Raw genomic sequence first — 288358 nt, 5'->3', positions numbered from 1 at the left:
GTCTGTGTGAATAATTATGTTGAATAATTAAATAAAACAAAATCTCACAATCACGTTAAGTAACAAATAATTCCCAGCTCAAGCTCCTTCCCCTAATCCTTCTTCATATTTATCTTTCATAAAGTAAGACACTGATTGATTCTTGAATTGTTTTTAAACTTTCTGTGCACAAAAAGTGAAAATATTAATCTTAGTTACATTAAGTGAAGAAACATATACATCCAACATTCTATGACAATATCAATATTATGTTAACATTTCAAAGAGCGTCTTACTGTAAAACATATTGGTATGACTTTGGACATTTCAGCATTTTGGCATGACACTGGCCCAAAAGTGTTACTTAGAATTATATTTGTTTTCAAAATATGAAGTAGATTTTAGTTTTTTTCTGAGTTAAAAACATTTTAAATTTTGGCATTAATTAAATAGCTATAGGCATTCTTGCTCTGAGTATTATTTTGCAATATCATTTTAGAAAGTTTTTCAAAGTTAATTAAAATTATATTTGAGTATTATTTTAGAATGTTTTTCAAAGTGTGGTTTCTTTTATTTTGTCATGTAGTAAGAAATGGGAGTAAAGAAGAATACACTATTGTTTTATAAATGTAGCAATTTACACCAAAATGTTTTTCAACTTAAATAGTTCATACATTTGTCAAATCACCAGTGGTCTACTTGCCTAATCAATTGAACTCTTTCAAGTTTCATATTTTTCAGTCATCCCTAGTGCATTCTAAAGTATTTACATTATTTTCTGTTAGAAATAGAAAGTCATATTCTATCGAGTTGATGACTCATACAATGAAAACGAAGATCCATAATCCTAAGCAATTGATCTGAAATTTGATATAATTCATATATCAAATTCTAAGTCCTCTGGTTATCTAATGTATTCTAAAGCCAAGAAGTGCTCAAATATATCGGCAAAACTTTTCTAGATAGTAGTAATTTTTAAAGATAGTAGTAGAGCTCTTACATATACAACTAGAATTATCATCTATTAGTACCCATATTCTACTTCTACTCAGAAGTTTTAACCAAAAGTTTGACCTATGTTCATACACTAGAACAGTATGTCTTTATAAATCTGAAGGTTTCAAAACTGCTGGTCCTTTTGCCCAAGTTTTATCAGTTATCTTTGCATTACTCAAAGTTTGCCTTCTAGTACTTTCCTCAAAAGCAATTTATTTGGACAGTATTTCCTAAGCGCTTGCATATTCAAAACTATTTTGCCATAGCCTTTGTACTTGAAATAAACTTGATTGGAAATAAAATCATGGGCTTTGAACATTGTTTCCTTGGATAAGTGTAAGGTTTTTTTAGACAATCTTTAAAGTCCAGTAATTCTAGTGATGTCCCTGTGTGGATTATTCTGGGACAGGTTTTATCTGCTAAAAGTTTGCCCCTTCAATTTGAAATTTTAAGTGGTTTTGTTTGTTTCAAGAAAGTATAGTTTTAAGTAATTGTATTATCCTATTGTTTTAGTTTCCTTTTTCTGGGACTCCAAGTATGCATTTTTTGGATCTCCTTTGTGTGATTTATATATCTATCATTTTTCTCCTATAATCGTTTTTTAATTCTACTTAATTTCATTCACTTTCCTTTTTGAATTTCTATCTTCCCTTAATGTACTTCTGTACTCTTAGTGATCAATGTATTTCTCAAAGTTTTATTGGATGCCGATAAATTAAGTTCACAATTATTCACAAATAATTCACAAGTTCACAATTAAGAGTTCAGGCATAATCAGTATGCAGATGATTCCAAAATATGTATCTCTGGCATTAACTCTCTCTCAATCTCTTAATTTGTATATCCATTTGCCTGCTTGATTTCTTTACTTGATATATAGTTGACCTCTCACATTTAACCAAATCCTAGGCTTTCTCCAGAAAACTCTTCCCTTCCAGTTTCTCCCAGATCAATGCATGAGGCCAGGTCCATGCAACTGGTCAAGCCAACAATTTTTTCTTTCTTTTTCTTCATCTCTCACATCCAATCTATCATCATGTCCTGTTGGGTCAATTCAAAATACATCCCCAAAGAGTCCACCTCCTTCATCTCCACTGTTAGAGCCATTATCATCTCTCATCTAGGTAACCTCAGTGACTTCCTGATTTGCTGTTTCATGCTCTTTTACTCTTAGAATATATCCAAAATGGTCTTTTAAAAATATAAAGTAGACCATGTCACAAGAATATATCCAAAATGGTCTTTTAAAAATATAAAGTGGACCATGTCACAACGCTACTTAAATCTGTGCTTTGGCATCCCATTGCTCTTGGAAAAAAATCAAATCCCTTCTCATGGAGCCTACAAGGCCCTAAATAATCTGCCTGGCTATCCTAGAATTTTCCCTCTTGCCTGTTGGGCTCCAGTCCAATTCATCTTCCTCCAAGTTTATTCTTACCTCAAAGCCTTTGCACTTGCTATACCCTCTGTCTGGAATTCTCTACCCCAAGACTATCCTAATGCTGGTTATTTTATGTCATTTATGCTTCAACCAAAATTGTCACTTCCTCAATGAGGCTTTTTCTGACCATTCAATTAAATTTTTGATTCTCTCCCCCCATAAGTCATCCCTTCATAGTACCCTGTTTTATTGTTTTCATGGCATTTACCACTATTTACCACAAAAATTCTTTTTATTTTCTCTCCCCCTCTACTGTCACATGATTTCCATGAGAGTAAGGACCTTGTATGTCTTCCTCATCAGTGTCCTCAGTACCAAGAAAAGGATTTGACATATTCATACTAATTGAATAGACATCCAATAAGTAGTTGTTGATATGGTTGACTGAATAAATGATTCCAGACAAGTACATTGCATTCTCTCCATGCTTACTTGAATTTCACCTAGATTATTTAAGTGCGTTATTGTATTCTAAAGTAATTCGTCTTTATGATAAAAAGCAGAGTCTAATTCAATAGCTATTCCTATAAAAATCATAAGAATCAGGAAAAAATCTAATTAGTTTGTTTAGGATCCTTGTGCCCCTTACTCATCCATTAGGATAATCCAGATAACTTTTCTTTTATAATTCTTTTATAATTCAGTCTTATTCAATCTTTCATTGTACAAGAGACATAGGATCCCAAATAAAAGAAAGCTTTTTAAAAATCTCAAGTGAAATGAAAGAAATGAAGTTTTTTGTTCTTTTATTCCACAAAGAAGGAGAACTAATGCATGAATCTCCAGTATTCTTAGCCTTGGGTGCCAAAAGGGCCAAGATGGCTGGGTGGAGTGACAATTACTCTGCAAATGGGTCTGCATTGAGATCTGTGCTCCCTAAACCTGACTGAAGGAAATAAAGCAAGAAAAAGGCAGAAGGTGGCCAAACAGCTTGAGTTACTCTCACATCTCAGAAACTTTCATTAAGATTTACATCATGATGCTGACCTAAGTGGCAAAGCAATTTTTTCATAGCTGACCAAAAAAGCTAATACTCTCCAGTTGGGTCAGGTAACCTTTTTCTTGCTCACAGTAAGTAATGGAGTTTGCCTCATGTGAGTGAGACTGACCAATGGACATACATCACTGCATTCCTGTGAAGCAGGTTCCCCATGTGATAAATCTGCACTCCAATTATTAAGGTTTTTTAAAAGCCCTTTCTCATTTTAGTCATTTTTCTTAGTGAGCCTAAGAAAGGCTATAGGCACACTTTTTAAAAAAATGCATAGGCTGACATTAAAATGCCCAGCATCTGATTTTCAAAAGCACCTGAAATAAAAATGACCCAGTACCTCAGGAACCAAGTTCCTAAAATAAAAGTAAAAAACAAAATGCACACACGCACATATACAATATTAAAGAGCTTTAAGTGGTGTCAGAAATTAGTTAGGATGAATGTTGTTTTACGCAATTGATTTCAGAAAAACTGATTTTTATAAGTTAGAACAATCACAGAGAGGAAAGACAACAAAAAGGAACAAAGTGACTGTCTTAGAAACTTACATTAACAGTGCCAAAGCAAGAAAACATAGTAATCATAGGGTAAATTAGTGAATGACACTAATGCTATTGAATGAGGTCCGGGCTATAACCATCTCAGCCAGAGAGAGATCACAGGTTGAGTCCCTCCACTATCACCCTGGCCTTGTCAGGGGGTTTCCTTTTTCTAACTACGACCAACTGGCTCTTTCCACACACTGTTAACACTTACGGTGTCTCCACATGAGTGTAAAAAAAAAAACAAAAACAAAATGCTCTTTCCTCAATAAAGAAGGTTGAGAGGAGTGTATTATTTCTCTTGCAATGATGACAGCAAACTTATTTCATATAAATTACACAGATCAAATAATTGAATCTAAGGTAAAAGAAAATGGAAATTAAGAGCCACATCGTTAAGATATAATAATTTGTTATAAAATAGTCATTTCTCTTGCTTTCATGGTAGTGATATTCTTTGTGGCAGTTTTGATGCTTCCTTGTCCCAGTATCTTCATTTTTATAGAAAAGGGGACTACGCAGAAACATTGTCATAGACATTAATGGCTTTATGTTCTTAATAATTTTTAGTTTTGAGATGTAGTGTTTCTCCAATGAGAAATGATATTAGAAAAGTCAGATACTGAAAACTACAAACAGTGTTTAGAAATCTGTCTTTTAAATAATTACCGCAAATATATTGCAGTATTTCAAGAGGAATCATACCACATTTTAGAAAACAACTGCAGGTTTTAAAATTCCTCATATGTTGATGTTCCATCAATACCACACTCCTTTACTATGTTCATTGTTAAATGTCAAATGTAAATTTTTACATAGCTGTAGTGTTTCATTTTCGTGTAATTCTTCAAATTATATATGTTATCTAGAACTGTGCTTCTCAAACCTTAATATGCATATAAACCACATGAGATCTTGTTAAAATGCAGTTTATGTTTCAGGGCCTGAGATTCTGCATTTCTAACATTCTGCATTTCTAACAGTCTCATAGGATGCCAATCTTGTTGGTCTGTGGACCACACAGAAAGGCCATAATATTCTTTCAATATTGTAAAGCATTCTTTAAAGAAAAATTAGTATTTTATCTTAGAACTTGTAGCTTTTAAAAATAAAATGTATATATTAAGCTGCTAAATTTTTTTTATTTTGTGTATTTTATTTCATGAACATATATCAGAAAAGCACCAAACTATATACAATTTTTAATTTTATTTTTATTTTTTTTATATACAATTTTTTAAATTGAAGTATAGTTGATTTACAATGTTGTGTTAGTTTCAGATGTACAGCACAGTGATTCAGTTATATATATATATTTACTATACATATATATACTATATATAGAATATATATGTTCTATACTATATATATATAGAATATATATAAGTTCTTTCTTCAGATTCTTTTCCATTATAGGTTATTATAAAATATTGGATATAGTTTCTTGTGCTATATAGTAGGTCCTTGTTGGTTATCTATTTTATATATAGTAGTGTGTATATGTTAATCCCAACCTCCTAATTTATTCCTTCCCCCCCCTTCCCCTTTGGTAACCATAAGTTTGTTTTCTATGTCTGTGATTCTTTTTCTAGGTTGTAAATAAGTTCATTTGTATCTCTCTCTCTCTCTCTCTTTTTTTTTTAAGATTCCACGTATAAGTGATATCATACGATATTTGTCTTTCTGTCTGGCTTTCTTCACTTAGTATGATAATCTCTAGGTCCATCCATGTTGCTGCAAATGGCATTATTTCAGTCTTTTTTATGGCTGAGTAATATTCTATTATGTGGATATGGATATAAATGTAGATATAGATATATCACATCTTCTTTATTCATCTGTCGATGGATATTTAGGTTGCTTCCATGTCTTGGCTATTGTAAATAGTGCTGCAGTGAACATTGGGGTGCATGTATTTTTTTGAATTATAGTTTTCTCTGGATATATGCCTAGGAGTGGGATTGCAGGATCATACGGTAACTCTATTTTTAGTTTTTTTTTTTCTTTTTTTATAAATTTATTTATTTATTTTTGGCTGCGTTGGGTCTTTGTTGCTGTGTGTGGGCTTTCTCTAGTTGTGGTGAGTGGGGGCTACTCTTCGTTGCAGTGCATGGGCTTCTCATTGCGGTGGCTTCTCTTGCTGTGGAGCGCAGGCTCTAGGGGCATGAACTCAGTAGTTGTGGCACGTGGGCTCTAGAGCTCAGGCTCAGTAGTTGTGGTGCATGGGCTTAGTTGCTCTGCGGCTTGTGGGATCTTTCTGGACCAGGGATCGAATCCTTGTCCCCTGCATTGGCAGGTGGATTCTAAACCACTGAGCCACCAGGGAAGTCCCTACTTTTAGTTTTTTAAGGAACCTCCATACTCTTCTCCATAGTGGCTGTACCAATTTACATTCCCATCAACAGTGTAGAAGTGCTCTTTTTTTCCACACCCTCTCCAGCATTTATTATTTGTAGACTTTTTGATGATGACCATTCTGGCCAGAGGGAGGTGATATCTCACTGAAGTTTTAATTTGCATTTCTCTAATAATTAGCGATGTTGAGCATTTTTTCATGTGTCTGTTGGCAGTCTGTATGTCTTTGGAGAAATGTCTATTTAGGTCTTCTGCCCATTTTTTGATTGGGTTTTTTGTTTTTTTGTTATTGAGTTGTATGAGCTGTTTGTGTATTTTGGAAATTAATCCCTTGTCAGTCACACCGTTTGCAAATATTTTCTCTCATTCTGTAGGTTGTCTTTTCATTTTGTTTATGGTTTCCTTTGCTGTGCAAAAGTTTTTGTTAAAGACCTAAATATAAGACTGGATACTATAAAACCCCTAGAGGAAAACATAGGCAGCATTCTTTGACATACATTGCAGCAGTATCTTTTTAGATCCATCTCTCAGAGTAATAGAAATAAAAATAAAAATAAATGAATGGGACCTAATTAAGCTGCTAAATTTTAACCAAGTCAATTTTTTTTTTTTTTTTTTTTTTGCGTGGTACACGGGCCTCTCACTGTTGTGGCCTCTCCCGTTGCAGAGCACAGGCTCCGGTCGCGCAGGCTCAGTGGCCATGGCTCACAGGCCCAGCCGCTCTGCGGCATGTGGGATACTCCCGGACCGGGGCACGAACCCGTGTCCCCTGCATCGGCAGGCGGACTCTCAACCACTGCACCACCAGGGAAGCCCCCAAGTCAATTTTTTATACTGATGAAATTCCCATATTAAAAATAAACAATTTCTATAGTATAACTAGCTAAGCATTTTACAATCCTTGATTTATAGCTATTTAATATCTACTTTGTGGATTATTAATGGTGAATGTATATAGATTACATAGTGATCCATGCCATAATGGAGGTACTTATGAATTTTAAATGGGAATTTAGTCAACAAATGGCAGATAATATAAACGGAAATACAAAATGTCAAATTAGCCAGTACACTTATATGAAAAATGTTTCTTCGATTTTTGTTTTAAGATACCAATCAGAATATCATTGGGAAAAGGAGCAGAAACTCCTTATTGAAGTGTTGTTATATCAAAAAGTTCTTTTAATTACTGTGTGTTCCTCCAGGAAAAAATACAAATATCAATCCTATTAGAACAAGGTACTTTATTTTCATTTGTCATAAAATGATCGTAATATGCTGAATTTGTTAGAATAATACACTCCACTGCCATCTGCTGTACGATTGTCATAACTAATATACAAATAGCTTATAGGTGGAGACAACCAAGTCATAAGACAAGTACAAACATTTTCTAACTAGTAAAGACATGTACCAGGTATCCAGTGCACCCTTAGGCATGGCTCATTGTGTGGTATGGTATGCAACCTAAACAAATGTCCCTGGGAGATGGCCTCCACTCCTCTGATCTGAGAAGAATCTGAAGGCTAGTCCTTAAATGGTCTTGGACCATTAAAAGAGGAATTGATGAGTCCTCATGACACAGCATCAGGAAGGATCTTTGCAGACCTTCTTAGCACAGACAGGATACAACATTCACGTGAATGGAGCCTGGAGGGTCTGCAGGGTCTGACTTGGCTACCACGTGACTTACCTGATGCTGGGTGGCCTTGCTCAGGCAGAGAATGGACTCTCATTTCTGACTCAATAACCACTTTCAGTAGCCATCACCTTTCAAAAATTCAGTCATACAGTGACTTATCTCCATTCTGTCAGGAGAGGTGTAAGCAGCTATCACAGAATATAACTGCATCTCTTTCTCCCCTAAAGTTACACCACAGCTATTGAAAGGTAAATGACAAGAATGCAATGCTTCTGTCTGCTCTCTGGTTCCTTTTGCCCATGGTGACTTTGCTTGGATAAGAGCCTGGACGTGGAGGTGGGAACCCTCCTGTTATTTTAATATTTCACAATATTATTCCATACTGATTCATAAACTGTAATAAGAAGTGTGTGGTTAATATAGTACACATGGTCGCTCCAATTTTTTTTTAATTCTTATTTTTGTGTGTGTGTGGTACGCGGGCCTCTCACCACCGCGGGCCCTCCCGCCTCGGAGCACAGGCTCCGGATGCACAGGGCCAGTGGCCATGGCCCATGGGCCTAGCCGCTCCGCGGCATGTGGGATCTTCCCGGACCGGGGCACGAACACGTGCCCCCCGCATCGGCAGGCAGACTCCCAGCCACTGCGCCACCAGGGAAGGCCAAGGTCACTCCATTTAAGAGATAACGCTTCAAGCTAAATTACTTTTATGATAACTGTGCTAAACATACTAACTGCTGGAAACATTTTTGATAAATACTAAAGAGAGACATCTGTCATCTTCTATTTCTGTCCTTTGATGGATATTTTTAAGAAAATAATCATATAAATCTGACAGAAAAAAATGTTTAAAAGTTGTATCCAAAAAAGAAAAAAGTTGTATCAAAAAGATGTCTGGCAACATGGTGGGCTAAACTGATAGAAATAAAATTTTTCTCATTACAAACTCATAGGTAGACTGGACACATAACCATAAACCAGAAATTTTAAGTGCATAGTAAAGTTCAAAATGAAAACCCAGGAAATCCTGGGGTATCAGAAAGAAGAGAGAAATAAAACTAGAGCCCAGACTATGCAGGTTCATGGATGTTTCCAACCAGTTACAGGCCCCGCACAGTAAGGACCAGGGTGCCAATGACCATATAGAGGTGGATATGCGACCAAAAGCTATAAGGAATGAGTGATTTCATGCATAATCATTCTGTACACTGCAGATCCCACATCTGTTTCTTTTGGCCGAAGCCCTCTCAGAGCCTCCCCTTCTCTTATCCTTTCCCTCCCAGGACAGTTGAGTATTAGAGCCATTAGGTGGTCTACATTTGTTGGGTATGGGAAGCAGAGGCCCAATGTGGAGAAGAATCAAAGCCCAAATGAGATGAAGTGGGGATCTGCATGGGGTGGGAAATTGGCCCAGAGTGAGTTTCAGGGCCTAGGTGAGGTGAGGAGGGCTTCTGTATAGTAGTGCAAAGCAGCTCAGGGGATTGAAACAAGAGTTGGTTAAGGAGGGCATCCAAGCAGGATGTCAGAGCCAGTGGGATGAGGTGGGCATGTGCATGGGACACAGGTTACTTACAAGGGGAATGATGAAATAAATACAAATAACCAAATATCTTACTGTCAGAAAAAGGAATCACAAATATGAAAAGGGTTAAAATTATATTGAATTATATGTTGATCTGAAATCAGATATCATTGAACTACTGGCTTTCAAATATAAAAATAGAGATAGAAATAAATATAGAGATAGATGTATAAATATAGATATACATGTGTGTATGTGCATTATATATACACATATTCCTTAGCTCTCTCCACTTAGAAGCCTTGAAAACCCCCCAAAGCAATGAGCATAGGTAGCATCAGATCTTGGTTTTGAACATCATTATCCATTTAAGGGAACCCAGGCTCCTAAGAGAAATGTCTGTTTCCAGGGCTGGGACAGGAAAGTACAGATGTGTCTGAAACATTCTGTTGTGCTGGGAAGCAATGAAGTATTCAAAGAGTAAAGGGGTCATGTCAAAAAAGACACAGGAGTCAGCTTTAAGGAGCTCCAAATGCCAAACCTTGGACAATATAGTACCAAATAAATATGACACTAATGGATTATAGCTTACTGAATATAATAGGAAACCATAGTCCATTCTAATAAATGAATAAATTGAAAGCTTTTGTGAAAAAAAAGTATATCCAGCTTCACAAGGCACCTCCCCCAAGTACTTATTAATTACCGAGTTTTAAAAAGTAACTTGAAAATGGTGATCCCAGCAAATAGCATCTTAAGGGATGAAAAGGAACATCAGTAGTAACAAGATAAATCAAAATTTCTGCACCACCTTATAGGAAGCAATGATGAGAGCGCAGCATCACTTTTGTGATACTTTGCCAAAGATGTATAAACTGAATCAAATCATGAGGAAATGTCAGACAAAACCAAACCGAGTGATATTCTTCTAGTGACATTCTACAATGCTTCTGTAATCTCTGAAAGTGTTAAGGTCATGAAAGCCGAGGAAAGACTGAGGAAATAGTCCAGACCGAAGGAGGCAAGACAGCTAAATGCAACATGTGAAACTTGATTGGAGTCTGAGGATTATCAGTATCAGTGTTAATGTCTTAATATTGATGGTAGTACTGTGGTTATATTGGAGAATGGATTTGTTTGCAGAAAATGTACACTAAAGTATTTGGAGTCCCAAGGTGGCAAATAATTCTCAAATGATTCAGGGGAGAAGTTATTTTTTATTGCATTTGAAACTTTTCCATAAGTTTGAGGTTGTTTCAAAATAAAAAAAGACATTTTTTTAAAATATCGATGTTGCATCTGTATAAACAGTGACAAATCCAAAGATATTTGTATAGCCTAAAATTGTGAGATATGAAGAATAATAGAAGATAATTTAGAGCACATTTCTGCTAGGCGTGATTCTAATTACTTTTTACATATATCAACTAATTAAATTTCACAACATTGTGAACATTATAAAAAGCAAACCTGAGGCACATAAAGGTTACATAATTTGCCCAAAATTATACCAAAAGTAAGTGGCAAAGCTGGTATTATATTTATATAAAATATATCTTCTCTAACCATGTAGAAATATAATTGGTTCAGAGTAATTTTTCTCTGGATTTTGCTTTAATACTATCTTTGTTCAAATAAAACTCTCTTCATCCTTATAAAATATTATATCAAGCTTCAGATATGGGGTGATTTTCCAGAATTAAGGTGGGTTGTTCCAATGAGAGTGACAGAAAACTCCCTGCTCAAAGTCAACAAGTGCACACAGCAGGCGCAATCACAGCATAATTAGTTAAAGAGCTCGTTTCAGCACAGCTGAGTCAGTAGAGCCCCCTTTCCCCTTTCCACCTTCCATGTGTGCATGGTATGATCACAATTGGCAGCAAGGGTAGAGCTTAGGCAGAGGATAAAACCTAAGAGATGTTCTCTCAAGACAATGGGTGATATTTATGGGGAGAGACACACAACTGGTGTTGGGGACAGCAAGAATAAAAAAAAATAGCTAAGACCTCCAATGACTCTGAAGAAAAAAAGAAAATCAGATCTGCTTGGATGTCGAATATTCTAAAGCTACTCACATACACAATAAAGTCCCATTTACTTCTGCAGTTAGGAAGACCACTAGCCTGCCTGCTCCACACACATTCTCAGGAAATCATGCCTGTCAATACAGAGCAACCCACTAAACCTCTTCCACCCACCTACCCACCCCCCAAAAACTTAATGACATTGGAGAAGAAAACTTCCTTAAATGCAAAGAAAATGTATACTAATCTTTCATTCATAAACACTCTGACAAACAGTATCAACATTAAAAAAAACATTAGCAAGAAAAAGGAAGATCAAGATGCACATGTGGATCACTATTCAGAGATGGCCAATAGAAAAGTGGACAGTGAATATGCACAGCCAATTAAAGAAGAGAAAACCTAAATTGCTAATAAATATGTAAAAAGATGTTCAAATAGAGGAAGAAAAAGCTCATCCTTGCGGGCTTCCCTGGTGGCGCAGTGGTTGGGAGTCCGCCTGCCGGTGCAGGGAACACGGGTTCGTGCCCCGGTCCTGGAGGATCGCATATGCAGCGGAGTGGCTGGGCCCGTGAGCCATGGCCGCTGAGCCTGCGCGTCCGGAGCCTGTGCTCCGCAACGGGAGAGGCCACAACAGTGAGAGGCCCGCGTACCGCAAAAAAAAAAAAAAAAAAAAAAAAAAAGCTCATCCTTGGTATGCATATGGTTCTGCACATGACATGCAGGCATCCCCTAGAAGTGCACAGCTGCAGCATTATAACATCACCCCAGGGTTACTCTGACAGACACTGATGAAGGGAAGTCCTTTCAGGAGGCCCACGTGAAGCTGTGTACCTAGGGGTTCATTTTGCCTAGAAAAGAGGATAGCCAGATATACAGATCTGTGCCAGTACGTGAGCTGTAACTAACAGTTTAGATAGTTAGAGACAGTAGGAAAACGTTTGGAAAAATCTCTCTGAATGGGCACATAGTGTGAAGATATTTGTATCCCATGCTCACCAAATTATGACCTCATCAGAGGAATATTTTCACAATCAAGCGGAAGATTACCCAATCTGAGGACATCAGTCAACATCAATTTCCAGCCACTTAATTGCTCAATGGGCTCATGAAGAAAGTGGCCATGGCAGCTGGTAGAGAGAGAGATTATATAGGGGTGAAGCAGTGTGATTTCTACTCACTAAGACCGATCTGGCTACAGCCAACTGCTGAGTACCCAGTCTTCCAAAAGCACAGACCAACACTGAGCCCCTGATACGGCTTCATTCTGGGAAAACCCAAAAAAACCCAGCCAGCTATTTGGTAGCAGGTTGATTAAATTGGATTGCTTCCATTGTGAAAGGAGTAGTGCTTGGTTCTTACTGAAATAGACACTGTAACAGTACATTTGCCTTCTCTGTCTGCAATACTTTCGCCAGAACTACCATCTGTGGACTGAAAAGGATGCCTCATCCACCATCATAGAATTTTTCATAGCCTCATCTCTGACCAAGGAGATGACCCTCCTATCATCTGTCATAAGATACGTTAATGGTAGTTAATTTTATAGCTCTGTCGACTGAACAAAACAAAACAAAACATGCAACCTAAAAGTTGAGAGTTATGTTTTTTGGTTTTTTTTGCGGTATGCGGGCCTCTCACTGTTGTGGCCTCTCCTGTTGCGGAGCACAGGCTCCGGACGTGCAGGCTCAGCGGCCACGGCTCACGCACCCAGCCACTCTGCGGCATGTGGGATCTTCCAGGAGCGGGGCACGAACCCGTGTCCCCTGCTTCGGCAGGCGGACTCTCAGCCACTGCGCCACCAGGGAAGCCCCGGGAGCTACGTTTTATTCGGCGGGAAGTTTTAGGACTTCAAGCCTGGGAGGCAGCATCTCAAGTAACCCTGAGAGAACTGCTCCAAGGAGGCAAGGGGGGAGTCTTGTAACAAAGGGCAGGTAGTTGGAACATCAAAAGGTTACTGTTGATTAAAGGAAACCAGATGTCCCAAGTTAAAGAATTTAGCCCTTTTCTATGTACGGGAAGATACAAAAGTCTGGACTTACTGAAATCCTTCCTTTGATATGTACCTCAGCTACCTGGGGCCACCATCCTGTGCTTTCTTATCCTGAGTCTCCTCAGAGCTCACCATAGGGAGTGGCTGCAGTCTGATGGCTGCTCCATGGCAGGTATTCTTTTCCTCCTGAGTTCCCTCGGGGCTCACCAGCTCACCATTGGCAGTGGCTGCAATTGGAGATGACTGTGACATCCTTTGTTTAATGATATGGCAGGAAATATTCCGTTTCTCACCTCCATATTTAAGTTAAAGGATATCAAAGTGAGTGTGGGATTCAGCTAGATAAAGAACAAACATTAACCAAAGATATAGTTGAACATGGTATCCTTTGCGGGGTGAGGGTTAGCATGTTTCATTTATGCATGAGATGGTTGCTTTATCACGTTAGTTGGCGTTGTAATGTGTAAACTTGGCTCAGCTAAACTGCATTTGTCAGTATTCAATTCCCTGAATAGTCTCAGCTAGAGCAGTCATAACAGACACCTGCATGAGAGCTAGAAGGCAGAATGTAAGGAATAGCCATGTTTTACTGTCTGAAGGTCACTGCACTTCAGGCCTTGTTTGGAGCCCACCTAAATTTCACTGATCTAGTGCCTCACTTTATCAGCATGGCAGCAGCACAGCTCACAGTTCCTCCAGCTACAGCCAAATCATTCTTTCAGTTTCTCAAAGTTCTGGGCCAGTTACAAATGTGGCTCCTCAGCAAAACTATAGCTTCCCCAGCATGTTATCCATGGAAGTGGGGTTGAAGGCTTTGAGATGGAGAGAGTCCAGAGGGAGTTCTGCTGGTGATGGATGCAGGTTTCAGCTTGTTCCTCCTGGTTTCCAGTTGTTGCTGCTCTCCCTCACCTCACTTCCTCTTCTCTTCCAGTAGCCTGTCATGTGTCCTCTGGCCCAAGACCAGACACAAGAAACGGCCACACTAAGGCTACTTTTAACAGTTCTCACAATTTCTTAAAGTCAAATCCCTATAATGATCCCTTCTTCTACATTATTCCCAGTGGTTCTGCTTCTGTGATAGAACCCTGACTTATAGAAGAGATTATTTTGCTACTTATTGACCTGGAAAGAAAAAAAAATTTTTTTGATTTCTAGAATTACTAAATCTTGTCTCCCTATGTAAAAGAGAGAACGTGAGACAATAATAGGCAAACCTTTACATCTTTAAGTGTGATTTAGGGGGAAATATGCATTAAGGGAAGTGTTTTATCCTGGGTTCCTGAGAAAGCAAAGACTGAGACAAAGAGGAAAGTGCTAATCTTTTATTTGGGAAGTCCTTGCAGGACTGCAAGGATGAGAAAAAAGGAAAGTGCAGCAAGGAAGTATGAGAAGCATTGTAAACTGAAACATTACAGTGCTGAATACTGCCTCACAAGACGACAAAGAAACTAGCAAGTCACATGGCAGGTGCACTAGCGAACACACAGAATTCTCTGCTCTGTGGCTGTGTGCTGTGTGCTGAGAGGCTGCAAGGAGAAGCCGTGCCTTGAGTCCTCTGTGGGACGGGGTGGAGGGCAATGGACCTGCAGGGCCCCCCATCTGCTGCTTCCCAGGAATCAACATTCAACACACAGACTGCTGCTGCCTCCTCACTGTCAGCTTTCATTATTGCCCCCCTTCAGCAGTTGCTCCAGATGCCCGACCCCATGCCACGTGTGACAGCGGCAGGAGAATCCAGAAATTCTCTGCGTGCATCGTGGAAGACAAGGGTGAGGAAGCAGCACTCCCCGGGAATGTGACCAATTGCATCTTCAGAAGGAAAAAAGGCATCCTTTGCCCTCAGAAAAGGGGACTCTGAGGGGGCCAGTAAGCCTTGTTTCTGATAAATAAGTCAAAGAAAGATAGTTAAGGCCGGTGCGTCTGAAGAACAGCCGTGGGCAAGCCCAGCGAGAAGGTCCCCTGACTCTGTGGGCAGAGTTGGAATCGGGAGCTAATTAAATGTCTGAGCATGTCATGCTTGATGAAAAACACTAAAGCATGCCTATATAAGTCTGGATCAAGGCAAGGATGGACACTAGGATAACAACATAATATTTCTCTGCAGAAACTAGTCGATGTATTTATGAAAGGGGAAGGAATTATCAGTACAAAAATTGGAAATGGTAGAGTGTCACTGTTTGTAGATAATATGATTGTATCTTGGGAAATATAATAGAACTATCTGTACTATTACAAGAGATTTCAGGGAGATTGATAGATACATAATTATGAAGTTTTTGGCTTTTATGTGGTGAGAACATTTACGATCTACTCTTACAACTTTCAAGTATACAGTATCGTTAACTGTAATCACCATACAGAGGGGTTTTTTGAGGTATAGTTGATATCAGCATTATATTAGTTTCAAGGGTACAACATAATGATTCAATATTTGTATATATTGCAAAATGATCACCACAATAAGTCTAGTTAATATCCATCATCATATACAGTTACAGAATGTTTTTTTTTCTTGTGATGAGAACTGTTAAGATTTATCTCTTAGCAACTTTCAAATATGCAACACAGTATTATTAACTATAATCACCATGCTGTGCATTACATCCCATGACTTATTTATTTCATAACTGGAAGTTTGTATCTTTGGACCCCTTCACCCATTTCGCCCACCCCACATGCCCTGCCTCTGGTAACCACCTATCCGTTCTCTGCATCTGTAAGCTTGGTTTGTTGTTGTTCTCTGTTTTTTGGTTCTACATAGAAGTGAGCTCATAATGTATTTGTCTTTCTTTGTCTGACTTATCTCACTTAGACTTAGTCCCTCAAGGTCCATCCATGTTGTCACAAGTGGCAAGATTTCATTCTTTTTTTATGACTGAATAATATTCCATTATAAATATATATATATATATATATATACACCATATCTTTTATCTATTCATCTGTTGATAGATTGTTTCCATAACTTAGCTATTGAGAATAATGCTGCAATAAATATGGAGGGGGGGGTGCATATACATGCTCAAGTTAGTGTTTTCATTTTCTTCCAATAAATACCCAGAAGTGAAATTGCTAGATCATATGGTAGTTCTGTTTGTAATTTTTTGAGAAACCTCCATATTGTTTTCCATAGTGGCTGCACCTATTTATATTCCTACAAACAGTATACAAGTTTTCCCTTTTCTCCACATCCTTGCCAACACTTGTTAGTTCTTGTCTTTTGGATAACAGCCATTCAAACAGGTGTGAGGTGATATCTTATTGTAGTTTCGATTTGAATTTCCCTGATGGTGGGTGATTTTGAATATCTTTTCATCTTTTCATGTACCTGTTGGCCATCTGTATATTTTTGTTGGAAAAAAATGTCTGTTCAGGTCCTCTGCCCATTTTCTAATGTTTTTTAGCTTTGCTATTGAGTTATATGAGATTTTATACATTTTTGGATATTAACCTCCTATCAGGTATATGATCTGAAAATATTTTCTCACATTCAGTAGGTTGTCTTTTCATTTTGTTGATGGTTTCTTTGTGATGCAGAAGATTTTTATTTTGATGTAGTCCCATTTGTTTTTGCTTTTGTTGCCTTTGCTTTTGGTGTCAAACCCCCAAAATTAATTACCAATACCAATGCCAAGCTGCTCACCACCTGTGTTTTCTTCTAGGAGTTTTATGGTTTACATTCAAGTCTTTAATCCATTTTGAGTTAATTTTTGTGTATGGTGTGAGATGGTGGTTCATTTTTAGTATTTTGCGTGTGACTGTCCAGTTTTCCCAACACCATGTATTGAAGAGGCTATCCTTTTCCCATTGTATATTCTTGGCTCCTTTGTCATAAATTGATTGACTATACAAGTGTTGGTTTATTTCTGGGCTCTCTACTCTCTTCCATTGATCTATGTATCTGTGTTTATGCCAGTACCACACTGTTTTGATTACTATAGTTTTGTAATATATTTTGAAATCAGGGAATGTGATGCTTCCAGTTTTGCTCTTTTTCTCAAAATTGCTTTGTCTATTTGAGGTTTTTGTGGTTACGTACAAATTTTAGGATTGTTTGTTGTATTTCTGTGAAAAGTGCCATTGGAATTTTGACAGGGATTGTTTTGAATCTGTATATTGCTCTGGGTAGTATGGACATTTTAACAATATTAATTCACCCAATCCATGAGCATGGAATATCATTCCACTATTTTGTGTCTTCTTCAGTTTCTTTCATCATTGTCTTATGTTTTTCAATTTACAAGCCTTTCACCTCCTTCTTTGGTTAAATTTATTCCTATGCATTTTTTTTGATGCAATTGTAAATGGGACTGTTTTGTTAATTTCTATTTCTGATAGTTTGTTATCAGTGTATAGAAATGTAACCAATTTTTGTATATTGATTTTGTACTCTGAAACTTTACTGAATTCATTTGTTTGTTCTAACAGGTTTTTGATGGAGTCTTTAGAGTTTTCTATATCTGTCATCTGCAAATAGTGACAATTTTACTCCTTCCCTTCCAATTTGGATGCCTTTTATTTCTTTTTTTCTTGCCTAATTGCTCTGGCTAAGTCTTCCAATACTATTTTGAATAAAAGTGGCAAGATTGGGCATCCTTGCCTTGTTCCTGATTTTAGACAAAAAGTTTTAAGCTTTTCACTATGATATTTGGGCTTGTCATATGTGGCCTTTATTATGTTGAGGTATGTTCCCTATGTAGTCACTTTATTGAGAGTTTTTACCATAAACAGATATTGAATTTTGTCAAATGCTTTTTCTGCATCTATTGAGATGATCATGATTTTTATCCCTCATTTTGTTAATGTGGTATATCACATTGATGGTTTTGCAGATGTCAAACCACCCTTGCATCCCTGGAATAAATCCCACTTATCATATGTATGATCTTTATAATGTATTGTTGAATTTGGTTTGCTAATATTTTGTTGAGGATTTTTACATCTATGTTCATCAGGGATATTGGCATATAATTTTCTTTCCTTGTGACATCCTTGTCTGGTTTTGGTATCAGGGTAATGTTGGCCTTGTAAAATGAGTTTGGAAGTGTTCCTTCTTCTATTTTTTGGAAGAGTATGTAAAGGACTGGCATTAATTCTTTGAATGTTTGGTAGAATTCACCAGTGAAGCCATCTGGTCCTGGATTTTTGTTTGTTGGGAGCTTTTTGAGTACTGAGTCTATTTCCTCACTAGTAATCAGTCTTCAGATTTTCAGGTTCTTTGTGATTCAGTCTTGGTAGGTTTATGTTTCTAGGAATTTATTCATATCTTTTAGGTGGTCATATTTGTTGGCATATAATTGTTCATAGTAGTCTCTTATGATTCTTTGTATTTCTATGGTATCAGTTATAATGTGTCCTCTTTCATTTCTGATTTTATTTGTGTCCTCCCTTTTTTCTTGGTGAATCTAGCTAAAGGTTTTTCAATTTTGTTTATTTTTCCAAAGAACCAGCTGTTAGTTTCATTGATCTTTTCTATTGTCTTTTTAGTCTCTATATCATTTAGTTCTTTTTTAAAAAAATTATTGATTGACTGATTGATTTTGGGCTGCATTGGGTCTTCGTTGCTGTGCACAGGCTTTTCGCTAGTTGTGGCAAGCGGGGGCTACTCCTTGTTGCAGTGTGCGGGCTTCTTATTGCAGTGGCTTCTCTTGTTGTGGAGCACAGGCTCTAGGTGTGCGGGCTTCAGTAGCTGTGGCATGCAGGCTCAGTAGTTGTGGCTCACAGGCTGTAGAGTGCAGGCTCAGTAGTTGTGGTGCATGGGCTTAGTTGCTCCACGGCATGTGGGATCTTCCCGGACCAGGGCTCAAACCCTTATCCCCTGCATTGGCAGGCGGATTCTTAACCACTGCACCACCAGGGAAGTCCTATTTCATTTATTTCTGCACTGATCTTTGTTATTTCCTTTTTTTCTACTAACTTTGGGCTTCGTTTGTTTGTTTTCTAGTTGCTTGAAGTATAAAGTTAGGTTGTTTATTTGACATTTTTCTTGTTTCTTGAGGTAGGAATTTATGACTATGAATTTTTCTCTTAGAACTGCTTTAGCTGCATATTGGCTTTTGTTTATACAAAAAAAGAGCCATATTCTATAGGTTGGAGCTACAATATGAAATGAGCAATAGCTCTATAAAGAAAACTTTAAAAGACTGCTTTAAAACTTTAAAAGAAAATAATATGTGGACAAAGAGAACAGTATTACATAATCCTGAATAGGAAAATTCAATGTCACAACATTACCAACTCTTACTAAGGTAATTTATAAACATATTACAATCCTAATAAAAATTAAAAATGAGATGTTTTTAGCAAGACAGACTTATTCAAAAGTTTTTTCATGTGGAAAAGTAAACAAGCAAGAATAGCCAGAGAAACTGTGAGAAAAAGATAGTAATAAAGGTGGGCCAACTCTACTAAGCATTAAATTATATTATAATACTGTATAAGTAAAAAATAATACAATACTGGCTCATGCATAGAAGACAACATTTTAAAATTCCAGAAATAGACTCAAATATATATATGAGAATTTAATATATGATAAAGTTTGAATTACAAATCAGTTTTGAAAAGATTTGTAATTCAATAAACAATGTTAGAGAAAATGTTAGGGAAACTCTATGCCCCACATGAAAATAATTACCAGTTGGATCACATGTTTAAATGTAAAATGAAAAATTGAAAAGAAAATGGAAACTGTTAAAGTAGTAGAACCTGTACTATTCTTGATCATCATAGAATGAAGACCATCTATGATGGAAAGCTGACATAAAGACCAGAAAGCCACCTCCTTGCCTTAAGATGGGATGAACTCAATGTAATTTATGCTCCAGGGATTCCATGGCACAGACTGAAGCTTGATTCCAGTCCAGACCATTCTGCCCTACTTCTCTCACTATACTTTTCCTGAAAGCACTTCCTATTAAATCATGTGAGCAAGAATGCCTATCTCAGGATCTCCTTCCAGGGAACCAGATCTAAAACACTTGTGAATACATTGTCTGTTAGGAAATTTAATTTAAAACAAATGTTAAAAATAAAACCTACATTCTGAGCCCTGGCTATAGGTTAATTTTACTGCTGAGCACATCATGCTTTATTTACTTTATTCTTTGAGATCCAACTTAAGCCTCATGAATTGCCTCATAAAAGCAAGCCAGTTAATCTTAAAACATGCCTCAAGCACAGTCAAGTTCTGGTCCACAAGACTTTATTAATGTGATCAGCTACTAAGATTTGAGGAGAAACTCCAAAATTGAGGGAATTCCTTCTCTTGGTATAAAGAGTAAGAGACTGGTGGGAGAGGAAGAATTGATTCCATTATTCTGTTTGTTCTAATGTCTGGTATTTGAGACCATGGAACAATGAGATTGAAGACTAAAACCTGGAGACTTCCATGCTATGAGACTGCACTGTCAGACCACACGATCTTTTTTGTGTTCCCATCCTGCTCCCCAGCCCCTGCTTTCTCAGCAAAATTATATGTGAAAATTTTGACCAGAGAGGATTACATTTGCATGTGGGGCTCCACTAGATTTAAAGCCAGCATGCCAGCCCATAGTTTTGTCAAAATTTTGACTGATTTCACCTCATCCCAGCAAAGACTGACCTTTCATAGCAATTTCACTTCTCTGCCTGTTCAACCCTAACCTCAGCGGCTGGTCCCAAGTATAAAAGCATCCTCCATCCCTTGATCCTAGGAAGGGTTCTTTTGATGTTCTTTCTATCTAGAAGAGGCTGTATATTAGGTTTATCTGACAGTTTCTAGCAGGACTAAAATTTGTTCATGTCTTTCTGCTTTCTAATAAGAGGTGGAACCCCACTGCACCTCGAATTATTTCCAATATTGTTCTGGAAGTTCTTACAATACAGTAAAATATAAAATAAAAATATCGTAGTGGAAGAAAGGAAGCAAAGTATTATTTTCATATCATTGAAATGTATATAAGAAAATAAGAAAGTCATTTAAAAATTAGAATTAATTGAATTCAAAACTAGTTGGAAGATAAAATACATATATAAAAATAAATGATTTTCCCATAGAACACAAATAACATGAAAAAAATAGAGTAAAATCTTATCAAAAACAAATACTGCCACAAGAAATAAACACCTAAGAATTAACTTAAAAAATAAGTAGGATATTTATGAAGAAAACCTTACAAATTATGTTAGAGATTTGAATAAATGAAAAGGCATACCTCTTTCCTAGATAGGAAAACTGAATATTGTTTTTAAAATTACAGTTTTTGAGAATTATTTTATAGGTTTAATGCAATTTCAATAAAAACTAAGGGTGCTTATAATTTTAAATTGGGATTTCAAGGAAGATCTCACTGAGAGGGTGACATTTGATCTAAGACTTAAAGGAGGTGAGAGGGCAATCATGAGATCTGGGGAGGAACATTCTGGTCGGAGGAAACTGAGGCTTTGAGTTGTGCAGGAGGCTTGAGAGGTTTGAAGGAATGGAAAGAAAACCAGCACAGTTAGAAGGGAACACATGAGGAATAGAGTCATAACAATAAATTGTAGGAATGAGATCAGAGAGGAAATGGGGTCAGATCATATAGGCCATTGTAAGGGCTTTGCTCTGAATGAAAGGACAAACCAGTGGAGGGTTTTAAGCTAAGGAGTGCAGGCACTGAGCTACGTTTTAATAGAATCTTTAATTGCTGAGCTGAGAATAGCCCAGTAGGTGGCAAGAGTAGAAGGAAGATAAATTTGAAAGCTATTACAAAATTAAAACTATTTTGAGTTTATTTTTGTATATGGTGTTAGCAAATGTTCTAATTTCATTCTTTACATGTAGCTGTCCAGCTGTCCAGCTGTCCAGCTGTCCAGCACCACTTATTGAAGAGACTGTCTTTTCTCCATTTTATATTCTTGCCTCCTCATCAAAGATAATTGACCATAGGTGTGTGGGTTTACTTCTGGGCTTTCTATCCTGTTCCACTGATCTATGTGTCTGCATTTGTGCCAGTACCATACTGCCTTGACTACCATAGCTTTGTAGTATAGTCTGAAGTCTGGGGGCCTGATTCCTCCAGCTCTGTATTTCTTAAGATTGCTTTGGCTATTTGGAGTCTTTTGTGTTTCCATACAAATTTAAAAATTTTTTGTTCTGGTTCTGTGAAAAATGCTATTGGTAATTAATAGGGATTGCAACCTAAATGTCCATTGACATATGAATGGATAAAGAAGGTGTGGTGTACATATACAATGGAATTTTACTCAGCCATAAAAACGAATGAAATAATGCCATTTGCAGCAATGTGGATGGACCTAGAGATTATCATACTAAGTGAAGTAAGCCAGACAGAGAAAGACAAATATCATATGATATCATTTATATGGTGAGTCTAAAAAATGATACAAATGAACTTATATACAAAATAGAAATACACCCACAGATATAGAAAACAAACTTATGGTTACCAAAGGGGAAAGGGGGGAGGGATAAATTAGGAATTTGCGATCAACATATATACACTACCATATATAAAATAAATAATCAACAAGGACTTACTGTATAGCACAGAGAACTACACTCAATATTTTGTAATAACCTGTATGGGAAAAGAATCTGAAAAAGAATATGTGTGAGTGTGTGTGTGTATGTATATATTCAGTTTTATATAAATATAAATATATATATATATATAACTGAATCACTTTGCTGTACACCTGAAACTAACACAACATTGTAAATCAACTATACTTCATTAGAAAAAATGAAAAAAGTTAAAACCAATTAACATATACAGTTAGAGAGCATAAGATTACTATAGATAAGTAAAGAACATAATTTCTAAAAACTAAAATAAATATATAAGAAGCTTAATCTCACTTCTAATTTTTTAAAAGTTCAAAAGAAACTCTGAGATAACATTCTTTAGCCAATTACAACATTAGCAAATATCTTATAATTTATAGTAGTGTATGTTGGCTAGCATACATCCAATTTCAAGTGCTACTGTAGAAGATGCATACCCATTGACTTAGTAATTACCATTCTAGTTATCTGTCTTAAGAAGAAATTTAGAAACTAATATTTGCAACAAAGATGTCACTTTGTTATTTATTCCACACACTTGTAATGAATAATCTGAAAATGAAATTGAGAAAACAATTCCATTTACAATAGCATCAAATAGAACAAAATACTTAGAAATAAATTTGATAAAAGTTCAAAACTTGTACACCGAAAGCTACAAAGTATTGTAAAAATAAATTAATGAAGACTTAAGCAAACCGAAAAATATCTCGTGTTTATGGATTTGACAACTTAATATTGATAAAATGGCAATCATCTCTAAATTGATCTAGAGATTTAGTACAATTTCCATCAAAGTTCCACTTGGCTCTTTTGTAGAAATTAACAAGCTGTTTCTAAAATTCATATGGAAATGCCAAGGGCTCAGAATAGCCAAAACAATCTTTAAAAGGAAGAACAAAGTTGGAGGACTCAAATTTCCCAATTTCAAAACTCACTTAAAGCTGAAGTAATACTGTCTCATACTAGCCTGAGAATAGACATCTAGATCAATGGAATCAAAATAGGATTCCAGAAATAAAATCATCTATTTATGGTCAATTGAGTTTAGACAAGAATGCTAAGACAAGTCAATGGCGGGAAAGAATAATTTTAATAATTTGCTGAGAAACTGCATATACACATGCAAAAGAATGAATTTGGACCCCTACTTCACACCATATACAAAAGCTAACTCAAAATGAATCGAAGACTTAAATTTAAGACCTACAACACCTAGAAGAATGCTCAGAGAAAAATATGAATGTATATCTTAGTAATCTTGAATTAGACAATGATTTCTTAGATATGACATGTAAAGTACAAGTAACCAAAAAAAAAAAACAAAACTGGACTGTCAAAACTAAAAATAATTGTACTTCAAAGGACACTACCAAGAAAATGAAAAGACAACCCACAGAATGGGAGAAAATATTGAAAACCATATATCTGATCAGAGTCTAGTATCCAGAACATACAAGGAAATCTTACAACTCAACCATTAAACTACAAACAACCCAGTTTAAAAATGGTGTACATTGCTGGTGGGAATATAAAATGGTGGAGCCACTTTGGAGAACATTTTTTTCAGTTTCTAAACATGTTAAACTTAGAGTTATCATATGATCCAGCAGTTCTACTCCTAGGTATATATTCTAGAGACTTGAAAATATATGTCCACCCAAAAGCATGTACATGTGTGTTTACAGCCGCATTACCCATAACAGCCAAAAAGTGGAAACAACCCAAACGTCCAACAACTGGTGAATGGTTAAACAAAATGTCATATATTCATACAATGGAATACTATTAAGTCATAAAAGTGAATAAAGTACTGACACTTACTACAATGAAATGAACCTTGAAAACGTTATGCTAAATGAAACAAGTCAGTCATAAGAGGTCACATACTGTATGAGTTCATCAACTAAAATATCCAGAATAAGCAGTTTCATACACACAGAAGGTAGATTAGTGGTTTTCAGGGCCTGGAGGCAGGAATTTTTGCTGATGAGTATGGAGTTCCTTTTTAGGTGATGAAATGTTCTGAAATTTGATAGTGGTGTTGGCTGCACAACTCTGTGCACATACTAAAAGCTGCTGAATTGCTATTTTGCAATTTTTTAATTAGAATTCAATAAAGTTGATCTAAAGAAGCAGGGGAGTTATGCTAGACTACCTCTACATAAGGAAGCATTGAATATATATTATATTACTTAGAGACTAATAAGAGATGCTATTGCATCCATCAAGCAGGATTAGATTTCTCTGAAGAAAGCATAATTAGAGAATAAAAAAGGACTCTAAAAAAATCAAAGTTTTGCTAATTAAAATGTGAAAATATCAATAGAGGGATTAGGAAATAAAATTAGCAAAAATTCTTCATGCTTAGTTATGGAAAAAGTAGAACCAGGATACAAAAATAAGTAAAATAAATAAGAAATAAGAAAATAAGGTTAATCCAGAAACATCTAAATAATAAGAGTTCCAGAGAGATTAGGGGAAAGAAAGGTAAAGAAGTAATCAAAGAAATAATAGAAGAAAATCTCCTGGAACTAAGTCATAAGTCTGTAAATCAAATGAGCTCACAAAGGATCCAACAAGGGTAAAAAGCAATCCACTTTAAGTCATTTCCTCTTAAATTTCAGAATACTGGTTAACAACAGATGAACTTAAATTACTCCAAAGAAAATAAACATGTGACATACAAGTGCCAAACATCAAAATGGCATCAGACTTATAGAGCAATATTGAATGTTAGAATAGTGAAGGATTGCCTTTCACATTCTGAGGGCGAATACATTTTAATCTAAAATTCTATATGTAGGTAAACTATCAAGCAAGTAGAAGGCTAATGTGAACATTTTCATAATACAATTCTTTTAAAAATTAACCTTTATTCATCCTTTCTTAAGTTACTCCAGGATGTTCTTAAGAAAAATGAAGAATTAAACCAAGAAAGAGGAAACAGGGATCCCTACTCAAGAGGGTAGTGAAGGGAGCTGTTCAGATGGCAGTACTGCACCAGACCTACAGAGAAACCAAGTCAAAGCAACAGGGGGATAAAAGAGGGAGGTGTATAGAAGAAAAATTTTTAAATAGAACTGCTAGATTATTTGACATATGTGGGCTTTTGAAAAAATCCTGATAACTGTTTGAAAGATCTGTTGGAAAAAGTGGTTAGAAAATGATAGCTAGAAATAAGAAAGAAACCAAAAGTGAAATGAAGTAATTATTACTGCCCCCTCCCACAAAAAAGAAGAAGTATTCTACTAGAAATGAAACTTAATCATAGTAAACAAATTGGTGCAGTAATAAATAATATTTGCATACTCATGATGGAAACATTGACTATTGCTGATAAAAATTATGACAAAAATTACATTGGGATAGGAGGTAGTGTGGAAGTCATGTAAAAACTAAATCCTCAACTATCATAATAGAAAGTTAATGACATCTAAAATTGGTAAATTTAAAAATATTGTAATTATATCACTTAGAAATATAGACCAGTTAAAAGGACTCAACGTGGTTCTTCCTGAGGAGGTGGGTTGAGAAGCAGAGTGGTACATGGCAAGAGAATACATTTTTGTTACAAGGCTGTCAACTTGATTTTTTAGCAATTTGTACATATTGATGAAACGTACCAATTTTAAAAAGGAAAACTGGAATAATTTAGGGTATTTGAATAACAAAAAGAACAAGCATGTCAAATATATACCTTTTTTTCAAGTGAAAGATTTTTTATTAAGGTTTATAACAGTGGTTTATAACATTATATAAGTTTCATGTGTACAACATTATATTTTGAATTGTGTGCCCCACCCCATGCTCACAACCAAAAAGTTTAGTTTCCATCCATCACCATAAAGTTGACCCCTTTTACCCATTTTGCTCCCTTACCACCCTCCCTTCCAGCAACCACTACTCTGTTCTCTATATCTACGCATTTGTTTTGGTTTCTTTGTTTATTTTGTTTCTTTGTTTGCTTGGTTGTTTTTTTAAATATTCCATATATGAGTGAAATCGTATGGTATTTGTTTTTCTCTGCCTGATTTATTTCACTTAGCATAATACCCTTAAGGCCCATCCATGTTGTAAGTCTAACATGGATCACATTTGACATCTTGGAAATCTGATGCATCTGATGCATTTTACAATCAATGGCATGTCATTTTTATTGAAAATGAGTTTTCTTTCTTAGTAGAACATAAAATAATGATTTGTACAATCAGCGGCATCTTATATTTGATGAAATAAATATTTTGAGTATGACTATTAAAATATACTTTTTAATAACACAGATAATTTATAAAAATTTATCAGATACTAAACCACAGATTCTGTCAGAGTTGTGGCTAAGGTGGACAATTAGAAGTGTCTGGTATTACAGGAGAAGTAGGTACAACAGGCTTAGTGATACAAAGGTATCACGGAATGAAGAAAGAAAAGAGCAACAATCAAAATGGAGTTGCAAGTGAGATGCTTATTTTCAGATGCATATAAATATATGATTGGAAATTGAGAGCCATCTGCAGATGCACTGAACAGAAAGAAAAAAATTGAAGGATGAGAAAACAACCTAGAAATAATTTTGGAAAATGACAAATACTTAAGACCAAATAAAATTAATCTAAAATCATTTATAACATTCTGGACATACAGGCAAATAATCTTTTTTTCAGCAAGCTGATACTGGAGGGGTAAGTCTCTCTGATATACAAAGGGAAGAATCTAAATAGGCATCCCACTAAATTTGCCACAGGAAGACAAGATGGTGATTTCATAGAACTCATCAGGGCTTGTAAGATAGTGCAATGGCAGAAGCGTTCTTCAATACAACCTATTCAGCTTAGGTCTCATAATTTTTCCATATTCTACTGTATAAAGTACTCAACTCCCCTAATGGAGGCTGCAACCTGACAAAGAGCCTTTGGATGATGCAATTGCAGAATTGGAAATAATGAGTAAAGGAAGTATAATGACTCTACAATCATCATGCAGTTGTTACATGAGTAACTCATATTATGGACTTCAGCCACCCAGGGTGATAATGAAGAACAGAATAAGTATTACAGGATGTGAAAGATGGAAACCAGTGAGTCATCAAAGCCAAAGGAACATTCACCTCTGACTAGCCCAATCCTGCTCATTCCCACCCCTCCAAAATCTCCATAGTCACTAAAAATAACCAACTCTTATTTTTATATTTGGGTGCAGCATATAGGTTCTGCCTTGACGGCTTTTATCCTTTCATTTCTTTTTAAAAAATTTCCAGGTGTTTTGAAGGCAAGGAATAAACCTTGGTGAATTTCACTAGTCCTCATTTTAAGGTTATTCAAGACACTGAAGCACAGGCTTTCTCAAGGTTTCTATACTATCACTTCACCAATGGAAAATATTAGAAATAGACATTCTATTAAAAAAATTAAACCTCCTAGTAATATGAGTCTAGGAGAAAATTTTATTTCTGTAAGAAATACAAGGTAGCATATTTCCTTTTTTATATAATTTCTTACTGAGTTAAATATTGATATTTACAATTAACTGGTTGTTTAACTTGAAGGTGCAGGTAGATATGGCTTATTGTATTTATTGTAATAACTATGCTGTCAAAATTTTCTGAAGTGTGCTGAAGTGTTGCAAAGAATATAGCACAGATTTTTGCCTCTTTTACTTTATTTCAAATCAGACTGGTATAGGAGCCTATACTGAAAAACCTGCATCAATCATCAGTCCCTTATTGTTATTTTATTGTTTGTGTGTTTGTTTTTTCCCTTTCCCTCAGTAGCATAGCAGGCTGCTGGTGGGAGTAAGTAGATCTCCAAAGTGTAGGAAATAAGGAGTATAGTGTCTGTAGAGAATTCAAAACAGTAATAAAATCTACTCAGAATGGGTTTGCTTTTTATTATTACCATGCTCCAGCAATTCTAAACAATGTTAGTGATAAACAATGTTACTTCCCCCCCAAATATCTTGTATATGTTCTAAATAACAATTTCAGTTATGACTTTTTATATTTAAACTTCAAGTAAGCACAATTGTATTATCCTCTAAACAAATATGGTATTCTCCTTAGAAGTTAATTCAGAGAACCTCAGTTCTAGTTGCTTCCCATATAGATGTGGATTCAGCTACATGCATTTGTTTGGAGAGTAATTTCCTAAAGCTACAGATCTTTGACTTGCTTCCAGCACTGTTGGTGTCTTCATCCCCTGAGATAGCACATATTCCTGCTTTCAAAGAGTAGACTCAAAATAAACAATGATAGTGCAGTGATTGTAAAGACAAAGAAACGAACTTGAGTTAGCTCAATTCTGTCATTCTGTGACCACATGGAGTTTTTGTTTGTGCTTAAAATGTTTAAAACCGAAACAGTGTGCAAATGAAGAGGTATAATATTTTTTTCGTAAAGGCAAATTTTATAGATGTGAAAAATATACATAAATATGCATGAAATATATTTATTTCATTTTATGGTTACTACTGAAAATAATTTTCTTAAATATAGGGGGAAAAGATATTTTTAAATGATATGCTCTGAGGTCAGATAACTAGGTACACCAGTGCCCGCTGCTACCCTCCTTCTTTGCCAAGCCTCTTTCAATTGGTATGTGTAACGTAATGCTGATTTTGATTAGTAGATATGCTGAACAGACACATATTCAGAATCTGATTATTGTTACTGAAACAAAGCATCAAATTAACATTTAACTTAAGTAATACAAAACCAACTTTAGAATGCCCCCCCAAAGAATTATAATGAAATCATAAATAAAGTAGAAATAAACAAATAAACATGTCTACACATATGTAAAATACACAGACCTATGTATATGTTTATGTGCATATTATTTTATATATCTTCTTGGAAAAAAATTTAAACAGCCTTCTAAATAGCTATTAGATGAAAGAGGAAATTAAAACTGAAAATACATAACATTCAGAAGTGAGTAGCAATGAGAAGGGGTTACATACCAAATCTGTGAAATGTAGACAAGATGGAATGGAAAGGAAAATTCAGAAGTTTTAATGTCTTTATTAGAAAAAAAGCATAATAATAACAAATTAATTAAACTTTTAATTCTGGGAGCTAGTGGGAATAATAGTTGTAATAAATATAATAAACATACTAAGAATTAATAATAATTTTTACCTCCTATAAATTAATAAGGGAATGACAAATGAAATAATTATTTAAATTGACTAAAAATATGAAAAGAAAAGGAACATAGAAATATGGTTAAATTCATTTGCAAGCAAGGAATTGCAAACTAAAATAAGAAAATAAAACAATTTTCCCATCAGATGGGCAAAATTTATTACTGATAACATCAAGTGACAGAAAAGCTGTAAAAAAAAAATCAGATTTCTGATATGCTGTTGGTGGAGTTTAAAGTAGAGCAGCCTTTTTTAGAAGAAAATTTGTCAGTACTTATCAATATTATAAGTGATCATACCCTTTTGATTTGACAATTCATTCTAGAGAAATTTATTTTACAGAAAGATTTGTTCACATGTTCACAAAGATATTTGTATAAGAATATTCATTACATCATTATGTATAATATCAAAAAAATAGGAAACAACCTAAAAGTCAATTAACATGGTATTTTTATCTTATGGACTGTTATGCTGTCATTAAATGTAATGATGCAGATCAGTATGTACTGAAATGAAAAACTCAATCTACCTGATTCCCAAGCACTTCATTAAGTGAAGAAAGCTAACTCATGGGAAAATATATACTATGATCCCCTTTCTGGAAATTATTTTTTAAATTTAAGAAGTGAATGTGTATACCCATCCTTATAAGTAAATGCATGGAAAGCAGTCTGGAAGAACACATGACAAACTGTTTCTTCTTGGGGTGGCATTGGAAGTGGGATAGGGTGATAATAGAGGACTTTTCTTTTTCATTCCATATTTTTCTGTATTATCTGCAATTCTTACAAGAATGCATTGATGGAAAATTTTTAATTGTGATATATATAGATAGATAGATGATAGATAGATAGATATCCTTTAAAATATGTACAAAGGGTAGCACAAAAGTAGTAAATGGAAAACAGCCCAGAAACTAAAAACAAAGACAGGATAGTTGTAGAGTGGTCTCTAGAACAAGCTTGAGTTTAAATCCTGCCATTGTGTGATCTTGGGAAGGTAATTAACCTCTTTGTCTCAGTTTCTTCATGTGTGAAATAAGGGTAGTTAATGGAACATTATCCAAGTGAATATGTATCACTTAGACTAGTGTCTAGCATATATAAAGCACTCCACGGATATATAAAAATAGTGTTACCTATTCTTATTAAAGTCAACAGAGGAGCATTTCCCAAGAAGAAATGTTTGATATTCTCAAATTGGGAATGGATAAGAAATGAAGGGAAACAACTGAGATGTTACTTTCACATTTGAAAGGACTAAATGAAGAGAACAGTTAAGTGTTGAGTCTCCAGGCTAATAAGCAGCAAAAAGCGGAGGCACCAAAAATGCTGATACCTTTATCTAATATACAAGAAAAGGAAGGAGGGAGGATCATGTAGATTAATTTGTGGGGACAGACTTAAAGGAAATGCTTTTAGAATAAAAGTGTTCAGTACGTTTGTAGCCTTGCAGGACATTTGGTCCTGTCCATAAGACGTTTGGTTGATGAGACATTTTGGTTCAGGCCAAAAGATCCTTGAAATTTTGTCCTATCCAAAATGTCCATGAGCATATTGGGTCCATGCCACGTGGTTTTGGATAGGACCAAATATCAAGCACCTTTTGGCATGACCAAATGTCTTATGGACATTTTAGACAGGACCAAATGTCTGCTAACTGTTGATAGCAATGGAAAAATGGAATCAGTGGACAAAAGACTAAAGGGGTGTTGAGAGGGTGATTAGTGGAAAATGATCCCAAAGGGGACAGAAGGAGATAGAATCAATAGCACAGAATGAGGTGGTAGGGAATTATTTCCAAATAGGATTTGAAGCATGAATCCAACATTCTGAAAAAATAAAACTAACACTGAACTATATAACTCCAGAGTCTGGACTCTGCTTTGTACTGAGAATACTTACATATTTGACATAGAGGAAAGGAGCAGTTGTCATGGTGGCTTAGGAGATGAGTATGGCTATCATACTGAATGACAAATTAGGGCATTAGAAGGACAGGAGGAAATCGCAGAGCCTGAGAACTAAAAGTTTAGTTTTAAAGAATTGTGGTGATATGAGGGAAGTTTGAAAGGACTAAATGAAGTTTAAAAGAATTGTGGAGATATGAGGGAAGCTTAAGAAAAAGTGTGCCAAATCAATCAGTTACAAGAAACTCTGAAGTTTTAGTGAGATTTTCAAACTTCTCCAGCACAGGAAATAATGGGATTGGTAAAATGAACTATCTACATAAATCTCTAAGGGATGTAGACATTATATTTTTGTTTCAATCATTTCTTTTAGTAGTTTGGTAGCATTTTGAATACTATGTATTTAATATATGTTAAAATGCATTCAATCGTAACACATTGCATCTGCTACTATACTTTTTAATAAAGTAGGACATTTAACTTATTTGTTGACCCCCAAATTTTAGTCTATGTTTGTTTTTAGAGTTAGAAAACAGACATGGAGAAGAACCACAAGCATAATTTTAGCAACCTCAGTTACATCTAACTCTACTCATTTCTGTTCTGTTCTAAACCCCTCACCAAAAGATGAAGTATAAGGAAAGGTGAGACCAGGGTAAAGAGTGAACATGGGGGACAAATGGAATGGGAGGGACCCATGACATTTATTCTTCCACATATTTGACATGTCTTTCCCATGCCTAAACTATTCTAATAGAACTTCTCTCTTCTTTGGCAGGTATTTTGGAAGAAAACAGTTGAAGAGTGGACAGACACATAGAGTAAGTAAAAAGAGACAATGTATGCCTTTGTGACAAGGAAACATACTTCTGTGCATAAGTACATGGATCCATGAAACTTGTAAGACTGTATCTCACTTTAAGTAAACTAGTATGAAAGTAATATTTAATATGTGCAAAAGACAAATCAGGAGGTTATTATTTACTTTAGAAAAGACTATTTCCGGTCATGAATGTTTTCTCTTGAATTTCCTTTAATTAGCAAGCGATCCCCAGGGCACTAAACCTAAGAACTGATTTACATACAGTGCTTCAAAAATGTATCAAAATCTGCCCAAATTCCAAAAGCTGCAGAAACATAGTTATGCCAAACGTGGGTCAGTAATAAATTTTTTTCTTGATGTTGTCCTAAATGTTACTGGCACTGAAATAAAACATGAGTTGAGCATAAACCCTCCAAAAACAATTTTTTTTTAAATCCCAAAAATATACACCAAAAAATCTAAATACAAAATCTAACCTTTCTCCCCAACCTCCCTTGGTTGGGGATGGGGGCAGTGGTTACAGGCTTTAAGGCATCTAGATTGCCCACAACTCCAGGTTTGAATTTAGCCAATATACAGCATATCATCAAGAGAGTGTCAATATAATTCACAGGGATAAACAAAAGACTAGGTTTGGTGTTGGGGCTGGCAGTGAGGGGTAGATGTTGAAGGGATTGAAGCTGAAACCATGGGCTCTGGCCTAGGGACACGGCATGGAGGGACATTGTGGCCCCTTGGGGACTAATCTGTAGTTCTTAGGGTCTAACGTAGGCAAGCATGATGACATTTTGCAAGCCTAATAACCTTTATGGTGGGTAGAGAGGTTTTCCTAAGCTATTTGTAAAGTGAAATTGGAAGCATTGACGAAGAAGTTTCTGCTCAACAAGTGAATTGGGTGAATTAGAAGTATTTTCTTGCTTTGTTATCTATAAAAGTCAAGAAAATGTTTTATAATATGCGTTTGAATATCTATTTTCCTTTTCTGATCTTAGATATCTGTAACACTTAGAGTGGAAACTTTGCCTGGCTTTATCCCTTTTTGATATCTAATTAAACCTGATTTAGTGGAGAATTTATCAGCACGCCTTTTCCCTCATATTTCATTTATGGATATGGACAGACACCCATTTTTACCATGCACTGTATGTTGAAAGATCAAATACATCAGCATAATTTAAATAAATCTGAGTCCTATAAATTCCCACTGGATACAAGACCACAAATGGAAACAAGAACAAGGGCATGTTCAGTGACATTAAAATGCAACTAACTTAAAACACAAAGGAAATATATTTCTATGGAGTGCCTAATAAATCTACAGCACTCATTTCCACAGGATTTTAGTGAGCCAAATACCTCCACAAATTTCAAGAAAGAATTACACATTCGTAGCACAGGAAAAAAATATTTGTGGCTATGAGGTTCCATGAACTATCAATTTCCATGCTTTGTTTTTAAGTTGAAAGAGATTCTAGCCAACTCCCTAGATTAGTAAAAATTCCTTGATAATTAGGGAATGTGCTAAAGTAAAACTGTCTTTAGATTTGGAGGTCTTCCTTTACTTAATTCTTTTATTTGACTGATGGGTTTATTTCAGATAGCACTGGGCTTACAGATATGGCCAGAATGTTTTCTTGGCTATCTTTGAATTGATTATACCAGTGGATCCTTAGCATAATTACATCAATCTCCTGCAAAGATTGGATGACATGCAGAAACAGTAATTTTCTATGGTAGGACAAATATATTTGTGTAAGAGTATTACTGGAAGAGAAGAACAGAGGAGCAAAATGATAATAGAGGGAGTGAATAAGAGCTGGAAGGGAGAATGAAAGAAAAAGAAGAGATAGAGGTGATAGCATGGCTGGCGTCACAGAGTGATTCTGGACCAAAACAGAGATAACAAATCAAGTTTAGCTAATGAAATAGCAAAAGCCTTTATTTTCCCTCCTTATTACAAATATTTCTTAATGCATAGTCTTCCGTGTAATGTGAATCCCCATGTTTTCCTTTTTATTCCTCCTCCCATGCCAGCAGTTACCAAAGAGGAGAGGCACATGTAAGCTTCCCTTTATCCAGATACCTTCTTACAAGTATCTCTGAGGTTTAAGAAAGTCAAATGTCCCTTCCTACGAGCCCAACCTTCTGAATGTCATTAGTGAACTCTCTACAATTCCAAAGCCATGAACCTTCCATTCCTTCAAATATTTTGCAATATTTTGCACTATAATAGGCTCTGGAGATATGTCAACAAAATAGACAAAATTTTCTGCTCTCATGGAGCTTATACTCCACTGGGAGAGTGGGGAAATGAGAGAGAAGGTAAATAATAAAATAAAAAATAAAATGTATAGGGACTTCCCTGGTGGTACAGTGGTTAAGAATCCACCTGCCAATGCACGGGTTCCATCCCTGGTCCAGGAAGATCCCACATGCCATGGAGCAGCTAAGCCCGTGCGCCACAAATACTGAGCCTGCGCTCTAGAGCCCACGAGCCACAACTACTGAGCCCACGTGCCTAACTACTGAAGCCCACACACCTAGAGCCTGTGCTCCGCAACAAGAGAAGCCACCACAATGAGAAGTCTGCGCACCGCAACAAAGAGTAGCTCCCACTCGCCACAACTAGAGAAAGCCCGTGTGCAGCAACGAAGACCCAACACAGCCATAAATAAATAAATAAATTTAAAAATAAATAAATAAAATGTAGAGATGGTAATACATGCTAGGGAGAATAAAAGCCAGGAAATGTGAGGAGAGAGAGAGAGAGAGAGAGAGAGAGAGAGAGAGGAGGCTGGGGAAAAGGTATGGTTTTAAACAGAGTGGTCAGGAAAATTCTCACTGGGCAGTGTCAGTTGGACATTGTACAAAGTAAGGAGTGAGGGTGGCGTAAGGATGTCTCAAAGCAGAAGGGAAAAGGGGAATGCAAATTCCCAGAGGCAGATAGTGACTCTGGATTTACTTTTGATAAAGCTGGGGACTCTGAGGGATCTTGACAGAATTGTGTCATGATCTGACTTGCCTTTTAACAGGCTCATTCTTACTTTGTATTGAGAGTAAATGACTCTGAAGTTCTGCATAGGTAGGGGTAGAGTGAATGATACAGAAATTAAAGTTTTTAGTAAGATGCAGAAGTTAAAACCATAAAGGTTGATGGGAACTTCCACAGAAACCATGTGAGAAGAACCGTCAAATAGGGGCAATGATGGAACCCTGATGGGTACTAATATGTAAGGGATGGAAAGAGATGAACTTACAGAATCCAAGAAAAAACCTGTCAGAGAAGTATGAAAGGAAACAATCATGAAAGGTAAAAACTATTGAGCTTCACTAAGGACAGATAAGCTTGGACACCATGAATTTGAACTGACCTAAATGTGGACTGAAATATGGTTGTTTGATACATTTAGCAGTACTTCTATGTCAGTAATAGCATAGAAGACTAATTGCAGAATTGATTAAAAGTCGTGGTTTTACTGAGCAGGTGTGATAAACAATAAGAACAACAAATAACTGAGATTTTGATGAAAGAGAGTGGGGAAGATATTAAGCCACATGGTTCCAGGTAGGGAAAAGTAAGTAAAACCCAAACAAGGATAAATAATGAGGAAACAGGAATCAAGAAATGATGTGTCTAAGAACATGAGGGCAGATTTAGTGGGGATGAGGGTGAGACTGAGGACAGGAAAGAGTTGTGATAGAGTAGGATATGGGTGCTTAAGGTTTTTAATATGGAACATAATATAACAAAATACAATTATGTTGAACTTGATTAAAAGTTGATGTCTTTGCTTAATGTATCTTAGGCTATAGACAGTTTCATTTCATGATAGAGATTTAATCATTCTCATTTAGCTTCCTTTGTTGTTGTCATAAAATCCCAAGTTAAAGGATTCTCTTCCGGATGTTTTAGTTAGAGGTATCTGTTCTAGCGTATGCCAAATGACCACTGTAAGCAAGGCCAAGGGCCCCACTGTAGGAAAGCTGCCCCCGATTTACAGAATCCTCTTTTCACTAGGCTTATTGCCGAGTGACTGATAGCATTTTACTCAAACATACATAGTTTTAGGGAGTCCAAACCTCATGAAAAAGTTTTGGCTGTGATTAGACCACTAAATGCCATCTGAGTGTTTTTTCTGTTAAGTAGTTTGGAATAAAAGCCTTCACACTCATTTAGTAAAACCAAAGAAAAACAGGCATAAAAAGGCAAAGATGTTATTATTTAAATAGAAATGTATTGTTTACTACCAAATATGATTACCAAAGATTAGATAGGTAGGTAGGTAGGTAAGCAGGTAGGTGGGTGGGTAGATAGATAGATCTTAGTTTTAATTTTAAACTTAAGTTGAATAACTCTCTTAAAGCAAGGTAACATTGTTAGCTAGTTCTGCTTATGCTTCTCCAACTTTTCTGTGTCTTTTTTTTTTCTTTTTTTATTGAAGTATAGTTGATTTACAATGTTGTAGCAATTACTACTGTACAGAAAAGTGGTTCATACACATACATACATTCCTTTTTTTTTTTTATGTAAACCCTGCCCCACTTTCCCCAGTTTGTGCTCAGTGAATTTTTTTTTTAACATCTTTATTGGAGTATAATTGCTTTACAATGGTGTGTTAGTTTCTGCTGTATAACAAAGTGAATCAGTTATACATATACATATGTTCCCATATCTCTTCCCTCTTGCGTCTCCCTCCCTCCCACCCTGCCTATCCCACCCCTCTAGGTGGTCACAAAGCACCGAGCTGATCTCCCTGTGCTATGCATTCCCTTTTTTAAAATACTCTTTTCCACTATGGTCCATCACAGGACACTAAAAATTGTTCTCTGTGTTACACAGCAGGACCCCGTCATCTACCCATTCCACATGTAAAAGCTTACATCTGCTAACTGCAACCTCCCACTCCAACCCTCCCCCAACCCCCTCTCCCTTGGCAACCACCAGTCTGTTCTCTATGTCCATGATTCTGTTTCTGTTTCATAGATAGGTTCATTTGTGTCATATTTTACATTCCACATATAAGTGGTATTTGTCTTTCTTCTTCTGACTTTCTTCACTTAGTATGATAATCTCTAGCTACACCCATGTTGCTGCAAGTGACATTATTTCATTCCTTTTTATGGCTGAGTAGTATTCCATTGTATATATGCACATCTTCTTATCCATTCATCTGCTGATTTAGGTTGTATCCCTGTCTTGGCTATTGTGAACAGTGCTGCTGTGAACATTGGGGTGCATGTATCTTTTTGAATTACAGTTTTGTGTGGATATATGCCCAGGAGTGGGATTGCTGTATCATATGGTAATTCTATTTTTAGTTTTCTGAGGAACCTCCATACCGTTTTCCACAGTGGTTGCACCAACTTACATTTCCACCAACAGTGTAGGAGGGTTCCCTTTTCTCCACATCCTCTCCAGCATTTGTTATTTGTAGACATTTTCATGATGGTCATTCTGACTGGTGTGAGGTGATACCTCATTGTAGTTTTGGTTTGCATTTCTCTAATAATTAGAGATGTTGAGCATCTTTTCATGTGCCTCTTGGCCATTTGTATTTCTTCTTTGGAGAAATGTCTATTTTGGTGTACTGCCTATTTTTGGATTGCGTTGTTTTTTTGTTGTTGAGGTGTATGAGCTGGTCGTATATTTTGGAAATTAAGCCCTTGTCAGTTGCATTGTTTGCAAATATTTTCTCCCATTCTATAGGTTGTCGTTTCATTTTGTTTATGGTTTCCTTTGCTGTGCAAAAGCTTGTAAGTTTGATTAGGTCCCATTTGTTTATTTTTGTTTTTATTTCTATTGCCTTGGGAGGCTATTCTGTGTCTTTTTTTCTAAACCAGCAGAGAAAGTTCTGCCAGGTGTAGTTTTCTTTTTCAGAGTGAATGCTGAAGCAAATTGCTTCATCTTCTCTTAGGTAAAGTGTACTACTTTGTGTTTGCTGCTGGCCCCTTTGAGTTCTAGTCACTAAATGTGAACCTAAGTTTTCAGCTTCACTCCTCTTTTCCTGGTATTTAAGTCTTTCTTGCTGTGGAATAGATGCTCCCTACGTTAAAGCTATGCATTAAATCATAATAAATGACCTCAAAGGTTCCTTTTGGTCAGTAATCTGTAAGTGTCCCTCTCTAATGTAAACCCACAAAGGAAGAACTTGGTAATTCCCTGCAACAGAATGAAATCAAAATTGTATGGTCCTCAAAGGTAATACTCCCGCAAGTAAATCTAGCAGCACAGATTTCTCCTTTTTCACTTAAACCAAATATCCATTTTCCTGTAGCATTAATAGAAAATTTATCAAGAGAAAGAAAGTCTCATGAAAGCTTAATTAGATGTTAAGAGAAATAAGCTAAAAGAAAGAATTAATAAAAGAGAAGATAATAGCAGGCATATTTTGATGAATAATGTCTACCAAAGTGTTAAAATTGGAAGTAAAAGAAAAGTTATGCAAAGAGGAGAAAAAAAGCAGAGAAGCAAAAAAGGAACAAAGTTCCAGAGGTGTATAAGGAGAAAGTGAAGAAAGGAATGAAAGACAGCAATGAGAAGTAAATTTTGAAAAAGAGAGAATGGAAAGTTCCCACCATTTTTTAAAACATAGCATTATTATTTTACTAATAATATTAAAAATATTAACCTACAGGGTGATTAGTAAACAGAGATAAAATATTTTATTAAAATTCTGTTTACATGCCACTGTATTGTTTTTTATTTAATGTACTACCATTGTAGTAAAACTGTCTATAATCTCTTTCCTTATATCATTGGATAGATTATTTCATGTTGAGTTCATATGAAAACAGAGTAATCACACAATGTCTCAAATGCAGAGGACTCACTATGTGTGTCCATTAATCAGAATATTCAATTCTACTTGGATAAAAACACAATTATAATACTAAAATTTTTATATTTTCTGGATGCCTAACTATTCCATCAATGACTTAGGATTACCCACTTATTTCAAGTATAATTTGGGCATCCAAAAAAATCTAATGGTTGCTTCTTTATTATAGCCATGTGCTCAGATTTATTCAAATAGAGAACAATTTCTGCAGCATCCTTTAAAAATAAAAAAGTAAATAAAGTAACTGACTGTGATTGCTGTTTTGTAGGTTCAGACCTTTAATGCATTCTTCCTTGGAAAAAAATAACAACAACTAGGAACAATAATCACAGGCAAAACTTTGCAACACCAATTGCCTTGAAAAGGAAACAAATATTTCCCCCACACACAAGAAAAAATACTGTCCATTCCTGTCAGCCTTTTCAACCTCTTTTGTGTTCCAAGAAATTGCGAGTAATGAAAACAGGGCAGAGCCAATCAAATGGGTGTGTATACTAGTGCACTGTGAGAGTTGAAAGCTCTGCATTTAAAATAAGGTTTATGCATAATTCATAGACTCTGCATGTTTATGTAAATTACCAAAGGCGGAAGTGTATATGAAACCAGAATCTGAGGTAAAGTGACGATGTTATAATATACTGCTGGACTTGAATCTCGCCAGTTCAACATACCCTCGTTATACTGTTCTTGAAAATTACATCATGTGCCAGTTCACACTAGGAAACCTAATAAACTTTGAGGCTTACACACATTGTATATTTTTCAACATTTCTTTCAGATTCAGTATATTATTAAACACTGAAACTTAGCCATATATAATTCAGACAGCCTGGAAGTAAAGATGTACATATATATTCCTGTTAATGGGTGTTATATAAGTTGAGGGAAATAGAAACAGTGCCTAGAAATTTTATTTAAATATTGAGAGGTTTTAAGTGTATGGGGATTTCCACTTTTAAAAAATGGAGGAAATGAACTCTTCCATCATTGGAAACAGAGCCAGTGAATTTTGGAAGGTAAAATATTATTTGGAAAGCAACTTCCCATCTAACGTGGGACACTGGAGTGTTTTCTGGCTGGTGATATTCAGCTCAGACTCATCTTCTGGGTTAAAGTGCTCTTTTGAATCAGTCATTGTAGGTTGCCAGCAGAGAAGAGCTCATTTGCATGAGCTCTCCACCTCCTGGTCAGCTCTGAAAATCTTGGCAGCTTAACACTGCAATTGGCAAAGGAGAGTTTAAAAAAAAAAATTAATAAATAAGGGCTTCTAAAGCAAACACTGTCATGGAATTAAGTCCAATGCACCTGAAATTCATTGCTCTGTTATCTTTTAAATTGTTATGAATATAGCAGGCATTTTAAAGTCATTTCTGTTTATTCCTTTCCTAATGTACTGTGTGAACCATTTTTCACATGTGTTAATGTACTATATGCAAATGGCATTTAATGTGTTTTATTCACAGAATGCATTTACAAATCATTTTACGTATGGAGGAAGCAGTTGCCTTACTTTTTGCTGTGAAACTGAAAAGGAGGAGTACATATCACTACAATTCTAAAATGAGAGAAAATTTAAATGCAATGAGGAAAGCCCACAGATGCTATAATAGAAATTTCCTAGGTTTCTAATTCACCTATTAGTACATTTTTCCTCACTTCATAGACTTTCAAAATCTGTTGCTGAATTTCCCTTCCTAAGAATTTTAAGCTCTTGTCATTAGAAACAATTATCCCTTCCATTATTTGTGCTTAGTTCCACGTGTACTATTCCTCTTAGCAATCAAAAAGAAAAGCTCAAAAACAGCAAACACTTTTAGGTGAAGCAAAAATTAATTTAAACATTTGTGCTCCATGTACTACCACAGCAACTGAGAGTAATTTCTCACACATCTAATCATCATGTATTTTATTTATGGCATTTAAAGACTTTCAAATAATTTGCAACCAAATTTATTTTATTTTCAATAGTTCTCATACACTAAACTATGTTAAATCACTAAGTGTTTAAAAAATGCAGAGTAGATTAAATATTGAAAGTGTATTAAAATTCCATTTTATATAATATTAAATATGTAACCAAAAGAACGTCTCTAATTGTGATAAAAATAATGTGAAAAATGTGTACAACATAATGCTTTTATTCTGCTAATTTATAGAAATAGGTCCCTAAATAGTTATTATTTTCATTCCATGTGTAGAATGACCAGGAAAAATGCTAGCAATTACTCTGTGAATGGTATTCTACCCTGGCATGAAGCTATCACTAATTTGCATATAGCATTGTTGGAGATGAAGCCTGTGACATACAGATCATCATCAACATTGGGAATTCACACTGCCAACTGTACCTCCTCATACAAACACATACTGCCACTTATGGATCAAAGGGAGTGTTGCGACTGCAGTCCTGAGCTATTAAAACACATCACGCTCCTGGAATTTTAAACATGTTTTAGTCGTGGGGTCTTTATCATTAGAAGGATGTTTTTCCTTTGTTATGTAAACAAAAGGAATTCTCTTAGAAACTTATTCCATGGAAATATTGATCTTTTACCTACATTGTCATAGTTTCCCCAAATGAAAAAAGGCATATAGTACAAAATTAAAATTTTAATTATTTGATGTTAGTAAACAATGCTTTGTATTTTTTTCTATAAAAGGAAGAAAGTGTAAAAGTCTTCTTTATATTTAAGAATAAGAAAGAAAAGATCAAAATGTAGATACAATCCACTAATTTTTGAGCAGTGGCTCTTAGTAGTTTCCATGGTCAATGAGTCCACAAATATAAACTCAAATGAGGCAACTTTTACCTCATTTATCAAAGAAATAAATAGGCAAACGAGAATTTATTTTAAATTACTGGGATAATTATCTCAGTTATTTCCTTCATATTGCATATATAGTCACTGATTGGCTTATTTCATACTATTCATCTTTATTAAAAAAAAACCTAAAAATTTTGCTCTGTGCAGTTTAGAAGACTAAGCATTTTGAATTTAACATAATGAGAGATTATTATTATTTCTTGATTTAAGTAAAAGCTTAATTGATCACAAAATAGTGAATTGGTTGTGGAACTTGAGAATTAAGTTCTCAGCAAAAAGATATTTTTCTACCAAATTTTTGAAAGAGGACGTGTGAATGTATTAGAGAATTTACGTCTGCCCTATGGGACTATCTGTAGTAGATTGTTTCTATACATTATATGTCAAGACTTGCCTATTGAGGCAAATACAGCAGGTATGCACTAGAGTATAATTTATAAAGTATGCTTACAGGGTATTTTTATCATGCCCTCACCCCTTCCCTATTACCTTTCTTGTACTCTAATTTTCATGAGGCTCCATTTTGCATCTTACTTTCTATTTAGTGAAGAAGCTGATTGATCGGTTATGGATGATAGAAGGAAAAATCAGTCAAATGTGGACAAGGCGGGCATGATAAGACTGAAATGAAGTATGCTTTCGGTTGTGTAATAATTTCCAACTGTGTTCTAGTTTAAGAAAATGTCCAACATGACACTCCTAGCTTAACTCAGTCACGCTTTTCACACAGGTAGTATTTTTCAGATGACACCAAGTTAGAAGGGGTTGCTAACACTTCAAAAGAAAAGATCAGAATTCAAAGTGACCTCGATAAATTGAAGAAACAGCATGAACCAGATGAAAATACCGGCTTGCCACAGGTCTTACAAGGGGGGAAAAATCTAAGCTAGAATTCATTACTGATTTATTTATTCATTCATCAAATATTTATTGAATGCCTACTATGTGCCAGCCACAAGCTGAATATTGGTTAATTTTAGTTTGGAAATCTGACCCCTCCTTCAGTGACTGGTCCTTTTAGGAAATCAATCTCTCTCAAAATTGTATATTCCTGCATTATGCAAAACCAACAGACTTAAGGGAAAAAAATGCAAACAGATCAAGGAATACCATATATACTATATATATATATACACATTATATGTATGCATTGTGTGTGTATATATATGTATATTTATATAGTATATAGACTATACAATCTTCGTTCATTTTAAACTTTGTGGGTCACTTTGAGGCGACAATGTCATATTTAATGTTTAACTTTGGGTTACAATAGGTTATAATAAAAATAATTAAAAATATATTTTACTGGTTAAATCTTTGTCTGCCAAAATATAGTCAATTCACTAAAAAATTTGATTCCAGTAGTATTCCGCCTTTGTTTCCCCCCTGGCTGCCTTGAAGAAGAGTAATCATGCATCCTAGTTTGATTGGGACAGTTTACACCTGCTTTTTCAGCATAATTATTAATCTCTTTCACTCTCAGAAGTGATCCACTTAAAAAATAAATTATGTGATCCCCCTACCTTGAGATGTCTCTTTGCCTGTACCCAAGCAGTGTGCCTTGTGATGGGGTCAAATAAGATGTCATTCCTGCCCTTGGGGAGTTGGCTGGACACCAGGAGAGACATAAATATCAACAGATCTTTTCAGGGGAAATCAAGGACCTGAAGAATGAACAGACTTTACATAAAGTATGGATAAAAAGGAGCTAGTAGTCAAGAAGCCATTAGAGCTGCCAAATTTGAGAACATAGGACAGCAAAGTCTAATTAACAACTTACCAGACACAGTTCATCTTTGAGTAAAAACCGCTTTAGGTATGTATCTTTAACTTGAAAACCAGGTTCCAGAGGCAAAACAGGCAGAAACGATAATAGGACATGATAGTAATACCTGTAGGTAAATAATATATACCTATCTACAATGAAAAGTATTTGCATTATTTTTCCAGACTTTTCACCATTCCTTGAAAATGGACAATGTATATATTTTACTGGTAACCAAAATTTTATAACTGTTATACCTAGGTTGTATTTCTCATAATATTTTTCTCTTCTCAATTTTGTAACCTTAGGTGTGAGGAAATAAAGAGTTAAATTTTTAAACAGCTCCTGATATGCTCTCTAAAGCAATTATTCCTTCTGTCACCAAGAGATAAATGTACTACCACAAGACATTACAAATGTGCTCTTCTAGACTCTAATACAAATTACTGTCAGACCACACCACTTAAAGCCATCTTCCTCTTATTTAGTAAAGCCAATTCCTTTTGATTTTTTTTAACATATAAAGAAGAAAATATCTTGCTCTGAGGATTGTGAACACATTTTAACATTTTTTAACCCTTTTAAAATAACATTAACTCTTAACACCATTCAGTACCAAGACTCACAGACATTCTGGAACAGGTGGGTGAAGAAGAGAGCCTCTGGTATTGGGTGAGTTTCCTATCATCTCTTAGGGTTGCAGGAAGCACCTCAATCAATGAAAGGAACACTAAAGTTAGTCTGAACCCCAAACAAGCCACATGAAGACTAATTTAAACTGCAAAAATTGTCATATAGGGTTACCTCCCTTGTACTCTCACCCCAAGCAGAAATGATCTCACAGTTATTCAGAGCATATCAATGTGCCCAGAGATTGTGAACACAATGCATACATCTAAGTTTGTGATTTTGCACTATAATTTTTTCACTTCCTTGGGTCTGTGAAAAGACAAGTCTAATCAGCCACTCATTTGGGGGAGGCTGAAATTAAAACCAGAACTACTTGGCAGCCTATAGGCCATGTAAAGGTGCCATAAACTAGGCTATGAGCCAAGCAAGGTTGTGAGAGAGCACTGACTTTTTTTTTTAATCCTCTTAGCAGTTTATTATGGACATTTTCAAATATAGAGGAACAATGAAAGAATTTTACAGTGAACACATGCATACCTACTACCTAGATTTTACATTTATCACATGTATTTCATCACATATTTATTTCTTATCCTTCTATCTTTCTTTAACCTATTTTTCTTTTTTAATTTAAAAAAATTTTTATTTTATATTGGAGCATCATTGATTAACAATGTTGTGTTAGTTTCAGGTATACAGCAAAGTGATTCAGTTATACATATACATGTATCTATTCTTTTTCAAATTTTTTTCCTATTTAGGTTATTACAGAATATTGAGCAGCATTCCCTGTGCTATACAGTAGGTCCTTGTTGGTTATGTATTTTAAATATAGCAGTGTGCAAATGTCAATCCCAAACTCCCAATCTATCCCCCCCACCCTTCCCCTGGTAAACATAAGTTCCTTCTCTAAGTTTGTGGGTCTGTTTCTGTTTTGTAAGTTCATTTGTATCATGTTTTTTAAGACTCCGCATGCAGGTGATATCATATGATATTTGTCTTTCTGTGTCTGACTTATTTCACTTAGTATGATAATCTCCAGGTCCATCCATGTTGCTGCAGATGGCATTATTTCATTCTTTTTAATGGCTGAGTAATATTCCATTGTATACATGTAACACATCTTCTTTATGCATTCATCTGTGGATGGACATTTAGGTTGCTTCCATGTCTTAACTATTGTAAATAGCACTGCAATGAACACTGGGGTGTATGTATCCTTTCAAACCATGTTTTTCTCCAGATATATGCCCAGGAGTAGGATTGCTGGATCATATGGTAGCTCTATTTTTAGTTTTTTAAGGAACCTTCCATAGTGGCTGTACAATTTACATTCCCATCAACAGTGTAGGAGGGTTCCCTTTTCTCCATACCCTCTCCAGCATTAATTGTTTGTATATTTTTTGATGATGGCCATTCTGACTGGTGTGAGGTGATATCTAATTGTAGTTTTGATTTGCATTTCTCTAATAATTAGTGATGTTGAGCATCTTTTCACATGCATCTTGGCCATCTGTATGTCTTCTTTGGAAAAATGTCTATTTAGGTCTTCTGCCCATTTTTTGATTGGGTTGTTTGCTTTTTCTCTTTATTGAGCCGCATGAGCTGTTTGTAGATTTTGGAGACTAATCCCTTGTTGGTTGCATCGTTTGTAAATATGTTCTCCCATTCTGTGGCTTGTTGTTTTGTTTTGTTTATGGTTTCCTTTGCTGTTTAAGGACTCCAATCTGTAGAGTGGAGAATGATGTAGAAATGCGAAGAAAAAATATGATGTAAGCCTGAAAGACTGACCAGTCCTCAGGTGTGTTTCCAGACCAGCCTTGCAGGCCCAGCACTGGTTCAGACCCAGACATCCACTCTAACCACCAGTCCTCCTTTAATTAACCTTACAGCAGTCTAGTTTTGTTTTTTTCAACTAATGGTCAGTGACAAGGTCCTGGCCCTACGCCTTTGCAGAAAAGAATTCCAACAAAGATGTTTTATTTTTTTATGTTTTTAGAACCCTCCATAATGTTTTCAATAGTAGCTGTACTGATTTATATCCTTAGCAACAGTGCAGGCCACACCGCACAGCATGGGGGACCCTAGTTCCCTGACCAGGGATTGAACCCCCACCCCCTGCAGTGGAATCGCAAATTCCCAACCACTGGACTGCCAGGGAATTCCATGTCCTTTATTTTAAAAAGGAAATCAGATTATCAATGCCTGAAAGAGACTGACCAGAGGCCCAAGGACACTGGAAATATCAAGGTAATTACACAAACATCAGCCCCAGATCAGAACCCCTAAAGCCCAGATCCTGAAGAAGCAAAAGAGGAGACAAACTGCCACAAAAGGGATATTTAGTCATGTATACTCCCTGCAAGAGTACATCAAAGGGCTTGTTTCCACTGATGATGACAAGAGATACTACAAAGGCACTTTAAGTTTTCAATATAATGGAAAAAAAAAAAAAACCCTAAAACTAAAACTAAAAAAAATATATTTTCTGGAAAAAAGTGAAGAATTAAATAGATGAATAAGTAAAGTGTGGGATAGAGAAACTGTCTTGACTACAGAAGAGAGGTCGTGTGTTGAAATGAACAGGAAATAGATGAAATACTATGCCAAGAAACTTGGAATATCTGGCTTTGAGACTATTTATCATGAAAAAGTATCTCTACACTTGATTTGAAAAACTTGCACTAAGCTTAGAATAGGAGACTACAGGGCCTTGACCTTTCCTCCCAAAGACAATTTACACAAACTATAACAGTGAGAGGAAACAGGCATGGACTATTCTGAAAGTCCTGGCTTCTGTTTGGGGAAATTATGTCTACTTCCTACTTTATAACATTTCTATTAGAGTTTATAGAAAACCACTTCTTGGTGCCCTAAATAAGAACAGTTATATTTGGGTGGTATCACTCTTAATCATATTTATAAAAGAGAGAATCCCACCAGCTCACCTTCTTTTAAAGTAGTCAACAAATCATTTCCTCTGAGTTTGGGCTGTGGACAAAAGATTCTTTTTGGTAGACCCACATAACACTAATGATGAATCTTAACTTACAGAAAATTTGAAACAACCAAACAAAAAAGAGGCAAAGAGCCAAGACCCAATGTATATACTATCAAATTATTACCTAAAATTAACTCTTTAGATATTAAGACCATCAAATTGTACACTTAAAGTGGTAAATTTTATGTTATGTACTATAATTTTAAAAATTAAGTTAAAAATAAAAAAGCTTTGTTAAAAAAAAGAAAAATCTTTTGATTGTTTATGCCTCTTAAAATTATGAGTTTTGTGAGCCAGTTGTTTGTGGAAATAACTAATTACTTAATTAGGACCTGAATGGAGCAAGAGACATCTCTGATCCAGGTTTTCTAAAACAAATGGATTGGATAAGATCAGAGTAAGGCAGGCCTTGAAAATCGGTTAGTGTTATCTTAGGAATGTATTTTAAATAAAACAAGCTTGGTCCTCAACCCATCTTATTTTTGAGGTCTTTATTACCATTATGGAGAGATTAAACAAATGACCAAGTAAAAAGAAGAGGAGACAAGTGATAATTAAGAGCGGAAAAAATTAATTTTTAAACATTCAGAAGCCTTGAGTATAAGTGATTGCTTTGCTACAACTGCAGTGATATGAGGACTATTAATTCGTTTAAAAAAAAAAGAAGAAGAAAGAAAAGAAAAGTTGTTGACACATCAAAGAATTAAGCAAAATAATCCCTGATACGTTAAAACTATGGTTAAGATGACTCTCAAATAAGCTAAGATCTCCATGCCCCTGTAGAGAATGGTGTTTTTCAAGAGACCAGATGGCATCAAAATCACATTTAATAAAATATTTTCTTTTTTTTTTTTCCCTTTCAATTGACCTTCCAATGCTGAGGGAATTCAGGAATCCTTATACAGTACAAGCCAACATGTTACATTTCTTTACCAACAGATGTATGCAGTAAGGGAATTAATTCAGCTAAATTCACACTTATGGACTACTTAATGGGCCTATGATAGCTCTCTGTGCTGCTCTTCAATGCCCATCTCATGCTCTTTCTTTCCATTCATTGTTCTCTGCCAGAAACAACCCTTTCATCTTGCTTGGTCTCTGAAATATCAAGCAAGACATCATCAATTAAAAACTAAAAGTGATAAGAAACTACCAACTGCCAGATAGTTGTAAAAGCAGCAGGTCTGTTTCCTCAGGAAAAAGAAAAAGGCAGACCGAGGCTCCACTTCGAATAAAATTATTTATAACAAAATATTTTCTTCCCCATTTTGTAGAATATATCAATAAAAGACAAAGGTATGAAAAAACCATGAGGTTCTGCTCTTTGCATTTTAGTGACATGCGGACCCAAGACTGAAGACAGAGATAAAAAGCTTTGATTCAGGTTCTAGGTAGTAAAGACTTTTTCTGGATTTCCTCCCACTTACTTTCCCTTCACAGAAATAGCAGATGAGAGAGCATCCTGGCTATATGCATCAACTCTGAGTAAAGTTACTCATTAGAAGAAATTTCCCACTGGGGCTTCCATCTGTCCTTTCACCACCCCTCCTTTGTTGGTAGGGTATGTATTGGTACAACCTTTTGGAAATAGCTTTAAAATTTAAAATACACATACACCTTGATCCTGACACTGTATGAATATTTCCAAAGGATTGATTTTGAGAAAGAGAAAAGCAGCCCCTAACACCCAGGAACTGGTCTTACACAGCGAGGTCTTGATGGTGCTAGTTGCTTACCTGGCACCCAAAGCTAGAAGGAGCTGTTCTTCTCCTGGACATTAAAAAATCTCCTAGATGGTCTTCCCTGGTGGCGCAGTGGTTGAGAGTCCGCCTGCCGATACAGGGGACACAGGTTCGTGCCCCGGTCCGGGAAGATCCCACATGCTGCGGAGCAGCTGGGCCCGTGAGCCATGGCCGCTGAGCCTGCGCGACCGGAGCCTGTGCTCCGCAACGGCAGAGGCCACGACAGTGAGAGGCCCGCGTACCGCGAAAAAAAAAAAAAAAAAATCTCCTAGAACACTAACATTGGACAAGATCACTTGGTGACTGTGATAGAGTGAGACTAAAGCAAAACAAACAAAATAAAAAAGGCAGCTCCCTGGAACCTTACCAAAAATGGCCAAACCAAAACCCCAATTGTGTGTTTTCTAACATACTCTTACTGAGATCCCTCATGGTTCTCCATTATGCATGGTCTCCCTTTCTGCCACAAGAAATAAGCCCTACTTACTTTCTGGGGGTCTTTGGCGGGAGGGCAGAAACAGTTCTTAGAGAAAGAATGTTGTTCACAGCAATAGTTGTAATAGCAAAAATTGGAGACAACCTATTCAGAAATATGAATATGATTTGATAAGTTATAGTACATTCATTTTATGAAATAGCCCTTGAAGAGTAAGTTAGATGCATAGTTATTGGATTGGGGGAAAAAATGTCTAAGATATGCTGTTATTTGGGAGGAAAAGGTCAAGCAAGTTAAAAAAATCACAAAAAAATTGATACTATTCTATATTTAAAGAAAAAATCTGTGTGTGTGTGTGTATATACAGAAAAAGTTCTGGAAGAATGCACATCAAACTCTTAACAGTGCCATGGGGAAGGGGTAAAAAGAAATTTTCATATTTCACCTTATGCATATCTATATTGTTTTAATTTTGACAAGGTTTTATAATTTTGTAATTTTTAGAAAAGACTATAATTTTTATTAACTTTATTTTTTAATTCTCTTTTTATATTGGAGTGTATTTGATTTACAGTGTTGTGTTAGTTTCAGATGTACAGCAAAGTGGTTTAGTTATACATATACATATATCTATTCTTTTTCACATTTTTTTCCTATATGGGTTATTAGAGTATTGAATAGAATTCCCTGTGCTATACATAGATCCTTTCTGATTATCTATTTTATATATATTAGTGTGTATATGTTAATCACAACCTTCTAATTTATTCCCCCACACACACACATTTCCTCTTTGGTAACCGTAAGTTTGTTTTCAAAGTCTGTGAGTCTGTATCTATTTTGTAAATAAGTTCATTTGTATCATTTTTTTAGATTCCACATATAAGTGATATCATATGATATTTGTCTTTCTCTGGCTTACTTCACTTAGTATGATAATCTGGAGGTCCATCCATGTTGCTACAAATGGCATTATTTCATTCTTTATATAGCTGAGTAATATTCCATTGTATGTATGAACCACCTCTTCTTTATTCATTCATCTGTTGATGGGCATTTAGGTTGCTTCCGTGTCTTGGCTATTGTAAATAGTGCTTCAGTGAACACTGGGGTGCATATATGTTTTTGAATTATAGTTATCTCTGGATCTATGCCCAGGAGTGGGCTTGCTGGATCACATGGTAGCTCTATTTTTAGTTTCTTAAGGAACCTCCATACTGTTCTCCGTATTGACTGTACCAAATTCCATTCCCACCAACAGTGTAAGAGGGTTCCCTTTTCTCCACACCCTCTCCAGCATTTCTTGTTTGTAGACTTTTTGATGATGACCATTTTCTGACCTGTGTGAAGTGATATCTCATTGTAGTTTGATTTGTATTTCTCTAATAATTAGTAATGTTGAGCATCTTTTCATGTGCTTTTTGGCCATCTGTATGTCTTCTTTGGAGAAATGTCTGTTTAGATCTTCTGCCCATTTTTTTACTGGGTTGTTTGTTTTTCTGATATTGAGCTGCATGAGCAGATTTTATGTTTGGGAAATTAATCCCTTGTTGGTTGCATCATCTGCAAATATGTTCTCCCATTCTGCAGGTTGTCTTTTCACTTTGTTTATGGTTTCCTTTACTGTGCAAAAGCTTTTAAGTTTAATTGTGTCCTATTTGTTTATTTTTGGTTTTATTTTCATTACTCTCAAAAGTGGATCCGAAAATATATTGTTGTGATTTATGTCAAAGAGTGTTTTGCCTGTGTTTTCCTCTAAGAGTTTTATAGTATCTGGTCTTATATTTATGTCTTTAATCCATTTTGAGTTTGTTTTTGGTTTAGAGAATTTCTAATTTCATTCTTGTGCATGTAGCTGTCCAGTTTTCCCAGTACCACTTATTTATTTATTTATTTTTTTGCGGTACGTGGGCCTCTCACTGTTGTGGCCTCTCCCGTTGCGGAGCACAGGCTCCAGACGCGCAGGCTCAGCGGCCATGGCTCCCGGGCCCAGCCGCTCCGTGACATGTGGGATCTTCCCAGACCAGGGCATGAACCCGTGTCCCCTGCATCGGCAGGCGGACTCTCAACCACTGCGCCACCAGGGAAGCCCCCCCCACTACCACTTATTGAAGAGACTGTCTCTTCTCCATTGTATAGTCTTGCCTCCTTTTTCATAGATTAATTGACCAGAGGTGCATGGATTTATTTCTGGGTTTCCTATCCTGTTCCATTGATCTATGTGTCTGTTTGTGTGCCAGTACCATACTGTTTTGATTACTGTAGCTTTATAGTATAGTCTGCAGAAGGGAGCCTGATTCCTCCAGCTTCATTTTTCTTTCTCAAGGTTGCTGTGGCTATCCAGGGTCTTTTGTGTTTACATACAAATTTTAAGATTTTTTTTGTTCTAGATCTGCAAAAAATGCCATTGGTAATTTGATAGGAATTGCATTGAATCTGTAGATTACCTTGGGTAGTACAGTCATTTTGATGATATTGATTCCTCTAATCCAAGAACATGGTATATCTTTCCATCTGTTTGTGTCATCTTCAATTTCTTTTATCAGCATCTTATAGTTTTCTGAGTACAGGTCTTTTGCCTCCTTAGGTAGGTTTATTCCTAGGCATTTTATTCTTTTTGATGTGATGGTAAATGGGATTGTTTCCTTAATTTCTCTTTATGATCTTTTGTTGTTAGTGTGTAGAAATGCAACAGACTTCTGTGTATTAATTTTGTATCCTGCCACTTTACTGAATTAATTGATAAGCTCTAATAGTTTTCTGTTAATAGCATCTTTAGGATTTTCTACATATAGTATAATTTCTTCTGCAAACAGTGACAGTTTTACTTCGTTTCTAGTTTGGATTCCTTTTATTTCTTTTTTTTTTTTTTTTTTTGCAGTACGCAGACCTCTCACTGCTGTGGCCTCTCCTGTTGCGGAGCACAGGCTCCAGATGCGCAGGCTCAGTGGCCATGGCTCATGGGCCCAGCTGCTCTGCAGCATGTGGGATCCTCCCGGACCGGGGCACAAACCCGTGTCCCCTGAATCGGCAGGCGGACTCTCAACCACTGCGCCACCAGGGAAGCCCCTTTTATTTCTTTTTCTTCTTTGATTGACATGATTAGGACTTCCAAAACTATGTTGAATAAAAGTGGCAAGAGAAAAGACTATAATTTTAAAAATCGCCTTCTCAATAAACAAATGCCATATAATCATATATATGATGTGTTATGTGCATTATATATGTTAAGGAGGTAATAGACACATTTTTCTGTGCATCTGCTTTTTTTTCTTTTTTAAAAAATTATTTATTTTTGGCTACATTGGGTCTTCGTTGCTGCATGTGGGCTTTCTCTAGTTGTGGCGAGTGGGGACTACTCTTCATTGCAGTGCACGGGCTTCTCATTCCAGTGGCTTCTCTTGTTGCAGAGCATGAGCTCTAGGGTTTCAGTAGTTGTGGCATGCAGGCACAGTAGTTGTAGCTCTCAGGCTCAGTAGTTGTGGCTCGTAGACTCTAGAGCACCGGCTCAGTAGTTGTGGCGCATGGGCTTAGTTGCTCCTCAGCATGTGGGATCTTCCTGGACCAGGGATCGAGCCTGTGTCCCCTGCATTGGCAGGTGGATTCTTAACCACTGCGCCACCCTGCATCTGCTTTTTTATACACTTCACAGAAACCCTCCAAGTCAACTGGTATAGGCCTACCTCAGTATTTATAATAGCTACATAATATTCTATAATAAAGATGCTCAGAAATTATTCATCCATTCTCCTGTTGATAGACATTTATTTTATGTACTTTCTTGGTCACTAAATATTATATATTTTGTATATATTTGAGACTCTATATATATTTCCTTGCATGTGTAGTGCTTTTTTTCCCTGTGGCATAGGGATGGGATTTGGGGGCCAAAGGGCAAGGGCTATTTTCAATTTTAATAGCTATTGATCAAGCTTTCCTCAAAATAATTCATATTTCTACCAGCAGGTAGAATACCCTTTCCCCTGAATCCCATTCACTGGTAGATGCCACCTCTCTTTGTAAACTTGGCTAAACAGATATGAAATAATAGCCTATTTTTACATTATTTTGCATTTCCTTTCATAAAAGTGGTTGAGTGTATGTTCATTTGTTTATTAGCAATTTTGAATTTACTTTTTGGTGAACTGCCTTCAATAGGCTTTGTTTTTCCATTTCAAATTTTTTTGTTAATAATTTATGAGCCTTTGTATATTGTAGATAAATCTTTAATTTGAAAATATCTTTTAATATTTTTATTTACTTTGATTTTGATATCTTGCTACTCTAAAACATTTTGTATGGTTAAGTGTTTATTACTTTTCTATAATGGTTTGTCTTGATTAAAATGTTACCAGTACCTCAGCCTGTACTCTCCTAAGTTTTCTTTCAAAATTTGTATTGTTCTCAAATTCAAGTTTTAACTGCGTCTGGAATTATGTTCTGCTTTTTACAAAAGTTAAAGGATGATTCTGTTTTCTTCCAAATAGATAGCCTATGCTGCCACTTATTTAAAATGTACCCCTCCCCCAAAGAATTGATAAACTTATCTTTGAGATATTCAAGTGCCATATATACTGATCCCATATATACTAGGATCTCTATTCTGACTCACTTTTCTGATTTATTCCATTCTCTACAACCCCCAAAACAAGTTGTATTATAATGATGATGTATGTTATCACTAATTTTAATTTTTAGCTTTTCACCCTTTAGAGTGATATTTGCTGTTAATTTTGCACAAATAATCTTTACCATATTTAAGTATGGTTCCTTCATTTTTATTATTCAAAAATCTCCTTTGAGCCTTTTGTACAGCTTTAATTTGTAGGAAACTGCAAATCACAGTGTGATATGGACCAGGAATCTTGCACAATAAAAAAAAATCTAATAAACCTTTTGTTTATTCAGAAGCTTTGCTATAAGCAGCCTTTCTCTATCCTGAAAAGAAAAAATAGAAAATAGTTACAAGTCTATGAACTTGGAAATAAAGCATTATCTGAGTAAACCCATGGTCCCAAATAAGATGAAATTTGATTATGCTCTGTTCACAATCTTAAATTATAGACCCTTTGTTTTGTGTTTCCTGACACCAGGATCAGCTACATAATTTGTGGGGCCAAGAGCAAAATGAAAACGTGGAGTCCCTTATGCAAAATGTAGGAAAAATGTACCATGAAAGGAAGTAAAATATTAAAAGTTTTCCTTTTTCCCACAGTCTCTTCTTTGACCTATCATGCCCTCTGGAGATGGCAGTACTTCTGGGCAAGTGCAGACCCTCACAGGCACCCAAGGACTGGGCTGTGATTTTTCCCACAGGGACACGTACCTGCTACCAGGCTCCCCAGCCAGCCAGTCTCAGCAGTATATGTTGAAGAGACTTTCCTCACATACTTCCAAAAATATCCATTGCAAAGGATATTTTTCTCTAGAAGTATTTTTCTCCAGTTTTCAAAATTACAAGCAGTAAGTTAATGTTCCAATGCTCCCTCTTGCAACCTGCAATATTTTACTGATCAACCATAGCAAAATATAAAAGACATATTTCTCATAACTCATATACTTCTTGGGAGCAGTAAGTTTTAAATTGTCTCAAATCATGCTTGCAAATACATGTTAAACCCATAGCAGTTTCACTGTTTTGCTTATAGTAGATTCAGAAGCCACTCATTTGTCACCATTCACCTAGCACAGTTTTTCACCAGCTAAAGACAGATGAGTAAGTAACAATTTAGGAAGTTGCTATGGATAGTAGTATATGATTTCTCTGTGCTTTGTTGATCTGTCTTAGAGTTTTTAAATACCTGTTTTTATTTTCTTAGGATGTTCATCTTTTGACAAAGAAGAGAACTAAAACTATTCCATAATTACACTAGGAACCCATGACAAGAAATAAGTAGGAAATTTTGCTTACATAGTTATATGATGCTCAAATTATCTGATTTTAAATTTTAAAATGAAAATACACTATCAGTTATAGCCAACTCTGTCTGTCGTCACCTACGTATATACTTAATAGCTTTAAAAAATACTGGTTTTAAGTCCTATTGAATTCCTTGCTGATACTTATATTCTTGATATTTCTGTATACATCTTTTGCTGTTATTCTTTGTTTATGACACTGTGAAATAATATATTATGATTTGGAAGTGCAACTATGGCTGAAAATTCCCATGTACTGCTAGTGCCACATTTCATAATGAACATAGGATAGCCTAGTGCACAGAGTTCAGACTCCACCCACAATTTTCCTGAATCATTTATCAGCTAATCAACCCACATGTACTCATAATACCTGAACAATTTTATCTTTAATGACTTTTAACATAATAATTGTTTATTGTGGAAATTTCGGAAAACAAAGTATAAAGAATTTATAATGCTCTTCTCTAAGCCTACCACAAACTTTACATTTCAATGTATATCTCTTCATAAATATATACATACAGCCCACCAAAATCAAGATCATATTATACATCTGATTTTTTGTAGACTACTTTCCATACTACATATATCTTACAAAACTTTTAAATGTACTGGTGCTTTGCATATCTTTAAATTGGATTTCTACATAGGTATAATAATAACTGTAATATATTAGCATCCCATGCCTAGAATGACTGTGTTTCTTACAGATATTGAAATTGCTCCTTGAATTTTGCTTAGTTATTTTTAATGATATATTTCTTCTTTTAAGTAATTGATAAGAATTTGTGCACTAGTGGATTAAACTCGTAATAAATGTGACCTTTCAAAGGTGAAAGGCCTCTTAGTTGTTTTTTAATTATTAGACTCTAATATTAAGAAAGTTAAGAGTCCATGAAGAAGCTGGGTTGAGCTAATGTATACAGAAGCTTGTTTTCTTTTCTTTTTCAAAGGCATACTTAGGAATGTAATCCTAAATGCTGATGCTAAAAATTATTTAAGACTACAGTATATGTAAAATTTTTTAAAGTACCATTCATAAGTTGATAGTAATTTTTTTTGTTTTGCATCTAATTTGCTCAAATACTTCCTTTTACAAAGGATATTTAGAAATTAACTATAAACCCATTAAGGGGCTAAAGTATATGCTTCTCTTCATCCTCAGTGCCAAACACACAAAAAAAGTTTGTTTGTTGCTGCCACTGCTGCTTCTACTCTTGTTGATAAAATTGATAAGAAAATTATCTTGATTTCTGCTTCACTGTATTGCTCCTCAATAACTTGGGAAAGTTAATATATATTTGAATTAACTCCAAAATAGAGTTCAACAAATATTGAGTAGTAAAACAAAACATCTAATCCTTAGCCCTTGGTAAGATTTTTGGCAAGACTTTAGAAATTGGTCTAATTGAATTGAGGTAAGCAATCTTGTGTGCCCAGGCCACGGACAAAGATCTTACAGTGGGTAACTCACATCCCCTTATTACTCTGGCCTAAATTTCTCTCCATTCTTATACTCTAAATAATGCCCTCAGTCCTTTGCCCTTTACAGATAATGTCAATTACTGCTGGCATTTGAACATGCTGCATTTTCATTAACAACCTATATTCTTTATGATTTAACATATCTGCTATAGAGTACCAATACATTCTTGGTCTTCACTTTATTTATTTGTGCTGGATAATAGGCAAGACACATATGACCTGAATGGTATCACTGGACCCCAGTTACTGGAGTCCTTCAGCCTTTAAGTGTGGATTGGCTGGAATTATCAGAGGTCATCATCTGCAAGTCTTCAGCAAATGGAGCTGCTAAAGACAATCACCTCCCAATCGCAAGTGAAGTTCTTACTTGCAAGCTGCTTCTTCCATTCTTGATAATGTTGAGAAGAAGGCTAAACAGTGTGGCAAAGTGAAAACTGTTTCAATGGGGAAAGAGAATATATAAAGTTTTGTGAAATTTCTGAGCGCTCAGCGTGATGTGTTACATCATATTTACCATGATTCCATTGTACACCATGAGATCAGTAGGTTTCCTTGGATTCTGTAAATCAGACTAGTTAGTCTTTACTGGATTGTCCCTGTGACTTCATAAAGGCCAAGGTTACATGAGCAGAGGGCCCTAACACTAATAACATGGTATTTCTTCTTCTCTTATCTTAAATTTCTGCATTTTTGTATTAAGAATAAATGAGCTTATAACGTTTCCTGCAGGCTAGTATGTGGTCTATCACAGCAGATTCAGGCTGTGGGGTCTGGAGGAAAGTGGAGGTGATGACAGTAGGAAAATATCATAGAGGGAGGAAATGGGGAACTAAAAGAATGATCAGGGGCTTCCCTGGTGGCGCAGTGGTTGAGAGTCCGCCTGCCGATGCAGGGGACACGGGTTCGTGCCCCGGTCAGGGAAGATCCCACAAGCCACAGAGCAGCTGGGCCCGTGAGCCATGGCCGCTGAGCCTGCGCGTCTGGAGCCTGTGCTCCGCAACGGGAGAGGCCACAACAGTGAGAGGCCCACATACCGCAAAAAAAAAAAAAAAAGAATGACCAGAACTCCATAAATATAAAATATCTCTGTATGTTCACTTCCTTGGACAATTTAGGTTCCAAATCAATGATTTACTGTAAAATGTTTTCATTGGCTAGTTGAAATTCAGTTATTTGAGGTTTTGGCAGTGAATTGTAAGACCTGAAAATAGTTTGTCTCAATTTTCCTCATTCTTAGAAACTCTCTCAATATAACCATTTTGCTCTCTTATCCCACTCCAGCCTCCATCAGCATCTCCTTTTATATGAAGCATCTATAATATTCTATATATGCATATAATCACATACTGTTATCTTTGCCATCTCTTTTCACTTTGCGTGAATCCAGTTTAAGCTCTTTAAAGATCTCAGATATGTGCTAATTAGAGTGGCCACCCTAAAGGTACCAGTAAATCAGGCTGCTGCTAATTCAGCCCTCTCAGTATATTTGAAATGCCCTAGGATGCACAAGGGTAATGAAAAATATCAACCCTAGAGAACAGGATTTATCACCCCTGTCAAATAACACTCACACTGATGAATTCTGACATTCACCTCAATATAAGTCAGAATCCACTTATTATTTAATTAGCCAAATCTATGTAACTTTTGCCATTAAATTTGACAACATACGCAGCCTCTCTCTTTTCTTGTATTATGGTGTAATCTAACATGAATTAAAGAGGAATTTTAAATTAAGAGTTCAGTCTCCAAAGTCATATATTCTTTGACCTGGAGCTTGGCAGACTTTGGGTGATATGAGTTTCTCTGAAGAACTAAACCCTGTTGTAGCATTATAAGGTCTTGTGGCATTTTTAAAACGCAAATTCAAACTGAGAATTATTTCTAGAAATGGGTAGCTTATGAGTACATAACAGTTCATGTGGTGAAATATGATTGTTGTTATTTAAATACACTTTGGCTTGAGTATTTGTTCATTGAGAACTGAACCAGATCTTCTACCTCTATGGGAATGAGTTTGGCTGTAGAATTGAAAGTGCTTCTAATTCTGTATCTTGCATAGTTGAGGAAGTCAGATCTCTTAAGTCTAAAGGGAAAGTGGATAACCCTTCAAATCAATACCACTTTGCCCCTAAAGCTTCCTTTTTAAAAAAAGAGGAACCCCAAAAATCCCAGTTTCTAGAAATGCTTGCATGACATACTGTACAGCAGCTGATTTGTTCAACTAATACCCTGCCCTGTATTGCATTATCCTAGTAGAAATATCCCCTTCTTTTGTGGAATTTCTCCTTCCCTAATCCATCCATATGTTTCTAGTGGGAACTGCCATTAGTATACCACTTCCCTAGCCAAAAGCTTGGTGGGTCCCTGACTCATACTGAGCCCAACATACTGCCCCATCCCTGGGGCTACAGTGATTGTCCCAACACAAATTGGTGACTTAAGCTGGACCAGAGGACCTCTTAGTAGGGTCTAATTGTAAATTGTCAGGATCTCCTTTTGATTTTTGAGTTATATAGATGAAAGATTTTTGGCCTGGAGTTGTCTAGAGCCATGTTACCAGTCAGGTGTTTTATTTTTACTTTTTTGGTGTTGCTACCAGAAAAATTTAAATTATGTATGTGCCTCATATTTTGTCTTGGATGGTACTATGATCTGAATGTTTGTGTTTCCCCCAATTCATAGGTTGAAACCTATCCCCTAATGTGATGGTATTAAGAAGTGGGGCCTTTCAAGGTGATTAGGTCATGAGGGCTCTGCCCTTATGAATGAGATTAGTGCCCTTATAAAAGTAGCTTGAGCAAGCTTCCTTGCCTGTTCTGACATGTGAAGTTACAGTTAGAATACTACTTTTTATAAACCAGATGCAGGCCCTCAGCAAACACAGAACCTAAATATGCAGGCAACTTGATCTCAAACTTCCAACCTCCAGAACAGTGAGAAACAGATTTTTGCTGTTTATAAGACACCCAGTTTGTGCTATTTTTTTTATAGTAGCCTTAATGGACTAAGAAACATTGTATCCCATTGGTCAGCATTGATCAATAGATTTAATGCAGTTCCAATCAGAACCCCCCAGGCTTTTGTTGAAAATTGACAGACTCATAAAATTCATATTGAAATGCAAAGAACTAAAAAGAATTTTTTAAAAAGAACAATGTTGAAGAACTTATACTATCTGGTTTCAAGACTTATTATAAAGCTGCAGTAATCAAGACAATGTGATATTTGGCATAAGGATAGAGAAATAAATCAATGGAACAAAATGGAGTACAATAATTGACTCACATAATATAACCTCAATTAATTTTCTGCACGGCATGAAGGTAATTCAATGAGGAAAGGATAGTCTTTTCAACAAATAGTATTGGAACAACTAGACAGCTATACTGAGAAAAACTGAGTCTTGATCCTCATGTGATACACAGCAATAGTTTGAAATGAACCATAGTACTAAATATGAACTCTAAATGATGAAACTTCTGGAAGAAAACGTAAGAAAAAACTTTGCAACCTTAAGGTTGTTGAAAATTTCTTAGGACAAAAAAAGTACAAACCATAAAATACAAAAAAAATGGTATATTGGACATTATCGACATTTAAACTTCTGCTCAGTGACAGACACCAATAAAAAAATAAAATACCACAAACAGAGAGAAAATATTTGTAATAAGTATCTCTAACTAAGGACTATATCCAGAATATAAAGAACTCTTAAAACTGAATAATAAGAACATATGCAATCTAGTTAAAATTAGGCAAATATTTTAACAGAAATTTCATAAAAGAAAATAGATAGCAAATAAGGAAATAAAAAATGCTCTTAATTATTAGTGAAATGCAAATTAAAACCACAGTGAGACATAGCACAAGCCCATCAGAATAGGTAAACTAATTTTAAACTAATAATACTAAGTATAAGCAAATATATGGAATAGGAATTCTCATACATTGTTGGTGGGGATGTACAGTGGTACAATCACTGCAGGGAACACTTGGGCAGTTTCTTATAAAGTTAAACATCCATTTACCAAATGACCCAGCAATTCCATCCTTAGATATTCACCCAACAGCAATGAAAACAGGTCTACACAAAGATTTGTGTATGAAGTTTCATAGATTTATTCATAATAGTGTTGCCAAACCTGGCCTCTGTACACTGGCACCAAATCGAATCTTGGAGACAGAGTTTTGGGTAAAGCAGAAAAGGATAGCTTTTATTGCTTTGCCAGGCAAAGGAGGCCACAGCAGGCTAATGTCCTCAAGACTGTGTGTCCCCATCCTGAAGCAGGTAGTGAGGGAGTGTGATAGTAGTGGTTCAAGGGCTGGGCATGATCTGCTTGAAGACATTCTTCTGATTAGTTGGTGGTGAGGTAATTGGGAATCAGCATCATCAACCTTCTGCTTCCAACCAGTCTAGGGTCTGTGTTCTTGCAGTCAGCAGTTTTCATCTGGTGGGTGTCTGCTTCCTATTAAAACAATTTAGGAATGTGTGTCAGGCCTTTATATCTCTCAGGGAAGTGTGAGTTCGGTGATTCTGCCCTGTGGCGTATTTATGGTCTAAATTGTGACCAGTTCCCCAGCCCAACAGCTATTCTTTGCTTCTACATCTTCACGTTTCCAAATCATTAATTCTTGAGTAGCCTTTTACTTTAAAAGGCAAGGACACAGGGGCTTGTACACAGTTTTAATAGCTCCAAATCAGAACAACCCACTGTCCATCCCCAGGTAAATGGACAAATAATGATATCCATACAATGGGATACTCCTTAGCAATAACAAGGACTGAACGTCTGCTACATTCAACAACTGAATAAATATCAAAAACATTTCGCTGAGTGAAAGACTTTAGATACAAAAGAGTATAAACTTTTGATTCATATATATGAAACACTAAAAGAGACAAATTTAATCTGTAGTGATAGAAAGATCACTGGTTGTCTGGGTCTAGTGAGGAGGGGAGGAACAAACTAAAGAAAAACACAAGGGAATCTTTTGAGGATGTTGGAAATGTTCTGTATCTTGATTGGTGGTTACATGGTTGTACTTATTTGTCAAAACTCACCAAACTGTTCACTTAAAATGAATGCATTTATTGTATGTAAATTACACTTCAGTGAAGTTTAGGACATTTTTTTAAATTCAGTGAGAACAAAAAAATTTTAAGTAGGATTACAAGACTTCTTTTTTTGCATTTTATTTTAGTTTTTATTGAATTATAGTTGATTTACAGTATTATAATAGTTTTAGGTGTGCAACATAATGATTCAAAATTTTTATAAGTTATGCTTCATTTAAAGCTATTATAAAATACTGGCTATATTCCCTGTGTGGTACAATATATCCTTGTAGCTTATTTATTTTACACATAGTAGTTTGTACCTCTTAATCCCTATCTTGCCCCTCCCCCTTCCCTTTCCCCACTGTAATCACTTATTTATATCTGTGAGTCTGTTTCTGTTTCATTATATTCATGTTTTTTGTTTTTTATATTCCACATATAAGTGATAACATATAGTATTTGTCTCTCTCTGACTTATTTCATTTAGCATAATGCGCTCCAAATTCATCCATATTGTTAAAAATGGCAAAAATTTCATTCTTTTTTATGGCTAAGTAATATTCCATTGTATATATGTACCACATCTTCTTTATCCATTTGTCTGTTGAGGGACAATCAGCTTGCTTCCATATCTTGGCAATTGTAAATAATACTGCTATGAATATTGGAGTTCATGTGTCTTTTCAAATCAGTGTTTTCTTTTTCTTTTGGATATATATCTAGGAGTGGAATTGCTGGGTTATATGGCAGCTCTATTTTTAGTTTTTTGAGAAACTTCCATAAAGTTTTCCATAGCAGAAGCACCAATTTACATTCCCATCAACAGTGTACAAGAGTTCCCTTTTCTTCACATCCTCGCCAACATTTGTTATTTGTGGGCTGTTTGGTGATGGCCATTCTGACAGATGTGACACGGTATCTCATTGTGGTTTTGATTTACATTTCTCTAATAATTAGCAATGTTGCACATCTTTTCATGTGCCAGTTGGCCATATGTATGTCTTCTTCGGAAAAATGTCTATTCAGTTCTTCTACCCATTTTTTTAATCAAGTTGTTTGTTTTTTTGATGTTGAGTTGTATGGGCTGTTTATATATTTTGGCTATTAACTGCTTGTTGGTCATATCATTTGCAAATATTTTCTCCCATTCAGTAGGTTGTCTTTTCATTTTGTGGATAGTTTCCTATGCTGTGCAAAAGCTTTTAAGTTTCATTAGGCCCCATTTGTGTATTTTTGCTTTTATATATTTTGCCTTAGGAGACAGATCCAAAAAAAATATTGCTACAGTTCATGTCAAAGACTCTTCTGCCTATGTTGAATTCTAGGAGTTTTAAAGTTTCTGGTATTATATTTAGATCTTTAATCCATTTTGAGTTTATTTTTGTATATGTGTAAGAAAATGTTCTAATTTCATTCTTTTACATGTAGCTGTCCAGTTTTCCCAGCACCATTTATTGAAGAGACTGTCATTTCCTTACTGTATATTCATGCCTCCTTTGTCATAGATTAATTGACCATAAGTATATGAGTTTATTTACAGGCTCTCAATTCTGTCCCATTGAGCTATATATCTGCTTTTGTGCCAATACCATACTGTTTTGATTACTGTAGCTTTGTGGTATAGTCTGAAGTCAGGGACAGGATTCCTCCAGCTCTATTCTTTTTTCTCAAGATTGTTGTAGCTATTTGGGCTCTTTTGTGTTTCCATATAAAATTTTAAATTATTTGTTCTAGTTCTGTGAAAAAAGACATTGGTATTTTGATAAGGATTGCATTGAACTTGTAGATTGCCTTGGGTAGTATGGTTATTTTAACAATAGTAATTCTTCTAATCCATGAATACAGTGTAATTTGCCATCTGTTTGTGTCGTCTTCAATTTCTTTCATCAGTGTCTCTTCTGAGTACAGGTTTTTTACTTCCTTAGATTTATTTCTAGATTCTTTAATTCTTTTTGATGTGATGGTAAACTGGATCATTTTCTTAATTTCTCTTTCTTCTAGTTCATTGTTAGTGTATAGAAATGCAACAGATTTCTGTATATTAATTGTGTATCCTGCAACTACACCAAATTCATTGACAAGCTCTCATTTTGGTGGCATCTTTAGGATTTTCTATGTATAGTATCACGTCTTCTGCAAACAGTGAGTGTTTTACTTCTTCCCTTCCAGTTTGGATTCCTTTTATTTCTTTTTCTCGTCTGATTGCTGTGACTAGAACTTCCTATACTATGTTGAATTACAGTGGTGAGAGTGGGCATCCTTGTCTTGCTCCCAATCTTAGAGAAAATGTTTTCAGCTTTTCATCTTGAGTATGATGTTAGCTATGGGCTTATCATAATGGCCTTTATTATGTTGGGCATGTTCCCTCTATACCCACTTTCTGGAGGGTTTTATCACAAATGAATGTTGAATTTTGTCAGATGTTTTTTTTCTGCATCTGTTGAGATCATACGATTTTTATTCTTCATTTTGTTAATGTGGTGTATCACATTGATTTGTGGATATTGAATCATCCTTGCATCCCTGGGATAAATCCCACTTAATCATGATGTATGATCCTTTTAATATATTGTTGAATTCAGTTTTCTAATATTTTGTTGAGTATTTTTGAGTCTATATTGATCAGTGGTATTAGCCTGTCATTTCCTTTTTTGTGATATCTTTGTCTGATTTTGGTATCAGGTGATGCTGGCCTCATATAAAGAGTTAAGAAACATTCCTTCCTCTGCTATTCTTTGAAATAGTTTGAGAAGGATAGGTGTTAACTCTTCTCAAATGTTTGGTATAATTCACCTGTGAAGCTCTTCCTGGATTTATGTTTGTTGGGAGGGTTTTTTGTTTGTTTGTTTGTTTTTTTACTGACATTTTCATTACTGGTAATTAGTCTGTTTGTATTTTCTATTTCTTCCTGGTTCAGTCTTGAGAGATTATACATTTCTAGGAATTTGTTCATGTCTTCTAGGTTGTCCATTTTATTGGCATATAATTGTTCATAGTAATCTCTTATAATCCTTTGTATTTCTTGAGCATCAGTTGTAACTTCTTTTTCATTTCTAATTTTATTGATATGGGCTCTCCTTTTTCTTGCTTAGACTGACTGAAGATTTATAAATTTTGCTTATCTTTTTGAAGAACCAGATCTTAGTTTCATTGATCTTTTCTAATTTTTTTAGTCTCTATTTCATTTATTTCTGCCTTGATCTTTAATTTTATTGCTGTTGTTGTTCTACTAACTTTGGGTTTTTTGTTTTGTTTTGTTTTTAACAGAAGGAAGGTTTAATATTACCATAATGTATAACATTACATTTAGAACAGTTTTTCTTTCAAATGGTGACTAGGTATTTGAAGGATTTGCCAGGGAAATGTTGTGACTCTAACCTCAAAGCTCAATTTGTGGCCAATGGGGACAGGACATCATTTCAGATCTTTTAATCAAAGTTGTATTGCATTTTATTGGAGCACTGAAACTTCCACAAACAAGGACCCCCTTTTTTAATCCTATTTTTTAATTGAAGTATAGTTAATATACAATATTAGATAAGTTACACATGAACAATGTAGTGATTCAAAAGTTTTAAAGATTTTACTCTATTTGTAGTTATAAAATATTGGCTATATTCCATGTATTGTACAATATATCCTTGTAGTTTATTTTATACATAATAGTTTGTACCTCTTAATCCCTTACCCCTGTATTGCCCCTTCGCTCTTGCCTCTCCCCACTGGTAACCACTAATTTGATCTCTATATCTGTGAGCCTGTTTCTTTTTTGCTATATTCACTAGTTGGTTGTGTTTTTTTAGATTCTACATATAAGTGATATCATACAGTATTTGTCTTTCTCTCTCTGACTTATTTCACTTAGCATAATACCTTTCAAGTCCATCCATGCTGCTGCAAATGACATTTCATTCTTTTTAATGGCTGAGTAGTATTCCATTCCATATTCCACATCTTCTTTATCCATTCATCTATTAATGGACACTTAGATTTCTTCTATATCTTCTAACTTTGGGTTTTGTGTTTTCTTTTTTCTGGTTCCTTTAGTTGTGAGGTTAGGTTGTTTACTTGAGATTTCTTAGGCTTATATTTCTATACACTTCCCTCTTAGAACTGCTTTTGCTGCTTCCCATGGATTTGGATCTTTGTGTTTCCATTTTCATTTGTCTCCAGGTATTTTTAAATTTCTTTTTAAATTTCTTCAGTAATCCATTGGTTGTTTAGTAGCATATTGTTTAGCTCCACGTGTTTGTGTTCTTTGCAGTTTTTTCATTGTAGTTGAGTTCTAGTCTCATAGACTTGTGGTTAGAAAAGATACTTGATATAACTGCAGTTTTCTTAAATTTAGTGAGAGGTTTTTTTGTTGCCTAACATGTAACCTGTCCTGGAGAATGTTCCATGTGCACTTGAAATGAATGTGTACTCTACTGCTTTTTGATAGAATGGTCTATATATGTGTATAAAATCCATTTGGTCTAATGTGTTATTTGAGGCCAGTGTTTCCTTATTAATTTTCTATCTGAATGATTTGTCCATTGATTTAAGTGGTGCTGTTAAAGGCCCTTACTATTATTGTGTTGCTGTCAATTTCTCCCTTTGTGTCTGTTAATATACGCTTTATGTATTTAGTGCTTTTATGTTGAGTGCATGTATATTTTAAATTGTTATGTTTTCTTCTTGGGTTGATCACTTGATTATTAGGTAATATCCTTCTTTATCTCTTGTTACAGTCTTTGCTTTAAAGTCATTTTGTCTAATATAAATATTGCTACCCTGGCTTTCTTTTCATTTTCATTTGCATGGAATACCTTTTCCATGCAAGGAAAGGTATGCATACCTTTTCCAGCATCACCACACAGGCTACTTTCAGCCTGTGTGTATTTTTAGATGTGAAGTGAGTCTCTTGTAGGCAGCATATATATGGATCATGTTTTTGTATCCATTCAGCCACTCTGTGAAATTTTTTTTCAATTTGAAAACAGTCACTGTTTATTAACTGACTAGATTACAAAAATAATCATGGTAGATACCTTAGTTCATCCTTCTAATAAGCCTGTTGATCTGGTCTTTCCTGTTGCCAGCATCTCCACCTTCTACAAAACGGGTAGTCTTTTTCTTCATTCTGCCTCATGGAGAAGACAATTTATTTGAAGGGCCACAGAAGTTGTTTACTTCTTTGAAAAGTTTTTCAACAGTATAGATCTCATGAATCAGATCCTCCATGCAGATGATGCCATGTTTGCCAAGAGATCAAGCAATCAACACATTATACATCAGGGCAGTTTGCTTCTTGTTGATTTTACCAAAACCATGCTTGTAGATCAGTTCATTTACTGACTTCAGTTTTGTGTACCCCCATTCAATGTATGGTTCCACAATTCTCAGCATGTTAATTGAAGCCTTGTTGAGCTTTACAAAGGTGCCATTGAAGATCTGACAGAGGTGAAAGAGCTGCAACACCTTTCAAACCTTTGGGCTCACACCATTGATACCTCTGATACTGATGACAAATGCCAATTTTGATTCTGTGGGTACCTGGAAGTTGCCGGCTTTTCTTGCCATCCTAGCCATTCAAATTTCAGTCTGCCTGTATTCCTTGTGATAGTGCTTAGCTTTTTCATAGATAAGCTTCCTCCTTGCCTTTCACAACATCTTTTGGGCAGATTTCTTTCTTAGGCTCTTGATCTTAAGCTCTGTGAAATTCTTTCACTTTTTCTTTTTTTTAAAAAAATATTTATTCATGTATTCATTCATTTATTTATTTATTTATTTGGCTGGATCGGGTCTTAGTTGCAGCATGTGGGATCTCCATTGCGGCATGTGGGATCTTTCATTGTGGCGCACAGCCTTCTCTCTAGTTGTGGCACATGGGCTCCAGAGTGCCCAGGCTCAGTAGTTGCAGTGTGCAGGCTCTCTAGTTGTGGCATGCGGGCTCCAGAGCACATGGGCTCAGTAGTTGCAACACATGGGCTCTCTAGTTGTGGTGCACAGGCTGTAGAGTGTGCAGGCTTAGTTGCCCTGTGGCATGTAGGGTCTTAGTTCCCCAACCAGGGACTGAACCTGTGTCCCCTGCATTGGAAGGCATTCTTAACCACTGGACCACCAGGGAAGTCCCATCTTTCACTTTTTCTTAAGGGTTTCTGGCACAGCAGGAACCTTCTCTTTCTTCTCTTCTACACCCTCCATGGTTCCAGCCAGGAAAGAGCACCGTATGACTTTTGATTGGAGTGTCTAGTCCATTTACATTTAAAGTAATTATTGATAGGTATGTACTTATTGCCAATTTGTTAATTATTTGGGGGTTGTCTTGTAGTTCTTTTTGTTCCTTTCTTCTTCTTTTGTTCTCTTCCCTTCTGATTTGATGACTATCTTTAGTTTATGTTTGGATTATTTTCTCTTTTTTGTGTGTGTATCTTTTATGGATTTTTGGTTTGTAGTTACCATAAGGTTTATATATAGCAATCTCTCTGTATATATATATATATATATATATATATATATGATTATTTTAAGTTGATTATCTCTTAATTTCAAACTCATTTCAACAAACCTACATTTTTACTCCCCTCACCCATGACTGCTGTTTTTGACATCATATTTTATACATTTGTGTTTTGTGTATTCCTTAACTACTTATTGCAGCTATAGATGATTTTACTACCTTTGTCTTTTAACCTTCCTACTAACTTTCTATGTGGTTGATTTACTACCTTTACTGTACATTTGCCTTTACTGATGAGCTTTTTCCTTTTGTAATTTTCACATTTGTCGTTGTGTCCTTTCCTTTTTCACTTACAAAAGTTCCTGTAATATTTGTTATAAAGCTGGTTTGGTGGTGCTGAACTCTTAAATTTTGCTTGTCTGTAAAACTTTTGATCTCTCCATCAAATCTGAATGAAAGCCTTTCCAGATAGAGTATTCTTGGTTTTAGATTTTTCCCTTTCATTGCTTTAAATATATTGTGCCATCCACTTCTAGCCTGCAGAGTTTCTGCTGAAAAGTCAGATCATAGCCTTATGAGAGTTCCCTTGTATGTAATTTGTTGCTTTTCCTTGCTGTTTTTAATATCCTCTCTTTAACTTTTGCCACTTTAATTACAGTATGTCTTGGTTTGGTCCTCTTTGGGTTGATCCTGTGTGGGACTCTCTGTGCTTCCTGGACCTGGATATCTGTTTTCTTTCGCAGGTTAGGGAAGTTTTCAGCTATTATGTTCAAATATGTTCTCTGCCCCTTTCTTTCTCTCTTCTGGGATCCCTATAATGTGAATGTTAGTATGCTTGATGTCCCCGAGATTTCTTAAACTGTCCTAATTTCTTTTTGTTGTTTTTTATTTTCCGTTCAGCTTCAGTGATTTCTATTACTCTGCCTTCCAGCTTAATGATCCATTCTTATTCCTTTGTATCTTATAATCTATATTGATTCCTTCTAGTGTAGTTTTTCATTTCAATTTTGTATTCTGCAGCTCTTTTTGCTTCTTCTTTATATTTTCTAACTTTTTGTTAAACTTCTCACTGTATTCATTCTTCTCTGAGTCTCTGATAATCTTTATAATCATTACCATCTCCATTTTATGTAGTTCTTCTGGGGGTTTGTCTTATTCCTTCCTTTGAAATATGTTCCTCTGTCATCTCTTTTTACCTAATTTGCTGACTTTATTCCTATGTATCTCGTAGGTTGGTTACATTTCCCAACTTGGAGAAGTGGCCTTTTGTAGGAGACATCCTATGCATCTTAGCAGTGCATTCTCCTCTGGTCATCAGAGCTATATTCTCTAGTGGTACTCCCTATTTGGAATGTGTGGGTCCCTCTGTTGTGGCTGGCTGACTACTGTTTGCAGTCTGGTAGGCATGGCTGGCCCCTGGTCCAGTTGGTAGCCAGCCCTGCCTTGTGCAGAGGCTACTGGCCACTGGTTGGCAGGGCTGGGTCATGAGGTAGCTGGCTATGGAACCCTGGGGGAACCCAGGACTAGTGCTGGCCCACTGGTAGGCAGAATCAGGTTCTGGGGTGGGTGGTTGTGAGGCCAGGTTTCCCAGATCTAGTGTCGGCCTGATGGTGCATGGGGTCAATTCCTAATATGACTAGCTACAGGTTCTAGGGTGTCCCAAAGCTGGTACTGGCCCACTGGTAAATAGGGTGGGATCCTAGGCAGCTGGCTGAGGGGTCAAAGGTATCTCAGAGCTAGTGTTGGCCTGCTGTTTGGTAGGGCCAGGACCCATGGCATCCTGGGTCTGGTGCCAGCTTGCTGGTGGGTTGGCTGGGTCCTGACAAGGGAGGGTGAAGGGCTGTGGTTGTCCTGGGGTCGCTGTCTACCTGCTGATGGGTGGTGTCAGGGCCCAGGAGATCCTGGGCCTGGTACCTGCCCACCAATGGGTGAAGCCAAGTCCTGGTGTTAGTGCCAGCCCACTGGCAGGCAGAGCTGGATCCTAGTGTCTCTGGCTGCAGGCCCTGGGGGTCCTAGAGCTGGTGTTGGCCCTCTTGTGGGTGAGACCTATTCCTGACATGGCTGGCTGCAGGGTGCAGGGTGTTCCAAAGCTTGTGTCAGCCTGTTAGGGGTTGAGGCTGAATCCTGGGATGGCTGGCTGAGGGGTCCAAGGTATCTCAGAGTTGGTGTTGGCCTGATGGTGAGCAGGAGCCTAGGTGGTCCCAGGGTTGATGCCACCCTGCTGGTGGATGGGCTGAGTCCTGTCATGACAGGCTGTGGGGTTGCAGTTGTCCTGGGGCTTGTGTCCACCTGCTTGTTGGTGGGGCTGGGGCCCAGGGGGTCCCAGGGCTAATTTCTATCCACTGGTGGGTGAGGCTGGTCCTGAGGCTAGTGCCAGCTCACTGGTGGATACAGCCAGGGAGCAGGGGGTCCTAGGGGTGGTGCCTGCCCACTGGTGGGCAGAGCTGGGTCCTGAGGTCTCTGGCTGCAGGGCCCTGGGGGTCCCGGGGCTAGTGCTGTTGCACTGGTATGTGCTGCTGGGTCTTGGTCCCTATGGTGAACAGGGCTACGTCCTGGGGCAGCTGTGGGCTCAGGCGGTCTTAAGGCAGAAGGCCTGTTGGTAGATGGTGCTGTGTTTCTAGCTGCTTGGCCTGAGGCATCTGAGTACTGGTGCCAACAGGCTGGTGGGCAGAGTTGGGTCCTAGTATTAATAACCTAGAGGGAGGATTCCAAAATGACGCTTACCAGCAAGAGCGTCCACATGGTAGAACAAGCTCCCAAAAATAGCTGCCACCGGTGTCATGTCCCCAAGGTGAGCTCCAGTTGCCTCCTGCCTGTCTGGAAGGCTCTCCATGATGAAAAGGTAGGTCTGACCCAGGATCCTTTCAAATTACTGCTTCTACCTTGGATCCTGGAGCACGTGAGATTTCTCTATTTCCACAGCCCTCTGTGTCTCCAAAAGTAAGTCCATCTGGCCTTCAAAGCCAAACGTTCTGGGGGCTTGTCGTCCTAGTGAAGCACCCCTGGGCTGCAGAGACCCATTGCTCCTTGGGGCAAACATCTGCAGTTTTGATTGTCCTCCTGTTTGTGTATCGCCCGCTCGAGGGTATGGGTCTTAACCCCTACCTGTCTCATCATTGTGTTTCCTTCTTTATATCTTTAGTTGTATAATAGAAGATCTTTTCTGCTAGATTCCAGTATCATTCATCAACAGTTGCTCTGTAAATAGTTGTAATTTTGGTGTGACTATGAGAGGAGGTGAGCTCAAGGTCTTCCTACTCTGCCATCTTGCCAGGCACCTATAAGACTATTTTAAATTTGTATTTAAAGCTCTTACTATAATCTTTATTTAAAGATAAATTCTTACCAGTAACATTCCCTTTGCTGTATTTCACTTTCCTATAAAATAATCTGGTCTCACTTTGTGGTTTTGGTCCATCTTTTGATATAGCGACAATGTTAAGATAGAGTCAAGTTTTAAGGATGCAAAAAATTAAGAAATAACTTGAACAGTACTTCATAAAACTAAGAAGTTGATGACTCACTAGCTATTTGCAGAACAATTTTGTTTTAAAGAAGAAAGGAAGAACCTCCCTCCAGAGTTCCAAGTTCCTGATGCATATCTATAAAGTAAAAGTTGCTTTTGTAGATAGTAGGCTGAGAAATAATTTCCGGGCAGTCAAGTGCTATAACCCACAACGGTACATCTTTGTCAAAGAATGAAAATTCTATCTATAAGAAAAATTATTATAGCTATTGTGTGTTTTGTCCACAAGAGAAAATAAAGTTATAGAACCTCAAGTCATAAATACATGGATCATAGCTTGTGAGCTTTGTAACATTTTATCAGCTATAAAAGAAGCCTAGTGAAGCTAAACATGTGTTTTTTGGTTACTCTTTTATGGTATCCTCAAACTATTATCTGTCAGTAGCCAAACAAAACTATTCATGCTAACCAGCAGCGAGAATGTTCAACTTGTTTATCAAGAGAGAAATATTTTATTGCTTATGTTTTCCACACTGAAGCCAACTGATCAGCTTTAAAAGACGAAATCCACTCATGCTAAGAATATGATAGAAATTATCTTTAGGCTTAAAGTTCCTTCTTGGTAGAGGCATAAAGAATAAAATTTTCAAAATGTATCTTTTACATTATGCTAGGGTTTACATTTCTATACATTTAGCAAATAAAGAAAAGTCAAAAAAGTTTTCAAACTGTGTTGATGGATAAAAACAAATAATGTATATCCCTATCATTTTTATTTGGCTATAGGGCTACTACCCTCACAAGTCTGACTTAAACTATAATAACAGCTTTGCCCCTAACCCACCGTTTATCTTTTGGGTAGTCACTTCATATCTCTGTTTCTTCCATGTATATCTGACAAGATGAAGGAATTAAAGTAGACAATAAATAAAGGTCTTCTTAAAACATATATATTTTAAAGTTAAGGTCAGATGGTTTCTGATTCCATATTCAGGCTTATGAATATCCTGTACATTATAAATGATTCCTAGTTAGGATACATCTCACTGTCTTCACCCTAACTGGACACCCATTTCCTTTTTGTTTTTTCCTTTCTTCTACCCTCTCCCTTTCAATATAGCATTGAAAGTTCTCTGCAGTGGAAATCATTCTTCCTTCTTTTTCATAACCTCCACTAGCTGTTCAGCTAACAAAAAGACTGAATGGCTTCTGACTGTTGATATATTTTTATGCTTATGACTGCATATATACCTCCTCCTCTTTCTAAAGTTTCAGATTTAACAGGAATACTTAGCAATAGGTACAAAAACTTAGTGGTGTCTTTATTCTAACATTGATAGAATAATTGATTATCCATGTGGAAGGAAAATGCAATTAGGTTTCTACCTTATGCCATATGCAGAAGTCCATTACTGAAGAAATAAACATAAGTGTGCAGGATAAACCATAAACATTTTAGAGAAAATATATTTGTGACATCATAGGAAAGAATTTCTTAAGACATAAAAAGAAATATCCATAAGATAAAAAGTTTAGGAGAAAACTATGACCTCAGGATAGGGAAGAATTTTTCAAGCAATGCACAAAAAATAATAATTATAAAGGAAGAGACTGCTAAGTTTAACCACATTAAAATTAAGAATCTCTGTTCATCAAAATACACAAAAAGGAAATAAAAAGATACTACAAACTGAAATAAGATATTTTCAACAAGTAGGCAGAAAAGGATTAGAAAATAGGTACAGAAAAACCCTTGTAAATAAAAAAAAGACAAAAGAAGATTCAGAAGAAAAATGGACCAAAAAAAGAAAACAGGTATTTCATAGAAGAGAAAACATGTATATCTCATAAACATAATAAAAGAGGTTCATAACAATTATTAGTTGTTAGGAAAATGTAAATTATAAATAATTTGCTATCATTTGACATCATAACATCATTGGCATAAATTTACAAGCCTGACAATGTCATGTATTGGCCACAGTACAAATCATCAAAGAGACCTTAGGCACTGTTGGTGTGAACATAAACTGGCACTACTACTCTGAAAACAGTTTGGTAACTCTCTTGTTCTGGTGAGTAATCACATTCCTTATAACCCAGCAATTCCACTCCTGGGTACAGAGCATCTGTCTTACACACATGAAAGAAATACGTACAACAAGAGCAGCATAATTAATAACAAAAGACCTGGAAACAAGTTAAATGCTCTCAATAGGAGAATGAATAGATATGTATATGTATAGTTGCTTAGTGGAATATTATGCCGTAGTGAAATGAATGAACCTTACCTACTTGCTTCAGTATGGATAAATCTTAGACACATACTGTTTAGAGGGAAAAGTCATATAAAACTATATACCAAATGATGCTATTTTTATAAAGCTCAAAAAAGCACAATGTATTGCTTAATTATACATTTATATGTGATAAATCTGTTAAAAAGCAAGTAGTTGGTAAACAAAATTCAGGATAGTATTTACTTCTTGAGGGGAAAGAGGAAGATAGGAGAAGAAGGAGAACGCAGGTGGTTGCAAAGGTATCTATAATGCTCTAATTGTTAAGCTGAATTGTGATTTCATTGGTATTTATTTATTTACATGTATCAAATACTTTGTAACTAAAAATTTAAAGATAAATATGTGTTATGGGCTGAACTGTGTCCCTACCCCCAAATTCATGTGTTGAAATCCTCACTCCAAGTACCTCAGAATGTGAATATATTTGGAGATGGGGTTGTAAAAGAGATAATTAAATCAAATGAGAGCATTTGGAGCCCTAATCTAATATGCCTGGTGTCCTTATAGGAAAAGGAGATTTGGACACAGACATGTACAGAGGGAAGAACATGTGAATACACGGGGGAAAGGCGGATCTATGAGCCAAGGAGAGAGGCCTCAGAAGACACCAACAATGCCGACACCTTGGTCCTGGACTTCTGGCCCCCAAAACAGTGAGAAAATACATTTCTGTTGTTTAAGTCACACAGTCTTTGGTATTTTGTTATAGTAGCCTCAGCTAACTAGTACAGTGTGATTCCAGAAAACAGGATAAATTAAATTACATCTACTACTTAATATTTTAAGTTATTCACAAGCTTAATTCATTTCTGTTAACTGGGAACCGAGCCATCATTGTGATGTGTTTCCATTAGGAAATATATTCCAGGTTTAAAACAACTGATTTATAAATTAGCCCTTTAGTTACAATCCATTCACGCAGTGGGACTCAGGCTTTCTCATCTCAGCTTTCTTCTGAGGGGCTAAGTTCTTTAGTCATTTTGTTACTCAACCTTGATTTTCTTTAAAAAGTACCTACTTTTTTATGGGAATGGTGATATTTGGTTCTTTCACAAAACTGAGCCCAAAACAAGGACTTGGGTGCAAATGATTTATTTGGGAGGTGATACCCGGAAGCAGGAGTGAGGGGGCTGGAGAGTGAGACAGGGAAAAAGACAAAGCCAGTAAAGGGTGCGGTAGTGAGCTATTAATGTTGTGGACAGCTGTGGCTCTGTACAGTTAGGGACTCTCTGAGCCCCCATGACCTTAGAACTTCCCTCCACATATGATGGAGGGAAGATGATGGCTGAGGCTTGTCCATCACCTCCCATTCTCCACCAGTCGAGGTTTGCTCCCAGAGGTGTTAATTCCCCTGCAATTCCACACTGCCCTGCTCCTGGCTGAATGGTCCTTTGCTTGCAAAAATCCTAAACTATAAAAGCAGAGAGACCTGGTAGGCACTTGAGGTAGGGCTGTGGTGCTATGCATAGAAACTATCCACCGTTGCTTGTTGCTTAAGTTAGAGGCAGGCTGAGGGGATGTGACATGGGGGCACAAAAGGCATCCGTTACCAATACATATCTCAACAATCTAAAGCCAGTGTCTGTCCTGAGACCATAAAACTCATAGAAGAGAACATAGGAAGAACACTCTTAGATATAAATTGTAGCAATATTTTTTGGATCTGTCTCCTAAGGCAAAATAAATAAAAGCAAAAATAAACAAATGGGACCTAATTAAAATTAAAAGCTTTTGCACAACAAAGGAAATCATCCACGAAATGAAAAGACAACCTACTGAATGGGAGAAAATATTTGCAAATGATATGACCAACAAGGGACTAATATCCAAAATATATAAACAGCTCATACAACTCAATAACAACAACCAAAAAGCCTAATCAAAAAATGGGCAGAAGACCTAAACAGACATTTTTCCAAAGAAGACATACAGCTGGCTAACAGCTGGAAACACATCACAATGATGGCTAGGTTCCCAGTTACATGAAAATATGCTCACTGTTGCTAATTATCAGAGAAATTCAAATCAAAACAACAATGAGATGTCATCTCACACCTGTCAGAATGGCTATCATCAAAAAGTCTACAAATCACAAACATTGGAGAGGATATTGAGAAAAGGGAACCCTTGTACGGGTGTGGGAATGTAAATTGAGGCAGCCACTGTGGAAAACAATATGGAGGTTTCTCAAAAAACTAAAAATAGAACAACCATATGACCCAGCAGTTCTACTCCTGGGTATATATCCAGAAAAAATGAAAACATACATGATTTGAAAAGATACATGCACCCCAATGTTCATAGCAACACTACTTACAAAAGCCAGGATATGGAAGTGTCCATCAATAGACAAATGGATAAAAAAGATGTGGTATATAAATATATATATGCACACACATATATATATACATAAATACTATGGGATATTACTCAGCCATAAAAAAGAATGAAGTTCTGCCATTCGTAGCAACATCAGTGGACCTAGAGAATATTATGCTTAGTGAAATTATCTATAGATCTGATATAGATAACATAAAAACAAAGTATCAGCAATAAAATATAAAGCCAAAATTTATTGGATAAAAATTGCCTGTATGTGTTACTGATAATAACATCAAATTCTAATTCATATTATTTTAACTAAGCTCCTTTCCCATTTGATATAAATAAATTATTTTCCTTTTGCTGGCTAAACCTTAATGTGGTAGAACTTCTTTCCATGCAGAACAGGATCTTTGAAAATGCATAGACATACATCACTACTTCTAGATCAAATTTTTCCTGTGTTCTCGTAAGAGTCTTGCCTTTGCTAACATTTTCTCTACCTAAATGCCTCCTCCTTTTTTGTAAGACTAAATTCGTTCCATTCATCAAGGCCCAGCTCAAATCTACTTCCCCTGGGAAGTTGCTCTGTCTACTTACCTGACAATACCAGCTCCTACCCTTGAAGCTGATCTCCCTTCTTCAGATCTCTCAAAATTCTTGGGCCTCCATTATAGCTATTTATGGTCTTTTCCCACCCACTACATTATAAATCCTTAAATGTAGAATTCACATCCGATTTGTCTTTGAGTTCCTACTTCATCTAAGACAAGCAATTTGCTTATAGTAGGAGTTCTAAAAAATACCTGTTGCCTCAGTAAATTAAATAAATGATGGTATACCGGTAACGTACCACCAGTTATTTGTTGCTGCTTGCTTCTATATCTCACAAGCCACTTTCATCCCTGTAGAAATCTAGTTCTTCTATTAGTCTGATCCATTTTATAATAGATAATTTTTCACTTGAATTCACAAATTGGTTGCTGTTAATTGTTGACAATTTGGACTTGTTCAAGCTGTCTAATGAGAATAGGTTCTCAGAAATCTCATTGGGCTGTTGATAGAATTAATAAATGGTAAGAGGCAGAATCACCAAATGAAACACTTGTCTCGAATTTTTTTGAAAATAGAAAGCTTATAAATGAGTTTGTGAGCTCACATAATAGTTCCTTATTTATTCCAAATATCTTTGTAATTATGATATCCATGGAAATTATTAAAAATTTACTTGTAATTCCTGCTAGCCAGGCTTTCTAAAAATGATTTCTAAATACTACAGCAAATTGGGAGAAAAGGACATTTTCTTCACTCAGCCCGTTGGCAGAGATAAACCATTCATACCCTTTCTTTCTCTATTTCTCCTCTGTAATGTCATTCAGAAGAAGGCAAGTATATCTCTGTAATTTAGGAGACTGGAATGAAACCTCCTTTAGAAAAACTCATGGTTTCCTCAGTTTAGTCACTCAGTCCACAGTGTATATTTACATCCCCCAAATTTTGGTTATAATGAAATTCAGCAAAGAGCTGGTTTCTGTAAGATATTCTCAGTTCAATTACTCTAATACAACACGCTGATATACTAAATCTGCAAAGAATTTTTTTCCAAGAATATCTTATGGGATTAACAGAATTAGCTAAATTTCTCAGTGCTTTCTAGTCTCTGAAATCATATTATCATCAACTTAATTAATGTCTCTGGGAAGAACCTTGGAAAAGTTCTTATGATTATTGATTATTTAAACATTTTTTCAGGAGCACCTAGTATTTGAATCCAGAAAACACTGTCAATCTATTAACTTTTCCAAACAGCTCAAGAGATAGATTTTTACTTATAGGATCAGCATTTTAACTTTTAAGGAACTGAACCTCAAATGACTTGGGTGATATTTTATGTTCTAGACCTGTGCTGTCCCATATGGTAACCACTAGCCACATGTGGCTGTTGAACACTAGAAATACGGCTGGGCCAAACTGAGATGTGCTTAAATGTAAAATACAAGTCAGATGTTGAAGACTGTGTATGAAAAATATAATGTAAAATCTCACTAGTAACTTTTATATTGGTTTTATATGGAAATTATAATATTTTAGACGTTTGCTTAAATAATGTATTATTAACATTAATCTCACCTGTTCTCCCTTTTTATAAAAGCAACTATTAGAAAGTTTAAAATTTCACATGTAGCTTGTATTTGTGACTTGGGTTATATTTCTGTATAATATAGAAATATAACCCAAGCATTGGTAGCATTGTCCTACACTTTTACGCAGTTTAGCTCAAATTAGAATTTTTTTCAGGAATGTATAACTATTCAGTACTTCAGATTTTACCAGTTATTAATAATAAGTCAGAAAATTTAAGAAAGTAATGGATAACGACTGATTTTTCAAAGATGGGTCAGCGTTTGAGAGGTAGTATTTTAAAAAGTGACCATTTCTTTCAACAATAGTTAGTTGTATTTAGATATAATGACAGTTTTTTGACTTTAGGCTGTGTGCAATACTCTGATACCAAAATTATACCTGGTTGTGTGGGATGATACTAGATAGATAGATAGATAGGTAAATGTAAAGTGCTGACGAGCAAATATGGAGAGCATTATTCAGCACACTCCTTCCCATTTAATTAATATTTAATCAGCAATGACTAATAATCACATCAAAATGTTAATAAACTAATGTCAAGATACCAATAAAATAAATGCAGAGTTCAGAAAAGAATAATTTAAAGACTTTTTTAAAAAAAGCACTATAAAGAACTAGAATGAAGTTATTAATTTAGAGTGACTTTCTTGTCTTTCTTATCATATCATTTCATCTACAGATCGTTTTTGGCCACTGGTGTAGAAAGGATAATTTTGAAATGTTAAGAGATATAATTAGAGTTTTCTTATAATTTTTTAAAAATCTGGTATTTTTGCAAATTCTTTACCTGCTTTGTCTTTGAAAGAGAAAACTATTTCTCAGCTTCATGTCATGAAAAGTGCAAAAGCAATGACACACTAATAGAAAGGAGATACTTTGGGAGGTGTCTATAACATAGAAAAAGTATATGGCACACTGGTCAAATATCCAAATTCTTTTTAAACTGTGCTGGTTTTCTGTAGTTCCATCCACTAGAAATGATTCAGAATCAGATACATAGCATTCAGGTCCTCTGTGTTATTTAAAGCAGAGGAAAAGAGACATGCGTAGTGGATAAGTAGTGTGGCTCCCCTCGCATGGTTATTGTTGCCAGGGAAACCACTTTCTTCTAATCCTTGTGTTCGGCCTGTCCATCCCAGTATCTGGCATCATTGCCTCTCAAGAAGGGCAACATCACAGCATGGCATAAGAACAGGAAACAAAAAGGACAGAAACCGGTACATTATCCTGCTACACACAAATGTTTCTCAGAAAATCTGCATGGTAGTGACTTCTGGGAAACGAAAAACAGAATCAGTCCTCTGAAGCTGCTATATGTACATGTGCTAGTGGCTACAAGTTACCACATTCACACATTCAAGCATGCAAAAACACCAATTTCCAAGTCAGACTTGTGATTGAAGAAGAGAATATCATGTGTCAGGCCCGGACAGGACAGGGCTTGGCAGATCAGAGTCCCAGGGCTTTCTGGGTCAGTATGGAGCCCTGTGATCTTTCTGAGAGGCAGAGTCCCTGGCAGGCAGTGTGATCAGTGAAGGGACTTTATGGGAGTAGACTCTAAAAACCAGTATAAGAAGTACTGAGATTCCTTGGGTCCTGGGGTCAGGCTGAGTTATGAAACAAGCCAGCTAGCCAAATGAGAGCATCGTGAGTAAATAAATAAAAAGAAAGCTGATATGTGCTGGTAAAAGAACCATATGTCATGAAGGTAACTATTATTATAAATCCAATATTGGCTTCCTCTTGGACCCCTTAGCAACACACTCAAAGACCCAAACTGGTTCTACGAAACAAACAAAAACCAAAACTCTAAAAAATGATAATACACAGTAACTACTTTGGATGAATACAGTTAAAAGCACAGTTCTGTTATCACCTGTGCATCTCTAAGTTGCCAAATAATCAATTCCTCTACTGCTTTTTGTTTTTGTTTTACTCTGGTTTTCTAGCATTTATTGCTGTGTTCTGCAAACATCCATTAAATTGAATTGAATGTACAAAATTAGTATGGCAGAGGGCAAGCAATGTTTACCAAATTCTGACGTCAGTTGTGCTATAAAAAAGCTGTAGCCATAGTAAATAATTATGCAAGTAGCTCACCTACAGGATTCCAAAAAAAAAAAATTTAATCTGAAAGAACCATAAAAATCAAAAGTTGCTTATGTGAACCAGATGTAGTCATGGGTACAGCTTGGTAAAAGACACTATTCAGTCAGTCAGCTTCCTTTATTCTTTTATAAACCTGGAACTTCATCTCATACTGCACTTACTGCCTTATAACATATATATATACTTGTGTCTTCTTGAATGATAATAGACGGTGGTCCCTGAACATTGCTACTATGCAGAGTACCTTAGAAGACCTCCCCAGATAACCATACTAACTTAAAATTTGTTTCGCTTAGGCTCTCAAGAGTGACCTTCTATGCAAACCTACATCCCCAAATGTAATAGTAACCTATCAAATTTACAAAAACAGAAGCAAGTTGTCTCCAAATCTTTGTCAGCCCAGTCAGAACCAAAATTCATCCATCAGTTTCTTGACTGCTCTTATAGGCAGTCTCACAAAACAAAGGTGCCCTCAAATTTTCCTCCTATAGACATCTCCAAATTATCTTCTGGAACTCCCTTTTTACATGTTTTTCGCATCATCTTTGAGAGTTTTAGATATACTTGAGGTCTCCGAGAGATAAATCCAAATTTATTTTTAAATGATTATGAACAGGAAAATAATAAATTTCTATTGACTGTACTAATTTTAATTCCCTTTTTTTTTTCTAGATAAAGATTGTCTTCCCAGTAACCCAGCACTAAATACAGGATTCCCTTCCTGAAAATCTGGGAAATTAGTTGCAAATGTAATAAATACCCAATTCCCATGTAATGTAGGAGCTACTTAGTCATGCATGCCAATAGAGAGAGAGAAAAAAAGAGGCAGGTAACATTCAAAAGTGTCTGTCTAAATCTGACCTGTTTCTGCTCCCCAAAATGTAGCTTTAATATCACAGCACCAAAGAGAGAGCCATATGCAACACAAGCTACAAAGTTGTCTGCCTTTATTTTAATCCATAATCTGATGCAAGTGTACAGTCCTTTGTGATGATGTCTTCCTCCTACCCATAATATTCCTAATATGAGTATAATCTTATCATTTTAATGTTAGGCACAAACCACAAATAAAATTTAGGAACTTTGTTCTGATAACCATCCATCATAAGGCATCAACTCTGTGCTTTGACGAATCAGGGCATTGACAAGTTGCAAAGGGTTGAATTACCTTTGTGGTTTGTTTGATTGGTTCAAAAGTCAGTCACCAACGCCTAAAACAGAGCTAATCACAGAGTCAGCATATGTGATTACATAATGTTTGATAGTTTACGTAACCTCCAGCGGGACAAGCATTTATGAGTGAAATGTGTACCCTTTCCTTCACCATCTCGTGCCCCACGCCAATCCCCAGTGAAAATGCATTTGGTCATATCCCATTTAGCTTCCCCTGCTCCCTGCTCTCCGAGAGAAAGAGGTCTAAATCCACTCAGTCAAGTCTTGAGGGAAACAGTAAAAGACAAACTACCTTTCACAGGAGGCTGACAGTGGTGGGAGGTAGTGAAGTGTCTGGTGGGTTCCTTGTAGGAAAGCACAGTAGGATGGACGGTAAACTCAGGGAGCATAAGAGGCTGGAGGGGAGAAGGGATGTGTAAGAAGATTGGAATCCCTGTTTAGGATGTTCTCGAAATGCTACACCAATGCAAGACTAGACCCTTTGGGTCTCAGTTTTCCAAGTATTATGTAACAGTAAATATCCATGATATTCAGGTCATCAATTTCTTTAGATGAAGTTTCTCAAACCCAGTGTTTCCTTTGGGGGAAAAAAGGCTAAAGAAAATGGTAAAACAATTCCATAACTTGGAAGACTGTAGTAGCATCATGTTCATGTGTGACAATCAAGTATGCCTTGTCTCCTGGTGAACTGGAAGCCTGTGTATTGTGTCTAAAATCATCCTTGCACACCCAACCACAGCCTGGGCAGCAGCCGCAGTTACCTGACATGAGAGTTTCCTCCAGCCTCTCCTTGCCTTTTACACTTTTCTTTCTCTCCAAGTAGCCCAGAGCCACATTTTAATAAGTGACCTTCAACGAGCTGAATAATTTCTTCAGTACATGGGTACATTCAAAAGCCTTGGAGCATTTAGCTGTAATAAGTAGTCCTAGCAAATATATGGTCTTATGAAGCCTTTGAAGTCTCTAAAAACTTCCCTTAAGTAGCCTCAATTGAAGGTTTGGGCTAGATGATTTACAGAGCCCCTTGCAAAGCAAAAATCCTGTGATTTGGGATCAGCAGAACCAGCTGGATATTACAGCTTACTGTCGTTAATATGGCTTTCCCATCTTTAAGAATATTTTTGGATCCAAAACAGGCTGCCTGAATTGTTCAGCTATTAACTATTAATTAATGTCCAGTGTGCACTGGGCTACCAACAAAATCAAACAAGGCAGAGATTTGTGTTCTCATTCCCTTAAAGAATGATCTGATAAAAATTTTCTATTAAATGCAATTAGGAAACATTGTACAGTACTGCAAAGATGAAGATGTTTTTGTGACCCTGGATTACTTGTCATCTAGCGGACTCAGGGTGTCTGAGTCTTAACTTTTTTCTTCAGCAAACTCCTGTACTTTACTTATAACTCATACCTTCCGTATCTATTTCGGCATCTTTATATTCAAGTGTGAAAATAATATAATAAAATGTTCTTAATATTTCATTTTTCAGTTAGGGATGTAAAATATCAGAGAAACCTTCTCTGGTTGGTCGATGAATCAGATTTCTAACCATATATGCTCTGAATACCAGTTCTTGAAATCTTCAAGGACTTTTTATACTGATTACTGCCTTTTAAAATAGTGATTACATATTTAATCATGTACGACATCTACGGCATGATTTTTGGAGAAATAAAATTTTAAAGCACAATCACAAACAATAAATACATAAATAATCATCATCAACAGATAGCATAGAAATTAATATAAAATTAAACGATAAAAATCAGTTACTGAGGGCTTCCCTGGTGGCGCAGTGGTTGAGAGTCCGCCTGCCGATGCAGGGGACACGGGTTCGTGCCCCGGTCCGGGAAGATCCCACATGCCGCAGAGCGGCTGGGCCCGTGAGCCATGGCCGCTGAGCCTGCGCGTCCGGAGCCTGTGCTCCGCAGCGGGAGAGGCCACAACAGTGAGAGGCCCGCATACCATAAAATAAAATTAAAAAAAAAAAAAAAATCAGTTACTGAATAACCAATTCCTGACTCACAAAATTGACTGTTCCGTCGATCAAATTTACCAAAAACTTGCTTTAAGAAATATTCTTTTAGAATATATTTAATGAAAATGAATTTTTTATACATCTACTGAATCAATCTTTTTTCCCCCTAACATTTATGGAGGACTTACAATTTGTCAGGCAGTATTTTGATTACTTAATATAAATTAATTTATATACTCTTCACAACTATCCTATAAGTTATATTCTATTAGTATCCCCATTTTTAGAGAAGAAAACAGAGGCACAGTCCCGTTGAGTAACGTTCCCAAGGTTACACAGCCAAAGCTGCAGAGTTGGACATACTATGCCATTCTGGCTCATAAAATGACATTCACAGAATTATATTAATGATTTTATTTAAGAATGTATTCAATATATCAAAATATAAGGAGATCAAATCAGTTGTTACTCTCTGCTTTCAAAGGTTTAAATATTTCTTAATATACTGCTAGGAAGGATATATCTATTGACTAAAATTTAAAGAGAACACATCATATTTACTAAATATATTTAAGAAGAATATTCCCTAAAACAAATCATCACTTGGGCTGTATTGTATTCATTAGAAGGGAGTCACTAAATAAGAAGAGGAATTAAGCTCCACATCCTGAAGGGAGAATCATAGAATTTGTTGACACAATTTAAAACCACTACAGAAAAAATTTTAATCAGGAGAAAATCTTAAATATAGATGGTTTCATATGAGGATTTCATGAAGTGGAGCTAAAAATACCATAGGTTATATGTCCTACGAACACTTTATTGAGAGTAGGAGGGTTTCTTTTAAAATATTTTCTTTTAAAAAAGAGATAAATATTTAGCTCACTGTTTTACTTTTTTTTAATGCTGATATTTCTGCAACCATGGTCAAAGGCAGGCAATGTTTAGGGCAAGCTGTTCTTGTTTGTGTAACTCAAAGAAACAAAATCTACTTCTTGATTAAATTATTGGTTTGGTTCACTGATAGCCCCTCAAGGCAATTCTATGGGAAGTAGGGTGGCTTATTCTTCTGACCAGGCTCCTCAGATTTTTATGAGATTATTTCAATCCTAATCCATTTTGGATTGTCTCTAGGACGTTCAGTCTATTTTTTCCGCCTCTAAATTCTGTTAAATCTCTTTCTGAATTAGTCATTAGGCCCCCACATAGAATTGTGTTAGTCATCCTGGAGGAAAATTTAAGAATCAGGGTTATGTGTTTGTTGTAAAAATTATTGTGAAGATGTTGCTCAGTTCCTTATGTGGTGTGCTCTTTATGAAGACCCATAGGTCCTTCCTCATCTTGGTATCAGAGAAAAAAAAAAAAGGGTTTCTCTTAAGCAATTGATTTGTTTTTGTCTCATGTACACTGCGAATCATAGCTGATTATATTTTCCTTGTTTGTTGGCAACTAGAAGTTTCAGAGCCATGTTTTCACTTCTACTCAGTGTATATAATTTTATGACGTGATTTTTGAAAGAACTTACTCATGCTGCATTGTTTTCACCTACTCTCATTATTCTTTTTGTCCTGTTTTCTTCATTAAAATTTAAATTTTATTTTATTATTATACTGAACATATTTGTAGAAACAGACTTAATTACTCTTGAACAATTTGAAAAATACATAAGTGTATAAATGCATCAGTCAAACCTCTTATTTGTCATTATAATACTTCAGAACATGGTTTTCACCTAACTTTTCCACTTTTCACCTAAATACAATCATTCTTCAATAAACCCTTCTTTATTTTCTCACATTCAGTTTTCTTGATAGGGCATCTTTACCACATACATGTCTCCAGCCAGCACCTATGCTAGATGTGAAATTCAGGAAGGTGCGACACTCAGGTCTCTGTTCAAGAAAGAGCCTGTCATTCAGCAGTGAGGAGGACTGTTACGTGAGAGCCTCCAGCTGCAGTCCTTTCAGAACTCACCACAGTATCTGAGCCAAGGCCATGCTTTTCTTGGGGAGCACCCAGCCTGTGATGAGGGCCTTCTGCCCTATGAGGGACTCTTCTAGTGGTCAATCTTTAATCTGGGGCTCAGCACTGAGTTGGCCAGGACTTTGTCATCCTAAGGCTCTCACTGCCCAATTCTTCCTCTATCCTGCCTGGTGTCAGATCAACATCATGGTGTGAAAGTGTTCCATGACCATTTTTATTTTTTTCTTCACTCCTTTACCTTTCACAGGCATTATCAACCCTCCACGTCTCTGATCAATAAATCCTTCTTTGTAACTCCAAATCAGCATCTGATTCTCAGAGAAACCAAGATGACATACCAGTTAACTCACAAATTTACATCTCCTTGGATTTCCAAACCTATAAATATATACATCTATTAAGTAATCTCCCGGATGTCTCAAAGACACCTTAAGTGGAACCTGAACTCATAATTTTCTGCTAAATTTTTTTCTGTTCCAATGTTCCATATCAGTGGATAGTCCTAGCATCCATTTGGTTGTGCCAGCCAGAAACCAGTTTGTCCTTGACATTTCTTCCTGCCCATCCCACATATCCAATTCATCATCAAATCATGTTGGTCTTACTTCCTAAATACACTCCTCCTTCTGTTTCTCTCTAGCTCTACCACAGTAGTCTTGGTCTAGAATACCATCATCTCTTGATTTTATTCTATTAGTCTCCAAAGACCTGTAGCCACTGTAGTTGCCAACCAATCCATCATTCTCCATACTACAGCCAGAATTATTTTCCAAACACAAATCTGATCATGTCACCATCTGGCTTAAAATCCTTCTGTTCTTTCCCGTTGCTCTTACAATAAAGACAAAAGTCTTTAATACAGCAAGTCCCTGTGGTCAAGCTCCAGCCTTATTTCCTATTCCCCTCACCACGCCCTACTCTAACTCCAAGATGGCGGATACTGTGCCCATTTTCTTTACCATTTTATCTCAGAGTCTGCTTGAACACCTGGCACACACCTAGTGCTCAATATGTAGTTGTTTAATGCATAATTAAATGATTGAGTGAATAAATGAATCAATCAAATGAGTCTATTCACAATCCACTGGACACACTTTTTTCTATTGTGGAACTGTATCTCAGAGTTGCCTATCTAAATCTTATCCATCCTTTTAATTCTCAGATCAAATGTCAACTCCATCAAGGCTTCCTTGACTTACCTAGGTGGAAATACTTCTGTGTCTTATTATAAAATCCTGTATTCTTCTTCTATACTACACTTAGTATGTAATCATCTGATTAAATATCTTTAATATACTAATATAGCCAATTACATGCCACATTCCTTGAAGGCAACTGTTGAGTTTATGCTTTTAAGTATTCTGTACATCACCTAACATACACATATGTGTATAAGTGTATGTGCAGTGATTTGATTGACTGATCTGGCAAATCTGGATGATTTTTCCTACCACTAGAGCAACTGTTGTGATATTAGGAAGAGTGGATGAAGCTAATAAAAATGTGGTGGCCCAGTAAAAATGTTGTTTAGGCAATATATCTCTTGAATCTAACTTTAAGTATCAAGAATAGGAGACTCATTTGGCCTATAAATTTTTGTTGGTTTTCTAAACTCAAATGTCATAAAATCTACTTCATAGCTACAAAATGTGCTGTGCTGTGTGTTTTTAAGACTTGCCTAAGCTTTATACTGAAGACATTTTCCAAAAGAATAATATGTGTACCATTGCAGGCAGAAAAGTTGATTTTAGGTGCTATAGAGACAGGCTGTTTAAAAATCTTTAATTGTGGGAATTCCCTGGCGGTCCAGTGGTGAGGACTTTGCACTTTCACTGCCGTGGCCCAAGTACAATCCCTGGCCAGGGAACTAGGATCCTGAAAGCCGTGCGAGGCAGCCAAAAGAAAAATCTTTAATTGTTATGAATACATTATAATGTACATTAGAAAAAATAAACTATCACATCAAAACCATGCCATAGTTAATGTTGCTTTGGATAGGGTTGAAAAACAAACATTTCTGTTTTTTTTTTTTTTTTTGTGGTACGTGGGCCTCTCACCGTTGTGGCCTCTCCCGTTGTGGAGCACAGGCTCCAGACGCGCAAGCTCAGCGGCCATGGCTCACGGGCCCAGGTGCTCCGCGGCATGTGGGATCCTCCCAGATCTGGGCACGAACCCGTGTCCCCTGCATCGGCAGGCGGACTCTCAACCACTGCGCCACCAGGGAAGCCCGAACATTTCTGTTTTAAAAATAATAATTTTAGGGCTTCCCTGGTGGCGCAGTGGTTGAGAGTCCGCCTGCCGATGCAGGGGACACGGGTTCGTGCCCCGGTCCGTGAAGATCCCACATGCCGCGGAGTGGCTGGGCCCGTGAGCCATGGCCGCTGAGCCTGCGCGTCCGGAGCCTGTGCTCCACAGCGGGAGAGGCCACAAGGGTGAGAGGCCCGTGTACCGCAAAATAAAATAAAATAAAATAAAATAAAAATAATAATTTTAAACTAAAATATTATAACATGGGATATCAGATATGGCCACAAACATGACTAAAGCTCAAGAAACAACATTTTAGAGAACTGGAATGTATTGAACACTACCTAGGTCCTCACCACTATGGAATTAATAATTGGGTTTGTGAGCGTTCATTCATTTGTTAGATATTTATGAAGTACTGCTATGTTTAAAGCTCTGGGCTCAAAACTAGAGAAATAACGTGATTAAGAAAGTTTCTTACCTCAAAGAGCCCACAATCGCAAAGGGCAGGGACCATGGGAAAAAAAAAAAAAAAAACAGTGTAAGTGCTCTAATAGAAGGACATCTATTGAAGGGTCAGTTGTAAAGGGGTAAAAAGGGAGGAATGATCGGCTCTGCTTGGTGAAGGGGATGTCAAAAAAGAGGGTTCATAGAGGAGCTGCATTTGGGAGACTGGGTAGAAGTTCACTGGCCGAAAAAGTGAGGTCACATCATTTCAGGTGAAGACAACAGTCTGTCATGCCAGAGAGACATCTATGACAAGAAGTAATTCCAGATGGCTGGAGCCTGGGGGCTGGAAACTGAGGCAGAAGAGGCAAGTAGAAGCCTAGTATCCCATGCCAAGGAGTTGCTTCTATACCAAGTGACCAAGGACGAATACATAGAATAGGATCAGGTTTCTAGTTAAAAAATAATAATAACACCAGAGGAATTTTGTATTCTTATGAATTTCAATGCAAGAAGCTTGAAAAATACTTTTCCTAGCAAAGATTCTCTTAGGAAAAGAAAATTTCTCCAAAACCCCCAAAAGCGAGATTTGAAGAAGAGACTGCAAACTGAAGTGAGATAAAGAGAAACTTAAGGACTTCCCTGGTGGCGCAGTGGTTGGGAGTCCGCCTGCCGATGCAGGGGACACGGGTTCGTGCCCTGGTCCGGGAAGATCCCACATGCCGCTGAGCGGCTGGGCCCGTGAGCCATGGCCGCTGGGCCTGCGCGTCCGGAGCCTGTGCTCCACAGCGGGAGAGGCCGCGACAGTGAGAGGCCCACGTACCGCAAAAAAAAAAAAAAAGAGAAACTTAAACTACCAGAGGAAAAAATAAATCATTTGTCTCTGCACCTTCCATCTCCAGTCCTGAGGATCTCACTTGTTTCTTAAAGAAAGCAGTTCTTTAGATTTCTTTAGAATACCAACTTATAAATGTAGAAGGCATAATAAGCATTTTGAAAATCATCATTTTTACCAAAACCATTGTAATAATTGATTCAGGCGAGAATTAGCAATGGGTGCTAAAACCATCAGGTTTTTGGGAAACAGGATGTTGATCCAGTCTCAAAGTGTCACCCCATTTATCAAGTTATAAATCACAAAGTAAAAAGGGTACATTTTATTGTAGAAACTTTCAACCAAGGGATCAGAGCTAATATCACCAATAATAGGACAAGCAACATCGCGTGACCTCATATAGGGAAATAGTCTTCTTGCCAAAACTGTTTAACCAGATCTAATCATGAAGATAAACCATACAAATCCAAGTTGAAGGACAAACTGAATTTCATGAAGATCAGTGACAGGCTGGAGAACTGTTCTAGATTAAAGGAGAAAAAAAAGACAAGGCAAATTAATATAATGTGAGATCTTTGACTGGAGCCTGATTTAAAAAGAAAAAAATGCTATAAAGGACATAATTGGGATAAGTGGAGAACTTTGAATATGGACCATATATCAGAAAATGATATATCATTGTTAGATTTCCTGAGTGTAATCACTGTGTTGTGCTTATATAGAAAAATGTCCTATTCTTCAAGTTACATGAGAAAACATTTGGAGGTAAAATTTCATAATTTGAGAGTAAGTTACTCTCAAATGTTTCAAGAGTAAAAATATATATATTAATACTTACATAGAGAGCTAAAGCAAACGTTGCAAGGGAATGTGGACGTTAATTTACTATTCTAGTGGATATTATGTAGGCTTGACATATTTTATTTTGAAATAAAGTGTTGGCAAAAAATTGATGTCTTAGTCCTACCAGCCAAATTTTTAATTTAATTGATTGGGGTGAAGCCTAACCTGGAGAATTTTGAAGATCACCAGATAATGCTTAAGTTGAAAACCACGGCAGTGGTTCAAAAATATTATTTTACAGTTATGTCGGGGGTGGGGGATCACAGCTGCTTGAGCCTAGCAGTTCTTGGGCTCTGACTACATGCCACTTTTATAAGTGCTTAACTTATATTAACTGGCTAGATTAATTAATAACACAGAGGATAGGCTTGAATAGATATTTGATTTTGGTCTGTTGTTCATTTTTACAAGATATATCTCTGCGTTATTTACTTTGCACCAGAAACCCAAACCATTCCATCCCATAAATAGGACCAAACCATTTAAAAGAGGATCTGCCTGGAATATACAAACGTCCAGGACAGATAGTTAAAATCTGAGAAGCTTGTGTGAAAAACACTCAAAATTTTATGCAGTCATGATATATATCAGTGAAAGGGCAAGAGTTTTTCACACAAAAATATATTAGTGCAAGAAAAGAGATGATAAAATATGTACACAGTTATCCCAAACACAGAGTGATGGAAATATAAATTTCTGAAATCAATAACTTAGTAAAAAAAAATCAACCTTTATATCTGACCCCAGAATAAGAGTTAAGGTGAAAATCTTAAGTTCAGTTATTATTTTATGTTACATTTCTAAAAGGTTTAAAGGATGATATAATATCAAAGGAACTTTATATCTCCCTGGCCAAGTATAACATTTAGATTTCATTTGGCCCTGATTTCAGGAAGTTGTGTTACTTGCTATGGGAAAATTAGACAACACCTTGAGCTATAATTACATCTCTTGTTTTTTGCCCTGATATTTGTCAGCTAGCTAGTCAATTCCTTGCTCTTTCTATGATTTTGCGTGTCAAAAATTAACAGCAATGTTTCTATATAAGGGAAATTCACATGAAAAATAGAAAATACTCTACTTTTTAAATTTATTTGTTTATTTATTTTTGGCTGTGTCGGGTCTTAGTTGCTGCATGCAGGATCTTTCATTGTGGTGTCCGGGCTCTTGGTTGCCGTGCGTGGGCTCTCTAGTTCTGGCGCGTGAGCTCCCGAACACGTGGGCTCTGTAGTTGTGGCCGGAGGGCTCCAGAGTGCATGGGCTCTGTAGTTGCAGCACGCAGGCTTAGTTGCCCAGCAGCTTGTGGGATCTTAGTTTCCTGACCTGGGATCGAACCTGTGTCCCCTGCATAGGAAGGCAAATTCTTTTTTTTTTTTTTTTAACATCTTTATTGGAGTATAATTGCTTTACAATGTTGTGTTAGTTTTTGCTGTATAGCAAAGTGAATCAGCTATATGTATACATATATCCCCATATCCCCTCCCTCTTGTACCTCCCTCTCATTCTCCCTATCTCACCCCTCTAGGTGGTCACAAAGCACCAAGCTGATCTCCCTGTGCTGTGCAGCTGCTTCCCACCAGCTATCTGTTTTACATTTGGTAATGTATATATGTCAATGCTACTCTCTCACTTCATCCCAGCTTACCCTTCCCCCTCCCTGTGTCCTCAAGTCCATTCTCAGCATCTGCATCTTTATTCCTGTCCTGCCCCTAGGTTCATTAGAACCCATTTTTTTCTTTTTAGATTCCATATATATGTGTTAGCATATGGTATTTGGTTTTCTCTTTCTGACTTCACTCTGTATGACAGACTCTAGGTCCATCTACCTCAGTACAAATAACTCAATTTTGTTTCTTTTTATGGCTGAGTAATATTCCATTGCATATATATGCCACATCTTCTTTATCTATTCATCTGTTGAAGGTTGCCCACTCTCACCACTATTATTCAACATAGTTTTGGAAGTTTTAGCCACAGCAATCAGAGAAGAAAAATAAATAAAAGGAATCCAAATTGGAAAAGAAGTAAAACTGTCACTGTTTGCAGATGACATGATACTATACATAGAGAATCCTAAAGATGTTACCAGAAAACTACTAGAGCTAATCAATGAATTTGGTAGAGTATTAGGATACAAAATTAATGCACAGAAATCTCTTGCATTCCTATACACTAATGATGAAAAATCTGAAAGAGAAATTAAGGAAACACTCCCATTTACCATTGCAACAAAAAGAATAGAATACCTAGGAGTAAACCTACCTAAGGAGACAAAAGATCTGTATGCAGAAAACTATAAGACACTGATGAAAAAAATTAATGATGATACAAACAGATGGAGAGATATACCATGTTCTTGGATTGGAAGAATCAACATTGTGAAAATGACTATACTACTCAATGCAGTCCCTATCAGACTACCAATGGAAGGCGGATTCTTAACCACTGGACCTCCAGGGAAGTCCCACAAAATACTCTTTAATATAGCAGATTCACAGACACTCTCTGAGTTCTTCTAGTCTCAAATGACATTACTTCTTCATTGTTATTTCAGTAATTAAATTTATCATTTAAGAGAAGTTTATCCTTTAACAAAATGCAAATAATTGGTTCTGCCTGTTAACTACATTTGTGTTAAAAGGGTTACAGTTGCATAGCTAAAATTCAGTATCGAGTTTAGTGCTTACCTTATACTGTTAAGTACCCAAAGAGTTTAGTTTCCAGTATTCCTAAAAAACAAATTTTATTTGGCTATTACTTCAAACATCATCCCTGTAAGTTCATTAGCCAAAACAATTCGGTTCTACAGTTATTAACTAGAAAAAATGAAACCTCTCATCCCACTTCTTGCCTCTTCACTACGTCTACCCGCCACCCCACCCCCAGACCAGAGAGAGGAATGGTACATTTTTTATGAGCAATAATGTCCGTGTTTTGGTTTTGTCATACATAGCTAAGGAAGCAGCCATAAGAAACATGAATCAGTTACTTACTAATCTCTAGTAGCTTTCGGAGACACAATTTGGAAATGGGAGTTAAATGAAAATGAGAGGTAAATGAAAAGAATTAATGCTAAGAAAAATTTTGGATAATGGGAAAAATTATAGGGAAGGAAATCAGTCCTCTTCCTCTTTATGGGTTTGGTCTTTCCTATCCATGAACATTAATATTTGCCTTTGGACAGGGGTATGTGCATATGTGACTGAGTGAGAGAGAGAGAGAGAGAGAGTGTGTGTGTGTGTGTGTGTGTGTGTGTGTGTGTGTGTGTGTATGATTCAACAGCTACTCACTGAACATTGAGTGAAGATGCCCATCTTCAACTCACACCATTTAGGAGACTCTTAGAGACAAAGCTTGGACCTTTCTATGAGATGTGGGCTGTGAATGCCAAATTGGAACTTCCTTCCTGAGCTCCCATGGGATTATTCTAACTCACACTGGGAAGAATACTCCAGAATCTGTTTCCTTCTGGAAGTGAAGGAAATAGATTCTTGAGTAAAACTAGCCCTTGTGGATAATATACAGAGTTTCTAACAGTTATTGGAGAGATTGTAAAGGAGAAACTCTTAAAAATCTGGGGATAGAATGAGGTTGGGAACTGGGATACCTTCCCAAGAGCACCCTCAAGAAAGGTGAGAATTCTTGGGTGCTTTCCCTTTGGACTAAGGGAAAGCCATATCGAACATACTCATTTACAATTCTTTCTCCATTACTTTTAGTTTTTGTTAACCCTTTAATAAATCCAGATTGACTTAATCACTTTGGTTGTGATATAGAAGTAAGGAAAAAGTAGGATCATAAAGACGATAGGCATGCACCACTTTTCTCACACACATCTTCTGCAAAGGACATTAGCAAGTAGCATCATTTTCCTGAGGGGGACCTAAAGTGCATCAACATGATTAAAAAAAAATGTCAAAGTAAATTCTCGCATCTGTTTTTTCTAATGTACATCATTGCCGGCCATGCCTCTTCTTCCTATATGCTACATTAGGTATCATGGAAAAAAATGTTTTTTTAAATTTTTATTGGAGTATGGTTAATTTACAATGTTGTGTTAGTTTCAGGTGTACAGCAAAGTGAATCGGTTATACATATACATATATGCACTCTGTTTTTTACTGTTTTCCCATATAGGCCATTACAGAGTATCAAGTAGAGTTCTCTGTGCTATACAGTAGGTCCTTATTAGTTACCTATTTTATATAGAGTAGTGTGTATATGTCAATTCCAATCTTCCAATTTATCCCTCCCCTGCTTATCCCCGGTAACCATAGGTTTGTTTTCTACATCTGTAACTCTATTTCTGCTTTGTAGATAAGTTCATTTGTACCCTTTTTTTAGATTCCACAAAAGAGTGATGTCATATGATATTTGTCTTTCTCTGTCTGACTTCATTCAGTATGACAATCTCTAGGTCCATCCATGTTGCTACAAATGACATTATTTCATTCCCTTTTATGGCTGAATAATATTCCATTGTATATGTATACCACATCTTCTTTATCCATTCCTCTGTTGATAGACATTTAGGTTGCTTCCATGTCCTGGCTATTGTAAATGGTGCTGCAAGGAACATTGGGGTGCATGTATCTTTTTGAATTACAGTTTTCTCTGGCTATATGCCCAGGAGTGGGATTGCTGGATCATATGGTAGCTCTATTTTTAGTTTTTTAAGGAACCTCCATACTGTTCTCCATAGTGGCTCAATCAGTTTGCATTCCCACTAATAGTGTAGGAGGGTTCCCTTTTCTCCACACCCATTCCAGCAAGTATTGTTTGTAGACTTTTTGATGATGGCCATTCTGACTGGTGTGAGGAAGATGCTCAACATCACTAATTATTAATGACAAAAAATGTTTTTAAAACTGAACTTTTACCATCAAAAAGGGGAGGGGAAAAAAGAACTAGAAAGAAATAGTGTAGAACGTTGAACTTTTGTTCCCAGAACTCACTGATCTTACTTCTGTCCCAACCTTCTGCTGATGAACATGGGCTATCCTAAAACCACTGTTAGAACCTTGGAGATTTTGATGCCAAAGAAGCCAGCGTTTCAAGTCATTTCAAGAGGAAAGCGAAATGGTTTTCATTTGGGAAATTCTGTTGGAAAAATACATGTTGATGTGAGTACAAATGGATGTTAAACACATGACTTGACCATAACCCACAATTAGTAAATAAAGTAAGAGTCTGCTCAGTTTCGTCAATTCCAGAACTCTTGCTGTACCCCACTATGTTGTACCACCCCCTAACTGTATAAAGTCGGCCTGCACACCTAGGAGATCATCATGAACCTGTCAGTTCCCTAGGATCTTATACAGTGACAAGAAGCTGTGCTGGAACCCGGAGGGCAGGTGTGACAGCATCACTTCTTTTGAAAATGTGGAGCAGAGCTCTGCTTATCAGTTACCAAGCCCATAAGGATACTAATACTCTTTGTTCTTTATGCAGACTTAAGAAAGGGGCATGAGGGCATCAAATCTGACATGCAGCAAGGTCCTCCTACCTGCAGCCCTGAGAAGCTGTGAGATTTAGGTGGTTAATAGGTGACTGGCAAGGAGGATCCACTGTGTTCATTGCATTGACATACATATCAGAATGTTGAGTAACAATAAAATTCTTAATGCAGGATATAGATTTCTTGTCATATATCATGTTTAATAGGTGTATTTAATATTCACTATTGAATATTAAAACTATATTCCCTTGAAGCGGTAGAGGCATCAAGAAAGAAAGAAAAATGACATGTTATCTTCTTTGATGTAGTGAACACTGGAAAAGACTCAGAATAAATACTAACCTTACTCATGACAGGTGTGCCTGGGGAAAGCAAGTGGTAGTTACTAAGAGAGCAAGAGCATCAGATGAGGAGGTCCAGCAAGCCCAGTTCTGCTCATGACTGTAACACCAAACATGTAACCTTGGACAACCTTAAGTAATTTTCCTTAGTTTCCTCATCTGTCAGAAGCAGCTCATCATATTCCCTATGATTATTGTGAGGAGCAAATAAGGTAATGGGCACAATCACAGCAAACTATTATAAAAATACAAGTTAGTCTAATGGTTTAATGAAATAATACATCTATTATAGCCAAATTCCACTCATTAACCACAGAATTATTTTAATTAGCAACTACAAATCAGTTGAGACACACATGTAAAATTAGAAAACACAAATATTAAATATGAGCATTTAAACAGGAGTGAGAGGAACATTGAAACACTAAGACAGTGCTCTCTGAGCTCAAATCATGAACCACAAGGGGCTTCAGTCCCCATTTCTCTTCTTTGGGGAATTCTCCAACCTTCTTCCCAAGGTGTAAAGTCAACCAAATGCCCTGAGGAGCTCTGGGCCTCACACTGATTCACTTGTCCTGCACCCCAGAGTTGGTCACTGTTTCAGGAGGGTGGCCTGGTGAGTGGATAACTCCCAATGGTCAGTACAGCATTTCTTTTTGCAGGATCACGTGAGATTGGGTTGTCAGAATGGCAGTGACAAACAGCAGATGTTGGTTGACTCTATCATCAGATATAAGACAAGTTCAAGACTGGGGTAACAAGGATCCATTGGCAAACTGTGGACTTGAGCTATGTGTGTGGGCTTGTGAATGAGCTCCCACTCATCTCTGCTCTGACCACAATGCCATGTCTGGTCTAGCATCCAAGGGTGCCCTTTACCCTGTGCACCTCTGGCTACTGGCCCCTAGTGCAGTCACCTGTTCCCTCTGCAGACTTCATGCTACATGTCTGACACATCTATGGAGGTGGTTGTACTTATCTATCCAAGGGATTTAGATGGATATCGCTCTTGCCTTTGATCAAGGTAATGCCATGCTCTTTTTTTTTTTTTAATTTTTATTGGGGTATAGCTGTTTACAATGTTGTCTTAGTTTCAGATGTGTAGCAAAGTGAATCAGTTATACGTATACACATATCCGCTCTTTTTTAGATTATTTTCCCAAATAGGCCATTATGGCGTATTGAGTAGAGTTCCCTGGGCTATAGAGTAGGTCCTTACTAGTTATCTAATAGTAGTGTGTAAATGTCAATCCCAGTCTTCCAATTTGTCCCTCCCCCGCTTACCCCCGGTAACCATAGGTTTGTTTTCTACATCTGTAACTATTTCTATTCTGTAGATAAGTTCATTTGTACCCTTTTTTAGATTCCACATATAAGCGATATATGATATTTGTCTTTGTCTGGCTTACTCCACTTAGTATGATAATCTCTAGGTCCATCCATGTTGCTGCAAATGGCATTATTTCATTCCTTTTTATGGCTAAGTAATATTCCATTGTATATATTGTACCACATCTTCTTTACCCATTCCTCTGTTGATGGACATTTAGGTTGCTTCCATGTCCTGGCTATTGTAAATGGTGCTGCAAGAAACATTGGGGTGCATGTATCTTTTTGGATTACAGTTTTCTCTGGCTATATGCCCAGGAGTGGGATTGCTGGATCATATGGTAGCTCTGTTTTTAGTTTTTTAAGGAACTGCCATGCTGTTCTCCATAGTGGCTGTACCAGTTTACATTCCCACCAACAGTGTAGGATGGTTCCCATTTTTCCACACCCTCTCCAGCATTTATTATTTGTGGCTTTCTGATGATGGATGCCATGCTTTTCTGAATTGAATTTCCTTGCACAAATTGGACTACTCTTCTGCTTCCCCTCCCCCAAGCCCCTTACCTATTTGCCGATGGCAGTGTATGGAAGAAAGACAGGCAGTCAAAACTGAAAGAGATCGCACTCTAGGAATGCAGTGATTGTGGCATAAAGAGTTCAAGAGAAGACATGTTTGGAAGACATGTTGTTCTGTGTTTATAACATTCTAAATGGTAAATTTAACATGAGTGGAAAATAAATTGTTGTTCACATTTTCCTGCATGGGCTGAGTAAAGCTTACATTGTAGTCATTGAAGTATAGTGACACCATTTAAGGGAGTCCTCAGAAGCCGGCAATAATGAAAGGCACTGTGGATGATGCAGTCATGAGTAATCATGTAACCAGAATTAAATAAATGGTATTACGGAACTGCAGAGGCAAGAGATATATTTTTCAATATAAGCAGGTTCTGAAGAGCTATGACCCGTGGGTAGTAACAACGTTAATGCCTTTTTTCTCAAGGAGAGATATGAAATTAGCCACAAATGAAGCATTTGACAATACAGAACATGAAGAGATGGTCCTGAACCTGAACAGGAAGAAATAATGCCTGGATATTATTGGGAAAGGCCGTTGGCCATGGGCCCTGAGCCATCCTGCATGTTGTTGCTCTGTGTGCTAGATTGCAAGGTTACCCAGCTCCTGATCAGTTTCTGTAAGACTAGTCACATACATACTAAGTAGGTCAAGGTGACTGCAGCAAGACTGGAGGTGGAGGTAGGGCTGAGTGGTTTGCTGCTTGCTGCAGTGATTTGCAACTTGCTCAAAAAGTTCTGCACTCTTGGCCCTTGGGTCCTCTCCTGTAATGCAACCCACGGCATGTGCAGGTGTCATCTGGGCCCATAGCATCATTTGGTGGGACTTGGCAAAACAACCAGTACAAATATGCTGATGATCATGCTGTTTTCTATGCTGTGAACCAGTAAGTCCTTTGTCTCTAGACCAGGAGTCTTCTGTCTTCTGCTAGCACCCTTGAAATAGAAACAAATTAACATGTTAGATTGCAAGGAGGGTAAATTCTTCACAGCCTTCACAGGCTTTGGCAGATACTAAGAAGAATTTTCAGGTGCCTGGATTGGACAGTAAACAAATAAAAAAAAAATCTCTTCTCTGCTCGTTATCCTAAATTGTTATCAATATGTCACTATAACTTACATGGGCCTATGAATTTCATAATACATTTTAAAATCAAACTAGCCACATAGAAGCCCAACAAAAAAATATTTGCCCTGGACTCTGTACACCCTAGGGATAGCCCTAGGTAGGTTTCCATGATTTGAATGGCTACTTATGCTAATAAGTAGAAAATGTATCCAAGTCAGCTTTTTGTCCGGTGAAACTAAGAGTTCCAAAATAATATAATCATATTATTAAGTATTATAGTTCTCAAAATGTGTAAGTAACCAGGAAAGTAATAATTTTAAAATAATAACTCACATTTTATTGAATTATATTTCAGCTACTGATCAAATGTTTGATATATGTATATTATTTCATTTAATCATAAAATCTTGTTATCCTCAATTTTTTTCAACCAGTTAACAACATGTCTGATGTTTCATCCTTAGTTAATATTTTAAAATATTTACTGAAGGATATGGGTAGATTGAAGCTTAGGGTAAGGAGGGTGTTAAAGAAGAGGGGTGTATCTTGTGGATGTATTTGGAGGACATTGGATCAGCTCATAGATTGGAACAATGGACCAGGAACTGCAAAAACCAAGGTTTTCAAGGGCATCAGGCATTGGAAGGAGAGATGTGAATGTCCTCCTCAGGACTCAGTTTCTTGCCTTGTTTTCTCTGGTTCATTCTTGTCTTTTATTTCCTCTGCTTAGAATTCACAGTCCATGCCGAATGACCACCACTGGCAACTCCTGGATTCATATCCTCATGTCTTCACCACTTGAGATAAAATGGCCTATCTCTCTAACTTATTTTAAATTACTAGGAAGGAGTCTGATTGGCACAATATCTATCAGGTGCTCACTCCTTGGCACAGTGTACTATAATTTGCAACCTTTGCTGAATGGCAAGTTTAAATCCCAGAAGAGAAAGATGCTGGGCAAACCAAGCAAACAAATATCCACAACAATAGATTAGATCTATCTTTACTTTAAAATTATGAACTAATCTTACCAATATCGTTGGTTTAGTTTTTGCAAAGAAAGAAGTTCAACTGTTCCTCAAGTATGTAACTTGAATGCCATCTGGGAAGTCCGAACCTAAATAGCTAAGAGCCTCCTCATATTTTTGAGCATGATACAGGAGGTTAAAAATAATAATAATGCTCTATATAGCCAAGAAATATATTCTAAACACATTGTAGCTATCAAGGATCATGAACCCTAAAATATTCCTATTACCAAAGAGGGATTGCCTGATAAGGCCAATAAAGGCAGTAGAGTTTTATTATTTATCTTTAATAAAAAACTATATTAAGCCTATCCAATGTCACAGACACACTAGTTAATTGATTCAACAGCCTATTTGAATTTACATTAGAAAAGCAAAACCACTTGTTTGGGATTGCACACAAATAGCATCCATATTCTAATCACAGATTTTGATATCAAAGGTGCTCAGCTAAACATGAGCTCTTTGCAATGATGGACACTTTCAAAAACATTTTCATAAACTTGAAAACTTTGGCAACCTCTTTCACTAGAGGCCATTTTAGAAGACTGCTTTTGAAGGCTGAGTAAACATGACAGGACTGTATTTTTTTATGACTGTTTGCACCTATTGCTAGTATTGGCACCTTTTCATCAGAGTAACATCGAGATGTGTCAGTTCAAAAAAAAAGTGGTTTCTACATGCCAAATGCCTCACTTTTATCCAAAAGAAAGGTATATGCCATAGTAAAAATGCAGGTTAAGGGAATGACTAGAGGGACATTTTATAAGTTGTCTGGCATAATGAGTGCCAGCAGTGACCTCCACCTCTCCCCCGCAAAACAAAATTGTATTGGGATAGATATTGATGGCCTGAAAGAGGCCAAGATTCCCTGGTAGCCACTATAAGCATTTATGTCAGCTGGCAGGCACGAATGGGGAGACAGTTGAGGGCTGGAGACCCCTTCTCTAGTTTCCCTGAAATCAGGGCTACATGACATTCTGGGGCCCAAGAATGTATTGTATTGTATTTTATCACTCTGCTGGCATAAAGATGAGTATATTACTATCTCACATTAAAACATTTTCTTTGACCTGAAATTCTGATTTAAAAGACATTAAAACGTGTTCATGGACCACTAAAAGCATTGTGGCCACCAGGCACTGTGCCCTACCATGCCCAGTAGATAAGATGGTCTTCCCCCAAACCACACCTCTTCTCTTCAAGGACATCCAACCTTGAAACTCTAGTTCAGTTAGGTTCTTGGCACTTCTGGGGTGAGAACTATCATAAGAGCAAAGATTCTAAATGACTAGCCATGAGTCCAAGGATCCACTAATTTAAAAAGAATAACTGAAAAGCATCATCACTCACAGGCAAGCAGTCCATTTTGCTGTTGACTTAAACACAAATGTTAGAGTTGAAAAATTTAGATGGAAAAGAAGTACAACGTAGAAGCAGCTATTCCTAGGGAAGCTTTCAAATGTTCCCTTTGGATCAAATAAGTTGGCAGAACACAGTTTCTACTTTAGAATATACTTAACATTTTTTGGTTAATCCAATGCCACATTCTGCAGCCCAAGCAACGAAAAATAAGCAAACACTTGGGAGCTGTTTGACAGAAATAAACATCCCTGTCTTAAGTAAGATGAAGCCATTTTACAGTATTCATTTAGTCATTCAATGAATATTAATTAGTGCTTACTGTATTCGTTGCTAGGGATATGAGCCCAAGCCTCAAGGAGTGAAAAACCTGGTGATTGTAGAGGCCTGCAAGTAATTCTGCAAGCTACGTCTTTGTGTGTTGGAAGGTGGGAGACGGTGATGACACTTAGAAAGGCAATGGTCAGTCTTTGATGGGGCTTGTTTGCCTTGTTAAGGAAGTTGATTTTATCCTAAAGTTGTTGAGGAGCCAGTGAATGATTTTAATGAGGAATGATGTGATTAAATTTATAATTTAGAAAGATATTCATAGTAGTAGTTTGGAGCACTGGTTTACAATCTTGATTTCAAGATTGAATCACTTGTGGAACCTTGAAACTTGCCTATGCAAAACCTCACCCTACAAAGATTCCTGTTCAATTAGTTTCAGGTAGGGCCCCAAAGAGAAGGGCTTTTAAAAACAGCCCAGGTGATTCTAATGTGCAGCCAAAGTTGGAGAACCACTGCTACGGAAGAGTGGGATGGAACAAGACTGCCCTATGCTAAGTAAGAGATAAAAAGGAACTAAATTAATAGTACCAGAGAAAACTGTATGCAGGAACAAAAAATTTGGTTGGGTGGATTTACCATGACTTATTTCAAAACGGTGAGTATAAGAAAACTGGTGTCTCCAGGATCTAGCCACATAGCTCCACCATGTGGATGAACTGTGATGTATCAAATCAGCTGATTGCTTTTTTCCTTCAGATGCTGCTCGCTATAACATGAGAAAATTAGTAGAAATAAGTTAAAAAGCCAAAAATAATGTGTTGACTAGAAGAAAAATATGTATAGGCACCTGAAAAGATTTAGAACTCCAGTACTTCATTCAAATATGATATAATGCTTTACAAATGAAATTGCTTTAGAATTTTTCCTTGGGCACAACCTTTATGAAAAAGGTATTTATTTGTATTTATTAAGTCTAAAAATCTATTGAATTGTGAAATTATCACATTTGTTTTTGGGAAAAAGATTTGTAAAGAGTGTTGAAGACTTGAAATGCTAAACATTTATAATTGCTTTTTATCTTGATAGGATTCCTTGAAAGTGGCTTCATAATCGTACCACTCTTATTCTTGGGATATACTGAAATAATTCAGGTAGAAACTTTAAAGTGATTAGAAAAAGAGCAAAATAAATTGATTAATTTTTATGACTGCAGAAGTTTCTCATCTTACTTAACTACTCACATAATTCCCTTTAAAAGCTTGAAATGTGTGATTCTTAATGGCAAAATAAAACATCTTCATTGTCTGTAAACTTTCATACATGATTGGCTATTGTCATTTATCAATAACTCTTCAAGCAAATTCTGAAAATGAGATTATTAAACTAGTGAAATTAACATTGCATTTCTAATTCTCTAGCCTCCAGTCAATTTGCTCAGTAAGCAGTTTTTCAGTTCATAATTAAGTTGTACTTTTCATCTCAAGGTTTGAACCAAGTTTAAAATTTCAGTTTTATAACCTGGTTTAATACATCAATTCAAAGATGTATACTATACTTCAAAATTGTCTCTGTTTTGGAAGAAACATGATCCTTACCACTGAAATGTATTGAAATCTATCAAAGAAAAAAATAAATTAGTTCTAAAAACATGAATGGATAAGAATATTGCCTCACTGTGATGACATCCTGTTAACAAAAAATGTCTTTTCTAGATGTGAAACAGTAATTAAGTCAATAAATATTTTTAGAATATCTGTCAGATGTAAGGTACTCTATGAGCATCACAGGTGACAGATGTCTAAAAACAGGATCCCTACTTCAAGAGAGTTTAAGTCTTTGAGGGGAGATAAGAGAGTCACACCTCCAGGAGTCAAAACAAACGGATTACATAAAAAAGCCAAAAGAGTGGAGTAAACTAAGTGCAATGAGGAAGGAGAAATCACAGTCAGCTGGAATGGTTAGGAGAAGTCATAGAAGTAACAGGGTTTAAGTTAGATGGACCTAAAAGAAATTTGTATAGGCAGAAGGAGTTTGGGGCATTGTAGTCAGGGACACTGACAAGAGCAAAAACTGAGAACTAGGATAGAGTTTGCAGGGAAGCAGCATCGGCCTCACCCAGGAGCATGTTAGAAATAGAGAATCTTGGTCTTGGCCTCCTGAATCCAATTTTGCATTTTAGCAAGAATGCTAGGTGATTTGTACTGATGTTAAACATTTTAAAGCACTCTCTCGGAAAAAAAAAAAAAAAAAGCACTCTCTCGGAATATCATCAGTAAACTTTTTTCTGTAAAGAGTCAGATAATAAATATTTTTGGCTTTGCAGGCTACTCTGCTACTTAGCATGAAAGCAGCACAGATGACACCATGTAAATGGAAAAGCATGGATGGATTCCAATAAAACTTTATTATTGTGATGGTTAATTTCATGTATCAACTTGACTAGGACAGGGGATTCCCAGGTATTTGGTTAAACACTGTTCTGGGTGTGTCTGTGAGAATGTTTCTGGATAAGATAACATTTGAATTTGTAGACTGAGTGAAGCAGATTGCCCTCCTCAATGTGAGTGGGCCTTTCCAATCTGTTGGAGGCCTGAATGGAACAAAAGGAGAGGTAAGGATGAATTTGTTCTCTCTGCCTGACTGCTTAGAGCCTGGGGCGTTGATCTTCTGTATTCACACTGCAACTTACAGCATTGTTTCTACTGGGTCTCCAGTTTGCAGACACCTGATCATGGAACTTCTCAGCCTCCATAATTACCGGAGTCAATTCCTTATAATAAATGCATATTATTATATCCTATTATAATATATAGGTGTGTATACATATATATATATATATATTCTATTGGTTCTGTTTCTCTGGAGAGCCCTGATTAATACAGTTATGGACACCAAAATTTGAATTTCATATAATTTTCATGTGTCGTGAAATACTATTTTTCTTTTGATTTTTTTCAACCATTTAAAAATTTAAAAACCATTCTGAGTTTGCAGGGCATACAAAAACAGACATTGGATGGATTTGGTCTGTGAGCCATAGTTTGCCAACTATGTCTTAGAACATTGAACATAGTAGAGATCCCGAAAACAAGTTAGCCCTTCAATTATTTTTATTGTCTAAATTCGAGATTCTACAACAATAGAATAATAATAACTATAGAGGTGTTTATTACTCTGTAGCCAAAGGATAATTTTTATTACTCTATAGCCAGGGATATTTAATCCAATAATAGGAGAATAATATGTTTCTTCACATTTTAAGCTAGTAGGAATGTGGTTATTAATTTTTTTTCAAATGGGTATTTAAGCATCTTCCATTTTTTTCCCTCACAAAGGCAACCTGGAATATAAATATGGTTTCCTTCAGTCAACCTAACAGAAAAGGTAAAGACTCTCCATGATAAGATCACTGTCATTCTCCCTATTACTTGGGCTTTAAAAATCAATCACATTGAAGCAATTGGAATGGTAGTTCTTGAAGCTTATCCAAGTTCCCAGCATTAGCTGGGAACTAGTTAGAAATGCTAATTCTTGGGCCTGCCCAAGACAGGAAGGTGGGGTGGGGGCAGACAGGAGGGCTGGGGTGGGAGGAAGGACGGGGCCCAGCAGTCTACATTTTAAAAGTTCTCCAAGTGGGTATGTTGAACATTAAAGTTTGAAAACTGCCAAACTCAAGACAACTATTGATAAGAATCCAGATTCCTGGGTTTCTACTCCAGACCTATTGAGTGGGAATCTCTGGTTTGCATTTTAACAGGCTCCCAGATGATTGTTGTGCTCATTCATATTTGAAAGTCACTACTTTATAGAGTTGCTGCTTCTCTTTCATCCCACCACCCCATCCAGCCTATAAGACCTTTGCCAAGTCCTATAAATTTTACATTGGCAAAAACTTCCAAACCTAATGATAATCACCAGAAAAACCTCAGATTTTTAAAAACACAGGTTCCCAGGCCCTGCTCCAGAATTACACAGAAAAATGTAATATATAAATGTATTACATCTCAAATAACATGTTATATGATACATATGATATACATGCTATACTATCTGTCCATCTGGGAACATGGTGAGGAATTTACACTTAGAATCTTAAATCTGGTGTAGCTACTCAAGAGTAGACATTTGAGCTTCACTATTAGAATTGACCCCCTTTTTGTGTTTTAATATATTTTAATTTAGACCTTATAAAGTCCTCATTATGAAAACAATCACAAATAATTTCCAGATTAAAGTTATGCAACTCTAATAATTTTACTCTCCCACTCAAAAATGTTTGACTCTATTACATACAGATTATTCAACTTGATATTCAAGACCCTCTGCTAATCTTCTTACAAATTCGTATCTCAGTTAATTCACCTTCTTGTCCAGCCAACCAAGCTATGCTCTTTTTCTGGTCTCTGGATACACCTTGTACTTTGTGTTCCTCTACTTTGCCCAGTCACATCCCATCCACCTACAGCGTGCCCTCCCTCAGTATCAATAACAAATACAAGTTCATACAAATGTTATATCCCCCAACTAACCTATTCCATGTGTCAGTTAAGTAATAACTAACATTTATTGAACAATTTGCAGAGGCCAGTCACACTGCTATAATCTTCACATGCAGTAACTAATTTACTCCTCAAAACCACCTTATCAGGTAGCTACACTACTTTCTTCACCATTCAAAGGATGAAACTCAGGGTAAAATAGATTGAAGTAGCTCTCCCAAGAATACTCAGTAGCAAGCAGTAAAGCTAGAATTCTGATTTCAGAACCTGAGCTCTAAAACACTAGATCTACTGAATCACAAATGAGATCTTTCCACCTGGTTAAATTGCTGTAAAACTGTGTTGGAAATGACCATATGGTACTTTATATAATATAGTTCTATTCACTCTTGATGAATTAGTATAAAAAAAGGGATAAGGTGGTAACAAATCACTCCCAGTCATGGTTGTAACAGAACTAAGGCCAACTCTGTTTATTCATTTGTTTGTTGTTTTAACAGTGATTTTAAAAAGACCCCACAGGAATTACCTTCATGTTTACCACATACCCCTGGCTAGCAGAAGAGACACTGAGCCTTTGGACTAAACCATGGCTAGTTGGAGGTGAATGAACCCTGGGTCTTCCATTGGTTTCAAGCCACCTAAAGGGTCTTATCTACACTAGTACCAGGTATCAGTACTCAGGGATAAGAAATATTATTACCCAGCTCCCTACTGGGCCCTACTCAAGGTTACTATCATTGAGAAGGGGCTGTATTTGTCTATGTCATAATCGTGCCACTACACTTTAAGGACCCTGAGGTAGGACTGCGAAATAGCCACTTTCATGTCCTCATTGCCATCATCACCACCACCTAACAATTAGTACCAGGTCTTCAGTATAGTGGTGATTTAGTAAGACATTTTGAATTGAACATGGATTTATAGAATTTGCTCCTCAATATGTTGTCTTTACACCTTAATTTTCAATAGGCCTAAAAAATAAAAGAAAAAATGTTTCAATTTTGGGGGGTTAAATTTAGATCAAGGATATTTTTTAAATGCTATTTCTTCTTTTTTTACTTCTTTTCCTTTAGTAGTACTCTGTTTTGGAGAAACTAGGTATTTACTGCAGGCAACTCCTTTTCTTCTCTTAGTTGTAACCTGACAACTGGTTAAAAAAAACTAGGAAAGGATATTAGAGCCAATGCTAATTGTATAAATCAAATAGAACTGCAAGGGGCTTAATTGTTTTTGAATATCGTTGCAATGCTATATTTAGAATGTGAGAAACCTGTGTCAGTAGCTGAAGGAGTAGTTTCATGTCAGATCTTAAAGTAAGAAAGACATTGTATGTTTTTGTGAGCATAGATGTGGTTTATTCCCATCCCCCACTACCACCCCTTTTTGTCTTTGTGGCCCTGAAAACTAAAACTATGAGGATATGAGTATGCTAATGTGTTTGAGAAATAAGAACTATAAATTAATCAGGGAACTTAATCATTTGTTTTATTAGACTGCAAAATTATTCCCAGTCCCACACATATTTATTGGTCACTCGCTCACCCTCCTAATTGCCCTTCTCTTCCTTTACTCCTAAGATCAGGCAGTCTGATGTTCTTTATTTTTCCTAAAACATTAAGATCACTGGGGCAGAGCCTGAAGAAGAGAGAAGATTGTCCTAAAGCAAGAGAGGAATTCCTAATACTCTTGTGGGAAACTTTGGCAAAGCATGTGGGTAAGTATAGAGCCTTTCCAATTTAATAACTGCAGCACAACGAAAGAGATTGTGTTTATGTAAACAAGTCACTGTAATCTTTCCTGTTAACATTCACTTCAGGGTAGTGCCTAATGAAATACTACACCTTTGTTTTCAAGTTTTGAATATTTCCATTACTCTTCTAGGAAGTTTAGATACTGTCTGTTTGGGTTTTTGTTTCATTTTGTTTTGTTTCTTTGTTTGAAATATCTCATTCTAGTAGCAGGGAAATTGTGATTTAAAGGTAATGGGGATGCCCCATCAGGAAACTTGCTCAAGCCTCTTAGATAGCCTCATCCACCAGATGGCACACAGCAGAAGCAAGAAGAACTACAATCCTGCAGCCTGTGGAACAAAAACCATATTCACAGAAAGATAGACAAGATGAAAAGGCAGAGGGCTATGTACCAGATGAAGGAAGAAGATAAAACCCCAGAAAAACAACTAAATGAAGTGGATATAGACAGCCTTCCAGAAAAAGAATTCAGAATAATGATACTGAAGATGATCCAGGACCTCGGAAAAAGAATGGAGGCAAAGATCAAGAAGATGCAAGAAATGTTTAACAAAGATCTAGAAGAATTAAAGAACAAACAAACAGAGATGAACAATACAATAACTGAAATGAAAAATACACTGGAAGGAATCAATAACAGAAAAACTGAGGCAGAAGAACGGATAGGTGACCTGGAAGACAGAATGGTGGAATTCACTGCTGCAGAACAGAATAAAGAAAAAAGAATGAAAAAACATGAAGACAGCCATAGAGACCTCTGGGACAACATTAAACATAACGTCATTCACATTATAGGGGTCCCAAAAGGAGAAGAGAGAGAGAAACAACCCAAGAAAATATTTGAAGAGATTATAGTTGAAAACTTCCCTAACATGGGAAGGAAATAGCCACCCAAGTCCAGGAAGTGCAAAGAGTCCCATACAGGATAAACCCAAGGAGAAACACGCTGAGACACATAGTGATCAAATTGGCAAAAATTAAGAAGAAGAAAACTTATTGAAAGCAGCAAGGAAAAAATAACATATAAGGGAACTCCCATAAGGTTATCAGCCAATTTTTCAGCATAAAGTCTGCAGGCCAGAAAGGAGTGGAATAATATATTTAACGTGAGGAAAGGGAAAAACCTACAACCAAGAAGGCTCTAACCAGCAATGTTCTTGTTTAAATTTGACAGAGAAATCAAAAGCTTTACAGACAAGCAAAACCTAAGAGAATTCAGCACCACCAAACCAGCTCTACAACAAATGCTAAAGGAACTTCTCTAAGTGGGAAACAGAAGAGAAGAAAAGGACCTACAAAAACAAACCCAAAACAATTAAGAAAATGGTCATAGGAACATACATATCAATAATTACCTTAAAGGTGAATGGATTAAATGCTCCAATGAAAAGACACAGGCTCACTGAATGGATACAGAAACAAGACCTATATATATGCTGTCTACAAGAGACCCACTTCAGACCTAGGGACACATACAGACTGAAAGTGAGGGGATGGGAAAAGATATTCCATGCAAATGGAAATCAAAAGAAAGCTGGAGTAGCAATACTCATATCAGATAAAATAGATTTTAAAATAAAAAGTGTTACAAGAGACAAGGAAGGACACTACATAATGATCAAGGGATCAATCCAAGAAGAAGATATAACAATTATAAACATATATGCTCCCAACATAGGAGCACTTCAATACATAAGGCAACTGCTAACAGCTATGAAAGAGGAAATTGACAGTAACACAATAATAGTGGGGGACTTTAACACCTCACTTACACCAATGGACAGATCATCCAAAATGAAAATAAATAAGGAAACACAAGCTTTAAATGACACAGTAGACCAGATACATTTAATTGATATTTATAGGACATTCCTGTCAAAAACAGCAGATTACACTTTCTCCTCAAGTTCACACAGAACATTCTCCAGGATAGATCACACCTTGGGTCACAAATCAAGCCTCAGTAAATTTAAGAAAATTGAAATCATATCAAGCATCTTTTCTGACCACAACACTATGAGATTAGAAATCAATTACAGGTAAGAAAACATAAAAAACACAAACACATGGAGGATAAACAATATGTTACTAAATAACCAAGAGATCACTGAAGAAATCAAAGAGGAAATCAAAAAATACCTAGAGACAAATGCCAATGAAAACACGACGATCCAAAACTTATGGGATGCAGCAAAACCAGTTCTAAGAGGGAAGTTTATAGCTATACAAGCCTACCTCAAGAAACAAGAAAAATCTCAAATAAACAATCTAACCTTAAACCTGAAGGAACTGGAGAAAGAAGAAAAAACAAAACCCAAAGTTAGCAGAAGGAAAGAAATCATAAAGGTCAGAGCAGAAATAAATGAAATAGAAACAAAGAAAACAATAGCAAAGATCAATAAAACTAAAAGCTGGTTCTTTGAGAAGATAAACAAAATGCATAAACCATTAGCCAGACTCATCAAGAAAAAGAGGGAGAGGACTCTAATCAATAAAAGTAGAAATGAAAAAGGAGAAGTTACAGCAGACACTGCAGAAATACTAAGCATCCTAAGAGACTACCACAAGCAACTGTATGCCAATAAAATGGACAACCTGGAAGAAATGGACAAATTCTTAGAAAGGTATAAACTTCTAAGACTGAACCAGGAAGAAATAGGAAATATGAACAGACAAATCAGAAGTAATGAAATTGAAACTGTGATTAAAAATCTTGCAACAAACAAAAGTCCAGGACCAGATGGCTTCACAGGTGAATTCTATCAAACATTTAGAGAAGAGCTAACACCCATCCTTCTCAAACTCTCCCAAAAAATTGCAGAGGAAGGGACACTCCCAAACTCATTCTACAACACCACCATCACCCTGATACCAAAACCAGACAAAGATACTACAAAAAAACAAAATTACAGACCAATATCACTGATGAATATAGATGCAAAAATCCTCAACAAAATACTAGCAAACAGAATCCAACAACATATAAAAAGGATCACACACCAGGATCAAGTGGGATTTATCCCAGGGATGCAAGGCTTCTTCGATATATGCAAATCAATCAGTGTGATACACCATATTAACAAATTGAAGAATAAAAATCATATGATCATCTCAATAGATGCAGAAAAAGCTTTTGACAAAATTCAACACCAATTTATGAGAAAAACTCTCCAGAAAGTGGGCATAGAGGGAACCTACCTCAACATGATAAAGGCCATATATGACAAACCCACAGCAAACATCATTCTCAATGGTGAAAAACTGAAAGCATTTCCTCTAAGATCAGGAACAAGACAGGGATGTCCACTCTCACCACTATTATTCAACATAGTTTTGGAAGTCCTGGCCATGGCAATCAGAGAAAAAAAGAAATAAAAGGAATACAAATTGGAAAAGAAGAAGTAAAACTGTCACTGTTTGCAGATGACATGATACTATACATACAGAATCCTAAAGATGCTAACAGAAAACTACTATAGCTAATCAATGAATTTGGTGAGGTTGCAGGATACAAAATTAATGCACAGAAATGTCTTGCATTCCTATACACTAATGATGAAAAATCTGAAAGAGAAATTAAGGAAACACTCCCATTTACCATTGCAACAAAAAAGAATAGAATACCTAGGAATAAACCTACATAGGGAGACAGAAGACCTGTATGCAGAAAACTATAAGACAGTGAGGAAAGAAATTAAAGATGATACAAACAGATGGAGAGATATACCATGTTCTTGGATTGGAAGAATCAACATTGTGAAAATGACTCTACTACCCAAAGCAATCTACAGATTCAACGCAATCCCTATCAAATTACCAATGGCATATTTTACAGAACTAAAACAAAAAAATCTTAAAATTTGTATGGAGACACAAAAGACCCCAAATAGCCAAAACGGTCTTGAGAGAAAAAAACAGAGCTGGAGGAATCAGACTCCCTGACTTCAGACTATACTACAAAGCTACAGTAATCAAGATAATATGGTACTGGCACAAAAACAGAAACTTAGATCAATGGAAGAAGGTAGAAAGTCCAGAGATAACCCCATGCACCTATGGTCAACTAATCTATGACAGAGGAGGCAAGGATATACAATGGAGAAAAGACAGTCTCTTCAGTAAGTGGTGCTGGGAAAACTGGACAGCTACATGTAAAAGAATAAAAGTAGACCTCTCCCAAACACCATACAGAAAAATAAACTCAAAATGGATCAGAGACCTAAATGTAAGACTGGACACTATAAAACTCTTAGAGGAAAATATAGGAAGAACACTATTTGACATAAATCATAGCAAGATCTTTTTTTACCCACCTCCTAGAGTAATGGACATAAAAACAAAAATAAACAAATGGGGCCTACTGAAACTTAAAAGCTTTTGCACAGCAAAGGAAACTACAAACAAGATGAAAAGACAACCCTCAGAATGGGAGAAAATATTTGCAAATGAATCAATGGATAAATGATTAAACTCCAAGATATATAAAGAGCTCATGCAGCTCAATAGTAAAAAAACAAACAACCCAATCCAAAAATGGGCAGAAGACCTAAATAGACATTTCTCCAAAGAAGACATACAGATGGCCAAGAAGCACGTGAAAAGCTGCTCAACATCACTAATTATTAGAGAAATGCAAATCAAAACTACAATGAGGTATCACCTCACACCAGTTAGAATGGGCATCATCAGAAAATCTACAAACAACAAATGCTGGAGAGGGTGTGGAGAAAAGGGAACCCTCTTGCACTGTTGGTGGGAATGTAAACTGACACAGCCACTATGGAGAACTGTATGGAGGTTTCTTTAAAAACTAAAAAAAGAATTACCATATGACCCAGCAATCCCACTACTAGGCATATACCCAGAGAAAACCATAATTCAAAAAGACACATGCACCCCAATGTTCATTGCAGCACTGTCTACAATAGCCAGGTCATGGAAACCACCTAAATGCCCATCAACAGACAAATGGATAAAGAAGATGTGGTACATATACACAATGGAATATTACTCAGCCATAAAAAGGAACGAAATTGGGTCATTTGTAGAGACGTGGATGAATCTAGAGACTGTCATACAGAGTAAAGTAAGTCAGAAAGAGAAAAACGAATATCGTATATTAACGCATATATGTGGAACCTAGAAACATGGTACAGATGAACTGGTTTGCAAGGCAGAAATTGAGACACAGATGCAGAGAACAAACGTATCAACACAAGGTGGGGCAAGCAGTGCGGGGTGGTGGTGGTGGTGGGATGAATTGGGAGTTTGGGATTGACATGTATACACTAACATGTATAAAATGGATAACTAATAAGAATCTGCTGTATAAAAAAATAATAAAGGTAATGGGAATGAAAGATGAAGGTAGTCAAAAGGTATAAACTTCCAGACAACTAAGTGCTTGGGATGATAAATATACATTTATCAACATGATAAATATAATGAACACTGCTGTACATTATATATGAAAGTTGTTAAGAGAGTAAATCCTGAGAGTTCATATCACACACACAAAATTTTTTTCTGTTTCTTTAATTTTGTATCTACATGATATGATGGATGTTCACTACCTTATTGTGATAATCATTTCATGATGTATGTAAGTCAAATCATTATGCTGTACACCTTAAACTTTTACAGTGCTCGTGTCAATTACCTCTGAACAAAACTGGAAGAAAAAAAAAAGTAATGGGGGTGGAGGCGGGGGTTAGGTAGGAATTGGCCATGAATTGATATTGTTGAAATACATTTCTCTCTATTCTTTATGTTTGAACTTTTCCATAAATAAAATAGAGTAGAGAGAAACACTTGCTGCTTTTTAGTTGGAAAGAAATGGAGATAAGTAAGGCACCATATTCTAAGTCCACAGTCTGCTTTCCACTGTAGAAATAGCACAAAAAGTAAACTTATGCTCAATAGGCTGAACAAGGGAAGGTCACTCAGGCAGACTGAAAATGCAGCATCCAGCTTGCTCACTTTAAGAAGAAGAAATCATGTATGAGCCTTAATGTCAGGACATCAGCAACAACTTTATTCTGTAGATGGTTAATTCAGCTACAATTTCTTCTACATTTCCCCAGATATGGTCAATGCTTATTTTCATAGACTAAGATTTGTTAAAGGCTTAAAAAAAATAGCTATACCAGCAACACCTGGTTTTCATATTTGTCTTCCTAAATGAACTATGACACTCAGCAATTTTACTCTTATGCCTGTGGAAATCATATTCTGTCATCTCTCAAATGCCCATTTTTATTTCCCTTTACATGAAACTAAAGGAGTTGTCAAATGACTTTCAGAAAAACAAAATAAAAAGAATTGACAGGGTATACATAACTGTCATGGTTCTAAGATTTTATACATACATTTATTTATCACTTCTGTTCCTGTCTTTCTGTTTTTCCTTTTAAATTATTCTTTCCAATTATACAATCTTAGGGTTCTCACAATCCACTGGACTCATAACTTGCCATGTCCTTCCTTAACATCATCACATTTTCTACTTCTTTCTCTTTTTCTCAGCCAATTTACTAGACTAAATCACTGACATATGTTTAAGGAGTGTCTGGATCTCCAAAGTTATTAACTACAAATGGTATAAGTTTGAGAAGGAATTCAAATAACTCTGGCAAAGTCTACCCTCAACTGCACCCACCCAAATTAAACAAAAAAGAAGAAGTGCTTTCTTTCTTAAGCCTTTAAAAATATTTTCATTGAAAGCAAAGTTGGAAATATTCTGCCCCCTTTGTCCTGTGTGACCTTTTCAACTCCCTGTATCATCATCTTTATCTCCTTTTTTGTTTGTTTTTAGAAAAACAATTTGATGTGGGTAAATCCACCTTTCTAACCCCACGTATGATGCATAGGTATGGCTAAATGGGACAAATTTCAAAACCAGTAAAGGCTTTTGTAATCAATGTAAACTTTGTATCTCAAATGCAATTTTGAAAGCACTAATAGTTTAAAAAAAATCTCTGAAGTGTTAATAATAGCTTATTGTAAGGTGTAAGGCCCCCTTGGGGTCAATAATAAAGATGGGAATCTCAAGAAAACCCTAAAACTACTATATATAGTGGCTTCAGAGATGGAAATGGGGGAGAAGGATTGGCTAGTTATCAACAGAAGCAGAAGGAAAAAGGCACAGAAAAAGAATAGACAGGGACACAGTGTCAGAACGATAAAGAACGATACACATGCACTGTTTCTAGTTTTCCTACCATGTTTCAGTCTCTCTCAGGTCAAGAATTTAGGTAGCGCTCCAGACACACTCTTCCTTAAAAGAGCCAGGAATGCTTCTGCCTTAGGATCTTGGCTGTTTCATCTGCCCCAAGATCATCCCCACATGATTACGTAGCCCTACTCCCTCAACTGTTTCAAGTCTTTGCTCACATGTCACCTTCTCACTGGGGCCTCCTCTGAACATCCTATTTAAAAGTTGACCTCCTCCAGAGTGCTTTCCTAACTTCTGATTATCCCTTGTGGATTGTTTAGGTTAGCCTCCACATGCCCTCAATGTACTTCCCTTTTGGACATCCCTGTCTGCCGTGTCTCCTTTAAATCTTGTCGGAAAGGGGCGGAGCTAGGGCCGAGGCTCACAAAAAAGGAGGAGCGTGTCGGTTGGCTACGCCCATTGATTCGCGGGCCTTGGTCAGAGACCCCGCGAGACTTTCTCTTAATCCGCTCCGGAAACGCGATTGCGGACGGAATTACCACGTGACCTTGACGTCGTGCCCGCGCCGACCGGCCTGAATCCTTGGGCTTCCGCGGGATCCTGGTGGTGGTTTAGCTGCTTTACGTTACGGTTTTGTGCCGTTGGCGGTCTTCTCAGCAGACTCCCTGGGCCTTGCCTCCGACTTCACCATGTACCACAACAGTAGCCAGAAGCGGCACTGGACTTTTGCTAGTGAGGAGCAGCTGGCGCGATTGCGGGCCGACGCCAACCGCAAATTCAAATGCAAAGCTGTGGCGAACGGGAAGGTGAGGGCTCCGGCTGCCGCCCTTCTCCCTCGAGCTCTATAAACTCTTGCCCGTCCCTCTCCCCCGGGACTTCCCGCGCACCTGCCTCCCACCTCCTCTGCGCGGCGTGCGTTTATCTGTTTAATAAACAGTGAGCACCTTGCTAGGTGCAGTGGGTACGGAGACGGACAAGGCCATCCATCCCCGTAATCGAGTGGCAGACAAATAACCAGTAACATGGCGAAGAAGACTTTGTAGCATGCTAATGTAGTGGGGGGAGGCTTTTCTTAGTGCCTGTTGTGGAGATGATGGGGAGAGGACTTTCCCGGTGGACAGAGCCACAGGTGCAAAGTAGGAGGCCAGAAGTTTCAGGGTTGGACCCCGGAATGCTCATGATTGTGTGTGGCGGAAGCTGAGTATTTGTGTATGAAAGGTTGGAGAAGGTAAGCAGGGAACTTGTAAGCGGAGATAAATAGTTTGAACTTTGTGATGGAGGAATAGGGAAACCTTTGAAAAATTTTAAATGGGAAATAAACCTTATCAGAGTCTGTCCTAGAAAGAGCTTTCTGGGAAGGAATGGATCGACTGGATGGGGGCAGGGTGGAGGCAGGGGCATGAGAGACGGTTAGCACAAACCAATTGACCACAGATGGTTTGGACTATATGGTCTGTCAGCCACGTCCTTCCTGCTTTACTTTTACCTGGAAGTCTCGTCTGTTTCATATCACTTTATTTTTGTGCTGCACAAAGTACTGCATATTGTGCTAAATTCTAAGTATTTAGCAAGTGTTAGCTCATATAATCCTCATAACTACCCCATGAGGTAGATACTATTATTATCCTTGCATTACATCTTAGGAAACTACAGAGAGGTTGAATAACTTTCAGGCTATATTGCTGGTAAGTAGCAGAGCCAAGATTTGAAACCATGGAATCTAGTTTCAGCATTCCTTCTGTAAACCACAGTGCCATGCTGTCTCTATAAAATTAGCACCTGTGTTAATTTCCTAGGAAACTAGGAAAAATAACTCCATAAAAAAATTACCACAAACTGGGTGGCTTAAAACAACAGAAATTTATTGTTTCACAGTTCTGGAGGCTAGAAGTCTGAGGTCAAGGTGTTGGCCGAGTGGTGCTCTGTGCAGCTTCTTTTCCTCTTCCAGCTTCTGGTAACTCCAGGTGTTCCTTTGCTTGTGGCAACTAACTCCGGTCTCTAGCTCCATCTTTACATAGTGTTCTCCCTGTGTTTCTGTCTCTTCACATGTTCTTCTTATAAAGCTACCAGTCATGTTGGATTAGGAGCCCATTCTACTTCAGTAGGACCTCATCTTAACTAATTACATCTGCAGAGACCTTATTTCCTCCCATTCTGAGTACTGGGGGTTAGGACTCAACATACCTTTTTTGGTAGTCGTAATTAAACCAATAACAGCACCAAATAGATATTTGTTGTAAAATTGTAGTATTTATCAGCCGTGTAGTGTATTCTGTAGAGATTTTATAAAGATGGAGAAGAGTTAATGTGTTAAGGGTCAAAATTATCCTTGAGGCACTTGTTGATTTTTACCTCAACCTGTGTGACTTAATAACTGACTGAGAAAGGGATATTGTCCAACCATTGACAATGTGTATCTTTTTGATTTATAAATAGTGACATCAAATCTGTGAACGTATGCACACACTGCTCACGATTGCTTATACATTAGTGAAGCAAATATTCAGCCGACATTCCGAGAAATTATGCAATTACAGTATAGTTTTAGTTTATTAAATGTTTTCTTAAAAGCTATTTTGTGTAATATTAGCAATTCTATAAAGAGAAAATGAGGTGTGGTATATTTCCCTTTGATTGGAGATATAAACTTAATCTAGAAAGAGAAAAAAATATTAAGATTATCTAATTAAATTTTTGTTGTAACTTCTGACCCAAAGGTTCTTCCAAATGACCCAGTCTTTCTTGAGCCTCCTGAAGAAATGACGCTCTGCAAGTATTATGAGAAAAGATTATTGGAATTCTGTTCGGTGTTTAAGCCAGCAATGCCAAGGTCTGTTGTGGTAAGTTATAGTGATGAAGTATAATGTCCTTTAGCTAACTTACAAAATCTGTCTTCTTATAAATATTTAAATCAATTTTCTATCCACTTAAAAATGCACCTGAGTTATGTATTTATATAAATATATAATTTATGTATTTAAGTTTTGTCACATATTTTTCAATAAAGGCATTAAATTATGAATTCCTGTGTTGTATCTTACACAGTGTTTCAAGAATCATTCCATATCTAAAGAATTTTGAGGTCGGCTAGGTAGGTCATGACATACTCATTTTATATAGAAAGAAAAAATCAAATTACTTTCCCTCTAGGTTCTCATGTGGTTGTTTCAGATGTGTGGTTCTGAGGACCCTATTTCTGTGTGTGTGTGTGTGTGTGTGTGTGTGTGTGTGTGTGTGTGTGTACTGTGGTGCGGTAATGGTGAGGAGAAACAGGTAGTTAGAACTTTTTGGCTATATGGATTTGTGTATGCTGTCCCTGTAATTGTTCCTATTGTGTGTGTTTTTTTGTTTTAATTGCAGTATATTTGATTTGCAGTGTTGTATTAGTTTCAGGTGTACAGCAAAGTGATTTAGTTACACATATACATATATCCTTTTTAACATTCTTTTCCCATATAGGTTGTTACAGAGTACTGAGTAGAGTTCCCTGTGTTATACAGTAGGTCCTTGTTGATTATTTTATATATAGTAGCATGTATATGTTAATCCTAACCTCTTAATTTATCCCTCACCCCCCACCTTTCCCCTTAGGTAACCATAAGTTTGTTTTCTAAGTCTGTAAGTCTATTTCTGTTTTGTAAATAAGTTCATTTGCATCATTTTTTTAGATTCCACATATAAGTGATATATGATATTTGTCTTTCTCTGACCTACTTCACGTAGTACAATAATCTCTAAGTCCATCCATGTTGCTGCAAATGGCATTATTTTGTTCTTTTTTGTGGCTGAGTAGAATTCCATGGTATATACGTACCACATCTTTATCCATTCATCTTTCAGTGGACATTTAGGTTGTTTCCATGTCTTGGCTATTGTGAATAGTGCTGCTGTGAACATAGGGGTGCATGTGTCTTTTTGAATTATAGTTTTGTCCAGATATATGCCCAGGAGTGGAATTGCTGGATCATATGGTAGCTCCATTTTTAGTTAGTTTTTTTTTTTTTTTTTTTAAAGAGGAGAGTCTTATAACACAGCGGTCCCCAACCTTTTTTTTTTTTTTAAGATTATGGGGGTAGGAGTTAATTAATTTTTGCTGTGTTGGGTCTTCGTTTCTGTGCGAGGGCTTTCTCTAGTTGTGGCAAGCGGGGGCCACTCTTCATCACAGTGCACGGGCCTCTCACTATCGCGGCCTCTCCTGTTGCGGAGCACAGGCTCCAGATGCGCAGGCTCAGTAGTTGTGGCTCACGGGCCTAGTTGCTCCGCGGCACGTGGGATCCTCCCAGACCAGGGCTCAAACCCGTGTCCCCAGCATTAGCAGGCAGATTCTCAACCACTGCGCCACCAGGGAAGCCCCCATTTTTAGTTTTTTAAGGAAACTGCATGCTGTTCTCCACAGTGGCTGTACCAATTTACATTCCCACCAACAGTGTAGGAGGGTTCCCTTCTCTCCACACCCTCTCCAGCATTTATTGTTTGTGGATTTTTTGATGATGGCCATTCTGAGCTGTGTGAGGTGATACCTCGTTGTAGTTTTGATTTGCATTTCTCTAATAATTAGCAATGTCAAGGATCTTTTCATGTGCTTTTTGGCCATCTGTATGTGTTCTTTGGAGAAATGTCTATTTAGATCTTCTGCCCATTTTTTGATTGGGTTGTCAGTTTTTTGGATATTGAGCTGCACAAGCTGTTTGTATATTTCAGAGATTAATCCCTTGTTGGTTGCTTCGTTGGCAAATATTCTCCCATTCTGATGGTTGTCTTCTCGTTTATGTTTCCTTTGCTGTGCAAAAAGCTTTTCAAGTTTAATTAGGTCCTATTTGTTTATTTTGTTTTGATTTTCATTACTCTGGGAGGTGGGTCAAAAAAGAAATTGCCGTGATTTACGTCAAAGACTGTTTTGCCTGTTTTCCTCTAAGAGTTTTATAGTGTCTGGTCTCACATTTAGGTCTTTAATCCATTTTGAGTTTATTTTTGTGTATGGTGTTAGTGTTCTAATTTCATTCTTGTACATGTAGCTGTCCAGATTTCCCAGGACCACTATTGAAGAGACTGTCTTTTCTCCATTGTATAGTCTTTCCTCCTTTGTCGTAGATTAAGTGACCATAGGTGTGTGGGTTTATTTCTGGGCTTTCTATGCTGTTCCATTGATCTATGTGTCTGTTAGTGTGCCAGTACCATACTGTTTTGATTACTGTAGCTTTATAGTATAGTCTGAAGTCAGGGAGCATGATTCCTTCAGCTCCATTTTTCTTAAGATTGCTTTGGCTGTTTGGGGTCTTCTGTGTTTCAATACAAATTTTAAGAGTTTTGGTTCTAGATCTGCAAAAACTGCCATTGGTAATTTGATAGGGATTGCATTGAATCTGTAGATTACTCTGGGTAGTACAGTAAGTCTGCTACATATGAACCTTCAAGTTGCAAACTTTCAAAGATGCGAACATGCGTTTACATGTCCAATCACATTAAGTTAGTTCACATGTCTGGCATACATTGTCATATGTGTGCATCCTCTACAAGTGGTTGTGCTTTTGTGTACTTTACAGTACAGTACTGTATAGAGTACAGTGGTACAGTATCTTTATTTCAAACCCAGGATGTCCAGAAGCAAGCGAAAAAGCAGTGGAGATGTAACTGGTACTACTGTACTTTTCAAGGCACTGTACTGTAAGATTAAAAATGTTTTATTTTTTGTTTGTTTTTTATGTATTATTTGTGTGAAAAGTATTATAAATCTATTACAGTATAGTACTTATATAGTTTCCCAATCGTGTTAGTTGGGTACCTAGGCTAACTTAATTGGACTTACGAACAAATTGGACTTACGAACGCACTCTGACTGGAACTCATTCAGATGTAGGGGACTTAACTGTGCAGTCATTTTGACAATGCTGATTCTTCCAATCTAGGAACATGGTGTATCTTTCCATCTGTTTGTGTCATCTTCAATTTCTTTCATCAGTTTCTTATAGTTTTCAGAGTTCAGGTCTTTTGCCTCCTTAGGTAGGTTTCTTCATAGGTGTTTTATTCTTTTTCGTGTGATGGTAAATGGGATTGTTTTCTTAATATCTCTTTCTGATCTTTCATTGTTAGTGTATAGAAATGCAAGAGATTTCTGTATATTAATTTTGTATCCTGCAACTTTACCAGTTTAATTGATGAGCTCTAGTAGTTTTCTGGTAGCATCTTTAGGATTTCCTAAGTATAGTATCATGTCATCTGCAAACAGTGACAGTTTTACTACTTTTCCAATTTGAATTCCTTTTGTTTCTTTTTCTTCTCTGATTGCCGTGGCTAAGACTTCCAAAACTATGTTCAGTAACAGTGTCGAGGGTGGACATCCTTGTCTTGTTCCTGATCATAGAGGAAATGCTTTCAGCATTTACTTTTTAACATCCTCTATGATGTTAGCTGTACGTTTGTCATTTATGGCCTTAACTATGTTGAAGTATGTTCCCTTTATGCCCACTTTCTGGAGAGTATTTATCATGAATGGGTGTTGGATTTTCTCAAGCTTTTTCTGCATCTATTGAGATGATCATATAGTTTTTATTCTTCAATTTGTTAATATGGTGTATCACACTAATTAATTTGCAGATATGGAAAAATCCTTGCATCCTAAGATAAATCCCACTTGATGATGGTGTATGATCTTTTTAATATATTGTTGGATTCAGTTTGCTGGTATTTTGTTGAGGGTTTTTGAGTCTATGTTCATCAGTGATACTGGCCTGTAATTTTCTTTTGTGGTATCTTTGTCTACTTGTGGTATGAGGGTGATGGTGGCCTCATAGAATGAGTTTGGGAGTGTTTCTTCCTCTGCAATTTTTTGAAATACTTTCTGAAGGATAGGTGTTAACTCTTCTCTAAGTGTTTGATAGAATTTGCCCGTAAAGCCATCCTGTCCTGGACTTTTGTTTGTTGGGAGTTTTTTAACCACAGTTTTAATTTCAGTGCTTGTGATTGATCTATTCATATTTTCCATTTCTTCCTGGTTCAGTTTTGCTTGATTTTACTGTGCAAAGAATTTGTCCATTTCTTCTGGGTTGTCCATTTTATTGGCATATAGTTGCTTGTAGTTGTTTCTTATGATCCTTTGTATTTCTGTGGTGTCCATTCTAACTTCTCCTTTTTCATTTCTAATTTTATTGATTTGAGCCCTTTCACTTTTTTTCTTGATGAGTCTGGCTAAAGGTTTATCAGTTTTGTTTATCTTTTCAAAGAACCAGTTTTTAGTTTCATTGATCTTTTCTTTTGTTTTCTTCATCTCTATTTCATTTATTTCTGTTTTGATCTTTATGATATCTTTCCTTCTGATAACTTTGGGTTTTGTTTGTTCTTTCTCTAGTTGCTTTAGGTGTAAGGCTAGGTTGTTTATTTGAGGTTTTTCTTATTTCCTGAGGTAAGATTGTATTGCTATAAACTTCCCTCCTAGAACTGTTTTTCCTGTGTCCCATAGGTTTTGGATTGTCATGCTTTCGTTTTCATTTGTCTCTAGGAATTTGATTTCCTCTTTGATTTCTTCAGTGATCCATTGGTTGTTTAGTAGCATATTGTTTCGCCTCCAGGTGTTTGTGTTTTTTACAGTTTTTTTCTTGTGGTTGATTTCTAATCTCACAGCATTGTGGTTGGAAAAGATGCTTGACATGATTTCAGTTTTCTTAAATTTATCTAGACTTGCTTTATGTCCCATCATGTGATCTATCCTGGAGAATGTTCTGTGTGCACTTGAGAAGAATGTGTATTCTACTTTCAGGTGGAATGCTCTAGAAATATCAATTAAGTCCATCTGGTCTAATGTGTCATTTAAGGCCTGTGTTTCCTTATCGATTTTGTTTGGATGATCTGTCCATTGGTATAAGTGGGGTGTTAAAATCCCCCACGATTTCTCCTTTTCTGGCTGTTAGCATTTGCCTTATCTATTGAGGTGCTCCTGTGCTGGGTGCATATATATTTACAATTGTCATATCTTTTTCTTGGATTGATCCCTTTATCATTATGTAGTGGCCTTTTTTGAATCTTGCAACAGTCTTTATTTTAAAGTCTGTTTTGTCTGAGTCTTGCTACTCCAGCTTTCTTTTGATTTCCATTTGCATGGAATATCTTTTCCCATCCCCTCACTTTCAGTCTGTATGTGTGCCTATGTCTGAAGTGGGTCTCTTGTAGACAGCATATATATGGGTCTTGTTTTTGTGTCCATTCAGCCAGTGTGTGTCTTTTGGTTGGAGCGTTTAATCCATTTACATTTAAGGTAATTACTAATATGTATGTTCTTATTGCCATTTTGTTATTGTTTTGGGATTTTTTTTAAGCTATGTACTCTTAGATGGAGTTTGAATATTTTTTAAAATTAATTATTTATTTTTGGCTGCATTGGGTCTTTGTTGCTATGTGCCAGCTTTCTCTAGTTGCAGCAAGCGAGAGCTACTCTTGTTGCGGTGCATGGGCTTCTCATTGTGGTGGCTTCTCTTGTTGCGGAGCACGGGCTGTAGGCACACGGGCTTCAGTAGTTGTGGCACACGGGCTCAGTAGTTGTGGTTTGCAGGCTCTAGAGCGCAGGCTCAGTAGTTGTGGTGCACGGGCTTAGTTCCTCCGTGGCATGTGGGATCTTCCCGGACCAGGGATCGAACCCGTGTCCCCTGCATTGGCAGGCAGATTCCTAACCACTGCACCACCAGGGAAGTCCCTGGGATTGTTTTTATAGGTCTTTTTTCTTCCCTTCCTCTTTTGTTCTCCTCTCTCGTGATTTTATGACTATCTTTAGTGTTGTGTTTGGATTGCTTTTTCTATTGTAGATTTTTGGTTTGTGGTTGCCATGAGGATTTGGTATAGTAGTCTACACACACACACACACACACACACACACACACACGATTAAGTTCCTGGTCTCTTAATTTCCAATATCCTTCATTTGTATTCTCCTCACAATTGCTACTTTTGATTTATGTGTGGATGATTTCCTACCTTTATGTTTGCTTTTACCAGTGAGCTGTCCCATTTGTAATTTTCTTGTTTCTAGTTGTGGCCTTTTCTTTTCCGATAGAAAAGGCATTCTTTTGGCATTTTTTGGAAAGCTGGTTTGGTGGTGCTGAATTCTTGTAGCTTTTTCTTGCCTGTAAAGCTTTTGATTCCTCTGTCGAATCTGAACGAGAGCCTTGCTGGGTAGAGTATTTTTGGTTGTATGTTTTTCCCTTTCATCACTTTAAATGTATCGTGGCACTCCTTTCTGTCCTGTAGAATCTCTGCTGAAAAATCAGATGATGACCTTATGGGGATTCCCTTGTATGTTATTTGTTGCTTTTTCCCCCTTGTTGCTTTTAATATTTTCTCTGTCTTTAATTTTTGTCAGTTTGATTAGTATGTGTCTCATTGTGTTCCTCCTTGGGTTTATCCTCTGTGCTTCCTGGACTTGGGTGACTGTTTCCTTTCCCATTTTAGGGAAGTTTTCAGCTATAATCTCTTCAAATATTTTCTCAGGCCCTTTCTCTGTCTCTCCTTCTGGAACCCCTATAGTGCGAATGTTGGTGGACTTAAATGTTGTCCCAGAGGTCTCTTAAACTGTCCTCATTTCTTTTCATTCTTTTTTCTTTAATCTGTTCTGTGTCAGTGATTTCCACCATTCTGTCTTCCAGCTCACTTATCCACTTTTCTGCCTTATTTATTTTGCTATCGATTCCTTCTAATGTATTTTTCATTTGAGTTAAGGTATTGTTCATCTGTTTGTTTGTTCTTTACATTTTCTGGCTCTTTGTTAAACATTTCTTGTGTCTTGTGTGCCTCCATTTTTTTTCCGATCTTGGATCATCTTTACCGCATTACTCTGACTTTTTTTTCAGGTAGATTACCTGTCTCCACTTCACTTAGTTGTCCAACTGGGGTATTATTTTGTTCCTTTGCCTGGATTTGTGTATTTTTGTTGATAGAAAATTAAACTGAAATTTAAAAGCTGAAAGATTACAAAGGGGGAAAGGTATATAAAATATTTTTCTCTTATCTCACAGATTTGTTGTGAATATCAAATATGAAAGTTTTGTCTTAAGTGAAAGTAGATCATACATTTTAAAGTTATACCAAGTGAATAATTTATGGCCCAGAAAAGAATAAGCTCCTAGAAAATATTCTCCATTTTTATAGTTGAAAAAACTGAAGTATATTGAAAATACCAAGTCCAAAAGTATTCATAGTGTTTTCTGTTTTTTACTGGACCTTTATCTAAGAGATCTGATTCATGAAAAATTTTAGATGTGCTTGCTTTCTATTTCCAGATTTGATCTTAGTCTTTTCTGATAAGAAAACTGTAACACAAGGTGGTAGGTTTAAGTGATCTTTTCAGATGAAGAAACTGAATCCTTGAATGAACTTCTTTGTGGAATTTGTCTTTATATAACTTGCTTATTTATAACTCTTAGTTTTGGTTTTTGTTTCACATAAAATGACAAAACTAAACTTTTAAAATATTTAAAAAGAAATGTATTTTTTTCTATTCTAAAGTAGATAAATATTTATTTCATTGGTTCTAACCAAATGAAATAGTTTTTAAAAAAGTACAGGCAGACCTTGGTTGAAAACAGCCCTGTCCCTTATTAGATTTGTGACCTTGAACAAGTCAGCTAACCTCATTGATATTCAGTTTCTTTTTCTATAGAGATAGCAGTACCTCACCAAGCTGTTATAAGAATTAAAATAAAATGATAGTTTTATACTTGGCACAGAGTATGGCACATGGGGTGCAGTCAGTAAATGGTAGGTGCTGCTTCTCCTGTTTGGTGTGGCAGCAGGTTAGATCACAGAACCAGAGTGGATTTAGAGAGAAGGCTCATTGCCCTGACCATGTTATTCTGCCAGTATTTTACTAAATGGACTGCTTAAGCTGTGATCATTTGTATAAATTATACAAATATATATAATTGTGTAAAACCCCCCCCCCCATTTTTAAAATTAAGCCAGTGACCATAGGAAGGATAAGCCAGGATAGGTGGGGAAGGACAACAAAGGCTTGGCTGTGGTTTTTCTGTTGTAATTTATCACAATTTATTTTGACTTAAGAAGTAGTAAGTTTTGGGGTTTTTTTAAGGTGACTTTTTCAAAGAAACCTTGGCATAAGTAAGTTTTTTTTAAAATACAAAATTTAACTTGTATGTGTGACTAGGTTCTGATAATAAATGTATTTTTAATCTTAGGGTACAGCTTGTATGTATTTCAAGCGCTTTTATCTTAATAACTCAGTAATGGAATATCACCCCCGGATAATAATGTGAGTATAAGTCTAATTTATTGATTTTCATTTAAGAAAACTTTTATACTCTTTGAGCATGTGTGTGTGAAAAAATGACTTCCTAATAAAGGGTAATTTAGACTTGCATTCTATTCTGAACTTAAGATCCCTCCTGATACTCATTAATATACCTGTATAATTCTTCCTTCCCTGTAATACTGATGGCATCAGTTTTGGCACTTGTCCAAATTCAAATTCTGTTTTTCTTAAACCGGCTTCCATAATATCCCTTTCTGTTAGCTGAACCTGTCTTCGCCCATTTGCTCTGAGAATCATTTACGGTAACTCCTCTTCCTGTACATCCCGTCAGTTTACAAGTCCTATAGTTCCATAGTCATTTCACTTGAACAAAGGTCTGTTTTGTTTCTGCCCTCTGCTAAGCACTGTGCTTATCATTAAAAATAAGGATGAAGTTAGTATGAGACTCATCAAAGAACTTGGTGTCAATCGTGCTGTCCCTGTATATTTTCTCTTTTTCATTTCCATTTCTACCAGTCTAGGTCAGGCCCTTGTTACTTCCAGTCTTGGTTTTTGTGGTAATCTTATTACTACTAATTTCTCACTCTGAAATTTATGTAGTAGCCATGAGAGTTTCATAGGTTTGTTCTTGAGGTAATAATCCCCTATTTAAATGTCCTTGGAGACTTCCACTGATGGCTTTCCATAATGTTTCTTTAACACCTTTCTTCTCAGGCCCATATGTACATATGTGCGTACTATTTTTTTTCTCTTCCATCTATATTTCATGATGCTGAGTACCCTTATTCTTCAGTTATTTTGTTTTTCCAGATACTTGGGCTGAACTATATAAAACTGGCATTAAGTTACTAATGATTGAATGCTGTGGCACTGTTATACAGTTCAACCTAATTTTTATAGTCTCCGTATGGATAAAAAGATTAAACAGGAAACTCTTTTTTTTAATCAATTTCCTTAGATGTCTAGTATAGTCATTTGTGAATATTAGGCAATTTTAGAACATATTTTAGAAATATTTTGGTATTTTTCAAAGTATATACATATCCTTCCCCTTATTTTTTTCTCTAGGCTCACTTGTGCATTTTTGGCCTGCAAAGTGGATGAATTCAATGTGTCTAGTCCACAGTTTGTTGGAAATCTGCGGGAGAGTCCTCTTGGACAAGAGAAGGCACTCGAACAGATTTTGGAATATGAACTACTACTTATACAGCAACTTAATTTCCACCTTATTGTCCACAATCCTTATAGGCCCTTTGAGGGCTTTCTCATTGATTTAAAGGTAATCTTGCTGACTAAAGTAAACTGGTGGAGTAAACTCCTTTGCTATTGTTCTTTAACCAAAATAATCAAAATTTTATTATAACTAGTAATGATCCTAATTGTTACACAGTTAGGCTTGCTAAAATGTGTTTGGCCTGGACTTCTAGGGCAATAGTTCTCAAACTTCAGTGTGCATCAGAATCACATGGAGGGCTTATTAACTGAGAGTGTCAGACTGTAGTTCTTGAGCTTCTCATCTAGTAGATTTGCAAATACTGGTCCAGGGATCATAATGAGGACAATTGTAATGCTTTTAAAGACTTCAGATAAGTCTTCTAACTCCAGTATACTGTCTTGGATCTTCATACATACAAAATTCTTAATTTTAAACTACAAGATTGCTAACTGACTTCTATTTTTAGAAATTTTACAAAATTCTTAATTTTAAACTACAAGATTGCTAAGTGACTTCTATTTTTAGGGCGTTGTGAACTGAAGTCAATATGTGGGCATCAAAAATAACAGTAAATAAATGTTTTGTCAGAACATTGACAAAAGCAGCTTGTTTTGTTTTGGCCCTGAAGAAGGACTTTAGATAGTGTGAGTTAAGTGAACAGAAGTCAAAAACTGGTTCATTCATCTTGAGTGGCCAAATTTGGGTGCCTTCTATATGTCAAACATGGTGCTTGAGGATGTAGTCAAGAACAAGACAGGAACAGCCTCCCCTTTATAGGCCTTACAGTCTAATGGGAAAGACAATCATATATTCAGTGTGCTAAGTGTTAACAGAAGGGGAAATACAGGGTACTTTAGAAGGAGATAGCAGATTGAGAAGAAGGGGAGACAGTTCTGAGAAAGTGTAATTTGAAGTAAAATTCAGAGCAAGAGTAGGGATTGGGTGGTGGAAGAGCATCCCATTCAGAGAGACTTTTCTGGTCAAAGGCCCAGACTTAACAAACCATGGTGTACTAAAGAACCTAAACAGAACTTAGAGGTAAATGGGGAGGACTGCCACGGAGTGCTGCCTGAATGGAAGGCAGAGTGTAGACTGTGGAGGTAACATTACAGATTTTGAATAGAGCAATGGGATGCCAGTGAAAGGGTCGAGTCTGATGAGTGACGTGATTAGGTTTGCAGCTATAAAAAACATGTTGGCAGGGCTTCCCTGGTGGCGCAGTGGTTGAGAGTCCGCCTGCCGATGCAGGGGACATGGGTTCGTGCCCCGGTCCAGGAAGATCCCACATGCCGCGGAGCGGCTGGGCCCGTGAGCCATGGCCGCTGAGCCTGCGCGTCCGGAGCCTGTGCTCCGCAGCGGGAGAGGCCACAGCAGTGAGAGGCCCGCGTACCGCAAAAAAAAAAAAAACATGTTGGCAGACTCATGCATCAGCCTGCGTCAGATGTTTATTGCACACCTGTATGTGTCAGGCATAACGTGCAGAATGGATTCGAATGGATGAAGGGATACCAGTTGGGATGCTGTTACAGTAGTTCAAGCAGAAAGACAGTGGTTGGTTTGACTCATGAAGTGGTAGTGGGTACAGAGAGAGCTTCTTGGGCTTTAGAATCAGTAGAGCTTGAGGAATGATTGCATACAGAGAGCGAGGACAGTGGAAGAACCCCCAGGTTTCTGGCCTGAGTGTATTGGTGGATGGTGGTACACTTATACAGGAAACAGTGGCACAGGAGAGATTTATTGATGGTGGTGGGGTAGGGATTTGATGAATCTGGTTTGGGACATGATGAATTTCCATTGCTTGCAAGACATTCAGGTTGGTACATATTTGTGTCTGGAGGCCAGAGAAGATGGCTAGGCTGGAAGCATAGATTTGGGCATCACTGCTGCCCCAGGAAGATTTAAAGTGGATTGGCCATAAGGACCATTTAAAGGGTAGCTAGAGAAAAGTAAGAAGCTAGTAAGAAGACTGAAGAATATCCAAAGAGGTAGGACTTTTGGAGAAGTGAAGGGAAGTAGAATACTTTTAGAATATGATCAGGGGAAGCTCTCCAATCCTGCACAGAATTCAGGCAAAGTAAAAGTTGACATTTGCTAGATTTAGTGCCAGAAAGGTGACTTGTGATCTTGGTGAAATTAGTCTTCTTGGAGTGTGAAGGAAAAAAACAGATTGGAGCTGGTTGGGGAATAGAAGGTGAGAAAACAAGTGTGTATAACTTGGATTAAACAGCTTGTCTTTGAAGTGGGAAAAGAAGATGGGATGATTGAGAAGATGGGGGAACTGCTAGAAGTAGAAGAAAGGAACAGTTTTTTGTCATGTTTTGTTTTGCGTGAGAAACTTTAGAACACTAGTAGAGAAAGCTTAATGGAACATGTGTAGCTCAAGTTTTCCTTTGGAGTGTGGTAGAAGGGCCTGGCATGGGATTTTGAAGCAAGGTAGAAAAACTGGCTATTTCTCTTAACGGAGGGAAAGAGGAAAGCATGGGTGAGGATAACGTTATGTTTGGGGATTTGGCCATAGCAGGAAATACAGTGTCTTTGTTATCAACAGAGATCATTTTCTGAGAGCAGTGGAGTTTCTGAGAATTATCAAAGATACTGAGTCAGGTAGAAAGTGTTTAACATAATCACTGAAAAATGGGAGAATATATTTTCTGTGGAATATTTTAGCTAGGCAGTGTTGAGAGCCTTGTTGAGGTCAGTGAACTTGAATTTATAGTAATATTACCAGACCTGTTGGTTGTATTGTTTTCTCTAGCAGCACCCAGAAATCTGGGTATAGTTGCAAAGCAGAAGGTTGGTTGAATTCGACCACTATTGAAGTTTTGCTGGAAATATGTTGGCAGCATACTGGGGCAGGGAATAGAAGAGGGAAATGAGAACCAGTGGACACTGGTGAGTAGAAGCAAGTATAGGGATAAGGAACCAGAGGTCCTGAGGAGGAAGTCAAAGAACAGCTGTGAAGTAACTGAGCAAATGTACGTACTGGGAAAGGGAATGCTGTGGTCAGAGTAGAATGTTGGATTTGTCATATCAGAGGTCAGGCATTTGGGGATGACAGGACCTGTGTGTGATTGTACAGTTGACTCTGGCTATTTTGTTTCAGAGTATAGAAAAGATTTCTTAACTGCTTTGGGACTTGAATGTAGATAGCTGAAATATATCTGAGGGTTTAGGATTTAGGGTTCATTTTAAAGGGTAAGAATGGTTAGAAAATAGGGGATCATCCATATTTCTTGGGCATATACTAAAAATAGTTCTGTAATCAAACAAAGATTCATTTCCCAAAAGTAAACTTTTAGTAGAAGGAATTTCAAATCAAAATGAGGTGGTGCTTTGGTTTCTAAATGTGATCTTACAGGAGTTAACTAAAAGTATCCTGTGTTAAGCACTTTCTGGTTTATAGGAATAGTTTTGTACTGTTATTACTCCATGAGACCCTCAGAAGTGATAACATTTGCAAACTTTCTTTCTAGACTCGCTATCCCATGTTGGAGAATCCAGAGATTTTGAGGAAAACAGCTGATGACTTTCTTAATAGAGTTGCACTGACGGATGCTCACCTTTTATACACACCTTCCCAGATTGCTCTGACTGCCATTTTATCTAGTGCATCCAGAGCAGGAATTACTATGGAAAGGTATTATTTTGTGTTTTAACTTAGATTAGACTCAGTCCCTCAGTTTATTCCTTCCTGGAGTACCAAGTTTTTAAGTAAGGTTCACTTTGTAACATTAGTCCTTCATATCTCCTGTGGTTGAGGGTTGTTGAGGGCAACTGAGGGAAGAAATGGAATCACCTTTTAAGGAAATATTTAAAAATTCAGTAAAATATTTTTGAGCTAAGAGGATCCATTTATGACTGAAGTAGAATTAAATCAGGTGATCCTCAAAAGACTGATAACAGCTATCAATATATGGCAAATTTAGAAGTTTTATGAACTGGTAAGCAGCATGAGTGCAACAAATACGTCTGCCTTGTTTTATCATTAATCTCCTGCTGTGGAGCATGTATGGCACATGGAAATCAGTAAAGATTTGTTGAATGAATAATACTTTAGGGAATGTCCAAATGAATTTTAGTGAACTACAGATACTATAGCTGATACATAAGTGCGCACTGAGAACCAGGCTCTGTGATAAGCACTTTACATGAATTAAATTCACTTGATTCTTACGATAATATCTTGTGCAAAGGTTAATTACATATCTATTATATTCATTTATAACTAACTCAAGCACAGGCTAGCAGTAAGTTAGACTTTAAAAATCTTCACATTTAATTTCTTTCTAGCGATTTAATTTCTTTATACCTTCAAAGCTCTGCTTGATTCATTCGTAGAAATAGCTGAGTAGGAAAGATGATAAAACTTTCTAAATTTAAACTTTTCTGCATGTTTGTAATCCCTCGTCTGTAATTTCATAATCCATTGATACAGTGGCAGGAAACATGAACAGATGTGATTTAGTCTTTATTCAACTGAATGGGAATAGTTTTAGGTTTCTTTGCAGAAATATTAATGTTACTGATTACAGGATACTGCCCCAGAATATCACTGAAGTATTTCACATTTCATGGTATATGCACCATGTTAAGTTTCTAAGACATGAATAATTCTGAATTTCAAAACAAATCCAAGATAAAGGATTGTGGGTTTGTATTTTGTTTATGGTATGCCTCTTCTGTATAAACACAGCTCACTAACTATATATAAGTATATACATTTAATCCCAAAGTGATCTATACCTTCATTTATTTACTAAGCAAACCTTTATGGAGGTTTTTTTTCTTACATTGCCTTCTATGTACCATGCACTGTACTATACTGTAGAAATATAAGAATGAACAAGCTATCCTTGTAGGAAGGGTGGCCATACAAATTGATACCTATGGAGTTTGCGGGTTATGGAGCTTCCATAGTGTAAGGGAAAAAGCCTCTTTTTCACAATTCAAACAACCAGTTGTTTGCTTAATCTGTTTAAACATTGTATCTTATGCAGGTATATGCTAATTTTTCAGTGGTGAGATTTTTCTTATGTCAGTAGAGAGGGATGAAGGATCCTAAGGTCCAAATTAGAGTGTATTTCATCTTAGAAGTTTAGTTAGTTATAATTTCAGATAGGCAGGTGAAAGTGAAATTGTGGTACCTTGGGCTCATTGCAAATTGAATACACTTTTGTTGCATTCCCAGGGACTATAGACATTGGGCATTTTTTTCCCTTGAGGAAATGCTTTCAAATCATTTTTAGCTTCTGATATCCTTTGCAAATTTTGAGATACATGGAAACTGCCTTTATATTTATTACTGATTTCAAAAGGGGGGAGTCCTTGTGCTGTTGTTATATTCTGAATGAGGCTTTCAGATTATTAGTCATAGAATGTTATTACATTGTTGTTGATTAGAGGTTTCTTCTTTTTCATTGGATTTAGAGCTTTATTTTGCATCTCCTAGTTTGACTTCTTAGGTAGTGAAAAAAAAAAAAGATGTCAAAAGTGTGAGGAGTTTTAGGGAGAAAAGTGAAGGGAAAAAAACCAATTGTTATTTTGAATTACTGATAACAAGAAATGTATTAGTTGTTAGGGAAGGTATTTTTATTTTTTATTTTTTTTGCGGTACACGGGCCTCTCACTGTTGTGGCCTCTCCCGTTGCGGAGCACAGGCTCCGGACGCGCAGGCTCAGTGGCCACAGCTCATGGGCCCAGCTGCTCCGCGGCATGTGGGATCTTCCCGGACCGGGGCACAAACCAGTGTCCCCTGCATCGGCAGGCGGACTCTCAACCACTGCGCCACCAGGGAAGCCCTAGGGGAGTTATTGATTTCCATATCTAAAATGAAACTCCCACAATAGACGATGAAGATGTAACAGCAAAGGTAGTTATCAAAACTTTGTAATGTAGTTTAAATGATTTTGATATTTTAAAAGACATACAGCAACAAAATTTCTTAAAGAATAGTCTTTCTAATTTTTGTAATTTTATTTCACCCAAGAGAAAAATTAATAGCTTTTTTTACATTCATGTTTGAAAGATTACGTTGCCTTGAGAATCTGTTCACTTGGGCTTTTATCAGTTATAGATCAAGTTCAAGTATATAAAACCTCAGAGTAACTAAAAATTTAAAAATAGAAATTACATTTTTATACTGTCATTAGTTCCAAGAAAACAGATAATTGGGCTTTATGTACATTTATGGAATAGTATTAACACCTTTGATCTGGACTTGATGCAAAAAAGATGTAATAGATTTGTAAAGCGTGGGGTGATGTTCTTATTGGTTTGAATACCTGTTTGTCCCAAGAAGAGCAATTATAGTTAACATGGACTTGATATTAAGGGGAGAGAGAATCCTTACTAGTGCCAGGTTTTAGCTCTGCTGCTACCTGACTTTATTCATAACTTCTCTGTCCCTGTGACTCAGATTCCTCACCTGTAAAATGAGTGAGGTTAGACTCATAGGTCTAAATATTAAACACTTAACATTAAAAGTATTGAGTATTGCTCCTGTTAGTTTCATACCATTTTCTCTCTGAATATATTATGGAAATTAAATTAACTTGAACATTAAGCGTTTTGAATCTAGTATAAATTGTAGTAAATCCTTAAGATTGTAAGAGATACAGATTATAGTTTAGTAGAGTTCAAAGTATTGTCATTTAACAGTTTTAAAGTAAATTTATTTAAAAACTGATCTTGATGATGAAATGAACATGGAGGAAAATAATTTATGATGTCTTATTTTCTCAAGATGCTATATGTGTTCAATAGATTTAAATTTTTTTCCTTTCTTTTCCAGTTATTTATCAGAAAGTCTGATGCTAAAAGAGAACAGAACTTGCTTGTCACAGTTACTAGATATAATGAAAAGTAAGTAAAACAGAACACTTTATAAAATACTCTTCTATCACAAAGCTACTTTCTAAGTAAATAACATCCTGGTATTTAACTTGAGATAACAGATTATTGTTTAGATTTACTTATATTGAATTATTGTATCATGGAGGCATGAAGGATACATTGGTGAAGAACAAATAGAAGGTACATGAAAGAAAGTAGTTTTTGCACAGAACTTTTTAGGAAAGTGAAAATATAATCAGATTCAGAAAGGATTGAGATTCAAAACAGGGTCCTTTTAAAGTATACCCAAATATGATGAGCACTGAAAAAGATCTCAGGGAATTAAAGCCTAATTAAATTTGAAACTTCCATTTTGTAGGTAAATTAGCTTTAACTAGTTAATATGTGTCATTTGCTAGTTCTGCCAGTATTTTGAATTTGGCCCAATGAAACTGATTTCAGGCTCTTGGGCTTCAGAACTGTGGGAGAATCCATTCTGTTGTTTTAATAAGCCTTACTAAGTTTGTGGTAATTTTTAATAGCAGCCTCAGGAAACTAACACAGCTCCTCACAACAAAGAATTATCCAGCCCAAACTAGTGTCAATGCTGAGAAACACTGTCTTAAGGGTTTTTTTTTCTTCTTTCACTTTTTAAAAATACAGTTGGTTTACAATGTTGTGTTAGTTTCAGGTGTACAGCAAAGTGATTCAGATTCCTTTCCATTATAGGTTATTACAAGATATTGAATATAGTTTCCTTAGCTGTACAGTAGGTACTTGTTGAGTCAGAACCTCCACTAAACTGGTTGGCTAGGTTAGCCAGTCCTTTCCATTTTCATACTTGCTCATGTCACGCTGCATGCTCATGGCTACTAGACTACTCGTTAGGGTTAAAAACAGTGTGGTTGTTTGTTTCCAAACCTTTTGTGCCAATTGTCCTTGTTAATAAAATTTGTGGTTTAAATACTGAATAAACCAATAAAATATGAGATTGAATATCTTGATCTTGGATGACAGGGAGTACTTCTTACATGTTTTATGTTTCAAAAGTCAACATGCTTCAGGGTGTGGAAGTATCATTTCTTATTTCTTTGCTTGAAATGATCTTTGATGCCTTCCCTCTTTGAGAAAAATGGATTTGTGATTTATGAATCATAAGGTAGGTTTTCAGTTATACCACTAGAGGGTTCACTTCCAAAGCTTACTGCAGTTTGGCCATAGACATTTGGATCAGGGAATTTAGTAGGTAGAAGAGGTCTTAAAGGTAACTCACTGTGCTCATTTTATAGCTGACAGTTTTATTACTGATTTTGTCTCAGTATCTTTATTTTATTCCATTTGTTTTAGTACAAAATAAGAATAGCTCTTGATGAAACACTCAGAGCTTTAGCGATATTAAGGTATCTTATTCATCATTTTTCACACAAAGATATTGTCCTAAGGGTGTTAAGTCACTAGTATTAATTCAGTTGCAAACACTGCTTTATTTGCATTATGAAATAAGTCACTCATTTGGAGCACGTGGCTGGCTAATAGTAAGCCCTGGATCTCTCATCATTTCCCTAATAAATCTTGACATGTTTTTACTAAGCATTTTCCCTTCATTACATGTTATGTAATAATGGTTTTCTTTGTAAATAAGTAGTACACTCTTGGCCTGCCATCTGTAGGATAGAATCTTATGAATCTGGTTGGTGGCAGGGAACAAAGCATGTTTACTAAATCACGTAGGGATTTTTTAAAAGCCTTATTAAAACAAAGCAAAAAGCGACCATGGTAGGATTTAAAAAAAATACTGACTAGTAGAGCATGCTTATCTTTAGGCTGTACATGATGTGGGCTAAGCAGCAGACAGCTATAATAACTTGAACTAGAAGTATGGTGTTCAGTGGATTTTAATGTGGAACAGTATTAATCCTGGTAAGAATAAGCACATTTCAAGAGTGTTTTTTGTTCCCAAAACTAGATGAGAAAACATCATTCAACTCCCTTATGAGAACAAGGCTTTTTATTATCTGGTATAAATCCTTTTTTTATCTCCACATAGGCATGAGGAACTTGGTAAAAAAATATGAACCACCCAGACCTGAAGAAGTTGCTGTTCTGAAACAGAAGTTGGAGAGATGTCACTCTGCTGAGCTTGCACTTAACGTAATTATGTAAGTAGATGTGAGACTGTTAATTCAGGAATAGATATAATTGTTACTGTCTCCAGCTAGTCTTTAAATTACTTAATTGGTAAATGTTTGCTCATGTGGGGAAAACTGACTTACCCATTAAATCAGATTTTTTTTATTGACTGGAGATTTCTAACAGGATTAAACACGAGATAATAAATTACGAATTTGGCTTTCACAGTACATTCTGCTCCTGCTATGACTAATGTGTTCTTTGGCTTGTGGGACCTGTCCCGTTCTGTTACTCCTTGTGGGGTCCCGTGGGCAGAGTTTTCCTAGGGAATTCCTGCACCTCTTCTTGCCCTTTTAATCTTTCGGTTCTCTGTAGGTCTGGTATCTCCTCTGAAGAATAAGTATACTGTTCCACACTTATTTCTGTTAGCTAGGGTGGGGAAACTTGGCATATTTTCTCTCAGTGGTAACTTTATATTGAAGACAGAACCAATAGGAAAATGTGCTGTTCGATCTCTTCTTGCAGCCATAAGGAACACTGTTAATGTGTCTTATTGATTTGTAGGCTGAAAGTGCAAATCACCATTTTCAGGTTCTTTATGCTTTGCAGTTTGAAGGATCTACTTAACCCTTTTAGACATTTAAAACAATTGAGAGTATGGGCAGGTATAGGAATGGTAAAACTATTATTTTCTATTCTGTGGAATTCATTCTGTAAAATTTACTGGGGGTTAGCTCTGGCATCTGAACAGTAAGATGCATTTGAGATGTTTTTGATCTCTAATCGGGGACTGTATCCTATTGCATAATATATGAGAAGCCAGAACAGCATTCCAAGGTCTTCAAATCAGGTACACATGACTCAAATTCTTTAACTATAAAGTTGTAGTAGGAGAATATCCAAGGACTTACCAAGTGTGCAACATATGGGACTATATTATATTTGTAGCTATAAAACATGGCTTAGCATAGAACTTAAAATTGGTAAATTTCATTCCTGGGTTTCAGTGGTAACTAGGAGGAAGGAAGGAGTGGTGGCACAGAGGTGTAGCTGTAACTGTAAAACATGGCTTAGCATAGAACTTAAAATTGGTAAATTTCATTCCTGGGTTTCAGTGGTAACTAGGAGGAAGGAAGGAGTGGTGGCAGAGAGGTAAAGAAAAATGTTGACCTTAATGAATGAAAGTATTAAAGCACCGATTTATAATCTTTTCACATTGATTTTGAAATGGGCTTAGACCAGGCGTTGACAAACTATGGCCCATGGGCCTATCTGGGCCACTACCTGTTTATAGTAGTAGTTTTATTGGAACAGAGGTACACCCAGTAGTTTGCATTATTGTCTACTGCTGTTTTCACACTATAGCAAAAGAGTTGGGTAGTTGTCACAGAAACTGCATGGCCTACGAGGCCTAAAATATTTACTCTCTGACCTTTTCAAAGAAAATTTTGTCAACCTCTGAATTAGACCATTGAACTATTAATCCTACCCTTCCACCTAGGTAATGGACCATAATCCAAAATTCCTAATTGCCAGAATTTACATCTTACTCCAGGTGACCATTTGCTTTGCACTGTGTCAAGCAAATCTTGCATATCTATGAGTACTTGAGGGGTGCTTCTCAAACTGTCTGTACAGGACTGTTGGGTTTCTTTTTAACCCATTACAGACCTATACTCCTGTAAAATATAACAACCAATTACTTAGAAAAACAAAATAAAAAGACATAAAAAAAAGCTTAAATTTTATTAGAATCAACAGTCATAAATTAATCTATCAAATTGCTATAAAAGTTTCTAAACATAACTTAATTTCTGTACTTATCTCATTGCACACTGGAAATGGTTCATGGAGCAGCAGCATTGGTCCATGGACCACACTTATAAGTACTACTTGAGGGTAAAATATCTTTCCTTGGTCTTTAAAATTCTTTTATCTTTTTCAACACACAATAATATATTGTCATTATTAAAGCCAGTTAATACAGGTAAACCAAAGTTCTCTTTGACCAAAACCTAAATTCCAGTTTCAACTGAGAGGTAACATATAGTTGGTGTTTTACCTTTGCCAAGCTTTTCTCTGTGTATGTGTATATGAAATAAGTTTTCTTTTCATTGTTTTCATATAAATTGTATAACATTTAATAGTATCAATCTTTAACTTTTGCCAGTCTGGGTGAAAAAATAGTATCATGTTGGTATTTTAATTTGCATTTCCCCTAACACTTTGAAGCATTGATATTTCTGTGTTTAACAATCATTTGTGTTTCTTCTGTATTGCATAATTATAACCCGTGCCGAACTTTCTGGTGTTATTTTCTTGTAGTTCTTTTTATATACCCATCTCTCTATATATATCATACAGGTATTTTCTTCTATTGTTTCTTTCACTTTATTATTTAGGCACCTTGTCTTTTGCTTCACACTCTTACATCTGAACACCTTTCTTACCCTAAATTAATCAATATTTTATTTTGCCTTTTGTTCAGCTGTAAAAGCAATTTACAATTGTTTGTGCCTGGTTTGAGGTAGAAATCTCGTAATATTAATTTTTGTTCAAATAAGTTAACTGTTGTGCCAGCCATTTAAAAATATTTCACGATTTTTTCTAGTTATTTTAAATACTCATTTATTACAGATTAAATCCCTATATATACTTTGTTGTTTTTTGCCTGTCTGCTCTGATCATTGGTACTTGTAACTCTTTGCTGAGAGTCAGCCCTCTGCATGTGCAGATGCAGAGCACCAACTGTCCTGCTGCCATTTTATATAAAGGACTTGAGCATCCAAGGATTTTGGTATCTATGGGGGGTCCTGGAACCAATGCCCCTCATACCAAGGGATGACTACCACACTTTTAATTACTTAGTTTACATATACAGTGTGTGTTTTGATGTTAAGTGGGATGAGCTCCCCATGCTTTGTTCTTTTTCAGATTCTTTTGCTATTTTTGCAGCATCTTTCCCAGGTCAGAGTTTGACTTGATAAGCTCCATGAAAAATTTTTTAGAATTTTAATTAAAATTGCATTGAATTCAGAGGAATTTGAAAGATATTGTCTTCCTGTCCATAATTTTTCACCTCTTTCCCTTTATCCAGGCTTTGTTCTCCAACAGATGTATCTCATAGCCTTGCTAGCTTATAGATTCTGTTGCCAGTATAAGATTGCTTGTTGATGGTTGCTTAATTACAGGAAAAAGAGGAAAGGTTATGAAGATGATGATTATGTCTCAAAGAAATCCAAACATGAGGAGGTATGTTCTCCAAAGGTAAATTTTAAGTTATCACTGCTGTATATTCTGGTACAACCATAATGTTAGGATTTTACTGTTCCAGAGTGCAAGCATTATAGACAGAGGTGTTGGGTATTGGAAAGCTTTCATTTCTTTTTTTGCATCCTTTATGTACATTGTCCATTATTAGAGGAATTTTTCTCACTTCTGTCTTGGCCTGTTCTGAAGCAGTATAATAATTACTTGATGAAGAATCCCTCCTAAGGTCATAGAAGGCAGTAGGGATATATTTTTTGATCTTCAAGGATTCTTCTCCTACCTTGTTTAAAAAAAAAATTGTACCTGGCAAGTCAGATAAAAATGAATAATCAGAGGCAGAAGTTCACAACTGTAACGTTTATTCCTGTCACTGGACTAGTCTGGTGAGACCATGCCATATTATTATAAGGTTAAACTGCTACACATTTTCCTGGTTTATTTACCTTTTATAATCAGCATAGCGAAAGGAGAACATTTTCCTAAAGGGAGGCAAGAAGGTAAACAGTACTGGTTATGCTTCAGTATAATGTTATCCTTATAACATTTTCTTTCCTTCTTAGGAAGAATGGACTGACGATGACCTGGTAGATTCCCTCTAACCATCTGAAATTGATTTGTCAATGCTAACTACTCAACAGAAGGATGAAGCATATCTGGCATTTAACTTTAAAAATGAAGTAATGTGAAAGCATCAAAATATATTAAACTTTTCTATTTATGTTATTTAAAAGTTTTTCCTTTCAGGGTAGCTTTATGTGAAATAAAACATCTTCAAAGGAGCCAGAATAGCACCTGGTTTGGGTAATCTTGCCCCACCATGACTAATATCAAATCAGTCTTTCTGTGGTAGCCAAATTAAAGCTGTAATTTATTTGCCTATGTTGTTTATACAAGATGTCATTAAGCAAACTTATCTTTTTCTGAAAAGGTACCACAAAAAATAAAACTTAGTTACTAGTCAGTTTTAAAAGTGCTAAGGAATGTTAGCTACTATAGCATTTATTCAGTTATTTAACTGTGATCTTATTCAGTTCCTAGAGTTGGAACCAAATTATGAAGGTCTGTCAGATTGTTTCTGGAAAATGGGGTTGAAGGAATTCTGGGAAACTCAACTGCCCTAAATCTAAGTTTTACAGATGCAAACCTCTCCTCAGTGCATCCCAGGATGTACTTTTCCATAAAGTGTAGGTACCATTTAATTACATTTCAGTATTTGAAGGTAGTATTTACTCTATGTATATCCTTTAATAATGCTTTATATTTTAGGTTTGCATTGTTTTAATTTCCTTCTCACTGAGGAATAAAATTCACGAAGTGTGATTTTATAAAACTGGAGGGGAAGAAGCCGAAATTGACAGTCCTTCACTGCAGTCCCGGTGAAGCAGTGGTCCGAATTTATCTTGTTTCTTTTTTAGGTCACTAAAGTTTGGCGTCAGAGCAATCTCTGAAAATTTTCCTACCCAGCCCCTTTAAAAAAAATGTTTAGAGGTTTCATTTCATCATTGACCAGCTAAGTTACTCCAAGGCCTACAAAGGTAAATGACAAGTTTCCTATTCCAGCTTAACAGACAATAAGAAGCATGTCCTTAAAATTTTAAAAAGCAGAGAGTGTCTTTAGGTTTGTGGGGTTTTTTAGAAATAAAAGGCAGGAGAAGCAGTTCAGATTGAGAAATGGCAGGTCAGTATGGTTAAAACTGAGATGTGAGTAGTGGGAGAGAACAAATTGCTGAGCACTAGAATCTAGACCTTTTTGCATATTGTTGAAATGTTTTCGGAGATGTCCATATCCCTTTTAGTCTATCCTGGAAGGAGACCAAATGGCGTACTATTGTCTTAACTGAAAAGCAGAGGGGAAAATATGGAATTGGGTTGACCTCAAGAAAAAGCACCTGGTGTGTTTGTTTGTGTTTTGCTATCACTGTTCAACTGTGATCGCAGCTACTTCAGGGCTAGCTACCTCTATATAAATAACAGCATTTAATACTTGCAGCTTACTGAGGGTTCACAAAATTTCTGCATAGTATAGTTTTAACACTTTAATGCTTAAAATACAGGAAGAAACAATTGTTCTTAGAACCTAGGCCTTTAGAAAATTTTTTTTTAGTGGGGAAATGCTTTTCCCAGTACATCCCTGTCTGGTTCACCTTGTATGCCTTCCCTACCCTGCACAGTTATGGAAGGGAAAGAATCGTTAACAAATACATAATGGAATCCTTCAAAAGAGACCATCATCAGCCAGAAAAAAAATCTCAAGTTTCATCTCCCTGGGCCTTGCTCTCTGGGCCTTGCTCTGGTACTAAATTTGAACTGCCCCTAAAAGGAGGAAGAAAATAATGAAATTAAATGTTTAGCTGTATTTAGACAGAAGTAATCAGATATTTATGATATCCCTTGGTTTTATTTTAACTTAACCCTTGTGAATACGTCACAAAAATACACATACAGAAGCAAATAAAACTATACAGTCAAACTAAATATCCAGCAGATACAACAAGTAGTCAGAAGGGCAAAGATGGATAGCTGTTCAGTGGCTGATGAAATTGTTTGCATAATTTAAAAAATCAACTTGGAATTAATGAATACTTTCAATGAAAGCATTCTAGGGTTTTTAAACATATATCATATATAAAAGAAATCGGTAATCTATAAAACAGTTGAATGGGTAACATGCGTTGATCAGTACACAGTGACCAATAATATTTATTGAATTCAAACTATTTACTGTTGTAAACATTTAACAAAAAAGCATTATGAGATCTAAATACAGTCTTTGACAATTCGAACAAAATAAGTGGTATGTTTAAAAAATAAAGCTGATGAGCAATAGATCCATTCTATATATTTTCTTTCAACAGTTCCAGCAAAGAGAAATAGCAGTTATTTAAAAAAAGTATACAGCAAAGATTGTTCCTATTGTAATGGTAAACTCTGGAAACTGTAAATACAAATGAAGTCATTGAACAGTCAAACGGTCATATTCCTAATTCAGGAAGAAGTAACAGTAAGAGCAGTCTGCAATCCAGTTATACTCAATTGTCAACAGAGAATGCTTTTTTTCATAGTTCTGTTTCCAAGAGACAGCAAAACTTTGGCAATTGAATGTATTGAAAATATATTTTCCAAGTTCAAGATACAGTCATAGCATTGTGTGAAAGGTGATCTGTACACCAAGGCTCAGAGGTTGGTAAAGATTCCATATGTGGAAAAAGTGCAAATATCCTGCACAGATAGCTTACAAAGCTGCTGGCGCAGTTACTCACCAGCAGAATCTCGAGTTTTGTTTGCATAGTTCACACATCACTGGAATGTGGAAAGGTGTGCTATTTTTTGGCAAGAGCAAAGGAGACGTTATACTGATGTGAATTACCATGTTGGGCATGCTGAATCCATGCAGAACACTGCGGCGAAGGCTGCTACCTGACATCATTAGTTTTTGTATACTGGTTTTGTTTTTGCTGAAGCAGCTCTGTTATAGCCAGAAGCTTTTTCAGTACGTGCTAGACAAGGAAAAACAGTATGAAAATAATTAGTAAATAAATGAAAGCTTGATCAAATCTCAGGGATGGGAACCTGGATTTGAAAAAAGCCATATAAATGCAAAGGAATAAATAAAATAATTTTAAGTATGTATCATTCAGCCCTTGACTAGGTCATATTATTTTGGTTGAGATAGAAGAGAATTTTTGTACACTAAAGTAAACAGAAACTCGTTTGCGTTTGGCATTCTCATACCTACTTAGGCCAGAACACTCTCTAGAATAGAACACCTTACAGAAGAAAGATTTATCATTATAAATGACACATCTTAAGCCCTATAGGAGCACATGAGGGCAGTCAGGTTACAGCCTAATAATTCTCCAATAAGATTTTTTTTTTAATACTTAAAGCAAGTCAGTGTGGCAAGAAGGCATTGTACATGCCAAGGGCATATAAGTGGGTCCATGGCACATATTCTGCATAAGTTTCTCAAGTGACTGGAACCTAAATGATCCATGCTGTTATCTAAACTCGAAAAACCTTGAGAATTTTAGAATCTCAGATTGAGAACTCAGAATCACCACTCTCAATGTGTTAATCTCTTCTATAAGGTCCTTGCCAAATGGTTGGCCACTGTGGTGACCGTCCTTAGAAACTGCCATTTTTTGATAAGCTCTTCTAAGGCCACACTAAACAATCTCTGGATCTGGAGCTTAAAATATTTTTACCAATCTTCCTGAATAATTCTCGTGTGTTTGACAGTTTGAAAAGTACTTGGCCAGGCACCATGTGTGTGACAGAAGAGACAGAAAAGGCCACATCACTACTGACATCAGTAGCTCACTTACCATTTGCATACATGCCACTGAAGTGCATGAACACCACCATTTTTCAGTAGAGTTCACATTAACTTAAAAGCAAGATTTGACATTTTGCAGTATCAAAAATATGTAATCTTAGTCTGGGCTCATTATTCCTGTTTGCTGAGATCTTTGTGGATTATGATTCAGATTCTCAAAAACAATATAATAAGACTAATTCAGCTATTTATCACCTCCCAAAGAATCCTATGTTGACATTCTGCTTAAGTGTGAGGAACATCATTGTTAAAAAAGGTTGGCAAAAACCTACCTGCTGTGCACCACGCTCATTACTGAGCGTTCGCAGTTCATCTGAATGGGCCACACAAATCTCATGCAATGCTGCTAAATCACGGGAAAGGTCAGTTCTAGAATGCTCTGTAGTGTCCGGAAGTTCAGGTACATTCTTTAAGGGAATCATAAAACTGCATTTAGAAATACAACTCTTTATAATCTCTTCTGAAAAGATCCTAACTGGTACAGTAGATAAAATTTAACACATAATATTCTCTTAAAATATTCTTAAAATTCAACTTGATAGATTTTGTGACCTCAGTATTCACACAAAACCAAGTTTCATTTTCTTCAACCACACGGCAGAATACTGTGCAATATTATTTTTTTAAACTGGAACATAAATAATGCAAGCATTAACTGCCAATCTGGATTAAATGTAACCTAAACTTAAAATTCCTCCACTCCTTCAGACTGAGTTTCATTATTAAACTGCTATAGTTTGTCCAAATTGATCAGCATATATAAATAAGAGCTACATTACGAACGCACTGATGAGAACCTTTCAGGCCTATAATTATCTGTGGACTCTGCCCAAAACACTTGCTAATGTGTAGAAATGATGTGTTAATTATGGTATCTTTAGATAAGGTTCATAAAGTAAATTAGTGCCAATACAGTACTGCCAACTTGTTATAGTAACTAAGTATTGACTTTATTTTGAGCACTGGAATAAAATTTAACATGAGTTTAGATTACCAGTGGTTTTAAACAAATCTATTCCTCTCCCTAATGGTGACAATATTTGCTATACACTCCTAAAAACTGCAAACACTCAGTTTTCTATGGTCTAAAAAAAATAATTAGAATATAATTCATTTTTATTCAGTGAATGAAGGCTTCTAGAGATGGGATGCTTCCAGAGATGGGATGAAAGACAACCACATTTGCCTTTAAAGAGTTCACAACCTAGTAGAGAAGACACAGACTAGATGTGAACTGATCACAGAGTTATATATATCAAAGGATATGCAGAGGATACTTAGGAAGCAGAACAAAAGGTATTATTTAGTTCAGGTTTAGGGCTCAGCAAAGCCTGCCTGAAGGAGACATTTGAAGTGAGTCTTATTTGACTTACATAGGTGTAAAGCAGTGGAAGAGTATGAGGAGACTGGAAGAGTATTATAATATTGGAATTCTAAGCAATCTGAAAGGCTAGATTGTGTGGCGTAACTAGGAAAGTGATAGAGAAAGCTGGACTGTAGACATGTGATTATGGAAAGTAAATGGAATCCTAATCTTGAATCTACACCTAGAAATGTGTCTTGAGATAAACTAGCTAGCCTTAAATATTGGACAGTTTCATACAGCTCCTTAAACATCACTATAGTAAAAAAAAAAAATTTCAGTCATGGACCAACTATATTTTTTGGTAATCGGAAATACTTATATTCTTCAAAACTTCCCAGGAGTTCACATATAGGAACATGATGGACATTTAGCATCTGCTCCTTTATTTCTCAATTTCATTATCAATATGGACCAACACTATAAATTTCTTATACCTGAAGCTGCAAACTAGGGGCCCACAGGCTGTCCTGACTGGTTTGACTATACAGTGGTGTGGTGGTTGTTTACTTGTGCTTTAAGTGAATCTGACTGTATTAAAGCAGAACATTCTCCTACCCTAGCATTCCCTAGTGCCATACACCTGGCTAAATTCACATCTCTTTTCTGGTTTCTATATATATGAACTGAATTGCTAATAAATTTATTTAGTTTTTAATTGATGCAGTATCTGAAAATCTATAACAAGAAAATTTAACTTTACTAAGAAATCCAGGGCCTTAAAAATTATTTTTAAAATCCCATTCTTAATTTTATAATCACAACTTATTTATAAATGCCTAAGTGAGGCATATGTAGTCCCACTGAATGAAGTTTAACACCAAATCCACGTATTTTATTCTTAGAAAAGCCACAGGAACATACATTCTCCAGTCCATTTACTTATTAAACTGGCCAGAACTGTGGGTTATCCATCTTGTTTCAAATTCCACACAGTAGCAGCAAAGTTAAAGTAGCTAAAGCAGCAACAGAATGTCATAGTGGTGAGGTGGGACAAACTAAAAATTGACACAGGTAGTTCAAAAGCCACAGTCCTCTATTCTTGGTGTAAATCATTCAGTGTAAGAATAAATTGTTGTAATTATATCAAATGAAGTAATTTGTTTAAGAAGGTAGACAAAAATATGCAGTTTTGTTTTGTTTTGTTTTAAGCTCTGGATAGAAAAGCTTTCTAAAGGTTGTTGCTTCAATGAGTTATACTCAGCTATATTAAGTATAGATGTCAAAGTACTTGAAAAATTATATGCATACCCCAAGTTCATCTAAAAACATGATCATACGATGTTTGTTACTTTTGATGAATGGATTGACACCTTCCATGTAAGGCTCCTAAAAATATAAAAATAAAAAGCTTACTATATATGCATCAGAAACATTATCTGGTCCATAACGAAAACCATACATGTAGCAAAAATTCTTATAAATCAAATTATCAGTAGCAGCACATTATTCATAAGAATTAACGTAATTATACAATGACCATATTTTTCCTTCTAATATAAGCAAGCAGCTATTCTGAGGAATAGGAGTATGGAGTACTTTAATAAACAAACAAATTCTGGATGAAAAAAAGCACACATAGCCTAGCAAACACAATTTCTTATATGTAGGTCATTCAAAAATAATTAGTGAGAAACTGTCAATATTTGCCAAGTACCCAGAGGTTACTAGAACCCAGCAGAGAATATAGGGAGTTAAAATATAGTGTGGTAGGGACTGCAATAAAAAATTGGTACTCATAACCTGCCTCAGGGTTCAGATAAATTCAAAAGCTGAGTCATACTATAAACTGCTTCATTCTAAAATCTTAAACCGATTCGAAAATATGCTATGTTGTAAAACGGGGAAGGGTTAGTATTAATACACACTCTCTTAAAATCAGTAAGATGAGATAAGGACCTCAATAGACGATTCCAAAGAAACAGACATGAAAAGTCGTACAGTTCTAAGAGTAATGAAATAATAATACAAAAAGTAACATGCTTATCAGATTGTCAAAAATAAAAAAGTAATACTAGTTGAGTTTTGGCAAGGCTGTGGGGAGCAAAATGTCTTCTTACTTAGTACTTTTACTCCAAAGTTCATTTAAAGAAATAACTGGACAAGTTTGAAAGGAAGTACATATAAGGATACTTGTTATCTGTTAATATTAACAAAAGCAGATGACATAGTATTATCCCTACCAGAACATTAACAGTCATTATCTTTGGATAGTGGGATCACATATGGGTGTTTTAAAAACTCATCCGAATTTTAGTATTTACAGAGAATGTTTATTATGCAATACATAACAAAATTGATTGGGGTGCATTTAAAAATATGCTCATTGATTTTTATATTTAAAAGTGGAAGACTCTGATTATACTGGAAATTATACTGAAAAAATACCTTTCTATACTACTAGCAAAAATGGTGGTTTTTAAAATTCCACTATTAAAAAGTAAAATCTAAAAGCATCTAAAAATATGAACATATCAACAAAATCATAAATTATCTTTATGAAATATCCACTGTTGAAAATTTACTTATGCCATATTTTATGGTTTTATCATGTCAAAGTTTCATTCATAAATGACATTTTAAAGTATCAAAATGTTTTTACCTTAGCTCCAAATTCCACAAGATTTGCTAAGTTCTGCACAGACTTAGCCACTAATATCAGTGTTCTTGCAGCAATAGGAGATGGGGAATCTATAAGAGAATTGGGCACAGCTAATGACACCAACTCCAAAGGTACTTCCAAGTAAACCATTATAAATTTAGCACTTTAATATTTCTTTACTGTTAAAAATACTAATATTCTTCCATTCAGAACTCAATGTTTTTTGGAAAAAGTATGACCTGTATAATTCAAAATAACTTGATTTAAAGGGGGAAAAACTGAATACACTTATCAGTGCTTTTAGTTTGTGAAAAGGGTACTACAGGGTATTTCAAAATACTTCAAAGCTTTATCTTATTGCTAAAAAGACTTGTTACTCCACATACCCTACAGGACAATTCACAAAGCTAATTTCAACCCATCCAAGGTTAGCAATTTGCAATATGAGCAATTCCTTGCTCCCAGCCTCCACTGACTCAAATAATTCACTTTAAAGCTCAATAACAAAGTCTGGAATCTCTGCTTTATTTTGAGGAGAAAAACATGCAATTTATTAATTTTTAAAAAATATTTTAAAGGTTAATCAGGAAGCACTGCCCTATATAGATAATAGGATGTAAATGAAAAATATTTGTCTCTATTAATTTTAAGCTCTGAAACATAATTATTTAACAGTAAAAACCTATAGATAGTCTATCTGGCTGCCTGATTTTAGACTGTATTCTTTTTATCTGAAGTTGCTAAACTATAAATAATATTGCCTAGTGGTTCAGAGTCTAACATTCAGATAAATAAATCTCTCCAAAAGAATTCTAAACCCTTAATTCTTAGTAGACCCATAGATTTAACCATTTTAGTAGCAATTGGAGATAACTACAGAGATATGATGGCTATAAAGGTAAGATACTCCAAAAAATTTTAATACAATTTTGAGCTTCAAATTATCAAGACAAAAATACTTCAGATTCCTTCTGCTAATGATGGCTCATGATTACATTTGTAGTCACAAATATCATTCTTATCCTTTATTTGAAAAGTCTACAACATCTGAAAGTCAATCCATAATGGGCATTTGGGTAATAAGCAAAACTGAATCTGGTTTGTTGGAGTTTAAAATGCCAATTAACATTATATAGCTGGTGACAAGAAATCTCTACTGGGAAATCTCAAAGGGCTGCTTTCTTCATAAGTATTCACAGAGTACTACTGCAACTGCAGCTATAATTTTAAAATCCGACTTGGAATGGTAGTGACAGGGTCTAGCATGGGTTAAAAGCACACAGGAAGCTCTTCTTCCCAACTTGAAAAAGCCAATGTTGCAGGCTGGAAAAAATCATCATCATAAGAGTTTGAGACATAGGTAGGGATGGGAAAAAAATGATTTGTGTCTAATCATGCCATCTCAGGCTTCAAATATTAGATGGAAAGAAAGGTTAAGAAACAAAATGGAAAGAAAAGGTAAAGTACCAAAAGGAAGAAGAAAGGGGTGCTTTGGAATGTTTTATACCAAGTCTTATAATTGGATTAAAAAGAAAGATTTAAAAGGAAAAATGAGTAACCTTACTAAAGAGTATGAAACTATTTTTTTAATTTCAAAATTTATCAAAAGCTTATTACCTGAGATGATATTAAACATCCGTGGGTTCAGGATGGCAGGACAGATAAGTCGAAGAAAAACAAAACCACTGAATGGGAGGGAAATTTTGTTTTTTTAGAAAACTACAATATGTGTTACATTAAAATAATATATATAAACAAAAATGTTAGTAGAACCATGAACTTTGAACTAATGTAGGGAAGACCAAATATGCAACTTTATGAAAATAATAAGCTAAAGTATCTTACTTTAAGAACACATATTTGCTGCTTAAACATTATTCACTTTTCTCAAATTTAGATTTTTAGATTTACTTTGGGAAGATTTAAGTTGTATCTGTAACATTTACTGTTTTGGCTACTATTTACTTATTCCAAGCTAGTAGTGCATTTTATACTTACTTTGAGGAAGGTGTGTCCTTAGGAACACTAAGAATTTCTGAAATACTGTAGGAGTACAAATAAACCCTTTTAATAGACACATAGTCCTAAAACTAACATTCTCTAAACTTTCTTTCTTTAAACAGAACAGCTCAGTAAAGTCTGTTATAAATGAAGTTGGTTATACTGATTTTGTTGAGTTACATAAAAATTAATCCATTTTACTAGGGAAAAAGTGACTTCTTGATAAATGAAAATGTATACAAACAATGTTGAAAAGCTTTTAAGGCAATGAAGAAAAAGACATCAAGCTTTCTAAAGTTAAAAAAAAAGTTCTCAAATTACAAAATATTAATAGCAAAACCAAAAATTAGTATAAAAACACATGGCTTAATAACAGTTGTCATATATGATTTTACCTGCTAATCTTACTCTGGGAACAAAGTACAAAGTAAAACTACAAGTGTATATAGCTATTCCTAGTCTGCTCCCTTCTTTGGTTACTGGTAGAGTTTATGTTTTTGTGTAGATAATATTTCTCTAATTTCCTCTTAAGAGGAATCCACACTAATAATTGACCTCGCACCTGGCCTTGTAAAGACAAGCATTATTTCCAAGTTGATAAAATTCCTTTTAGAGATTAAAATAATTGACAGTCTCTGTTCTCTATTAGAGAATAACACAACTTCTCAGCATTTACCTCCCAATGATGTTGTTTGCTAATTTTGGGGAGTCTTAGAAAAATTAATGTGTTGCTTCTCAGATAGCATTTATTCTTAATATACAATTATTAAGTCTTTAGATTTCTTTATAGCAGGTAATTTATGAAGAATCTTGCACAAATTTTGCTTGAAAACATTTTGATATCTTTGTCTGGATCTGAAATATAACCTAGCAACACCGAACCATAAAAGAATTTCAGTGTGCAAATCCACTTTCTGGGAATTTTTAAAGGTGATTTTAAATTTAAGAGGGATATTAGGTATCTACACATATATTTAAAAGCTTAACTAGGGATAGAAATCACCACCTTGGCCATAAATGCCCCTCAGAAGACCCTGTAGTATCAGATAATCCACATAGCAGAATTTCCAGCTATTTGCTTAACAAATACACTTGTTTGAAACTTACAGAAGTTTTCATTTACATCACACACAACTGTGCTGCAACATTATATGCTTGTAATACGTTTCTATTCCTCTCAATCACTACTAAAGCCAAGAAATACAGAATCTACAATTCTTAAACATTTATGTCATATCATTACTAACCAAGAGATATTTTACAAAACTAATTATATGATATTGGTGCCTTCAGTAGTTGCCCAATTTTTTTTAATAGTGTATAACATGATGGGCGGCATATATTCTATATGATAAATTTTATTATTAGACTCCTGAATTCTCTGATGCTTTTGCACTAATTTCCTACTGTCTTGAATGGGTTGGGGTGCTTAACAAAAGCGTACAGGAGTGTTAAGGATATTAGATTGGGTCTTAGATGTTTTGCCTTTAGTTCTGCCTTAGCTACTAACTTTCTGTATAACCTTAAGCAAACAATTTAATCTCTACAGATCTGCTTCTTCATTGGAAAAGTTACGGAAATGACAACAAAGTTCCCCTATATAAGCTACAAAATGCTATGACTTGACAAAGCAATTCCTCCTAATTACTGCACAATGAACACACTGTAACAGCTTCAGAACTAAGTAGACTCTGGTTGGAGATCAGCCCTGAGTCACAAACTGTTACAAACCAATTAATTAATACCTAAATTGTACAATTATTGCTTTTTGTTCTCAGCACAGATCAACCAGTCTTTCTCTCCTCCCATCAGTGAATGTTGAGGTTTTTAGAAAATGCAAAAAGGTAGCTTGCTAGCTAAGTATCTCATAGTAACTTCAAAACAAAAACACAAAGTAAGTTAAAGTTTAGGAGCTATCTGAATTCAGAAAATATTCAACAGGACTCTGACATAAAAGTCAAAGAAAAAAGGTCTTGAAATTGTTAGTCTCCACATTTTCACAATTATCCATTTGGCTCTCAGTGCAGGCTATGTGATTTAACAAAACAGTAAGTCTTACCTAACAACTCTTGTTCTCATGGTGGTATTTGTAGGCCACTTGTACTGAACAGATTTCTGTAAACACCCATAAATATACCTCAGTGTCCTGCCAAAATAACACAACCATCTTAATACAGAAAGCACTTGAAAATACTGATCTCACTGCAGCCTAAAGCTTAATTTACGAAATCCATGACATTTTTAAATGCAACTGGCCATTTTCCCAAAAAAAGTTCTCTGTTACAAGTAGTGATATTTAGCAAAGGATAAGGAAAACTTTAAAAAGTTTGCATCATCAATTCATTTAACCAGTTCTTTACATTTACTTTGGAAGAAATCCTACCATTTTTAGATTACTTCTGTATTAAAGAAAAGTATGAAAAAGTACTGGAATGCAGATATAGAGGAACTAATGAGTACAGGTTCCAGGGAGACAGATTTTAATGTAAGTTAACTTCTACCTGAATAAGCGAGCTAACACCGGAAGCCGCTAAGCAGACACCGAGTAATTATCTCGTGTACATTTTGAGCAAGATGTTCAACTACATACTGGAGAGATACATGTCTTTTATGACCTCCTCAAACCTGAGATAAGCTTCTATTCTTTCCCCAAGTTACTATATAAACCAGACATACTGGCCTGTATAAAAACATCATTTGTTTTATTTTAATGCAAATATTTCACTTTGGTTTCTTCAAGTCACTCTGTTTCCTTAAACACAATTCATCGTGTAAAGATTAAAAACCCTAACTTCTTCAGAGTATAATAACATCAGGACAGTGGAAAAGCTCACACATGTTTTAGAAATACAAATTTTTTTAAATGCAAATATACAATTTCTTGTCAAATTAAAATTTCACCACTTACGGTGGAAGTATTTCTGAAGCCATGAATATTTTCTCCACAAGCTCTGAAAGTATGTTCAATAGGTGTGCTAAATTAGTGTTCACATCTTCATTTTTTTCTAACTTTGATGGACTTAACTAAGAGAAGGAATAAATCAATATAAATGCATCTTGGCAATGATAAATGCAAATGAATCAAGGTAATCAAGCAGTTTTTTTCAAGGTTCTCTATTTTTCCATTTTTCAAACTGTATTAGTCTTTTGGTTGTGGTGTGGGGCTAACTAGGGTTTGCTCTGTGGAACTCCTAATGGACTTGTTACCATTAATTCCCATCTACTCAACTGAAGAGCAATGATTATTCAACAGTTTTCAGTTGCTTTGGGTTAAATACCATTAATGAAGTTTTCTTTTATTCATTTACCACATTTTACCACAGATTTTTACAGGCAGATAAAACTGTATTAGACTTTATTTTAAATATAATATTCCCAACCAGAAGACAAAAAAATCCCAGCTTCAGTGGCCACATGCACAAATATACTAGAAGTATTTAATTGGAAAGAAAGATCACCGTATATTATTATAAAACCTATCTTAAATCTATTTATTTGAGGAAAAAAGCTGATTAAAATAGAAAGGTTTTTCTGAATGAGATAAGACTTTTTAAATGACTAATAAAATACCAAATGCCTCAGAGGCAGCATCATGAACCCTTCTAAAAACTTTCCAGTAACTTCTAAAATCTAAGAGTTCTTACCTAGAATTAATGGAGTAGATTTATCTATAGGAATCTAAATTCCCTAGCCTGGATTTAACGTCCAGAGACTTTCTGCAGACTTGCTGCATTTCTGTATCCTTTACACTTATTAGACCAACTATGGTGTTAACCCCAGGTTTCCAACACTAAATTATCCATTTCTTCCTCTTAAGTTAATTAGTAAAAATTGACAACTTGGTGCAGAATTAACATTTTGAGTGCTCCCAGTATACATTATCAAAAGCAGTTCCTTTATTTTGTATCAGACATAAAAAATATATTTAATATCCTCCTTCTATAGTTGCTCTGCCTTCAAAATAAAATGATGGAATAGCCATATACATGAGATTCTACTCCTTTTCTTAATGGTTTGTTATGAGTTTACACTGAAGCCTCAATAATCTAAAAGGATGTTTTTATTTGCTTTTGAGGGGGTTATCTTGTACCTCTGACCCTCCCACCACCACCCCCACTTCAAAAAAACCTTTGAGGAGAAACCTAGATGTTATTAGCAAGTGTCACACAGAACTTACACAACAGAAATCTCTAACAATAACTTCAATTTATGTTTGCACACTTTCTGAAAGTAGCATACACTTTTATCATTAGTACAGCAGGAGTACTTTCATGTATTTCTGGTGCAATTCGAGGTTTTTAATCTCCAAATAAAGTACATCTTTTTTAAAAAGTCTGTTTCGCATAACATTTTTCTAAACGTATTACAAAAGGTATAACTTCTGACGAACAGTTTCAGACAGCTAATACATTTGCCTTGAAGTGCAGTTAGCTATAAAGCATTACCTATTAAAATATGCTCTTTGCTGCAATACTCACCTCGCAAGACTGCTTGCTTTCCATTATCTTTAAGATACAGTCTTTCAAAGCGTGATGAACAAATTGTGTAGCAGTGGCTTTCATATACTGCTCCATCAAGGTACTCGCAAGTGTTGTAGCTCGAAATAGGGTAGTGGCTTCATCTACATAAATATATACATATTAAAAAATTATCTGTAAAGGATTGTACTAATGTGAATCAAATTGGAAATTAAATGAATTCATTTTTTCCTCAAATAATTATAGCTCTTTAAGTATGTTTATTTGCATGTAGCATTAAATATTGATTATAATGACATCATCCTATATTCCTATAAACTTAACTCTTCAAAAGACTTTCTATTCCTTCACTTCATTAGATCATAAACAGGAGAAGGAATTAACACTGCCACATTATATGAACAAAGGCTCTGGATGGTTATATGACTTAACTAAGACTAAAGAGCCAAACAGTGACAAAACTAGGACCAGAATCCACCTTTGCTGTCCACTGAGCCCACGCTCTAAAAAATCTTGAGTTAATTTACAAACAAGAATGTAACGTAAAACCCCCGTATAAATTAACTTATTTGCCTAAAATATGGCTATTCATGACTTTTAATAAAATCCTAAAAAAACACAAATATTGCCAGAAAAGACAATCTCAGTGTAAAATATGTACCACCACTTTATCTTTCCTGACAAATGTATATATTTTTATATTTTCTATGATCAGGAGGAAATAGTTTTAGATTTTACAGTTTATTTGGGGAACCTAGAAGCAAGTACTGTTATTGAGTCAAAGGGCTGGTTTGAAATGGGTTATTCTGACATATTTATAAGCTGTTACAAACTACTGTGGGTCCAGCTAAATTGCCTGGAAACTACCTACCTACAGAAGGCAGAAATAAAATGCAGCTAACACCCAACTTTTGTGCAATGAATTTATAAGCAAAAAACAAACAAGAGAACATGGTAAGCATACCAAACTATTCTTAATAACCAAGAAGTATAAGCCATTGATCTGGACACGGAAGTCACTTTCTTACGGCTTCTAATTTGCCATGACAGAAAGTTGTATTAGAGATAATACCGCCCCCCATATTAGCCTGCCTAAGAATCAGAAATGACATTCCAACTGTAATTTTTAATGAATGAAAAGCTGAGTAACTTTGTAAAATGATTTAACTATTTAATATGTTCTAAGATAGAGTACATATATACTTGATATATAAAATCTAGTCATTAACCAGTTTTTAAAAGTATCACACTAACACATCCATACTGTACCTTCCATGCTTATTTCTCTGTCATTTAGTGTACATAACAACAACGATTCAAGCCTTTCATGAAGAAAAATCCTCAGTAGGATGCTAGCCAGTAGTGTTCGGTCCTGTCCACATACATGTGATAAAGCATAGACTACGTGAAGCTCCTTTTGCAGTATAAGCTAAAAATGACATCAAGAAAGATTGTTGAAAGTACACAGCATTAAGCATTCTCAGTAACATTAACAGGAAATACATTCTTCTATATGTATACATTTAGGAATATGTTCTACTGAATAAATTTATTAAAAACAGAATGAGTTTGTAACCTACATATTTATAGTCTCTTCAAAGCAATGTAATACTGTTGCAAGGCTTTTCAACCTTCTCTGCCTGTCACTGTGCCACTAAACTATGAAATTACTATATTTAACTCAATGGGTATGGTGGGAAGCAGCACATAGCACAGGGAGATCAGGTCGGTGCTTTGTGACCACCTAGAGGGGTGGGATAGGGAGGGTGGGAGGGAGGGAGACGCAAGAGGGAGGAGATATGGGGATATATGTGTGCGTGTGGCTGATTCACTTTGTTGTACGGTAGAGACTAACATGGTATTGTGGAGCAATTATACTCCAGTAGGGATCCTGGGGGGAAAAAAAAGTTATTTTTCTTAATGCCTTTAAAAATAATTGGACTGGTAAATAACTTTAATACCTCTTTAAATTCGCTGTACTCTTCTTCTGGCATGATTTTTTCCATAGAATATCGTGCTCGGACGCGCAGGGATCCTGGCTCAATACCTTTCAATGGTATATGGGAGCTGAGCAAAAACCATTCATCTGTGGCATGCCCTTTCTGCAGCCGGCTCAACTGGCAGCGCATAAATACTGTGACAGAAAAATATCAAATGATTACTGTCTGAAAAGATGACACTGTAATTAGTCACACAAATTTTCCTAATGTTCTATCTTATCTATAGTGTTAAATGCTTTTTATTAAAGGACTTTTCAGTAATATCATAAATTTAATACTAAATGCTTACTTCATTCATTTACTGAATGCCTACTATGTGCCAGACTCTCTGATAGGCAGGGATGTAGGATACAGACATGATAAAGATACAGTCTCTGACTTGCATGGAGGTAACAGTCTAGCCAAGGAGGCAAGAAGTCAATTATGATACCCCATGCTAAGTGCTGGAAAGTGGTGTATGCTAATGAAGTACAGAGAAATAATGTCTAATTCATTCTGTGGAAGTTAAACATCCATTCCAAACAGGTACCCCCTTAAGCTGACTTGTAACAGGATCTGGAAGTGTAGCTAAGTAGAAACAGAGAAAAAAAGAGAGTGTGTGCAGTCCGAACAGAAGGTATGGTGGATGGTTTTAAAAATCCATGGACAATTTAAGAGCTATAAGAAAGCTGGTGTAGCTGGAGAGAAGGATACACAGAAGATTCCACAGTGAAAGTAAGAGTGGGGAGGAGTGGATCAGGAAAGAGCCTTTCTTCTGTATCATTGCTAGGGGGTTAGATTTTATCTTAAAAATAATGGGGGACCACTAAAAATGTTAAGCATTTTAATAGTACAGAAATTACAGAATATTTATAGCAAAAAATTCAGGCTTTGATTCTGTTAACACATATCACTTTTTTTTCCCCCCAAGCCTGATTTTTAAGAAGGTATTTAAGGATTAACCTAATTCACTCTGGTGTGAATTGCTAAATCCCATTGCCACCTGTTTCAGAAACAGACTGGGAAAAGTTGTGCTGCCGAGAACCAGTACTGACTACCAGAAGTGAGCAGTGTAATCTAGTTTAAAGAAAAAAATTTAACAGAGTGCTTTTTTTCATTTACATGCAAAGTATAGGAAAGTAGGAGAAACCTAAAAAGTAGGAAGAAGGGATAAGGAAGCACCACAGAAAGATGACCACTGTTACTGTTTTCTTTTTCCTCCTATACGTTGTGGAGGGAGGGTGAGCAGATCCTACTTTAATCCTAAGGGCTTAAGTTTACAGTATATACAATTTAGCCTTTTTGGTCTTTTTATTTTTTCTTTTTTAGATACAGCAATCAATACTTGTAGAAGTATAAAAAGAAGCTATCTCAAGTTACACTGCTTACACACCTTTTTAATTTCCATTTTAGACTATACTTCATTATGAATTTCCAAAGTATATAAAACATGCTTTTTTACTTTAGAAATTTCTGTGTCAACTTACAGATATCAGGATCTTTGCTTTTCTTTGTTTTATTGCTAAGAGTTATTTCAAATCTGTTGATGTCAGGAGGAAGATCACTAAAGCAGCAAGGAGAAAAAGAATTAAGAAAATGTCCTGGCATAAAACTATCTAATTCCTTTATTAGTATTGAATAAACCCCCTATTTCTGCTGCTAACCCAGCTGAAAGTGCTAGATTTAAAACTAGATTCAAAACATGTTTTATTATTTGGTACACAGGAATACAGACAAGCAAATTACACTTTCCCTACTGTCTTTAACTTCCTGGAGTAAATCTTGGAAACCCTTGTAAACATTTTGTCTGTGTATGTTAGTAAATGTTTTTGGATTCATCAGTAATGGTAATTCATATTAATAACTGGGTGAAAAACCAAGGACATAGCACTTTACTAGTAAAGGTGAACAAATACAATAGAAAAAAAAAAGTGTGTATTATTAAAATGCCTGAGCTTGGCACTGTGTTCTGAGTGATTTAGATACAGAGTTAAAAAAAAAAATAAAAAGGAAAGAAAATGCATTACAGCAAAAGAAAATCATCTAATGTAATGATAAAATAAGACTTACTCAAAGACAAACTCTTCTGACCATACAGGGTTTTGCCCTTCCCTTGCATGAGTTTTTGCTACCTGGACACTATTCAGGTAGATGTTACAATATGGATTAGTAAAATGTTTTACTGGGAGTTTATGGGCTTCTTCAATATGTAAAACAAGACTGCTGACCTAAAGAAAACACAGAAATCGTTACCCCAGATTTCAAGAATTATGCATTAGGTTTCAAAGGCAATTATTATAAAAACCCAAAATAGTGACTTATTTTCCCCTTTTTTCAGAAAACATGACCTTCAGTTATATTTTCCCTTTTAATAAATTCTTCCCACTTAAAAAAATAAATACAATTGTATTTTACAAGTTATTCCTCCAATTACATTCCTGCAAAAATAATGAAATACACCGTTTCTGCTATAAAACAATGGTTCAGAGAAAATGAAGTTGAGAAAAGGATTCTTTTTTTTCTTTTTTTTGAGGATTCTTTATTAATTTAAGTAAATAACTCTTACCACCCAAATCAAAATCTAACATGCTATATAATGCTCATCTGGAAGATTTTCTTTCTATACAGAGTTCCACAGCTAGAAAATATTTTTAAAATACTGATTCTACCATCTCATTTTACAGGAAAGGATACAGATCCAAAGAAGCGAAGTTATTTTTCAGTTTTGATGCAAAACTTAAACCATCTATCTTCTAGTGTCAGGTTCTCTTTCCCTCTTGCCACGTACTACTTGTGTGGCCTTGCACAAGTCAGTTTCTATGAGCCCCAGCTTCCTCAGATATAAAATTAGGATAAAGTCTACACTGCAAGTCGTTGTGAAGATTAGAAATGATACGTATAAAAGCACAAGCAGAGTACCTGGCACATAAAAAGGGCTCAAGACATTGTTAGCTATTATATCATTATGATTATATAATATTATACCTACAAATAATTTCATGCCTGAAATTTCTCACAAGATACAATCTACAAAAATTGAATCTGATTTTCCATAGCTTTCAAAATGTTAAAACATGCATAGTGATTATGCATATAATTAAATGTCCTTGGGGGAAGTATCAGACTTCTGGTTACAGGGAATAAAACTTTCAGTCATCTAAATAATAACCATTTATCCACTTCCAATAGAACAGTATGTTAAATTCACCAAGCTTATTGGAAATTCCCATAAGTAAAACAAGAGTCACTTTAGTCAGTAAATACTGTACAAAAAAGAAACTTTCCTCAAAACTCCAAGAATATTAAATTTACCTAACTTTTTCCAATTATCTGGGGATAACTAAAAGAAAAAAGCAAAGAAATGGAGGATATAAAGTTGAGTTTACATACCTAGAACGAAAGAGAAAGCCTAGCTTAACTCTCCATAAATGAACATGCAGGCATGTGAAGGTTTCAAATAAGACAGGATACTACCCATAAGTTATGTAATAGGTTTCAAAAGCAATTACTATAAAATGAAAAACCCTAAAGTTTACCAGGATTAGTACTTTCAGTCAGATGATTTTTTCAGTAAGTACCTTTCTGACACAGGCCAAAATAATTTTTTGAAGAAAAAAAATAATAGTGCCGAACAGAATAGTTTCTGTTGTTGTTGGCTTGGTATTGTTACTTTAAGTGGAAGAAAAAAAGTCCTTGATATGTATTCAAAAGATGGCATTATGGGCTAAGTATCCAGCAAGTATATAAAGAATATTCTCTTTCATAAAGAAGTAACTATTTCTCCTGCTGCTGAAGCAAGTGGGAGCATGGCTTTAAAATGCCTGAAAAGATTCACCTCTCAAGAATTCTAAAGTGTTTGAAATGTTGCCCAAAATAGGTCATAGAGAAATAAAAATAAAGAGCAAACTGATAAAGCAAAATACAATCACAAATTTGTGACAATCACAAATCAAAGAAAATCAAGTTTCACCTGACGCAGGCGTTTATTAGCTGTCCCTGGACTACTTTTCCGTAAATTGCAAAATGCCTGCAGACCTTTCATCCAGTCCTAGGAAAAATAACAGCATTTCAAAGAAATATAGTATACAATAGTTTATGCAGTTTCCAATCAACAGTTTGGGTTTTTTCCCCAAATTCAATAGTTCCTTCCTTCTCTAGACTGCCATTTCTAAACTCAGAGTATCCTGTGCTTTAAGTACATCTGTGCTCCAACAAAATAAAACAGTGACCAAAACAATTATAATTCTGTAAAATATTGATTGTATTATTGTAGAATCTCTATATTAATCTTAAGTACCAATGAGTGATAATTTATTAGCCAGAAAATAAATTTACATATATTTAAGCAGTTAAACTTGAGGCACCCTAAAGCAGAATTGAACTTGATACATTTTGTGAAAGGAAGGCTGACTGCAAAACCAGTTGATAATGTGATGACTGATTTGATGACAAACATTCTAATCTTTACCTTAGACCATGATATAGGTAGAAATGTATAAGGGGGTCTGGGTGATTTATAAAAGCCTTTTAAATATAACATTATATTTAAAACAATATTTCAGCCTAATATTAAGTTGCAGCTATATTCTAAAATGTTTAATGATCTAGTCCTCTGGAGAAAGGAGAGAACAATTTTAGGTTTACCAAAAATAAATCTAAATATTTTATTTGGCATACATGTTTCTAGAAATCTCTGTACTACTGCTTCACTCAATTAGGTCTTTAGTTTGTTGGCTATTTCAATGAATCTGAACTCTGTCAGTGTTTAGCGAACGACTTTTAATGGAGCAAACTTAAGACTACTAAATCAATTACCATAGCTTTCAGAAAGAGAAGACAATAACCAGAGATACCACAGGCCACCAAAGTAATAAAAAACTAGGACTATCAGTGGTATTTTTGAACTTTAAGGGATATATGGAAACAGAATATGGAAAAAGTATAGATAAATCCAATAAGATAATGTTATATTTATGTGAGGCATGCAAAACACATTGAAATGTCATCCAGGTATATAAGTTAAACACATCTTTAGAAAGAACATGATAAAATAACTGGAAGATAGGATACTCAAGTTTAAGTTTCTTTTCTAACTCAATATCTAACATTAAAAAAAAAAAGTCAAAGGGCAAAATATTATGAGCCCTATTTTTGCAAATTAGGGCTACATACCCACAAAACAAGGTTTTATGTGTATTATTAGTTAATAATGAGTATTCAATTGAGATATTTTTCCATGATGGAAAAATGATATTCAATTATAAGCCATAAAACACAATGGCTCATTCATCAAATTTATTCTACACCCTAAGTTATTTTCATAATTTATGAGTCAGGGGCCCATGCCAGGATCCAGAGTTTCAGGAGCATTTGCCTCATATCCAGGGTTGGCAAATTATCTTCTTTTTTTTCAACAAAGTCACTTTCTTTCATCTCTAAACTACCTTCGGGTTCCTTCCATAGAGTATAAGCAGAAGAAATATAGCCATATTTCTACAAAATACCTTTAAACACCCCAGAAATATTATGGTTCAAAGAAATCAAAGTACTTTTAAAAGGAGACTTTTAAAAACGTTTCTTCACAGCATTACTTAACACTTAATAAAAGTTTTAATAAGGGCATTGCACATGGATCAATGGCTAGTGCTGAAAGTAAACATTATATCTAGACTTAGAGAAAAACAAAATTTTTTCCTTATGACTGAATTTCTATTTTTAGACACAGTTCAACCAGTGAATAACAACAATGCTTATTAGCAAAACAAACTGGCTTACCTTTTTGACTGTACTTAGAATATAACCTTTCTGCAGAGAGGATTTTCAATGAACATTCTCAGTTGGACTCAACATCATAGCCCATTTAAAGGTCAATTTAAAATGGAGCTTTCCTAATAACCCTACACTGTGTTTTTCTGCATTTCTTTCAAAAAAATTTTTTTTACACATGAAAGTTTCTCATTCCTTAAAATAAAACATGATTAGATTTCAGGCATCCTTTTTATCACATTATCTTAAATGCAACAGCTTTCTTTCCAGAAAACAAGAGCTGAATAAAGTTGACAGTAGTTGAAAAAACAGTTAACTTACCTCTGCTTGTTCTGGAGTTTCTCCTGCAAAGTAGAAGATGTAATGTTCTTCACTAAAGTGCTGAACCACTATCTGAAAACAGTTTGGCCTTTAAAATACAAACAAAAAAGTTATTAGGAAGTTTAACATACCAATTTTACACTAACTTAAGAAAAAAAATCACAATATAATTATGTAATTTATATAAACTTAACAAAATTCTTAATTTAGAGAAATAATAATCCATTGTACTAGATTACTAAAAAGAAAATGTCAGCTGCATATATTTTAGAAAGCAATTTTTGTCTGCACTATTGAAACTTTATCAAACTATCAAAGTTTAAAAATATTTCACAGTACTGTGTAGATTAATTTTAAAAGGCATTAGAAATAGAAAAGTTACAATAAAATTGAAGCAGGAGTGCTAGAATTGCATATAGCTAATTTAAAGACTTCAAAGCAAATAAAATGTTACTAAACTCAATGCTTCAGGATGATATATAATATACATTTATATGTACTGGGAAAAGACTAGACATTTCTTTAGGCCTAAAATGTTCTTAATGGTTATCTCTCAGTAGATTGTGGGTGATTTTAATTTTCTTCTTTATAATTTTACTTACTTTCAAATTTTTTTTTACAACTGGCTGTTTTTCCTCATTCCATTTTAATGGAAACATCATCAGCTTATTCTGAGGATCAAATGACCTAACAGTGGTGTGCAATAAATATTAGTTCTTATCTTCCTATAGTATGCACTGTGGTATAATTCATTTGACATGTAAGTACAATATTAGATAGTAGCTTATATCTTTTTTGAAGATGTGCTGCCTTTCCAACTAGATTTGAAAATGTTTATAAAATGTTTAATAAGGGCCTTCAAGTTTTTGAAATTCAATAAATATTATTTCTACTTCTTGCTTTAACCAAAGAGTATATCTTACACTTTAGTGTTAGAAGGTCATAGCAAAGTATCCAGAGTACAAGCTTAACATTTATTAAAGATAAAACCATCTCTTCAATGCTTTGAGAATACCATAAAACAATGGAATATGTCAGTTGAAAACTTCTGATTCTGAAAGTGGTTTGTACCAGACTAACCCTCCTGGCAGGATAAAATATAAACAAAACAAAACACTACTGTTTGAAGTCACTGGAGAACAAGCAGCTCAGACTGAAGGGACCAAGATCATAGTGAGGTGAGACTGACATTCTTCACAGCTTTTCTTTTGAAGGTGTTTGCCAATTCCTAAACCGTGTAGGGCAGGACTCTGGGGCAATAAGCAGAAAACAGCATCTAAGAGGCTAAAAAGCTAACGAAGCACATTCAGTTTCACAGTGCTGGGAGAGACAAATGAGTTCAGGGCCTTTAAAAGAGAAAGCTTTCAGTTGAGACCCCTGAAGAGCTATGCCTTCAGAATAAGGGCAAACCAGAAATAGTACAGCCTTCACCGATACCTCCAGTTGATCCCTGAGGGGATCAATATGAACTAACCCTACTCTAACTTATCTGGCAAAAGAACAGTCCTTTCTGGAGACAATAACATTATCCATAGCTTCCACAGCTTTTCATACACTGTATCCACTATTCAGTCAAACATAAGTAGACATTACAGGAATCAGGATCAAATGACTGAAAAGCCAAAAGAAAAACAGACCAACAAGAAAGACCTACATATGATCCAGATATTGAGGACAGATACAACTTTCAACTATCTGTAATTAAAGTGCTTAAAAAAAAGATAACAAAATAGAGAATTCTGCCACATAACTAGATATTTAGAACAAGAATCAAATGGAAATTCTAAAGTGGCAAAAATAATAAATAAAATTAAGACCTCAACAAATGCATTTAACTACAGAAGAACAGATTTGTGAGCTGAAGGCAAATCAGAAGAAAACATCCAGCCTGAGGCACAGAGAGGAAAATAATTATGAGAAACATAGAAAACTGTTTAATAGACACATGGGACATAGTAAAAGGAATATAACATGTAACATGAATCCCAGAAGATTAAAGAGAATGTGGCAGTAGAACTGTTTAAAGAGAAACTAATGAAGAATTTTCCAAAACTGACAACAGACATCAGGTCTCAGATTGAAGAAGCTCTACACACATTAAGATACATTTTTTAAATATATATTTTTACAGTAGGCATATTTGGTTTAACTTTTGAAAATCTAAGGAAAGGAAAAATCTCAAAGCTTGCAGAGAAAGATGAAATACAGTACATCATGAAGGAAAAAAGATACATTATCTCTAAAAGAGAAACAGAATGACAAAATGTTGAAAAGTAGAAAATCTTTAAAATGCTGAAAGAAGATAATTACCAACCTACAATTTAATATCCAGCAAAAACATCCTTCCTAAACATAGATAAAACAATAAATACTGCCACAGTAAAAGATTCAGCCTAAGAAAAGATACAGGTATGAAATTCCCACATAAATATTCACTACAGTAATAACTCTGTATGATTCAATGTCTTCAAACTTGTGCTTCTGAAATCGTTTATATTTAAAGTAAAGCAGGGAGGAGCTTCAAGATGGCAGAAGAGTAAGACATGGAGATCACCTTCCTCCCCACAGAATATACATCTACATGTGGAACAACTCCTACAGAACACCTACTGAACGCTGGCAGAGACCTCAGACCTCCCAAAAGGTAAAAAACTCCCCAAGTACCTGAGTAGGGCCAAAGAAAAAAAAACAGACAAAAGAATAGGGACAGGACCTGCACCAGTGGGAGGGAGCTGTGAAGGAGCAAAGCAAAGGTTTCCACACACTAGGAGCCCCTTCGTGGGCAGAGACTGCGGGTGGCGGAAGGGGGAAGCTTCGGAGCCACGGAGGAGAGTGCAGCAACAGGGGTGCAGGGGGCAAAGCGGAGAGATTCCCACACAGAGGATCGGTGCTGACCAGCACTCACCAGCCCCAGAGGCTTGTCTGCTCACCCGCCGGGATGGGCAGGGGCTGGGAGCTGAGGCTCGGGCTTCGGTTGGATCGCAGGGAGAGGACCGGGGTTGGCTGTGTGAACACAGCCTGAAGGGGGCTACTGCACCACACCTAGCTGGGAGGGAATCCGGGAAAAAGTCTGGAGCTGCCGAAAAGGCAAGAGACTTTTTCTTGCCTCTTTGTTTCCTGCTGCGTGAGGAGAGGGGATTAAGAGCACCACTTAAAGGAGATCCAGAGATGGACATGAGCAGCGGCTATCAGCCCAGACCCCAGAGACGGGCATGAGACACTAAGGCTGCTGATGCAGCCACCAAGAAGCCTGTGTGCAAGCACAGTTCACTATTCACACCTCCCCTCCCAGAAGCCTGTGCAGCCAGCCACTGCCAGGGTCCCGTGATCCAGGGACAACTTCCCCGGGAGAACACACGGCACACCTCAGGCTGGTGCAACATCATGCCGGCCTCCACCGCCACAGGCTCGCCCCGAACTCCATACCCCTCCCTCGCCATGGCCTGAGTTAGCCAGAGCCTCCGAATCAGGTGCTTCTTTAACCCCGTCCTGGCTGAGCGAAAAACAGATGCCCTCAGGCAACCTACACGCAGAGGCGGGGCCAAACCCAAAGCTGAACCCCAGGAGCTGTGCGAACAAAGAAGAGAAGGAAATCTCTCCCAGCAGCCTCAGGAGCAGCGGATTAAATCTCCACAATCAACCTGATGTACCCTGCACCTGTGGAATACATGAATAGACAACGAATCATCCCAAATTGAGGAGGTGGACTTTGGGAGCAATGATATTTTTTTGTGAGTGTGTATGTGTATGCTTCTGTGCGTGATTTTGTCTGTATAGATTTGCTTTTACCATGTCCTAGGGTTCTGTTTTTTTGTTGTTGTTTTGTTATAGTACAGTTTTTAGTGCTTGTTATCATTGGTGGATATGTTTTGGTTGCTCTCTTCTTTTTTTCTTTTAATTAAAAAATTTTTTTAATTTTTTATTTATTTTAATGACTATTTTATTTTATTTTATCTTCTTCTTTCTTTCTTTTTTATCTCCCTTTTATTCTGAGCCATGTGGATGACAGGCTCTTGGTGCTCCAGCCAGGCGTCAGGGCTGTGCCGCTGAGGTGGGAGAGCCAAGTTCAGGACGTTGGTCCATAATATCAAACAGTGAAAATCTCCCAGAGATCTCCATCTCAACGCCAAGACCCACCTCCACTCAATGACCAGCAAGCACCAGTGCTGGACACCCTATGCTGAACAACTAGCAAGACATAAACACAACCCCACCCAATAGCAGAGACCTGCCGAAAATCATAACAAGGCCACAGACGCCCCAAAACACACCACCAGATGTGGACCTGCCCATCAGAAAGACAAGATCCAGCCTCATCCACCAGAACACAGGCACTAGTCCCCTCCACCAGGAAGCCTACACAACCCACTGAACCAACCTTATCCACTGGGGACAGACACCAAAAACAACGTGAACTACGAACCTGCAGCCTGCGAAAAGGAGACCCAAAGCACAGTTAATAAGCAAAATGAGAAGACAGAGAAACACACAGCAGATGAAGGAGCCAAGGTAAAAACCCACCAGGCCTAACAAATGAAGAGGAAACAGGCAGTCTACCTGAAAAAGAACTCAGAATAATGATAGTAAAGATGATCCAAAATCTTGGAAACAGAATGGAGATAATACAAGAAACACTTAACAAGAACCTAGAAGAACTAAACAGCAAACAAACAATGATCAACAACACAATAAATGAAATTAAACATTCTCTAGAAGGGATCAATAGCAGAATAACTGAAGCAGAAAAACGGATAAGTGACCTGGAAGATAAAATAGTGGAAATAACTACTGCAGAGCAGAATAAAGAAAAAAGAATGAAAAGAATTGAGGACAGTCTCAGAGACCTCTGGGACAACATTAAATGCATCAACATTCAAATTATACGGGTCCCAGAAGAAGAAGAGAAAAAGAAAGGGACTAAGAAAATATTTGAAGAGATTATAGTTGAAAACTTCCCTAATATGCGAAAGGAAATAGTTAATCAAGTCCAGGAAGCACAGAGAGTCCCATAAAGGATAAATCAAAGGAGAAACACGCCAAGACACATACTAATCAAACTAGCAAAAATTAAATACAAAGAAAAAACATTAAAAGCAGCAAGGGGAAAACAACAAATAACACACAAGGGAATCACCATAAGGTTAACAGCTGATCTTTCAGCAGAAGCTCTGAAAGCCAGAAGGGAATGGCAGGACATATTTAAAATGATGAACGGGAAAAACCTAAAACCAAGATTACTTCTACCCAGCAAGGATCTCATTCAGATTTGATGGAGAAATTAAAACCTTTACAGACAAGCAAAAGCTAAGAGAACTCAGCACCACCAAACCAGCTTTACAACAAATGCTAAAGGAACTTCTCTAGGCAAGAAACACAAGAGAAGGAAAAGACCTACAATAAAAAACCCAAAACAATTAAGAAAATGGTAACAGGAACATACATAACAATAATTACCTTGAATGTAAATAGATTAAATGCTCCAACCAAAAGACATAGACTGGCTGAATGGATACAAAAACAAGACCCGTATATATGCTGTCTACAAGAGACCCACTTCACACCTAGGGACACATACAGACGGAAAGTGAGGGGATGGAAAAAGATATTCCATGCAAATGGAAATCAAAAGAAAGCTGGAATAGCAATTCTCATATCAGAGAAAATAGACTTTAAAATAAAGACTATTAGAAGAGACAAAGAAAGACACTACATAATGATCAAGGGATTAATCCATGAAGAAGACATAACAATGGTAGATATTTATGCACCCAACATAGGAGCACCTCAACATAAGGCAAATACTAACAGGCATAAAAGGCGAAATCGACAGTAACACAATCATAGTAGGGGACTTTCACACCCCACTTTCACCAACGGACAGATCATCCAAAATGAAAATAAATAAGGACACACAAGCTTTAAATGATACATTAAACAAGATGGACTTAAGTGATATTTATAGGACATTCCATTCAAAAACAACAGAATACACTTCTCAAGTGCTCATGGAACATTCTGAAGGATAGATCATATCTTGGGTCACAAATCAAGCCTTGGTAAATTTAAGAAAATTGAAACTGTATCAAGTATCTTTTCCGACCAAGACACTATGAGACTAGATATCAATTACAGGAAAAAATCTGTAAAAAATAGAAACACATGGAGACTAAACAATACACTACTTAATAACCAAGAGATCACTGAAGAAATCAAACAGGCAATCAAAAAATATCTAGAAACAAATGACAATGAAAACACGATGACCCAAAACCTATGGGATGCAGCAAAAGCAGTTCTAAGAGGGAAGTTCATAGCAATACAATCCTACCTTAAGAAACAAGAAACATCTCAAGTAAACAACCTAACCTTACACTGACAGCAATTAGAGAAAGAAGAACAAAAAACCCCCAAAGTTAGCAGAAGGAAAGACATCATAAAGATCAGATATATAAATAAATGAAAAAGAAAGGAAGGAAACTATAGCAAAGATCAATAAAACTAAAATCTGGTTCTTTGAGAAGATAAACAAAATTGCAAAACCATTAGCCAGACTCATCAAGAAAAAAAGGGAGAAGACTCAAATCAATAGAATTAGAAATGAAAAAGGAGAAGTAATAACTGACACTGCAGAATTACAAAGGATCATGAGAGATTACTACAAGCAAGTATATGGCAATAAAATGGACAACCTGGAAGAAATGAACAAATTCTTAGAAATGCACAACCTTCTGAGACTGAACCAGGAAGAAATAGAAAATATGGACAGACCAATCACAAGCACTGAAATTGAAGCTGTGTTTAAAAATCTTCCAACAAATAAAAGCCCAGGACCAGATGGCTTCACTGGCGAATTCTATCAAACATTTAGAGAAGAGCTAACACCTATCCTTCTCAAACTCTTCCAAAATATAGCAGAGGGAGGAACACTCCCAAACTCCTTCTACGAGGTCACCATCACCCTGATACCAAAACCAGACAAAGAAGTCGCAAAGAAAGAAAACTATAGGCCCAAATCACTGATGAACATAAGATGCAAAACTCCTCAACAAAATACTAGCAAACAGAATCCAACAGCACATTAAAAGGATCATACACCATGATCAAGTGGGGTTTATCCCAGGAATGCAAGGATTCTTCAATATATGCAAATCAATCAATGTGATACACCATATTAATAAATTGAAGGAGAAAAACCATATGGTCATCTCAATAGATGCAGAGAAAGCTTTCGACAAAATTCAACACCCATTTATGATAAAAAACCCTCCAAAAGTAGGCATAGAGGGAACTTACCTCAATGTAATAAAGGCCATATATGACAAACCCACAGCCAACATAGTCCTCAATGGTGAAAAACTGAAAACATTTCCACTAAGAGCAGAAACAAGACAAGGTTGCCCACTCTCACCACTATTATTCAACATAGTTTTGGAAGTTTTAGCCACAGCAATTAGAGAAGAAAAAGAAATAAAAGGATTCCAAATCAGAAAAGAAGAAGTAAAGCTGTCACTGTTTGGAGATGACACGATACTATACATAGAGAATCCTAAAGATGCCACCAGAAAACTACTAGAGCTAATCAATGAATTTGGTAAAGTAGCAGAATACAAATTTATGCACAGAAATCTCTGGCATTCCTATACACTAATGATGAAAAATCTGAAAGTGAAATTAAGAAAACACTCCCATTTACCACTGCAACAAAAAGAATAAAATATCTAGGAATAAACCTACCCAAGGAGACAAAAGACCTGTATGCAGAAAATTATAAGACACTGATGAAAGAAATTAAAGATGATACAAATAGATGGAGAGATATACCATGTTCTTGGATTGGAAGAATCAACATTGTGAAAATGACTCTACTACCCAAAGCAATCTACAGATTCAATGCAATCCCTATCAAACTACCACTGGCATTTTTTACAGAAATAGAACAAAAAAATCTCACAATTTGTGTGGAAACAGAAGACCCCAAATAGCCAAAGCAATCTTCGGAAAGAAAAACGGAGCTGGAGGAATCAGGCTCCCTGACTTAAGACTATACTACAAAGCTACAGTAATCAAGACAGTGTGGTACTGGCACAGAAATATGGATCAACGGAACAGGATGGAAAGCCCAGAGATAAACCCACACACATATGGTCACCTTACTGTTTTGTGTTTTGTTTTTGTTTTGGCGGTACGCGGGCCTCTCACCGTTGTGGCCTCTCCCGCTGCGAAGCACAGGCTCCGGACGCACAGGCTCAGTGGCCATGGCTCACGGGCCCAGCCGCTCCATGGCATGTGGGATCTTCCTGGACCGGGGCACGAACCTGTGTCCCCTGCATCGGCAGGTGGACTCTCAACCACTGCGCCACCAGGGAAGCCCAGTCACCTTATTTTTGATAAAGGTGGCAAGAATATAAAATGGAGAAAAGACAGCCTCTTCAATAAGTGGTGCTGGGAAAACTGGACAGCTATATGTAAAATAATGATATGAGAACCCTCCCTAACACCATACACAAAAATAAACTCAAAATGGATTAAAGACCTAAATGTAAGGCTAGACACTATTTAACTCTTAGAGGAAAACATAGGCAGAACACTTCATGACATAAATCACAGCAAGTTCCTTTTTGACCCACCTCCTAGAGAAATGGAAATAAAAACAAAAATAAATAAATGGGACCTAATGAAACTTAAAAGCTTTTGCACAGCATAGGAACCCAGAAACAAGACGAAACGACAACCCTCAGAATGGGAGAAAATATTTGCAAATGAAGCAACTGACAAAGGATTAATCTCCAACATTTACAAGCAGCTCATGCAGCTCAATATCAAGAAAACAAAGAACCCAATCCAAAAATGGGCAGAAGACCTAAATAGAACTTTCTCCAAAGAAGATATACAGATTGCCAACAAACACATGAAAGAATGCTCAACATCATTAATCACTAGAGAAATGCAAATCAAAACTACAATGAGATATCGTTTCACACTGGTCAGAATGGCCATCATCAAAACATCTACAAACAGTAAGTGCTGGAGAGGCTGTGGAGAAAAGGGAACCCTCTTGCACTGTTGGTGGGAATGTAAATTGATACAGCCACTATGGAGAACAGTATGGATGTTCCTTATAAAACTAAAAATAGAACTACCATACGACTCAGCAATCCTACTACTGGGCATATACCGTGAGAAAACCGTAATTCAAAAAGAGTCATGTACCACAGTGTTCACTGCAGCTCTATTTACAATAGCCAGGACATGGAAGCAACCTAAGTGTCCATCAACAGATTAATGGATAAAAAAGATGTGGCACATATATACAATGGAATATTACTCAGCCATAAAAAGAAACAAAACTGAGTTATTTGTAGTGAGGTGGATGGACCTGGAGTCTGTTATACAGGGTGAAGTTAAGTCAGAAAGAGAAAAACAAATACCATATGCAAACACATATATATGGAATCTAAGAAAAAACAAAAAGTGGTCATGAAGAACCTAGGGGCAAGACGGGAATAAAGACGCAGACCTACTAGAGAATGGACTTGAGGATATGGGGAGGGGGAAGGGTAAGCTGGGACAAAGTGAGAGAGTGGCATGGACATATATACACTACCAAATGTAAAACAGATAGCTAGTGAGAAGCAGCCGCATAGCACAGGGAAATCATCTGGGTGCTTTGTGATCACCTAGGGGGGTGGGATAGGGAGGGTGGGAGGGAGGGAGACGCAAGAGGGAAGAGATAGGGGGATATATGTATATGTATAACTGAATCACTTTGTTATAAAGCAGAAACTAATACACCATTGTAAGGCACTTATACTCCAACAAAGTTGTTAAAAAAAAAGGTAAAGCAGTATTAAAAGTCAGAAGTTTAATACAAAGAGATAGAATGCTTAGAGACCTGTTAATAATACTGAAATAAGCTGGAAAAATTGTAGAGCTGTGCAACTAAAGTGCCAGGGAAAACAGCCGAACGAGCAGTGCTGTCCAGTGTTCCACAGGCTAGGCGTGCATACCAGTCATCTCTACTGGTGAGGGCTGCCATTAACTTTCACATTAGACTTCACCTAAATGCTCAAGGTCAGTCAGTGTATTGGGTTCTATGCTTACACAAAGCGAGAAATATTCAATGACTGCTATCTATTTGATAACACAACAGTGTATTCTCAGGATTTTCATTAGTTACTGGAATACACAATAGTGTATTCTCAGGATTTTCAATAGTTCACTTCTCCTTTCTCTGGTACTGTTTGCCACCTCACTATCATGAAGGAAGCGGCTTTGTGAGAAGAATCCAGTACACACAAAGTAAGGCAGAGTAGTAAGACTGAAAAGCCAGAGGTCTGATCCAACTACATCTAAAGGCCAAGCTTCCCATACTGTAAAGGGAGGGGAAAAGAATCCTATGAAATCCTACCTTGCCCAAACTTTTTTTGCTTTTTTTTTGGGGGGGGGGACAGCTGTTTTTAGGAGATATTAAGAAGGGTTTGAGAGAAAAAAAGGGAGAGTATCAAGGTCCAATGAATTCATGAAATACTGCATATTATACTCCCCTCTTGGTGATTCACAATACAAACACTGGCTAAAACTCCAGAATGCCCCTCTGTAAGGAAAATTATTTGTTCAATTCAGCATTTCCCAAACCTATCTGACCATTTAAAAAATGAACTGTTAAAATCACTAATGTGATCTCCTAAACACAGTTTGGAAAAAAAGAAATGACAAGCTTTTATGCTCCACAGGTACTTCTCTTGAAGCTTTCCCAACTTAAATAGGATAAACTAGGGCTGCCTAGTAGAAATGCCATCCTGCAGCATAAGTTGTTAAAAAAATTTGTTTTAATTGCCTGCATTTTATTCATCATAGCAATAGCTACTAAAAGTGCTAAATATATCTAAAAACACTCTAGAATGGATTATTGATAATTCTGATGGTGAAATACAAAGAAAGGCCCTTATTACAAAAAACTAGATGTAATCAAGAGCTGAATTTGCCTTGTGCTGTTCAGGACTTACCTTTAGTTTATACGATTATTTTATTTTTTTAAAAACTCTAACATTAAGAAAAAATGTTTTTATTTCAAATCTGAAATACTCCTCTTTCCTACTGAAATAATTGTTTTTATACTATAGTTGTCTCTCAGTGTCAACTTTCTTAGGAATCAAGTTAACAGTACAACTGAGTGTATCTACTACCATCAGATGCACTGAGTTAACCAAGAATGATAAAATAGGGGAAAGGAGACAAGACTCAAAGTAAGTCACTCAAAAGAGTGGTGGTAGGTGCAGGCAGGAAACACACTACATACAGATCAAGTCTTACTACAGGAGAGGCATAGATTCCAAAGGTTTCTATGTGAAATAGTGGAGTAGAATTTTATGCATAGGTTAGTCTAAAATAAGTAAGGAAGACAGAAATTGCCCTAGAGAGTATATGTGACATTTTCAGATGTCACAAATTGGTTTGCTATGCTTTGAAATGATCTGAACATACTATTTTTTTATTAAAACAATTCCAAAAAGAAACAGGAAACCAATTTCTTACCTGCCAAAGAGACTATCATGAACAACATAGACAGAACACACGCTGAGATCTATTAATCCTTTTGGTTTTGTAGCTCGTTTTTCACTTTCAAAATAAATAAGCTGGGCATCACTGCCCTCTAAGATAAAATATAAATTTTTCCACCTTTTTCCTTTGCCTGTTAAAAAAAATTGTTTCCCCTTAGCCAAATAATGAACTATGAAGTCACATATAGTAAAATCATAAAAACTATTGTTGTTAAAAACTAAAAATTAAATATATTTTTATTCCAAAGCTTAACACCAATCCTTACAAAATGAGAAAGTGTCTGTAATATATCTGTAGAAAAATATCTTTTGTTATATTGCTTGCTTTAATGAGTCACTGAGTAAGTGACAAGGGTACCTTAACAGTATGTTTAGAGATTTCATTATGATAAAATCTTTAAAATTCTTGCTTAGGATTCATTCTTTTCCAGTCATGAGAAAAAAAACTCTTCTACTAATCATGCACCCCTCAATGCCCCAACATTTCTTAATGCCAAACTGAGGCAAATACATAAAATAGAAACATCAATACTATGAATGTGCCAAGTGCTGATAAGAATTTTCTCTTAAAAAAAAAAAAGTTATGGGGTAGAGAGGGGCTCAAGAATCAGATACCAACTTATTAAATACGTATCTCAATGATAAGTTTTATGCCCAGTATTTACAGTGCTTCTAATAAATGTTAACGGTAAAATACTGAAATTGAATCTTTAGTCTTAAAAGTTTCACACTTACCTTTTTTTAGAAGATAACCTTTTTTAACAATGTTTTTATAAAAGGCGTCCTTTGTTTTACGACGAATTGTATTATAAATTTCCTTGCCATCCACTGTATCATTGAGTACTTGTTCTTGATCCTGAATTTTCAAAAATACTAAAATTATTTCATGAATTCTTGATGGAAACGAAGTAAAACCTACTAAACTACCAATTTAAAAACCAGATTGTCTAGACATTAAAAAAATTTTAATACTAAAATCTAAAATAATGTAACATATATACTATTAAGAGATCTTTGCTTTCCAAAGAAATTTTCAAAAAAGTGCACTTACCATTTCTCAAGAATATGGACAACTAATAAGCTTTTTTTTTTTGAAAAATACAGGGTTTTTTTATGTTTTACAAGCAACATTGTTTTGAAAACATGAATTTGTCCAAGCATAACTGATAGATTAGAACCAATCTGAGCATAAAGTAAATTCATGTTTGCTTACGGACAATTACATCCATGAGAAACTCTATGTGAATGCAGAAAATTGCACCCAGCTGAACTGAGATGCCTAGGAATATGCAAAATACATCTCAAAAGCCTAAAAGCCTCCCCAGCTTCACCGAGTGTTACACGCCATACCCATCCATTCACATCTGTGTTCTAACGTATCTGATTTCAGATAATCCTCCTTGTAACCACTTCCCGCTATTTACAGCCCTTCTGATGGCCTCTTCCACAAGTAAACTTCAGGTCTTTTCCAAGGTAGAGTGCCTTATTTATTGTAATATTTAAATATTTCTTACCCATTTAGCATGTATAAAAACTACGCTACATTTTTACTAGCTTCTTATCTTTATGTGTCACTGATGAAGTTTTTGAGTGTTGTACCTTTAACCCCCTTTTTTCCATAATCCTGTGGTTTTTATTGCATGATTTCATATAACACCGTGACTTACAGGAATGCATGTGTGTTAAATGCTAAATCCCTGCCCCCCCTCCAAGTAACAAAAAGAATTATGATGTCAGGAAGAATACAAAGCGAAGAGTGCCTTTATAAATGATCTTCCCAAAATAAGTCAATCTTCGATATTACCACCAAGGTCCAATGGACCCAATTTTAGTTTTTTAGTTTCTTTCTTGAGCAGCTCTTACTATTTGCAATAATTAATATTTTATGACTTTGTTTTCTTAGAGACTTATGGATCCAGCTGATCATTTTATAAGTCTAAGATATGTTATGGGATTTTCACGAATCATATTTTTCCTATATCTTGAAACACTCTGCTATTTCATCATCATAGGAACCATTTCATCATGACTTAACAATTATTCTGAAGTATGCCGAAGAGCAGGCACTGGCAAACCACAGCACATGGACCAAATCTAGCCTACTGCCTGTTTTTTGGACATAAGGTTTTATTGGAACACAGCCATGGCTCATTCCTTTACATACTGTCTGTGGTTGCTTTCACACTACAAAGGCAGTTTAGTAACTGAGACAGAGACTGAATGGCCCACAAAACCTAAAATGTTTATTATCTGGTCCTTTGCAGAAAAGTTTGCCAGCCCTTGGTCTAGAGGGTGATCCAACAGTGACATAAATCATCTCTATTGCATCACCCTTTGGCATTTTTTACTGTGTGGCCAACTATTGTAGCATCTTTCAAAAAAGTATAAAAGGCCATCTTTGTTATATTTTTATTAGTTTTCATTGAACACATAAGAAAATTCAGAATTCTTAATTTTCTGATCATAACATCAAAGAGAAAAAAATTGACCAAGAAAGATGCTTGACAATTATAAAAAGACTCAGATGATAAATGCAAAGAAACAGCAAGACTCTGGGATCTATTGTGATAATAAAATTGATTTTGATAAGCAAAATCTCAGATTATAATTCTTCAGATGGTAATCTCCTTGGTGATTTTTCTCAAACTAAGAATCGCGGAGTGAATGATATATTTCTAGGGGAAAAGAAATATAGTGCTCTCATCTAGTTAGTGATTCAATAGGAAGGACATCATCATGCAATAATTTGTAACAAGAATCTAGATTATCCTGTTTCCTAAAAGGAAATGAGGATTCTTTAAATTTTTATGATTGTGCACCAAGATTTACTCAGTATGATTTGTAAATGGACAAGGGTTACTAGAAGGAAACATATAATGTAGAAATTTAAAAATTCACCATATTGATCATTCTGATGTTTATAAACCTAAACATAAAAATGTATTACACTTATGAAGCAATAAAGACTGTACTATCCAACAAAATTATGAACCATCAAATTTTTCAAAAGTATTGCAGTTGATGATGCAAGAAGAGCAAGAAAGAATCATAAACTAGAACCCAGTTGAAATATATTTAAAATCTGGAATCAGTACTGCATTTTGACAGTAAAAACGTAAGAAGAACCAGAGTAATCATAAGCAAGAACTTATAAAAGATGTATCTGAAATTTGGATTTACAAGATGGATATGTTCCAAGTCCGTGCATGACAGTGGATGAGCAGTTAGCTGCCTTCTATTTCAAGTATGTAATCCTTTATAACCAAGGAAATATGGAACAAAAATGGGGTTTGCTACATTTAAATTCTTATTAAATTTTCTAATAAAGTTTTTTGTACTAAACCTTTATTCTTCTACAAATTATTCAGAAAATGACTAAGAATATAAAAAATTTGAAAAGATACATTGCACCCAGATGATAAATAGTGATGACTACCTCCCTAGTTGTATAGATTTGTGCTTACCAGTCTTTATTACAGTAGTGATAATATTTACTGTTAGGTGCAGAATGGGGCACATTTGTAGTTTATTATTTAAGACATATTACTACACTAACATTTGGATTTAAATATCTGATTTCAAGATAATCTATATAAGTCTTTCCTACTTATTTTAAGATAGGGGCTGATCAACTGATCTGTAACTCCTACATTAGAAGACACTACAGGCAAGGACACAACCTCACGGTCCAAGTTCTAGTAAATTACTGGATGACAGTAGGGAAGGCTTCTCAGCCTACTCTTTGTACACAGTTCTGAAGAAGGAAGTCTTATATATTACTCCCCAAGGGAAGTAGATAATCTGACGGGTGAGAGTTTAACAGCCACTGAAGCAAGCTTTTGCAAAGCGGTTAGGTGTGCAGGCTCCTGTAACCAGACCTCAGTTGTAAATCCTGCCTTTGTCACGTAATGGCTAAGAAAACTCATTTAATAAATTAATTCAATAAATCTTTGTTGAGTGCCAGGTACTGTTCTAGTTCTTGAGATACATCAGTAAATAAATCAAATATCTTTACCCCCAAGGAACTTATATACCAATGAAGAAAAGAGATAATAAACATAATAAGCAAATTGTATGTTAATAGGTGGTAAGTGCTCTACAGGGTAGGGCAAGTAGCAGCAACAAATAATGTGTACAAGTAGGTCTCAATTGTGAAGCTAATTTCTGAGCCAAATTTGAAAGAAATAACAGAGTGAGGCGAGTGGATATTTGAGGGAAAGTCATTTTGAGCAGAGTGAACAGCTGGAACAAAGATCCTAATGCCAAGATCCTGGCATATTTTTTAAAATAGCAGAGAAGCCAGCGTGAGTGGAGACGAGTGAGAGAGAAGGATGGTAGAAAGCGTTCAGAGGACCACCATGGGATACCACTCTAGGGTTTTGCATGCCACTGCAGGGACTCTGGCTTTTACTCTGAATGAAATGTAGAACACCTGTAAGTGTTAAACAGAGGCGTGAAATGGTCTGACACATTTTAAATGGATCCCTCTGACTGCAGTGCAGTGTTAAGGGGGGGCAAAAGTAGAAACAGAGAGATGAAGCCAGATTCTGGTGATGGTTGTATTCTAGATATATTTTGAAGGCAGAGACAGCATGATGTTCTTGACAGTTTGGATACAGAGTGTAGGAGAGAAAAAGAAGAGTCAAGGATGACCTGATGCCTTAAGTAATTTACTCTCTGGTTCCAGTCTCCCTATCTGTAAAATGGGCATAAATACAGGATCAACCTCATCAAATTGTTTAAAAAGTTAAATAAATTAGGGCTTCCCTGGTGGCACAGTGGTTGAGAGTACGCCTGCCGATGCAGGGGACACGGGTTCGTGCCCCGGTCTGGGAAGATCCCACATGCCACGGAGCGGCTGGGCCCGTAAGCCATGGCCGCTGAGCCTGCACGTCCAGAGCCTGTGCTCCGCAACGGGAGAGGCCACAACAGTGAGAGGCCCGCGTACCGCAAAAAAAAAAAAAAAAAAGTTAAATTAATACGTATAAGAAACAGTGCCTAAAACATAGTGCTCCAAAAATGTTAGATATCAATATTTTTAGTGTGGGGTGCATTGTCTCAAAAGGCTCCTTCTTTTCCTCTAATTCATCTGAAGTGTTAGTTCCGCTAAGTAAGCACACCTAGCTAGGACTCTGCTCTTTCTCTTCCAGCATCTTACCCGGAGTGGGAGTATGCAGGATCACCTCAGGGGGAATGAGATGATTCTGCTAGCTAATCACTTTTACATTAATAAAAGGACATTATTAGCCTTTGGGTTCTCTAATAGTTAGAATCCTGCTAGGAAGGATAGGTAAGTGTTATGATTCTCAAACTTCTACTGTAACCTACTTTTACTCCAGGCCCAAAACAATTGACTTCAAATAGCATTTAATGGTTTTTGTGAAGTAATCAAATTGCTCTGTAATCAGCATTTGTTATTTCTGAAGTATTCAAAGCATTATAGGCATTTTTGCAGATGACAATAATCTGAGGTTTGTTCAGTTATGAAATAGTAACACAAGTAAGAATGAGGCTCACTGTATATTTGAAGTAATTCTTAAAACTATCTCATAACATAAGTATAAAGTTTAAGTTTACTAGATGTCAAATGCTATTTTTCCAACTGTAAAAAATTAAATTAGAAAATTCTAAGCATAAATTCAGGATGGGAAAAATGCATGACTTAACTTGTGGGCCAATAAAATAAAATTTGTTAAAAAAAATTTGTTGACTTAGAAACAATTTAAAATCATGATTAATTCAAACAGCCAATGTGAATCAGAATTAATGATATAGCAATGGGACTGAGTGGCAGGTTCTGTCATTTGTAGGTAAAGGCACCTCTGATTCCTAATAAAAAGATCCTAAGCTGTGGTTTCTAGAAAGCACATACCGCACTATGTGGTTTTAAAAAAAATTGGTCAAAGTCTGCCAGAACTGTCAACAAAAGTGGTACATCAATGCTAACTAGATACTAGGAGGGTGTCAACAAGGAAGTAGAACTTGAGATGGATCTTAAACTTGCAGGATTTAGATAGGCAGAGAGGAAGAAACTGACATGGAGACAGCAACAAACACAATAAGACACATTAGTGATAATTCAGAGGATGAAGTGAGTGCTTCCTGTTGGAGAGGAGCTATTCATTCAATTAATATTGATTGAATACCTAATGCCTAGTACTATTCTAGGCACTAGGAATACAACACAAAACACCTGCCCTCCTGAACTTTACATTCTACCAGAAAAGCATGAGGAAGTGAAGCAAGATACATTAAAATGTTTCAAGATGATGATTCTTAAATTTATATTAAGCATCAGAATAATGATGCCCCCCCCCCTTCAGCAGCTGCAATGAATAGTAGGCTATAACCATCAGAAACTAACTTGTTCGGAGGAAGAAATATTGAGAAGCTCGAGACACTACAAATCACTGTGAAAGTTTAGTGGGGTACCCAAAACCTCTCACAATCCTTCTTTATGTCCCTAGAATATCACTACCTCCATTTTCCACATAGGAAAATTCTTAATCGCTCCTTTGAAGTACCTTTTTCTAACCCCTGCTACAACCTTTTCCCACCACACTTTAGGAAGTATCATGGGCAAGAAACAGAAGCTAATCAATCACCCTATGCATTAAGCAACTAGTATTCAACAGGCCCTCTTGTTCAAGGCCAGTCTTCTTATGTTCTGGACTTCAGCCACTCTTGCCTTCTCTAGGACCTTGTACGTGCGGTATTGCCATTACCCCATCCCTCACCCACCACTGTCACTCTCCTCCCGAGTACAGAGACATGCTCAAAAATTTCTCACCATAAAACTATGGGCAAATAAAACAAAGAAATAAAAAGTTTAAAGGCCTTTTGGCCCTACATCATCTTCTAGCTATCATTTTTAATTTATTTTCTTTTCTTACCAATCTCACCTAGATAAGCCTGGCTGTGATTTATCCTGGCTGTCTCCACTTTTGCCTCCAACAAACTCACTCCTTGACCCAGTGCAACTAGGCTTCTGTCCCCACCACTGCTTCTATTCTCAAAAAGCCACCAAGGACTTCCTAATAATTATCTAGAACCAACATAAATAAAAACTAAGAGATTCGCTTACAAGTATTCACTTTCTGAAAGAATCTGAATAATCTGCAGTTTTAAATTTTATCCAATTTCAAATGCATGGATGTGTGCATAAACATATCACCAAAAATGCATTTTAAAATAAAATGGTAATTATTGTTAAAAGAAAAACAACACTGACCTGCATTGGTACAGGTTCCTTAAGATAATACCCTTCAACAATTTGTTCTTTTCGATAGTGATCTATGATGTCCCCAATGCTGTTAAAATAAAAATTACTAACATTGACATAATTTGTCTCATAAAAGTTGCAAATCTTAAAAGATACACCAAACTTTGTTAGCAAGGATTCTCTATTTGCAAGTCTTTTCCAAAGTATATAACCAGAATACATTAACAGACTATATGATCATTACAGTCATATTACTTTAGAAAAACAAGAATGTTCCTAATATTGGTTTACAGATCAGAAATATTTGAGTCAGAGATTTCAATTTTCCATCAACATACCCAAAGCACCACTATACGTGAGGAAATGATTAAAAGTCTTTTTTTTTTTTTAAACAAAAGTATCTGAGAGACTGAGAAAGAAAAACCGACAGACAAACGGCATTTATTTTTAGCAAGTAGTGAATTCAGGTAAACTTCAAGAATTTTTATCATCAAAACATTTACATATTCTGCTTTTATATTAATCAGATGGAGTTAGGTCATGAGATATAAATAGCAGGTGAAAGCAGAAACAAATTAAAAAATAAAAGGAAGAAAGAAAGAAAGACCAGGAGCTAACCTTATATGTAGGATTATCACTACAGTAGGAAGGGGCTATTGATGATTTTGATAAAACGTGCTATAAAATATTCTTAATATTTGGGAAATACTACAAATAAAACAAAATAACATTGTATAATGTATTTTAACACAAATTTTAACATGACATAATGAGTTTTTTAAATATAAAATGTTTCTCATAATCAGTTTGTCATTTTATTGTCCTGAATATGTAAATCCTAGAATTTTAAACTGTCCTTTAATACACTAGAGGAATTGGTATTTAACGACAGCTAGGCAACATTTCTCAAAACAGATCTCATTAATTTACCCCTTGGTTTTTTTCATGTTCTTCCTACTGATCCAATAATTGGAATACACACACACACATATATATTTATATATTTATATATATATATAATTGGATATATATTTATCACTTGATTTTTTTTCACAGTTCTTCCTACTGAAAAAATAATTGGAACATATGTTGTCTTTTATCTTTGGAGATACATATACATATATACACACACATATATATCTCTGATACTAAGATATCTGCTATACTACAAAATTATTTTAAACTAAATATAAATAAAGTATAATGTTAAAAAGCAAATAGAAGATTTGAAAGATTAATAAAAAAATTATGGATGAATATGAACTAAATACCAGATGTAGCATTTAACAGGAGGGGGTAGGGGAATGAGAAAAGTAAAAAGGTATTATCACAGAAGGACAAAGAAGGTTATACGTTTTTAAAGGAAAAATGTTAACACTAAAGAAAAACGAAAATCAGAAAGAATACATTTGAAGATACCTAGGTACCACAACAGAGATGACTATGTGTTTCAAAGCAAAAGGCACCAAATCGGAGAAAATATCCAAGGTCTCTGGCTCTACAACTGTAAATGCAATCTATTCTGTGTAGCACCTCAATGTTACGATATAATTCTTGACCATGAGCTGAAAGAACAGAATACTACTGCATGGAGTACATACAGTTCAGACTGTCCAGGAGCAAATTTACAAGCATGTGGCAACCAATCAGATATATTTTTTACCAATGACCTGGACTTCCAAGAAGTTTTTTTTTTTTAATTACTCTTTAGTTCATAGTCTACCCAGATATGCCTAAGGAAACAGTCAAGAGAGACATAACAAACAAAAATTTCCTAGACATTCCATAGTTCTAGCCATGAAATCAGATTTACAACTCAGAAAATTAAAATATGTTAACTATAAATCTGTAAAATAACTGTGAGTTTCTAGAGATACTATATCCTGTACTTTCATTTTAATAATTTACTTTTTAATAAATATAACTCTCTCTCTTCTTGAACACTACATGTTAGTAATCTTAAACGTCTGACCAAAATCTTCCCTCTCCCTTCTTAATCACCATCTCAACTACTCTCTTCCCACTGATTCTCCTATGCATATTTGTGCATCCTTGAATTTATCAGTCAGCTTACCATCTTTTCTAGAAGACCTGAGCACTAATAACGTAGGAACAGTATCTTTGTTCTTTACTATATATGCACAGATCTGTATAATACACTTCAAAAAGTAGATCACTCAATAAATGTTTACTGAATTATATTTGTTGTTAAATGCCTCTCCTACTTTTCTAAAATTTAAAATATAGGAATATTAAAGTTACGTCTCAACAATGTAGTTTCTAAATGAAACGGACATAACTGCTACTTCTCTTTGCCCGAAGACTAATGTAGAGTTAATGTGGAGACAGGTCAGCAGAATTTGGCTCTGTTACATAGATTTATTGGATAATCCAACTTTACACTTCCATATCTAAACAATAAGTGATAATCATAAAGGTGTATCTTCTTAGAAATTACTTCATTACTGACATTAATGCTGAAATGGAGTATGTATTTCCAAAACAATTATAAAAACTGCCATTTTCTAGGCATGAGGGTCACATAGTTCCAGCTTTCCTTTAAAAATGATTTTTTTAATATTAAAGCTAACAACAACAATACTCCTGAACTTTATAAGATGAACATATACAAGGGGAATAAACAGTCTAATTTGGGGGAATGACCACGGACACTACATTAACATATATTTGAAAAAAATTTAAATCATAATTTTGCAAGCAGACTAATAATTTGGAAAGAAATATACTTCAAATATGTATTTCTTCCTGTTTCATTCTGGTCTTTATCAACAAAAGAGACTACCTTTATATATTTTACAGGCGGCCTCCATTATGTAGGAAGAATTTTCATCTTTACAGAATGTGTATCATAAAGAACTTTAAATCAAGCAAAACAAACTTCCACCAGAATTAATGTAAAATACTTTATCTTAAAAAAACTCCATGCAAACATTTATCAATTCAGTTAAGAATGTTTTCAATTTATTGTTTTATATATTCTATGCCCCTAGAAACCTGGACAATGGGAAAATTTAATTTACCTTCATAGAGAGCTCAAATTGCACCTAGCTAGATTTTCAGTGAGGATGTCTAGATCAGACTGTAATGCTAGAAGGGGTTCAAGCAGCTCATATATGAGGTGTGTGAAAGGGTCCAATCGTCTACATTCATCTTCCATTTGATGTCGTATCACTATCCACTGAATAACTGGCAAGCAACAGAACTTGTTTTAGGTTTTTTGCTCTGTTTTATTTTAAGGCATTAAACTAGGAAAATGCCGGCATTTTAGCTTACACTAGCCTCCAAAAGAGGAAAAATCATGCTACTCCAGAGTTATCCAGAATGGGAAAACGTTTACACTCAGAAATAAAATGAAAGATTACTTTCTATTATGCAGAAAAAAAAACAGCTGACATTCTATCATATGTTTTTTTCTATTAACTGGTTTTCCTAATCAAGTGAATGAAGTCCAACCTGAGTTTTGGGACAAGCAAAGAGTTTACCAAGAATTTTAAAGGTGAGAAGTAGGAACCAATAATTACAAATAATACCAACTTGAGAACAACCCAATTATTTTGGGGTAACATTATTAATAAGTCTCAGGTAAAAAGGTTCTTAAAGAGTGACCTATTAAAATGTCTCATTGATAAAAAACGGCAATATATTTTCTTTTTCTTAGATGAAATGTTCTGCTGTCCTACAGATAATGTATGGATTTAGCAAATTTGCTGCAAATAACTTGTGCATAATCAAAAAATTACATAATTTTGGAAGGAAATAAAAAGTTATTAATTTATACTCACATTTGACACTAGCTAAAGAATTCTTGGATATGACTACTACTAAATTATATTAAATGTCTTATAATTTTAAATATTACAAAGTCAGAAACTTTTATATAATTTTGATTCTGATATATTATATTATCAAGATTTCAACTCTCCTTGCCAAAAGTAAAACTAAAAATTTCTCACGACTTACCTGTTATAATATCGACCTCCCATCATAAACTGATTGTTTGGTGTTGGACATATTTTAAATCGCTGAATATTTTCATTGGTCCGAAAATAAAGTGAATAGTCACCAGGAGTATTATCTGATGGCCTCACAAGAAAACTGCAGACTTGACCAACTATAAAAATTAAGCTGTTAGTTTTATTCCCTAATTATCAAATTAAAAAAGAAAAAGCGTTAAGTAGTACAATTACAAAATACATTCAGAAGTCAAAAACATATGTAAAATTTTCACCAGGAACTTTTGATTGTTTTGGTTTGGTTTTTTTTTTTGGCTGCACTGCACGGCTTGCAGGATTTAGTTCCCCGACCAGGGACTGAACCTAGATTTCATTGCCAGGGCAATGAAAGGGCCGAGTCCTAACCACTGGACCACCAGAGAATTTCTGAAACTTTTTTAAAATAAAGATAATTTTAAGGCAATTTCTTTTTGTATTTTCTGGTTTATGAGGCACAACCATCCATGATGTTGCTTGTCTTTATTACATAAAAATACAGGGCAGAAATGTGCAGCACTGACTTCTGGTTAATAAGTCTACACCTGTCATAACTTGGAAAGAATACTCTAACCACAGATGGGGTTACTGGCTAAAACTACTATATTCTGTTTGCAAAAGAAAAGTCTAAAAAAGTTAAAGTGAATTTTACTTAAGAATACTCTGTACTTAAGTAATGCTTCTGATTAAACATTAAAAGGTCATAACTATAATAAAATAGTACCAAAAGCTTACAAAAGTAGATTCAAAACAACTGAAATATTTGTGTACCTAATCAAAATCAATACACATGCACTATATTTCATTTAACAGGCACGATCTTGAATAGTCATACAGAAGCAAATTATCATGTATTAAATATTTTCATATTAATTTTAGAGAAGTCTTTTTGACATCTGCAATTGGCAGTGACTTTTACCACTAAGATGCTTTTTTACCTTTTCTCTGTTTAAGTCCTAATGACAGAAAAGATCAGAACTTGATTGCTTTTCGGAAAGCACAATGAACACTTAGAATATCAGACATCATTTTTATGTAAATTACTAATAGTTCCAATCATCTATCCAAGGCATTTACTACCAAGTAATTTCATGTTCAATACAAAAAATAGAAATTACTGCAAAACTGTGCATGCAAGTGCTTATGTGTATTTTTCCTGGGAGAAAATCATCAGACTCTTAAAAGAGCACATGACCGAAAGAAAATAAAAACTAACATAAGGAAATTAAGTTTAGCTCTTTTTCAATTTACATGTCTAAAACAAGACTGAGTGCCTCAGGTATTTGGTGGTGCAAGTTCAAAATCATAAGTGTATATTCAAAATTCAGTAAATTCACTAAAATAAATATTTTGGTCCCACTTTGAAAGCAGGTACCATGTCATTTTGGTTGAGCATTTGGTCTCTGTTACTACCATATAGAATTACCATGTTCTTTAATGAATTTTTAACCTATATCCCCACAATAAAATTGAATACTTCCTAAAACTGCCATAAATCTTTCAAAAGAGCTAACTATTAATTACATTAAAGGCAATGCCTTATGGCTTGAACAGTAACTCAGATAAGATCTTTAAATGATCAGTGGTTTATTCATCATATACATTGAACTCTGGTCATTTTTAAAGAACTAAGATCTTCTAAATTACAGATTACTGCTTAAACTTCTCTCGAGTCCTTCTAAAGTATGGTTTCCTGAAGAGATATTTGGTAACTAAATTAATTCAGTCTTAAATTTTAGTTAGGATAAGTGATAATGAAATAGTTTTTGTTTTAAATAATAAACCCACAGTACAATTCAATTTTTATTTTGCATATCTCTGTAACCGCACAGTTTTAGGAAATGTTAAAATCAACATATTTTAAATAAGGCCCAATTTTAAAATTCTACAAGTATACAAAGATAAATGCAAGAACATTTGCTGCACCTGAACAGCAAGAAAATGAAAACAACATGATATTCCTCTATAAGAGACTGATAATAAATTATGGTATTTGTACAATGGAAAGCTTATGGTCATTAAAAAGAATAATGAAAATTTATATATGCAGATACGGAATGATTTCCCAAAATACATCTTAACATGAAAAAAGTGTATTGTATGTTCCTGTGAGAGCATGTGGGGGGGGTATGTGTAGTGGGGTAAGTAGGGGTGAGGAAGACAGACATGAAACTTCTGGAAAAAACACTCATCTGGCACTGCTTCTAAGGAAGAATACAGGGGCCTGGTGCAGAAGGAAAACGCACTGCACTGAATTTTATATTGCATATTTTCAACTAAAGAACACCCAAAACCAAGAACACCAATTTCTCTATGCTGGGCAAGAAATTACAATATACATAAATATCAAATGAATGCTAAAGGCAAAATACATGATAAATGGTTGGTTCACTTTTTTATTCTTTTTAAATAACAACATTAGAAAAGGAAAGTGAATATATAAATACCTGTCATTAGTAAATTATAAGCTTCTTGTTTGGAAATTTTCCCATGGAACCATCTTGAAAAAAGAATATATTAAATATGTAAATCAAAAGTCTTTTTTGCTATTATACCATCAAAACTAAACAACTAACATAAGTTTAATTCAAGCTGACATAATGAAATAAATGCAATGCAATTGATCAAATGACCTCATTCCTTTTACATTTGTTACTACACTTTGTAAACATGCCTAAGTTCAATAAAATATAGAAAAATTAGGGACTATCTATTATGAACTACAATTTCCGTATTAATTACCAATACGAAAACAGCAATGATTTTAATTCTGATAATGACAAATTGTTAAGCTTACATCATAGCTAGCATTCTTTTTTCTTTTTATTAGGAGGGGGGAGTGGTAGAGGTAGAGCCCACCAGAACTGCCCAGAAAAAAAATTAGTGGATTAATTTTTCTCATACTTCTCTCAAAGTGAATTTCTCTATAAGTTCTCTCTTCAAATCAACATGGTTGATTCATACTTTACTGAAAGCCAGAAAATAAGACTGAATGATGAGAAATAATAGATACCAACATCAAGAACTGAAAGAAAAGAATGACTTAGTATTACTAATTCTATTTGAGCTAATGGCCTAGCATATCAGATTGCTAGAATATTTAATATTCTGCATACTTAAAATAAGCCTTTAGAAATTATTATAAAAGGCATTATAGTCAAAATCTGCATATAATAACTAAAGTATTTAAATAATTTACCTTAAAATGATATATCTGGTTTAAAAAATTAATTACTAGTAATTACTTAAAATCTCTCATCTGAAGGACTATTATCTATCTTGCTGATTAAGACATGTTATATGTTAATATCAAGCTGACAACTCCAGATTACCTCTCTACCACTTTGCCATATATTCTTAGGGTCTATAATTATTTTTAATTGTGGCTTAAAGAACAAGTTGGAAAGTAAACATACTACAAGACTAAAATATATAAATGCCCTAAAATCCAATGTTACAGGTTTAGAGGCTGTTCATACTGTTTTAAATTATCCATATTATTACTGGTCAGAGTATAAAATATAACTGAATTTTTACCTTTTCACATGAATAAAATGTTAAACTTTTACTTTCTCTCTTTAACTTTATTCCAACCCTTAACTCACTAATTCAGATTTCCTGAGGCTCACAAAGTTAATTATGAATAATTTAAAACAAGTATACAATAACTGGAGCAGTCCAGGCTGCCTTGAAAGGCAGTAAAGTTCCATACTGCATTCAAACACAGCTGAAATGACCACTTACTACAAAGGCTAAAACAACATTTCTATATTCTAGTAGATAGTTGATTAGATGACCTCGAAGGCCCATTCTATATTTCTCTATAGCTAGAATAAAGGAGAAAAGGGGAATCTGAAAGGGGGAGGGGGCAAAAAATAGCGTTTAGAGAACAAATTGGCAATACTGTTTTCTGAAAGGATTGGATCTGAGTTTCCTCATTCAGGCATTTATTACCACATGTAAAATGAGTATATTTCAAGCACATGGTTTGTACCAATAATAGAAAAATGAGACTGTGACCTTAGGAAGTCCCCATTCTAGTAAGAAAAGGAACATAAATACTGTATAACTATAAAAAGAATGTAGAAAATATAACAAAGCGCAGTGATAGGTACATGCTGAGGGCATTTTTAGAATAACAGAGAAGGGCACTAATTCTGTAGGGTGTATAAGGGGGAAGATAACAGAAGACTTCTTGGGAAGAGTGATAAATGGGTTAAGTCTCTAAGTAAGAATAGGCACTAACCAAACACAATGGAGGGGAATTCTGGCCTAGGAAGTAGCTTGAGCGAAGGAGAAAAACAGTACTGAGCATTTGAAGATCTACAAGCCGGAGAGTAGAATATAAAACTAGAAATGACAAGAGATAGGGCTTATAAAGGACACAAGACCTGGATCAGATCTTCTCAGACTCTGCTAAGGTAAAGAGAATCAGGCAAGAATTTTAAGTGAGAAAGTAATACAGTCAGACACATGTTTTAGGTAGATTATTCTAGCTGTTAGAAGAAAGGATTTGATGAGACTAAAGTGTCAAGCAAGACCAACTTAGAGGTTATTGCTACATCAGAGTCCTGGTACGAGATGAAAAGGGCCTGAACTAGAATATGGTTGCTTAAGACTGAGAAGAAGGCACACATTCAAGACATATTTTAGAAAATAAAAACAGCAGGACTTGGTACTTGTGTCATGGAAATATGGAGCTGAAAAGGAACACAACTAAAGTTATACCATCTATTTAGTCTCAAAAGGCACTCGGGGATGTTAATGAGGATGCTTCACTGCCAGTCAACACCTTAAGAAATCAGAGGGAGCTGACAAATACATAAAATAAACCAACAATGCAAATTTAGCTTATGCTAAATACCAAATAAGTTGAAAACTATAAAGTTCAGAATATGGAATGATCACAAATGTATTAAATTTTAATAAAAGATTTCCCAGTGAAACTGGGATTTATATTTTATAAGAAAACTGGATATAGCTTTAAATGTTTCTTGGTATTTGACCTCTCTTTTATTTTCTTTTCTTTTTAAAAAGAATTTATGGTATTATTTTAAATAGGGATAAAAATATAGATTTCTTGCTTCTCTTGAAAATCAGGAGGCTTTCATAACACTAGACTCACACACTTTCACACATCAGTTAGATGGGTCACCTCACTGCCGGCAAACACTGTCTAGTTTTTGACTTCCTGCAGTCTTCTGTGATACAAACAGTAAATGTTAGTTTCCATTTACTACCACACTTGCAGTGTTATTTTCTTACAGTAGCCAAACATTTCCATGTTCCTTGATCGCTATCAAAGTGGGAAAATAAGAAAGATCAAGATTATTGTAATTTGAGAAAAATGGGAATATATACACCTGACCCAGTTCATTTGCTTACATTATCTGTATGCCTCCTCCAAACATTAATTAGAATTTGCAACTCCTCACATAGGTAGTGAGAAGACTTCAAACTAGTACTATCAACAAAGTACAGTCTCACTGATGAAGCCTACTTTGCAGCTACACAGAACAATAAGGAAAATGAACTCAGAAAATCTCATATGTTCCACTTAAGAAAGGGTGGGAACTAAATTAGATGACTGAAAGTGGAGTATTCAGTTTGTTTTCATGTTCTAATGGTTAGAATTCAGAATAAGCAAACACTCGAGAGGCAAGCCTTAAATTCCATCCATAATTGCCGACAGGAAGGAAAGAAAAAATATTCCACTGAAAACATATTAGATGAACAGTTTATTAAAATAATATGAGTAAAACAGAATTTGGATTAAGAGTTAAGCCCTTTAGATACGGGGAGGGGGAAGGGTAAACTGGGACGAAGTGAGAGAGTAGCATTGACATATATACACTACCAAATGTAAAATAGATAGCTAGTGGGAAGCAGCTGCATAGCACAGGGAGATCAGCTCGGTGCTTTGTGACCACCTAGAGGGGTGGGATAGGGAGGGTGAGAGGGAGATGCAAGAGGGAGGGGATATGGGGATATATGTATACATATAGCTGATTCGCTTTGTTATACAGCAGAAACTAACACACCATTGTAAAGCAATTATACTCCAATAAAGATGTTAAAAAAAAAAAGAAAAAAAATTTTTTTTAAAGTTAAGCCCTTTAAAAGAAAACATACATACAAATAAATATCAAGAGGGATGAGAAGGACACTAAAAATATCTTCAAGGACATTAATAAAATTAGAGCAAAGCTGAAACACCATGTGGAGTGATCTCCCATAAAAGCCACTAATAACTTCTGGAATATAAGAGAAAAATGTAGCAAATAGTAGGAATATAAAATAAGAATGTGGCAAGTAGTAGGTGTAGTAATACCTGGTCTTTGAATTAGCCCTTATACTTAAAATCAGCCTGAAAAAATTATGAAAATAAAGTCCTTGCAGAATCTTATTAATATGGTAAAGAACCATAATTTGGGGGGGAAAAGCTCTCTGACTTTAAAAAAACAAAACAAAAACTGAACCATAAAGTACATAAAAGATAATGGCAATAAAAACAAGAAACACTATGAATAAATCAATAAGAAAACCAAAAAAAATGTGAGGAATTATGACATTCATAATGTTATTAATGTACTGTTTATCAAAAAGTCTTTAGTTTGGTGATATAAGAGTTATATGTAGGTATAAGCCACCTTCATTATCACTAGGTCCTTAAGAAAATAGTTAGAAATCAACTCAAGCCAAATAAAAAAAAAATGTTTAAGTCAGCTCAAGAAATATCAATTTTCTTTTAAAATATTTTTAGATCAAAGTTTTCCAATTAGTAAGTTTACAATATATTTTTTTCCCCTTTAATAGTTAACACGGACTTACATTTTGCCTTCATGTGGATCTTCTTCCCGGCCCTAAAAGGAAAAACATTAAGACAGTTTTTATGTAATTATTAATATATTTTTATTAAAATTAATAAAATCTTATCTTCAAACATATCTACACCCTGACCTTCATATTTATGTATATACAAGTAAAGGTGTTTCTATTCATGAAAGGTCTTTCCAAAACTCTCCCCCTTAGTCCTCTTCTCTCTTTGTTGTGATTACTCTAAATCAGGCCCTTCTCCTCTCTTTTCTTAAACTATTAACAACAGCCAACTAGTATAATTATCTCTGTGCCCCATCCCACCCCACCACTCCAATCTGGATTCATCAGTTTCAACTGCAACTTTGCCCTGCATTAAGAAACACCAAACCAAACCAAACAAAAATAAACAAATTTTAAAAACCAGACCTTTAGTACCTCTCTACTGCCCACAAATTCCTCAGTTTACAACCAGAATCCTTTACCAAATGACTCAAGTCTACGTTTCCTGTCTCATACTACCATTTCTCTTTAGGTATCTATATCATGGTCACTCATAAACTACTTCTTTGCTAATCTACATTTTCCCACCACTGTAGCTTGCTCTTTTTTACTTAGAATGTCCTTTCCACTCACTACTTCCTACCTGTTAGTTAAAACCTAAACCATCTAGGCAGGATCTGTCTCAAACACTACCTCCTCAGTAAGACACTGAGTCCCTAAAACATAAACATGAACTTTTACTCTGAATAGAAAAGACATCCTTCTTTTTTCATCTTTTGAACTTTACCCTACTCTATTTGATATTGCCATTATTTAAGATATACTAGGTGATATTCATTCCATTATCGTGGCTATAAGCATCTTAAGACCTGACCTTTTTTGTTAACACTGACTACCACAACCACTAACACAACGCTTGGCACATAATTTTCACTGAATATCTGTTGAATTGTAGTCCTAGTACCCAGCACAGTACCTGGCATCAAGTTTCCATTGAATAACAAAGGAAAGGGTAGAAAAATGAACTAAGTACACATGGATTTACTTCTCTAAATTTGGTCCTCACTCAAATATCAAATATCTAACCAAATTAAAATCAAACACTTGCTAAATGCCTTCTATATTACAAAATGCTAAAAACAAATTACATAAAAACAAAATGCATTATCCCTGCCCAAAAGGAGTTAATCTCTATATAAGAGGTTTACAGAATTAATTAATTTTAAATGTAATGGGATATAAAGTTAACAAGGTGCTATGGAAACACACGAGGAAACAACTTAGCCTAAGAAAGGGTGTGAAAAAAGGGGCAACATCTGAGCCGAATTGATAGATGAATCAAATTTTACAAAGCAGTTTTAGCAGGGCAGGAGTGTCAAGGAAGAGGGAAAAGAATAGGCATAGAGACATCCATTCATTCAACAAACATTTACTGAATGCCTGCTAATGCCAGACATTATTCTAGGCAACAGGGACACATTGAATCAGAGACAAAAATCCTCACAGAGCTTACATTCTGGAATTAAGACATAATATAGTACAAATGTGCTTGGAGAACAGTAATGAAAATTAGAATTTCAGGGTGGGAACTTCCTTAAATCCATCCAGCAACCAAATGTCTGAAATCTAGACAATCTCCAAATGGCTCTCCAATCTACAAGGATTCACTATGTTTCAATGAAGACCATTATGAAAAATTATTCTAAATACTGAAGTAAAAACTGTTTATAATTCTAACTTAGAACCATTTCACTACTAATTCAAAGTATGACCATATTCATTTGTAACAGCCACATCACATTGTTCACTCACACTGAGTTGTTAACTTGTTCTCCTTTTTTTTTCTTTCCTTGTATGTTAGGTCATGTCTCCTTATCTTAAACTGGGCTTTTGTTTTCTTTTTTCCCCTATATTCAATGGATAACTTTCACTTATCCTTATTAAAATTTATCTTGTTAAATTTGACCCAGAGTTCCAAGAGCTTGAGAGAAAAGTTCAACTACACCTCAATTCCTTTAAATAATCAGAATAATGGGGGTAGGGGGGTTACAGCAGAAAGAAAATCCAACATACTACTAAGAAACTTTGTAGTAAAACTAACGTAGATGTTAAGATTCTTCAGTTTGAACACTTCTTGTCCATACAGAATAAATATCACTCTTGCTGTAGAGTACATAATTCTAATCTAGGAATTAGTTCTAATCCCAGCTCTTCCACTAAGTAACTATGTGACTATGAGTATGGAACGTATCATACCATTTCCTCAACTCCTCCCACTTTTCCTCAGTATGTTTTACTGCTACATATCAAGATCTGGCTGCCAGAATAGGCAGACAAGAGAATTAATAGCAAAGAAAAATATTCTCCACTGCCGTCCTCCTGGAACAATCAGAGCACAAGTTTCAGCATATTACCAGGTTCAAGGCATAATTTAAAAACAGTCACTCTGAGGGTTGTAAAAAATAACAGACAACCATTCCATCCTGCTGGACAAATCCAAAAGAGAAGAGTGAATTCCAAAACTATAATACAATGTTTAATATGTTTCAGTGATACTCAATACTGTATCTGAAATGCATATGCCGCTTGAACGCTGATCTGTATCTAAAAATGCACAAACACGATTATTTATAGTGTCTAAGACTACTGATAATGTATTTTGTGATGACATTGAAAACAAGGGAAATATTCAAAATATAGAACCATGTGATAATATATGTGTAATATAACTCCATTTTTCCAAGGTTACTAGAAAATTATACATATATTTGGGAGATAAAGTGTTTGAAAGCAAACGTGCAACCATTTGAGATTCCATGATCAGTTGGACATAACATCATTTATAAGGAAGACCAAGAAGACAAAAAGGGATACAAATAAGCACACATGTTAATACATTTTTAATTCTTAGAAACTCATGAAAACATCCTGAAAATTGGCAACCACAGATTAAAACATGCTAGCTTGGTTGTGCTATTTACAAATAAATAGCATTACCAACAGTAAATACGTTTTAATGAAAAATTACTTGTACTTATGAATTGAGGTTTTTCATAAAAGAAATATATCCATAGCTAATTTCCCTGATTATGGACAAGTTCCAAAATTTAAAAAGTATTTAGAATTCTGAGAAGGAGAAGAAAAGAACAAAACTTACCACCTCTTCTACTAGGTCTTCAACAATAAGACCTTGTTCATCTGTTCTTAGATTTGTAACCCACATCCATCCATCTTCTAACTCGTTATGAACAATGAACATATCTCCTTTTAAGAAACTGAAAATAGCAATTATGAAGTTATTAAAATTAAATAAAATTTTTAACATGGAAATTTAATTGATTATGTACCACCTCACAGAGATAATAGGATACTGGAAAATGCAAGGGGTTAAAGTCAAATACTCTAGATTTTTGTCCTGTTTCTGTCATCATCTACATGTAAAAGACACTTATCTGAATCTTAATTTAGACATGCATAAAATGGGTTTAATAACGGTACCTATACTATCTGTATCACTGGATTATTGTTAGATTCAAACTGGAATTTATGTAAACAGTAATTATACAAATATTACAGGCTTTGGGGTGTAACTAAAAGAAAACAACTTTAAAATTTAAGTTTCAATGTTATTACTCTTTCAGATATAGGTTAGACATAAAATTATAAACATAAACTAAATATTATTAACTCATTCCACATATACAAGATAAGGTTACTTTAGAAGAAGTTTATTTTAAATAAGCATAATTAGCCTTATCACACAGATGCTTATGAGAGTAACATTTTTCTCATAAAAAAAATTAGGGTTTATTTAATTCACTCAGCTATCCATGGTCCAACAAGTATAGCATTCTTTCTCCGAAAGTGGTACCAAGGGGTATATATAATGAGAATGCATGCATGTTTTTTCTGTTACCAATACCTGAGTGGAGGGATGTATACACAATCTAGTTTCTTTTAATTGGAATCTAGATGTTTTCAACCTCCACACAATCACAGGATTAAAAAGCTGTTGATGTATGTCATCAATATAAAACCATCAGTAATTCCTTGAACTTTTCCTTTTAGGCTTGAACAAATGCCTTTGAGTGCTGAAGGTTTTAAGATTGACTGGATGCTACCATTGACCCTGTATCTATATCCCTATCTGTAATATATATGTATTTTTAAAATAAATTTTCCTTTAAGTCTTAATATTCACAAACCAAAGTTATAGTAAGTAAATCTCTTCTCATACCTTTGAAAACTTTGTTTTTCTCTAAAATATCTGAAGCTTCACTGTTACTTGGACCAGTTCAAGGATAAAAACTTGTACACGATGCTTCAGATGCACTCTTTTTGAATAAGCACAGAATACTGCATTCTACCTTGATTCTACAACTCTTAACAATGACCAGTATTTCACTAGCTGAAAGGGGGCAGACATTACCACTTAGCCAAGCATAAATTGTTCCTTTCTGGAACCAACCACCTAAATAAATACATTAAAATAGAAGTCAGAGAAATGAGAAATGACAAGTTTCACTTTTGGTCAAAAGCAGTCCTAAGATTTTTTTTTTTAATTTTGACTTGTTTCTATACTACAAACTTTTTATGATGCAAAAAACAAAAACATGAAAAATAAAAAGCTTACTGGCAGAAACATCATAATCCTAAGATTAATTATGCATTATTTTGCATTTTTCCTCAAAACAGGTTAAAGTGCTTTATTAAATCTCATTAATCTTCAGATGTTTTTACTTTTAAAAAAAAACAACACACTTCTCAGGTATATATAAATTTAAAAAGACTCATAACTTCATACATATTTCTGTCATTCTAATTCTTGTTTAAATTTTCATCTTCCTAGATCAGAAGTACTCAATTTTTGGAAGGTCTCTCAGGACCCCTTCACAGTTTTAAAAAGTGATACCCTAACAGGCTTTCATTTATTCACTTACATGGATTATATCTATTGATAATTACCATATTAGAATTTAAAATGTAAATGTTTAAAAATATTAATTCCTTTTAAAATAATAATATACCCTATTAACATGGTAACATAAAAAATGAAAAATAATTATAATCTTTACAAGTTTAATAAGAATGTTATTGCCTTGCATTTTTGCAAATCTCATGTCTGGCTTAACTGAAAACTATTGGATTCTCATATCCATTTCTTTATTCAATCTGTTGCTATATCGTTTTTTTGCTTAAAGTATATGAGGAAAATCTGGCTTTATACAAATATGTAGTTGTGAAAGGGATGAGTATTTTAATAGCCTCTCAGATAATTATAGATATTCTATTACATTAACCCCAAAACTTGACTAGTGGTACTTTCTTGGAGCTTGGTTGTAATGTGGAATCTAAAACTATGTATCAATGAACTTTCTGTACCATTCTAATAACCTCTATTGGTCTATTTTGCACTGTGAATGGATCTTTTACCCAGCCATAATTTTGTAACATCATGCATTGATCATTTAGAAAATACTGGTTCACTGAGCTGTGCAGATCATCCAGATATAAACACATTATACAGTATCAAAACATCACATTCTTCAATATCAGCACATTTCATCAGAAAAGTCATTAAGTATCTAGGAAGCTGTCAAACTCCTGATGGCAAATATAGGGTCTCCAAAATACTAATTTTTCCTCGAAAGCTCAAATTGTCATTGGCAACAAATACTGCCAGTTATTTCCCTTGAAGTAACAGATTCACTTTGTTCTTTAAAAAAATTAAAAAGTCAGATATTCAAGTCTGAATAACCATAATTTGCCTGTCAGCCATTCTCCTTAGTGAAAATGATGTGCACAAAAAAAAAAAGCAGCTAGTTCAGCTCTCAAAGCACCTCTTTTCCTCAAGACATTGAACCGTGGTACACGGTAGAGGTGCTTTATGAGTATGTCCCATTTCATCACAAAGATATTAAAAAGATGTGTAGCCATAGGTTGAGATTTATAAAACAAATATTTTTTATTGTCTCACCAGGACCATTCATAAGCGAAACTGGCTTTTTTTGTTTAACTGCAAGCATGGGGCACTGAAAAACGATATACATTTGTTACCACTGCCTTGATTTGTGCTAAGACACCAGCAGTTTTACTATCCATGGCTTCTGAACCATCATGTAAATGTCACAGTGAAAAAGGCAAATTATGTGTTAGTATTATTATAAAAATAGTTTTGATCTTATGAATCTTCTGAATGGATCTCAAGGATCCCCAGGGTTACATGGATCACACTTTGAGAGCTGCTGTCCTAGATGATCCCACTGGGAATTTACAAATTACCCAAAATTCCCGAATTTGCAGTTCAGTGCTGTTTTTCTTTCCCTTCTCTTTCTTTCGCTGGCTTTTCCAGCTTAGATCACAAAAAAACATGTGCCAATAAGAACTAAATGAGAAGTTATTTTGAGGACAATCATATAAAAATGGAATGCCTACTTGGAGATTTCAGATAGTTGAATCTTTGTTTTTTAAAATACCATATTTCCAGAAATTTTTAGTACCTCCCAAAAGTTATCACTACATTTTAAATACTGCTGTTGATTTCAGTGAGAAGCTGTAAACTCAGAATCAGTAATTATTCAAAGTAGCCTTAACATTTTACCAATAATAAACAAATTTTCTATCAGAAAGCTAAACTTATAGAAAGATACAGATAATTTGATAATAATTATCCAATTATATAATAAATCAAATTCTATAGAAATAATAAAAACAAATTATATATAAGAACTCTCCTCACTTTGTCACAGATAGTCTAATGAAAGCTAAGTTATTTCTCCTGTCATCTTCACTGTGGCCTCTCTGATCCAAATTCACAGTCTGAACAGATAAGCCAACACAGGGGGACAGGAACAATGGACTTAATATTAAGGGCATGCTTTGCTGGATGCTATTTCCTCAATTTCCAAAACCTTCCTAGTCCAAGAGCAACAAATTTTCAGTCTTTCAAATGCCTGTTTCAAATGCCTATAAACGAGATTATATTATAAAATACCTTATTTCATCAGTGTCTGGTACTTTTGTGTAAGGGAGAATGGCTCGAACACGCCTTCTATCTTCTACTGGCTAGAAACCATAAAAAAATTGATTTACAAAAGATAACCCTTTCTATGTCAAAGTCAAATTGGGTATGTCCACACAAAGTTAAAGCCAGTAAAACTCCACATTATAAATTCTGTAGGATCATTCAAACTATTTTTTACTGAAGCTCTAAATACCCAAACCCTGGAAATGCTCATCTTGTTTTGTTGTTGTTTGTACAGAAATTCTTTTAACAGTATAACCAATATGTTTTTAATCAGGTAATATGAGTTATCATTTAATTTTAAATACACTACGCAACATATAAAGTAACATTTCTCCAATGATACAGAAGACATTTCAGAATCTTGCAGCAACTTCAGCATTAGCACTATGATATCAGTAATTACTCCTCATTCATTCAGAAATATTTGTTAGGGTATCACCATACAGTACGATAAAAAAAATCTAGTAACTTAAATACAAAGTAACAGAAAAGTTACTTTCTTTTTTTAAAGAAGTTGCCAGTTATGGTCTGACAGTACAACCAGAATTAAATCTTGAATTATATTACAATAAACGTCACGAGAAACTGAACAAGAGCTAAACCCATTAGTAAAATGAAATAATAAAGTTTTGAAAGATATTTTACTTGCCTCTGGAGGTGCAACTGGATAAAGCAATTTTTCTCCTTTAAGCAAACAGGAAACATGACTGTAATAACCTATTAGGTCTGACAGAGAAGAAAAACGTCTTCCACCAATGTAGTAATCCCCACACATAGCAATAATCCTATTTGTACAGGAAAAAAAATACAGTAAAACAAAAACCTTTATAACCAATTTTTAAGACCAAGTTCCATATAAATTATAAACCGATAATTTTCATACTTTTCCTTTATCTGCATCCTTGTATTAAAATACCACTTATTAATACCTTCACCATATGCAAATTACTTGAGGTTATTTCTTTTGAAAAGATATATGTATGCATTTGATATGAAATACATATCTGACTTATAATCCTCAATTACATAATTCATTAAAATATTTATAAATCCATCCTCAGATAACTCTTCTTACTTTCCATATTTAAGACAAAATAGCAATTTTAATTAGTTTTCTTTGGCTAAAAGTAGTTTACAGATCTCTTGAAATATTTACAGAGTATAATAATAATTTCACATTTTACACGTGATATGACAGTACTCTTAAAGTCTATTTTAAAATCTGAAAATTAAGGGTATACAAACATTTTATCAGTTAACTTTACAGGCACTAGATAATTTTTTTTCCAATGGCTCCCACAAAAATGAAATCAAAGACAATAATATATGTAAATATATTGATACAGACTTTGATATCTGTACTTGAAAATCTCGATGCCTGTTTAACTGAAATGAATGCAAAGAGTTTCAGAACAGTGAAGCTAAAATGAATTAAACTGCACTCTTAAAATACTGTTTCTATATTTTCTGTTACTCTGTGGTCTGAAAGTATACATTTCCTTTGTCTCTGCTTTACCACTCAAAGTTTCTTTGTAATTCTTTATACTTTAAAAGTGATAACTACACTTATGATTAGCACAAAAAAGTCCAATGATACTGTTTTTTAAAAAAAAGTAAGCATTCAATAGTATCTACTCTAAATCACTTATTAAATCATTTAATTGAAAACACATTTCTTTCTCCATTATTTAAATGTCACTAAAGCAGGTATATTTATGAATACTACAGCAAAATAGCTACAGTATGTAGCCTCATAATAGGAATAAAGACTTACCTAAAATGGTTGACAACATTTGTCTGGCTAAGAAATGAAAGTACAAAGGACCCTGGCCTCCGATCACTCTCTCTTATAAGGTAACTTCCGGACTTCCCTGCCTGCCTGAGGCGTTCTTCTGCTATAGTTCTATCAAGTTTTCCATGATACCACCTAAGAAAAAAGGTTAAGAGATTAGAATAAAAATAGCAACCATAAAATTACTATTGGCAGTTGAAAAACATACTACTACAGATTTTACATACCTACATGTAACTTAGACATTTACATTTTACTCTGAACCAGTCATTCCAATTTTAACTCAATTGTTTTTAATTTCTCAGTCTCTCAAAAATAATTCATTTACTCAGTTTTTAATCTGTTCGATAAGCTCAGGTCTAATCACCTCACATATTCACCTCTTCTATTTCTGCCCATCTCTCTACCTCCAGGACTGTCTACCTGTTCAAGATAAAAACATTTATTACAATCTAATGCCTACCTAGAAAAATGAGAGTAAGATGGGTAAATGGAAACAAATGGTTCATTTACTACCTCTCTATATACTAAGGAACCAAGACTTGATATAACAAGGCACATGGTACCTGGGAGAAAATAAAACTTTATTCCATTTTAATGTTTGTGCCCTAAAATAGAAAAACAGAATGACACTGTCTAAAGGCTGCTATTCTAATTTCCTATTTCAATATGAAGCTGATTATTCTCTTTTGTCTTAAGATGATCCATTCCATAACCAAGCATTTGAACTCTTCACATTTATTTAACAAACATGTGGGAAATACTGGGCTGGCCAAAAAGTTCGTTTGGTTTCCCCATAACATCTTACAGAAAAACCCAAACAAACTTTTTGGCCAAACCAATAAATAATACCTTTGTCCCTTTAACTTTCCTGCTCTCAATTTAACTATCTTCTACCTACCATACTACTAGATGATTTGCTTAAATGACTGGCTATACCATGGCTACAACTCTAGCATTATCCATACTACCAATCTACGCCTATAAAAGCCACATGGATTGATATAAACAGAAGCACACTTAGAAACAGACTGGAATTTTCATATGGTCATGGTAACAAATCTACAAAGTAATTGTTATGAAATATTTTTACACTTTCCTTTGGTACTTGTCTAACTTGAAACATTCAGAGGAAAATAATAAACATTCATATTACATTGATATACTTAAATATCTAGCCATAAGTTGACAGTCAAGACTATAATAGAACTACGACTACTTTTGTAAGATTGCTGTAATGAAAGCTTACACTGACTCCTTAATTAAAAAAAAAAAAAAAACTTAGAACTTCCCCAAAGAATTATTGTTAATTTTCTTCTAAAACCCAACCCATTTATTTGACAGTTTGTGTATAAGACAGAAATAAAATAAATGATGAAAAACAATCATGAAGCTTCAGTATAACTCAATAGAAAAAAACATAATTGTAAACCATTAGTATTAGAGGAAGAAAGGAAAGAATAAACATTGCATTCCTCTAAAATTCTAGCCTAGTTCAACCACTGTCTTTGAGGCTACTGACAAGCAAATTTAGCTTTTAAGAGCTGTTTGTAGTTTTGTTTTTTTTTTAATTCTAATAGGAAAAGCTTGGACCAATGATCATTAAAAGTTCCTTGAAGAGCTAAAATTTAATGGTAGATGATCAGGACAATATTTTGAAATTCTAGGCTAGAAGTTTATTTAACTGTGAAAATATATGGGACAACCTTGGAATGTGAAGCTGGTACATTCCTTATTACCTTAAGTAGTGGAGCTAACCCACAGAGCAGATTTACACATTGAACAAAGACAAAATTAAGGACAATTTTAAACAAAGTACCTATTTTTGTATACTTGATACTTGTTAAATTTCTGGTGTGTTTTAAGCAAAATGTCAAGATTAAAAGACTTTTTAATCTCATTCATCTTGTGAACTCACCATAAGACGATACACAAAGGTGCATGAGGCATTACACAATAACTAATTTATAATAAATACCTGACTAAAGACTTTTATATATTTGTGATTTTCAGTTTTTACATCTATGTACTTTCTATAAGATTCTGGCATTAAAACTGGTATTCAGTTCAAGACAGAGACATAAATCTTAATAAACAACTTTGTTTCCTGATTATTAGTAATTCCTTTTATGCCCAAAACTTAAGTTTTGAACACGTTAGGTAAAACATGTCAATTCTTGATTATGACTATAAACTGAAATTAAGTTATCCAATAATAGGCTTATGAGCACATATGTAGTTGAGCGTGATCCTCAGAACATTCCACTGTTACAAGTCTCCAGCTGTTCTAGGAAAAAACTGAATGGTCTTAATCAAAACTTAGAATTTCTTGAATTATCTTTATTGTTCACTTCAAATTATCAAGGTGAATCATACTAACAAGAATATTTTAAATATCTGCACAGATAGGATGGCTGCACTGATACCTCCTAGACGTCTTCAGAAGAGATTAAGCTGACTGGTGAGACTAGGACTTATCAGAAACCTCCATAATTATGGTCAAGTCTCTATACTTTGTACCTCATTACTATCACTTGTAAAAAAAAAAAGGGAACATAATCTCCATCTCAACCTTAGAACACATTAAATATTTGTCCTAAACTCCTTCAAAGAAAAACAAAACTGAAAAAGCACTATATAGGCTGTATAGTATAATGGTTAAGAGTAAAGACTCCAGAGTCACTGCTTGTGTTTGAATCCTAGCTCTGCCACTTGGCTGTACAAATATGGGCAAATTTCTTAATTTCTTAGCCTGAGTTTCCTCATCTAAAAAAGGCACATAATAACAGTACCTGGTTCATAGAAGGCTGCATGATATTATTATAAATGAACTAATACATATAAAATTATATACATATAAATTATATACAGTATACACAGACTATGGGGCTAATTCAGCTTCATCAATGAAAATATCAAATTTTATACTGTTGCATAATGGATGATTAGATCACCTAAGCCTCTGTTATCTTCCTACCTTCCAGTCCTGTTTACACTGCATCTAATTTTGGGAAGAGAACAGGAGAAACCAATCTTCATTTCTGCTAAAACATTGATTTTTAAGAGGAAATTTCTTTTTCCAAAGTGCCTTTTTTGAACAGTAACAGATCATACATATTAATTGACATTGGAAGCTCCAAAGTATTCATAAACTAGAAATTCTTCCACTTCTGGCAATTCTAAAAGGAAACCCTCAAATAGCCCCACTCTTTCCCCAATGTGGATATATTCTTTGGAGGAATGGCAAAGACAATATGCATTTGAGATACTGTGACTTAAATTTGCCTAAATTAATAATAAAATATCTAATGTTCTATTTAAAAGTAAACTATTCCTCTCTCTTGTTCTCTCTCTCTTTCAAGGAAGACTGGGAAAAGAAACAGCAGGAAATTTAAGAAGTAAATACATTTTTCTCAGCTAGTTTTGCAATTTTTGGCTGCGAAATCTTACAGACAGATATGGAGTCTCTTGATTTCATTTTCTTAGACGCTACACAATCAGGTTATCTAAAATAAAACATCCAAGATGAAACTACGTATTAAGTAAGTCAACAAGAAAAGAGACAAGTTGGACAAGCTGCAGGAATCATTTTACTTTTAAATTTGGAATCACATGAATGTTTTTATAAACATGTTGTACATTGGTGCAGTATATTTAAGGGGCCTTGGGAGGGCCTTTGTGTTTTTTAGTCTCTCCTAATCAGGTAGAATAATATAGAAATCTATACAATGAGAAAGCAACCTGGTGTGAATATAGACAGATACAACTCAAACTACACAATTATTTAAAACTAACGTGACAATACTAAATGGAAACTGTCTACTAGAGTAGAAAACAATTAAAATAGCACTACCATCAACAAGCTTCCTCTGTCTAAAAAGGAAACTAAATTGAAGTTCCCAGCAGATCACTTTTACTTTCCACTATGCTCTTCTTCCTAGTTATGTCACTGACAGGCACCGAAGTTCTCAAAGAGAAACGTTAAGTGCAGAAATCTAATTGCCAAACAATCTCTTGTCACCTGAATTACCTGGAACTCTGTGTGCCTGATCATACCATGAACTTTTAAAGTTGTTCTGTAACTCTCAAAGATGTTAATCATATTTTCTCACACATGCTGTCCTTTCTGAAATTAAATTGGTTATTTCAGTCTGGTTAAGACATATACTAAAAACATTTGCTATAACTACTATAAATCTCCTGAAACCTCCATATTTCTTTTTTTATTTTTATTTTTTGCGGTACCTGGGCCTCTCACTGCTGCGGCCTCTCCCGTTGCGGAGCACAGCCTCCGGAGGTGCAGGCTCAGCGGCCATGGCTCACGGGCCCAGCCTCTCCGCAGCATGTGGGATCTTCCCGGACCGAGGCACAAACCCATGTCCCCTGCATCGGCAGGCAGACTCTCAACCACTGCGCCACCAGGGAAGCTCTCCATATTTCTTTTTAACTAACATAGTCCCCACAGTCATACAGTCTGAGCTGGTGGTCAAGAAAAATAAACTGACTTTTTAAAGTGAAGGCAAAGTAAAGATACCTTATAGTAAATGATTTTATTGTCTTTTTTTTCCCCCACGTTGTTATGCAGACAGGCTAAAATTTGGTCACTAGTAAATTCACCTGAACAACCACTGGACTAAGCATAAGAGGTGTAGTGCCCCTCAGACCAACTGCATTACTTAAGAAATATTCATGTGTATGTTTGACATCTTGAGTATATTTGTGTGTTCAGGCAAATAAGAAGTATGTGTGTATGTCTGTGTGTTTGTCTATGCATTTAGTTACATATCTCAGATCAAATTAGCTTAAGAAAGGAAATTGTATTTCCTTTTGCCACAGGTAACATATTTATAGGGTCCAAAGAAGGTTTAAGTTCTGTGGGAGTATTTTTTAAAGAAACAACACTGTTACATGTCCATCCACCCAAAAATTCAGTTTACTGAAAGACTAATATACTAAAGGTGGGACCAACAACACAATGCTTATGCAATCACAAGTTTATATTGGACTTCCCTGGTGGTCCAGTGGTTAAGACTTTGCCTTCCAATGCAGGGGTGCGGTTCAATCCTTCGTAGGGGAGTTAAGATCCCACATGCCTCACAGGCGAAAAACCAAAACATAAAACAAAAGCAATATTGTAACAAATTCAGTAAAGACTTAAAAAAAGTTTATATTGAAGTACACTTGACCAAGATAGTCTCATTCTCACTAACCTTAACTCCCATCACCCTAGAAAACAGATAATGAAGAGTAGAAAGAGCCACACCCTCTCCAAAAAATGTTATACACTAATCAAACATATTACTTAAAAAAACAAAGAAAAAAAAAAGGAAAAGCACAATACTTACTAGCCCGAGGCTAACATCAGTTCCTACCTCACAGCCTCTAGCCCTTATATCAGTGAAATTTCATTTCTCAAAAAAAACTACCAATTCTTACAGTTGACCTTTTCTTAGAACTTCAACAATTACAGGGTCATATCAGTAACTAAGTACATGAAAAGAGGGCAACGAAATGACTTGTGACCATCTGGTCCAATGAATGCATTACTGCAACATAGTTGTAAACTATCTTGAAGGGTAGTTTTTCTACTTAAAGAGAAACACTGTGATTTTTTTGTTTTGCTTTGTTTAATTTCACAATGTTTAATCCAAAACTTTGGAGGGTATGGTGATTCAGTGGCTACCTACTGCAACTATAACATTTCTTAACCTGTATTTTAAGATATACCTTTAAAACACTGAATCTGAAGTTGAAAAGCAAACTTTAGTCTGGCATGGCCTTTTATTTCGTCCATCTCCAACAAACTATGTGTCAAGCATTGGGCTACATGGTAGAAAAACAAGTTAATACCACAGAACTCCACGACATAGGTCTCATGGAGAACAGACAAATCAGGGAACTGCAATCTGATACAGCAAGTACTAGAATGCGGGGGTATATGGAAAAACTTCAGTCTTAGCATTTTAGTATACACTTCCTGAAAAAACTGATGGCTAAACGGAAACCTACAAGCCAAGTAGCAACTAATTCAGAGAAAGCAAGGGACTGAGAAGGTGAGAAAGATGTCACTGGCAGAGGGAAAAAGTAAAGACAAGCAAAGGTCAAAAAAAATTCATATACAGATATGGGAATATGAGAATACTTTAAACTTTCAAAATATATTTTGCAAGCCTAATTCTTATCAGATAATATGGAAAGAATATAACCTTCTGAATTAGACTAGATTTATAACCTTACTTGCTGAACTTCTTTCGGTACCTCAAAGAGAAATGTATCTCAAAGAACATTTTAAAAGTTCAAAATATTCTCAGATCTATCCACTCATTTGCTCCCAGCAATAACCCAAGGGGGGGGGCAGGCATTAGAACACAGCACTCAAAGTTCTCCACCGTAAGTCCATTTTTCTCTCCTATGTCCCCTATATCCCAGACAAATTGCATTTATTCATTCAACAAATATTTTTTAAGCACCTGCTATGTTTAGGCACTGTTTTAGACATAGGTTTTCTCCCTATGCTTTCTCAAAATTTTTTCCTATGTAACATTTTTTTAAATAAGGTGAAAAGATTATGCAGTTTAGCCAAAAGTCATCCTAAAATTAAGGTATTTTCTATGTTTTTTTTTTCCCCTCAGAAATTTCTATTTCTCTATTCTCACTCATAGAAATATCAGTATCTCTTCAGCTCAAATTATAACTTCTCTATGAGGATAATTCCCAAATTGTTCTCCCTAAAGCTGGCTTTCCTCCTAAGCTTCAGGCCTAAGTTACCAAGTACCTGCTAAGAAACTTCACCTTAAGATGACTATAGCCAAATCTAAAATATCAGCAACTATCCTTACAAACACACATGCGTGCAGGCGCGCGCACACACACACACACACACACACACACACCCCTCTTCCTCTTTACTCCTCTATCCTGTTAATGGCACCAGCATCTTTCCTAGTGTTTAGACTCAAAACTTCAAAAGCAACACTGATTCCTTCCTATCTCTCTACCCATAACACTACTGCCAACTTGCATACTGCATCTCCAACCTCACCAATTACTGTCGTTCAGGCCCTCTTTTTCTCTTTCTATTTCAACCCGTCCTACACCTGTGCAAAGATTATACTCCAATAAAGATGTTAAAAAAAAAAAAAAAGACTTCCCCATCATTCTTTCCCACATCCCTTCTCTTCTTTCTCTCCTGCTTCTCATCTTGACTTATGTCACACATCAATCCACTCACCCAAGCTATTAGGTAAAACTATATACTGCTGTGTTTTTTAAGGTCAAAAAAACAATTACATATGGTTCAACCTAGTGGAAACCTCTCATCAGTACCTCCGACTTATTCCTCTATTCTGTTTACCTCATATCCAATTAGTCAAAAAGCCTTAACAATTCCAAATTCTCAATACCGTTTTATCTATCTAGTCTTTTCCCTTCTCACTGTCAACATTCTTCCTCATCATGTCCTGTAGTAATTCCTGCATTAGGTCTTCTAGCTTCACTGCTCTTCTATTTCCTTATATATCTGTAATAATACCTCCCCAAACAGCTATGCTTGAAACCACGTCTCAAAAACTGAAATGGTCCCATTGCTTATAGAATAAAATCCGAACTTTTGACATGACATTCAGTAATTCTTATGACTTTTCCAGTCTTCACAGGACTACTTGCCACTTCCTAAACACATCAAGCACATACTTTTGAAGCCTCTATCCCTTTGATCATGCTAGTCTTTTCATTTGAAATGCCCTTATTGCCTGCCTACGGAAATCCATGTCATTCTTCAATGCCTACCTCACGTGCTATCTCCTTGAACCTCTGGGCATAATTAATCTTCTTCTATCATACTACCAGCTTATTTCTTACATTCTTTTTTGATATTTTATCTTACTGTAATATAGTTAGTCATTTTCACATCTCTTTTTTCCATTAGATTGAAAAGTACTTGAGGACACTGGGCACGTTAAGTCATCTTCACATTCTCTACTCTAGCCCTTGGCACAATGCTTTCAGCATGGCAGGCGTTGACAGGTGGGAGGCCAAGAAAAACAAATTTGTCAAAAATTCCTGCCTACGCTGAAATTCTCAAGTCATAATCCCTTACTGGAATCCACACAGAGAATGCCTTGCATTCTCTCATTCAAACTATTTCCTCAAGCTGCACTGTCCTCCCACCTGCATTCTAGAGATCTTTTATCACTCTTCCCTCCAGGGGACACCGTGACTCCAGGCTGAGCCCAAATGCCAACCCCTCAAAGGAATCTTCCAAAGACCATTCTGCCCAAAGTGATGTTTCAAGTCTAAAAATCATCTAGTATATGCCTTGTAGTCACATCTATTTTCTCAGTAGAAAAACTGAGTAGAAATATTAGTTCCCTCACCTGAATACCCCAATACCCCCAACCTCTCCTACTCTGAACTTTCACAATATTGGCAATTTATACAAATTGCTGACACTCAAAGACATTGATTTGGTTGTTGCCTATTCAGCACCCACCCCATTCGGAGAAAACACACTCACACCACCCTCTGGATACTCTTCCTCCCCCACTTCCGAGGAAGCTTTCATTTTCTTTGAAGAATGCAGCCTAGTCAAAATCTATCATTCCATGATGAGCACCTGAACCAAGCAGAGTTCTTCACGCTGAAACTGACAGTCTTTTTCTGAAGGCAAAAGCTACAGGAAGCAAGGTCAAAGAAAGGGTTTTTGTTTATTTACTTGCTAGGTTTTCCACCACTTGGAAGACCCAGTCTATAATAAGAAAGAATGAAGGTGACAGGGCCAAACAGATAGAGATGGAACTAAAGATTCATGAGAACATTCAAACCCCTGTTGCACTTATCTCTGAGATCCCAGTTACAAGCCTACCCTTCCCTTAGTTTAGCTGTTCATCTCACCCATCTATTACCTCTAGACCAGTTTTTTGATCTCCAGGTCCTTTCACGTATTTAAAAAATTACTGGACCCCCAAGAAATGTGTTTATGTAGGTAGTTTCTATCAATATTAATAGAAATTAAAACTGAGTACATTCTAAATGTTTACTATTAATTTTAAATTAACACATAGTGGAGTTAATATTGTCAATATAGAAAACATATTCCTTATATAAGATAACTATAATTTCCAAAAAACATTTAGTGAAAAGAGTAGCCTTATTTTAAATTTTATATACTCTTTCATAGCTCACTTAATAGAAGACAGTTGGATTCTCATATCTGTTTCTGAATTCAATCAGTTGCTGTATATTGTTTTGGTTCATAGGTTACGAAAACTGCTACTCAATGAAGCTACTTAAAAGTTAAATAAAATGTACAATCTAACCACACCTACAAATGTTCCACTCTGCTATTAAAATCCATTGGTGTACCATTTATTCATGCGTATTTTGTAGCATTATGCAATAGCCACTTGGCAATGTTGGGTCACTGAGTTATGAAGATCTCCCAAGTGTTAACATGTTTTATTTTATAATATCAAAATATCACATTCTTTATATCACCATTACACAATAAGGTAGGCTTGGGTTGTCTAAACTGCCTATCTCCCCCTTGCCCAGCTCCTAGGAGATAACCTCGAAGCCCTTGAAATATCCTGCCCAGTAAGAGTGTCTTTGTTTACTGAGAACTTTGGGCCATGCCAGATCATTTATGCTAATATGATTTTATGGTGGGGGATTTGGTCCACCTCTGAAGTCAAACTGATGCAGTAACTAAGGTCTGCCACAAGGGGGCGCCAGGCCCACATGACTACACCTTAAAAATTTTAAACCGCAAGGCTCAGGTGAGCTTTCCTGATTGGCAATACCTCACATGTGTTGTCCCACATTGTTACTGAGAGAATTAAGTACTGTCTGTGTGACTTCACTGGGAAAGGACAACTAGAAGCTTGCATCTATTCTCTCCTGGACTCTGCCCTATGCACTTTCTTTCTTAGCTGCTTTTAATGTGTCCTTTGGCTATAATAAACTGCTACTGTGAGTGTAACAGCTCTGCCGAGTTCTGTTTGTCCCTCTAGAAAATCACCGAAACTGAGTGTGGTTTTAGGAACCTCCAACAACAGGCATCAATATAACATGGGTGTCACAACTCTTTTCAGGTAGTAAGTGTAACCTTGAAGAAAAAGTGGCACTGTCTTCAAAAAAGTGATCTGACCCTGGGTTTGGTGGGGTGTTCTTCAAGAAATAAAAAGCATCACATGTGTACATTATATATCCTTTCTAGCTGACCACAGATTTGTTCTAGAGTTCAGCATAAAAGTTCTAATTTTTGTTTTGTTTTGTTTTAGTGAAATGTCATGTCCGTTGCTAATTCTAGCTATTATAGTTGCACATGTGAAAAATATCTATATTGTAGTTTATGGATTAGTAGCATTTCAAATAAATGGTATATTTAAATACTGACCTGAATTTTTTTGAGATGCTTATCAATTGACATTTTTTTCTCAGATCAAGAGTCTGAATTATTTTTTAATTATACCTTTTAATATTAGATTTATTCTTTTAAATATATTAGGAATTTAAATATAAACATGCAATTTTATCTTGGAACAAGAAAAGAATTCCTCACAAATGATTTTTCTCTTTGGAAAAAATAAGCTGCAAAAATACCTGTTAAACTATATACAGTCTGTAAATGAGCACAGCTCATTGAAGCTTCGTATACCTTCATAAGGTATATGAAGCTTATAGGATGTAATATTTCATCCAACTAGTTCTTATATTTTGAAAAAATGTTAAATAGTTTAATAATGCCATAAGAAATCTTTGCCCAGAAAGAAAAATATCATCAGAAAAGACATTAAGTATATAGGAAGCTCTCAAACTTACAGTTGCAGATAACAAGGTTTCCAAAATTCTAATTTTTATTTGAATGCTCAAATTTTGCTTGAAAGCACCAAATACTGTCAGTTATTTCCCTTAGAGTAAGAGGCTCACTTTGTTCTTTTCCCAAAAAAGTTTCTGCCAAATACTCAAGTTTGACTAGCCAAGGTTTGTCTGTCAATCATTCTTTATAGTAAAATAGTGTGCCATAAAAGAAGGGGCCAGTTCAGCTCTCAGCTCAAATAATCACACAACTTCTTTTCAAGACAAAGTACTTAGGGATGCAGCATTATGTGAATTTTCCATTGCATCACACTAAATATTAAAAAGACATATGCTCAAGAATTGTAACTTAATAAAATTAATAATTTTCACTGCTCCATCAAAGACATTCTTAATTGAAACTGGCTTTTTTCTTTTTCTTTACAAGTGTATGGCAGTGATAAATAAAATGCCTAGTAGTATATAGTTTGGTGACACTGCATTAATTTATACTGAAGTACCAGAAGTTTTTACCTCCTATTGCTTTGCACCATCAGTGCAAACGTCAACAAAATGGAAATGGTAAATAATGACTTAGTATTATGAAAACCTTTACAGACCTCCGAAAGGGTCTCAAGGAACCCCAGGGTTCGAAGCCAATATCCTAGTCAAAGCAGACTACAAGAGTCCTAGGGAAGCTATTCCAACTTCTTGAAGCATCTCAGCTAAGCCTGTCGCCTTTAATATGGAAGACAAAGCCATTGCCAATATTATAACCAAAATTTTAATTCTTCCCTCCCTTTCTATTTCTTTATGCCAAGCTCACCCAGCCTCCATAGTTATGAATTTTTCGTTGTCATTGTTTTTATATAAGATCAACTCTGTTATGAAGCACCCTATTTCCAAATATTTTATTAATTCAAACATTATTTTATTTTATTGACGTTTCAGTTTTTTTAAACTTCCTAGCTTTGACATCTTTCTCTACTAATATTTTGATGAATAATTCCATTCTCTTTAGATTAGTAATTTTTCTTTAGTTGAATTACAGGCTTATGGAATTCTTTAAAAATTCCTTAGTTTCCACTTGATGGTTTGATTCCTTACCTTTAACATAATTTCAGCAATTATTTCGGAATGTCTTACAGATCACTCTAAATTATGCTCAAAGAAATGAACTTCAAGCCAGTCAATTATCATGTAATTGACCTTCAAAGTCAATAAGTTCCTTGACATGACTTGCCATAGTGAACAATCTGAACCTTTCCTCTAGTCAAAACATTACATATGCCTCCTTCCTCTTCCCCCCCTAAAGCCTTCTCTCCAGATCACCCAGCCAGCAGCACATCTGTCAACCACCTCACACACATCAATTCCAAAAACTGACCCTGTGGCACATAAAAACTGAATATGCAGTGGGAGGCATATTACAAAAAGTATTCATTAATAGTCCTGCCACAACCAATTAGCTGTTTGGAAAGTCATCAGGCAAAGATTTCCAAACAAAATACACAAAATAAGTGCAGGAGAAATTAAATATTTTTTAAATCAAACTATAAAAACTATAGGTTTACATATAAATCTTAATATGATAATCCATGCTTAAAAGCCAAAAAAAAAAAAAGCTACAAAGATTGAGATTTGACAGCACAAAAACTTAGTATGTCAAAATAAAAGTAAGCAAAATTTTAAGTGCACACATGTGCTCATATAACACACACAAGGAACATCACTGTAGTTGTTTTCAATTCCAAAAGATTAGATAAAAATTAATAACTAGAGATCAGAGTAAATAAACTATGTACATCCAATAGAAAACTATGTAGCTACTTAAAAGAATAATCCAAATGTATACAAGTACAAAATCTCCTCAATGAGTCCTATTCTGACTACCCTAATTAAAATTTGCACCCTCCTTTCTGGCACTATTAATACCCCCTTTATCCTATCCAATTTTTTCTTTTCTTTTTTTTTTTACCATAGCACTTATTACCTCTAATATTTTGTATGATTTATTTACTATGTTTATGTCTTTCCCCCAGCAAAATGTAACCACCAAAGAAGCAAGTATCTTCATCTGTTCATTCATTTATCCTAAGCATCTAGAACAGTACCTGGTATACGATAGGTTCTAAAAAGTTTATCTGTTAAATAAATAAATACACAAAAAAGTGACATAGTTGAGCTTAGAAAGTGTAACTAGAGAACTGAGAGCCAATGGTAGACAGGGATTTTTTTTTTTAACTAAAGAATAATTCTGTATACATTTCTATACATACTGCATTTTTTACCCTGTGTGCAAGTATATATTGCCTACTGAAAACTTAATAATCTTAATGCTCATAACAATATGTATTCAATATTATACATATATGTGTGTAAATAAAAATATATATTATGTATATACTATATAATAGCAATGGCTACTACTAAGAACAGTGAGATTAGGGAGGTATGAAGAAATGGAGTAGACATTTTCCTGTATTTTTTTTTTTAACAAGAGGTATTTATTAATTCTTGTCACATTATGTGCAGCAGAATAATCCTCCAACTAAGAAAACCAGAAATGGCAAATAGAATACAAGAAAAAAAAAAAAAGAGGTTTGTCCATTTGAAGTCATCCAAGAACTGGTAAGGCAATTAGAATCTGAGGAGCCAAAATTTCAGAGAAAGTCAGAGTGCCGTTCAGTAGCCACTTGCCTACCTTTCCCCTCTGAGTATTTGCTGATTGCAGTCACAAAGCAAGAGGCTGATAATCCATGCAAAAGACCACTTCTTCTGCCTGGGTCCTAGTAGAAGGAAAGGGATCCAGTAGAGCTTTTCGACAGTCTCACAAAGCTAGTGAAACATTAGAGACTTGAAGGGCCAGGATTCCCGTTATAAAGGAAACAGAAAATTGAACCATAGTCTGAACTAATTCCCTCCTAGAGACTGAATTCTGAAGCTACAGGGATAAGAAGCTCAGCAAAAACTGCAAAGCAAAATGAAGTATTGGAAAATTTTGTGATTAAAGTAATTTGACTGCATTCTATCTGCTTAGCAGAGGAAAAGGTGAGGCATCTTCTGTATCAAATTATCATTCAGATCTTCTATAAATTGTCAAACAGGTCTGGCACTTAATTTAAAAATTAACAGCATGCCAAGAGACAGGACCCAATAAAATGAAACAAATAAGCAAAATAAAACAAAGATACAATATAAAACTTCAGAAAAAATTCAAAGTTGGTTCTTGGAAAGACTAATAACTTGGAGAAATTCTAAAAAGACTGATCAGAAAAAGAAAAATGTCACAAATTATCAATCTCAGACTCACAAGTGAATTAATTTGAAATTAATAAACAGAGACTTTAATAATCCAAGAAAATATGTGAAAAGGTAAAGCTGGAATTTAGCCACAAAATTGGAATGATTAAAAAGTAGTTGAGGGGCTTCCTAGTGGCGCAGTGGTTGAGAGTCCGCCTGCCGATGCAGGGGACACGAGTTCGTGCCCCAGTCCAGGAAGATCCCACATACCGCAGAGCGGCTAGGCCCATGAGCCGTGGCCACTGAGCCTGCACGTCCGGAACCTGTGCTCCACAACAGGAAAGGCCACAACAGTGAGAGGCCCGTGTACCGCAAAAAAAAAAAAAAAAAAAAGTAGTTGAATTTACAAAATTAAGGACTAAGTATATATTAGAGTAACAGCAGATTAGGTATATTTTTAAAAAGCTAATAAATGGACAACTTTCATAGAAAGTATCCTTACTGAAGCACAAAAAGAAAAGGACAGAACATAGAGAAAAGAGCATATAAGATAAATGGGACAGGGACTTTCCTGGTGGCGCAGTGGTTAAGAATCCGCCTGCCAATGCAGGGGACACGGGTTCGAGACCTGGTCCGGGAAGATCCCACATGCCGTGGAGCAACTAAGCCCGTGTGCCACAACTACTGAGCCTGCGTTCTAGAGCCCGTGAGCCACAACTACTGAGCGGTGTGCCGCAACTGCCAAAGCCCGCGTGCCTACAGCCCATGCTCTGCAACAAGAGAAGCCACCGCAATGAGAAGCCCACGCTCACCACAACGAAGAGTAGCCCCCTCTCACCACAACTAGAGAAAGCCTGTGTGCAGCAATTTAGACCCAAAGCAGCCAAAAATAAATAAATAAAAAATTATATGAAAAAAAGATAAATGGGACATAACTTTTTAAGTGGTTATTTATGTGGCATTCAGAAGGAAAAGGAAGAGGAAGAGAATGGAGCAAAGGCAAAATTTGAAGAGAAAATAGCCAAGAATTTTCCAAATCCAATGAAAGATATCAACCCAAAGATGAGAGAGACAGAGACAGAGACACAGAGACAGAAAGAAAGAAAGAGAAAAAGAGAGAGAGAGGGAGGGAGGAAGGAAGAAAGAAAGAAAAAGACAAGACTGACTCATCTAGGTACATTACAGTAAAGATGCTAAAAACCAAAGACAAGACTAAATTTTAAAAGCACTCAGAACAAAAAGACATTATATTCAAAGAAAGAATAAAACTCCTCACTGACTCTGCTGGAAGCAAGAAACTAGACTATCTTTACATTTTTAAAGGAAAATAACTGCAAACCTAGAATTTTATGCCCAAGACAATATCCTTCAAAAACCAAAACTAGCATGCTTTTAGATAAACAAAGCAAATTTGTTGACCGTTGATGTTTAGCAAAAGAAATACTCGAAGAAGTTCTATAGAAAAAAAAAAAAGGTTCCCACGGAAAAGCATGGAAATATAGTAAAAAGTAAAAAAGGTAAACATATGGGTAAATCTAAATAAACACTGACTGTATAAAGCAATACGATCTAATGAGTACTGAAGCATAAATGAAAATTCACAACAATAATGTAAAAAGCAGGAGAAGCATATGTAGTGTTCTAAGTTCTTAGCGTTGTTAAGGAAGTGGTAAGAGTAAATATTTTACGTAGATTGCAATAAGCCAATGATATGTGTTGTAATCTCTCGGGCAACCACTAAAAGATCAAGATTGTCAGAAAGGATAAAAAATAAAACACACTTGTAAGAGATATATCTTAAATGAACAAACACAGGAAAGTTGAAAGTGAAAGGATGGAAAAAGTTATACCATGCTAGCAAAATCAAATAAAAAATGATGTCAGACAAACTAGATTTTAAGGCAAGAAGTATTATTACAGATAATAAGGGGCATTTCATAATAATTAAGGGACCAATTCACCAGGAATTTAAGCTAAGCTGGTGGTGCATATACCCGATAATGGAACATCAAAATATAAAGCACAGTAGGTTGGGAAACTTTAACATGCTCCTCTTAATAGTTGTTAAAAGAAGCAAACAGGGCTTCCCTGGTGGCGCAGTGGTTGAGAGTCCGCCTGCCAATGCAGGGGACACGGGTTCGTGCCCCGGTCCGGGAAGATCCCACATGCCGCAGAGCGGCTGGGCCCGTGAGCCATGGCCGCTGAGCCTGCACGTCTGGAGCCTGTGCTCCACAACGGGAGAGGCCACAGCAGTGAGAGGCCCGCGTACCGCAAAACAAAACAAAAAGCAAACAAACAAACAAAAAGAACAGTAAACATATGACCAAGATTCATAAATATAATGTAAAGACCTACACAGAAATAACATGTGATTACAAAAGAACATACATTCCTTTCAAGTGAACATGCAACATTTATCAAAACTGCCATATGCTAAATCAAAAAGGAAGCCTCATTTCAAAGGACTGATATCATTCAGAGTATGTTCTCTGGACTTAATGATACTAACAAGTCACTAAAACAAAATTTAAAAAAACAAAAAACACTACATACAGCTATTTGGAAATTAAGCAATATACCTCCTAACTACTGAATCAAAGAAGAAATCACAATGGAAAATAGGGTGTATTTAAATAAATGATAATGAAGATAGGACATATAAGAAGTTGTGACATGCAGCCTAAGCTATACTTAAGAGTTAAATCTGTAGCCCTAAATGCTTATATCAAAAAAGGAGAATGACAATAATTATTTAAGTATCTACCTCAAGAAATTAGAGGAAGAACAAAAAGTTAAATCTGAAAAAGGCAGAAAGTAGAAAATAACAGAATTAATGAATTCAAAAGCAAAGGTATAACAAAACTTCAGACAGCAAATCAAAAGTTGGTTTCAGGAAAGATTAACAAAATTGTTAGTTCTAGAAAAACTAATCAAAAAGAAAAAAGTCATAAATTTTCATTTTCAGTAATGAAAAGGGAGAAAATCAAAGGTCCTACAGAAGAACAGTTGATACAAATGATAGTTACACTATCATTTATCAAGACTTATTGAAAAGACAAACAAGTAAACCAAAGGAATACAATTGAGTTGTAACAGGCTCACACACAGCCTGCCATTAATTTATGACAATAATAAACCTGAAAAATATGGTCATTCAGATAATGTTGCTGGGTCAACTGGATATCAATATTTTAAAAAGGAGGAGGGGGGAATGAGGGGGGAGGGGGAAGAAAGGAAGAGGAGGGGGAGGAGGTGGAGGAAGGAGGATGAAGCAAGGTACAAAATTGCTATCTATAAGATGTATATCCAATGAAGGACTCAGGCCCAGGAAAAAGACCAACTAGAAATCAGGAAAGAGAAAGAAGAAAAGCCAACAGGAAAAATGGCAAAGGACTTGAACAGCCAATTTATGGAGGAAGTGATCCAAATAAGTCAATAAATATGAAAAGATACACACCATCATTCATCATTACATCTGGAAAATACCAATTAAAACCACAAGGGCTATTTCATTACACACCCACCAAAATAGCTACAATAAAATAAACAATACCAACCATTAGCAAGAATGTGGAGTAATTGGAATTCTCATATATTGCTACTGAGAATGTAAACTGGTATAAGCCCTTTGCAAAAACAACAGTATCTACCGACCTTATCATATGAACATCCTATGACCAGCAATTCTAATCCTAACTGCATATATATGTTGATCAAAAAATACAATAAAAATTCATAGTAGTACAACAATTTGTAATAGACAAAACTGGATACAACCTAAATGTCATGTCTATCTATAGCAGGAAAGATAATAAATGTGTTAGTCACAGTGTAACAATACAAGCAATGAAAGAGTGAAATATTGCTACATGCAACAACATGGATAAACCTCATAAAGTTTATGAAGTAACACTAAAGAATTCATATTATATCACTCAATTTATATAAAACTCAATTTATAGAAAATTCAAAAACCCAAAAATAATCTCTGGTATAAGAAGTTAGTATTGTGTCTATCTTTGGGATAAGTGGTATGGGTATTAGACTGGGACACAAAAGGACTTCTAGGATGCTAATACTGTTCCTTGATTTAAAGCTGGATTACATAGGTATTATCAGCAAATAATAATGCATTAATATGTATTAATACATAATATTATGTACATACAACACCTAGTAATAACATTGCTAAAATTCATTGAGATGAAAACTTACGATGCTATACTTTATGTACATTATATGTCAAAAAAAAAAGCATACTTAAAAAGAAGTAACTTGATTGGGATTGACATATATACACTAATATGTATAAAATAGATAACTAATAAGAACCTCCTGTATAAAAAATAAATAAAATAGAATTCAAAAAAATAAATAAATTAAAAAAGAAGTAACTTGAAATACAGAAAAACTCTTTACACTAAAACTTTAATTTTGATATTAAAGGGGAACATGCTTAAATACATTTTTATACACATGCAAACAACATTATGTAGTCAAAATTATATCTATATTACATACCTCATACCAGTATACTGTACAACTGTCCAGCATACTGTTGCCCTCCCCCTCATCTACTATATCTTGGACTCAAACTCCCTTAACCCCCAATACCACCAAATGTTTGCAAAGGTCAAGACTGTGGTAACTTTTGCAAATTTACATTATCTTCTGCTCAACAGCCTGAGAGTCTATGGTCAGTACTAGCAGAGTCAATGGATGACACAGAGCCAGGCTCTAGCCCCATCTCACCTGTTGTCTTCCCATGACTTATGACCACTGAGGTCAGAGATATGATGGGAATACATGCTTTTGCCTCTTTGGCATGTGTATTTTTATACCTCTAGGGATTTTGTCACCATTTTTCACTTTATTCATTAAGTAATTATGTAAACGTTACTCATATCCATCACTTTTAAGCTTTTTCAATAATAAAAAAAAATTGTGAATACTTCAGTCTCTCTCCATATAGAAAGCTCTTCCACCCCAAATTATTGTAGGCATTATTCTAAAACTCAGTTTTAACTTCCTTAGAACAAAGCAATTAAAAGTGTATAAGTCATCTCAAAAACAACTGCATGATTTTACCCCAAAATGTTCTATCCTGTTTCTATCATATTTGTGTCATTAATAATTAGAACAAACTTCCTTGCTAAGGAAACTTCCTCTTATCCCTGTAAATCTTAATGAGTAACACTAAAATGTATATTTACTCTTGCTTTATTGTCATCTTATTGTGGTCACATGTTATAGTATGTACAAAGAAAAAACTTACATGAAAACATAAGTTCTTGGCACTCCTGCTTCGACTTAACATTAACAAGCCATTCACTTATGTACTTGATTCATTTACTATTTCAATATTTATACAGGTTTCTGGTTTCTATGACAATTCACATCAACGTCACCTGCCCCCAGAAGGTAGGCGTCAAATGTTCACCTTCTATAAGAACAATATACAAACCTTATATATGTTTTACTAAAGCTTTTTTGATAATTATAAAACATCAACATCACTGTGAATTAGAAAAGGAGAAAAGTTACCATATTTCACAAAAGGAAAATTAAAGCATGAGGAAATTAAATAAACTTTCCAATACAGTGATTCACTAAAAGCATTAAAAACAGAAACTCAACTTTTCCAAAGACTAAACTATGGGTTCTTCCCCTATACTACACTTCCCCTATAAGCACCAAGAGGACAGAAACCTAGCTACTTGCTATTACTATGTTTCTCAAAGCATGCTCTACAAAGAATGTTCATCAAGCGTGTACTTAAGCTTAGGAAAAGCAGAGTTAACAAAAGGCTTTGCTTAGTATATTAAAGACTCAGGAATCTTGTACTGTGTGCATTCTGGAATTCCAAAAACACAGACCCAAATTATTTAACTGTCAAAAAAAAGTCACAGAATACCAATTCCTGTAATTGAACAATGCAGTGTGCAATTTATAAAACGCTACAAGACACAAACAGTGGACTCTTGTTGGCTGGCTAGTAATTACCTCTTTTTTCAAACTACTTTCTTCTAATGATAAAGCCTCTGCCTTAATTCTCTAGATTTTGATTAAATGTATTAACATAGATTGAAAAATATAAAGCACAACTTGCTTTTGAATATATTTGAGTAAAAACAAGAAATTCAACCCAAGTGATTGCTTCAAAAGACACCTAAATATTTACTGTTAGGAATAAAAATATTCTCATTCTGCTTCTACTTTGAAAAAGTTGCTCCCCTTACTTTGCTATCTCCCCTAGCTACCATTCTCTTGAAGGATTTATCCTCCAAATTCCCATAAACCAAGCTATTTAACCTCTTTAAAACTTTTAACTTAAGGACTTCCCTGGTGGCACAGACGTTAGGAATCCGCCTGCCAACGTAGGAGACACGGGTTCAAGACCTGGTCCGGGAAGATCACACATGCCGCGGAGCAACTAAGCCCGTGTGCCACAACTACCGAGCCTGTGCTCTAGAGCCCACAAGCCACAAGTACTGAGACCACACGCCTCAACCACTGAAGCCCACACGCTCTAGAGCCCATGCTCTGCAACAAGAGAAGCCACTGCAATAAGAAGCCCGCGCAACGCAACAAAGAGTAGCCCCTGCTCACCGCAACTAGAGAAAGCCCATGCGCAGCAACGAAGACCCAATGCAGCCAAAAAATAAATTTTTTTGAAAAAGAAAAAAATGTTTTTTTAATTGTTAAAAAACTTTTAAGTTAAAACCTCTTTAAGCCACTTCCAGTTTCCAATCAGGCATATTAGGAACTAAGAAGTTGCTACTCTGTCCTAACAAGTAAAAAGCTGCACAAACTGAGAAATCAACAATTCTTCTTTGATCCATCAGAGAAGTGAGGCCATAAGGCAAACTGCTGCCCCGCAAATTGAGAGACAGCCAGCCAGATGAAGTGAATCATACTTTACCTGAGCAGAAATCTCCCTAGGGAACCAACAACAGAGTAGGGAAACCTGAACTGTATCTGACAAATTACTGAAGGTTCAGTGTGGACAACTTATGGAGTTTTAACTCCAGGGTGACCCAGGCATTAAGGGGGCACCCCAACACTTTCAGAAGCTCTACTAGGTCCTCACAGTGAATATCTGAGAAAAACCACCTCATGCTTCTAGGAGGCAGAAGGAAAGAAACCATTTTGAAATATACCAGAGCATTCTGTTTTTCTTAACAAAGCCTGTCCCCAGGAGAAATTAATTTACCAGAGGCTAACTTGCTAGGGTTTTATCAGGAGTCCCAACCCACCTGAAGGAAGGGAAATACCCAAGTCCAATCCTCTAGAGCCATCCTGTTTTAATAAAACAACTGAGAGGCACTGAATTTCACAATCCAGGGGCATGAGATCACCAAAAGACTAAGACTTAACCATAGCACTATAGAACACTTCCTCCCTCTGCCTTCCAGACCTTAGCACTACCTAATTAAAGGTTTATGTACCACAGTTACTTTTTCCCAGTACATCATGTCCACCTTTCAACAAAAAATTACAAGGCACATTAAAAGGCAAAAAAAAACCAATTTGAAGAGATAGAGCAAGCCCCCGAACCAGAGTCAGATATGGCAGGAATGCTGGAATTATCAGACCAGAAATCTTTTTTAAAAAACCATGATTAATATGGTAAGAGTTTTAACGGAATAAAGTAAACAACATGCAAAAACAAAAGAATAATGTAAGCAGAAAAACGCAAATTTTACAAAAGAATCAAAAAGAAATGTTAGAGATCAAAAACACTAACAGAAATGAAGACTGCCTTTGATCTTTGATAGGTTCACTAGTAGACTGGAAACAAGTGAGGAAAAAATCTCTGAACTTGAAGATATGACAATAGAAACTTCTGAAACTGAAAAGCAATGAGAAAAAAAACTGGGGAAAAAAATTTTTTTTTTTAATATCCAAAGAACTTAGTTGTGAATTTAGTTTTTTTTTTAATTTTCTTTTTAATTTTTCTAAAGAAGATATATATATATATATATATATATATATCATGGGCAATAAAGTGCTTCTATGTGTTTATAAGCCATCATTTTGTTTAAGCAAACACAAGTAGAAACTAAAATAAAACCACAAAACAATGAACTGCATGTTGCCACCTACAGCATTCTAATTCCTAAATATATTTATAAATTTACATTTTCAGTTAAAAAAATAGACTTTTGAGAGTTCAGATTTTTAGATTTAGTTGTGAGACAAATACAAAAGATATAATATACATGTAATGGGAACACCGTAAGGAGAAACCAAAGAGAAAGGAGGAGAAGCAATATCCAAGCAATAATGACTGAGAATTTCCCTTAATGTCAGATATCAAACCCTAGATCCAGGCAACTCAAAACACCAAACAAGATAAATGCCAAAAGAACTACACCTGGGCATAGCATATTCAAACTTCAGAAAATCAAAGACAAAGAAAAAATCTTGAAAGAAGCACGAGAGGGGGAAAAAAAAACCACCTTACACCTAGAGAGGAGCAAAGATTAAAATTAAATCTAACTTGTCCTCAGAAACCATGCAAGCAAGAGGAACACGGAGTGAAATATTTGAAGTGCTGAGAGAAACAACCAACCTAGAAATCTGTACCCTGCAAAATGTGCAAGAGAAATACTTTCTCAGACAAAAATTGAGGGAATTTGTTCACAATGGATCTGCTTTGCAAGAAATGTTAAAAATTCTTCAAAGAAAAGAAAAATGATATAGGTCAAAAGCTCAGATCTACATAAAGAAAGGAAGCGTATGAGTGAAGGTACGGCTGAAAGTTGTATTTTTCTTATTCTTAACTAATCTAACAAATAAAAGTATGTCCCAAATAATAGCAACAAGATATTTGACTATGTATGCTTATGTACATATCATATATATAAGCTTATATATAAATAAAATGAATGATACAAGGGACAGGAGGGAGGAATTAGTAATACTTTGTTATGGTAAAGTACTTGCACTACCTGTGAAGCAGTATAATATTATTTGAAAGTGGACCTGGATTAGTTGTAAATGTATAGTGCAACCTCTAGGGCAAAAACTAAAAAAAGTAAAATGAGAATTATGACAGACATGCTAAGAAAGGAGAGAAAATGGAATCATATAAATGCTCAGTTAAAACCACAAAAGGCAGGAAAAAAATGTGTTAGACATAAATAGAACAAAAACAAGGGCAACAAATAGAAAACAGTAACAAATATGGTAGGTACTAATCTAATCATAGCAATAATTATCAATACTTTAAAAGTCAATTGTCTAACGTACCAATTAGAAGACAGAGATTGTCAGAGTGGATCAAAGAGCAAGACTCAACTGTATGTTTCCTACAAGAAATCAACTTTAAATATAAAGACACATAAAGACTAAAAGTTAAAAAGATAAAGAGATGGAGAGCTTAAACTTTCTCATTACCCACCCCCCAAAAAAAGTAACTAGGTAAATATGTGTTAAAAAAAGAAAAAAAAAAAAAAAAGTAAAGAGATCCAGAAAGATATACCTTGCTAACACTAATCAAAAAAAAAAAATCTGGAGTAGCTATATTACTTTCAGATAGAGCAGGTTTCAGAGCAAGGAAATTTATTAAGGATAGAATAGAGAGGGGCATTAAATAATGATACAGAAATCAATATTCCAAGAAGACATAGCAATCCTTAGTGTGTACATGCCTAACAACAGAACAGCAATATTTGTGAGGAAAAACCTGATGGAACAGCAAGGTGAAACACATGAATTCACAGTTACAGTTGGAAACTTCAGCAATCCTCTATCAGAAATGGACAGACCCACCAAGCAGAAAATGAGGACACAGTTACACTCAAGGACACCATCAATCAACTGGATATAACTGACATCTATAGACTACTTCATCCAACAGCAGTTAACATGTTCTTCCCAAAGCCCACATGGAACATTCACCAAGACAGACCATATTATGGGCCATAAAAACATCTTAAATTTAAAATAGAGATCATACAACAATGGGATTAAAAACAGAATTAGTAACAGAAAGATAGCTCAGGAATTCCAAAATGCTTGCAGACTGAACAACACACTTCTAAATAACACATGCATCAAAGAAGAAATCTCAAGAAATTTAAAAATATTTTTAACTAAATGAAAATACAACTTATTAAATTTTCAGGATGTAGTATAAACAGTTCTTAGAAGGAAATTTATAGCACTAAATGCATAAATTAGAAAAGATATAAAATCAATGATCTAAACTTCCATGTTAGGAAACTAGAAAAAGAAGAGCAAATTAAACCCAAAGTAAGAAGAAAATAAATAATATAAATTAGAGCAAAATTCAGTTTTTTTGAAATTGAAATTGAAAACAGGAAATCAATAGAGAAAAATCAATGAATCCAAAGCTGGTTCTTTGAAAAGATCAATAAAGCTGAAAAACCTCTAACCAGGCTAAGAAAAAAGGAAAGAAGACACAGACTATTAATATCAGAAATTAAAGATAGGATATCATGACTGATTCCCTGGACATTAAAAGGATAATAAAGGAACACTATGAAAAACTCTACACCCACAATTTGATAACCTAGATCAAATGGATCAATTCCGTGAAAAACACAATTTGCCAAAATTCACACAAGAAAAAATAGATGATATGAATAGGCCTATATCAACTAAAGAAACTGAGTCAATAATTACTAACCTTCAAAACCAGAAAGCACGAGACCTAGATGGGTTCACTGATTAATTCTACCAAACATCAAACATTTAAGAAAGAAATTATACCAATTCTCTACAATCTCTTCCAGAAGACAGTAGAGGGAATACTTCCTGTTTCTATGAGGCCAGCATTATCCTAAGACCAAAACCAGACAAAGACATTTCAAGAAAAAACTACAGACCAATATCTCATGAACACAGATGTAAAACTCCTTAACAAAGTATTAGTAAATCAAATCCAACAATACATTAAAATAATTATACACCATGGCGAAGTGAGATTTATCCCAAGTATGCAAGGCTGGTTCAACATTTGGAAATTAATCAATGTAATCCATTACATCAACACACTAAAGAAAAAAATCATACACGCATATAGATGCAGGAAAAACATTTGACAAAGTCCAACACTCACTGATGATAAGAGAAAATTGCTCAAATATCTAGAAACACAAAGGAACTTCCTTTACGTAATAAAGATCTCACAACTTTAAAGAACTTTACAAAAAACCTACAGGTGACATCACACTTAATGGTGAGAAAATTGAAGTTTTTCACTAAGTTTGGAACAAGCCAAGGATGTCTTTTCACACCACTCTTTTTCAATATTGTACTGGAAGTCTTAATGCATTAGACAAGGAAAGGAAATAAGAGGCATACAACTGGGAAGAAAGAAATAAAACTGTCTCATTGTTCACATATGGCATGATTATCTATGAAGAAAATTCAAATCAATCAACAAAAAACCTGGTAGAATAAGAGATTTTAGCAAGATTTCAGGATACAAGGTTAATATAGCTTTCCTATATACAAGCTATGAACAAATGGAATTTTAAATTTAAAACACATTACCATTTATATTAGCAAAAAATTAAATACTCAGGTATAAATCTAACAGAACATGTGTAAGATCTATATGAGGAAAACTACAAAACTCTGATGAACAAAATCATGGAGGAGCTAAATAAATGGAGAGATATTCCATGTCCATAGATAAGTAGACTCACTATTGTCAAGATGTCATTTCTTCCTAACTTGATGTATACATTCTAGGAAATCTCAATCAAAACCCCAGCAAGGGGCTTCCCTGGTGGCACAGTGGTTGAGAGTCCGCCTGCCGATGCAGGGGACACAGGTTCATGCCCCGGTCCGGGAAAATCCCATATGCCGCAGAGCGGCTGGGCCCGTGAGCCATGGCCGCTAAGCCTGCGCATCCGGAGCCTGTGCTCCGCAATGGGAGAGGCCACAACAGTGAGAGGCCCGCGTACCACAGAAAAAAAAAAACCCAAAACACCAAAAAAAACCCAGCAAGTTATTTTACGGCTATCAACAAACTAACTCTAAAGTTTACATGGAGGGCTTCCCTGGTGGCGAAGTGGTTGAGAGTCCACCTGCCGATGCAGGGGACACGGGTTCGTGCCCCGGTCCGGGAAGATCCCACATGCCGCGGAGCGGTTGGGCCCTTGAGCCATGGCCGCTGTGCCTGAGTGTCTGGAGCCTGTGCTCTGCAACGGGAGAGGCCACAACAGTGAGAGGCCCGCATACTGCAAAAAATAAAATAAAATAAAATAAAGTTTATATGGAGAGACAAAAGACCCTGAAGAGCCAACTCAATATTGAAAGAGAAGAACAAAGTCAGAGGACTGACATTATTTGACTTCAAGATTTACTACAAAGCCACAGTAATCAAAACAGAGTGGTATTGGTGAAAGAATAAACAGATTAATGGAAAACAAACAGAAAACCCAGTACCAGACTCACATAAATATAGCCAAACTGATCTTGGACAAAGGAACAAAGGCAATATAATGGAGGAAAGATAGTCTTTTCAACAAACGGTGCTGGAACAACTGAACATTCAAATGCCAAAAAAAAACAAAATAAGATAAAGGAATCTAGGCTGATTTTACATCCTTCACAAAAATCAACTCAAAATGGATCACAGACCTAAATGTAAAGCACAATACTATAAAACTCCTGGAAGATAACATAGATGAAAATCTAAACGACCGTTGGTATTGTGATGACTTTCAAGATACAACACCAAAGGCATTAAAATAATAGGTAAGCTAAACTTCATTAAAATTCAAAATATCTGACCTGTGAAAGACAATGTCAACAGAATGAAAAGGCAAGCCACAGACTAAGAAAAAATATTTGCAAAAGACATTTACCGAAGAACTGACAACTATTAGAATGGCCAAAATCTGGAATGTTGACAACACAAATGCTGGCCTGAATGGGGAGCAACAGGAACTCCCATTCACTGATAGTGGGAATGCAAAATGGTACAGCCACTTTGGAGGGCAGGTTCAGGGTTTCCAAAAACTAAACATACCTTTACCACATAACCCAGCAATTATGCTCCTTGGTATTTACTCAAATGAATTGAAAACTTACGTCCATACAAAAACCTGCCCACGGATGTTTACAGCAGCTTTATTGGTAACTGTCAAAACATGGAAGCAACCCAGATGTCCTTCAGTAGGTGAAGGGATAAATAAAATGAAGTACACCCAGACAATGCAAAAATATTCAGCACTAAAAAGAGATGAGCTACCAAGCAATGAAAAGACATATAGGAACCTTAAATACATATTACTAAGTATAAGAAACCAAGATGAAAAGGCTACATACTATAGGATTCCAACTATATGACCTTCCGGAAAAGGCAAAACTATGGAGATAGTACAAAAGATTGCCAAGGATTGAGGGGGGTTGGGGAGGGATGAACAAAGAGAACAAGCAATGAAACTATTCCCTGTGTTACTACAGTGGTGGACACATGTCATTTACATTTGTCAAAAACCATAAAATATACAACACCAACAGTGAATCCTAATGTAAACCATGAACTTTGAGTGATAAGGATGTGTCAATGTAGGTTCCTCGAGTGTAACAAATGTACCAATGTGGTATGGGATGCTGATAGTGGGGGAAGTTGTACATGTGTGGGGACAGGGGATATATAATAACTCTCTGTACTTTTTGTTCAATTTTTCCTTGAACTTTAAATTACTGTAAAAAAAAATAAAGTTTATTAACTTAAAAAAACTGAGTTGGAAAAAAATACTCCTTTAAGCCTATCTACAAGCATTTACTATTTTCTAATATCCAAATAGCATTCCTATTAATTACCCATCACCTTTAATATTAAATCCAACACCTTTTCTGATATGCATCCTCCCAGCCCTTATTATTTGGAAAAGATCACTGTAAAACACTGAAACAAAAGGGTAAGGTGCTGGCTGCCAAGAGACTCATAGAGTAGCAATAGCCAAGGTGACTTCTCCAGGATCTGCTACTCAAATTCAAATTAGTCAAGTTTCGATAGTAGATTGGATTCGAGGCTGCTGATCCATCCTAACAAAGCTCACAAGTGACTAATACAGAAACCAAAATAACAATTTTTCTATTAACAACAACAAAAAATGCCTCAGGGCTTCCCTGGTGGCACAGTGGTTGAGAATCTGCCTGCTAATGCAGGGAACACGGGTTCGAGCCCTGGTCTGGGAGGATCCCACATGCCGCGGAGCAACTAGGCCCGTGAGCCACAACTACTGAGCCTGCGCGTCTGGAGCCTGTGCTCCGCAACAAGAGAGGCCGCGATAGTGAGAGGCCCGCGCACCGCGATGAAGAGTGGCCCCCGCTTGCCACAACTAGAGAAAGCCCTCGCACAGAAACGAAGACCCAACACAGCAAAAATAAATAAATTAATAAACTCCTACCCCCAACATCTTCTTAAAAAAAAAGAAGAAAGCCTTCACACATCTTTTTCCAGCTTACTTTACCCCTGAAAGCCTGTTAAGTGGGAAGCCAAATTATAATCACAAGGTTGTGTAATGAAGAATGCTAACTAATACATTTCAAAGGAATGATAAATAGGAAAAAATAATAATCACCATTTTACCATACCATTACAACAGAGTAATAACTGATTCAGGTAAAAATCATCAATGAATACTAAAACCCCTGGGTACTTACTATTTATTAATTACCTTTTAATAGCAAAATATGGTAGAATCTACCTAAACCAAGTTCAAACTTATATACCTCATCCATAAGCCAACTGACATCATACGCCCTGGACATGATGTACCAAGAACCAATGGAGTATTCCTGCCAAGAATGGTTAACCTGAACCTAATTATGAGGAAACAATCAGACAAATACAAATAGAGATATATCCTGCAAAACAACTGTCCTAGACTCTTAAGAAAGGTCAATATCATGGAAGAAAAAGAAGCTGACGGGACTGCTCTAGGTTAAGGAGACTAAAGAGATATAACAATTAAATGGAATTAAACAAACAAAAAAAAACATATATAGGACATTACAGGAATAATTGAAGGTATATGAATACTATGTTAGTGTTTAATTCATTATATTTGACTATATGAGCTACTGTCCTTATTCTTAGGATATATAAGATAAGGTATTTAAGAGGAAAGTGACATGATCTCTGCAAGTAACTCACAGTTTAGTAAAAATAATATACAATATGTGGATGTATAAAGATAAAAGGATAAACGAAATGTGGCAAACTGTCAAGGTAAAGGATATATAGTTACTCAGGGCACTATTCTTATAACTTTTCTGCAGATTTTTCAACTTAAAAAATTGTGGGGGGAGGTTGCTTACTGAGCACGAAATCTGCACAAAGGATATATATAATTCATATACAGAATGAAAACATTTTAAAAAAACATTAAAAAAAAACTGCACCAGAAACAAAGAGGTTTCATCCTTGGGCTCCCACTTCCTTGAACTTATAGATGATCACTGACACACTTACCCTGAATAAGGCTCCATTTTCTATGAGTCCAATATGACTATGTCACTTGCTATAATCCCCATTCTTTAAATATGTCAATACCACCAACTTGTTACTGTCAGATCTTTCTAAACAGAAAGCATCTTTAAGTCACCACGTTAATTTGAGATATTGTGGTTTACTTCTCTAAGAAAAGATTTCTTTCGAAGTTTGTTTGATAAGATCCCTGTCATCATTTCTTGAGAAGAAACTTTTATTTTTGTCATTCTCCACCACCTTCAGTAACATCTCAGCTAAATTCAGAAGAATGAACAAAGTTTGTCACACAATCAAGGAAGAGAGAGGGCACCCCAGACAGAATAGTAAATGGAGTAACAGAAAATACCATAGCAAGTTTAAGGAATAAACAGCATAGTATTGATGAAAAATTAAATATTGGAGAACAGTGTAAAATGGCATTATATGTCGTAATAAAGCTTTAATTTTCTGATCTCAACCTGCAGGTCTCAAGCCATTGGGTCAAGGAATCAATTTAGTAGGTCACAATCAGTTTTGTTTTCTTTTTTCTAATGAAGTGAAATAGAAAAGAACAATAAATAGAGTGCATCCCAGGTAGTACTGTTTCATTAAACTTTGTTTCTGTTATATATGTTTGTTTATATGTGTGCGCTGGGTCACAAATGTAAAATCTATTTCTTTTGGTGAGTCATGGTCAAAATTAGGTTTGAAAGCCACTACTCTCTTAGACAATGGAGACTCACAGAAAGGTCTCAAGAGAGTGTACAGTAAAGTCTGTATTTAAAAAATCATGCCGGCAGTAATATAAAGCAGTTTTGAAAACTGCTGGGAGTCTTGAATTCAATTTACTCTCCACCAATATGTCTTTTTTTAAAGTAGAATAGAACAGAGTTTAAAAAAAGACAGCAAAATGTATCATAAGTAGTCATTAAAAAGGGTATTTTTCATGCAATTTTTGGTTTTCTTTCTATTTACACACACCCAAGTTTTGTCACAATGTACAATAAATTTCTTAATTTTTACTTGGATGAAATCAGAAAATTCTGAAAACCACTGCAAAACGAATTATTAATTGGCAAAGAGAGAGATCAGGGACAGGGAAAAATTAATGACTACCCCAACAGAAGGAAAGAGAAAATGAGGGTTTGAAGCCACAGGAGGTTTTAAAAAAGCTAGATTCCAAAGCAATTTAGGAAGTAGAAAAGAACCATCACAGTAAATGATCACATTGAAGTGGGAAAGGAGAAAAGGGCAAATTGACTGAAATCTTAAAAAAAAAAGTTTTGAAAACTTAAGTAGAAAAAGATTGCTTTCTATGGATTCCACATGCCTACAGGACAATGCTCAGGCTCCTTCCTTACCATGGCATTTACAACATATCAAGATATGTCTGCTAGCTATTACATTTCAACCTCTCATCCACTGTACTCATTCACAGGCCCTGTGCACTAGGCAAAATAATATTATTTCCATGAAAGTTAATACTAATTTATTAAAACGTATTGTACTATTTCTCCACAGCACTCTAAGACTTTGTATGATTTCTGACTCTGTAGTGATAAGTGTCATTTTATCAAATTACACAGAATAGGTCCCTAAAAAAGTGTCAAATAGGGCTTCCCTGGTGGCGCAGTGGTTGAGAGTCCGCCTGCCGATGCAGGGGATACGGGTTCGTGCCCCAGTCCGGGAGGATCCCACATGCCGTGGAGCGGCTAGGCCCGTGAGCCATGGCCACTGAGCCTGCGCATCCGGAGCCTGTGCTCCGCAACGGGAGAGGCCACAACAGTGAGAGGCCCACATACCGCAAAAAAAAAAAAAGTGTCAAATAAAATGATTAGGTATTTTAAATGCTATTCACTTTTATAATTATTTCAAAATGGTTTCATGATGAAAATATTCTGAGGATAATATTCATGAATTCTACTATTAACTAGAGGATACAGCCCCTGTCAGTGTGTTCCTTTTTCCTGAATTCCATGAAAAGTCAAATTTATGTAATGACTAAAAGCAAACATCAAACCACATCGTTAACTCATCTTTAGTTGCCAGCAATGACAAATGTAGAGGATTCTAATAGGATTCCAAAGAATTGCTGAAGATTTAATTTCTCTCGATATTTAATTTCTCTTACCATCATGCTACCATTGCTGTGTCCCATAAGTAAATACATACAGTAGCAATTGCACTTTAGATAACTGGATTAGTTTTCTTCGGTACAAACTAAAAGGTAGTGAGTTATTCCTAAGCCCTCATACAGTCACTATTTAACCCAATAATTAGGAATTTCCCCTAAATCAATTCTTAGACAGCTACCCTAAAACTCGCTGATATGGATAAACAACCAAGCTCACTACATACATGTGATGGGTGACCTTACAGTCACCTAAGTGAAATAATGCGTGGAAGAATTTCTACACAATTTGTTCCTCAATAAATGAGTAAGGAAGCTAACAATGATTTACTTAAAACAAAAACAAAAACACAACTTTCTTTTCAAGGAAGATAAAAGCCTGTAAAAAGAAAAAAAAGCCTGTTATTGCTTCCCATTCAAATGGAAGGAGGTATTCATTTATTTAAATATTCCCAAGTGGATGCCTAACAAGAGGTATCAAAACTCCTTTCTCTACTACCTAAGATAATCTTCCAAAATGCATATGTGTGTGTGTATACATATATACACACACACACACAAACACACACATATGTGTATATATATGTATATAAACACATTCAAGTATCTATAGACATATATATTGAACTACTTAAAATAAACACTATTCAAAATGCCTTTTAGAGGGCTGTTAACCTATTGATTATCCCTCCCAAAATAAGTTCATTCTCCTACTGAAACAATTTTTCTGAAGTGGTACAGGGGGAGAAAAAGAAAAAAAACAGAACAAGAGAGACTGTACCACAGTGGTTAAACACATAAACCCGGGAATCAAAAGTTTGCGTTGAATCATTTGGTAGTTTTGTGATCTGGGAAAGTTACCTAAAACTCTCCTTACCTCAATTTCCTCATCTGTGAAAGTGTTAGCTACAATTATATTTGAGGGGATGGGGATATACACAGGCATATCTCATTTTATTGTGCTTTACTTTATTGCCCTTTGCAAATAATTATTTTTTTACATATTGACGGTTTGTGGTAACCCTGCATGGAGCAAGTCCATCTTTCCAACAGCATTTGCTCACTTTGTGTCTCTGTGTCACATTTTGGTAATTCTCACAATATTTCAAAATTTTTCCTTATTACTGATTTGTTACGGTGATCTGTGATCAGTGATCTTTGATGTTACTACTATGACTTGCTGAAGGTTCAGATAATGGTTAATTTTTTTTTTTAGCAATAAAGTATTCTTTAATTAAGGTATGTGTATTTTTTAGACATAATGCTATTGCACTCTTAACAGACACTAAAGTTCAGTGTAAACATAATTTTTTTTTAATGATCGCCTGTATTCTCTGAATTCATATATAATTTTCTGTACCTTTTTTTGGAATTTTACTTTATTTTTTATACAGCAGGTTCTTATTAGTTATCTATTTTATACATATTAGTGTATATATGTCAATCCCAATCTCCCAATTCATCCCACCACCATCAACATAATTTTAATATGGATAAATTAAAATTAATTCAATAGGATATCAAAAAAATTCCTGTGACTTGCTTTATTGTGATGTTCACTTTATTGTGGTAGTCTGAAATGGAACTTGCAATATAATACCTCCAAAGCATACCTGTACATATTTCCTTTCAGATAAATGTTATGTATTATTCATAACAGGAACTATCTTTGACAACAGAAAAGTGATTTTTTTTCTTTGTATTTCTCAATAGTCCCCAAATTTTCTACAGTAAATATATATTAATCACACTTATTGGGGGAGTTCCCTGGTGGAGTTCCAGTGGCTAAGACTCTGCGCTCCCAATGCACGGGGCCCAGGTTCAATCCCTGGTCAGGGAACTAGATCTCACATGGTGCAACTAATAGAGCCCACATGCCACAACTAAACAGTCCACATGCCACAACCGAAAAATGATCCCGCATGCTGCAACTAAGACCCAGTGCAGCCAAATTAAAAAAAAAAATCATACTTACAGGACAAACTGATTTTAAAAACATTACATGGAAGACAAAATGTCCAACATACAATCAAAAATCATCCATCATGCTAAGAACCAAAAAAATCATTACTTGAATGAGAAAAAGACAATTAACAGATGCCAACACTGGTATGAATCAGACATTGGAATTATCTGACAAAGACTGTAAAGCAGCCATCATAAAAATTTTCCATCCATCAATTACAAATTCTCTTGAAACAGACAAAATTCAACCCAAGAAATAGAAAATATAAAAAAAAAACAACCAAAAAGAAATTACAGAGCTGAAAACTACAATAAGAAAGAAAACCAAAAACTTATTAGATGGGCTCAATAGTAGGAATTATGGAGAACAGACTCAGTGAACTTGAGGACAGATCAACAGAATTTACCCAATATGAACAAAAAAGAAAAATCACTGAAAACAACAAGGTCTCGTAGATGGATGGGACAATAATGAAAGATCTAGATCCATATCATTTTGAGCCCCATGAAAAGAAGAGAAAAAGAGTAGAGTTGAAGAGTATTCAACAAATGGCTGAAAACTTCCAAATTTGGAGAGAGATGTAAAGCTACAGATTAAAGTGAGCAAACCACAAACAGGTAAACCCACAGAAGTTACACCTTGACATACATATCTGAAACGAAAGACAAAGAAAAATCCTGAAAGCAACCACATCGAAGGGATGCATTACCTATAGGGAACACCAACTCAAATGACAGCAGTTTTCTAATCTGAAACCACAAAGGTCAGAAGAAAGTAACAAAAAATTTTTCAAGTGCTGAAAGAAAAGAACTGTTAACCATGAATTCTGTATCTGACAAAATTATCTTTCAGGAATGAAGCAGAAATAAAGACACAGCAGACAAAGGAAAACTAAAGGAATTTGTCACTACCAGATGTATCCTTCAAGAATGGCTATGGAAGTTCTTCAATTGATAAAACAAGGACTCTTGGAACATCAGGAAAGAAGAAAGCACAATGAGAAAAGCAAAAATATGGGTAAGTACAATAGACTACCTTTCTACTCAAGAGGTTTTAAAACCATAACAGATGAATGGAATAAAAATTATACAGGCATAAAAAACTGGAGTTCATCAAAATTAAAAACCTCTGTGTATCAAAAGACACTATCAACAGAGTGAAAAAGCAATTCCTTAGAACAGGAGAAAATATTTGCAAACCATTTATCTGAAAAGGGACTGATATCCAGAATATATAAAGAACTCCTACAACTTAACAAAAACAAACAACCTGATTAAAAAATGGGCAAAGGACTTGAAAAGAGACATTTCTACAAAGAAGATATAAAAAAGGACAATAAGTACATGAAAAGATGCTCAACATCACTATTCATTAGGAAAATGCAAGTCAAAACCACAATAAGAAACCATTTCACACCCATCAGGATAGCTATTTCATCTCCAAAAAAATCCAAAAAACAAACAAAGAAAAAAAAAATACAAGTGATGGTGAGGATATGGAGCAGTTAGAACCCTCATACATTGCTAGTGAGACTATAAAATGGTATAGCTGTTATCAAAAATGATATGGCAATTCCTCAAAAACTTAAACACAGAATTACCCTATGACCCAAAAATTCCTATTCCCAAAATGAAAGCAGTGACTAAAACAGATATTTATACACTATGTTCAAGCAGCATTATTCACAATATCCAAAAAGTGGAAGCAACCCAAGCGCCCACAAACAGATAAATGGATAAACAAAATGTGCAATAAGTCTAGAATGTTATTCAGACTTTAGAAACAAGTTCTGACAAACGCTACAACACAGATGAACCTTGAAGACATGCTAAGTGAAACAAGTCAGTTACAAAAGTAAAATATTCTATGACTCCATTTATGTGAGGTACCTAGAGTAGTCAAATTCATAGAAACAGAGAGTAAAATGGTGGTTGCCAGGGGCTGAGGAAAAAGGGATTGGAAAGTTAGCGTATAATGGGTACAGTTTTAGCTGGGGAAGATGGAAAAGTTCTGGAGAACGATGGTGACAATGGTTGAACAACAATGTGAATGTACTTTATACCACAGAACTATACACCTAAAAATGATTAAAATAAGTTTTATGTCATGTATATTTTATCACAATAACAAAAATATTAACACCATCTGAAAAGCTGCCCAATGTATGTAGAAGAAATAGTCAAGAGAACAATATTTACAAAGTGGGAAGGTAAAGGGATCTAAGTGGAAGAATAGTTTCCCCACTTCACTCGAATTGATAAAATGCTTATACCCATAGACTGTGGTAAATTACACGTTATTTTAGTATCTACAAAGTGATATATTGAAAAAACACTATAAATACTTCAAGATGAAATCCTAACAAATGTTTGAGTAACCCATAGGAAAGCAAGAAAAGAGAAAAAGAGAAATGAGAAAGAGAACAAACAGAAAACAAAAAGTAAAATGGCAGACTTAAGCCCTAAAATATCAATAATTACTGTAAACATATTTAATACACCAAGTAAAGACAGATTAACAGCATGAACTAAAAAAAAAAATAAAGACCCAACTATAAGTTCTCTATAATTAGATCACTTAAAATAAGACACATTGAAAGTAAAATGATGGAAAAATGTACAGGCAAACAAAATAAAAGCAGGAGTTGCTATATTACTATTAGATAGACTTTAGAGCAAAGACAATTGCTAGAGACAAAAGAGGGACATTAGATAATGATAAAAGGATCTATCCACCAGAAATACATAACAATCCTAAATGTGCACACCCAAACAACAGGGCCCCAAAGTACATGAAGCAAAAACTGATAGAGCTGAAAGAAAAAATAGATAAATTCAAAATTATAGTGGGAACTTTAAGACTCCTATCTCAGAAACTCACAGAAATACTAAACAGAAAATGAGGAAAGATTTAAAAGTTCTGAACAAAACAGAAGAATCTAATTGACATATATAGAACATTCCACCAAAGAACAGCCAAATACACATTTTTTTCAAGCATCCATGGAACATTCACCAAGATAGACCATATCCAAGTCCCGGACTATAAAACAAACTTCAACAAATTTAAAAGTACTGAAATCATAAGGGTATGTTCTCTGACCATAATGGACTCTAACGAGAAATCAATAACAGAAAGACAATTGGTAAATCTTAAAACACTTGGAAATGAAACAACACACTTCTAAATAATTCATGAGTCAAAATGTAAGTCTCAATGTAAAGTTAAAAAAAGAAACACAGAACTGAGTGAAAATGAAAAGACAACATATCAAAAGATGCAGAATATGGCTAAAGATGGGTTAAGAGGGAAAAGTATAGCATTAAATGCTTACTCTAGGAAACAGGGAAAGTCTCAAATCAATCATCTTAAATTCCTTCCTCAAGAAGCTAGGAAAACAGGAACAAAATAAACCCAAAGCAATCAGAAAAAAAGAACAATAAAAATAAGAGCAAAAATCAATGAAATTGAAAACAAGGCCATAAGGAAAAAAAATCAATAAACAAAAAGCTAACCCTTTGAAAAAATTAATAGAAATGATAACGCTTTAACAAGACTGACAAAACAAAAAAGAGTTAAGACACAAATTCAAGTATCAAGAATAAAAGAGAATATCACTATTCTACAGCCATCAAAAGGGTAACTAGGTAATAATGCAAACAAGTTTATGCTGCTATGTTAGACAAATTAGAAGAAATGAACCGACTTACTACCAAAATCCAACCAAAATAATATAAATAAGATGTATAACCCTATAACCATTTAAAATGAATTCATAATTTAAAATCTCCAAAAAAAATAAATCCCATGCTGAGATGTTTTCACTAGAGAATTCTACCAAATATTAATACCAATACTTCACAAACTCTTCCAAAGAACAGAAGAGTAGGGAACATTTCCTACCCCATACTATGAGGCCAGTATTATTCAAATACTGAAACAAGACAAAGATATCACAAGAAAACTACAGACCAATATCTCTCATGAACTTAGACACAAACATTCTCAACACATCAAAAACCTGAGTTTCAGCAATTCTTGAAAAACATTATACACCATAACCTACTGAGATTTATTCCAGCTATGCAAGGCTGGTTCAACATTAAAAAAATCAGTAAGCTACCATCTCAACATGTTATGGAAAAAATCATATGATCATATAAATTGACCCAGAAAAAAGAATTTGAAAAGATCCAGCACCCATTCATGGTAAAAACTCACAGTAAACTAGGAAGAGAGGTGATCAACCTCAACTTGATAAAGAGTATCTATCCACTCTCCCCCCAAAACAGCTACTGTTAACATCATATTTAATGGCAAAACACATTTAAATGTTTTCCACCTAAGACAAGGAACAAAGCAAGGATGTCTGCTCTCACCACTCTCATTCAATATAGTACTAGAAATTCTAGCCACTGCAATATGACAAAAAAAAAAAGTCATACAGATCAGAAAGAAAGAAAAAAACAGCCCCTATTTGCAGTTGACATGATTGTCTATGTAGAAAATCCCAAGGAATCTGTAAAAAGTCTCTTAAAACTAAAAGATAAGTTTAACAAGGTCACAGGATATAAGACCAACATACAAAAATCAATCAGCATTTCTATATACTAACAAGAAACATGTGGAAACTTAAAAACATAATAACATTTACAAAACCGCTCCAAATAAAACAAAACCAAAAAAAAAGTACAAATTAAACAATAGGCATACAGGATTGATATACTAAAAATTACAAAATGCTGATTAAAGCAATCAAAGAACTAAATAAATGGAAACATACCATGTCAATATAGTGAAGATGTCAGTTCTCCCAAAACTGATCTATAGGTTTAATGCAATTCCTATGAAAATTTCAACAAAGTTTTTGTAGACATGGACAAGCTTGTTCTAAAATTTATACATAAAGACATGTCTTAGAATAGCTAAAAACATATTGAAAAGAGAATCACTCTACCCAATATTAAGGCTTACTACGTAGCTACGGTTATCAAGAGTGTGATATCAGCAAATGGAGACATACAGACCAACAGAATACAATAAAGAACGCAGAAGTAAACTCACACATATATGCCCAATTAATTTTTTATCAAAGTGCAAAAGCAATTCAATGGAAGAAAGATATTTGCCTTTCCAACAAATGGTGTTAGAGTAATCATATATTCCTGGGCAAAAATATGAACCTCAATCTAAACCATACCTTTTATAAAAAAGAAATCAAAATGGATCATGGACTTAACTGTAAAACATAAAAATACAAAACTTTTGGAAACAATCATAGGAGAAAATCTTTGTGATCCAGGCTAGGCAAAGAGTTCTTAGACTTGCCTCTAAAAGCACAACCTACAGAAGAAAATATTAATAACTTAAGCTTCATAAAAATTAAAAACTTTTGCTCTGTGAAAGACCCTGTTAAAAGGAGAAAAAGACAAGCTACAGAATAGAAGAAAATATTTGCAAACCACATTATCAGACAGAGGACTAATATTTAGAATACATAAAGAACTCTTAAAACTCAATAATAAACAAACAATCCTACTGGAAAATGGGCAAAAGAGATGAACAGACATTTCACCCAAGAGGATATACAGATAGCAAATTAGCACATAAAAAGTTTCAATATCATCAATCATTAGGAAAAATGCATATCAAAACCACAATGAGATATCACTAGGCATCTAGTGATCACTAGGCAATGAGAATTGCTAAAATAAAAAATGGTTAGTAGTGAGGACATAGGGAATCAGGATCACTCATGAATTGTTAGTGAGAATGTAAAAGGATACAGCTATTCCAGAAAATAGATCGGCAGTTTCTTATAAAACTCAATATGCAATTACTACACGATCCAGCAGTTGCGCTCTTGGACATTTATCTGACAGAAATGAAAACTTATGTTCACACAAAAACATAAACACAAAGGTTCATAGCAGCTTTTTTTCATAATAGCTAAAACTGGAAATTACCCAAATGTTCTCTGATGAGTGAATAATTAAACAAACTGTAGTATATCCATACCATGGAATACTACTCAGCAACGAAAAGGCACAAAGTATTGATACAAGCAACAACTTGAATAAATCTTGAGGGAATTGTGTTCAGTGACAAATGCTATTCCAAAAGGTTACATGCTGTATGAACTATTTATAATAGCCAGGACATGGAAGCAACCTAAGTCTCCATCGACAGATGAATGGATAAAGAAGATGTGGCACATATATACAATGGAATATTACTCAGCCATAAAAAGAAACGAAATTGAATTATTTGTAGTGAGGTAGATGGACGTAGAGACTGTCATACAGAGTGAAGTCAGTCACAAAAAGAAAAACAAATACTGTATGCTAACACATATATATATGGAATCTAAAAAAAAATGGTTCTGAAGCACCTAGGGGCAGGACAGGAATAAAGACGCAGACGTAGAGAATGGATTTGACACGGGGAGGGGGAAGGGTAAGCTGGGATGAAGTGAGAAAGTGGCATGGACATATATATACTACCAAATGTAAAATAGATAGCCAGTGGGAAGCAGCTGCATAGCACAGGGAGATCAGCTCAGTGCTGTGTGACCACCTAGAGGGGTGGGATAGGGAGGATGGGAGGGAGACGCAACAGGGAGGGGATATGGGGATATATGTATACGTATAGCTGATTCACTTTGTTATACAGCAGCAACTAACACAGCAATGTAAAGCAATTATACTCCAGTAAAGACGTTGACCAAAAAAAAAAGGTTACCAGCTGTATGAGTCCATTTATATAGTCTTTTGGAAATGACAAAATGAAGAACAGATTAGTGGTTGCCAGGGGTTAAAGATGGAGAAAGGTGGGTTTAGTTATAAAAGGACAACACAAGGGATCCTGGGAGTAATGAAATTGTTCTGTATCTTTACTGTGGTGATGATTATACAAATCTACCCATGTGATAAAACTGCATAGATTTAAATAAACACCACACACACATACACACACACACACACACACACACATAGTGTATGTAGAACTGGTGAAATCTGAATAAATGAACTATATCAATGAAATTGACTCCTAGTTGTGATATCACGAGCTATTGCCATATATCTGGAAAAATAGGTGAAGGAAACATCTCTGTATTATTTCTTACAACTAAATATGAATCTACAATTATCTCAAAATAAGTTTAATTGGAAAATCTGAGAGATAAGTCAATATTTAGGTAGATAGACATGGATGGAAGAGAGGTATGGTTCTACTATTATACAAGTATCTTAACTGTGAACCCAGTGTAGTGGGCTATACCTACAAAGAAGACTTAAAAGAATTGAGAGGGATATCTCTAGGTCTTTCCCTTCGCTAGAGACAGATACATAAAAGAGAAGAATCTTAAAAGTAACACTGAATGTTACAACAATGAACACAGAGTGAATACAGAAAATCTCCTGGAGTAATGTCTCACCCACAGGCTTTCTACAGCTACCACCCACAGTCGTGTGTAGGATCTTTTCACACTATAATAATCAGACATGCATTTAAATGCTTTCCAACTTTCAACACAAGTATAGCCAAAAGAGGAGATGTTAAGTCACGAACTCATGAAGAATGAAGCTAAAGTATAAGGAAAGGTTTTCTTTCCTACAGTGAAAAATAGGAAATAAAAGCATGAAGACCCTGTTTCTCAAGTAGTAAATGAGCATTTAATCTGCTCCAAATCCTCCAAAGCCATCTTTAAAGATGCAGGTTTATGCAGTGTATCAGTCAGCTCAGGATATCATAACAAAATTCCATATACTAGATGGCTTAAACAACAGAAATGTATTTTCTCACAGTTCTGGAGGCTGAGTCCAAGATTAACGTGCCAACAGAGTTGGTTTCTAAGTGAAGCATCTCTCCTTGGCTTATATATAGATAGCCACCTTCTCACTGTGAACTCATATGGCCTTTTCTCTGTTCACATGTGCTCCCATTTGTCTCCTCCTCTTCATATGAGAACACCAGTCCTATAGAATTATGGATCCACCTTTATGACTTCATTTAACCTTAATTACCACCTTAAAGGTCCTAACTCCATACACCGTCACACTGGGGGTTAGGGCTTCAATCTATGAATTTTGGAGGGATATAATTCAGTCCAACACCCCATGACTAGCCAGTCCTGGAGTATATTAAGTTTTGTATGGGTGCACGTATATGTGTGTGTATTATATGCACTGGAATGGAACAAGTAAAGTATTTGCATGAGAATTCCAGTTCTACCAGTTTTCTCAACAAAAAAAAAATGTGGATAATATCTATTCTCACTGTATAGTTATGAGAATTAAATGAGATAACCTATGTAAACTGCCTAGAATATAGTAAATGATTACTCAGTAATGGGCCTCTGCCTTTCCACTTCCTCCCCCCGCAAAAATTAATTAAATATTACTCAAATCGAAACATATCTAAAAAATCATGGGAACTGGATTCTGTCCCAGATCCACCTAGCTCTTTGACCTTAAGCAAGTCACTCTACCAGAGTCTGCTTCTGCAATGGTCAATGAAAGAGTTTCCTCGTTTACTAAAATACTATGTATCTATGCATATCACTCTCCTGATTACACAGTAGTCTTCTCTTATCCTCAGGGGATACATTCCAAGACTCCCAGGCATGCCTGAAACCTCAAATTAGTACCGAATCCCATACATACTCTATTTTTCCCATATATAGATACCTATTTATAAATTAGGCACAGTAAGAGATTAACAACAATAACATTTATTATATGTTCTATAATAAAATAGAACAATTATAACGATATACTGTAATAAACATTACATGAATGTAGTCTCTCTCAAAATATCTTTCTGTAAAATGTAACGCCTTTTCCATCTCAACTAAGCACTATCACACACTGTGGTCATAACTTTTGCAGTTTGAGGTGCAACAGCAAAACTATCATGAATTTCTTTTTCCTTCACAATTTCACAGATAGAAGATTCGTTCTTACTGTAGATCTTAGTAATCTCCGCATATGATTTTTTTTCATCCCCTATTAAGTAGGAAACTTTCACCTTTTCACTTAAAGTAAGCACTTTACAGCTTCTCTGGAATATCCGAATTGCCAACATCACTACTCTTGCGCTTTGGGGCCATTATTAAGTAAAATAAGGCTTACTTGAACACAAGCACTGTGATAGTGCAACAGTCAATCTGACGACCACGGTGATGGCAGGATACGTTGGACAAAGGTATGGTTCATGCCTGGGCGGGATGGAGCAGGATTTCATCACACTACTCTGAAAGGTGTACAATTCTTAAAACTCATGAATTGCTTATTTCTGGAATTTTCCGCTTAATATTTTTTGTTTGTTTGTTTTTTTGTGGTGCGCGGGCCTCTCACTGTTGTGGCCTCTCCCATTGCGGAGCACAGGTTCCGGACGCGCAGGCTCAGAGGCCGTGGCTCACGGGCCTAGCCACTCCGCGGCATGTGGGATCTTCCCGGACCGGGGCACGAACCCGTGTCCCCTGCATCGGCAGGCGGACTCTCAACCACTGCGCCACCAGGGAAGCCCCGCTTAATATTTTTGAGCCATGGTCAACCAAGAGCAACTGAAATCGTGGAAAGTGAAGCCGTGGATAAGGGGGAACTACTATAACATCAAATACTGATGCTACAAAAGCTAATTAAACTTGCTATAAAGCTTTAGTAAAAGAGAATTACAGTATAAAATTTCAAAATCACTTTCATACACTCTCATTCTTTCAACTCTTCCAAAACTATCCTCTAATTTGAAAAATTAGTACAATGTGTCCGTAGATTAATTTTATCATCTTATTTCTATATCATTAATGCCTTATTGTCCAGCTACATTGTACTTTCTTTTATATTTCTTTCTGTCCCCCGCAATGTTCATTGTTTTACTCACAAAATCATGTAATCACTGGAACACCTAAAAGCATACTCCAAATCCCATTGAGATGTGATTAGACATATGGAGAAGTTATCCATACATTTTACCTGATAACAACTATTTTTTATTTAGCCCACAACTGAAATGTACTGCAGGTGATTTCAAGATAACACACCTACCATACATACATTGGCATATTCAAACAATGAGCCATAACCAACATCCATATTCAGTATCTTTGGTTTAAAATTAAGATAATGGTGGTCAGAAGCAAAATATATTGTGGGGATATTTGGACCATTCGATGAAAGACAATTTACCATGTAGACCCTAAGGGAAAAACTTCAAAGTACTTGCCGTTTCTCCCACGCTCTCCCTAACCACTAGTATTCTAATATTATCTAATATTTACTTGTAAATGAATAATACATGCAGTAGGCAGTTACTCTGATGTCCCCAAGAAATCTCACCTTCTAATATTGGTGCCCTTTTATAGCCCACTCCCACACTAAATCTAGACTGACTCACGTGATTAGCATTTGCCATTGGAACGTTAGCAAACATGAAGAACAGAGAGGCTTAATACGTGTTGGCAGGTGAGGCCTGTCCTCTGGGAATGCTCCCTCATGGAACCCATCTGCCATGCTGTGGAGAAGTTCAAGCTAATGAAATGGAGAAGTTGGGGTGGGGGGAGACATGGACACAGATACACACATACACACACAGATGCCCAGCTATCCACCAGCTGTTCCAGCCATCCCAGCTGAGGTACCAGACTTATGAGTTAAAAAGATACCTTGGACATTATAGCCAACAGGTGACACATGGAGCAGTCCCCAACAAGCCCTGCCCAAATTTTAGAATCAAGAGCAAATAAATGTTTCAGCAACTAAGTTTTGGAGTGAAGCAATAGGCAACTACAACAACACATGCAAACCAATTAGAACAGTTCCTGTTAGGTAGTAAGCAACCAAGAAATGTCATCAGTCATACCTGACAATAATCGCTCTAAGTTCCATCACCTGCCCCCACCGAGGTACTGTTTGGAGTATTTGAGCTGCTCTTAAAGGCATTCTCTCATTTCCCTAATGGCTAGTAAAGAGATAGGGAGCAAAGCAACCAAAAGACCTCTTTATTTTCCCCTTCTTCTTCCTAATTTACCCGTCAGGTTTTTTTGTTGCTGTTGTTTTGGCTTTTGGGTCTTTTTTTTTGGCTCTGTCAATAATGTTTGCCTGGTTTCCCTAGAGTGGCTAATCAATGATCCAGACCAATTCAAGCCTTTGGTAGTGCTGTGTATTCTCAGTTAACTGTAGGCACCCCCTTCAACCTACCCCAGACCACAGGTAAATAATTAAGAGTTCAATAGGAGCTTCCCTAGTGGCGCAGTGATTGAGAGTCCGCCTGCCAATGCACAGGACACGGGTTCATGCCCCGGTCCGGGAAAATCCCACATGCCGCGGAGCAGCTGGGCCCGTGAGCCATGGCCGCTGAGCCTGCACGTGCAGAGCCTGTGCTCCGCAACGGGAGAGGCCACAACAGTGAGAGGCCCACGTACCGCAAAAAAAAAAAAAAAAAAAAAGAGTTCAGTAGGACAGACTCCTCACTAAAGGTCAAAAGTTTATACTCATTAATTTGTAATTCTTTTCTACCTGACAGAATCTTTAGGCAAAGGGCATAGGAACCAATTACCTCTTGTTCAGAATAAATTAAGCAGCATTGAAAACATACCTGCTACTTTTCCTCTAAGACTTTACTGATTCTAATTATATAAATATCTTATTCTTTTAACCCCCATGACCCTTTGCTCATACTTCACTCATGATATTTATCTTAAGCTAGCCTGAATGACAGTAATTGGTAACTTAACTTTCTACTAGAGAGACATTAAGAAAAGGGGTATCTTACTCATTGTTGTATCCCTTAAATTAAGCTCCTACTACATTGCTCTACTACTCATAGCAAAAATATCTGGTCCTGGTCAGAAACCACTTTGTCCATAACTAATCTCTTCAATTCTCACCCCCATTTTTATTAAGAAATAATGACTCAGCCAGAGTTACAATGCAATCAGTGACAAAGTTAATGAATGCTACATGTCTTAGTACTAACATTTAACAATTATTTGACTTAAGAATGATTTTATTTTTGTAGAAACAGTAAGATGATTCTTAAGGAAAAGAAAGGTATTATTTACATTCCTTATTTCTTTTTTCTTCAACTTTCAGGCTTGAGAAAGCCTGCGTTTTAGGTCCAAGGTAAGATCTAGTTAAGCCAGATGCCAGGCAAATAACATCAAAGGCAAAGCAGGCCTGGTAGTAACCACAGTTAACTGTAGAGCTCAGAATTCACCTAAATGGGGCAATCACTACTCAGCTCTAGAAATCTATTCTCAAGCAGGAACAGCAACCAGGTAGAGCCAACTCCTCTGATTTCTCAAGTGATGCTAGAAATCGAGACTTCTTAAACATGAAGTTTTCCTATTTTTAAATGGTGGCAAGTAATCACTAAATGCTCCAAATACACTACGAGCAAGCAATATATATCTGTCAGTTGGATTCAGCCCAAGAGCCTCCCGCTACTGCAGGCTCATAGTTAAAAATCTCTGTACATAATTGATGGTAGACTAAGGGAACTTCTCCTTTCCTATCACCCCTCACCCCTGGGGAAAAGAGAAAGAAATAACAAGGACCACGAAAAGCAGCTACATAACAATACAGGGAGTACCTGTATTGAAAAAAAACTTTTTCAGCAGTTTTAGATACAAAACCTTTTATAGCATAAAAATATATGGGGAGAATGTTTTTTCTTTTTAAAATTTTTTCCTCAAAATTTGCACCAAAAAAAAAGAATATTCAAATACATGTAATAGTTATAATTATACAAACTTTTCTGGCCTTAACCCAACTAATGAAAATGCTCAGTAATAAACATGAGACTAATGATTCACCATGCACACAGAAAAGCAAGGTACAAAATACTAATAGTGTTATTATATTTGCACTGGTCTATCTACATATTGTCACTTGACTCTTGTGACCAACAGCACTGAACCAGCTGGACACATGGTTGAACTCCATGATCAGGGAACCCTGGTCTATCTAACAAGCCCACTGTGGACGCGATCCTATGACCTGAACCTCCTTAATATCATGCTATCAATAACTAAGGTGACCAGTCACTAGTAATCATATATTAGTCCAAAAGCATTTCTTCAATACTTTTATGAAAGATTTGACATTATTTAACAAAGTCGTTAAGGCTTTTCCTTTTATTTAAAAATAGGAATTTATAGAAAACACTTGAATTCCATCTCTAAACCTGCTTAGCCTGCTAGAAGCCTTTATGAATTTAAAATAAAATTTTTGATATAATCAATCATAGTAGACAGACCTTCGGAGTTCAAAACATTCTCTCAAATAGTTATTAGTAAGGGAGTTCCTATAGCAATAGAATTAGTAGGCAATTTAATGACAGTAAAATAATATATTATTATTTGGGGAGACTACTAATTTATTGAACACTTACTATGTGCCAGGGACTGTGCTGAATATGTTCAGGGGGTTCTCATTAACCTTAAAAACGACCATATGGGGCTCCCCTGGTGGCGCAGTGGTTGAGAGTCTGCCTGCCAATGCAGGGGACACGGGTTCGTGCCCCGGTCCGGGAAGATCCCACATGCCGCAGAGCGGCTAGGCCCATGAGCCATAGCCGCTGAGCCTGTGCTCTGCAACGGGAGAGGCCACAACAGTGAGAGGCCCGTGTACCGCCAAAAAAAAAAAAAAAAAAAAAAAAAACACACGACCATATGAGGGAGACACCATTATTGTCCCCATTTTACAGATGGGGAAACTGACCTTTCCAAGATCACACAGCTAGTTAGTAGCAGAGTCAGGATTCCAACCCAAATCTTGTCTAACTTCAGAATTTGCACGCTTAACCACTACACTGTATTGCCTCCAGTGACTTTGGGTTGATATCTAAGATAAGAAAAGAGGGAAATTTGTACTTCTCAGTGGCAAATTTAAAAAACATACTAGAAATGGAGGATACCTTTTAGAACAGGTACAATTCTCATATACACAGTCACACAAATAATATTTTTATTCCCAAAAACAAACAATGATGAAAATCTCAAATGGACTTCTCAGAAACATAATTTTTCTTATATACTCACTCATGTTTATTATTAAAAATTTAATGGGAACACTATGTGTTTTCTGCTCAATTCTTCTGTGAAGCTAAAATTGCTCTACAAAATAAATTCTACCTTTAAAAATATTTAAAACTGCAATATACTAAATATGCCTAATTCAATTTAGTTAATAACTGGCATAAGCCTATATTCTTTCATAATGAAAAGTTGCACTTTATCGTAACCACAGGAACCTTAATACTTAAGTGATTTTTTCAAGAAGGCTTGAAGGTGTGTAAACAGTGCAGTATATTTTAAATTTTTAATACTCTCAGAACACCTTCAGAAAAGTCTGCAATATACAGATGTGAAATGATAAGTTGGTATGAAATCAGACCAAAAAATTGAACTCACAATGAATAATATAAAAGGAATACAACACCCCTATACCATGGCTGACCTAAGTAAGACTAACTTTACTTTTCCATCAAAAGATGTAGCCTTAAGTCAAAAATGTCCTAATTCGTTAAGTCGTTTTTAATTCTTCCAAAGAAGATTATCAAAAAAACAAACGAAAACAAAACCCACGAAAAAACAAAAAAACCTGCAATTGTCTAGAGTGATTGTCAACACAGAAACCAAATCTTTCTTCTTCTGATACTCACCAAGGTTGTCAACATTCTAAAGGAAAATTAAGACAGATATGAGGGATCTATAAAGCAAGTTTTACCTACTATTACCTCTTCCCATCAACATTTTCCTCTCATCAAGGTCCAGCTTTATAAATACATACCTAAGTTCACTTATGAAGAGAACAAGGGGGAGGTACTATATATAGAAAAGTCATTTGTCATATATATTCCGCAGTAGACTGGCAAAATTAATTTTCAAATAGAATACTGTATTTGCCACCAACAAAGTGTTGAAGGGAAGCACACTATTAATTTTGTTTTGCTCCAATATTGTGTTTAGAAAGCTTCAACTTATAGAAGAATTACACTAATATTAATAAATGGGAATTCTACGGCACAAGTTACAAATATTGTTGGAGTATGAGCCCTTAACCACACCTGTAATTAACAGAACTCCTTTCCTTTCTCGCTGACCCACGTTTTCAAAAGTGATCCAAAGACTTCTCTGCATCGCAATGATTTCAACAGGCAGAAGCTGGGATTTGCAGTGCAACAAAAACAAAGCATTCTGACCAATGCATGTTTCGAATGATATTAACACAATACTCATTTAAATGCTTGTATTCCAAGCTTCTCACTAGTCATCTAGCTTCAACAGGGAACACAACCAGGTTAACATAGACTACGACTGCCTTGGTAGCTGCAAGCTCAGCTGAATCCCAGGACGCCACCTCAATTTGCAAGGGGCAGAACCATATCCGGTTCTCACTGGATACACATTTTCCCATGCTTCCCATCTTTAAAACTTTAGATCTTCCCAGAGGAGCAATAGATATACCAAGCCGCCAGGGAGTGTGCCTGTAGGGAAGATGAGTGATCAAATTAAATCCCTATGCACAGAACCATAAGCTTCAAAACTTTTCACAACGAGTAACAGCTGAAAGAACGAGGCATGTTTTCCCACTTCTTTCCAGGAGTCAGCTTCCCCCAAAACACCGGTCTTGACTTACTGGTTAGTTGGCGGAGCGGTCAGCGGGATGGCCACCTCTTCCTCCTCGTATTCTGGTCCATCCAGAGAGTCACCTTCGTCCGCTGTTCCCAGGCCCGCGCCCAAAGGGGGCAGCTGAGGAGGAGGCGGCAAAGGAGGGAATCCGCCGCCTGCCCCGAAGGTCTCAGCAGGCAACGAAGTGGTCCCCTTGGTGAAAGCCATCTCCCCGCCAGGTCCGGCGGCGGCAGCACCAGCCACGCCAGCAGCAGCACCTCCCCCTGACAGTCCGGCTCCCCCCAGTGCCCCCGCCACAGACCCGGGTCCCAGGAACCCTGACCCCAAAGCGACTCCGCCACCCAGAGTCCCGGCCACTCCAGCCTCCGCCAGCCCAGGAAAGGGGGCGGCTGCCACAGACAGGGCGGCGGGTATCTTCACCCGACACACTGCCGGATAGGCACTGGAGCCCGCGGCCCCGCCGCCTCCGGCTGCCCCGGCGGTGACCGGGCCGCCCTCCTCACTGCCGGCCTCGGCCGCCATCATGTTGAAGCCCGCTCTACTCTGCCCTACCCTGCCCGCCCGGGAGCCCCGGGGGCCACCAGGCCCGGGCTCCGAGCCGCCCCACCCAGGCGCGTCCCCTCTTCAGCTCCCCAGGCGGAGGAAACAACAACAAAAGGAGAGAGCCCGCCGCCGCGCCCCCTCTTCGGGCCACAGCCCAGGCTCGGGAGCTACCCGGGTTACGGGAAGAGAAGTGGGCAAAAAACCCAACGCCTGCACAAACGCCGCCCAAATCTTCACCTTACACACCCACACTCACGCACACACACATGCACAGAAGCGAAAAACTTCCTGGCTGCACTCAAGAGGAAGGGAAGCACAGGGGAAGCGGCTGGGGCGGCTGCTGCTCCTTCAGCCACCGCCACGGCCCCCGCCGCCACCGCTTCTTCACCACCCCAGTTCCGGCCACCCCCACCGCAGCCACCGCCGGTGCCGCTGCTGGGGCTGGGGCCACTGCAGCCGCTTCATCCTCCACGGGGCTGAGACGCGAGGGGTGGGGAGAAAAGAGGAAGGGGGGCGGGGGTAGTGGGAAAACTGACTGAACTGCTCGCAACCTGGAGCGCTCAGTGAAATCGACGACAGAGAAAGGAAGGCGGGGCACGGGAGGAGGAGCAGAGGGAAGGAAGGGCGGGGAAGGAGGAGGGAGAGAGCAGCTTCTGCGCAGGCGCCTTCCCGGCGCGGTGGTTGGGGGGCTGGGCCTGGAGAAGGAAAAGGAAGAGTCGGGAGGGAAGGAAGCGGCGGGGACGCGCGGTGCGCGGCCGCGCTCGCTGTCCCGCTGTGGGTGGAGCGCGTGGCGGCGCGGCTGCATCTCTTGCGCGCCGGCCTCCCTGGGCTTTGTTTGAAGGGCCGGTGAGGCGGAGGAGGGGAGGAGTGGGTCCAGAGCGCGCGGCTGCTCAGCGCGGTGAAAACAGGAGAGACGGGAGAGACAAGGAGGGGTTGAAGAGGGAGGACCTGGGAGAGGGAAAGGAAGATGCCGCGAAGCCAATTCCTTGCTTCCTGACCGGTAGAACAAACACCCGTGGCCGGCGGCGCAGAAACCAGACATTCAAGGCCCTCGGAGGTGGGGTGTTGGAGGGGGCGGCCCGCTTGGAAGGTCGAGACCGTACTGTGACTGTTTACGTTTTCTTTTCACAGTATAAATTACTATATGACTCTTACAAGCTAAAAAATAAAATGAAATTTTAAAAACTGGGTTCTGAAACTCAAAGGAAGCGAGATGGATAATGGGGGGGGCCATATGGGGAGGGCTAAGAATTTTAGTAGAAATAGTGGTTGTTTGAAGTCAGATTTCTACCACCGTACAGGTTTTTTCTTTTCCCACTCCCCCTCTATTCCCTTTCTCTTTTTCTTTCTCTTTCACACACACTACCTTGCCATTGCAAGTCTGTCGGGTAACTAATAAGGTGTGGAGAGGAGAGGTGCCCCAGACATCACTAATCAACGCCCTTTTGTCCTCGTTTGTGTGCAAAACACGGCAGGGCATACTCCACGATGTACATGTGAATGCACAGAGCACTTTCAACTGGCAGATGTCAAGGTCCCAAAGTGTCAGTTACAATTATGTATGGTTTCAATAATTATCAATAAACTGAAATTTCACTCTTAATATATAGCCGAAGAGAATGGTTTTTGTTTTTGTCTTTTCTACTGGAATATGTATAAACATAGGTGGAGGAATCGTTCCCATTTTTTGAAATTCCAGTATCTGATTTGCCCTTTTGGATTCATATATTATTCTTATATTTTGCATTCTCCCAGGAGGAATCCCACATTAAATGCCATTAAATATTGATCTTTGAGATCAGTATTTTCTCTGCTAAGGATAGTCAAACCAACAAGAAGCACATTAAGGATGGGAAGGGTCTGAAATAGAGGCCAAGGGAAAAAGGAAAAGACCAGTAAACGAGGTGGCAAGGTGCACACAAGACATTTTCCTTTAGAAATGTCTATTTCCATAACCCTGTTTGCCAAATCAGTGACAATGTGATTACCAGTAATCCTAAGGACTCCTTTATTCTGCTCACCTCTTATGCAGTGTACTACCTGGGAGAGTGAAGATGGACTGACTAATCGCAAGAGTGGTCTCAGACCAGCAATATCCTAGGAACTTGTTAGAAATGCAAATTCTTGGACCCCTCCAACCCTAGACCCTCTGAATCAGAAAATGCAGTAATCTGTGTTTTAACGCACCCTCCAAGATTTGCACATTTAAGTTTAAGAACCACTATATTATAGTACGCTAAACAAGAAAATGGTATGCAACACCATCATCAGCCTTTGAAAGTAGGACATTGGACTGGTAGGTAATCACCAGCTCTGGGTTATCACTGATATTTTCTAAGTGCTCACACACCATAGGTATTCTTCCTGAGATTCCAGGTAAGATTCACTACTCTAATTTGCGGAATTATGTCCTTCCCCTTTTTTGAAAATTCTTTAGCATCTAAAGGCCAATATTTAATGTAGTCCAACATCAATTACATACTGATTTATATTGTTTTCTAGTTACTACAAAGGTATACTGCAGATACAGCCTGTAGTCTATCCTACTACCTAGCCCAATGCTATGCATCCTTGCCAACTGCTTTGAACAGGTCTCCATTCTTTTAACAAATCCTGGATTAGATCAGCTCACATCTTTAGACATCAATCGCTCAACCAGTGGGATCTACTATGTCTATTTGTGTATCAACCTAATACCAATATCTTACATTATATTCAGTCTTAGAGTAGTGTTGTCCTTTTCATCTAAAGAGATTACCAAATATTTTTGATGAGATATTTTCAAATGTTTTTATATACTCCATTTATTGGATGGATCTAGGCCTTGATCTTTACTATTCTTTGTGTATTTCCTTAATCTCAAAGCAGTCTTCTATCTTCACTGACTTTCAATTTTTTCCAAAAGGGCTAAATGTTTTACCTCCTTTATTTCTGTCTATTGCCTTTTTTCTTTCTCTATTCACCTTGACCTGCCCATCTCTCATTTACAGTCTCTATAGTCTCATGTTTTTGTTTTTGTTTTTCTGCTAATTTCTCTCTCAGTTTCTTCTGTGTTTCCCTTTCCTTTTCTTCCAAGCCCCTGAATTTCCTGACATAGATACACTCCTTGAAGTTTCATGAGTCAAAAACTGAAGAAAATTTTAAAAGAACAAAAACCTATGAAATATTTATTTGAAGAGGGGCATTACAGGGTTTCTGCAGGGACTGGTGTTAGGTGTGGTGTTATGTAACATTAGTTAACAAAGGGAAGTAAACAGTCTGTTAATTAAATTCACAGATAATATTAAACAGGGAGGCACTGAAAAACAGTATACAAAAGAAAAGAGGAAAATTCAAAATAGCTTTTACTTTTAGTAAAACAATTTTTGATATCTGTGATTTAAGAAAAGTTATTCCAGATATGGAATTAAACATAGTATTTAATGAAGAATAAACAATCAGAAATGCTGGGCAAAGACATGGGTAAAAGAACCTGAACACAATTTTTTAAAAAATGAATTTGGCTCATTCTGATTTTATTGGCCACTCAAATATGAATGTAATACATTCCAAAACATTTTGCAGTTTTGATAACTCAATATGTGAAAAGGTAACTCTGACTCAGTAATACAATTTCAGAGAAACTCAAGGAATTTAGATAAATATCTGAGTAGTTTCTGAAGGGAAAACTAAGCAAGAAGTCATGATGAGTATTATTGTGTTTCATGCCCTAGTGCATACTCAGCTAAACAAATAGGCTTCCAAGTTTCTCTAAAGAGTGTCAAAAGGTTTCATTGACCTCAGAATTTTGAAAAGAAGCCTTTTCTCCTAACCCCTAATATCCTTACTGCATTTGTTGACCTCATCTTAAAATTTTCAAGAGCACAAATTTCCTTATTAGGGAGGTGTTTTGAGCAAATAACATTGAGGAAATACAGGTTAATGGAAATTATTTTGATGAAAAAGTAAATAGCTCTGCAGAGGTTACAGTATGTGGTATAATAACTAAGCTTGATGAAAATTATAAACACGATGGAGAAATTAAAGAATAGTACAATCTCTGAGGCAGTAAAATAAACTTCAAAGAAAATTATTGGGAACCCTCTTAAAACATTTAAACTTACATATGGTTAAAGGAGCTTAGATCAATTAGATCTAAATATCCCTTCTCTTGAAAGAAGAGTAGAAAAATATCTTTATTTTTTATTATTTAGGTTATTTTTATCCTTTGGTCTTTATTTTGCCGATTTTTCATTATTCTATATCAGAAATTTTTCCCCTTCATCAATTCTAGTCTGTTTTTCTTTGCCTACTAGTTTCCTCTAACCAGGAATAGTTCTATTTTTCCTTTCTGCACCAGGTTCCTTTACGTGATAGTGCTCCATGCTAGAAGTAAGAGAGAAAAGGAAGTGGAATGGTTTCAGGGCAAGGGAAATGGGGGACTCAAGGTGGTATAGGACTCCAGTTCACATTCTCCTCATCATTACACTCCCATTCTTTGCCTCTGTCTGTAACAATTTAAATACCACCTGAAACACAGTCATGGAATCCAACTAACCTTTGGCCTCTTCACCTTAGGAATCTTGCAAAGTCTCTGAATTCAGGTTGCATTCTTGGGTCTACCTGAGAATCTCCCAGTAACCCATTCATCTCTGAATTTAGTTAGTACATCAAATACACAAACCTTTTTAATAGGCTTTAAAGTAACTATACAATGAATGGGTTAAATAGAGCCTTGAGATAATTACAGATAAAATAAGGTGAGTTTTATGTACATCAAAAGAAATTGTGAGTAATGTAACTTTACCTAACTAAAACTACCTTTCTAAGATATTTCTAACTATAATTATTTCTTAATTCACATTTTTGAAGAACTCAATTTCACTTGTTATCTCAACACAACTTTTTAATATTTTAACTTTCTCTTCATTCTTTAATTGTGAAAATAACAATGAAATATAACATGTAGTACAGCAGTAACTTCCAGATTTCTGGATTTTACAGACTACTAAAGCTTCAACAAAATTGAGAGACTACTAAATTATGAATTTTGTGAAGTGAGGAGTATTTTGTTATTATTAACAATCATTTCCTACAACTCTATTTCATAAAAGGAAAAGACATTTCTAGCAGAAATAGTGAAAAGCAGGGTTGGGGAATAGGGGACAGGGAGAGAGAAAGGAAGGGAGAGAGAAAGGAAGGGAGAGAGGGAAAAAACAAAAAGAAAAGGGAAGGAAATAATTTCAGCAAAAAAGCAAAGTCTTTTGAATTACATAAATTTAGCTTCATGAAATGTGCATGGTATATTATGTCCTTCTTTTTCATTTTTCCATGGATTTTTAAAAATTGGCATTGGTTTGCAGACCAGGTATCCTAGTTTGGGTTTTCCCAGAAGCAGACTCTGAAACTAAGACTTGAGTGTTAAGTTGTTTATTTGGGAGGTGATCCTGGGAAATTTCAGAAGGAGAGTAGGGAAGGGAAGGAAGTTAATACAAGATGTGTTAAGGATCTGGTCACTGCTGAGAGCAGCTGGGGCTCGATCCTACCGGGGAGCTCTGGGAGATAGCACAGAACTCCTCTGAGAGCTGACACACCTGAAGGACACTGAAACTGGTTTTTTTTCTTGAGCTCCTGTTTGTCATTGGTTGAGGGCTTCTTCTGAAAGCATCTCCTTTGCAACACCTCCAGACTGCCCTGTGTGCAGCCTGAGCATCTCCCCTAGCCAGAGAAAGCCCACAGGTAGAAAGGAACTGGTGTTTGCAGTGAGAGACCACTGCCTGCATAGAACAGATGAATGCCAAAGGGTAGGGGCTTCACACTACTTACACCAGGGTTTGAGAACCCCTGTGATGAAGAATTTATTTCTGTTAAATATAGGCATGTTGTTTGTTATACTGGAGTCATTTTGTATTTCAGTTATCCTATTGTATGACCTAACAAAGGCTATTTAGCACAATGGCTAAGAAGCTTATTCAGTGTTAGTCATGGTGTGGCTGGGATGAGAACCCATTTCCCAGTCATGAATATTATCACTGGAGCAATGCTGACCACAGGGAGTGACTTTCTAGGACTATTTATTGCTTGATTCAAATATATTTTGTCTTTTTGTTAACATGTATTTTCAGCTAAATAATAGGATAGAAGCAAAAGTGGTTATGCATTGGACATAAAAGAGCTCATTGACGACCAAATGGGAAAAATTCAAGAAAAACTATCATGAGTATTACAGTGGCATTCGTGAAGAAATAATCTGATAATATGTTTTGTTTTGTTAAAAGTTGTACAAAATTCATGCCTTATATTTGTATTGATAGAAACTTTTAAAGTTGTCAAAGCGTTCTCTTGTGCACTGTCTCTTTCACAACTCTGAAAAAGTATGACAATATTATTATCTTCAGCAGACAGATCTGTAAGCTTTTGAGTTCCAAAGGTGTGGTCGATTCACCTTAAGTGATGAAGGTTTATTATAAGGATTTCTGGGGAAGTAAGGTAGGAGAAGCAAACTGTCCCCCAACGAAACATCTAGTCTCATAGGGAACCGTAAGATCACTAACAGCCATGCTTGTGGTCATGTCTGAAGAATGGGGACCATGTTATTATCTCCTTTCGCGGTGCCACCATTCCCATGGCTCAGGAGCCCTGTCACTCCTTCACTCTATTTCTCTGCTCAACACAGCCACTGATTCTGACTCTGCCCCCAGTATCAACCACCCCCAACCACCTCTCTCTCCACACCTCTCTATCTCAGGATTCCTGCTTACTCATGGCTTCCATTACATCTTTCCTTCCACTTAACAAATATTTATTAAGTTCCAAGGAAACAATGCTGAGCCAAAATAGGCATGGTCCTTGCTCTCATGGATCATACAATTTAGAGTGAGGCAAACATTTAATCATCTAATAAATAAATGCAGCATTTAACACTAAGATAAATGATATTAGGGAAAGAAAAGCTAAACTGACTTGAAATCTGTATGGTTTTTATAGTCACTTGACAGATTCTTTGTTGAGTGTTCACAGAGCGTTACAGTACGATAACATAGATAGTAAATCAGCTCCAAACCTGAGTTGCTTGGACAGAGAGATTGCATGTAAATCCCTCCTCTGCCACTGCTAGCTCTATAACTCTGGTCAAGTTGCTTAACCTCTCTGAGTCTCAGTTTTCTCATCTGTTACCTGTGTGGGTAGCAATACCTATTGTGAGGTTGGGTTCCCCCAAAATCAGACCCCAAGACTAGAACTGGTTTATAAATTATTTGAGAGATCATCCCAAGAAACTCCACTGCAGAGGGAAGTGAGACAGGGAATGGAAGGAAGCCAATAATGGGTATGTCATCAAGTAGGTAATCAGTGTGGGCAAGGGGTGCGAGCTCAATCCGATGGGGAACTAGGGGAAATCTTGTTAAACACACCTCAGAGTTATACTACATGAGGAGTGAGGAAGCTGAGGTACTTATCCCCCAACTCCCTTCCACCTTTGGTGAAGGCTGCTCCTAGATTCTTTAACTCGCTGTACTTCTGAGATGTCCCATGCTCACAGGTGAGAGAAAGCAAAGCTGGGAGTTACCAGGCAGATTCCATGGCCATGCACTAGAATGGTGAGTGACAAGGGAACGTGGGTGAGGCGATGAGAGCTTCTACACCCTACCTTCAGGAGGTTTTTATGAGGATTTGAGATAAGAAGATAATGGAACAAAGTAGGAACTCAATAAACTGTATCTATTACAATGAATAAAATTCTTGTTGAGAGGATGAGATATGCACTTATGAAGTGGTAACATAATAACACACTACAATGTAAAATCAATATGTGATTGTTAACATGAGTTAACATGTTATATTACCACAATGGCAGTTCAGAAGAGTCTGATAGATTGTGTCCTAGAGAAAAAGGGCAAAGCTTTTCCTTGAGTTTCTAACTCCTTTAATAGTGAAAGAAAAGGGACTGGATCTCTCAGGCAAGGAGATAAGAAAAGGTAAGAAGACAAGATGAACATTTTTCTGTGGTAGAGAAGGAAGAAGCAGCCTTACTAGAGCAGAGAATTCATAATCACAAAGGAAGATGAAGTTGTAAGTTAGGGCAAAGTTAAGGAAGTTTTTAAAAGTTAATCAGAGGCATTTGGATTTTATCTTGAGGCAAATAGGCACCTTCTGAAGACTGCTGAATAAGGAAAACCATCATGAAAACAAAAATTGAAGGATGAACATTGAGTCTTAAATCTTGAAAAAGACATTGGAATTTATATAGAATAAGTCCTACCCAATACAAAAGGCCTTTCTAGAAAGTCTGTGACTTGGTGAAAATATGAACATTTGCAGTGATTCCATGTTCATAAGATATGGCATTAGCTATAAGTGTTAAAAAGTGGTTCCCTTTATTGAACAGAAATGTGCTCCTGGTGACTTCCTCACATTAGTCCTGATTCATGTTTCTAAATTTTTATTAAACATAGAGCCCTTATAATACTTGAAGATAACTAATAATTCCTTCAAGACACCTTTTTAAGTTCTAAATGTCAGGAGTACCCTTGGCTTTTTCACTGTCTACTACTCTTCCTAAATAATTTGATCTAGATCCACGACTTTAAATACCATATATATGCAAATAACTCCCAAATTAATATCTCCAACCCCAGCATCTCCTCTTAACTCAAACTGTCCCTTGGCAGCTCCATTTGAATATCTCATGTTCAAACTAGAACTCTTGAATTTCCTATGCATAAAAGCTCCTCCCCCAGTATCCTCATGTAGCAAATGGTATCTCCGCTCCCTTACTAGCCAAAAACCTAAATAACATCATTGATTCCTCTCTTTTTCTCACATCCCACATTTAATTCATCCACGTGTCCTGTCAGCTCTGCCTTCAAAAGATACCCTGTATTTAACTACATTTCAATCTTAATTGCTAACACCCCAGTCTAAGCTACCATCATCTCTTACCTAGACTTTTATAATAGAATCTTCTAGCAATCTTCCTGTTTCCACTTTTACTCCTCTTGCCTATTCTGCACACATTAGCCAGAATGACCTTTTTAAAATGTAAATCAAGTCACCTCACATCCCTTTTTAAGATCCTCCTATCACACGTAACAGAATGCAAACTTCTTCCTCCTTACAGGAGGATCTGTAAGGTCCTCCATGACATGACCTCTTCCTCTCTCATAACCCTAAGACCTACCACACACCTCTACCCCTCTACTGTAGTCTTCTCACACTGAATGTCTTGCTGTTTACTGAATATACCAAAAAGTCTACTATCTCAGAGTCCTTAGACTTACTATACGCTCTGCATGAAATGCTCTTCAACAGAGCTTTGCCTGTCTTACTTCCTCCCTTCCCTGAAGTCTGCTCAAATGTCATATCCTCATAAAGTCCTGCACTGACTACTTTAACCTCCACTTACACTGTTTGACTTTCCTTCTTAGTGCTTTTCAGTGCCTGAAGTTATGGCATATTTTCATTTGTTTACTTGTTTCTTGTCTACCTCCACAAATAGATCATAGGCTTCATGAGTGCAGGAATTCTGCCTGTATTTACTGCTATGTTCTGCTTGCCTAGGGCAGTGCCTGCCACCTAGTAAGTTCTCAACAAGTCTCTGTGGAAAGAGAGAAGAATAGGAAAAAAAGGAAGAAGGAAGGAAGAATGGAAGGAATGAATAGAATTCTTGGCAATTCACACCCATTGTTGAAAAACTGAGTTTAGAGTCATTACTATTGAAATATTTTCCCTCTGAGTGCTCACCAAGTGAAGTCTCCCCAGTGCTGTGTTTATGCAACTCATAGAATTTAATCTGGTGCATTCTTTTAATTTAGGTTTAATATTTCAAGCTTTCAAGATTTTTTTTAAAAATCCACATTGTAATAAAATATGTTGACTGTTTCTTCCACATTTTTGGTATCTGTGCTGACTAATTTTATGTGTCAACTTGGCTAGGCTATGATACTTAGTTATTTAATTAAATACTGTCTAGGTGTTGCTGTGAAGGAATTCTGAAGATATGGTTAACAGCTGACTATAAATAAAGAAGAGTACTCTTAATGTGAGTAGGCCTCATCCAATCAGCTTAAGGCTTTAAGAGCAAAAACAGATTTCTTGATGAAGAAATTCTGCCTCAAGACTGCACTGTCAGCCCCTATCAAGTTTCCAGCTTGCTGACCTGCCCTATAGATTTTTAGCTTGCCTTCTCCACAATTATGTAAGGAAATTCCTAAAAATAAAATCTCAATCCCTCTCTCTGAGATATATATATATATATATATATACATATACATATATACACACATATATACATCATATATATCATATCACATCATATATCTTATATAGATAGAGATAAATACAGATTTATAGAGAGATCTCTTTAGAGAGATATAGATAGATATCTAGGTCTATTTATCTTTCTATCTATCTATCTATTTATCTATCTATATAACTATCATCTTTCTATTTCATGTTAGTTCTGTTTCTCTGGAGAACTCTGGCAAAAACAGTGTCCAAATATGTGAAAAGCAATTCATGTATATCATCACTCAAATCCAAATCAATAATACAATGAAAGACTACAAAGCAGAAACCTCTCTGTGTGGACATGAATCCATTTTTAAATACTATTTAGGAGTATTTTTTCAACAAGCAATAAATCCTCTTAACCTACCTTTATCTTATTTCTATGTATATTACAAGTGATTTTGAAAAATACCTTCTAATTTCAAAAAGAATGTCTATAGCATTTTTCCATCTATCAATTTAATAACTTTATCAAAATAAACCCAAAATAAAACAAAGGAGAGCTTCATATATTTTGTTATGAATTTCTCCTTGGTGAACATAACTAATCATTGTTTTCATTCTAGACTCAAGACAATTGGTTAATGATGTTTTCTAAAGTTTTGTTAGGCACTGATATATTTATTATGCATTTCTGGAAACTTTTTTTTTTAATAGAGGAAAGAGCTAATATTTTAAAATTCTACTCTGTGTTACATCTCATCTCATTTAATCCTGTCAGTGAACTTATGGAAATAATACTATTCCCATTCAGTAAATAAGAAAACCAAAGCTCCCAAGTTTAAACTACTTGCCAAGTCAGCCTATACTACAGTACTCTTCTAATCAGAACATATATCCAACATCTATCTTCTGGTTTCTCTTGTAATCATTACAACAACTCATTCAGCGTATCAGGGAATCCATTATCACATCTGTAAATTCTTTCAGTAGACTAGGATGTAATTTTTATGAAGCTATTTGTTGGAGTCCATTCAAAGCAACCATGTTCCCATTTAGTATTCTCTAACTTGTCTTGGATTATAGATCCTTATTAGGATGATCTCCGAATCAAGCAATACTCCAGGGGAAGAATTAAAGAGAGTTTGTAACTGACTGGGTGTGAGAAGCAAAGAAGACAAAGGCTTTTCTTTTCCTTTTTTTTTAATGACTCCAATATATTAAGCCTAAGAGGATAGGACTGGTAGATTATATTCTTCCTGAGTTGTTCCCTGCTTATCTGTAAGAGGGATTATGTGTCCCTACTCATTACCCTGGGACTTGCAGTGCCCCCTGCTCAGTGAAGTATACTTTCCTGACCCACTGTCAGGTTTGGTCATGTGATTTGCTTTGGCCAATGATGTGTAAACAGAAGCGACACATACCACTGGACATTTCTGCCAACAATCTTGCTCTTTCTCATTGCCAATAAGAACAGAGTGTTCTACCCAGAGACTGTTCCTCCAGTCGAGGTACCAGAATATGAATAAGAAAATATACATGGAGTAAAACTACAGGCAAACTTGTTGGCCAACATGTAATGTGAACAAGAAATAAGCCATTGTTATTTTAAGTAACAGATTACTAGGATCATTTGTTCTTGAAGCAAAGTTGACTGATAAAGGTGATGGGCCTATAACGAATAGAATCAAATATAGTGAAAAGTAATGATGATTTAGGATTATGTTAATGGATTGAGAACGCTGCAACTTTATATAGCCTAAAATCTGAATTATAAATGAGCTTTTGTTACCATATGGAATAACAAAAAATATCTTCCATAAGATTATGAAGATTATTGAAGAATGAAAAGGCTTTAAAATCTGATTTATCTACATAACTGTCTACAGAGCCATTGGTAGGTCAAGATGCATTAATTTTCTACAGATTTTGAGCAATCGTAATAGATACCATAGATAATTAATTTTTGTTTGGAATCTAGATTTTTTTGTTCTTTTAGACCTTGGTATTCAAACTGATTTTATGTTTTCAATTTTGCCATATCTCCATTCACTTTGTTTATTAATAAGTCCTAAAGCTATTGAGGGTTTCTGAATTTGTACTTTGATATTTGGTATAAATACTTTTTATGTCTTACCTAATAAAAAGGATATCCATTAAATTTCTATACTTTTTGGAATGCTTGAACAAACCAGAAAATCTGGTCAAGAAGTTTTTTGCTGAAAGATCAAAACAAACATAGTAGGTTGAAAAATACAGTGCCATGTTATTTTCCTAGTAGTTAAAATTTTATGACTTATTCACATAGTCTGATTTGTTTAAAATTGTGCTTTCTTCAAGTAAAATAAACAGAATTTTAAGACTTGGCATTAACCAAACCATGAGATGATTTTGGCCTGAAGATTCTTAAATGCATTATATATTGATGAGCTTATTTCCTGAGCTTTCTGACTGAAGTCATGGACAATATGCTGCTTATATAATCTTTGTTCTTAGATGATGTAAATATATTTAGCTTTATAAAATGTTCTACTAAACCAATCATTATAACATCACAGTAATAAATTTAAAACTAGTTAAATAATTATTGGAAGATTATATGGTTATACTTGTTTTCTTTTCTATATTTTGCAGCTATAAAGTTTTCATATTATATTATTCATCTGATGTGAAGAAGAGTTCTGAGATTTATTAAAGGAATTACTTTTCTGTAATTCATTTTTATTTGAAACAATTTGCTCTTCCTTATAGTAATTATTTTTAAATTGATTTGAAATTTTTCTTTTTTGGTTAAGTTGATAAAATATTAACATTTTCTTTCATTTTATACAGACTAGGTAAATATATTTTCTTTAATTAAGACTTCCATTGTTCCATGTTATAACATTAGTACTTATCTAAAACTTTTATGTTAGTCTCATATTCTATCATAGCACATATTTTATAACTTATATTTTTGATTAATTTTTTGATACAGTAGCATTTATTTCTACCTCTGTAATTAAAATATTAGGAGAAGATAAGATCAGGAAATATTATGACAAAATTTAAGGATTCTGCAGGGAACGGACACAGTGATTATGGCAGATCCTGTTAGTTGTTTATCCACAAACCTCTTCCCACCTCCTTTCCTGCTAATTGAATCATGAATTCTTCAGGAGAGCAATGAGCCCTCTTGAGCAACGAATCCTAACTGCTCCAAGCAGTCTTTAACAACCCTGTTCCCATTTGACAGAAACTTAATTCCCACACACCCTTACAACTAAACACAGCCACGTGATTTATATGGGTTTCTTAATGGCTTCTAGATTTTTGTCATTGTTAAAAAGACCTCCTTCATTATAAGACTATTTTTAGAAATTCTCCCAAGTTACCTTCCGGTGCTTTTATGGTTTCAGTTTCTGTGTTGTTCAAATCTTTAATTCATCTGGAATTTGTTTTGGAATAAGGAGTGAAGTAGTCATCCACCTTTTTTCTCTCTCTCTCTCTAAATATAACTTTCTCCTTTTCTGCACTTATTACTGTCTGCTTTTTCTCCCATTACACACCTATGCTGCTTTAAAAACATCTTTGACTCTCAGAGTGAGGTATTATTAAAAAGAGGAAGCACCAATAAGCCTCTCATATTATAATTATCTTTGGCATTCGGGAAAGCTTTTATTATATTTAAAAGTTTGGATAATGGGAGATCAAAATCGACCTTCTCAAAATGCCTTTTCCTTCTTCCACCTCATACAAACATCCACTTTAGAGTGAAAATACCAAGGAGGAAAAGAGAAACTTCCATAAATATATGTGAAATATATTGATTTATCCAAAATTTTGTTGAAAATTTTTGTGTGTGTCAAAAAGATTTCTGGCACTGCACTTTTTGAAAATTAAACAGGGGCTTTTTGTAGTTAAACACTGTATTTTTTAACAAAAGAAGGAATCACTTACTGCTTTCTGTAGTGGAGATATGCTTCATGCATCCCCTTTTCCTCTGAGTGGATCACGATTCTCTTTACAGATGGAATACAACCATTTACAGTTTTGTTTTGTTTTGTTTTGTTTTTTGCGGTACGCGGGCCTCTCACTGTTGTGGCCTCTCCCGTTGCGGGGCACAGGCTCTGGACGCACGGGCTCAGCAGCCATGGCTCACGGGCCCAGCCGCTCCGTGGCATGTGGGATCTTCCCAAACCGGGGCACGAACCCACGTCCCCTGAATTGGCAGGCGGACTCTCAACCACTGCGCCACCAGGGAAGCCCCCCATTTACAGTTTTGATCTAAGTTAGGCACATAGATTATAGGAAGAGCTCCTTTAAAATATTATGCATCTTTATAAATAGATTTGAGAAAACATAATTTTTTATAAAATTGGCAAAACGTGAATACTTGTTGAAGCTGGGTGATGATGGTACTTGGAGGTTTATCATCCTATTCATTCTACTTTGATGTACACCTGAAAAGTTCCATAGAAATAGAATAAAAAACAGTAACATTTTAAACTTCGATTAGTTATTTATAACTCACTTTGTATAAAGATCCTTAGAACAATGGGGGAGGAGGTTCCAGCAAGAGCTGAGAAGGGCTCACCTCAGAGAGATGCACTCATATCAACCAACAACTGAAATAAAAAAATTATCATTTCCCAAGCATTTGGAAATAACACTTGCCCAGCCCAGAAGAAGGAAAAGCCTGAAAGGAGGACAGTACAAAATGGATCTGAAGACATCTACCAAACGTTCTTGAAAACACAAGGTCTTTTCATTACACTGAGGTTACATTACAACACTCCGTTAGTATGACTGACTAGATGCTATGAGTCAATATCACACCCCAACTTTTAGGACATTATGTCATAGTTTTGTAGCTATTTATTATTTCTTTTGGGTCTTTCTCTTCACTATACATTTGACTCGTTAAGGCAAATTAAGAATCTAAAATAAAATCAGCATGACATTTAGATTAGTTAAGAACCAAAATAAATAAAGCAATTAACACACACACATATATATATATACCTCCTCTAAGTTCCATTTCAATTCTAAGATTCAAATACTCTTTGATTTGAAATGAAATAAGACAAATAGCATGATGTACATTAAAGCCACGCTTGTACTGAATTCTCACTCAAATTTTTCTAATCATATAGCTTCATTTTTACCAGGATTCACTTCTGCAAAAATGTTAATTAAAAGAACAAGAGGCAAGGGTTATTGAATGTGGTATGGTTTGATGCTAAGCCAAATCCCTCCTGTGCGTGATTCAAACCAAAAGCTAAATAATGTTTATTTTCATCTCTATCTAAGAAAACAATAAAAAAAAGGGAGACAGTGGGGTAGAAGGGACCAAGTAAAATCAAAAATTAAACATCCAAATTGTTTTCAAGTATGTCACAAAGATGTAAATGAGAGGAACTGGAATAAGATTTTATATAATAAAGAAATGGCATCATAATGAAGGAATAGACAGGAGAGAAAACAATACGAAGGGGAGCAGAGTTGTGTTTTGTTATTGTTGCTTGTTTCATTTTATTAGGCAGAGAAAATAGTTTGGGGGAAAGCAAGATGTGTAAAGAAGGTTATAATGAACTTTTGAAGGGTGATCAGAATATGCATAATTTGCTTTTAGAGTTACATCTACATTTATTTTGGATGTGTTTCCAAGTTGATATGGGTCTGAAGTTGAAATAAGGTAGTCCCAGTTTTATTCAAGTTTCAGTTCTATAAAATGAGCTTCACTCACATTAGCCTAAAGCACGTGTGTTAATGCTGCTTTTTAAGGCCACCATTATAAAGATGTTATGTTAATTTCATTATCAATGACTCAAATATTAGTTAATATAAAATCAAAAGACTGGAAGGAGACATTATATATGGAAAGCCCTCTGCTCACTCATTTTCCCACTAAACTCAGGATTCAGTATAATAAAAAGATCACAGGCATTGTTTTCAGATTCACCATATACAAGTAGGGTGATTTTAAGCAAATAAAACTTAACAAACTTCTATTTCTATATATATAACTAAAATTACTATATTTTTTAGTTCTAGAAGTTCCACTTGGTATTTTTTCAAAATTGCCTGATACTGTTTGAGAATGTCATTTTTTCTACTTAAAAAAATCATGAATTATTTGAAACATACTTAAGTTGTAGTCAATATCTAATAATTCTACTTTCTAAAGTTGTTGGGATATAAGCATGCTATTTCTTGTGTGTGTTGACTAACACATGATGGATTATTTCCTCATGTGTTTTGTAATTTTGGATTGTGAGTGCATTGTAATGAGAATTTTATTTGTGGTAATCCTACATGGTGTGTCCTTCAACCATGGACACACCCTGCCTGGCCCAATCCTTGTCCCCCCCATATCTATGCTTATGCTTCTAGAATAGTTTGTATTTTTACATGCAGGCAAGATGAAGTAACAGGGGCTATATTTATCCTCCTGCCTGAAACAACTAAAATTCTGGACAAAATATATGGAGCAACAGTTTTTAAAGACAACAGACATTAAGAACAAAGACAATGACCTCTGAGAGATAGGAAATGAATGAGGTGAGCTCCACAATTAAGAAGGCTTCCAGAGAAAGGGCACACAAGAGGAGCCTGGCAGTTTTTTGAGGTAAAGAGGTGGAACTGGGAATGTGAAAGGCTAAGGAGACTGGAATTTATACAGCACAGTATCAAGGAGGAGAGAGCTTCATAGAGAGTTCTAGAGACCTGTAGAGTCTCCTCAACTCTAAGAACCCTAATTACAATAAAAGGCAGAGATTGACAGATTGGATAAAAAGCAAGACCTAACCATGCACTATCTACAAAAAGCCCACTTTAAATAACAAGACAGTTTTAAGGTAAAAGGACAGAAAAAATATATACAATGCTAACACTAACCAAAGGAAAGAAGGTTGGAGTGGCTATGTTAATACCAGATAAAATAGATTCCAAAGCAAAGAATATTACCAAGGATAGAGAAATTTTATAGACTGACTCGGTGTTTGCTTCTGCAAGTCCCCCTATGAGTATTATTAGCTTTGATATTAATGGACACACAGGGAGAGGAGAGTGGGCCTTAGACAAATAAGAGGCTGGGAGTTGGCACTGAGGCTGGGAATTTCTTGGCTTAAAGTTTTCCAGGCCCTACAGAGAGTAAAAATTCAAATCTCAAATCTGAGTGCTGTTCTGAGGTAAATTCTGGGGAGGCTATTTTCTCAAGCAGAAAGCAGGGAGATGACATGCTTTTCTGTCTCTTAGTGTTACTGGGTTAATTTTTTCTACATCACCCTTTCCCTGGATGACCGTTAGTCCATCTTTTTGCAGAGGATCAGTTCTAACCCCCAACCCTGCCTGGCCCAATCCTTGTCTCCCCCATATCTATGCTTATAGTGAGTGAGAGCCATTCCTGTGTCCTCCCTCAGACAACCCCACCATCAGTTCACACTTTGAGCTTTAGTTTTTAGTTTTCTCTTCACGTTTGACCTCTAGGGATTTCCTCTACTTTGTTGCAAGCTCAGTTATGTGTTTAAAAGGAGGTTTCTTATATTTTATCAAGCATTTTTTGGTGTGTTCTTTTGGAGGTTTTTCAGATATAGATTGCCATATTGCTGGTAACAGAAGTCTGTCTTTATGTGACTTGGCGGTAATAGCGGATATCTTAGGATGAGTGTAAGATTTGAAGACAATATTCATAAAATGCTTAGAGCAGCGTCTGGAGCATAGTTAGTGCTCAATATAGCTAGTTATTATGGGGTGAGTGACTAGGGTGTCAAAGTGATGGTGCTTTGGAGATGACAAAATTCTGGAAAGAATGCACTCTGGGGAATACAAAAATAGGTTGGACGCAGAGGTCTTGTTATTTTTATAGACTTTCTATAGGAATTTTTCAAGATTTTTTTCCCACAAATTTCTTATTTTTGTATTAGTGATTGTAATTGTTTTCTTTACAGGAAGTACCCCTCCATTTTTGTGAGGAAAAATTATATATAAATGATTTAATTATCTGACAATGACTACTGTCTAAAGGGACTATGTATTGGATAGGAGATTAATTCTGAAAGACAGAAATGTTCATTTGTATCTTCAACAAAATTAGTATTAAAGATTCTGAGACACAAAAGAAACAGTTCTTACCCCAAAGGAGATGGAGACCTGGTGGAAATATGAAACATATACTTGCAAAAAAGCAACTAACAATATTACCAGAAAATATGAGCTTTAATACTATGGGTAGGTCAGAAGAGGGAAAGCACCTTGAGTTGAATCAGTCAGGAAAGATTTTGTAATGAATGAGAGAATGTTTAGGTAGAATTAGGTAGAGGGAAGAAGGAAGCCAGAAGAGAGGGAGGAAATGTAGGCATGGGCTTGTGAGCTGTAAAATGAAGTCAGAAGGCTAGCCTAACTAAAGGGGATGATTTGTAAAAAAGAGCAGTGAAAAGGAGGAAAAAGCACATTGAGGAAGGTCCTAAAAGTTAAGGACTTATTTTTTAAGCATTAAAAGTAAATGAAGATTGAGATGGGGTGACACAGTGAAGGAGACTCTATAGAGTAATTGTGGCTCTCTGATATTATATGATACACTCTTTTACATATGTATCCTCCTACTTGCTAGAACATATGCTCCCTGAGGGCAGGGACTTTGGCTGTCTTCTTCACTGCTGTAGTCTTCACATTTAGACAGGTGCCTAACAGAGAGGTCACTGAATGAATGAATGATTCATCTGGCAGCAGTATGCAGAGCAAACTAGATAAAAGGAGAATTTAGAGGCAAGGCAACTAGTCCAGAGGTTTTTGACATAAAGCAGGAACAGTGACAATGGGAATTAAAGGAAACACTGTAAAACCACTATACTGGGCCCCGAGGTCCTAGAAGCAGGAGTTATGACTTACTCATTGTGCCAGTTTTGATGCCTGGCATGGTACCTAAAGACAGCAGGTCCTTGGTAAATGTTTATTTAATGAATGAGGAGAATGATATAACGAACTGACTCTATTTGTTATGGGGATAAGGTAGGGAAGGGCATGGAAGATAACTTTGAAGTTTCTATTATTAGTGACTGGGAGGATGGTGATGCCATGAATGGAAATAGATAAATTAGGAAGGAACAGGAGTTTCACGGAAGAAAATGCTGCATTTTATTTTAGAAATGTTGACTACAATTTAAGATATGTGTAAATGCTTGTAGTTATTAAACAAATTCAATGACAGTTTATGTTTCACAGATATGTTAGCTACAACAAAATTCGTCCTATTTTTTTGTGAATGATCTCTAGAGTTATCCTTTGTGTAAGATATTAGAAAAATTCAAAAACATCCTTGCATGGGTTATTTCTCTTAAAATGAACTATTTTAGGGTAAAAAGTACAAATATTGGTAACCCAAATGGGTTTCTTTTCATTTTAAAATTGTATACTGTACTTTAGGACAATAATGTTCAATTTATATCATTTTATGTTTGCGTTGTTTTATCTATGTAGTTTTTAACTTTGAGCCATCACTGTTTCTCCTCCTCTTCCTCCTTCTTTAAATATGTCTCTCACGTTCTTTTCTAATCTTCACATCATGACAGAGTGGCTTATTAAATTTGCTCCTTATATTGGAAATTCATATATGATTAATGTGCGCCTATGTAAGCAGGATTCTAAAACGAACCTTAGGATCCACTCTCCCTGGTATACAGACCCTCCTCTCGAGTATGGGCAGGACCTATGAATATGACAAGATATTTACTCCCTTGATTAGGTTATATTATATACGACTCCACCTAAGCTGACTAATTCTCCTTCTGACCTTGAAGTATTGCCATACTGTGGAGAGAACCATGTGGTAGGGAATGGTGGGCAGCCTCTAGAAGCTGAGAACAGGTCCCAGCTGACAGCCAGCAAAAAAGCAGGGAACTCGGTCCTGCAATGGCAAGAAAATGAATTCTGCCAATAACCAGTGAGCTTGGAAGAGGATTCCAGAGCTTTATATGTGATCAGAACTCCATCTGACACCCAGGTGAGAGCCTGAGTTGAGGATGCAGTTAACTCATACCTTGACTTCTGACCCACGGAAACCATGACAAAAAGCTTGTGCCTTTTTTAAACTGCAAAATTGGTGACAATTCGTTATGCAATAATAGAAAACTAACACAGGACCTATAACTCTATTATAATCCACCAGCTTCTTTATCTTGCATATTAAATGTTAGTATCATTATCCTACTTTTGAAATTTTGGGGCACTGATTACCCCAGTTTATATATTTCTTTGTCCTTAATTATCCAAACCTTAGACTTTATGGCCTCTGGCATAGATTAGTAGTTGAATTACCTCTGGATTACTATCATTTTAATTTTTCAGAACATCCTATTAGAAGATTAATTATCACTGACCATAACCTTCTCCTCAATATTTGTTAATCATATAATTTGATTGATAATACCTTTAGTCACATGTTTAAAGTACAAATTAATGTCCAGATATTAATTAGTTATAAATAATCATCTTTGGTACTACAAACAAAGGAGGGAAAATGTTTGTGTGTATGTGTGTGATATCTATAGATTAGTAGCATGCTTTTTGATTTCAAATGAATATTTAGTGCTTATATAGTTTTATCTGAAGTTTTAGCAATAGGCTTAACAACCTTTTAAAAATTTTTCTAATAGTTATTGAGTATATTTTAATTTTTTATTATTTTTTATTGAAGTATATAGTTGTATAATAGTATATAGGTTACAGGTGTACAATATAGTGACTCACCATTTTTAAAGGTTATACTCCATTTATAGTTATTATAAAATATTGGCTATATTCCCTGTGTTGTACAATATATCCTTGTAGCTTATTTTATACCTCATAGTTTGTACCTCTTAATCCCCTACCACTATATTTCCCCTCCCTGCTTTCCTCTCCCCACTGGTAACCACTAGTTTGTTCTCTATATCTGTGGGTCTGTTTCTTTTTTGTTATATTCACTAGTTTGTTTTATTTTTTAGATTCCACATATAAGGGATATCATACAGTATTGCCTTCCTCTGTCTGGCTTATTTCACTTAGCATAATGCCCTCCAAGTCCATCCATGTTACAAATGGCAAAGTTTCATTCGTTTTTAATGGCTGAGTAGTAGTCCATCGTATATATGTACCACGTCTTCTTTATCCATTCATCTGTTGGACACTTAGATTGCCTCCATATTTTGGCAATTGTAAATAATGCTGCTATGAACACTGGGGTATGTGTATCTTTTTAAATTAGTGGGGTTTTTTTGTTTTGTTTTGTTTTTTGGGGATATATACTCAGGAGTGGAATTGCCAGGTTACACGTAGTTCTATTTTTAGTTTTTTGAGAAACCTCCATAATGTTTTTCCTGCAGTGGCTGCATCAATTTACATTCCCCCCACCAATAGTGTATGAAGGTTCTTTTTTCTCCACACCCTCACCAACATTTGTTCTTTGGGTTCTTTTTGATGATAGCCATTCTGACTGGTGTGAGGATGATATCTTATTGTGGTTTTGATTTGCATTTCCCAGCTTAACAAGATTTTAAGTTTAATTTTCAGTTAATCTACATTTTCAGGTACATAAAGACAGGTAAGTGAAGTGCTATTCTGTTGAGGTTTTTTGCTGGTGAGACGGATGGTGCTTTAGTTTTGCTTTTTAATAAAATATTACTGACATATAACATATGCATAGAAGTATACAAATAACTCTACTGCTCAGTTGACTTTCACAGAATGAGCGCTCCCGAGTAACCTGTGACAAGGTCAATAAATAGAACAATGATAGAATCTTAGAAACCCCTTTCCAGTTCCTACACCCTTTATCCCAGTGGTAACCACTAACTTGAATGCAACACCACAGATTCATTTTGCCTGTTTTACACTTTTATCAATAGAATCATAGAGTATATTCTCTTTAATATCTGGATTCTTTTACTCAGCATTTTGTTTGTGATATTCATTTATGTTGTTGTAGTTGTAGTTCATTCATTTTTATTGCCATATATTATTCTATGGTATGAACATAGAATTATGGATTCCACTGTAGATGGACATTTGGCTTGTTTCCAGTTTCTGGCTATTATAGATAGTGATGTTACATTTTACCCATTTCTTTTGTTGAACATGTATATACATTTCTGTTGAGTTTATGCCAAGAGGTGGAATTCCTAGAACATATGGTATGCACATATTCAGCTTTAGTAGATGCTGCCAAACATTTCTAAAGTGGTTGCTCCAATTTACACTCTTAACAGCATGTATGTGTTCCAGTTGTTCTGCATCCTCACCAGCACTTGATATTGTCTCTTTTTAATTTTAACAATGTTGGTGACATAGAGTGTTGTCACTTTATGGTTTTAATTTGCATTACCCTGACAAATATTTAAGTTGTTCACCTTCTTCACATTTTATTGGCTATTTTTGGTGAAGTGCTTTATTAAGTCTTTTGCTCAGTTACCTATTGGATTATCAGTCATTTTCTTTTTTATTTGTATACGTTCTTTATGTATTCTAGATATGAGGTATTTGTTAAACATATAAACAGCAAATACATTTTTCCATGCTATAACTTGCCTTTTTACTTTCTTAATGGTGTCTTTTGGTAAATAAAAATTTTAGGCTTTAAAGAAGGCCAAACATCTTTTTTCCTTTTAGTTTATCATCTTTTGTGTCCCATTTAAGAAACCTTTGCCTACTCCAAAGACATGAAGATATTCTTCTATGTTTTCTTCTAGAAGCTTTATAATTTACCTTTCACATTTAGCTCTACAATTCATCTGAGATTAATTTTGGTATGTTGTCTTTTGGATATTCTGTGTACACAATCATATCTGCAAACAATGGCAGTTTTATTTATTCATGATCTTTGTGCCTTTTATTTATTTTATTTCATAGGCACTTGAAAAGAATTTGTATTCTGACATTGTTGGATGCAGTGCTCTATCTATGCTGATTAGCTCAAATTTGTTCATTGTGTTGTTTAAATTTTCTATACCCACAGTGATAGTCTATCTTCTCTTTTTATTGACTCTTGAGAGAGTTTTATTAGTATCCTATTATGTTTGTGGCTTTGTATATTTCTCCTCTGAGATTTGTCAATTTTTGCTGTATATATTTTAAATATATATTCTTAGGTGCATACAGATTTAGAATTATGATATTTTTCTGGTGGATGAATCCCTTTATTGTTATAAAATTTCCTCTTTATCTCTAACAATACTTCTTGCCTTTATGTCCACTTTGTTCTGATATCATGACAGGGATATTTTAGTTCCATTTCAGGATCTCTAAAGCAAGGCTGTTTTATTCCTAGACTTCCACAAAGTGAAAGGTAAGTACGTTTTCTGGTACTATGGGACAACATAATACATTTAAGTGCAATAATAGTAATATCTTGTTTTACATGATATTTTTAACTTTTTTCAAAGTACTTTCATATATGTCATATTATTTTCATAACCTACCTTTTTAGGCCAGGCTTATTTGAAGGTACTAATATCCAAGTAACTGCAGTCAATATATTTAACTACTAGTAATGCATGGATGGCAACCAATCAGAACAGATATTGTTAAATAGAGCATAAATAACTGAATAACAGCTCCGGTTACACTCCAAACACTCTTTCTTCAACCATTGAACTTATTCTAATAAAACCAGAGCAGTTTGTATTTCTGTATAATGAAAGATAGGATCAAGATAGGAAGTTAACTGAAAGTGAAACAATGGAAGACCAATGGTATAAAAAGAGAAATTTAGAGACCAGAACAAAATTTATTTTTTACCTGTCCTTAATGATAGCTTTCAGTATTTTATTGATGAGGACCCCATTGACTAGCCTTTATAGTCAATATGCTTTATTCATATATATATACTGTTAAATAAAGTATATATATATATATACATATATACTTATATTAACTGTTTAATGGAATATAAGTATTATTCTGTATAGAATAGAAATCCTTAACAAATCTTTTTTTCCTTTAAAACAATCACAGGTAGGACTTCCCTGATGGTGCAGTGGTTAGGAATCCACCTGCCAATGCAGGGGGACACGGGTTCCATCCCTGGTCCAGGAAAATCCCACATGCCAAGGAGCAACTAAGCCCACGCACCACAACTACTGAGCCTGTGCTCTAGAGCCTGCGAGCCACAACTGCTGAGCCCATGTGCCACAACTACTGAAGCCTGTGCAGCCCAGAGCCCATGCTCTGCAACAAGAGAAGCCACTGCAATGAGAAGCCTGTACACCGCAACGAAGAGTAGCCCCCGCTCACCACAACTAGAGAAAGCCTGTGCACAGCAACGAAGACCCAACACAGCCAAAAAAACAAAAAAACAAAAAACATCACAGTTAAAGAACTCAACCAGGCATTGTTATATTTAAATAATTCAATTAAGAAAATCTTCTCGTAATCAGTGGCCAAGACAAGGGGAAACATACCCCTATCAGAATGTTGTTTAGCAACTCTTCTTTCTGCCTTTATGTTTTATTAATGTTTTTCATTGTACCATGTTGTCACTTTCATAACATGTTCTTTGACTTTTCTTCCCAATTACTACATATAAAGTTGCTCAAAATATATCTGCCAAGGGTGGTAGATCTTCTTTCTTGATTAAAAAAAAAAGGAGGTCATAAGAGTGGCCAGATCAAAGGGAACTTGTAAGTTCTGTAGGTCAGAAGTCCAGGCACGACATGACAGGATTCTCTGCTTAGGGTCTCATGGGCTGAAGTCAAGGTGTTGCCTGAGCCTGCACTTCATATCTGGGGCTCAGGTTCCCATACAAGCTCATTCAGGTTGTTGACAGAATTCAACCCCTTGTGGTGGCAGGACTGAGGACCCTGCTTTCTTGCTGGCCTTCAGCTGTGGGCTGCTCTTAGCTCCTAGAAGCTGCCCACCATTCCCTGCTACATGGCCTTATGCACAGCTGGCTTTTGCCATCTTGTAGACCAGTCAAAATGTGTCTCTCTGACTTCCTCTTCTGTGATCAGCAGAGAAAAACTCTGTTATTAAAGACTCATATGATCAGGTCCAGCCCACCAGGGTGGTTTCCCTATCTTAAAGTCAATTGATTTGGGACATTAATTACATCTGTAAAATCCCTTCAAACCAACACATGGTTTTTGACTGAATAAGTGGAAGAAGATATGTGTACATCAGGGGCCGGGAATCTTGGAAGGCCATCTAAGAATTCTAACTAAGAATCAGATATTTACTATGTGGCCAATTACATGGGACACATTAGAGGAAAACAATATAAAAATACCATACCACATGAAGCATGTGAAGCATACATTTCTAGAAAGTTTAGGATATATATATATATGTAAGATACTAGTATGTTACCATTTCAGAAGCTTTAGGAGATAAGCAGATATAAATTGTCATCAGAATAGGCCAATATAGGTGTTTTACATGTTATTCTCTGCTAGTATTCAGTCAAACAATTTTAATAGATGGTATTTTTTAATGTGCTTATAAATATGTACGTAATGAAAATGTATAAGTTGTCATTTTACTATTTGAGCACTCCTTTTTTATTTCAGATTCATGGAATTTGAGAGAGGAACCTTAGAGATCATGTCATCCTTTGTTAGCACTTAAGGGTAAGATAGTTGAAAGGAGATTTTCCTGTTTATAGTTAATAAAATATCAAGGCCCTATTATATGTTTTTTGAATATGTGTACTTCTTTTCAAATGATAACAGATGTGACCATCCTAATGAGTACATTTCTCGAAATAGAGCAGAAACTTAAATAGCTAGAATGGGCAGGATACCAAGGAAACAGACTAATCAGGCAGATGGTGACTGTTTCCTAGGGAAAGTCTGAGTAAACCAGTAACTTTGCAGCAGTGATCTGAAAATAAAGGAACATTTGTGGGCATGGAAAACTTACTGCTTTTTCATATATTTTTTTCCTTATAATAAATAATTAGATATACGTACATATTTTTATGTATTACCATTGATCATATGAAATTTAGTCATTTCCTTCATTATAATGTTTTCTTTTCATATTAACCAAATTTTGTCAAAAATTTTTTGTAATTAAGATGCAGCAATGGATTTCCTTTTTTTTTTTTTTTTTTTTGCAAAACCTTTGGAGTATTTCTATTAGTCTTTTAAAATTATTTAATCATTTTGAAATGAGTTGATTTTTAAATTTAATAAAATAGATTTACAAATGACAGAGCTCTGGTAGTATAAAAATAAAAACTACAATCAACTGAAGTGTATTTGCTAAAGAATGAAATTTTGCTTAAAAAACAGAAGTAAAAAAACACATCCTAGCAGGAAACCAGGAACGGAATAAAAACACAAAAAGGTATCTCTGGCACAATGCCCTGAAGGTCAACAACCATGGCCAAGAGCATGAGGTAATGTCAGAAATAAGAAAACACCCTGGATCAGATCCTTGTCACTCTGATCCTAAGACCATTAGTGATCATGTAAAAATGTAATCTGTATAGTGATTTATAAGGTTGTCGTATATTGTATTTCATTTCTACTTCATAACATCCTGGTGAGGCAAAGCAGTTCTTGTTATCCCCATTTTACAGATGAATAAATTATATAGAGAAATTAGGTTGCCAAAATTCAAGTTACTAAGTGGCAGAACAGGAACTGGAACTGAGTCTTCTAATTCTGAATCCAATACACTTTTGGAATCCCATACACTTTTGGATTGAAGAATGGAACTGTCAAGACAGAGTGGCTATAGTTGCAAAAATGAATTTGTTTCCATTTAGTATCTTAATATATAGACAGCCCATAATTTGCCTGTATTCTTACTATAGCACGCTGTATTTCGTTTATAAAGATAATGCTTGGAGGTTAGCATTATTAAAAAATTGTATTCATCTTCTTTCCAAAAGTGGTGAAGGGTTTGCATTTTCATAGAAATTTCTTTGCATGAATTTCTTTGCTTTGTCTCTCTTAGTGTCAACTGAAAGAAATCAGAAGGAGCAACTACAAAACAAAGGGAATCTGATGGATCTTGCAAGGGATGAATCCTTCACATTGATTTCATGATGCTTAAAATACTTCACACAACATCCAAGTTCATTACAGAAGGATAGGAAGGATGAATTTGAAAAAGGTAGTGAAGAGGAACCAACTTTGGGGGGCTTGCAATCCAATGCAAGCACCAATACCCTCTCATGGTCTGTTCTTCTAAGAGAGAACAACTCTCTTAAGGACTACACATATTTTGTACTTTGTCTGACCTCTTCCCCATCTGTCATAAAAAAAAGCTATACCTTAGGAAGAGTAGGAGTAAACAGAATGCTTCCAGTATCCCAACATCTATAATCCCTGTAGTCTTCTAGAGAACAAAGACTCTGATATATATATATATATATATATATATATATATATATATATACATATATATATATTGCACCTAGAAAGAAATGGTAAAAATTTAGTTGTTTACAAAGCATATGCGTGTATGGGAGTCTTTGGCACAGGCACAACCTCTGCTCACTATGACCTTTTCCTTTTATTCCAGGACAAACCACTAAGCACTACCCAGCATTCCTTGCAATTAGGTATGTCCATACGACTGAATTCTAGCCAGTGGAATCTAAGAAAGTGTGGTGTGTCATTTTTAGACCAGGTCCATGTGATCCTACATTCTCCTTTCCTCTTTCACTTGCTAAAGGATGATCTTGGAAGGTGTAAGTGGAAGTAGGCAAAGTCTGCTACAGTTCGAAGTGCTGAATGATTGTGGTGGGGCAAATAAACCCCAATGCAACCTAAAAATCTTCAGCCGCCTTGGTCTGTTTATGTATGAGAGAAATAAATTTCCATTATGTTTGAGCCATTATAAATTTGGGGTCAAATTATTACAGGTCTTAGTCAGTTTAGTTTACCTTAACTAAATTCAGTACCCTAGACAAAGTGCCCCATCAGAGAATACACTTCTGATTTTCTTTTTTAACAAATGAGAAAAGTCGTCAACTCTTTTCTTGTAGCCCATCCTTTCCACCTGAGAGTCTTCACTATTGCCTCCTCTCTGAGCTTGTATCACTTATACAGAAAACGATGTGTTCCCATTTCATCTTGGGCTCAACAGCACTGGTCCACTCTATCCCTAATCTCAACTATTCCATGTCCTTTAACTCAAAGGACCCTGATTAGTTCAGGTAAAAATTCTGTTAACTGAATATAATCCTGGATTAGGACCAGTCAAGATTGCTGGAGACAATACGACCTTAGAATCTGAGGCATTAGAAAACCCAAGACGTCACCCAGCTTCTATACTGCACTCTTCTATAGCTAATGCTTGGAGGCAGACTGGACTTCCCTGTCTCTCCAGACACTAAAGAGTCTGAGAGGAATACCGGAGGCATAACTGAGAGAGTGTGGGAACTTCCAAACACGTTAGATTCGTGATCTGGATGCCTGCTATTGCAGGACTGTTAGGGATTAAACACTTATATTCTCAGGTAAACGTGTGTGTTAGCTACACTCCAGAAAGGGTAGGGGTCACCCTAGTTATTAAAAAAAATCACACGGGTGCAGCTAATCTAATGATACTCTAGATATAGGATGAAAAACAAAGAGTAGTGGCACCTGAGTGGTCTTCACAATACTTTTTATGTCAGACAACAGCTGTCCATCTGTGTGGAAGCATGATGGGGCTTAATTTGCTTATTCATTAAAAATTTTTTTTTCATTTTGAAAAATTTTCAGGATTATAAGAAATTATTAAATATTACAAAGAATTTCTGTATTTACTTCACCTAGATAGTTCAAATGTTAACATCGCAGGATGATTATAGAGCAGGAAATTAATAACTATTAATTAATCTGTAGGTCTTATTAAAATGTCATTAATTGATCACACATTACATTTAGTTGTCATGTCTCCTTGGTCTCCTCCAATCTGAGAGATCCTTGTCTTTGATGACCTTGACACTTTTGAAGAGTCCAAGTCACATATTTTGAAGAATGTGACTCAGTTTGGGTTTATCTGACATCTCCTTAGGATTACATTCAGATTAGGCATTTTTGGCAAGCTCACCACAGAAGTGATGTGCCCTTCTCATTGCCTCATAGCAGGAGGCTCATGATGCTGACGCGTCTCATACTGATGATGTTACTTTGAGACGCGTCAGCATCATTGCCTCCTGCTATGATACATTGAGAAAGGCACAACATGCTCCTTTCCTCCTCACTGGATAGATGTTGATGCTCAACGTGGAAGATATGGAAAAGCCTTCTTCTTCCTGGGTCCCTGAATGATTGCATGGAGCAGAATCCCTTTCATCTCCACCCAGGAACCTGCAGCTGTCTTGGTCGGTTTTACTGTGAGAAAAATAAAGTTTTATTGTGTTTGCGCCATTGTACACTTTGAGTTCTTTCTTCAGAGCTGTTAGCCTACCTTACTATATTACCTAGAATTACTTTGATTCATGTCCGCTAGAGAAAGTGCTTCATCCAAAAATACTCCTGTGACTTTCTTCTCTCTTTATTAGTAGTTGCCAAACCTATTCCTGTAGCCCACAGTTTCCACAAATATTTTTCTTCTGTTCCCTCCAAAGTCAACTACTTTGAAATATTTTAAGCTTGATATCCCACTCCTATATTTAGTTATACTGTATTTTAAGTCCTCCTTGTTTTTAAGCACTCTAAGATTAGTCATTTTTTACAGTGCTTAGTAAGATTTATCAACATGTTTACCACGTTTTTTAAAACACAAATATTGCTTCTTGCATCCCATATACTTTAGCATTTCTTTTAAGGAGGGTCTGCAAGTGGTAAACTAGGTTTCTTTTCCTGATAACTGTCTTTATTTTGCAATAAATCTTAAAAGACAGTTTTATCCTTTGAAGATATTTGTTTCCTAGCACCAAACTTGTAAAAATGAAAATGGATTAACTTCACCTGAAAAATACAGAGATTCTCAGACTAGATTTTTAAAAATCTAAGTTTAAGCTATACTTGTTTTTTTCAAGAAACACACCTAAAATATAATAATCTCAGCAAATTGAAAGTAATGAGGTGATAATAATGGGGTGAAAAAGGTTACACAAAGAAACCAAAATAAATCTGGCAGAGTAATATTGATATTAGAAGAAACACTTTATAGCTATATCACTATTAGGGTTAAAGAAGCTGACTACTTAATGATAAAAGGATCAATTCACTGTGAAGACAAGGACTGCTGGAGCTTATCAATATTCATTTTCTTCTCTTCTTTTTTGGTGGGCAGCTAAAATCCTTCCATAGGCTTCTTATAATTTTATTAGAACAGTGTAGCTGAATTTTAGCCAATGGAATATATCCAATTACATTTGCCACTTCTAGGTCTGGTATATTAACTCCTTTGATGTGTGACCTTTCAGACTCTTCCATTCTGCAGTGATATTTGAGATTTGTTGTTGAAGACAGATATGCATTATGTATTGCTACATGCCTTCCATTTCCCCCCATACTGATCAGAGTTTTTATCACAGTTATCCTGTTTGTGATCCATTATTTTATACTAGATGTGTGTTTGTTTGGGAGTGGTCGTGAAGATAAGCTTGTCTTTCATTCATAGGATTCCATTTTAGGAGAAGCCAAATAGTCACGTATTGGAGAAGACTGCACATTCCTCGGATATTTTGGACTTAGAATGCACTGACTGGAAGGCACTTTGGGCTGTCTTCCCTGGAGAGAAGATGAGTATATTCTTCATGTAGAACTAAGAGTGAAATGGTCACATAACGTTCCTTTTCTCCTTTTCTTCCGGACCAGCAAGTTCAAATACATTTCTCAGATGTCTTACACTTGGGTTGGGGTGATGTGGACAGAAATGACCTATGCCACTTTTAGTCCTGGTACACAGAAATAATTTATGTGCCCCATCCTCCATTTTCTGTTCCCATTTTGGGGTGATCGTGGAGACCACATGATGAAGATTGTATGCCACAAGAAGAAAGATGACTGGGTCCTTGACTAAGTACATTGATCAATAAAACAAAAGGTGGATCTTCCCAAAGAGTAATAAAAATAAAAGACTATCAGAAAGAATGACCAATAATGCAAAGAGAGGACATTAATAAATAATATTAAGAATAGAAATAAGATAATGACAGGTATAGTACAAATTAAAATACCAAGATCATAAAAAAATTATATGTTAAATTTTATAAAAGCAAATTTTAAGACTAACTCAAATGGAAAATTTTCTATAAAAATTTAGATTACCTAAATTAACTCAAAAGGAATAAACTTGTATCTGATGAAACAACCACCAGAGAAAGTGAGTTAGCAGACAAAAATCTATAGCAAATAAAGGCACCAAGTCCAGAAAATCTTACAGGCAGGCTTTACCAATACTTCAGAGGACAGAAAAATTCTTTTTTTGTGCAGAAAAATTTTTAAAAAGTAGAAAAAGAGGGAAATTCTACAGCTGCTTTTATAGGGTTAATGTATTTTAGGTACCAGAACTAGAAAAGCAAGTAAGAGAAAGAAAAATGATAGCTTAACCTCCATTATGAGTACACAAGCAAATATCTTAAAGTGTTGACCAACTGAATCAAACAAATATTTAAAAAAATACACTATGGTTGAGGATGGTTTATCCCAGGATTAATGTTTGAGCATTATAACATTCCCATTAGTATTAGGAATGAGCAAATAATACCTATTATCTCCATCAGTAATCATCATTGCTCTGGAGTTTCCAACCAGTGAAATAAAATAAGAAAGAAATAACAGTTGTATGAATTAGGAAGAATCAAATATTTATTATTTGAAGATTATTTGTACAGAAATCCAATAATATCTACAACCAAACAACTAGAACTAATATGACAGTTAAGCAGAGTTCCTGAATATAAGAGCAAGGTACCAAAATCAATAGAATATCTGTATGTCAGCTGTTAATGAGGTTTATACGATGACTTAATGTTTTCCCATGCAATGCGTAAATGTGTCACTGATTTTGCCCTACTAAATATTGATATCCTAAAGTTAAATTAGTAAAGCTGTGTTGTTGTTTCATGAATAAATTTATAGACCAATAAAACAAAACCCAGAGATAGGAACACACACGCATATGTGAGACCTTGGTATATGACAGGCATGACGTTACAATTCAGGGCTTAAAAAAACCAAAAACAACAACAACAACAAAAACCCTACTCAATAAATGATGCTGAGATAACTGTTTACTACATGGGAAAAAATAAAATCTCTGCTTTACATTATTTTTGAGAATATAATCCAGATGAATGAAATTTAAATGTAAAGAGCAAAAGTTTAAAAGTTTTAGAACAATATAGGAGAATTTATGACTTGAGGATAGGGAAGGATTTCATAAACCAGGCACAAAAATGAAAATATTGACAATTAGATAACATTAAATTAATAATCTATGTTCCAATAAAGACATCAAAATAAAATTGAAAGACTAGTCACAGACTTGTTATATTTACAATGTATACAATTTATAAAATACTTCATGTCTAGACTACATAAAGAGCTCCTCAAACAGATGAAGAATAACAAAAGAGACATAAACATGGTTCACAGAAGAGACCCAGATGGCTAATAAACATATGAAAAAATGCTCAACTATTTTAGTATCTGAAAAATGCCAGTGTGAACAATTGAGTTTACCTATAACACAGAACAGATATACAAAACTCAAATTAACTAGAAAACAAAAAGCCTTAAAGTGTCAGCATGTAAAACACACACACACATACATATCCCCAAATCAAACAAAATCAAAAAGTTGCTAATAAAAGCATGAATTTGAACAACTACTATAGCAGACACTGTTAACTGCCTATCCAATATTCATCCCTCTTTCTTCCTAAAGAATAAACGCACAATACTGTCCAGAACAAAAAGAGGTAGGGTCCCAGTGATGACTCATGACTAGTCTGACCCAGACATGACTTCTCCCCTCTCTCTCAGCCATCCTTGCAGATAGCAGCTCTGTGTGAAACTTTTCTGGCCAATGAGACATAAGGAGAAATATTTTGGTGTTGTTTCTGTGCAAACTTTTGCTGTCTCTGTCCTATCCACTCTACTTCCTTATTTGTACTTAAAAATGATGGCTGGAGCTGTGGCAACTATCCTGTCACCAAGAATAAAGACAAAGAGAATTGCAAACATATCAGTTGCTATAGTTAGGTTCTTTTACACATGCAGCCAAATGCCATCTTGTAACTGAGCAGGACCCTATGGGGCCTTCCCAGGACAGGACCCCACCCCTCCCCATTTCCTCTACCTGTCTGTTGTTTGCAGAAAAACTTTAGCCTCCTAGGCCTTCCCCAAGTTCCAAAAAATAATTTTAATCAGAGGAATGAGAAAATGCAGAAAGGAAAACAGTCAAGCAAGACTTTTAGTTCCCCCTCAAGGGATATAGATAATATTCTGAGCCATGTCCTCTGAGCTGTTTTGCAGATACTGAAACCCCCACAAGGTGGAAGAATTTAACTGTGTGCTGCCCACAAGCACCTAGACCCCAGACGGGTTGGAACCAGAAGGCTGATGATACTGACTCCAGACTACCTCACCACTAACCAATCAGAATGTCCACGAGCTGATCATGCACCCCACAACCCCTCTCCCTTACCCTGTCTTTCAGAACCTTTCCCTGAAAGCCAGAGGAGAGTTCGGGTCTTTTAAGCACTAGTTCCTTGTACTCTTTGCTTGGTGCCCTGAAATAAACGTTGCACTTTCCTTCACCACAACCTAGTGTCAGTAGATTGGCTTTATTGCATGGGCGAGTTGACTTAAGTTTGGTTGGATAACAACCCTATTTGGCAAACTGTATTGGTGAGCAATTTGTCAATATATAGTAAAGCTGAACATGTTCTTATCCTAAAAACTGGAAATTGGGTATCTATTTTATAACCTATAGGAAATCTTGCACATGTGTACAAGGAGATATGCATAAGGTCCACAATGCAACATTGATCATAAAACACTGCAAACTATCTAACTGTCCCTTAATGAACAAATAATACATTTTTTAATATTTACACAGTAGAATGATACAGGTCAAGTTAAATAAGTGAACTAGACCTATATGTATCCATACAGATATTTCTCAAAAATGTATTTTTGAATCAAAAGAACAAGTTGCAAAAGGATAATATATATAATATATCAAACCTTTTATATAAATTTTAACATACAAACTAATTTTCATATTGTTTAGGCTCCCATATTTATCTAGAAAGCATAAAAATATGGGTAAGGAGGAATATCAACTTCAGACTAGTGATTAGTAATGTTGTGAAGGAAATGGAATTTGGGGACAACTACCAAAGGAGTAGCAAGTGTATTCAAATGTTTTATTTATTTAAATAAAAATTTAAAACAAGCATGGGAATACATTTATATTGTTTACATCTGAATTCTGAGTATATGGTTGTTATACTATTCTACATATTTGACAGTATGCTTGAAATATTTATGATTTGAGAATAAAAGTAAAGAAGAGAATGTGTATAATTTCTATTAAGAAAGTTACAAAACTTTTGGAACAACATACATAAAGCTCTGAATCACTGGGAAGATTTGCCTTATTTCTGGAGGGAAAAAATAATTTTTGAAACAATATCAATTATTTAAAAATTAATATACAAATTTAATGTAATCCAATTAAAAATTCTAATAGTATTTTTTATGAAAATTCACAAGATAACTTTTAATTTCATTTGGAATATGAGAATAACCATGAAATATTTATGAGAAGAAAATAATGAAAGAATTCCTACTACTCTAGTAGTCAGGATTCTCCAGAGAAACAGAATCAACAGGATATATACATAAAAAGAGAAAGAGAGAGAACTTTTAAATAAATCAGCTCACAAAACTGTGCAGGTTTGGCAAGTCCAAATCTGCAGGTAGGGCTGGCAGGCTGGAGACCCAGGGAAGAGTTGTGATTCAAATAAATCCAGCCAAACCAAAAAAAAAAAAAGAAAAAGAAAAAATTACAATACAACTCAGGAATGGAGAAATTGTGATAAAAGGACTCTAGTGAATATTAAATCCATTTAAATATAGAACTAAGACTAAGCAATGTGGATATTATGTCAGAGGACAGAGGGTAGATATTATTCAAACTGATGGAATAAATACCAATAGGATTGGGAGATGATAAGAAGGAGACAGGAGGAAGCTTTTAAGCATGCTGGTTTCCTCTATTTATTATTAGGGAGTCAATCAACAAATGGCTAAAATTAAAACAAGGAATTAAAAAAATACACAATGACTTCAAACTCAATGATTTTAATATTTCCTCAAGCTAGAGTGATTTAAAAAAACCTTAATATCTTTTGGAGATCAAGAAACATTTATCTGATGTTAATTGTTTCAGTCACATTAGGACCTTTCACCTTTGGTAAATTCCAATAAAATTAACTTTAATATTTTTACTTGAAACAGGCTCTGTCATCCCATTATAACATATTTCTTCTATCAAACTATACTCTCATTTGTATATATTTGTGTAAAGAGATGTCTGGGATGATTTTTATTCCAATGTTAAATATGATTTTTGACCCTCTAGAATATAAGTACCATGAGGGCAGGAAAATTTATTAGAGTTATTCACTGCTAGATCTTCAGTGTCTAGTTCAGTGTACAAAGTAGGCACTCAATGAAAATTTGTTGACAGTGGGAACTGGGGTGATGTTTTTATTTCAACTTTCCTTATTGTTTAAACTTTATATTGAGAATGTATTATTTTAATAAGAAGTCACCCAAGTGCCCATCAACAGACAATTGGCTTAAGAAGATGTGTTATATATATATAAATGTATATATATATATAAATCTTATGTATATGTATATATATACATATATATAAAATGAGATATTACTTAGCCATAATAAAGAATGAAATATTGCCATTGCAGCAACATGGATGGACCTAGAGAATATTGTGCTTAGTGAAATCAGTCAGACAAAGACAAATACTATATGATATCCCTTATATGTGGAATCTAAAAAATAATATAAATAAATCTATATACAAAACAGAAAGACTCACAGACAAACTTACGGTTACCAAAGGGGAGAGGGAAGTGTGGACAGACAAATTAAGAGTATGGGATAAAGAGATACAAACTACTAAACATAAAATATCAATAGATAAGCAACAAGGGTTTACTGTATAGCACAGGGAATTATATTCAATATCTTGTAATAACTGATAATGGAATATAATCTGCAAAAAAATGAATCACTATGCTGTACACTTGAAACTAGTGCAATATTGTAAATCAAATATACTTCAATAAAAACAAAAAATTATTAAAAAAATTAAAAAACAGTGAAGGAAAAGCAGAAGTGGAGAATTGTTTATGTGAATATATTAATAGATCAGTGAAACAATTAAAAATCTTGAAGCTTAGTCCATACACACAAAAAACTTCAAGACAAATTAGCATTAAATAAAACCAATGGATATAAATATATTAGAAGAAAATATAAGAAACTATTTTCATAATTTTTACATAGGGAAATCTTCACTAAGCCAGATCCAGAAATCAGAAACCATAATGGAAATGTTGGTAGATTTGAGCACATAAAATTAAAATGTCTGGGACATCCCTGGTGGCGCAGTGGTTAAGAATCCATCTGCCAATGCAGGGGGCATGGGTTCGAGCCCTGGTCCGGGAAGATTCCCA

General features: G+C 35.8%; 2 protein-coding genes and 1 pseudogene across 6 annotated transcripts; 1 reads left to right on the top strand and 2 right to left on the bottom strand.

The window, feature by feature from the left end:
- Positions 1–64285: 64285 nt before the first annotated feature.
- On the bottom strand, positions 64286–68272 carry LOC149749587 (large ribosomal subunit protein uL30 pseudogene; annotated as a pseudogene).
- Positions 68273–116292: 48020 nt separating this feature from the next.
- CCNH (cyclin H) lies at positions 116293–144106 on the top strand. Of its 3 annotated transcripts, none has more exons than XM_022593295.3 (9): positions 116294–116577; positions 118489–118611; positions 126949–127022; positions 128091–128301; positions 131712–131875; positions 135029–135099; positions 137117–137228; positions 140391–140451; positions 141030–144106. In XM_022593295.3, exons 1-9 carry the CDS (start codon positions 116461–116463, stop codon positions 141066–141068), a joined length of 972 nt encoding a protein of 323 aa, XP_022449003.2. In that variant the 5' UTR covers positions 116294–116460; the 3' UTR covers positions 141069–144106. The 3 variants fall into 3 exon arrangements, with proteins under 3 accessions (XP_089765228.1, XP_022449003.2, XP_030615523.2); XM_030759663.2 differs by having other exon boundaries at positions 140391–140466; XM_089909102.1 differs by having other exon boundaries at positions 116293–116577; positions 140391–144106.
- On the bottom strand, positions 142848–252039 carry RASA1 (RAS p21 protein activator 1). 3 transcript variants are annotated; one of them, XM_089909099.1, is made up of 26 exons: positions 250994–252037; positions 201729–201881; positions 200600–200739; positions 199922–199988; positions 196085–196202; positions 192940–192971; positions 188556–188608; positions 186080–186230; positions 182108–182186; positions 175612–175732; positions 174851–175007; positions 163316–163403; positions 161199–161276; positions 159299–159456; positions 158716–158792; positions 157211–157383; positions 156519–156678; positions 155250–155392; positions 153680–153795; positions 152831–152917; positions 150769–150813; positions 150388–150455; positions 148771–148859; positions 147420–147497; positions 145078–145212; positions 142848–143966 (listed from the first exon to the last, which is right to left on the bottom strand). In XM_089909099.1, exons 1-26 carry the CDS (start codon positions 251509–251511, stop codon positions 143883–143885), a joined length of 3168 nt encoding a protein of 1055 aa, XP_089765225.1. In that variant the 5' UTR covers positions 251512–252037; the 3' UTR covers positions 142848–143882. The 3 variants fall into 3 exon arrangements, with proteins under 3 accessions (XP_089765225.1, XP_089765226.1, XP_089765227.1); XM_089909100.1 differs by lacking the exon at positions 150769–150813 and having other exon boundaries at positions 250994–252035; XM_089909101.1 differs by lacking the exons at positions 150769–150813; positions 152831–152917 and having other exon boundaries at positions 250994–252039.
- Positions 252040–288358: the final 36319 nt, after the last annotated feature.

The sequence above is a fragment of the Delphinapterus leucas genome, chromosome 3 (assembly GCF_059928025.1).
Source record: "Delphinapterus leucas isolate spDelLeu-1000000601 "Yukka" chromosome 3, BTC_Dleu_Yukka2, whole genome shotgun sequence".
Classification (NCBI taxonomy): Eukaryota; Metazoa; Chordata; class Mammalia; order Artiodactyla; family Monodontidae; genus Delphinapterus; species Delphinapterus leucas.
This window is presented reverse-complemented; position numbering and strand designations above follow the sequence as displayed.

Excerpts from the sequence above, each read along its gene's own strand:
- CCNH (XM_089909102.1), top strand. The coding sequence starts at position 116,461 with ATGTACCACAACAGTAGCCAGAAGCGGCACTGGACTTTTGCTAGTGAG. Across the intron at positions 127,023-128,090 it reads TATCACCCCCGGATAATAAT|GCTCACTTGTGCATTTTTGG; the intron begins GTGAGTATAAGT and ends TTTTTTCTCTAG. Across the intron at positions 131,876-135,028 it reads GCAGGAATTACTATGGAAAG|TTATTTATCAGAAAGTCTGA; the intron begins GTATTATTTTGT and ends TTTCTTTTCCAG.
- RASA1 (XM_089909099.1), bottom strand. The coding sequence starts at position 251,511 with ATGATGGCGGCCGAGGCCGGCAGTGAGGAGGGCGGCCCGGTCACCGCC. Across the intron at positions 196,203-199,921 it reads CCAGACACTGATGAAATAAG|TTTCTTAAAAGGAGATATGT; the intron begins GTATTTTATAAT and ends TGCTATTTTCAG. Across the intron at positions 182,187-186,079 it reads GGAGGTCGATATTATAACAG|CATTGGGGACATCATAGATC; the intron begins GTAAGTCGTGAG and ends TTATTTTAACAG.